Source organism: Zootermopsis nevadensis, unplaced genomic scaffold (genome assembly GCF_977971745.1).
Source record: "Zootermopsis nevadensis isolate Lab colony 2312 unplaced genomic scaffold, Znev_1.0 Znev_ptg000008l, whole genome shotgun sequence".
NCBI classification, from domain to species: domain Eukaryota; kingdom Metazoa; phylum Arthropoda; class Insecta; order Blattodea; family Termopsidae; genus Zootermopsis; species Zootermopsis nevadensis.
The window spans coordinates 10272111-10515903 of record NW_028259140.1 but is presented as its reverse complement, the minus strand read 5'-3'; the positions used below and the strand labels follow the sequence as shown (position 1 = coordinate 10515903).

At 36.8% G+C, this 243793-nt stretch overlaps 7 protein-coding genes across 29 annotated transcripts in view; 5 read left to right on the top strand and 2 right to left on the bottom strand.

The window, feature by feature from the left end:
* Positions 1-399: 399 nt before the first annotated feature.
* LOC110832899 (uncharacterized) lies at positions 400-14987 on the top strand. Of its 3 annotated transcripts, none has more exons than XM_022070348.2 (9): positions 400-420; positions 3397-3988; positions 6839-7432; positions 8005-8187; positions 9307-10533; positions 11490-11641; positions 11743-12020; positions 13185-13345; positions 13978-14987. In XM_022070348.2, exons 2-9 carry the CDS (start codon positions 3428-3430, stop codon positions 14251-14253), a joined length of 3432 nt encoding a protein of 1143 aa, XP_021926040.2. In that variant the 5' UTR covers positions 400-420; positions 3397-3427; the 3' UTR covers positions 14254-14987. The 3 variants fall into 3 exon arrangements, with proteins under 3 accessions (XP_021926040.2, XP_021926039.2, XP_021926041.2); XM_022070347.2 differs by lacking the exon at positions 400-420 and adding an exon at positions 1627-1777; XM_022070349.2 differs by lacking the exon at positions 400-420 and adding an exon at positions 1870-1886.
* Positions 14988-18489: 3502 nt separating this feature from the next.
* LOC110832932 (uncharacterized) lies at positions 18490-21716 on the bottom strand. The gene is made up of 3 exons (XM_022070413.2): positions 21583-21716; positions 19919-20057; positions 18490-19631 (listed from the first exon to the last, which is right to left on the bottom strand). The coding sequence occupies exons 1-3, from the start codon at positions 21683-21685 to the stop codon at positions 19199-19201; spliced, it is 675 nt and encodes a 224-aa protein (XP_021926105.1). The 5' UTR covers positions 21686-21716; the 3' UTR covers positions 18490-19198.
* A 193-nt stretch (positions 21717-21909) lies between these two features.
* On the top strand, positions 21910-31101 carry Gmer (GDP-L-fucose synthase-like protein). Of its 9 annotated transcripts, none has more exons than XM_022070409.2 (9): positions 21911-22050; positions 22466-22526; positions 22669-22830; positions 23552-23666; positions 24388-24516; positions 25622-25835; positions 27920-28069; positions 29668-29899; positions 30852-31101. In XM_022070409.2, the coding sequence occupies exons 3-9, from the start codon at positions 22694-22696 to the stop codon at positions 30919-30921; spliced, it is 1047 nt and encodes a 348-aa protein (XP_021926101.1). In that variant the 5' UTR covers positions 21911-22050; positions 22466-22526; positions 22669-22693; the 3' UTR covers positions 30922-31101. The 9 variants fall into 9 exon arrangements, with proteins under 9 accessions (XP_087201204.1, XP_021926103.1, XP_021926099.1 ...); XM_022070408.2 differs by lacking the exon at positions 21911-22050 and adding an exon at positions 22181-22336; XM_087345078.1 differs by lacking the exon at positions 22466-22526 and having other exon boundaries at positions 21910-22050; positions 27932-28069.
* A 3497-nt stretch (positions 31102-34598) lies between these two features.
* Positions 34599-54644, top strand: LOC110832935 (glycerophosphocholine phosphodiesterase GPCPD1). Of its 3 annotated transcripts, XM_087345068.1 has the most exons (16): positions 34599-34730; positions 36098-36344; positions 36652-36818; positions 36898-37058; positions 37677-37820; positions 38246-38356; positions 42238-42403; positions 44535-44676; positions 45757-45982; positions 46908-46985; positions 49350-49505; positions 49755-49885; positions 50517-50652; positions 51519-51679; positions 52766-52913; positions 53083-54644. In XM_087345068.1, the coding sequence occupies exons 2-16, from the start codon at positions 36190-36192 to the stop codon at positions 53158-53160; spliced, it is 2160 nt and encodes a 719-aa protein (XP_087201194.1). In that variant the 5' UTR covers positions 34599-34730; positions 36098-36189; the 3' UTR covers positions 53161-54644. The 3 variants fall into 3 exon arrangements, with proteins under 3 accessions (XP_087201194.1, XP_087201195.1, XP_087201196.1); XM_087345069.1 differs by lacking the exon at positions 46908-46985; XM_087345070.1 differs by lacking the exons at positions 46908-46985; positions 49350-49505.
* A 2883-nt stretch (positions 54645-57527) lies between these two features.
* On the top strand, positions 57528-126605 carry inaE (inactivation no afterpotential E). 5 transcript variants are annotated; one of them, XM_022070372.1, is made up of 16 exons: positions 57530-57665; positions 58231-58369; positions 101763-101974; positions 102454-102555; positions 104539-104716; positions 105011-105095; positions 106044-106178; positions 106885-107087; positions 108536-108761; positions 109040-109117; positions 109904-110127; positions 111441-111582; positions 112867-113099; positions 113832-113855; positions 116768-116900; positions 123604-126605. In XM_022070372.1, exons 2-16 carry the CDS (start codon positions 58275-58277, stop codon positions 125611-125613), a joined length of 4080 nt encoding a protein of 1359 aa, XP_021926064.1. In that variant the 5' UTR covers positions 57530-57665; positions 58231-58274; the 3' UTR covers positions 125614-126605. The 5 variants fall into 5 exon arrangements, with proteins under 5 accessions (XP_021926061.1, XP_021926064.1, XP_021926062.1 ...); XM_022070370.2 differs by having other exon boundaries at positions 58182-58369; XM_022070369.1 differs by having other exon boundaries at positions 57528-58369.
* A 1249-nt stretch (positions 126606-127854) lies between these two features.
* On the top strand, positions 127855-241519 carry LOC110832934 (fibrillin-3-like). 6 transcript variants are annotated; one of them, XM_087345045.1, is made up of 57 exons: positions 127894-128167; positions 128625-128817; positions 141388-142342; positions 189716-189798; positions 192686-192802; positions 197033-197140; positions 197866-197961; positions 199072-199266; positions 201347-201595; positions 202627-202782; positions 203480-203647; positions 203807-203929; positions 204661-204783; positions 205008-205256; positions 205781-205900; positions 206362-206577; positions 207529-207728; positions 207909-208089; positions 208515-208681; positions 209412-209547; positions 209777-210136; positions 212164-212289; positions 214294-214419; positions 214955-215080; positions 215174-215255; positions 216158-216324; positions 216697-216890; positions 216975-217109; positions 217733-217910; positions 218543-218656; positions 219319-219453; positions 220276-220490; positions 220834-220972; positions 221490-221603; positions 222033-222191; positions 222818-223021; positions 223783-223911; positions 224072-224320; positions 225691-225836; positions 226834-226942; positions 227494-227658; positions 228159-228266; positions 229676-229855; positions 230376-230488; positions 230584-230716; positions 231521-231769; positions 232629-232832; positions 233425-233550; positions 234245-234484; positions 235067-235248; positions 235701-235895; positions 236089-236193; positions 236781-236927; positions 237572-237709; positions 238598-238720; positions 239834-240080; positions 240728-241519. In XM_087345045.1, exons 3-56 carry the CDS (start codon positions 142149-142151, stop codon positions 240044-240046), a joined length of 8709 nt encoding a protein of 2902 aa, XP_087201171.1. In that variant the 5' UTR covers positions 127894-128167; positions 128625-128817; positions 141388-142148; the 3' UTR covers positions 240047-240080; positions 240728-241519. The 6 variants fall into 6 exon arrangements, with proteins under 6 accessions (XP_087201176.1, XP_087201171.1, XP_087201172.1 ...); XM_087345046.1 differs by having other exon boundaries at positions 127895-128052; XM_087345047.1 differs by lacking the exon at positions 127894-128167 and adding an exon at positions 128197-128359.
* A 950-nt stretch (positions 241520-242469) lies between these two features.
* Positions 242470-243793, bottom strand: part of LOC110832906 (uncharacterized) — a 181712-nt gene continuing 180388 nt past the window's right edge. For both annotated transcript variants that reach the window (XM_022070364.2, XM_022070365.2), the window contains exon 4: positions 242470-243793. This exon is cut by the window's right edge and continues 3168 nt beyond it. The gene's annotated coding sequence lies outside the window, so the exon portion shown is untranslated.

Sequence of the window (243793 nt, the reverse complement as noted above, 5' to 3'; positions counted from 1 at the left end):
AAAAAACAATAATGGAATCAGCACCCGAAGGCCTACACCGGCAGTACTATACGGGTTAACCCACGCCAATCGTCAAGTATGAAACTTAATTTAGAAAAACCCAAACGGCAGTGCTTGGAGTGCATCCAGAAGAGGCTGGTAAAAGGTAGAACAAGGGAATGGGAGGCGTATGCATGCACCAAAAGGCAGGTTCAAGCAACGATCTGCGGCCACTGGTTACAGTCCGGCAATCACAGGTCCCGCAAGCGGTACATCGTCTCAGAGTAGACAGCAGTGACAAAATATCGAAAATAAAAATCATGAAAACCCGTCCATTCACTCGCATTATTGTATATGTACAGACGGAGATTGCTGAGATTACGTTACTACAGACAATGGCGTCATCAGGGCAGCGAACGGAAGAAATGCTACAGTGGCAAGGTAATGCAAAAAAGAGTGCAGTGAAAGTTTGCTGTGGCGACAATGTGATATCACTGCTTATGTGCACAGGATCATGGCTAATGGCATCATCATGGTCACACCTAACGAATTTGAGCTTTCATCACATTGGTGTTCCCGACTGTACTCTAGAAATGATGGTTTTGGAGCAGCCTCCGTTGGAATATTATCCATACCATTTTTAATGAAAATCCCTCCATATATTCCCAAGTTACTGCTTGAGTATAGACTGATTTCAGATATGTTTGCTGTCTCCAGCAGCAAGTACGTCTGAAACGTCACTTCTACCAGAGTACACAACAAGACTGACATTTTCATATTTTCCACTTTGAGAATCTGATTATGAGGAAATATAGTTTCGAAATGGCAAGCAAAAAGATTTCTTTAGTTACTTATCTTAAAATAATTCAGTAATAGTTGAAGACATATCACTTCTGACATGGAAGTTACATGTTCTCGTCTGACAACATGTCAATATTCTTTTCATTTAAGGTATCTTTTTAGTAACTGTTTGAGGTATTCAGTATTTTCGTAGATTATTATTTTTGCATTGTAGTTTTGTTTGGAATTTTGTATGCAGTGCAAAGAATTTGCATGTTACAACTTTAATATGTTGATGATGATGCCAATTTTTATTAAATTTTGTGTAAAAGTCTAGTTCACTTTTGTGAAAGCATGAAATCTCTCAGATAACTGAATATATGTTAACTGCTCAAGTAAAACCTGTGCAATAATGGTAGCTGCTGTTCCTAAGCACCATGCCATAAAGGTGTGGGAATAAAACTCCAGACCTCAGCCGTAGACTGAGGTGAATGTTCACATTCATGCTCTGGTCACTAGACTTCCAGGGAAAGAGCATTGAGGTTGGGTAAACCCTACAGTCAGTTTGAATGTAGTTCTGAAGACAAAATCTCCTGCCCCCATTGGGAACTGAATTATGATGAACCTTAAAGAACTGCATCATCATTATGTAGGTAATAATATATTTGAACCATTAATCAATTAGAAAAGAGATATTTCTGGTACTGGGACATTTTAAATAGTTGGAGCTGAAAAACCCATGAATAGACTGCAAAGTGCTGCTTCTGGCCTTGAAAGCATGTAGGCAGCAAGATGCTGTCATCTGGCATTCTCAGAAATGTATGTGTGTGTGTGTTGCTAGGCAACAGACCACGCCTTCCCTATTAATGCTTACCTGAACCTATATAAACACAACTCATGATGTGGAGAAGGTTACACAATGTCCATATAAGTGTTGCATTAAACAGCTCTGTGTGTGTGTCTGTTTGTATGTTTAATAAAAACTGAAATACAGTGGGGAAGTGTGTGGGCCTACAAGGTAGATATCAACTATATTTTTAATCATTAATATTTTATTCTCTACATGACTGAGAGTACTGCAGGAATCATGTAGTTCTTATGAAGTGATTTTAAAGTTATAAATTTCAGTAAGTGAATCGAGTTGTGGATGTGTGTTAATCAACTGTGTAACTATCAAATGTTATGGAATATACTGTACTATAAAATTAGTTGCTTTGTTGCTTAGTTTGTTAGTAGGTTTATTAGTTTGTTAATCAGTTGTGGTTAGTTTAATTTTAATGGTTTTTTGATTGCTTAACTTTGTTCTATTGGATGTTAATAGATATACAGAAAGTCCTTAAGTTATAAGGATCTACAGGCCCCTACATATAAACAAAGATATTACTTGTCTTAATAATTTTATTTTCAGATATGAAAAGAAAGATACAAGGCTAGACTACACAGTGCCATAATCTAGAAGATAATAATTTTTAATTCTGCTTGTAATTCTTTAATTTACGTCTTTTATTTATATTGGAAATTAAATTCTGAACAAATTTTTGGAACACATTTTGTTTATAACTGGCAGATTTCCTATAGTTATGCAGTTAGTTCACTTTAGTGTTTGTGGATTGATTGTTTCATAAATTTAATAGGTTATGCTTGTGCTTTCTAATAGGGTCAGTTTAAAACATTTACCTTTTATTTAAACTTTTATGTGTGTATTCATGTGTAAATTTTGTGTACATAATTTTAGTCTCCAAAAGATGGAACTATTTTGCCGTGACAATAAACATATTTAAGCATATTTTAATAAAATATTATTTAATATTAAATATAATTCAAATTGTAAGTTGGTAATGAGTTTTATGTTAATTCAGTTTTGGTATAGTACTTCTGGAATTGTACAGAGATATCACAAACAAAGTTTAATATTTATTATTATACATTAGCACATTGATTTTATTTTCAAGTCTAGGTCTTACAGAAAGAGAATGTTGAATTCTTTCATGATCTACAACCTAATTAAATAAATAACATTAGTTTATATTTTTCCTTGTCAGAATTAACTTTTATCATGATTGGTACCAGGAAAAAAGAATACTCAGAAGTTTACAAATGGAAGATTTATTATAGTAGAAGGTAATTTCATGGTAGAAATATTTTTAAACTATTATTTTATCCGTTGTGAGGGATATTGGCCAAAAGAAAAGTAACCTCACATTATTAGCTTTACTGGTCACATGACTAGATTGTGAACAATGATATGAGGTATACTGTCTTATATGTTCATGCTATAAATTTTCATTTTTTCTTTATTCTCCACCGTGAAGTTTTCCAAAAATGGCTATTTTACTGATATCAAGGAAGTTATGTAGGGTATTTTCATTGAAAGAAATAAAGAAATTCCTTCATAATTTTGATAGGGTAACATCTTGGAAAGCAGCCACTTGAAAGGCAGGAGATAGGGGATAACATTAAAGTGGATCTAATGAAGATGGGTTCTGAACTTGTGGACTTGCTCAGGTTAAGTGAAGGACTTTGTTATTTGTGACATTGAATCTTGCCATTCTCTTTCTAGAGACATGGATAGATCGATGGATTTATTGGTAAAATGAAAATGCAGGTATATACATTATTTATTATTTTATTCCACAGATACTTCTAAGAACATTCAACAGAAGTTAAAATGTCTGCACTTTACATAGCAGTTGTCCTGATTACATCAGCCTTTATTCCTCCATCTCTTGGTCAGGGGTATGGTCCTTTGCCACATAAGGCTAAGAAACATCATAGTACAACTACAACGACTCTGCCACCAGATATTGCTAGCTTGAACCTTGATGGACAGCAATATCAACCTGGGTTCATCAACCCAATAAGCAGCACACCTGTTCCAGACAACAGCCTTGGTTCTTATAGTCAGCCAGAATCAATTTCCCAGGGAGCGGGCTCATATTGGTGGCAGAACTCCAATTCTCCTTTCAGTGGTGTGAGTGCACCCTCACCTGCTCAGCAGCCGCCAGCACGGCCGGGTGGTTGTGGTGAAGCAGCTGACGGGTGTGGAACTGGGTCAGCACCCATCAATATCCAGGGCAATCCCTTTCTGAGTGGTTTGAATCCACCTATTACACCTTCAAAACAGGCAGTGGCCTGCAGCGGGGCTGGATATGTTTGCTCTCCAAAATACCTGTGCATCAATGGAACAGTCTCAGAGGATGGACAGGGGACCTTCGAAGTGCGATCAGAGGTACGTTTACATGTAAATTTACATTAGCTCCACATTTCTGTTACAGACAGAACAGTTCTGCCATGAAGAAAAATAAGTATACAGTGTGCTGTAACATTAGTTTTTATTTCTTGTTTAGAGAAATCTACTGCAAAAAAGTTAGAACTTGGACCTTTAGAAATATTAATATTAAAATGCTGCAAATGAAGTGAATAATGGTTATTGGACAGTCACTTATTCTTTTCTTTATTAGAAATTTAAGGAACTGGAAGCTTTTTCTCTGAGTCTTGTGTGTGTTTTTTCTTTTTAGAAATTTTATAATTTTTTTTAAATTTGACCCTTTAAAGCTTAATGGATCAGTAACTCTGCATTTTGTACTCATGGATTTCATATGATTCTAAGTGTAAATGTTGATTTATTTCCTTAAACAGTATTAACTAGTTGATCTTTGTAATGGAGATGGGTGTTTTCTTTGAGGTATGGACTGAATTCTTATATGTTATTTACAGGACCTTTGGCTTCAAAGGATTAATTAAGGGTAAAGTGTCTATCAGTGATTAATTATGAAGTAGGATGGATTGAATGAAGAAGTTCAAGCTAAAGTCCATTGGAAGGCATTTTTGACACAGGGATGAACATTTAGGTTGCATAATACTGTGGAGTTAATTTGTAATGCATAGTTGGTCACAACATTTCGGAACTAAGTAGTTTTGGCACAGCATTAATATATCTTATTCACATTTGGGAATATCCTATTTCAAGCCTAGTTAGGGAATAGCTGTCTTGATGGTATCTCAGTTTTGTATGGTCCCTGCATACATATTCTGGGATACTACCTTAAAATAGGCCATAACCATTTTCCTTCTAGTCCTTTCCAATTTATTGTCACTCTTTCGTTCACACCTTCATTAAATGAACCATGAAATAATGAAGTTTTACTTTTTGTCATTTCTGACAGCCTTATAGCTCAGAGTGGCTAGTACACAGTTTATTTGTAAGCAGAGTATACATTCACTTTCGCTATAACTTACCCACTGTGAACCTGACTGGACTCATGTTAGTGATGATATCATTCTCTGTTTATCCCTCTTCTCTGTCTGCCTCCTTCCCCTCCACCACATACTTATAAAGCCCTGGACATGCTTTGTGACCACAATGATTCAGTGCTGTTAATCTTTCAGTGGAAAAACCAGTTATTTTAATGGTGGCATGTTTCAGTAACAGTACTTGTGGATTTTTCAAGGTATAACAACTAGCTTAACATGTTGAGTCTTCTTTGGGCAGCTGGTTACTATATCTCCCTTTTTGAGACTTGGAAGGCTCATCACCTTCACAAGTGGTTAGTTCCCTTTCAGAAGTTTAAGAAAAATTTCATTTTTATTTCTTGTCTAAGAAATCTGCAGTGACTTTTGTATATGAGTCTCTCACTGTTAGGTAACAGAAAAAAAAAAGTTATATATTTGGCCAGATTTATGGCACCAGCTATCATTAAGGGCTTTCCTCAGCCCCTGCAGGCCACACTCCTCCTTATCACACACATTTATCAAATCATTTTATTCAGTACTTTCAGCTTTGCAATGGACATTGTGTTCTTGTTTCATAGGCTCTTCAGTTATTTATCATTACTCTTTCAACTACATTACATAGGTTGCATATAACACTGAATTATATGGAAATATGGCCATGAATGGTGAGTAGATAAGGATGTGGAAGGGCACAGTCATGACATATTTTGAGGTTCTAGCGTTAGATTAAGAATGACTATGTTTGAAATTGGTTAAAGGTTCCTCAAGGACAACCTTTGGGGAAATACAGATCTGGGAGGCTAAAAGCTGCATGAAATTTGCCCATAAATAGCATGAACATGTAGGATACAAACTTTGCTGCTTTATAATGATATAAAGCAGACAGGACAGACTATGATGCTACATCCTGCACACATAAACTTGCTGGCCTTGAATCAGGACCAGTTGCACTCCTACTCTTTTCATTTCTTCCGTCTTTTCCACCACATCCTAATATGGAATGTTGCTTTAGGCCTTGTTTTCACGCTGTCAGGAGAAGGGTCTTTGACACATGATGAGATTAGTCAGTGATAATAACTCCAAAAATGTTAGCTTCTGCACTGGACAAATATGGAACATTCATATTCAAATTGTTGTTATTTTGAAATTGAGAACAAATTACAGAAGTGAAAATGAAAGGAAAGTAACAGAATAATATAAAAACTACATGGCCCCATGAGGAAATCACATCTAATATTGTTAGGATGATTAAATGCAGGAGGATATGATATCAGAATGCCATAGGTAAAATTCTCAGGGTACAAAAGACAGTTATGAAATTTTGATTTCCACAACAAAGAATATATTGATCAACTAAATAACTGTCATCTGCAGAAGGAAGAACTTATACTTTGTAATTAATTATTATAATTACTCGAATGCATGAGCACCGTACCATAAATGCCTGTATGGGGCATCAACATACTGTACTTTTTTATGTTGCTGCATAGAGATGAATAATACCACCTGCAACAGTGATGCTAACCTGGCTGCCTAATATTCAGACATCTCATACTACTTAATTTTTTTTTAATTCTTTACTGTGGATTTCTTATTTCAAAGCATGTTAAGCACGAGTAGTTTTCTTTTAATTTTCCAATGAAACTTTAAGGGTGCATACATGTACATGAGTAACTACAGTATTATTTGGCCATGAAAAACTATTTTGTTATGATCATATAAGTTGGATTGAATTAGCTGATGATATGGTCCAGTGTTTGGCTTGTGTGATGAACATTCATCTGCTAAAATTAATGTATTTCATGGTCTTGCTGGATATTACATGGGTTGAAATTGTGTCTTGCAGGTACAATACTGTGATGCTACCTCACAGGTATGCTGTCGCCTCCCTGCTGGACCTAATGAACCCTCTGTTTGTGGTAGTTATGGTTCAGGTGGTAACTGTGGTGGAAATCTGCCTGCTTCTCTTTCCCCTTCTCAACCAGGCATAGTACATGTCACCCCCTCCCCATCTCAGTCAGGATTAATCCATATCACTCCAAGTTCAAACCAGCCTCCCTCTGCTGGAAACATCAAACCAGGAGATGGACTTTCTTATGTTCCGTATTTTCCAAGACCATCCTTCCCAGCCAGTGGAGTCCAGCATCCCAGTGCCAGCATCCCATCAGCAACATATGCTCCAGGCAACAACTTTGGACAACCAATTCCTGGCTCTAATGGAGTGCCAATCGGAGGATCAATTTATGACACTGATAGGCATCCCGTGACTCCCGCAACCAATCAGAGTCCATACACAGGACCTCTCAACACTACTCCACATCCTGGCTGTGCAGCTGCATTAAAGTGTGTTCCAGAATCATACTGTACTGCAGAAGGGGTCATGGCAGATCAACCTGTCATACTTACCAGAGACCAGTATGAGAACAGAGTGCCTCTGTCGGTGAGTGATTGTCATGCTGTGTATGTTGAACATTCAACAGTGGGGTCTCCATGAACATATATTGTCATATACTGCCCTAAAATTATAGCTTGCCTAGTATTGTTGTTGTGGTCCAGTAATGGACAAGGCGTTGAGCTTGATAAGTATCTTAGAGGGGAAGACACAAGAAATGTATACAAAGGTTTGGTGGAAAAATTTCTGTTGTAAAAGTGCTACATAGAAAACTAAAAATGAGATGAGAGAATATTATTATTATTTTTGAATTGAGTTTTTACGTAATAGGTTTTGTGGATGTGAACTGAATTGAAATGGCCAAATGTAAGGTCCAGTGGTGGTTTTTGGTATTGTCAGTGCCAAATCTTTGGTCCATTAGCTCAAAGGTAGTATAGGCAGTCAGTTACTTAACTCATTTAGTCTTTCACACTTTCCTGTAATTTAACAACAATAAAATGACTACACAGCGCAATAACCCAGAAGACGGATATCTTCAAAATGACTTAGCTTGGCAATCATATACTTTTTGCACTGCATGATTTACTCTCTTGTTCCAATAAGACTTGTAACATCTGCAGGAATGTGCTGATCCTGACACTGGTGCCATTGGTAAATGTTGTCGAGATCCCAACTACAAGGATCCCTGGCCAGGTGGCATGATGAAGAATAATGATGGCAATGAGCCTGAAGAGTGTGGTGTAGGATCCTCTTGCCTGGAGCCATACCAGTGTGGTAGCCAATACAAGATTCAGCCAGCAAAGGTGAGCCAGAGATGGGTGCAAGACAGAATGCACGTTACTGAGTCACTCCATCAATCTGACACCAGCAAAAATTTTAGCTGTACTCCATTTGGTGCACACACATTTTCCATGTGTTTTGTTGCTGTCATAGGACTTGATGCTTATTTATTGTTTGCAGACAAAATTAACGGTATTACACTGCATCAGAGACATCAGTTATTTTTATTTTCTCTTTTGTTAAATATATATAGGAAGAAAAGATTTCAGTACAGGTTGTATATTTTAAGGTCATACATAAATATTTTATTCACTGAATCATTTATAAGTAAATTGGTTAAGTTCTATTTAAGCTTCATGTGAAATAATTATTATTTTGGGTCAGTATGTTCCAAAATTAAATTCTATACCCACAACCTCCTCCAATACCAAATTTGTTCAAAATTCAATGATTTGGAGATGAAATATGCCTTTACAACATGTGTTTGTTTTATGCACCTTATATGTGCAACACATAACAAAAATGGTAACTTAAAAAAATACTGATCATATTCACTTGTCTATTACAGCCAAAGAATTAGTTCTGTACACACAACTTCTTGTACCTCTTTTCCTTCAAAACATACTAAACATGAAAATGTGTAGTTTATTCATAGCAAGAGTTTCCTGGATGAATCCAATCCTAGTATAACAAACTCACTCTGAAGAATCCACTGTTACATACTATACAGGATGAACATGAAAGAATTTTATACTTTCAAAATGATACAGAAAATAAATGGGGTCTACTTAGAACTTTACACCCATACCAGTTGATATGAAAACTAAGTTTTATTTCAAATGACCTGAGCAATTGTTGTTGCACACCTCTGCTAGGTGCTACTAGTTATGAAAAAGGAGGAGTATGCTGTGTGACTTGCAGAGCATGTATCGAGTCTTAGTGAGGTGTGAACAAAATTCTGAGAGCTTTACTATCAGCTGGTATAGATGTGATGTTCACCAAATTTTTCCTATGTCATTTTGAAAGTGTAGTGTTATTTTGTGCTCACCCAGTATATTTACCCGATATTAAAATATAACTTGCCATTGTAACATATTTTCTTTACTGTTTAAATAATAAGACAGCAATACATTGAATTTCAGAGCTGCAGAATACTTTTCAGTGGGGCATCAGGCATCTGCTGTTCACATGATCAGCCTGGATTCCCTGATCAGCATCCAGGTGGAACATTCATTCCTGGAACCACTCCAATCTCACAGAAACCTGTCAAGAAACCTACTAATGGTTATTCTCAGCCAAAACCAGTTATTCAACCAATCCCACAACCAGTTCCAGCTCAACCGTTCCCACAGCCGTCTCCATCGTCTCCCCAGCCAGTTGCACAACACTTTCCTTCATCTCCTCAACCATACCCACAACCAGTTCCATCTTCTCCTCGACCATTCCCACAGCTAACCCCATCGTCTCCTCAGCCAGTTGCACAGAACTTTCCTTCATCTCCTCGACCATTCCCACAGCTAACCCCATCGTCTCCTCAGCCAGTTGCACAGCACTTTCCTTCATCTCCTCAACCATACCCACAACCAGTTCCATCTTCTCCTCGACCATTCCCACACCTAACCCCATCGTCTCCTCAGCCAGTTGCACAGCACTTTCCTTCATCTCCTCGACCATTCCCACAGCTAACCCCATCGTCTCCTCAGCCAGTTGCACAGCACTTTCCTTCATCTCCTCAACCATACCCACAACCAGTTCCTTCTTCTCCTCAACCATTCCCACAGCTAACCCCATCGTCTCCTCAGCCAGTTGCACAGCACTTTCCTTCATCTCCTCAACCATACCCACAACCAGTTCCATCTTCTCCTCGACCATTCCCACACCTAACCCCATCATCTCCTCAGCCAGTTGCACAGCACTTTCCTTCATCTCCTCGACCATTCCCACAGCTAACCCCATCGTCTCCTCAGCCAGTTGCACAGCACTTTCCTTCATCTCCTCAACCATACCCACAACCAGTTCCATCTTCTCCTCGACCATTCCCGCAGCTAAACCCATCATCCCCTCAACCTTATCCACAATCAAACCCAAGTAATGAATTATCCCCTCAACCAACTGTACAGGTATCAGAGCTAGTACCTAGTGCACAACCTCCTACATACACAAAACCTGTTAAATCAGTACAATCTCAGACAGAGTTGTCATTCTCTCAACCACATCCAACACTGCCTCAATCACAACTCCACCATCCTGGATCTCCTAAGCCATTCTTTCAGTCACATTTCCCTGTGCCTCAGCCTCAATCAGGCCAACCCTCAAGACCATCGACAGGATATCCCCAATCAGTCGGAGAGTGCGGGATCAGGAGACAGGTAAGCACATTAACAACCTTAACAGTCTGAGATTAATTTGTCTTTACATATGAGATGCCACATCAGATGCATACTATGTTATTTGAATTTTAAAATTGTACTAGAAAATAATTATCTATAAGTCAGATGGACTTCAGTATGAGATATATTTATTTAAGCACATGACATTCCTCAGGTTCAATTTCATATCAGTATTTCCAGGATTATTACAAAATTAACATTTACAAAAGTTTATTATGAATTAACTATATGATATACAAAAACCAATATTACATTTTTGGAAAGAGTAACTGAAGAAGTTTTTTCTCAGCCATTGCATTGCACAGATATGGCAGACATAACTATCATGGCTTCACAACTTGACTTGCTAATTTGACCTATCATATCTGAAGTTCTTCTTGTGGTGACTTCAAGAACTTTATATGTTCATAGGACAAAAAAAGTAATTTTGAGTTTCTCCTTCCAAAACTGTGATGTTGGTTTCTGTATCTCATTTAGTTTGCTCACAATAAAATTTTGAAAGTTCTCGTGTAATAACCCTGAATTTTAATTCTTAAATTGTTGAACTCTCTGGCATTGGATGGAGAAATTACTTTCTTGATTCTCTCCTGAGTTTGACCAAGGACCAACTTTGAAGTGTTTAGTGACCACAACATAGATCTCCAGGTCTAATAACAAATTTTCTATTTTAAGTTTGTCAAACTCAAGTCATTTATTGTCCCAGTATGAGATTTCTTGGCAGATGGCCTGAAAGTGTTAATACTGTACATGTAATTAAGTGTTTTCTTTATGATAATTTTCATACATCCATATTCTATTCCTATATTTATGGGGGGAAGTCATACAATTTCTGAGACAGCTTCTAAATTCCATAAACCTGAACATGGTGGGAAAAGGGTGTAAAATTATTAGGATTTCAGAACCCTTGTGTTTGATGTGGATCTGTGATGCTTTAGGTATCAAGGCAAGGCTTGAGTGAAGCAGATGCAGGATTTGGTGAGTTCCCATGGCAAGCACTGGTGTTGTTAAATTCAAATCAAAGTGCACTGTGCAGTGCTGCAGTTATCTCAGACAACGCTGCCATCACAGCTGCACATTGTCTCCACAAGTGAGTATGCCATGGAATGAATAACATTCACAATTTAAGAACACTGTGTAATAACCAGATATGTTGTTTTCCAATGTGACCATTGTCCTTCTGTTTTACAGTGTGGAATCAAGTGACATACTTCTCGAAGTTGGGAGATGGAGGATACTTTCAAGTGATCAACCGAAGCCTGTCCATGTGATTCAAGTGGCTGCCATTGCCCGACATCCAGATTTTGATGCAAGCTCCCTGTTTAATGACTTGGCTGTGCTCATTCTGGACAAACAGCTAAGATTTGATGAACATATTGACAAGATCTGCCTGCCACCTAGAGGCCAGGATGTGTCTCAGTTCCAAGGCGCATGTACTGCTACTGGCTGGGGAAAGAAGGCTTTGCAAGGTGTGCGGTGAGACCTAGGCATGAAAAAATACGAGGCAGATTTAGCTGAGCAGTCATGCATCTGACTTGAAAATTAAAAGGATTTTTTAGCTTTATAGGTCAGTTTGGATGCATTACTTCTAGACCAAAATCACTTTTATTCAATGTGTGAACCATGATAACTTGGTCAGTAAAGTGACTGGCTACAGACTGAATGACCAGGATATGAATTCTGGAAGCTTGCAACTATGTCTCATCATCACTGTATTCAGGATGGTTGTGGCTCTGTATATACCCCTGTTCACCTTTAGGATGCAATTCTTAGGCACAGGAGGAAAATTACCTTGCCATTTTGATGTTCTTTTGTATATTAAGCAAAGAACACCTTCCATGTTTTTTGTTCATTTGTCTGTCTGTCAGATATCTGAGATCATATTGCCACTTATGGGTTGACCTGCAAATTCTATCTGTGAACATTAATTTCATATATCATTGCCTGAAAGTCATGGACATAAACATAACCTCAAAGATTCATGCTGTCACCATGTTTATTGTAATTTTTAATGTGTAAAATTACATTCAAAAAGCGTATTCACGTGATTTATAGAAACTTTCATGTGACTAGCTGCAATGATTATTTGGATGCTGCTATTAATACAGATTTCTTCTAAAAAATGTATTTTACAGTTTATAGTAATATAACCTCATTTTACACCAAGATAACCCCAATAAATTGTCCACATTATTGAAGCTTTGTTGCCAAAAAAAATGTCAGGACCTTTAATTAAATTACACTTTTATCACTTCCATCATATAATTTTCAAAGTTATCACGTTGTTATTATTGGTGATGCAAAATTAAAATCCATGCCAGTACTGTTAATGTTTTGATGGAGAGAGGCTGTCTCAATAGAACTTCGATTGCTAGTGGGGTCAGTGTCCATAGTCCAGATGATACATAAATGAATATGGAGCAGCAGTGGAATGATACTGACAAAGGAAGACTGAAGAATACAAAGAAAACCCTGCCTCATTGTCACTTTATGAAACACGTATTCCACTGAACTGACCTGGGTATGGGCCTGGGATGCTGTGTAGACAAAGTGGCAACAGTAGTATAAGTTTGTATTTTCGGCTGAGAAACATTATATTGCTCCTATACTAACAAAATATTATGTAATTACAGCAAACATTCCTGGAAGCATTCTCCACCAAGTACCTGTCAGGCTGATCCCTCACTCAGCCTGTGAGGACACTCTGCGAAAGACTCACCTGGGGCAATACTTCATTCTGAATCAAAGCTTTCAGTGTGCTGTACCAACTGCACCTTCACAAGATTTGTGCAAGGTGAAGCACATTTTGTTGATGTACCTAATATTAAACTTTATGATTCATATCCTTGCCTTAGTGTCCTTTATGGTAGGGTGGTTTTAAATCAAGGTCATAATTGACTGCACATATAGCTCCAACGAAAAATATGCATGCAGAATTTTTAGAGAGAAACTTTTGAAAAGCAACTACCTGAAAAATCCCTTTTACCTGATGTGAAAACAAAATCGAGCTTTCAGAAGATCATAATTTTATAATTTAGACAATGGACAAAATAAAACTTTTACATTTTATAACATACCACTGTCAGAGAACTTCATATTCCAAAACTTACTAATTTAGCACACATGGTGGGACACAAAAACAATGTTAAGGGGGTCATTCTGAAGTGGATATAAGGGAAGTAATTGTTGAGAATGGAACTGGCTCAGTTAGCATGCAGTGATAGGTTTTTCTGATGACAGTGATGATCAGGTTCCATAACATATTTCTTTAATACACAGCTATCTAATAAGTGACTTAAAACTAATCTGTCCCACTAGTAAATGTGTCAATCCATCTGCCTGTATGTAATTCATTATCTCATCTGAATGTATGTGAGATTCATCATTGAATATTTACTTTTATATCAAAGATCTTTTCTTGATCAGGTTGATGTCGGTGGACCAATCGCCTGTGATCGGGGAGACGGACATCATGTACTGAGTGGTTTGTACAGTTGGGATATTGGCTGCAATGTCCCTAACAGTCCAACTGTGCTTGGTGGCATAGATGTTGCCTGGATTGAGAGCATTCTGGACCGCCCAGTGGATGAGCTAGTTAGGGATGAACTAAATGAAATCCTTAAGCAGCAACAACAACAGGATCTGGTAAATGTTGACACTGAGAGTAAGCCAGGCTTCTCTCAAGGATATGGCAGGAAATAGATATGAACTCAGGCTTTAAAAGATGCGACTACTCCTGCTCCAATTGATAGATGATGTGGGAATAAGTGTCTAATCCACATGCTGCCCTAGTTTCAAAAATGCCATAATTATATAAAAGCATAATGTAAACTTACACATGTCCTTTTGATGCATTAATTTCACTGGTCAATAAGTATAAGAATTTAGGAATTCAGTTCAATTAGGAAGTATGTAACCATTCAAACCATTATGGGTATGTGTGATAACAGCAATGAACATTTAGTCTGAAGATTTCTGTCTTCTGGGTTGTTGCACTGTGTAGTCTGGTCGATGTTAATCAACGTTTCAGAGGTCATACTGCCTCCGTTATCAGGACGATATTCATCGCTCTGATGACAGACTACACAGCGCAACAACCCAGAAGACAGAAATCTTCATACTCACCGCTGTGAAAACCTCAAATCTTACAACATTTAGTCTCCTTAAGAGTGGAGAACTTTTGGGGCAGCTGTTAAAAGAAGATGGTATATTTGGAGTTAGTTAAAAGTTAGTCACTAAAGTGACTGTCCGCACAGTGGATGGCTGGAGTTCAATTACTGGAAAAAATATTGGGAATGTTTATTTTTATATTTAAAATGCAACCATGACTTACCTAACCTTGTACACATTAGACGCTGGGAGTGGACATGGCTGGGCATGTAACTGGCCACTCACCTTCACTTAATATGCTGAAATAAAAAATGTAAGCATTTTTACCTCAGTGTAATTATATGCTTCTGTGCTGTACAGATATAATGTATTAATTTATCTTCTCACTCAGTCATTAACAATACTTGCACTCAGATTTCTGACTCTCGCTCTTTTGTGTTTCAATTGTTTAGTCATAATTTTTACACCATTGTTGGTAAAATAACCAGAATACTTTACACATCACTCATTGATTTGTCAGTGAACGAATATTTATTCTCAATAACGATGCACTGATTTTTGCAGTGTAACTGCAACCATTCTAGAAAATGTAGGAGCATTAATTCTTAACATCTCATAACTTTCATGGATATCCTTTGAATTCAAATAATTAAATGGCATATCAGGAATATGTATTCTAACCATGGTCTCTTGTTCATGATGACCTGGACACTTTTTTAAAATAAATAAATAAATTAAAAAAATATTAAAGCTTTGATTTTTATAGAGGCCCCTGTTTTATGGAGGTTCCAGGATGACTGACCTGGTCACTTGCCCTTAAATTTGACCCTGACAAATTGTAAACCAATATTTGTCCACTTGATAATGAACTGGTTTATTTTTATGACCAGTAACCATACATAATCTCATAATGTTCTCCTTATTTAACCTTTAACATATGGGCAGCTAAGATTTTATGCCTTTAATGCTGGCACAAAGATAAATTTTGAGCTGTGGAGACTTCCAGTTAAAATGCACAGGCAGATACTTTCCTGACTGCATGATATTATTAAAGCCCTTCATTCTGACATGTACAAAACTGATCCAAATTTTTGTGTAAATTACAATGTTGCTAAAGCAAACAACCATGATTCAAAAACTTGACCCGTGTACCAACTGTGAGGATAAAGGAATAACATTCATGCAGCAACAAGAAAGTAGTGTCTCACAAATAGTTTAATTTTTCAAGAATTGGTGATTTTTTGACATATTTGTCCACTTGATAATGAACTGGTTTATTTTTATGACCAGTAACCATACATAATCTCATAATGTTCTCCTTATTTAACCTTTAACATATGGGCAGCTAAGATTTTATGCCTTTAATGCTGGCACAAAGATAAATTTTGAGCTGTGGAGACTTCCAGTTAAAATGCACAGGCAGATACTTTCCTGACTGCATGATATTATTAAAGCCCTTCATTCTGACATGTACAAAACTGATCCAAATTTTTGTGTAAATTACAATGTTGCTAAAGCAAACAACCATGATTCAAAAACTTGACCCGTGTACCAACTGTGAGGATAAAGGAATAACATTCATGCAGCAACAAGAAAGTAGTGTCTCACAAATAGTTTAATTTTTCAAGAATTGGTGATTTTTTGACATTGTCTTTATCCCCCCCCCCCCCACCAAATTATGATGTTATTAAATATGTGCAAGAGTCCTATTACATAGAACATATCAGAAATATAGTATGTTATGGTATTCTGTGCCGGCCGCAGTGGCCACGCAGTCTGAGGCATGGACCTCGTGCGCCTGGCCGCTGGGACTGTGGGTTCGAGTCCTACTCTAGGCATGGATGTTTGGCCATGTCCCCTCTTCCAGTCTGGTGGGTAAGACTGGCCACGGAAGGCAAGGTGAAACTTCTGTGGTATCTTCGCAAGTAAGAGCCCTGTAATGGGGCTGCAAACCAATCCTAGGATTGATGACTACAAAAAAAAAAACGGTATTCTGTAATTTTGATATAAATATTACTAAAGTGATGAACATTTATTGATACACTCAGAAATAAGGAAGTTTTGTTTCATGGAATTGCAGGAGTGATTGGCTGCATTGGTAAGTAGCAATGTGGGTTTCTGTTTTGTAGTTACTTGTTCTTTGAGTACTGCTGGTATGCACGTAACTACCAGGGTTGTTACACAAGTTTCTTGTGTGACCACTTGTAGCTGTTATATTTAAGGTGCATATGGCCATTCTTCAGATATTATTTAAGTCTGCTTTGGTAATATTGTGTACATTATTTAACAGAACTATAGGTACTATTATTATTGCATATTCCATATCATGATACCCAGTTTATTTGTATTGGTATAGTTAAGTAGGGAGCTGGGGCAGCTCAGTCAGCAGTGACTGGATGACTGATGTTCGATTCCAGATGGGCAGAGGATTTTTCTTTTAGTCTCTGCGTTCATACCGGCTCTGGGTCCCACCCAGCCTCCTGTCTGATAGGTACCGGGTTCATTTCCCCGGGGCTGAAGTGTGGACGGGGCATGACACTGACCACTCACCCCTATCTAGAGCCAAGGTTAAGAATGAATAGGAGCTATACTTCCTAAGGCCTCTCCCCTAAGTGTGTACATGGTTTTACTTTTTACTGTAGGTAAGTTAGGCCTAGTTCTTTTCCTCCTCCAACCAGAAGGAACTTAGTTAATGTAATTTTTTTGTATCCAGGAATTTCAAACAAATGTATTATTATTTTAATTTGGTTTGTGAGTGTTTTGATGATTATTACACCTGGGTTGTGAGTCTCAGACGAGGGACTCATGGTTATGCAGTTTTCTCCACACCCCATCATATTCTCTCCTAGGCCCAAATATCCTCCTCAACACCCTATTCTCAAACACCTGCAATCTGTGTTCCTCCCTCTGTGTAAGAGACCATGTTTCACACCCATACAAAACAACAGGCAAAATTATTGTTTTGTATACTTTAATTTTCAGGTTCTTAGAAATCAGATGGGAAGACAAAATATTTTGAATTGAGAAGTAGCAAGCATTTCTAGAATTTAGTCTCCTCCTAACTTCCTCATGAGTATCATTTTCATTTGTTATTGTTGTTCCAAAATATTTGAACTTTGTAACACTTTCAATTGATTTATTAGCCACCCTAAGATAATTCTGCCCGCCTGTCTGCTGACACGATACTAACATGTACTTCAATAAGAATATTATATAGCACTTTTCTCTTCACAGAGTCATAGGCTTTTTCAACCAGGTAATTATCTTGCCTAATTTTCGAGTGTTTGTTTCTTCAGAGAGTGGGCGCTGCATCAGTTTTAGGGGATTGGGGTTGGTAAAAGCTTTGTGCTCCCTGGCCATTACCACAAATTATTGTATTCATTTTAAATTCAAAATATATACCCTTTGTTTCTATTTATTGAATTTCCACCTCATTTTGTACCACACTCATGGTGTAAAGTTATACTCTGTTGAACACAAAATGTACTATGAACACATTTGCTTTGATATTAAAATTAGTAATTTTGCAATGCTTCATATAACAGAAACATGCAACACATGTCAAGCCCAAGAAAATCAAAATAGTGATCTTCTCAGAACACATGAAGTATACCCAGTTTCAGCTTTACTTGGGTACATCTAAAAATAGAGTAACACTAATATCCTTTTAAGAAATTCTGTAGGTTCTGCTGCATGAAAAGGTGCAACACTTTCTCATGACAGTTCTGTACTTCACTGTTTCCATTTACATGTTTATTTTATAACTTTATGCCTCATAAAATATAACATACCAACTCCTGTTTGTATTATATTGATCACTACTGGGGATTAAAAATTTAAAATTATTACTTTATTCTTCTTACAGCTTAACAGATCACTGGTTACATGTTCTGGCACATCACAAATAATTCACAAAATGCAAAAGATGTTTGATATATTGAACCAAAACAATAACTTAACCTAATACAATATTTTTTTGATAATTAGGTCTTGCCATATTTTTGTATATTTTGGTTGAACAAATTTGTCAACTTTGGAACTGTGGTGGAGGATAGTGGCAAGATCCAAAATGAACAAATGGGAAAGGTTTCAAGATTTTATCATTTAGCCAAGAGTTTGTTGTGGAATAACGATTCAGACAGAAATGCAAGATTACATTGTATAATGCACATTTTAAGAAGGTGCTGTTTATGGAGCAGAGACATGGATATGTACTAAGAGAGGAAAGTAAACTACAAGCAGTTGAGATTAAATTACCAAGAGAAATAGTGGGGAAAACCAGGAGATGGAATCAAAAACACATACATTAAGGGAGAGCTCATGATGAAATACAGAACCAAATAGAAATATATTAAGATGGTTTAGACATGTTAAAAGAATGCATGAGCATAGAATGCCAAAAAAGTGAACAGAAATGAAGATGAGTGGAAGAAGGGGTCTGACCACATGTGATGGATATACCAAGTTAAGTACAATTATAGAGCATTTATGGAATAATAAAAATAAGCAGAAACAAACTCAACCTCTGACATGAAAGTTAATCTTCAACATTCAGATTATCAGCAGATGTAACTGAATCAGGAATGAAGTATAATACTTTATCATCAACAGAGAATGCTTGCTCCAAGTTGATGTTTGGATGCAGAACCCAAATAATTTCTTGAAGTCGCTGAATTTCCAGTTTCTGTGAAAGCAACATTCCACAAACATCTTTAAATTTGTTTACATTCTCTCTTTCCATAGACTTCATCCTTTCTTTCAAAGCAGTTATTGTTTCCTTCAGCTGCTTAATTTCATTTTCTTTTTCAGCCTCTTCTCCATACACTGTCGAATTCTTGGCAGGTTCGTTACTGGCAACGCGTATGTTCTTGCTCACTGTAGGAGCAAACACATCTGTAGGCAATGGGACTGCTTTCCCTTGATGGCGAAGACTCTTTGTATGACTGTCTTCACTGTTTCTTACAGTGCACCTAAAAGAGGAAATGGATAACATTCTTCTTCTCCCAATATTCTTAGAACTGCTAAATAAAACTAATGAAAGGTCTGACACACAGTTCAAATTAAGAAACAAAAGAAAATTTAAAATTATGGAAGCAGGACATGGTAAACTGGATTCAGCTTGTTCAGGATAAAATATAATGGTGACCTTCGGTTTATTAGAAGTGAACCTTCGGCCTTTGGGTTCCATAAAATGTTGGCTCTCAGGAAGGAGTAAGTAAACCTTCAGGTTATAGTCCTAATTACAAAAATACTTTACCTTGTGACTTTCTTCAAATCTAAACAATACTTCCTTTCTTTCTTGTAAGTAATAAATTCTCCAATATTTTTTCCACATGAACATACAAGAATAAGATTCTTTCCATGCCCTGTTTTTTTGTTCACACAATCTAAAACACCTTCAAAAGAAAGTTGCTCATGTTAGTGAAGAACTAACACAAATAAAACACTCAAAACTTAGGAATAATTAATAACCTTCATGAACTGTCAAATTAAGAAATCAGACAGACAACTCACACACAGTTCTTAGTCTATCCCATAACCTAACAACCAATATCTGAATCACCAGAAAGTAAAAAAATGCCCGTATCATAGGTTTTAGGTTCCTATGTTCCTGTCTGGTGGGTCTGTAGCAACAGCAGCAATAATAAGCCTCAGGAAGAAGGTTTAGCCCGAGCTCATAGGAAGATACTCTATAGAATGCCATGAAAATAAACAATGGAAGCCTAGAGCTAAATCAAAAATGTGTTGAAAGTTCAATGAACATTACCTTCATCCTTGAACTGCTAAAAATGTAGACCTTTAATTTAAAAAATATTTTTTTAATTTCAATCTGGAGTGCCTTGTGATCAGTATTTATAAATAATTATTATTATAGTACATAAACAGTTTCTTTGCAAGCAAAATATAATATTAAAAGGAGGAGGATGGAGGCACCAAGGACCTCTAAAATGACGGTAAACTTCTACCAGACTAGACAGCCATCTTCTGACTCATAATCCAAGGCAACTAAGTAGTTCATACTTTAGCTGTTGAATGAAACACAACTGATTAACTCTTAAGCTGGTCAGTTTGTCATTACAAGACACTGACTTAGTCTCAACATCAGTAGATGTATATGTATGCCTGTTGCAATTCTTGGATCCACTTGTTAGAAATGTGTGAGGAATATTTAGGATGTTTGGACATAAAGGATAAATGAAAGATGGTGAAGCATCATGGGGATGAAAATATAATTTTCACTTAACTTGTTTTGTTATTTACAGACTACACACCCGCTATGGGGAATCACACACACATTAACAAATCCAGTAATATCTTTCAATTTCATACTCTCAAGTTGGACATCACACTGTATTCTGTCAACTCTGACAAGGAAGAAAATGTTTTTGCTAGTAAAACACTATTCCTGACTGGCAGAGAGGTATGTAGTTTCTGGGTTCCACTAACTGGGATTGGGCTAGCTGTTGAAAATCTTTGTATTAACATTCTGAGTGTCATGTTACAGATATAATTAAACTATAGGATATCCAGCTTCACACATACATGATGAAATTCATGCACTCAAATTATTTCATGTTGTTCAGCACTACATGGCATTTCGGGGTTCTTAGTCCATCATTCGGCCCTAACTTTCAGTGCAAACCACAGTCATGTTGAAGAATATGATGTGTTAAAAGGCAATTTAAAACAAAATACTGAATGTATACAGTCTGCACCTTGTTATGTGAGGAATGTTATTGCTTTGGTAGATACAATTAAGTAACTTGATGTCTTAATATCAAAAGATTAAAATAAATCTTCCTGATACAATACTAACTTATAGTCCTGTATTGCAGTAGGTTGCTGGGTGTTGAATGTGCAGTTTGTGGAATGTCTTGCTTCACTAACTATATTATATAAACAGACAGCAAACATAATTACCTGATACATAGGCCTTTTCTTTTTTTACTTTGTATGAAAACTTTTCATCACAAATTTTTTCATCACATCCCCTACAAAGAAAATTGCATCCAACGCTAGCCATATTTGAACACCATTCAAGTTCTTCCCTCCAACTTCCAGAAGGAACGACTCTCCTACTTACTATTGGCTGTGGCTCAGCTGTTCCTCGCACGTGTTCATTGCTGCTGAGATAGGACACGCGTCAACAAACATTCGCGATATCTACATCGAAAGTCTATCTGTGGCTAGCATTACGGTATTATCCACAGCTAACACTAACATCAAATACGCAACTTCTCTCTGATTGGATCAGAACAGAAATCAATGTTGGTATCGTCTGTGGATAAAAGTAAAACACGTAAAGCTGATTATATTTCATTTAATTATACATTGAACACGATAAAAAAAACAGTTATCGACGCCTTCACCGTCGTGAGAACTCTTTAGGTAAGATTATTTGGTTTTTTATAGGGAATAATCGGAGACCTGTTACTATTACGTTGACAACGTAACCTATCTTTCTGACCATCTGTGTGAAATTACGAAACGTAAGATTATGTTTCGGATTGCACAGTCTGCTTTCTTTTGTTCAAGGTTAACACATATAGGTCTCCGATTATTCCCAACGAAAACACATTTAATAGTATAAAACATGTTTTCTACATAAAATAAAATATAAGAGTTCGGATTTTGTCTTGGAGACTTGATATACATAAACTTCAGAATTTTCAATGCAAGTACAAAAGCTTATTTCACATATTGATATAAGAATTATCCACACAGTAGAAGAAGTGAATTAAGTGGTAATCCTGTAATGCAGGCTTGAATACTTGTATATTATGATTTAAACTTTTAATTGTAGGTTGAAGATTACTGAATACCTTGATACCTGTATAGTATACTCCTTATTGGTGTATATTGAGGTTAGTATTTGGTGAGACTGTTGTCGATTGGATTTTGTTAAGTGGTTGCTAGCTTTAAGTTCTATTGCCAGAGTCTTGTACATGTGTAGTTACTGAAATAATACAAAGAAGTTAAGTGATTAATTTAAAATTAATTTTGCAGTTACTGATCAGCATACCATTTCAATATGTCTGGTGATAAGAAAGTAGTCTTAGTCACAGGTGGGTCTGGACTTGTGGGACATGCCATTCAGACTGTCATTCAAAAAGAAGAGAGAGATGATGAAGACTGGATTTTTGTTGGGTCCAAAGATGCTGATTTGAGGTATGCCGCATGTATAGTTTTATTATCTTGGGCCTCTACATGTGGGACATTTCTCTGAGCTGTCCCTTTAGTGGGTGTGTGTGTGTGTGACATTTCCTTCCTTGTCACTCTGTACCTTACCTAATTTCCTTTCTGTCAACTTTTTTCCAAGCTTCATTTTTTCCTGTCAGAGTGCGCAATGGTCTTCTGTTGTTTCCTTGGGTCATACAGGGACGAGTGTGAGTCAGTCTCTTCCCAGTAGTTGCAAGTTTGACATAAATTAATTTGTTTCAAACCAAATTGGGGTATTTCTGGCTATAAAAATGCAGGACAGAGAATCTGCACAGGTCCTCGGTGCTGGATGGTATTTCATTCTTGGTTTAACTGTTGGTATTTATTTATATGTGTATTAGCTGCTCGTATTCATCTATATACACATATACTTTTTATTCAGTTGTGTAATTCACAGTCTATTTAACTCATAATTTGACAAATGATTTTGTTATAAAAAGGTTTAGGGCCTAAATGCATCTCTCTTTACAGTACTAATATTCTGTATCCTCATAGAACAAAAGACCATAGGTGCGAAATTAAATAACACATACAAAAAGTATGAATTCATATTGGGCAATAAGTAAGAAAGCTGCAGATGAAATAGAAAGTTGTGGCAACAAGAAAACAATACAAATGTTCCTGATGATGATGATGACAATGTTAATGATAATGATGCTTTTACTTCCAGTGATTGTGCTCAGACTAAAGCCTTGTTTAATAAATATCATCCCACACATGTGATCCACCTGGCAGCTATGGTTGGAGGGTTGTTCCACAACATGTCACACAACCTGGACTTCCTGGTATGTTCTGAAATGAACACGTTTATTTCACAATAGCCTAACAGGTTGTAGGAGTGCTGTATAAACCACAATAGAGTGTGCACTGTATGTTATTTTGCATAAAATGTCCATAAATTTTTCTTGAGAGAATCAGTCTCAGATAATGTTCAGGTTTGATTGTTTTGTAAAAAACACAGGCCAATTTATCTTCCATGAACTAATTGCTGTGTAGTCTGGTCGATGCTTACCAACGTTTCAGATGTCATACTGCCTCCGTCATCAGGGCCTGATGACGGAGGCAGACTACACAGCGCAACAATCCAGAAGACAGAAATCTTCATACTCACCGCTATGAAAACCTCAAATCTTACTCACTCTTTGTTCTTCCTTTACTGTAAGAGGACAATTTTCACACACAAAATACCAGGCAAAATTATAGTGTTGTGTATTTTAGATAGGAGACGGGAAGATGATTCTGAACCAAAAAGAAGTAGTAAATTTATTCTGATCTTATATTCTTCATGAGTGCAATTTAGACTTGTTGCTGTGAGTCTAAAAGCTTTATCACGTCTTCAGAGGGTTTATTAGCTGTATTGAAATTATGATATTGTTTCTGTCTTATGTAAAGACATGAATACCTACTGGTACCAAGTGTTTTGCATCTTTATTTCTGAACATACCTTCTTGTTAGGGTTTAATACAGCCTCTATGTCAGACTTTTGTTATATTTTTGTCTTTGCAGCGTAAGAATATCCACATCAACGATAGCGTGCTGCAAACAAGCTTTGAGACTGGAGTTGTGAAGGTTGTTTCTTGTTTGTCTACCTGCATTTTCCCTGACAAGACCACATATCCCATAGATGAAACTATGGTAAGTGATTCATGTGTTCTATTTGTTTTTCACCAGTTTGTTACTGAGGTAGTTGATAGAATTGCAGTTTACTTCCTACTTATTTATGAATATTTCTGTATCACAGTTAAGTATTTCCCATTGACTTCAGCAGAAGTACAGATACACAGATGCTGGGAATGAATGAACAAAAGGACCCTAGCACTCCATTTCTCTTCAGTCTGCTGTGCATCCCCTTCAATGACTCAGCCCTGTGGTTCTTTTGCACTTCATACAAAGTGCAGTACTTAGTTCATGGCCCCCTGGGTGATTTCTGAGGTTAAGATAAAATGTTGTGTTTGGTAAATGCACCAGAATTGTTCTGCTATGCATACATTCCCAAACTTCTTAAGGTCATGCCTCTTTATAATGTGACTGATGATTTAGACTCTAATTTTTGTGAAATTATGTGCACTGTGTTACATTTGAGGTTCTTGTGGCAATGAAGATAACATTGTTCTGCAGGTAAAAAAATCATGCTGACTTGCAGATAGATACAAACATTTTGGAGGAACATACTCTCGCCATCTTCATGTTTATTATTATATGTCAGATTTAATTGAAGGCCTTATATCCTGATCAATATTTGCTTTGTTATAGTGTTGCAATTTTTTTATATTTAAATTTTTCTAAACCATCTTTATCAGCCAGGGTAGCCCAGTCAGTATAGTGCCTGAATACAATCTGGATTACCAGGGTTTGATCCCTGGCAGGAGCAAAGGATTGTTCTTCTAGCCTCTGCAACCAGATGAGCTCTGGGTCTATCCTTGTGTTTAGTGGGTACTGGGGGTCCTCCCCCATGGTTAGTATGGCCAAGACATTATACTGACCACTTACCCCCACCCCCCATCTAGTGCCAGGATTAGGAATCAGCTATACCTCATCTCATTCCAAGCGCTTCTATGTAAGGTAGTGAGACAGCTTTTATATACCATTTTTATTGGATTGGATTTTAGATATTTGCACATATGTTTAGATGACATGTTACCTTACAAAAGCCTTTTGTATATTTTCCACCAAAAGTGAAGTTGGTGTGGATGGCAGAAGACATGCCACAAAAGGTACACATTCTTTTGTGTGTTTGCAGATTCACCTAGGTCCTCCGCATCCATCCAACTTTGGCTACAGTTATGCCAAGAGACTTGTTGATATCTCAAATCGAGCTTACTATGAGCAACATGGCTGTTTGTTTACATCTGTTATTCCATGCAATGTATTTGGACCACATGATAACTTCAGTCTGCAGTCGAGTCATGTCATCCCTGCACTTATTAGAAAACTTCATGATGCTATGGAGAGAGGTAATGTTATTTGTACTTTGTACAATATTTACATGAAGGAACAGTTTTATTTCTGTCTTCAGGATATGGAAGTCAGCTGGTGATGGTAATACGGCAGTGGAGAAGGTGATGGTGTGTACACAAAAGAAGGATCACTATTAAATCTCCTTTCACTCTTTAAATATCAGTGAGATGCATCTGCAGGAGAAAGTGAAAAAGAAGAGATGAAAGAGACTTTACAATTTCTACTTATTTCCTAATGTGTAAAGGCAAAGTTTTGCCCAGTGCTTAATTAAGCACTGCACCCTGCAGGTATATAGGGGAGTGGACTTACAGCTCCACACATTCTTGACCTTGAAACTAGATGGAGGTGAGTGGTTGGTTAGCTTCATGCACCTGCTGCTTTGCCCATGAGGTAAGAAACTGGGTATCCATTTGACAGTAGGCTGGGTCAGACCTGGAGTCAATCTGCATGTTCTGAAGAGAAAAATTCTACCCTGCTGGGAGTTGACCTCTGACTTGTTCAGCTCAAAATCAGTCACTATATTAACTGAGCTCTTGAAGCCTTATATTATTAATATTGATAACCTTGTAGGATTTGAGGTAATATGATAACCTTTTGCATACATGCAGGTCACTGGTGGAATGCTGACTGTGGGGTCAGTTACATATGTTCCTCCTGGAGAATGCACAATTTGGCAATGTCCAGATCTTATGTTCATGTTTATGGGTGCCATACATGGCCCACATACCAGCCATCCAGACTATTATCACAGTGGAAGCGTTAATGTAAACAACTGACTCTAACATGATTTGGACATAAACAGTAAACAATAATCATACCAACAGCATGACTAATATGAGAAAGGAGAGCATAATAAAGTCCCCTTTGTTAGTTTGTCTGGAAGGGTTTTGCAGCTGATTGCACAAGCAGTTTAGATCAGTTTTCAACCATGACTTCCAGGAGACTTCAGGATAATGATATCAAACTGATTCTGGAATGTGACCATGATGACTCGTCTGAGGACGAAGGGGAAGAAACAGAACAGGAGGAGGAAGATGAAATGTAAGAAATGTGAAGATCGCCACACTGCCGTCACCAAAACAACAACCAACAGCTTCCTACTGGGAACTGTCCTCTCAAGCAGGTAATACCATGGGTGTCCACAACTTTACGGGTGGCCCCAGTGGCATGAACCAAAGCGAAGCTCACTTTCTTTCTTTTTTCTTTCTTTCCTTCTCCATTAGTTATCAAAGTGCTGATAGCAGAGAAAAACTCGATACAAGGAAACAGATTTTTGTGCATTATTTGCTTCATACATTTTGTGGACAATAGGAAAGAAATTCTTAAGAATGTTGATTCTAATGACAAACTGTGGAAAATGTGAGACATATTTGAAATAATAAACAACACTCACATGAAGTGTTATAATTAACCTGAACATTTGGCAGTAGATAAAGTTATTGTTAATTATTGTACACTTCAAGAGTTGAAGGGAGATGTTCTTCAAGCAATACATTCCAGAAACACATATTTCAGTATCAAAATAATAAAACTGTGTGATTTGACTGCATACACTTAATGACGTGAAGGTAAGGAAAAGGACCAGCAGTGTGCAACACATGATATAACAGCTACCCAAGGATTAAGGATGATCTCTCAGTATTTATTTGGAAGGACAAAAGAGACATCCACCAGCAGGAAACTTCTGTTATGAGAATGGAAATGCTTAGAAGCTAGATACAGTGGAGGATCATGAATGATATTTGCGCTGTGTAAACAAACGAGACGGAATGCGCGTCAAAGTCGACAAAAAATAATTTTTCACTTAATGGATGTAATAATTCTCATTGGCTACATTCTTTTCTCCTCATGTGGTAGAGAAGTATCCCATGGAAAATTTCATGTGTCTTTAGTAAGGGACATGCTAACACAGGCAGGTAGCGGTATGTAGATTTTTTTTTGTGCATGCTCAGTTCCCCCCTCCCCATCTGAGAGAGAGAGAGACACACACCCAGTGTTTGGTCATACTCATAACAAGTACTCTGGTTTTTATTGTAGATTTCTGTCATAACTAAGCATGTGATTTGTGTTACTTTTCCAGGGATGTTATCAGGGAGTCCAGAGGAAACTGTATTCACAGTTCTTGGTACAGGTTGCCCATTACGTCAGTTTATCTACTCCTTGGATCTTGCAAAATTAATTGTCTGGGTACTGCGGGAGTATAACAGTGTTGACCCAATCATTCTGTCTGGTGAGTGAGTTGCCAGGTTTTAGTTTGAACCTTCACAAAGAAACAGGCTCTTCATACTTATCTTTTTATTTGCAAAAGAAAGTGAAGCAAATTACAATACAATTTACATTTTTTCACTATTATAAGTGTTTTTATCACTAAAAATACATGAACATGCATTTTAAACATTGTTTTATTTCTTGGAAGTTGATTGTCAAGGAAATAGTGTACAGTGAAACCTCGATGCATCGTTTTCGGCGGGGGTGGGAAATAAAAACGATGAATGCGGGAAAACGATAGATGCGGGAAAGCATTAAAAATTTTAAAAAAAACAATGTTTCTCTTTCAAAGTTACTTCTTTTTACCAAAAAAGTCTTTAATGGACAACTGGTTTGTTGAAACTTTACGTTTTAGACCAAACAGAGCACTTTCCACGTTCAAAATGTTTTCTTCGTCACGTTCACTAATATTAAGCGCATAAAAGAACGACTTCACTTTCGCCAATGCAGCGTGTGCTTCGGCAAAACTCGGCAAAGCTTTGGGCTCGCATTCGTCGTCTTCCTCTTCCTCACCACTCCAACCCCCTTTGCGGACAATAACAGGAAGAATGGAAATACTATTACTGCCGAACTCAACGAAACATAGCTGTAGAAGACCCTGAACCGCTGGAAACAAGATGAACCAGAAGAATGAAAAGTGCCGCCAGCCTTTCCTTTGTACTTATAATAAAAGCATTTGTGAAGAAATTCACACTGCACATGCCATCTGGCATCGCTGGAACGAAATATGAGTGCACCCTAATTAAAATCGTAAAATTTCTGACAATGAGCACCGCCATTCACTCCAACTATCACCCCTGCACCGCTGACCCTCATTCCAAAAGAATGTGCTGGTTGGGCGACATAACAGGTTACCGCTACTGTGTATTCCAAGAACATTATGCGTCTTTCGGTATTAATTTATCTCTAAACCCAGCATTTTGAATTCTCAGAAACGATCATTGCGGGAAAATTGTGGGCCGGGACTAAGATTTTTGAACGATCGATGCGATAAAACGATAGTTCGAGGAACGATAGAAGCGGGAAAATGTAACATTATTTTATATGGGATGTATTCGGGACCGAACAAAACGGACGATGCATCCGGGAAAACGATAGTTCCGGGAACGATGGATAGAGGTTTCACTGTAGTTTCATAAAGGGGCCTTGACTTTATTTTCAGCATTCATTTTGTATGTCTATCCTGCCATTATTTTCATCAAAAACATCCTTTTAACATCAGTTCGTAAGTGTCACTGCATTTTCAAAAATGTATTAAGTTATAATTTTTGTCAGTTTTGGTCACTAGCCTTGGACCTGTATAACATGCTTCAGAATGAAGTACAGGTAGTAAAAATAAATTAGAAATTTATGTTATATGAGATGTCTATTTTGTAATGAAACTAACATGGACACACACATATTCTAATTCAGTCAGATAAATGGCGTGATTGTTAGCAGCTTTTCTTTAAAAGCAACAGAAAATGTAAAATTCCTAATTAGAAATCATTAATACATTCAGTTTGTCTGCATGCATACATATATGTATACTATTCAACTTAAATTTGATTTTTTTTAAAGTTGATGAAAAAGATGAGGTATCCATACGTACAGTTGCAGAGAATATTGCCCAGGCTTTTGACTTCCAAGGTGAAATTCATTATGACTCAACCCATGCTGATGGTCAGTTCAAGAAAACTGCAAGTAATGCTAAACTGAGAAGCCTAATACCTCATTTCCAGTTCACACCATTTGAACAGGCAGTGAAGGACACAGTGCAGTGGTTCAAACAGAACTGTCACATAGCGAGAAAGTGAGTAACATGTTCTATTGTTTGCAATGTGGAGTGTGTTGAGCGTGAAAATATCTTGTATGAGGGTTTTATTAATAACTTTACACCCCGTTTCTTCTGTCTTCTTTATCTTGAATTGTTTACCTGATCACATGAGCCCTTGCCTCCATATTTTCCTCTTCCTAGCCATATGAGACCTGGTGGTGTTAGGTTGAGGTCTGAGTTCCATGTATAGTTTTAAGCCCTCTTCAGTACTAGGGTTTGAAGTATAATAAGCAGTTTTGGACTGTCATTAAAGTGTGGGTTCTCTTTGCCAACTATCGCTCTCAGTGTAACATTAGTTTTGGAGTAGCAGAAAGCTCTTTATGGTTGCTACTATATGCCATATTTACCCATTCTATACTGACTTTCTACCCTTTAAATTCTTGGTTTCTGTGCCTTTCCAAAGTTATTCATAAGTTCATTTTGTGTTCAGGTTAGGGTAAAATATGAAAATTTCTCAATGAAGCAGATGATCCATACACATAAACATGAGTATTCTTTTGATAAAAATATTCTATTTTTTGTCAAAACAATTTTCTGCACCTTTTCTTGAACAATCTCTGAAAATGTATCTACCCCTGCAGGACCTTTAACAATTAATTTGAATACTGTATTGTCTTCCGTTGCTTTGCTTCTTGAAATTACTCCCTCCAAACCTTTGAGGAAGATTAGTCCAGTGCTGAAAATATCAAAATGAAATCATCTTCAAGGAGACAAGTATTTTGTAGTTACTGAAGCAGTTAACATCTAGGATAGGTGAAAGAAGAGAAAATAAAGTTAAAGAGCAGAGGAGAAAGGCAACAGTTCCAATACTTCAGGTCTACAAGGTTGGAAAACTTAGAAAAAGAAAGTTCTAATCAAGATACACCTGAAAATTGTGTTGTGAGTGCTTAGAAAACTGTGTTTGAACAGAAAAGATGACTGTATAAAGTGTGTGTGTTGCAGGAACTGATTGTGTGAGTTCTGTCTGCTGTCTGTACACACAAAAACAAATTCATTGATTGCAGCAGAAATCTGTTGCAAGAAGAAAATAGCAACAAGCAAAAGTGAATCTAGGAATTACTTAATAATTGAGTATCATTTTATATTGAAATTTGTATTTATGTCATTTACTTATTTTTTCTGTTTTATGTTCATATTACATCATTAGTTTGAATAAAGTACATTTGTTTTTATTTACATATGTTGCTTTTTGATTTCACATGATATTCTGAAAGAGTGGCATTTCTCCCTGATACTGGCATGTCCAGGAGAGAGACCACATCGACAACTGTTTTTATCAGCTTGTATCTCTGAGACATTTTCTGCAGATATATTTCTTACCACATAGTATAATAGAGATCTTAAATATAATATCTCTGAATTATCTGCTGTTTTGACCATTTTTGTGTTGAGTTAAGACAAATGTTACAAAAGTATGACATCTCCTCCAGATTTACCCTATGTGCACTATTTAAACCACTGGATTGGTAAGGTGTTTGCTTCAACTTGGTGATATTTCATTCTTTATGCAGTATAGACCTACACCTGTATAATAAATGAGTATTTCATTATTGTGAGCATGTGACATGGGAAGAGAAGATGAATAAAATATATGCAGCACTGAGCTAGATAGGAGTGGGGAGGATATGGTCAAGGTCTATTTCAAGATGATTACTCTTTCAGAATATCTGATCCTCTAGCAAGATTGGAAATCTAGTCAATATGAATTCATACTCATTTTATAAGAAGTAGCCTGTTTGGCATATTGTTCTTTATTGCTGCTGTTACTACTGTTGCTGTTATTCTGTTGCTGGTGCACTACTCTACTCTACTCTGCTACTGCAGCTCCACTACCACCATCACTGACCCTGCTATTGTCATGTCCTTCAATATCATTATATTGTGTCTCTATGTTTATGTACATGTTTGTAGATATTTTGGAACATTTTATTTTGAGATCCATAAACTTCTTAATTCTGTTTGTAATAAGGATGATTTGCCTCAGCAGTGGAAGGAGTCTTTTATTGTACCAGTTTACAAGGATGGCAATAAAACTGACTAGTAATTATCAAGGCATATTACTGTTATCATGATCCATTAGTACCTGAGCCTGTCCTTATGAGGTTGCATAATGAGCAGTTTCATAAGTAGCAATCCTTGCCAAATATAAAGACTGTTCAAGACGAGGAGGATGAGATGGGCAGGGCATGTAGCCAGCATGTGAGATAGGAATGCATACAGAGTTTTGGTGGGCAAACCCAGACATAGGTAGATATTAAAATGGATCTTAGAGAAATAGTATGTGGTGGTATGAACTGGACTTATCTGGCAGAGGATAACGACCAATAGCAGGCTCTTGTGAACATGGTAATGAACTTTTGGATTCCATAAAAGGTTGGAAATTTCTTGTGTGGCTCAGCAGCTGTTGGCTGCTCAGAAGAACTTGGCTCCATGGAGTAAGGAAGAATTGTAGATATTTTTATGATTCCAGCTGGTTATTATTAATTTGTGGTGGATACACATGGAAACTGTCGGGTGTAGTACGTTATACATCTGTGATCGGCGTCGGTTTTATTTACGCAGAGCTTTATGTTTATTAAATGCCTGCGCTAGGTACCCCAAAACTTGGATTTTCGTCAAGTTGCATAATTTTATTTTTAATGTTACGTAAATTCTTTCAATAAATGTCGTGTCTATTCTTATTATAAAAATTTGTGATTCCTCGTTGTCGTCAATAAATTACGTCATCAACAATGCCGAGTATAAACAAATATCTCTTTACATTGTTGATGACGTCAACATTGGGCATTGTTGTGGAACAACAATGCCCAGTACAACACAACAATGCCGAGTAAACAAATAACGCTTCACTACCGAGCCAGTCGCATTATCACTGCTCCAGAAGAAGCACGTGGAATCGCATTATTGATAATTTTCTGACAGTTGTCCTAAAACATCAGAAAAGTGAAAAAAGACGTTATCAACTATTTGAAGTACCACATCCAACAACTGCAACAAGGTAAAGTGATACTAATAATACTACTCATATATACTCGATATATTACGATTACGAAAACTATTATGATCGATTTTAAGACGAAGATTTGCAAGGGTGGGGTTGGACGTAAAAAGTTCACTGAACAAGAACTGTTGACCTCTGAACAGCAACGTAAAGAACTACAACATCAGACATTTAAGAAATAAAGAAAAGCGAAAGAAGACTTACATTGATAAACGAGACCATATTAACTACACATGTAGAAAAACAGACGAAGATTTGCAAGGGTGGGATTGGACGTAGAAAGTTGACTGACCAAGAACAGTTGGCCTCTGAACAGCGACGTAAAAACTTAAACAACAGACCTATTTAACAAATAAAGAAAAGCGAAAGGAGATTTACATTGATAAACGCAGAAAAACTTATTCAACAAGAACAGAAGAGCAGAAGAAAACAAACGAAGACTTGCAAGGGTGGGTTTGGAAGTAGATAGTTGACTAACCAAGAACAGTTGGCCTCTGAACATCGACGTAAAGAACTAAAACATCAGACATCCTTAACAAGTAAAGATAAGCGAAGGGAGAGTTACATTGATAAACGTAGAAAAACTTATTCAATAAGAAGCGAAGGGGAAAAAAGCAGACGAAGATTTGTAAGGGTGGGGTTGGACGTAGATAGATGACTGACCAAGAAAATTGGCCTCTGAACAGCGATGTAAAGAACTAAAACATCAGACGTACTTAACAAATAAAGAAAGCGAAGGGAGACCTATATTGATAAACGCAGGAAAACGTATTTAACAAGAACACAAGAACAAAAAATCAGACGAAGATTTGAAAGGGTGGGGTTGGACGTAGATAGTTGACTGGCCAAGAACTGTTGACCTCTGAACAGCGACAAAAAGAACTAAAACATCGGAACTATTTAACAAATAAAGAAAAACTAAGGAAGACATACATTGATAAACGTAGAAAAACTTATTCACCAAGAGTAGAAGAGAAAAAACGAAGATATGTATGGATTGGGTTAGACGTAAAAAGTTGGCTGACCAAGATCAGTTGGCCTGTGAACAGCGAGGTAAAGGACTAAAACATCAGAACTATTTAACAAATGAAGGAAAGCGAAGTAAGACTTACATTGATGAAAGTAGAAAAACGTATTCAACAAAAACAGAAGGGGAAAAAAATCAGACGAAAATTTGCAGGCGTGGGGCTGGACGCAGAAAGCTGACTGACCAAGAACAGTTGGCCTCTGAACAGCGACATAAAGAAGTAAAAAATCAGATTAGAGAAAGTGCTCCGAATAAGACACTAAATTAACACCCCGAAGGGGGATAGTTTAGTGTCTTACTCAAGAATTTAAAACGCAACCAACCCCCCAGAGGGGGGGGGGGGGTTCGCCAAGTGTTTAAACCCCCCATTCAGGGGGTTAGTTTAGTTTCTTACTCAGGGGTTAAAACACTTGAATGAGATACTAAACTAACCCCCCCGAAGGAGAGTTAGTTTTGCGTGTTACTTAAGATTTAAAAAAGCAATGGTCAATTGTTTTAACCCTCAATTCGTGGCGGTTAGTTTAGTTTCTTACACAAGGTTGGTGGCGTTTTACAAACTTGACCAACCCTCCCTAGGAGCTCCGAAAGGAGCGCCCTGCTATAGTATGAGAAAATAAGTGCCAAGTGCACCTGGAAATACATTTATGCTCAGAAGTAATTCCCTTTCATGTGCTATATCCGCTAAACCGGCTTGAAAGTTGCATTGCATACTTGCAATCTGTGATAGGAACGCACGCAAACAAGTAACAGTAATTACATCTTGATACAGTGTAAAAGAAGTAGGTTTTCTGTGATTTTGCTAGGATTTATTATGTTATAGATGGACAGTGTGTATTTTTAATGTGACCTATACTTTTTATGTAAAAGAAGTTGTACTTTGAGGTTATGTCCGACAGTTTTAACGCTGGCAGAACCTGTACGTAAAGTCCTGATCCTGCGTGTCGTAGAGAATAAAACGTGTGATGTAATTCTGAAATAAAAAATTATATCAGTATTTGTTTCTAAAATATAGAAAGTCGTGATATTGCATGCCCCAGAACATTGTAGGTAGCATTACAAGAACATATGTACTGTCTGCTTGTTCGTTCTAAATACCACATACGGATCTCAAGAACGTGACGAACTGTGTTTCTCAGAATTCACAGTTGCATATTATAAGAGTTATTTAATAAAATTATTTCATTTAAAATAAGTAATTACTTTTTAATAAGGTGTCATTTTTTATTTCCGTTGTAAAACTACAAGTTCGGTAACGTTGGTGCTGCAAGTTTCGTATATGAAAAAAGTCTATACGAGACATAGTACTAGATGCAGAACTTGAAGAAATATTTGAAATGTTATATATTGCTGGTAATATAGAATACATTTTAGTATTGACTTCATGTTCTGTACTGCTTGGGCACCAGTATCCTCTCAAATAATGGGTCTTATTGTAGAATACAGTTTGCGTTTCAACACCATACTATGTTCCAGGACAGTTTCTGATCTCTCAGTTCTTATTAAAGCTTTGTTTGTCTTGGCTTGGATAGATATGGTCGATTGGCCTAGTACTTTTCAAAATATGTTATACCTTTTTGATAATAGTAACACTCATCTGATTTATTAAACCCCTTTACTATTAGTAAAAAAAATTATGTCATTGTTGTGCTTTAGCCAGTAATCACCATATTGGGTGCATTTAGACTCATGTATAAATGTTTTATATTCATACATTTAAATACAATGTTCTTACTTCTAAAATTACTATGTATAAGACCATGTCTGCCCTGTGTTGTGGTCAGCGCAAACAGCATCAGTATATTGACTAACAGCTAAGAAAAATTGATGCTGCAACACACCACACTTCATGGAACTGTCCATCCATTCATCTTGCTTTGCATTGCAGAACTTAAAAAAAATCTTAACAGTGAAGAGGTTAATGATTCATCCTGTATCTCATTTGTCTATGTGTTATTTTATCTTGTATCAGAGGAGTGAATTTTCATATTATTTTTTGGAGATTATTTTCCCAGCAGTTGTAAGATAACCTCAATTTTCAAATTATTTATAACAATTATAAATGTTTGTATATTCTCCAGTAGTGTTTTCTTATCTCCGTGCAAACTTGAGGACATGACTAATTTTGTGTCAAAATGTTTCTGTTAAGAGTAAGCTGATCAGACAGCTGTAGAATCCTTTACCCGCATCTGGGCGCACTGGGACCATCTTCCCAGGCTAGCTAGGCACACCATCCACAGAATGAGGGAGGATAAAAGAGATTGGAAATTTTGTGTAAGAGTGGATACTCATCTGCAGGAGTCAGTGTTTGTGGTGGGAAGTTGCCCTGACCTAGGGAACTGGAGCAATGTTAGTGCTGTGCAGCTTACCAATGAAATTGCACCAAACAGTGAATGGTAAGGTCACTCTTTGATGAAGTTCTGATCCTATAATAAATCTGGAAAGATGTTTGGCATAGTTCTTGTATCATGGTGTAGGCTCCTTCTTTAAAATCTCATCTTAAATTTGGTAGGAGTGAATATACATGAGAAATACACATATTTGGCATTACATATTATAATATTTGTCACAGTATTTTTGTTACATTTATCTCTAACATATCTGCATATATTATACATTCTTAGTGTATGATTATCAGGTCCCTAATTTTGGATATTACTGTGAAACAGCTATCTAAATGTACACTGAAATGTTGTGGTGCAGGGAAGGCGTATGGTCAGTGGTTATCAGTATTCCAAGAGATTGTGAGGTCAAGTTCCGTTACTTTGTGGGCATAGCGTTTGAACCAGATGGAGAGAAATTATCTTCAAGACAGGTGATTGTCCGACGTTGGGAAACCAACTTAAATCCTCGCCTTATACATAAGGAAGGTATGTGTCTGCTCTTACCTTACACTTTTGTTTGTATTGTATGTAAATATATTACAGGAGAACATCCCTGGTGTTTCAGTTGATTCAAATATTCATCAAGATGTGGAACCAGACATTTTTGGTCTGTACGACAGTGGCAAGATGATAGATCGAGGCTGGCTTACTACAGAAACAGTGGTTCAGTTCAAGCTGTTTGAGAATCCTATACAGTTATGGAAGCGCAAATATGAAGGAAGAAAGGTTAAGTATACACAATTTGAGGGTATTGTGCTTGATTGGCACATCAACAATATGGGTGATTAACAGGAGAGTGAATTCTTATGTCTGTTTAGTTTGACAAATGTGCATTATTAGTGTTCATACACCAAAATGTAACTATTTGTGTCCCTGTGTAGAATAGTGTCTGCATTAAGCTCTCCTGGCTTGACATTCAGCCTACTATTTTATGTTGTTAGAACAAATGTCTTCAGTTATACAAAATTTTGATACACCCTTATAGCATTATGCCCTGCCCTCAGTTTTAATTCATATTAATCTTATGTACCTCTCAAATTGGGTTATGTTTCTTACATAATCAATAATGATTGTTTTCATTTAAAATTACTATTTCTTCCAAGAATTTGTCACTTGCATGTCCTCTGTGTTCCTTTCATTAATTAATTCGGTCTATCTTTTCATGATATTTTACATATCAGAGTCCATTCTCAAAAGAAACTATACATCTTAACTGGCAATTTGAGAGTCATAATGCAGTTTGTTAGTTTTTAAGTTGGGGGTGATTTTGAGACAGACTCCTTAAATCCTTTATTTTTCATAAATATCTTACTATAGTTTTAGCCATGTCTTTATATTTTTTAGGTTCATATAAAGCTTACACCTCTGGTGCTGTCAAAGAGAAAGACATTGGTACAGGATATGTCAGTGGCAGACATCTTTGATGAGAGTATGGATACTCAGGATGTTGCAGAGGAGCAAGACAGATGGCCAATTGCAGAGATTGCTGTGAGTAATTTGTGGGCAGTCTGAGATTAACTTATCATCTAAAGTTTGTGCTTTTAACCTTTGGTTTATTCTCTGTCATTAATTTCTTAGATCTGCAGATTGTCACAGTAATTTCTGACAGAGAATAGTGCATTTAGTAATATTGCTATCTTATAATTGAATGGTTATATCTGAAAAGGGTCATGCGGTGATGGAGACAAATTCAGTGCATTCCACATTGGAACAGTTCTTTTTGGACTGTGCACGCTTCTTCCACTTTATTCATCTCAGCTCAATAGAATAATATCCTGTAGAAATGATTGAATTTCCACACACTGACAAGAAAAATCTAACAATTTTCCATATTTATTGCTTTGTTGCTGTTTTTATTATTTACAGTCATTTATTAATTTTTAATGTTTTACTGATTTGTCCTCAACATTTAGGTGATGAATGAGAATGAATGGGAATTCCATCTGCAGGAGCAGTTTGGACGAGCTTACAACCCTGATGACTGTATAATCTTCAGTGTGACCATGCATTTTTCTGAATCTGTGGTGAGTATGAGCCTCATGTAGGGTTGACACATATTTGTAATCCACCTTTCAGTGGTAACTGTCTTTGTCCCGATAAAGATACAGGGCATACAGTACAAACACCATTTATCAGAGTATTTGCTACTTTAGTGATTTTGTGTTATTGGATGTATTTAGTTATGTTATATGTATTTATTGCTTAGCACTGTTGAAAAGTTTCAGGTTATTGTTTTGTGCCTTTACGCGGCACAGTACAATAGCAGTTACGATACTGCTGTCATGTTGGTGTCATTCGTGATACAAATTGTAAACTTCATTTAATAAGATAGCATTTATCAGTTATAATTATAACAATAATTATAATTATTACCTTCTTCTTCTTCTTGTAGGTGATTGTCATGGATGTACTGTCCTGGGTATGATTATCTTATTTATTGTTAAGAATATAAAGGAATTGTTTGGAATATATGAACTCATACTTTTAGCTTAGCTATGTTAAATGCCGATGTGTGTTATAGGTTATGTTCTGTATATATTTCTGTAATATGAGGTTAGTTGTATGCTGGTTGGAAAGTTATAAAAGTAAATTACCCAACCCCTGGTCAGTTTGCGTGCAGAAGGGTTGTGTGATTGCATTACTGTGTGTAGGGCTTTTCAAACACACACAAACTTCTAACTCTAAGCTTCCATTTGTAATTTTCAGAGGCAAGTAAAATGGTAAGTGTGCTTCTGCATTTTCTCTGCTGCGTGGTGATGTGAAATGGGGAGGAGAGAGCTGAAGAAGACCATGCTATGCTTGAGTCGTGACAGATTGCAGCAGCTTTCAGCATGATTTGTTTCCTCAATTACTTTCCCCTTCTCGATTTTTGTGTTGGGTTTTTGTACACTGTGCCTCTTCATGTTTACATGCTTATAATCTCATTACTCCTAATTCACTGGAATACTGAGACACATCTTTATGGTGTATATATATAGGATGTGTTATATATAATTCAGGAGTTTTAGAATACTCTTGTATATGATAAATAAAAATGTAGGGAAAATAGAGCATTTATTAGAGGAGTATTCCTGAAGTTCAAGATGAAGTTTTTCTCCATTTAATATTGTATTTTAGGAGTGTTATGTCTTGTAAATCCTCTGTTAATACTTATACAAATTTATTAACCATAACTACCATATAGGGATTTCCATCCCCAGACCTGCTATAAAAATGTGAAATTTTGATTGACCAAGTATTGTATTTACTTGATTTGAAAAAATGTCCAAGGTTTTTTGGTACAATATTAAATTTGCAGCATGCTAATGTTATGCAGATTTTTAGGGCAAGTAGTTATTGCTGTAATGGGGCGAATCTTTCGACAAAATGTGAGATGTGATTAAATTATTAGTAAGCCAATAAGTTCAAATCTTATTAATATCAGAACTAGTAACAAAATTATGTGGTTTACTAGATAAATTAGGCCTTTAATTATGTATTGTAGAGAGTCATATTAATAATATATTGTCTTGACGCAGTAAAAAATCAGACACATTTTTATTCCTTATAAACATCGTCACAAATGTTTAGTAATTGTGATTAATTAAAGGAACTCACCTTGCAACTTCTACAAGTATCCAGTGTCTTTGTTGTGCTTGGATGCATTGCTGCAGTCTCTGCAGGGAATACTTCTGTAATCTGATGTAGTTGAGTTGAAGTCAAGATAAAGAATAATAAGGAAACGTCTGATGTCAGGAAAATTAAATAAATCGTGTTCTTATGCACCAGTTTATACAAGGTCAAAATATCAGTATTTCAAAATGCCATGATTATTGGACTTTATTTTATTAAGAGGAAATTTAAGGGACTCCCTAGCCAGATTGGTTGAGGGGGAGAGGTCAGACTAAGACAGGTACCCTGGTCCTCCAAGTTGGGGGTTGGTTGCAAGGCTAACAACCTTGCACCGTAAAAAGGAAGATGTTTCGAAACCTCAGTCAAAGCCTCGGACAGACGGACCTAACAGAGGACCGTTTGGAAGAGGAGAATTGAGGAGGCCATGGACCGAACACGGACCAGAGAGCCATAGAAGAAGATATCACATGCCTGTAATGTTTATGAAATAAATGTTTATATTTTCATACCCATATTGAAGTCCCTGGACAGCAAAGTTCAAACTTTCACACTGGAGTAAAAACAATATGACTGGTGATAGGGTAAAGGAGTGTGCTGTGATATGAATGAGGTCAGTTTATTCCGAGCATTCAGTCAGTACCTGTTGCCGTGATGGGGATTTTATTTGAGGAAACACAACTTAAGAGCAGTAGTCCTAAAATGCCCAGAATATCAGAGTTAAGTTCAAATGTAAAAGAGGAGAGTAAACGCATAGCAGGGTAAAGAATGGCATTGTGTTGGTGTTTGTCTACAATGACCATCTTGAGTCATCTTCCTCCTATACTGTCTGCATGAAGGTATTTTTGCCTGATTGTTCATTTGTAGGTGGTGGTAGGTAGTTTCTGTACTATTGTCCTTCCTGGAGGAGTTGCTGTTAATTCTTAGCTTCCAAAATTGCATTACTTCTGACATGCCATGTCTGATATACACTGTACAAACAAAACACAATAAGGTATTCAGTTGTTATGTAGACCTCTAAATATGTTGTTATTTTCTGGCTTGATTCTGGATTTATTTCGTATATTCTGGTATGTCAGTGCTCAGTCTCGCTGTCTGTGCTCATATCCTGCAATGTGTCCCTTATCATCAGGTTTTCCAGCTAAAATTTTGTATGAGTTATCATCTCATGCATGCTAAATGTCCTGTCCGTCTTGTGTTCCTTTTCCTTGATCTGCTCACCGTAATAAGGTTTAGTAAAGAGTACAAATTATGATGTTTCTCAATGTGTAATTTTATTCATCCTGTTATTTTATCTTTCTTACCTCAAAATATTCTCTTTAATAACTTGTTCTTGTAAGACTTGAGGTTCTCACAGTGGTGAGTATGAAGATTTCTGTCTTCTGGGTTGTTGCGCTGTGTAGTCTGGTCGACATTAACCAACGTTTCAGAGGTCATACTACCTCCGTCATCGGGGCGATGAATACAACCCAGAAGACGGAAATCTTCAACTTGTTCTTGAACACTCTCAGTCACTGTTGATTATATGTCATACCCTTGTACCATAAAACAACAGGTAAATTTCTTAAGCTATGTGGTCAGAGCTACTGACACCATTGCTGTATGCACCACAAATAAAAAAAGTGTAAAATTGTGTGTACTCTTGGTTTTATTAATATACTGTAGTGATTGTTACAGCATAAAAAGTGTTTGGTAAATTTGCTTGAATACTCACTTGTTTGTACATTGGCAGCTCTCATGCAGATTTTCGAGTTTGTGCCAGGTTTCATATTGGCTGTAGTTGATGTGACCCAACTTACACATGTTTTATTCTTCTCCGAGCTCTTGTCTTTGCTCTCCATTTCTGTAATGAGGCTACTGCTCTGTCAATTTCATGTTCAGTTGTCAAGGCTTCGTGGGTATGGTCAAGCTCGTATTGTGTTAAAGAGGATCAGTGGAATCTTGGAGATATTACTTCAGGATAAAGCATCAGCTTAGCTCTTTGTAACAACATCAACTTTGGTGTTCATTTCCATCTGAAGTTCCTCTTGCCATCTTCCCTTGGGCCCAGAGTTGCTTATTCCAAGTCTTGTATAAATATCAACAAAAAACTGGTGAGCTATAGTTGTCTTATTGATGAATTAGATGCACTGTAAAAAGATTAAGTTACATCATGGCAATTCTTTTAGGTGCGGATATATTTAAAATGTGGTTGTTTCAGATTCATTTTTGCCGTGAACTCTTCATCTGGTTAGTTCGCTGCTGGATGTTTGTATGGGACAAGACTTGAGTGAGAAATTTGGTTTGTTTGTTGTAGGCATACATGGTGGATTACTATGTATATAGTTCACGAGCAGTGGAGAATGACCCTCCGTGCCACATTGGGTCCAGTTATATCTTGCCCAGCATGATGACTTCCAGTGAGGGACAGGCTATTGTTCCTATCACCAGCAGCAGTCATCGTCCTATTGGTCAACTGCGATGTGAGTGTTACATCTTCCTTTCTTTCATTTTATATATACAGTCAAACTTCGGTTCACAAACTTAATTCGTTCCTGAAGGTCGTTCGTAAACCGAAATGTTCATAAACCGAAACTATTTTCCCCATAGGAATTAATGTAAAATGGATTAATCCGTTCCTGGATCCCAGATGATTGCTTATTTAAAATTTTACAACAGTACTTTGTGCACAAGTTCTTAACACAGAATCAATGGAAACCATTAAGTCTATCACAAAAAAGATAAACACAACACTAAGCAGATCAAATATAGACAAAAACTTAATTTAGTTTTACCGTACCTGTATGGAGGAGAGTTGACGGCGTGAAATGTTAGTGTTTGGAAGGGGATTCTTTTTCTTTTTTCTGTCTCTTGGCACCACTCGACTCTGCATCAGACTCACCGGGCCTCTGTCTCACTAAAAGTTGTCCAGTGTGATTTGTTTTTGTCTACGTTTTAAAATGTTTCTAAAGTGACACATGGCATTATCATTGAAAATGTTTTATGCTGCGGCTTGCTACTGCTTTATCGGGGTGATATCGTTCCACGAAACTTTGCACCTCACCAAATTTTGCACAAATTTAACGGATCAAAGAAATAGCAAGATCAGAGACAGGAACACCATTTTCATGTTTGGCTATGATTTCTTTCTTAACATCTAACATGATATTGGTATTTTTTCTTTTCACTTTGCTGCAAAGATTGTCTTTCTTTGGCCCCATGCTGGATCATTCTTCTACGAATACTGCCGACGCTGATACTCCCAGCTTATTGCTCCACGATGTTGACGGCTTGCGTGTTCGTAACTCGAGACAGTACGTCATCCGAGACGCTTTGTGTTTGGAAAATTTGTTTGTAAACTGAATTGTTCGTGAACCGAGGTTTGACTGTGTTTGGTCTTTACAAAATAAGATATGAATATAACTTTACATATCCAGTCATATCATGTTTAATAGTGTATTGAGTGACATTATTTGCAGATATTAACCCTTCAGGCTGGTATTGAAATATCTAAGCTAATAATCTGACAGTATTTGGCAGTAAATGACCTATTGGTAAGAAATTTGCGACATGCAAATTATAAATGTTTTCCCACATCCAATCACTCTGCAGTCTTGGAAATTCTAATAGTAAATATCACTCTAAATCAGTGGTCCCCCAACCTTTTTGTGCCTATGGGCACGTTTGAGAGTTTATGAGATCGTGGTGGGCACCAACCAATTAACAAAGCCAAAATTTTCTTTTCTCTGGACAAATAAGATATGGACACCAAATAATACACAAAACAACACGACGTTTAATGATACAAGAAACCGTGCAATCAAAAATACGTAGTTTTATAAGTACAATTATTATTACTCAAGTGGGAAGTTAGTGTGATGTTTGGCACTGTATTTCATCGGCCAGTTTTTCAAATTTGGGAGTGTAGGATGATGTTGCTGCTCACAAACAATTGTCAAGATGTGCTTTGATTTTATAATGTTCATGGTTGAACGGCCTTCATTATTCAGTATAACCTCTTTCTGTAACAACACGGACACCCAAAAAGAGCCTTGGCGGGTGCCATGGTGCCCGCGGGCACCACGTTGGGGACCACTGCTCTAAATCATCTGCATCGCTGTCAATATTTGCTTCATTTTTGTCACTGTCTGATGGATTTTCAACTGCAAGGTTCTTTTCATCTTAATCACTATCTGATTCACTCCCACTGTCACAAATTATAATATTTCTGTGAACAGGATCCTGTAAATCATCTATTTTTTTATAAATTCAGACTGTGCTAAAATACACCATGTTGCTTATTGGTTGATACAATGTCGATGTCAAAAAATACAAAGGAAATAACTTGGTTGCATTCATATGTATTAATGAATAGATGGAAGAAATAGGAAATACAATGTTTCAGGGTCTTGTGGTCCAAATAGTATGACAAAAATCTGACAGATTGTGCAGCAGTGATGATTTGCCTTGCTGCCTGCAAGCGGCAAGTACGTACTTAGAATACTGCTGATAAAGGAAGCTTCTAGCTGTGATTGTGTTCTTGGGCTAATGGCTTGAAGGGTTAAATTTCTATTGTGGGGTCATAAATAAGAGTGCAGTAAACTTTGTTTGCAGTTGACTACTTGGTGGTGCACCCCATCAGTGGATATGAGTGTGATATGAGTGTGTCGTATAGCCGCATATGGAAGAAGACATGGCATGGGCTGGATGTTGGACATCGTGGTCTTGGAACATCGTTTAAGCTTGAAGTTTCAGAGTAAGTACTGGTAACTTTCATCTCCAGTGAAATTATATTAATCTGTAGAAGGATAAGAAATGTGAAGAAAAAATCAGTGTGGTTGGTATGTTCTAGTTTTTGTCCACACGCTCAAGTCTGTCATCCTACATGTTTGAATCCAAAATGACATTCCAATTTCTTCCTCTCTTATTTAATCTACGCAGTTGTCTCTTTGTGCTTATATTAAATTCTGGTACTCTTTTAGGAATTCTTTGGTTTCTATAATTTGAATTTTTCCCAACCATATACATTATTACTCCAAGACATAAAAGATCACTGTTAATATTTGTCTCATTAGAATTGCATGTAGAAATAGTGTCTGTATAACTCCCATTAGTTTATTCATACACACCATGTAATACATCAGAGCATCTTAGAATTGTGCTAAGAATGCAAAGGATTATTGAGCACTTTATGTGCGCAGAGTTCTTTCTTGTTTTTATTCTTACATTAAGTGGAATAGTTTCTTTATACTTATGTTCATATTCAGTTTATACTAACTTTGGGATTCTTACGTTGTTAGCCATTCTTTCCATATTTGAATCAGTCCTGAAGTTGAAGATGGCTGTCTTCTGGGTTTTTCTGCCATGTAGTCAGTAGAAGTTTACTGACGTATCAGAAGCAGCAAACATTGTAAAATGTCAGTTAACTTCTGCCAGACTACACAGCGCAATAACCCAGAAGACAGCCATTTTTATACTCACATCCATGAGAACCTGAAATCTAACTTAGTCGTGAAGTTGCTGGATATCCAGATTATTTATCATCTTCTACATTGTATCCTCATTCTTGAAATATTAAAAAGAACTGTGCGTTGCATCTTCTTAAATATTTTGTGGAATTTTTAAAATGTCTGTGACATTTTGCACCAGTTTAACTAAAAATGTAATGTTTACTTCCTTTAGAAATCGTCTGTTATTTAATAAATGAACATCAATAAAAGACTTAATGATACCATATACAAAACAAAATCCAGTTATTATGGAATGTGCTACTTCAGTCTCGTTACTTTATTTCCAGACCTTATATATCATACAACACTATGTTTGTATGTTGAAGGTGTGCTGATGTCCGTGAAAATACTATAGCATCACTGAAGGATGCAGGATCAGCAGGGGCTGATCTTGTGGAATTTGATGTTCAGCTATCGAAGGACCTGGTACCAGTCTTGTATCACGACTTTCATGTGTGCATTGCGATGAAACGCAAAAAGCAGTTGGCAGAACATGACATGCTGGAGTTACCAGTGAAAGATCTTACATTGGAACAATTACAGCATCTAAAGGTATTGCATCACTTAATCCTATTTTACTTCTTGTTTGCTATGAATTTGTAGGTAAAATTTGAACAATAATAGCTTATTAGTACCTTCATTGTAATAGTTATCTGCATTTTATAGAATGTTACATTTTGAATGTTTTGGGAGTTTTTAAGTCATTGTGTGAGACTATTTTGTTACCATATATTAGATAAATTTAATTTTTAGTGATTCAGGTTTGATGAGAAATGCTTATGAAATTTTATGCACAAATCCAGAAGGGTACAGAACTCTCAGAAGACATACACATGACTGATGAATAATCAAACACGGCAGTACGGTGCCAAAACATGTTGAAAATCTAGTCCACACAGATTTAATGGAAAAAAAAGTCATGCACAGAATTGTTCACAAATTAACTTCACAGCAGATAATCTGCACGTGGATAATTAGAGTTTACTGTATCTGATTTGCTGGTAATGGACAAATATTTAATTTTTGTGAATAATGATAAAAGTTGCTTATATAACATGCTGCTGTATACAGCCATCAGAGGGCCCTGCTTTTATGCTATGTAGATTTTTAGAAATGTGTTTTGTGTGTTTTTATTTTGATCGCTCTTTATAAGGCAGCTAGCCAGAATGTCACAGAGTGCTTTATGTGGAGTACCTGCCTTCTCCTTTAGGATTAGGAAAGTATACTCTTTCTTGCTCTTAAATTATTTTATATTTATAAATGTTTATAAAAATAGGACTCATGTGAATTCAATGTTTAGATTAAAATTAGTCTGCCAGCTGTTTACTAACATTTTTTTCTGATTGATAACACTTGGAGCAGTGTGATATTAGCTGTTGAAGTTGCTGGGTTTTTGTTTTGCTTTGGTATTAATATTATCTTCATTAGCATGCCAAGTGCTTGAGGTGATGTACAGTACAATTATTAATTCCTGCAGGGCATTTCAGCCAATGGTGAGTTGAGCAAAGTTCTGCATTTTTGCGACTCTGACTCTGCGACGGTGTTGTGTTGTGGGGTAAGCAGTGGATGTAGCATGATTTTGCATAGACACTGCTCTGAAATATATCATCCTTTTCTGTATTTGATCTTAAGACATTTGCAGGCAGGACTAAGAAGTTTTTATGTTTTAATGTTTGTGTTTTGTCTTTCCGGAGATTTGTTTTCAAAAAGATTTGTGTGGGATAAAAGTTTATAGTTCATTTATGTGAAAACTTCTTATGTCTTTGTTTTCTCTTCACTAATATGACCTGTTATCGGTTCATGATCAATACATGAACCAGAGTATTTTAGAACATGGAGTTTTAGCTTATTAAGTCTGTATTCTGTTGTACAGATTTCTCCTGTTAAATCACTGCACTGTAGAGCAGTGGTCCCCAACACGGTGCCCGCGGGCACCATGGCACCCGCCAAGGCTTTTTTTGGGTGCCCGCGTTGTTACAGAAAGAGGTTATACTGAATAATGAAGGCCGTTCAACCATGAACATTATAAAATCAAAGCACAGATCTCAACTTACTGATGCCCATCTTGACGATTGTTTGCGAGCAGCAACATCATCCTACACTCCCAAATTTAAAAAACTGGCCGATGGAATGCAGTGCCAAACATCACACTAACTTCCCACTTGAGTAATAATAATTGTACTTATAAAACTACGTATTTTTGATTGCGTGGTTTCTTTTATTATTAAATGTCGTGTTGTTTTGTGTATTATTTGGTGTCCATATCTTATAGAGAAAAGAAAATTTGGCTTTGTTAATTGGTTGGTGCCTGCCACGATCTCATAAACTCTCAAATGTGCTCGTAGGCACAAAAAGTTTGGAGACCACTGCTGTAGGGAGCCCATTTTGCTTTAGTAAGTTGCTTTTGTTATTCAGCATGCATTAGGTGTTTATTCCACCATCAGAATAGCCACATGCTACATAATCTCAGATAAGTATGGAAATTTTTATAACTTGCCCACGTTGAAGACCTAAATATGTATAGGTACAATGATAATATTAATATGGATCTTCAGGAAATGAGCATGAGGTATAGACTAGATAAATCTTTAAGTATAGCGTCCTGTGGTGGGCTGTTGTCAGCATAGTAATAGACCTTCAGGTTTTATAAAAGGCAGGAGTTTCTTTAGCCGAGTGACTGTTAACTTTTCAAGAAGGACTCTGTTCCATGAAGTTGGTTACATATCAGTGTATGGAACTGCTATTAGTTCTGAGGACACTGCAAATTTTATAAAGTAGAAGTAAATTAAAAGATATTTCACTTTTGAGTTATTTATTAACACAAGCAGTATTTCTCTTTGCCTGCTATTGTGTGAATAATTAAATCAATAGAATGGGTGGATGAAAAGTGTGTACAAAATCTGGTCAGAGATCCTCAAAGAAAGTCGCTACTTATGAGATAAAAAAGGTGAAATTGTTCATGGTGCTCATATGTAGGTTATGAGCTAGTCATTAATATTTGTGGGACTCTTGATTACTAAATGCTGTATCACTTGATATTAACTGATTGAAACAAGTGACCATTGTATCCTGTTGTGTATTATTTTCTGTAAGTGGTGAAATCTCTTTCTGTTTTGGTAATAAACATACTCAGTTACTTATGAGTTAGCCTTATGGCACACATTGCAAACCTAATTTGATTTTCACTGCTCATGACACATACTTACTGTTTGTTTATTCTTTCAAAAGCAGCTTAATAACGCATGGTAATGCATGTGTAAATGCAAGGGCGGGCCATGAATTTGGGTTTTTTTTTTTGTAAAAGCTTGAAGTCATGTCTGTTAATGAAATGTAGTTACTAGAAAGTAATTTCCTGATTGAGCACAATGATTACAGTGGTCTCAAGCACTTTTGATATCATACACTTCTTTTAGGTTATTGGTCTGTGGTGCACCTCTACCTTATGAAACTGATCCATACATTTGTCATAGTATGTTGAATGTTTAGTCAAGTAATGATACTGTACATTATATTATTTCATAATTTTTTTTTATGAAAATCAGGACAGAAATGATCCTCATTTTATAGCACATACAAATAGTTAAAAATTTAAATCCGTGGCATAACAGCTCCAGAGAGCTAAAGCCGACTAGCTTGACTGCTGGCCTCACGTTCACATGCCTAAGCAGAGGTGAACGATCATCCAACCAGATATAGGGTGACGTGTGGTCAGCACGACGAACCCCCAGCCATTGCTTTACACTTTGCAAAGTACATGCAGCCCATGGGCTGGACTTTGCATGGGCTTGCTGTTGTGCATTATTGATGTTGATTAAAATCAGTCCTGGAATTCTAAGATCTGCCTTCTTGTATTGACATCAGAATGCCCATCAGCCAGCATTTGGCAGAAAATGTTACTAATCTTGATTGCTATCACCAGGTATATCATTTGGCAGAAGGGAAAGACAAGAACCAGCGCTTCTTTGATGAAGAACTGGAGGAGCATCAACCATTCCCCACCCTTCATCAGGCATTGGACTCCCTTGACCCTCACGTGGGATTCAATATTGAGATTAAATGGACCATGCAGCTGAAGGTATATATATATATATATATATATATATATATATATATATATATTGTAACACGTTTTTAGCATATTATTTTTTGTTTGTTAGTAAAGACAGAAGTTACCATTTCTGGGTTGATTTCTGTAAAGAAAATGTTTGACAGTGATCCTTATCCTTTGAGAGACTTATTTCTATGATCTTACACAGAAACAGTTGCCATTATGTGATCATAAATGTTGCAGACTAGGTTTTTTAGTGTTATATCTTATTTTCAGGATGGTACATATGAGCTGAACCACCCATTTGACCTGAACATTTATCTGGATACCGTCCTTAAAGTGGTTCTCGATTCTGCAGGGAGCCGTAAGATCGTCTTCTCATGCTTTCATCCAGACATCTGCACCATGTTAGTTGTTAGCTGCGATCTTACTTTTATTTATTTGCATAAAGGAATGCATAACAGAATGAAGAAATAGTATGAGTAATGTTGCCAGATCTGCAACTGTCTCTCGTATACTCCCTCATGTAGCGCTTTGTGCTACCCAAATTGAAACTCAAATATAATGTGTATCAAGATTTGTATGCAGATATTTATAAAGAAGGTGTGCACTATGTTAGGATAAATAATATGTTTTTACCATTAAGGTAAAGGTAAGTTGTCCTTCCCTAAGTTCAACGCTGGATGCAGGAGAAAGGATCGATCACCTTCAGCCTCTTGCCACGTTACCCCTGCTACCTATTGAGTAGAAGGAAAAGTGGACCTCAGAGGCAGTTTGGATGCAGTGGCACAGGAAAAATGCACTGCTACTGGGAATCGAATCCCAGCATTCAAATATGTTTAACATTGGATTTTTTCTCTGCAGTACTTAATATCTCTATGAATATGTCTTGTCAACACTTTATTTGAATCTGGGGTAAATTAACATTGACATCAGTGTTGAGGTGCAGAATTACAAAGAACATATTCAGAACGTGTTAAGTTCATTTATATTTTTGTTAATTTGTGTTGAGAACTTGACGGTGGTGCATTGTTGCAGGCTTCGACTTAAGCAGAACAAGTATCCCGTCTTCTTCCTGACTCAAGGAGTGACAAAAAAATATCCTCCTTACAGGGACCCTCGGACACAAAGTATACCAATGGCTGTGAATTATGCTAATAGTGCTGGAATACTGGTTAGTGAAAGTTGTTGAATTCTTATTTATTTACATATTAATATATCTTTTCTGTAATTTATATGTTTATTTCTTTGTTGATGTTTGGTTGGTTTCTCATGCACCCAAGAATGGTCTTTGATGACCTTTCCTGGCCTCTGTCAACCCTAGGCAGGTCTATAATCCATTTCTGATGTGGGGCACCAATAAGGCAGATTCCTTTACCCCATTGATCATTCTGAAGATGATGACCAGCATATGGGATCTACTGTTTTATTCTGGGCTCTGAACCATGGTAGATGCCTTGTATACTTTAATTTATCACAGTATTATTATCTTTTGCTTCATTGTTGAGCAGAAAAGTCCACACAGATCTGACAGGGAATCAAACCCAGGATTATCCAAATGAGAGGCCAGTGTCTATCCTAAAATCACCAGGTCCCATATTTTTCTGTACTGGATTGTAGTAGGTTCTTAATTGCAGTAATGGTGTTACAAGAAGCTGGGAAATAAGAAGTGATCAACATATGAATATTTGGAAGATGTCTGTTGATTTCTGTATTGTTACGTCTTTCTTTCCATTGTATTTTCATTTACAATTGACATGCCTATTAGAGCCAAAGAAAACTTAGTTACATCATACCATATAAGTAGTTTTATCAGCCTTTATTGTTACCCCAAGTATATGAGAACATTACAAGTGCAGCAAAGTAGTGTAACTGACTTGGTTCTTTGTTTATGCTCACTTTAATTTTCCATTTAGTTGTGTTTCAGTGTTGCTTTAGTGATGAAAATGGCATCTCCATGAAATAACTACAAATAAAGCTCTGAACTCGTAAGTCATTTTTAACAGTTCTGTTGTGTTGAGTCATTATATTTATTTTTAGGGTATTAATGCTCATACAGAGGACATTCTGCGTGACTCGACCCAAGTGAAATTGGTGATGGATGCAGGACTTGTCCTCTTCTGTTGGGGCGATGATAATAACAGTCCTTCCACAATCAAGTACCTTAAACAGCTTGGCATTCACGGTGTTATTTATGACAAGTATGAAGTATAATTAACCCCTTACTTTACTTACTTTGACAAAGAAGTATAGAACTGAGTCACTATCAGTTTCTCAAGAAGGGCTGTGGTACATTTCATTAGTTAATAAAATATCAAAATTTCCCTCAGTATTCTTCTGCATTCTACTCACACTAAAACTTCTGTTTGCATGGGATTCTGTTCACTATTTTAGATTTGGTGACTGTTTGTGAAGTTTGCCACTTGGTAAAGAGGAAATATATGTTACCTGTTGGTATTTAGATCGGCCTCATTGCATGAAAATCTAAAGGATTATGTAAACCTTTATACTTTCACAGCACATGAATGTTATAAAAATTATTTAGTCATCTGCAACCAGAAATGGTTTGCTGACACCTTGTACCTTCAAGGCTTGAGCTTTCTTCAATATTTACAAAAGTTAAATATTATATTATACAACATCATGTTACATTTGTTTTCCTTGTTGTTATATATACAGTTATAATTTATTAAGGATGTAAAAAACAAACTGAATATTCTAAGAAAGTTTGTACAGTGAGTTGTCAATTAATTTTCATTTACAGAAAATTATTTATATAATATCAAATTAGGTGTATGTGGTATTTGTTTGTTTGTTGTTGTGTTATATATATATATATATAGTATGAGGTAGTGAGTATGAAGATGGCTGTCTTCTGGGTTGTAGCATTATGTAGTCTGGAGGATGATGATGATGGAGGTAGCAAGGACCTCAGAAATATCAGTAAACTTCTACCAGACTACATGTCACTACAATCCAGAAGATAGCCATCTTCCAAATATTTTTGGTTCCATTGATTATATTTATACCCATTTTATGTGCTCAAATGTTAAAAACCAGAGGAAAAAGAAACAAAGCTGAGTAAACATGACCTCTTCTTTTAATAAATAGGGTTCAGAAACTTGGGTTGACAGCATCCAGAACATTTAGAAATTAATTTTGCAAAATTAATCTGTACTAAAAAGAAACTGTGAATGTCGCAAAGTATGAACAATTTTGTGGTGGTCCTGCTACCTTATCTGTCTTTAATTTTATACACTTATGTATTATGATTGTTTTCCAATCAGGATTGACAAATATAGCTCCAAGGAAGTTAAGGAGAGTATATTTCTGGCTGAAGCGAGGGAGATGCAAAATCACCTGCTTAAAGCAGCAGAGGAAGTACAGGATCCTCCTCAGACACTTGTTTCTCCCATACCGGTGCTTCCAACTGAGGTAAGAATTACATCACTTGTAGAACATGGGTACCAAAGAGGTGAAACATCCCATGAAGCCAGCAATATAATATTTTCTTCGCTGTAATTTCTATTATGAGTTCAGTTATTCATTTTTGTAATGAGAATATAAGAGAATTTGGTCTGATATTTTTATATTTATTTTGCAGGCATTTGAATTTAATGATGTGGAAAATGCTCAAAAGAATCTGTCCAGTACCACATTAGCTTCATTATTGTCCTCATGACCTATCAGCTCACTTACTAATGCATTGCTTAATCGCACTCAGATTTCCACTGGGGGAGGAAATACAAAGGCAAGTTGATGTTGACGCGCGTTACCTGTTTCGCATTCAGAGTAAGATATTCTGTATAAAGCAAAATTAGGAACTTTTGAATTCAAGTTATAAGTATTCAAGCCAAATATATATAAAACAAGAAGTAAATACAAATTTACACACCGCTATTATAATGACGATCAGGATATATACGTAAAAAATACATATTTTGATTGCAATTTTTGGATAGTTTTGAGTCATTTGTATTGCGGAGGTATTATGTTTGAAAGTACTCACATCTGTTGTTTTAAATAATAAATTGCATAGTGTTGCCCTTTCAAATTTAATAAAATATATTGTACTTTACATTGTTTAATCATAAGGTATAGAAAATAACTGTGTTGATCACACGATTCCCAAATTAAAGACAGTCTTATATTTTTATATCAGCATATGTAAGACGACAGCTGTCAAACGTTTGTGCATAATGTGTGTTCATGCACTAACCATGCACCTGAATTCATCTTCCAGTAAGGAAATGGTTATTCTTACGAGATACGACACAGCTCGTTCACATATTTTTGTGTACTTGCTTATGTCTCTTAATTTTCTCTATCATGTCTAAACAGTGTCATTTCTGAAATATAAGCATTTTAACAAGTTCAGTCTCTAGACGCTGCGATAGATTAATTTTAATATATAGCATTTTGTTAAATGTCAGCCATAATCTTTTCAGCACTTTTGACTGTAAGTACAAAGTAGTGGTAAATTTTTAAGGTTATGTTAGGTTATATTGTAAGTTTAATGATATCATATATAAAATAGGGATTGCTAGCAATATGCATGCAGGCAGCAAGGTGACCAGAAGTGCTTTTGAGTGGCCACTAGAACTTATGTGTAAGTCGACAGCTCAGTAAGTGCTTATGTCTTATGGTTTCCTATATTTAGGTTAGGGTTGAAATATGGAAAAATGCTCACTTAGCACAGGCTTATTAATGGGCCTTTAATCATAAATAATTGTTTTTAAATTTGTGGTGGGGGGGGGGGGGTTAAAGCACATAGTGTCTGTTTTGAATTGAATTTTACTTTTGGTTCCCCCCCAAAAAATTGCAACTCTGATATTTTATATGAAAATAGTGCATCTATGGTTTATCCCTTGCATAGATGATAAACAGGAAGTTGACAGTTGTCAGTATTATGAAAGTAAAACATCCATTTCCTGTTTGCTATTGCATTATTTAAAATTGTTTGTCAAGTATATTGTTTGAATTTTCTGATGATGGTGTGACTTTAACATGGAATAGGAGTCTTAAAAATTATTTTGTATTATTTTATTATGGTGGACAGGGTCGTGAATGTTTTATTTCTGGTAAATATTTGTTGTGTTGTGACAGTATTCATGTAAGAATGACTTTACAATAAAAGTATATAATGTGATATTAGAAACTACTTGATTTACTTGAGTTGATTTAACTTTTATGTCTGTCATATGCCAAATCTAGTCTTTCCTCACCCTTTCCCAAAAAGAGTTATCTCATATCAAGAAAGTGTCCTCAAAGGAGACATGTTTTTTTGCCAAAAAAACGTTAAAAAATCTGCGTGTTATTAGCAGCAATGACGCACCTGTAAGAATGATTATGTCTAAATGTACTATTTACGCTGAAAATAGAAAATGCACTTATTTACTTTGTGGACAAAATTGTAGCAGCAGTGCCCTTGATAGAATGACAGTTGATATTGCTCTTGAAATAAAGCGTCAAGATGTCATGCATAAGAATAGTCAAATTAATAAGTTGCATTGTCAAGTTTCATGGGGCCTTTCAAGTTTGTTACAGGCTAAGCAACGATAAAGCGAGTGATTATGTGAGGTGATGGGGGAACAGCAGTAATTTAGCAATTATGATAACTAATCACTTCGCCATTCGTTTGGAGGAACATAAACGTTGTGAAACACCATAGTGAAAGCAGCTCATGTCTTTATCAGTGATATGAGGTCCGTAACGGCCATCGGAATTTGCGAAACATTTGCAGAAACTTTTGTCACTTTACCATAAAATAATAAATAAATGCAATAAAAATAACTTCATTTGAAATAAGAGATATTTCCGTACAATGTTCTGAAATATAATTTCAGTTATTACCAAAGACTCTAGCGCCAAAAATACTTCGTGCTGTTTTCTGTTTATAACAGTCACACAGATGTTCAGTGCTCAGTGATAATTCTGCTCATATTTTATTATTTATTTAGTGTTCTGTCTGACGACAGGTCCATATGAACAGGATCCTTCCATCCTTTTCTCGGACTGGGACCTGTTCATATACGTTCTTGGCAGATGATCCAGAAGTGGTTTGCCATTGCCTTCTTCTGTGTGTGAATGGAGTAATTGTTGGGATGCCACGGAGAAACCGGGAAGCTCAGTGTTGCCTAGACCACGGCCTTGCCCAACACAAGTTATAAATTCGGGCACCGCCGGGAATCGAACCCGAGACCCCAGGATTACAAGGCCAGCGTTCTAACCGCTAGACCAATGTGGCGCTAATTCTGCTCATACATAGTTTTTAATTCATAATTACTATGGACTCGGCTCATTGCGCCACTCGCTTGCTTCAGGAGTTTCTTGTTTAAATTCGGGGTTGTATGTGTCGTACGAAAACTGCAGGCGAACTACTTGGATCGTGAGAGACGGTTAACTCCGAGTTTGGGCTTTGTAACATTGAATGCGGAAGACAAGATGGAAATAGCATGGGAAAACTGTCTGAGCATGTATTGTGTAACGCAAAAAAAAATATATCCATTTTAATTTCGACACATTCATTGTCATTGAGACACAGCGACTTTTACACAACACCGTATTTTATAATAATTTCACATCCGTTCGCACAAGGAAGCGACTGGTTTATCTTTCCGTGTGTGTTATCATTTCGTGGTCTTCCGCTCGCTACCACGTGTGAATTGTAATGGACAACAAAGCTCGAAGTTATTTTGCGTCTACTGTAGAATCGCCATTAGTTTCCTAGAACTGAAATGTCACCCACACACCAAGTTGTTTGTCAACTGCAATTTGCCTTTGCTTATTTGATTTCACAAATTAAATTATATTACTTTGTGTATAACCATTCAACATTTCCACAAAAATCGTTAGTGCCCAGAACAGGAAACGACAATCAAAAGTCGTTTGCAGCCCTTTGCTATAATCGTTTCCTCCCCCGTGTGCATTTCAGGTATGCTAATGCGTTAAAGCAGCGTTTCTCAGCCTATGGTACACGTACCACTAGTGGTACGCGATCCAATTTTGAGTGGTGCGCGAACTAAGTAAGAAAATCAAAAGATAATATTAACATAAATAAGTTTTCCCTGAACGCATTTGGTCAGTGGTACATTTAATGTGTTAAAATAGAATTAGTGATACGCCAGCGAAAAAGGGTGAGAATCCCTGCTTTAGAGTATTTAAAACTCCAAGCCTTGTGTAAGATTCACTCTTCCTTATCCAACAAAAAATGTTTCCCTTAATTTTATTCCATAATAATTGTGGTACTATAAATATATTAGATATTAATTACATTCAGTATAAATTTATATACATTATCCGCCGTTTCTGACGTCCGCCACAGAGCATTGACTATGTGTTATCATCCTAATTACATAAATTCCTTGATTTAGTACCTTGTTTGTTTGCTTTGTTTGCGTGTCCTTTTAGCGTACTTGACTTAAATGAATTGCATTATTATTCCAGTCAAACTGATATATATTCAGCAGCAAGTTGCCTTTGTGTATAACTTTCTCTACACTCCGTAATGTTTTGACAATCTGTTTGTTGTTATTTTGTTATGTTTATTATTGTGTTCTTGTCTTGTGCTGTATCTGTAATTGGCCTTGTGGCTGTTGATGCAGAAAACTAATAATAAGGAATTGAATTTAATTGAATTACTAGTATCAATCAAAATCAGTTTGTTCAGTGTGGCGCTGTATCGTTGTACACGGCCAGAACCCCGACAGAAAAAACCCGCTCTATATCTGGTCAAGGACTGATGAAGAGGCCAACTTAAGAAGAACAACAAATATTGTTTCGTTTACACACGTGATAGGGGCCTCTGCTTACGTTGCCGAACTGCGTTTGCCTGCAAATTTCAATATAAACTGACTGATAATAGCAACAGTGTTAAAAACAGAAAGCAGGGTGTATTATTTGTTAAGTGCGTGTTTAATTATCGAAGTATTAGCATCTCTTAGGTGCACTTTCAATAATTTACTCTAAAAATATTTGTAGGAAATAATCGGCGAGGTATTTCTTTTGCCAACACTACTTAACCACTGTATTCCTGTGGCGTTGGGGCGCATGTGCAAACGGCTGACATCGCAGAATGGAAGAGGGTTGGGGGACAGGAGAGAGTGGTAATAGTTCAGGAGCTAGTCAGTTCCTTATGGGCTAGCGAAGAGGCCGGTGGTGTTCCTTATTTCGATTAGCCAACACAAGGTTCTTGTCAATTTTCTTTCTTAAATCGGACTACTTGCTTCTATGTTTCACCGTAAACATATGAACTGTCTAGTGAAGGGCGATGTATGAAACCATAACACGACGGGATATTTTTATCAAATCAATTGTTTTAAAGGACCGAAAAATGGACTTGCTTTCAGAAAAGAAACTTTAATAGTTTCTACGTGTATTTTGATATTTTATACTAATCTGTCTTTATAAAGCATCGGCCTGTTTCCAGAACGAGAGAATTAGGTTGTTAATCACAGTCTATACATTTTGTGTACTGTAATCTCATTAGTTACATTTTGAACAGAAAGTTGAGTATAAGAATATTTTTGTACAGTGCTAGGAGGGGAAAGTGTCTGTGATGCTTCTGCCGAAGTGATGTAATTTGCTGGTTTGTTATGAAGTAATAGTCGCTTTCGAAATATTAACAGTAATTTCGAGCTTGTTATGTCAGCTACATATTAGATATGGGACAGCAGTAAAAATGAAAATTGTTTTATGAAACAGCAAGTGAAGTTGATACTGAACATGGCTCAAAGAAGGACATATTCGCCAGTCTAGGTCTTCAACTAGCCACGGAAGCAGTGATTAGCTGTCACCATGCCAGGCATTGTCGTGTTCAAGAGGCGGTGGAGTGTCGGAAGTGATGACCTTGTGGTACCAGGTGTTTTTCTCTTCGTTCTCCATCTAATATGGTGAGCCACCCTTTGAGCATTTAACATAGTCGACCATTTGGATTTAGAAACACGTACGGGCCTTAAAGCAGTGACTGCCAACCTTCATTTCGCGAGTTTTCACTACAAACACTATCAACAATTCATGCATGCATGCATGTATGTGTGTATTTATATGTATGCTTGCATACACACTCAAAGGCCGGCATTATTTCTTGATAAGTGCATGCGTACATTAATATTGGCCTCCTAGAAAGGATATCGCAATGTATAACAGAATCAACAAGATTTTTTGCACAGGATAAGGTTAAATTCTACTTACATTAACCTATGTACAGCTTTTCCAAATTCTGTATAACCTAAAAATTAGAAGAAAGCGGTTATGCATTACTCGACTGAAATATTGATTGTTGGTATGATAGGTTTTTCTTCTTTTGCTTCCGGAGACGGACTGTCACAAATAAATGCTTATTTAAAGTTTAGAAATTACAAATACAGTGAATACAAATAACTTGCTTTGTGGAAATTATCCAGACGGTCAGGTAATAAGGGAAGATGACAGTCTTCTGTCTTTGTACTCGCTGCCGTGAGAACCTGAAATATCACTAACAGTGTTGACAACTGCTATTTTACTCTGTTTGAATAAACAGTACATTGTTAAGGAAATAATACAGATCTCTTTTTACGAAAATGATAAGTAGCGTAACTGTTTATCTGAACAGTATTGTTTTCAAATGTCAAATGCAGGCCATTTTGATGCCTTTATTTGACTACAAGGCGCGTTAGGGACAGTACACGTCAAGCCCAGCGGGACTCGTCACGTGTACAAGAGCAGATGTATACGTATCAGTGCAGAATACGGAATTATGCTTTGAAGAAAAGATGGGATGTGTCTGGAAATATATAACTAAGACAATGAAGTAATGTTATGAATAAGTAAAATTTTCAAACCTGTCTTATTCTTGAAATTTATAGGATTGTACGTATATAAAGAATGCTACGTTTTTCTCCCTATGTTCAGTTGTAATACAAACCTTCCACAGTGAAGTTAACTAACTCCATGTAGAGGAAATTTTGTGGAAAGTGGCCACCTGGAAGAGTATAACGTCTGTATATCGGTTGAGACATTGTATATTGGTTTGATCTGGATCATGATAATGTGTAGTGCTGTAGATTTTTCATTGGAAATGTTGAGCTTTCCTTTGCTACGTGTTGACCCTCCCGTCGAAGAAGAAAACTTTAATATGTCTAAGAGATTTCATAATTTCAGAAGTAATTTTGAATTGGAAGGACTCAAGGCTTAATCGGTAAAGGGTAGAAGAATTTAGAAGTTTCAGGATGTATCAAATTAAAGTACATGAAGATTACTGTCTTCTGGTATGTTGTGCCGTGTAGTCGTACAGAAATATACAGACGTTTCAGAGGTGCTTACTGCTTCCATCATCACGGTATCATTCCACAAGACAGTTCTATTCATACTCGTCGCCGTGAGAACCTAAAATTGAAGTGCATATCGTACATCGTTCGTGCATGCGAACATTGGCGTATCCGTGAGGAGACGCCATCTGCTTAATCCTATAGCGGTTCTGTTGTAAGCTAATCTAAGCTAAATGACTTGAGGCCTCATAATGGTCTGACCCAGCAACGTAACTTGAAGGAACTAATTCCCGGGCCTGCATTTTAATAATTACTTTTGTATTACGTCATATATATTGGTTTTTATTCCGAACTGTTTCATTGATTTGGCGCGTCTTCCAAGTTCTGGAAAAAAAGCAACCTTTTCCACCCTTAGATATAGAAAGACGCATTAACCATTACTGTTAGAACGTTATTTATGTTGATGGCGGTGATTGTGGTAGTAACAACAGTAGGATTGTTGCCAGATAAACAGATATGTTATTGTGTTGTAATGGATAATGTCGAAATATGGCTTCCATGTTAATGGAAAGTGGGGGGGGGGGCGTAATATTTTAATACGGAAATTAATAAGAAGTTTTTCAGACACGGTAAAGTTCATATCTTGGTATAAGGAATTTCTTTCTTCAGCATCGCGAAAACCATGGGTTTGTTAATTTACCCAAGTTGATAACTGAAATTGATGTTCTCAGAATTAGTACAGAACACAATTTGACGTTCTGGGTTTCAAACCATGTAAAAATTGATAGGACACAACAGTTAACAATAAACAGACAAATCACAGCAAGAACGATGCAAGTACATAAATTGAAATTTTAAACTCATAATATCTATTAAATTAAAAAAGAATCTAATTATATAATTAACTGAAACTGTGAATATTTCTAAGTCGAAACACTTTCTTATTGTGTGATTTATTTATATTTGGCGGGATAGAACTGTAAATTAGATTACAACCGCTTTCTTTCATACTCCATTCTTTTTATAGCAGGAAATAACGCACGTTCCTCACTTTTTGAATCAATAGTTTGCAATGAAGCATGAAAGACAAACAAACGTGCTCTGTAAAGTGTAACGACTGACGTCTACTGAAGTCTGTCACTTGTCTGTAGTATTGTATAATAATTTATTCCAGCCTGAAGGTTTCTTTCTATTTTCACAACATAGAAATTGAGCCTATTCCATGATCCAAGTATTATTGTAAATTATGTAAAATTAGAAATGTAACGGAGGTGTGTGAACGAAAGGTTTTCACGCCATATTGAATTAAAATCATTAGTGCGTAATAGACAGGGACACACAGAGCCTTCACACGCCTTTGTTTGACTGTACTGACTATCTGTTTCACCAACAGATATACGCATTAATCATTTACTTATACGTACACCAACGCCTGTGTTGTGAGAAATTATTTTACGATAACACATCATTTTATGAGATTATACAGCGTTGAAAGACATACGGTATATTAATTGTCTGTGAAAAGGTAGAATGTACATTACGCATGGCGGGTGGGACAAAATTCAATTTTGCTCGAGACCTACGAAAAATGTATATTTGAAGTCGCAAATTCTGTTGGCGTGTAAGCTCTTGTGCATAACCTGTTGGGGGTGCCTTACAACTTCGCTTCCGTTCCGTGTACGCTGAGTACTGACAGTCTCTCTCTCTCTTTCACTGATGCCCGTTTGCGTGAACACAAGAAAATCAAGGACCCTTCTCATTGGACGTTTGGGCGACTTGTTTCATAGGTAAAAGCGGAACCTGTGCTTCCTACGTCATCAGGCTTAGGACTGTCTCGTATCCCGAAGTTCGACATCGTTACATTTGGATTCAGGTGTCGGAAGTTGGGCCAGGTTTTGTTTGATTTGGGTAGGTTAGATGAATTGTGTTTGGGCGTCGCGACGCTCGCAGTCGGTTTGCTAACATCGTGCTTAAGGCGTCCCGAGTCTCGCTCCGCCTTATTATGAATGACGTCACGACGTTCGGCGTCTGTTTGTCGGCGTCTTTTCTTATGCCATCCGGAGGTTCGAGTTCACTTGCTTCGTATTGTTGCTTAGATAAGTCCTCAAATCGCCCCGACGACCTTTCCTTCTGTCGCCAAAACTTCAAAGACCCCAACCTCTTGGGTTTCTGGCTGTGTTATTCTTGCAGCTCCGCTGATTTTGATGATGGGTTCTCGGTGTCTTGAACCAAGCTCACTCCGGATTAAAATCTTATCGTACGATGTTAGTGTATGATGGAATGTTTTTTTCTTTGACATTTCTCTCTTATCTCAAGTAAAACGCAATGTATCTTCATTACAAACACCGGGTGGTTAAATACCTTTACGGAATGAGTTACTAAAGGCTGTGTATTCCATAATAAAACAACATTATTGAAGTATTATGGTAAAAACTATGCACGCACGCTCCATTAAGACACGGCCTATCATGACAGCAGCCACAGTGATGGATAGTCCTATTTAAGATACGTGGGTATGGGCGATTAGATTGTTCTATTGATTGTTGTGTTATTCAACTACGCTGTTTCTGCTGCAGAGGAAATCCCGATATACTTACTATACCATCGAAAGAGATACTAATTTGATTATGAACGTTGAGTACATTTATTTCAAGGCAGATAGAGAATGACGGGTATAACTGAGAAGACTTGTACTTCTGATGGCCGGTAACGCGACCGTGGTCCGATCTGAAGTAAAATTTTGTAACGTTATTAACGCAGTGCTCCTCCATAAGTGCTGGGTGAATTGACAGGTGGAAGGTATCTGATAGGAAGAAAATCAGACATATATATGGTACATAGACGTGTTCCCTCCCACTCTTGATATTTAAATAAGCGGTATCAACTTTAGAGATGAAGCTAATTAAACATTAGAGCAGAAATACCAAAATTAACGTTTAAAAATTATCTTAACTTTTTGATAACGGTAGGCGTATTAGTGGAGAGTATTATTATTAATAATATTAATAATAATTATAATTGAATTATTAAACTGAGCTTTGATCTCTCAGATCCTGAGATCGTGGGTTCGAATTTTTTTTCTTTTTGTGTTGTGCTGTTTGTGTAGGTAGAGGTCTTAAGACGGGCTGATGACTCGTTCAAGGTGTTGTGCCAAATATCTAAATAGCTTAAGAAACCTGCCACATGTGACGCCATCTCCTGGTAGAGCGGTGAGATAAGGTGGCACGTTAATTGTCCAGGTTACGGAATTAATTAATTACTGCAGAAAGCTCATTAGGGAATTGCACACCCGTCAGACCTGTGTTAATATTTGACATGTGTAGAATATTGTACATTTCCATTCGTAATTAATTTTAGGAGCAGATGCTGCGAGTCATTTGGGCCTAATTAGAGTTCGAAGGCAGAATAATTATCAATTTCCTTCGATATCCTTTTCACATTAAAGTTTTGTCTCACACGTGGTAACAGTTGATAACAGTCAGGATGTGACGAATTAATATACAGGGTGAGTCAGAAGTATGTTTACAAAGTTTATGTGCGTGTTCCAGGATCAAAAATAAGAAAAAAATGTTCCTATGAACATGGGTCGCAAATGTTTCATAACGACGTTTACCGTCTTGAACACAGAATTAACAGAGCTTTTGTGGGATTTGAGGTTTTCACAACGGTGAGTCTGAAGATTGCTGTCTTCTGGGTTATTGTGCCGTGTAGTCTGGTAGATTTCCACCAACGTTTCAGAGACCATACTGCCTCCGTCATCAGGGCGATGAATTCATGACAGTCTAGGAAGACGTATAATACACAAGGAAAGAATTTTTAAGAAAAATGTATATCAGTGTTATTATAATATTCTTGATTTTGGTCTCGATTCTTTCAATTACTGGCAATAACTTATTTGATATAAAATATCACGGCAGCGGCCATGACAAGAAAATTAGATCTGGCTTTGAAGTTTCCCAATGTCTGGTCCACTTTGAAAGTTGTCGAACGAGTTTAATTCTGTTTCCATCTGTCGCTGACGGAATGCCGTCTTTAGAATGCGATCTGTTCCTATTTTTATAGAAAGCAAGGTTTTATGCTTCGCACCACTTCTCAGAAATGTTATTTTTTCCAACAGACTGTACACTTTTCCCTAAAGTGGCTATTATAAAACCTCCCCAAGTTCCTTGACTGTTCTCGTGATTTCCCGTAATAACAAGGTTGAACAGTTATTTTAGTCTGTTTTTCTATCCCTAGTGTTACCATTCCGATAACGAGCTTCTAAGATCACACTAGGGGTTGCCTGAATCTCACTTATAAATGGTAAACAATAATTGACTATACATTACTGATTATATTTGGTCCACAGAATCAAAGGTAGACTCGTTCGACAACTCTTAGTGCGGACAATTCATGGGGAATCTGTAAGTAACTTTGACCCTAGTCTAATAATCTTATCATGGCCGCGGGCCGTGATATTTATTACTAGTACTTGAAAAAATTAAGTCCGAAATCGAAGCTGGTGTAATAATAAACTAAAATATTGATTTGCCATTGTCAAAAAACATGAAATACCATATATTACATGATAAGTATGTTACAACCGTCAGTTATGAAATATTAAAAATTGTAAGCTAATGAATTCAAAATGGCAGAATGTTCTACTATACACCTAATGCTACCACTAGGCAGCTTTTAGAAATATTTTCAGTGTGAATGACGAAAACGTTGAAATAAACGCACGTCTGATCATTTCATGTTCCGAGACGAAGGAGACGATAAAGGAATAAGGGAGAAAGAAAGAAGGCGTGAAATGCAGAAAGAAAAAGAGTTGGATAAAAGATGAAGATACAAAATTAAATCAGCGGGTCATTGCCTAGTTAGCAAACAGTCTGCAGCATAAAGGCGTAATTTAAAATATAGACCTAGAAGAAGATGGTCCAGCTGAGTAAGACTGACACGCAGCCCGAATGGTGAAGTTCTCGACCTCGGAAAATAATGATCACAAAACTGACCTGCTGTTGGGACCATTAATCGTAATAGCCTTGTTTCCATCGTATATTCTCTTTTTGCAAGACGCAGGAGTTTATTTACATCGAAATTTTTTCAGCCGTTCTCCGACTTGCAGTGTTGTATCGACCAGCGAGCGCCGATGGGATGCTGCACAGTGCAAGTTCAACTCTGACCTTTTGAAATTCAGCATAAACTGTCGATCTAGGGCATAGGGATACCAACGGGAGAGGGAACTGCACTTTAGAGGGTAGTGACAACGGGGAATATAGACGTACCCCTTGTATGGAATAGAAACAGCGTCGCTGAAGAGTTTTGGGCTGTGAGACACTGAAGTAATTTTAAGGAACGTTTAACGTAGAGGTGGACTGTTCGTCTGCATATTGTCTTCCAAAATAACTTGAAGGTGTCGATTAAATTTAGTACGGGATATCTACTCTGAAAGTCATGAGGTGAATTTAATGTCGGTCTTTTCAACAGACTTCGTTATCCACTTTACATAAAGACGGTGTTAGAGGCGTGGAGAGGCCACACGGTCCCCAGAGTGAATTAATCCGTTGTGTCCTCTTCCCCTACATCAAAAAGGGTTGAAAAGTAATAAGATGTGGGTATAAATATGGAACTACGACAAATAGTTAATAAATTTATATGAATTTATTATAATTATGAAAAAAAGTGTTTCAGAAAATTTGTTCAAATTTTTAATAAAACAATTCAAAATTACAGGTACACAAGCTGAGAAGAAAATACGTTCTTACAATGATATTGATTTTTGTGATTTTTTTGCTAACAAATAATTCTGTTTTATTAAAATCAATTTGCCTTTCCGAAGCCAATATTCCCAAAGTTCATAGTTCCTACTTACACGTTTCTATTTCATGCGTAGAACGAATTTTTGTTTCCGACCCGGGTGCAAAAATTCGTTCTACGCAACTTCGAGGATTTTGAAGTTCTTTGAGGAGGAATGTGCAAAATTGGGACTTGGTGCTGTCAGTGTACGCCATTTCTTCAATGGACTTAGTTGTTTTTGGTGTTATGAGTTTGAATATTAACACTTACTCTAGACTGTCGGAACTGCTTTTTATAAAGTTCCTTTTTTTTGTGATGTTTATGTCAGGCTCAGAATTGTCCGTGTCTGCAAGGCGTCGGCATTAAATCCCACAAGATATTTCTCGTGTCATTGTTGTCTGATGACGTTATTGCAGCAAATAGGGGCTCAGGATTTAAAAGTCTAAAGGGTTCTTCAGGATAGGGTTGGTGGATTCATCCGTTGGCAGTAATATGAATCATTAAATCAATAACTCTCGAAGATCATGCAGATTTACACCATTGATTTAAACAGGAATATCAATAGAACCAGCACGTGGATCTTGGTGCGAAACCTCAGACGCCATCAATCGTGCTTTTGTAGTTCTCCGATGTCTTCCTCCATTATTTTAATCAAGGCAGCCAGACTATTCCGCCCTATCTCACATTTCGTACCAAGATTGGTTAGCCACAGACAAATCAAAACAAGTCGTCCGAAAATGTTTCTTTCACACACGTTCTTTTTCGAAACCTATTTAATTATATCTGCCCAAAAGTAGAATCTAGTCGATTGTGATCTTTGTTGTAACGCAGAGCGACGTTGTAGGTATAATTTGAACCATGATGTCACAAAGGATAGAAACTATTAAAATACCGGAAAAGAAGAAAGTTTCTTTAAAATGCATAATTTTGAATAAATTAAGTAGCCAAACACAAATAATAAATGTAACATAGTCTTGTGCCAAATTTTTGTTGTTATGTAATTGAAATTTGTCGAAAATAACTTCAGACGTTTACATTGTCACCATATCGGTACTTTGCAACACATATATATTTAAGTAAGATTAATAAATAAATAAATTTTCCACATGCCATGGTAAAACTGACACTAATTTATTTCGATCGGTCGACATTTTGCTATAGCCGTGTGCCATTTTAAGCAAGACATTCTGAAAATTTTGAAAAATGTTACAAGTTTTTGTCACTGGTCATTTGCTGAATGGCATTTGTGTTCCATTTCAGACTTACGTATTGCTACCGTATGAATAAATATTATTAGTGGACGGGAGAAGCCGTGGTCTTATCTGTCTTAACATCGACGTCAATTTTAATTGAAGTTAAACCTTACTAACAGGATTCAAGAGCAAACAATACGGTATAACGAGTCTCCCTTTCATTGTGAAGTGCAGAACATTATTAAAATGTGGGTACCAGTGACTTACCACATTTTAGAATACAAAATGTTTTAATCTCTGAATAGATTTTACCTTAACTGTGTTGTACCACTAAGCAGTTTTGGCGTATGACGTTTTAATGTTCGGAAGGATTAGAAATTATTATTTCGTTACTCTCTAGAATGGGCGGGTTCGACCCGAACGAAACTTTCTTTCTTCGACTGATACTTTAAAAGTTACAGGCTTAAGGATATGACGGAAAATTCAGTAGGGGAACAACCGGAAATGGATTTGAGGAGGAAACAGTTATGGTCTGAAGGTCTCGAGGTCTCGACATTTCCTGGAGGGACTGAGTAAATCCACAAAAAGTCTTGGTATAAGTTACGGTCTTTCCAGGACTAAATCCTCATGCTACTAGATATCCTGCTCCGTTTCAAAACGAGGCTTTTTATCGTACTAAATCTGTTCAAAATATGACTAAGAATTTACTTGAATGAAGCGACAGCCTTTGTGTAACTATTATTCTTTTGAACTTGAGGGAGAAGGTAAGATGGATGAACGATGGGCCTTTGTGATGGCGATGAGCGATAATTACTACTCGAAGTTTTGTCGATATTCTTCCATGTTGGTGCAATAATAGCTTATTTACACTGCTCTGGTGATTTTTTCCACGTACAGTTAATAAGCGTGTGGACTTGAGAACATACCGTATCGTCTTCTATCGGAATTTGATCAGTACCTGATAAATTTGTATTTTTTACTATTAAATAGTAATCTGAACCTTAAAAAAGCTATTCTTATTTACTAATTCCTCAGCTGTATATATTTCAGTCTGCCTAGCATTATTAACCTCACGTAAATTCAATAATAGGGAGAAGTAATTCTTACACGTGTTCAAATTATTTTGGTAATTTGCAAGCAGATCATCATTGTCATGTTCTACAAAGTTAATTATAAATTAATGAATGTCTCTGTATCCATCATTAATGTTTTTCGTGAGATTTCATGTTCTCACTGCTGTCTTCCGTACTTAAGTCAAACTGCAATGCGCAACAGCTCAGACAGCCGTCGTCTTCACTAATGGTTTTTTCCTTACTGTTTGTTCCAAGCTCATTAATTTTGTCTTTCAGACATTACTTTCTATTATTATTAAAAGTCTTTGTCTATATTATTCCATTTATTTGGCCTTCGTTCTGCAACCACTACAGTTTATTCTCGTGTTTCCTTCTGTCAAATCATTTTGACATTCTTCATCAAAACCGTGGTTCATGACAGTTTAACTTACAATTTTCTAGACTCTCCTTGACTGAAATTTTAATATCCCATGGTGTATTAACGTCTACATTATTATCCAAGGTTTATAAAGCGGCAAACCTTTTTGAGATTTTGACCTCACATTGGTTCTGAACTTCTGCGTCGATTAATTTTTTACATCAAATCTGTATGTGGCAAATGTTGTAGTCTATCTCCATTTTCATTACTAATTTAGTGTAGAATTTCATTTTAGATTGTCGGTTTGGAAATATAACCCATTCTTACGTTGAAATACCCTAACAAAATGTGTTACTTAGGATATCGATGGGGAATGTACTCTAGTTCGTCATGAGATTTATTCTTTTCATCACCATTATAATTAATTGTTGCATTCGCATTCAGACAATAACATACCAACGGCCTCTTAGTATTGTACTCTTACTTTTGGCATTCCAAGTTCCAAATTGCATTAAAAAGAACCCATTCATTCCTGAGATCTCATATAACACATATTAATACACTGTTATTTTTACGGCGAGAAGTTATTAGCATTTCGCTGATCTCCTAATCTTGAGGATCACCCCTTGTCGACTTTCCACAATTATTATTCTGTATATTCGCAGCTACAATCGACATCTTGAGGTTTTCCCTAGATAAGTAACTCGCGGAAGCGCCATGCAGTGGTGGTATTTATAACCATATGAATAACAAAAACAAATAAACATTATAAACTAAGACGAAAAAGCAAGAAAAGAAAGAAGCAGATGTACAAACAACGAAAAAAATAAATATACAAAGAAACGAATAACTAAGTGAAAAACATAAATTTAAAGATAAATTCATGAATGAAAGGCAAAGTAAATAATAATAAATGACCAGTTGTGATTTTGTGTACAATTCTTCAAAATTGTGTGAAAATGACAGCTGTTGAGGCGTTGGGATATTTGTAAGCGATTTTCCCCTGCCACAAACGCGACTTTTTAATCGACGTAGTTCCATGCTGCGGACTGACCACAAAGTAGGTGGACCGGAATATGAATTTTCATCACGATATTGATTGGCTTTCAGGGATGTCACCTGTTCTCTGAGACAACGCCTCGTTTTCCTTCTGCTGGGATACAGGAAAATCGAACAAAATATTATTTAGAAAATGTCACGGAAAGAGAAAATCTGGTAGACAGAGGAAAAGATGGGATGTTGAGACAAAAGTTCTTAAAACAGGCTCGGAGGATGTGAACGGTATTGAAATGTTACAGAAAGGGAAAAATATCGGGCCTATACTTTAATGATCATGAAAATCTGGGTATCACAAAAACACAGAAATTCCATAAAACTGCATGTCGGAAGACTTTTGTGTACTACAGAGTTACTTAGACAATCGATAAATCAGTTGTGTAGTAATTAGATATAAGGTGGTTTTGTAAGAAGGGGACCTTCGTTGTTGGTTAATCAATTTATTACGCAATTAATTAATTTATGTATGATGAGTGGCTGATATTGTGCCCACTTTAAATTTCTACCTTGTTGACTCGATTGTGACTTCGTACGATTGGTTTCTCGTTTTTACTTTATACTTCAATATTTGATAATAGTTCCTGTTAATACTTGATTTAACTAGACTTTCACTACTACAGCCCTAGATAACACGAATATGTCGGTCTGCAGGTTAATTTCGCATTCTGTTTCCCAGTTTTGAGATGGAAGCCAATTTCTGCAGTACCCGAGGTGTTTCGAATCGATGCTCAGGAAATTACAGATTTGATTTTCGTTTCGATAAACGTCATTTGACGCCACTAAGGATGTAACGAAATCAGATTTGATTCGCTTTCCCCCCTCCCCCCACTCTCGTTTCTCACCTACCCCCCTCAACTCCGCGCTCGGATTTCAGGATCACTGCGAGAGGCAGGTTCAAACTAACTATTCCCACTCTTGAAGATTGCTGGCTTCAGAGTATTACCTGGTAGAAGTTAATCGACGTTCCAGAGGCCCCTGCTGCCTCCACTGTCAGGGCGAACTAGGTATTACTCTCATAATGTTTCTCCTTTTGATGTCCTGAGGACGATGTCAAAGATGGTTCTCGAAACGTTGGTGTTTTCTTAATTAAGTCACCTTACACGGCTGATAACCCGAGAATAATTTGTTATACTGTATTTGATCTATTGTAATGGTTTCTTGATGAACGTTAAGCATAATTGTCTTTAACTGTTGAATCATTCGGCAATTTTTCATGAAATGTGGCACGTCCTGCCATTGGTATCCACCCCATATTTGTCTCATTCAGAATACTGATTGAGAAATAATGTCGGTTGTGCGAACCTGTGTATTGGAATCCACGTTAGGGGACTTTAATTCAATTCAATTCAATTAATTTAGTATACATTATTGATATTTTTCACATAATTAGACTTGCAGGAAGTGAGCGAATCTTATTAACGTGATTTTTTACAATGAGACCCCTGTCTTAACTTTTACCACCCGGCAGCATTGACTTTTGCACCGTTATAATGACGATAGGTCATGTTATAGCTTAAAACTGGAATTGCGGGTAGTATGTGTGTGTATTTTTAGAAGGGTAAAAAAAATCGAGAAAAAATGACGCTAACATTAAATTTGTTTCCGTGAGGAAATTACAGGAACGAAGGCTACAACCTCGAAAACTGTCCTTGGTTCGAGTACCCGTGAAGGTGTTCTCTGTACCTTGATAATTGATTATGGTAGAAGAACAGAGATAAAGCAGCATTGTTTGTTTCGGCAACTGGATTTCAGGAACTAAGGTACAAACACGAAAATTGTCCTAAATTTCAGTCCCGATGAAAATATTTTGTATCGCTTGGAATCTAATTATGGTAGAAGAATTTAGATCGTTTTATCATAGAGGAATTTGCAGGACAAATGTTGCAAACCCGAAATGTGTTCTGCGTTTGAGTTTTGTTGAAGGCGTATTTTTTTTAAAGACGATAAACCAACAGCCTTCTTTTCCGTTAAGGAGGTTAGTCCTCGCTCCCAAGTTGATTCTGCAAAAGACTTACATATACTGGCACCTACAGGAAAGAACAACAAATTTAGTTTGTAAAGAAGTTCTGTGTTGGATTTGTTATCATAAGGGCGCACGATATGTGCACGCACAAGAGCAATTAACTTTAATATTTTGTACATTAAGTTTCATAATAAAAATAAAAATATAAATTTTTATCTGCGCATTACTTTCTAATAATTTTCTTGACATAACGCAATTTTAAGGTAAAATGTTAATTTTTTCAGATGTAATACAACATTTTTCTACAACTTCAAATGCTTCAGACTAGATTATAGATCGTGCAAACTAAAAAAATCATGTTTTCGTTGCTCTAAATGAAGTCGAATGTCGCAGAGAAAGTAGGTCGTCTCTTGATGTTGACTAAGTCGAATGTCGCTGCTGTATTTTTATGTCGAGATTTTAATAATTTCATAAATGAGAATGCCGCGTGAATATATATCTAATTTCTTCAGTTTGCTGGTCTATAATGCATTTCAGTATTCAATAAATTTATGGCGTAATTGACTTGACTGCTATTTGCATTCTTACAGAAGAAATTATTTAAATCTTTAAAACCATTCACTGTAGATGATACTGAAAAGGTAAGTGTTCTTGGCTTTAGGGATAATGATTTTTTTATACGATATTCAACGATGCGTATCGAGTGATAAGGTCTGTGATGAACTTTCGGGAAAGTACTCCGGTTGTCCGTTCCAAATTATTATCCCTAGCTTCGGTTCGGTTATGTTCTCTCACATTCCCTACACATATTGTTGTATTTAGAGGGACTTGTTGTGGAATTTATTGTCACTGATAAACGGCGCTGTACATTTTCGTGGGTTCTGTGTGATCTAATCATGTGTTATGCAGGGCAGAGCTTTAACAGCTGCTCTGTGTTTTGTTTTTGCGAAAGTAAAAGGGATTTAGAGAAAAAGAGTAATCCTTTGAACTATGTACTGCCTGCTGTTTCATATGTTACGTACTCTTGCGTAAATATTGGCTTCGTGCATTTCGTTTTACGGGATTTCTGAAAAAGAAGTTTATTTCTTTGCGTTTGGAACAGATATGCAATGGCATGCATTGCTTACATGTGCTGCTGATACGTCTTGTTTGGTTAATAAATTTCACGATGTAAAGACCTTTATTATTCTTGAATGCTGTGTTTGTGCGTATTAGTAAGTGTTGAACAAATTTATAGAGCGTTTCATGAAAATACGCAAGAAATTCAATCGCCTGAAGAAACATAATTAAGCTCCTACCTTCCCTGACTCCAGTTTTACGATAGTACCAGACCTTCCGGAAGTGAATGGGCCCGTTCTGTCCGTATGTCTGTAGCGTCTTTCAGCAGAGAGCCAGAGGGCAGTTCACCTACTATCCTTTATTCGGAATAGGTTCTGCCAAGCGCTGTTGTGTTTATCATAAAAATAAACTTGTACAACATTTCGTAACAGATGTGTGTTTAAGCAATACAGCATTTGGACATATATAACTTACATGCAGCTCGAAACTTCTGCTATATCTCCATGGAGGCTGCGCAAACTAGCTCCTCTTCGCATTCTCATTAGATACACCGGCTCATAAGTAACGCCAAGAAGGCTAAGATGGCTGTCTTCTGGGTTGTAGCACCATGTCGTCAGGTAGAAGATTAGTTACGTTTCTGAGGTCCTTGCTGCTTCCATTATCAAGGCGATGACGACCTCTGAAACGTCGGAATACTTCTACCAGACAACACTGCGCTACAACCCAGAGGTCAACTATCTTCGTATTCACTGCCGTGAGTACCTCAGATCCGCCAAGAGGGCTGTTTCCGAAAGCGATTGAATGTGGTAAATGGTGAGTCCGAAGAAGGCTGTCTTCTGGGTTGTAGCACCGTGTAGTCTGGTAGATGTTTTCCGACGTTTCAGAGGTCATACTGCCTCCGTCATCAGGGTGATGAGTCATCGCCCTGATAATCTTCTTCTCAATACTAGCCGAAGATTACAAATTATTAAGCTCCTTTCCCACTTATCTTTATTTTAATCTGATTTTATGTATCTCAGGCCTAAGTATTTACCTTCGTCTATTGTTCTTTCTAAAACACGAAATCTGAGGCTGGATTCGTTGTAACACCGGAAGGAAAGGTCGGACAGGTTACATGGACAGATGATGAGAACCATGGATGCAGTACGACAAAGATTTTTTTAAAAAAAGTGCTGGAGCTGTACACAGAGTAGTATAACAGAGTAGATCGGAACCATCCCTGTGAGATTACATCCGAGGTGAAAAGTCGTCTCCAGTGGTAACCGTGGGGCGTTATCGATTAGTAAGAGAGTGAGAGAGAGCGATCGAGTCCCGGCCGTGGAGTGGAGGGGATTGGGCGCAAGCGAATTGGAGATAGAAACCTAAGCGATACTGTTTTCTGCGGACGCACAACAAAGATTGGTCGTTCCAGATTCCATCGTTTCAGTTTCTTCAAAGCAACTGGACTCACACCCACAAAATCTCTGGACCCCACTGAAGTGGGCAATGCGATTTTCGTATGTTTTACCAGACGAAAAATATCTTATTATCGGTCATGACGCTTTATACGCCAGATGCCGATACCGATTAATAACTTTTGTGATTTATATTCATGGGTTTATGGGATATCTACGAAACTACAATGATGATATTCGGCGACTGTGCCAATGTGTCTAGGTGACGCGGCAACGGACGCAGTGGTCACGCATAGCGGAAAGTCCGTGCCGCTAACGCAGAAGCTGTAAATCTTCCCTGTGGTATAGATATATGATACTGTCTGCTCATCAAAGACCTCGGACAATGGAACAAACCTAAAGACGTACAGTGGAATTTTCTCCATTGCAGATTTTAGTAGTATGTGAAATTAGCGTAATTTCGGCCATACCAGGTGTGATGATTATACTGCCCTGACCCGATAGCAATGTTTCATGAGATGTCCAATTTAAACCGCGACGTTAAGTTGGGACTCGTCATATTGCCCACCCTACACTTTGCACGTCAGTAAACTTAATTTTATAGATAACATCTATGTTTTCATTAAAGAATTGTGCTAAAATGGGTAATCTTTAATCCTCCCCGAATAGAACAGGAACCATGTGAAATTCTTAAATCCCGTTTCTTTGTAAATGTTATGAAAGATCGACAGGAAGTTGTAGTAAATTTTAAAAATATTTAACGAGGATTTAAACCTGCGTCTCATGTTTGACCTATTCGCTTTATAGCACGAGGACACAGAAATATTGATTTGTACTTGAATATCATCTAATATAAGGGACGGATAAAGTGTTCCATTACTCAGATCGTTGCTATGTGGAAACAAATCTGACAGATCTTCACCTGCTTGAAATGCTTTCACACTTCGAGCTTCGTGTGTTTTGTTGTGTACGTCAATCCGCAAAGTAACAGCGCACAAGAAGTACTCATTTGACTGAAACACGTTATAACGGTCCTAAATGTGTGTAACCATTATGACTTCGGTTTAGTTCAGTTCATTTTAAGAGCCGCGGTTGTGTACTTAAGGACCTCAGTGAGATTTTAGTACACGCCACTTATGTATAAGGTCACTTAATTACCTGTGCTCCACGCTGACTCTGTCTGTTGGTGTACCGATATTTTAGGTTAGAATTTCACCCGAGGCATGGATTTTTTCATCTTTTCTGCGTAGGATGAGGTCCTGTGGTGGCCCATTCTCCCGTACAACGAATCGTATAAAATAGAACAGGGGTTCTCAACCCGCGGACCATCTACTTGTTTTACGCATTTCGCGTGCATTTTCGTAATATTCTGTAACCTCGTATGTCTGAGTTTTCTTCGCTAGTAAACCCGGACATATCTATTATGTGTCAAGTTTAAGCTGGCTAGTTCTTGGCATCTTGTTAAAATAAAACGCCAGGAGGAGATGAATTAATAAAATGCAAATAAACGAACGTACTACTTACTGTAATGTCCTCTGGACAGCTACAAAAGCAAATTGTTCCAGAAAATCCATATTTTAATATGGGTACAGTTTCGTAACCATTAAGAATGAGCTATATGTAAAAAAAATTCTGTAAATGACCGACTGTGACAGACCCCACTAAAGTGCTTAAATTAAGTCGCCGGATTGTCTGTGTACCTGTATAACTTGGGCTTTCGATGATTCGATTGTAGATTGTAGGGTTTCCGTTTCAGCCGACACTGAAGTTTCCATGTTCAGGGTGAGTGTATGTGGGTATGTTTTTCTATTGTCTGTGTCCATGCTCCTGGATGAAATTAACGGGTGGTTTGTCATTTCCTTCGTTGTCTTCTCTAATGATGTTTGGGCGATGTGTCCGTGTAGTAAAAACCGTGTTTGGTCCATGTGGAGGATTCTACTACCGCTGATCGCTGGTTCTACAGCCCGGTGTCTCTAACATGTTTTAATATTTCGGTAGAAATAGTACAGCCGGTTTACCCTATACACACCTCAGTCCAGGAACAGATAGATAGATAGATATTTTGTTTGTAGGTTGGTGGATTTGAGGCGGGATGTTATTTCGTCAAAAGGTTTTCTGGATTTTGTGAAAACCTTTCTTTCTCTGTAGCCTGGAATTGTGACCAGTTGTATCGCTTTTGTATACAGTGTGTGTTGTTGTATTTGACCCCGCTGGTCAGGCCTCGTTTGTTTTGTTGATGTCCTGAAATGAGTAGCCATTGGCTCGTGAATAGAAGTTTACATGTACGTATACTTTCCACAAGTTACACTCTCTGTGCAACAACGATCAAGCGCTTAAATTCTGTAAGCGTGTAGCTGGCGTTAATTCAGTCATTCGTACAGAAAAACGTAATTAATATTATAGACTTCTCCGAAACCCGTGACGAGGTTCCACGGCGAAGCGAAGGTGAAGAGTGTACTTAGCTTGGAAATCCATATTCGCTGGTAGAGAAATTGATATGGAGTGAGACGAGTGTTAATGGAAGGTCAAATATGCGAATTCCAGTCTTGATATCGGCGTGCTTTTATGCAAATTATATTCGCACAAATATTAATTTAAAATGCGTAGTTTAATATTATTCAACTCTATGTTTCAAAATGTCTTTGGATCTCATGTCATCGGCAAATGGAAATCGATACCGGCATTTCTTAGATTGCGATATTCGAAACAGAATGTGTAATTATTGTTTGTCTGTTAAGTATACGCAATGCACCAACTTTTGTTAAACTACCAGAAATCAGTTATAAATTCCGTAAACATTTTGATTAATCCCATTCCGACAGTTTTATAAACTGAAGCTTGCGGCAATAATCCGATAACATACACAGATGTCAGTAGCAAACGGTTGGTGGTCACGTGCTGACATACGAGGTGCGATCGGAAAGTTTCAAGACTGTGTCAATAGAGGGCGAACCGGATGTAGTACGAGCTTCTGCCTTTAGGGGGCGCGGCCTACATTCATAGTGAATCGGTGTGCCAGCCGGCATCATCGAATTAGCATTTGTTTCTTAGTTACGGGCGTTTTGGTAGTGCATTACACCGACCCTCCTGCGATTTCAGAATGGCGTGTGCATCACATTTTGCCAAAGACTCGCCAAAACGGCTACGTAAACCTATGGAATGCTAAAGCAAGCATTTGGGGAGTCCGCAATGGGTCGTGCACAAACTTTTGTGTGGCATTCACGTTTTAAAAATGGCCGAACCTCTGTCGATGATGACGAGCGTTCTGGACGACCATCTTCGAGCACAACGCCCGAAAATGTTACGAAGATTCGGCAGGCCATTCACGAAGATCGACGTCGTACCATCAACGACTTGTGCGACATTGTTGGGATAGGCTATGGGACCTGTCAGCTGATTCTAAAGGAAGAACTCCACATGCGACGCATCCTGTCTGAGGACCAGAAGCAGAATCGACTTCTCGTTTGTCAGGAGCTCAAGGATCTTGCAAGAACCGACCCCAACTTCCTTTCTAAGCTCCGTGTGACTTCTTCCTCTTCCCAAAGATGAAAATTCAGCTAAAGGGAAGGAGATTTGAGACGATAGAAGAGATTCAGGCAGAATCGCAGATGGTGCTTGACAGGCTGACAAAGAAAGATTTCCAGGGATGCTTCCAGGCTTGGCAGCGGCGCTGGGATCGTTGTGTTCACTCCCAGTGGAACTACGTCGAGGGTGATGGATGAATTTAATACCTGAGATAAGTGTACGGGTTTTTATAGGCGCAGTCTAGAAACTTTCCGATCGCACCTCGTATTTATATTGTATATTGAGCTTTAATGTTCTGAGTCATTTATGAGAACTGTAGAATTTGATTTAAAAATGAGATAATCTGGAGGATGTTCGGGAGAAATTAATTAATAAGATTTAATCTTCTCGTAAAGCAGCACCTTTGGCCACTGCCAGAACGCTCGATCAATAAACACGATTCAGTGATTAAAATTTTTTGTTCGTAACGGTAAGTTGTTGTACGTGAAGCGTATTTTTACACGACCAGTACAGACAGAGCTTGTGGTGAAAAATATTCTTCGCGAGTATTTCAGATTGCTCTCCCCTTCAGTACAGTTAGTCATCGCCATTAGCAACATGCTACAGCAGAACGCTTAAAGCAACGTAATGAGAAATTACCCCTTCAGGCAAATACGCTAAATCCCCCCACTTCCTTTCCCTTCCCATGTTTTACATAGGCCTCTCCTATATCGGAGAGAAATGTCTACACGCATCAACCCCGCCGCCATTTAAAATCCCGATAGTCAAGCCTCCCCAGCACATGGGGATGTGATTACGTCAGACACTGTTGAAGGGTACGTGCTTTATATAACCACCCGAACATCACTGTATGGGGGTTCACGGGAATGCTGCCACGTAAATGTAATGACACGAAATACTCGTTGCTTCTTCTACCACACTTTACTGAAATTTCATACTTTATTATTGTGTTACCAATGATGATTTGTTATTGGTTTTGTAGTTAAATATGTCTTTGGCTATGTACTTATCATTCTCAGAACTGCGATGTATGACTGTGGCATGAATATTTAATGATGTTACGCAAAGTTAATTAATTAGAAGCATTTATTCTCCACCCGAGGTATAAATACATCTTGCTAAGTCCATTTCTGTTCCCCAGTTTCTGTGAAGCTGTTCTTGTAAATATTTACTCGCTGGGTAGGATTACGCAGTGTTTGGTTTATAAAGGTTTTAGGATAGTCTATGTGTTTATGTACTGTACACAGTTCTGCCGACTGCCAAATTTGACGATGCTGTTACTGCTGAAGAGGTTACATTTGTTGTGCTCGTGCGTGCATGTATGGATGCGTGAACATGTGTCTGTTTGCTGTGTGCGTGATAGTTTATATGTATGCATGCACTGGGCTTTAAAGAGTTAATGAAATATAAATTCTGTGTAACTATCCGTACGTGTTTTCCAATAGCTCATCTCTGAAAGTAGTAGGTTGAAGTCTTCGCCATTTTGTTCATGTCTGTTAACTGAAATGAGTGGGTATATTTCATTATAGCTGTGTTTAAAAATACAAGAGTACCAACAAGCAGAAGATGTTATCTTAATTTTGCATCAAGTACAATCTAAGATTCGAGTATGATACTACTTCTGCCATTTTACGTAGCTTTGCAACCAATCCGTAGGCGTGTGACTGAGAACAATAGACAGGCGAACAATAATACCAACGTAACAGACGAGGAAAATCTGACAGGAGTTGCTATTTGTAGCCAAAGATTTGCTGGAATCTAAGGTGAACTGCACTAAAATTGCAGAGGTAGAATATTAGTAAACGAAGGGTAAGATCGAATCTTGGTTAACGATGCAAAACAAAATCATATTTCCATGGGAAAATATGTGTGTCCATATACCATAGTTTCCCGCAGAAAATATTACATTTAAAGTTAATTTTAAAGATACTGCTACAAACAGCTTCTTATAACTTTCAAGACGATCGTTATTTTGGTACAGATTTTCTACATATGTGTAGTTCCTTACGAACGTCGTAACTCAAAGTACGCAGAAAATGCGGATTGTTCGAAGAAACTGAGGAAACTCACGAAGATCCTGCTGGGCTTCTGGTAAAAATACAAACATGGAGTTTACCGAATAAGATGTAGGACGTTTTCTTACTTTTTATTCCTGGAATATATAACTTTCAATTTCTTCAACGATTGACTTCCAGATTTACCTTAAAAGAGGTGCAATACGTAACCACAGTCCCCAATTTTTCCCACAACAGGTGTCTCCCACAGGTGTTTTTACTGATTCCTACAGGTGTATTTTATTAACGTAGAGTAAAACCGTTGAAATTCACCAGTAAATGATTTTTTACATCGTCACCCCATACAGTTTCTTGGTTTACTTTGTCACAGTTTTGCCTTTATTTCATGCCATTGCTTTGCTTTATTAGTTAGAAAAGTTTATCATTCTGACCCTTTGCTGAGAACTTTATGCCTCTGGAATAAAACATCAAGAAAACATACATCAAACTGACCTAAATACAGAGAGATTTAAATGTAGCTGTGCACACACACGATGTAGGTAGCGATCGTGACGTGTGTGTCACGTGAATGTATGTCGTCTACTTTTCTTCAACCAGCAAGTGTTGGGATATTTATGACAATTCAGGCCCCAGTGTTTCTTGTGGAATGCGTGTTCCGTTGTGGAGGTAAATACACAAAATAAATTTTAAAAAAAGTCTGTGGAAATTTTTCCGTAATCTCACTTACCTCATGGCAAAATAATCCCGCAGTTGACTGACAATGTAAGGGGAATTTGATTAGATTCTGACGCGCCGAGATCTGACAGGCCACGGTTGTTAAAAGAGGACGAGACATTTCTGTTTGAAAAATGCATGGTCCAAAAATGTTCATTCGCAAATTGGTAAACGTGTACAGTACTGCTGGCTGTTAAAAGACTTTCTTACCGCTAATGCAGTAGATATTCTGAACGTCGCATTATTAGCAATGAGGCGTAATTTAATTTGTCCACATACGCCAACTCCCAGAAGATCTCCGTGTGGTCGTTGTTCAATCCGCATCAGATTATGGAGATAACACTGCACGATCAGAACGTTGCTGTATGATGCGCAATATCACGAAGTTGGGTGGTCATAGAAAACATTTTTAACGCTGCCGCTCATTATGAACTGATTCTGTACCCCTTTATTTGCCATTTCAATAAGGGACGTTTCGTCACCAATGTCGCCTGACTTCGCCTCCCTGATTTTTATCTGTGGAGAGCAATGACTACTTTAGTCTACAGGGACATTCATCGTAGTCAGTGATTTGAATGAATCCGGCACTAATTTTATTAGGATGTGTTAGGTTATGTTCTGGTCCCTTACGCATTGCTGGAATTGGTAAACAGAACCTTATCACTAAAACGGGAATTTGCTTACGCTAACGGGGTTTTATCATGGCGGAAGGCCTTGAATTTGAAAACCAGGGGCTATTGCTTCTGGTGGGAGATGATCCCATCAGGAAATTTATACTTTGTGAAAAGAATTTTGGTTGGAATGCTGTTTGGGATTTGAGCCCTGAAGTGTCGAGATCGCTTTGGTTCGTGGCCTCTTCTACTTGGGAGGGATGTGATAACAGACCGCGTCAACTGTAGTAACGGTTCTGTGGCTTCGAATGTTAAAACTCAAATTAACGTTACAATTCTTAATTTGGCGTGACTGGAAAGAAAAAAATAGTGGTCTATTTTAAAAAACGTTCACAATTTCTGGTCGGTTGAGAAAAACTACAAAAACTCAAATACACAGACTTATGACAACTTATTCCAAAGAAGGAAACCTCAACATGGAACCCATAAGCACAAGCCTTCTAAATCCGAGAAAATATTCAAGAAACCCACAAAGGGCAGCATCAATCCGTAAAGTAAACGAATAGAACAAAATAGCAAAAGAAGACCTTTAAATGCGGCGCTGGACACTCAGTTGTACTGATTCCACCCTGAAGACGGATGAAGACGTGTGAGTCGTTTGTCCGGGCGGCTCCACTGAACAGTGGCTTTTCCGAGACCTCAAAAGAAGGACTTCAATGTAACCGAAGTCTAAACGGTGTCAAGTGGGTTGTTTTGCGTGATTTCAGAGTGCCCATATTTGATCCAGGTACCTTATAAATTGATTGGGGTTTAGTTCACATTATGCCTACTTGTTAACCGAATCTGCAAGATTGATCTCGGTCTTGTCGCCGTCTGTGGTCCACAGTCTCAGAATTTTCCCCCTGGACTGTGTATTACTGTTGTCATGACTACACTTCTACACGTAACTATCGGAACGGGACATTCGTTAGACTGTTGAAGAATAAGAAATGAAATTCCAGTAACGTTCATCCTTTATCTGTAAAGGACGCTCTGCGTTTCAACCTTTAAGAGATCGCCTGAAGAAATGTAAGCGACACAGTTGATCTCTGAACTTTTTAGGCAGAAATATCCTTCCCATTCTACCACAAAATTTTACGGAGGTTGTGTATTTTCAGGCTTTGAATTATTCAGACGTGGCGCTGTAGGTCATTAAATCCTTTAAAATATCCATGGCGTTCTTTTCGGTGCTAAGTGCGCTGCTGGTGTCAGTTAACTGGAGCCCACCTAGGATTAGCTTTTGTCAGAAGTCAGTGAATTGACACCTGAAACGAAAAATGTAAATGTGCTTTAAGGGTGATAATGTTAGTTACATTTTTGCTTTACCGCATGTCGAATTTTTGGTTTATTTCATGACATTATTTCAAGGAATAAATATTTGGAAACAGTGACTATTCAGCCGGTAGACAGCAAAATTCCCGAAGAGACAATTCTTAGATGTAGTAATGTAACTATTTAAACCACAAGTATAATCATAGGGCCCATATAATACGTGCTCACACTGTGCGTTTGTTTGTGTCTGTTTCATATGATTCTCAGAATAAATGATTATTATTTCTTAACAGAGATTCGATCAATCGATTATGTAATGGAGACATGTTAAGTTTCCTTTGAGATAGGATTTGTATTTTTAAATATTATTCTGATGAGATTTATGCTTCAACGGTTAACATAGCATCATATCATTGAAAGAACGGACTTCATAGAAAAATTATTTCCGGAACAGGATATATATATTTTCACCTATTGAAGAAAGTACCTATTGTTAAAAACCCCGAGATTCCGTCGTCGCAGAAGCTTGCCATTGAAATGCAGGGTTGCATGGGGCTAGGTTATCTCGTTTTCATCCTCACACACATTTCACAGCAACCGTTCTAACATAACTACAAGGCCGCAGAATCTCTACATCTTCCTTGTCTCCATCAACTTCGTAGCTGGAGTTCATTTCATCGTTCCCAGTCACGAACACAAAACCTTAATGACATAGAGCCGAATTGTATGAATACTTTACAATGGATAATTGTGCAAGAATGAAAACGTGTATTTCACTTTGACTAACCTACAGGATTATTTCAGATGATTTTTGTAAGATTCTTGGTTTTATTTCTAATTTGTTAAGATACTTTACATCGCATAAGCATAATATGTTTTGTATGTGTATATAATAAGCGGTGTTGGTTGCATGGTTGCGTTCTTGCTTGTTAATTAGTTATTATTTTAAGGTATTTTTGGGATTGCGTGATAATTTTTATGAATGTATGTGTTATTATTACCGTTACCTTGTTATGGTAATAATTTTCTGTTAATGGATTTTGGGTTTTATGGGTTAATGTTATAATCGTTGAAATTACAATACTGTGTTTATGTATACAACTCAGCAAATATAAAAATGTATATGTTTTTGTTTCATAACATTGCTCGAATTTAATCTTTACATACTACTTTGTTACACTTTTCAATAAAAATACATTTTAAATATTGCTGTAGATTTTTCCATCATTCTTGAAAGAAAATTTTCTAGTTGATGTAAAATGAATAAATGCTAACTGTATGAGAATATGAACTACTTCTCCATGCATTTCATTACAAATGCACTACATAGAAAATTTTTAGAATAAAAGCTATAGTACTTAATATAATATATACTTGATGCTCTATCATTTTTGATGGATGAATAATATTTTTTTTAGAAATTGTGAAGAAATTTTATATGCGTGTCGTGTGAAGTGGGCCCAAGTCAAACGAATACGAACCAAAATTAAACTCGCACGACAACTTCCAATGTGAAACCCATAATTTGAAACATGTTTGAGTCCATCTAGTAGATATTAAGCTGAAATATGTAAACGGACAGATATGACCTCCGCATTGCAAATTCACTTTACCGAACTTATAACGGGGATACAGTTAAGCCTTAAAACACTGATAAATCTTTCGGACCTGATTCCCGGAACTCCCAATTGTAAGGCACATCTCATCCGTTCCTCTGTGCCTGGCAGTGAAGGCATGTGAACAGAACACGGACGGTGGATAAGCGTTTGTTTGTTTGTTTGTTTGTAAATGCCGTTCTTGGCCAGAGTCATGTTTTTTGAGACAGGCTGTTAACAGCGCTTTCTAGTGACGATTCTTATACGTTGGTAGGATTTCAGGTTCTCAAGGCGGAAAGTTTGAAGATGACTGTATTCTGGGTTTAGTTTCTAGTAACATTTTACCGAAGTTTCTAGGGTACCTGCTGCCTCCATGATCTTCCAAATTATAAAGACAGCAGATATCTCTGAAACATCGGTGAACTACCGTACTACACGGTGCTACAACTCTTAACAATACTACAATATTCAAAGTCACAAATGTCATTGTCTCTGGCTCCTAACTCAACTTAGCCGTTATTTACGCTGTAATTGGTTTGCGATTTACCTAAAGACCAAGAATATTAACAATATTTGAATATTTTAAATAAGCTGTAGAGAAAATAATTTTAGCTATCACCATTCCTGTTACATGGAAGCCATGTTAATAATTAATCATAAATATTTTTGTATTCGCCGGGAATTCAGTCACGTGTTTAATTTTAGAGCAATAATAAACATTGCTTTTCAATAAGCCTTTTCCAAGGTGAGAACAATAGGTTTTGCTAGTATTCGAAGGTCAAAAAGGGCACCTAACACTTAACTAGATGAAGTAGAAGCACTATTTCCCACTTTGTTGGTGTTTGTCTTTGTGTGAATGATTTAAATTATTTGGAATTTTCGGCAATGGAACCAGTGTCGCAGAATTTATTATTTATTTATTTGGTGTTCTGTCTGACGACAGGTCCATATGAACAGGATCCTTCCATCCTTTTCTCGGACTGGGACCTGTTCATATACGTTCTTGGCAGATGATCCAGAAGTGGTTTGCCATTGCCTTCTTCTGTGTGTGAATGGAGTAATTGTTGGGATGCCACGGAGAAACCGGGGAAGCCCCCGGAGGAAACCTCCGTGTTGCCTAGACCACGGCCTTGCCCAACACAAGTTATAAATTCGGGCACCGCCGGGAATCGAACCCGAGACCCCAGGATTACAAGGCCAGCGTTCTAACCGCTAGACCACCGTGGCGGTGTCGCAGAATTACAGCAACAAATTTATTCCAGACAGAAAATTAGAGGCGATGAAAAGGAAACAATGAAATGTAAATACAATCACGGAACTTTGTAGTTACGCCAAGATAAATGTTTTGAACTAAGCGCTGTTTTTTGGTGTTTATTTATAGACGGTGTTTCAGAAAGCCGTTTGTTATATTTTTACTTTCCATCAGGCTGTTTCTGACACGTGCGCGCGTGGTGTAAGAGTTCTCGTGTCGAGTGGGATGAAATGTGTTGTGGAGCCTTCAGACTGCGGTGGGAATTCTAAAGAACCTATTTACAACATAATAAAGGGTTAAAACTATTGTGAAGATGGAAGTTTTACATAAAAAATAGGAAAACAGCTCGTAACATTTTTTTGCGGAGTAAGGCAACGATAAAACACTCTTGGTGAAACAGACAAGGATCTTCTTAGGATATAAGAGATGAAGCCATAGCGTTATCTGATATTTGAGGTTCTCATTACGTTAAAGATGTAGATTGTGATCTACTGGGTTGTGATATGCCTCTTGCGGGTGGTTATTAACGTTACCCCGAATCATTTATAACCACCTACAAGACAACATGGTGCCGCAACCAAAGACCGCCATCGACCTTAAATGTATGGTTAGAATTATCCATACATTTCCTGCCAAAGATTCGACTGGCCGTAAGGTGTGTTTGTGATTATGAACCAAATTACTTTATATAGTAACAAGTAGTTTGCTGTCGCCGTTAATGGGCCGGGGGTGGATACTCATCTTACATCTGTGTATCAGCCACGAAGGACATATTCTTAACCGTGGCAAATTACTTCCGTGAGTGGACAGTAAACTTCATGCTTCATAACTTCCGGTCAGTGGTCTCTTTCCAATCAGGATGCCTCTGTGTAATAACCTCGAAGGGAGGAGCGCGCGTCACATATCCTTAATCCGTCCGCCACTCTAACTTACGTCGTGAAGATCCCCATGTCTCGGTTAGCTTCTATACCCGGTATTGCCACATTACTGAGGATCATGATATTGCTACTTCAGCCCGATGATGCACGCACACTGAATTCGATTTGGGCTTGGGGGATGAAGGGGGAGTTTAATGACTACTGCGACATCATCCTAAAGTTCCTAAGTCACTTACAGGGTGCTAAAGAAGTTACAGCATGTGAGAAATGTACACAGTCTTTGGAGCGCAGAAACAGAAAGCAGCTATAAAGTGTAATTATATCGTAAAAAGCAATTAAAATTACGTAGAAAATGTTATCAGAATAATTGCTCTGGAACAGATAGTTGAATAGTTCACAGGGTGATTCAAAAATCCTTGTATACCTGTTTTGTGTACAAGTGTTGGAAGTGTCTAGTGATTCAAATGTTTTTGTGTACATACGCTTATCCTAGGTAATTCAATTGACGTATCCGTGTGCACGGAGCCTTTTGAATCACCCTGTAGATCATATGTAATATACTTATGGTACATGGTTAGGCCGATGGAAGTAATTACACAGTGACGTCGTTCGTGTTTAATAACAGGCTTTGCTATTTGCTTAGTGTAATTCATTTATTCTCTTCGAGACGACTGCTTTTGAACGTCCCAATAGCAAGTCGAACTTCAAAGCCGTTAACAGAATATAAAAGTGCCTTTCCGAAATGTAAGGTTTGTGCGTGTGGTAGGCTTACCCATATTAAAAACGATCTACAAGTGTACGATAAAACTCGCGCGTGTGTGTAGGGGGGGAGGGGGGGGCAATCTGCAAAAAAAAACCGTGTTCCAAATGAAACTCGTAAAGCATCTACAGACGATGACAAGAAAATATGGTGGAGATAAGGCGTGAACGAGATTAAAAAGTAAAACATTGTAACCTAGTTTGAATCCACTTGTCGGTATGTGGACCAGTCTATATCAGTGAGGTGACACGCGCTCCATTTTTATAGTGAAAGTGTGACGTTATGTGGCACATGGTTGTGCCATGCCCTTTCTCGCTTTGTTTCTTCTAATAAAAAACGCATTGTTTAACGAAAACTGAGTATCATAACATACGTATCTCAGGAATGTTTATAAATGTTGTGCATATTTAGTTTATAGTGTAAGTTAGATATTAAAATTAAAAATTATCGACTTATTCAAAGATGGTTTATAGGACAGAAAATTCACGTCTGTGTAGTTAAAATTCGCTTTATTTCCAAACAGAATTGTTCTAAAAGTCTTCTAGTAGAAGGCCGGTTCTGATTGGCAAAAATTAATAAGCCTACTTCTTTAAACACTGTAATTAGTAAAGGTCTTCATTCCATGGACGTTCGATAAGAGGTCATGGCAGACAGCTCTAACGTTGCTGTACAGTTCTCCTGTTTGCTTCTGAAATGGCAATTACAAAACAGTCGAAGAGCTATAGTTTGAAAAGTGGAAGCCGGGGAATTCGATGACACAGGAAGATAAGACTCTTGACATTTAATACAGAATTGCCCCCCGTCATCCTGTGCTCTCCGAGGACTGTTTACGAATAGGTCAACGTAGACTCTCGTTTAAATGTCGGTAGATTACCTTTTGATGTTGCGTTTAACGTGACCTAATGTCAAAATTATAATTTTTTTAGCTATGCCATCATTGTAAAATAATATAATGTGATTATACTTTTGTAAAGAGTTTTTGTTTCGTTTGTATGTATCTCGCTTTCCGCTGCAAAGAATGACCATAGAGTGCATTTACAATTTCATTTTCAGGTTTAAAAAAATATTCTATAGCTCAGAGACGCGATTCTTATATATATATATATATGCGCCTCCTGGCTTTGTAATTTCCATCTGTGTACACGTAGGTACGACGCATAGCTAATAACCAGTCATTCTGAACAAATGTTTTACAAATGGAGTCGAACGTAATCTATGGATACTGTCAAGTGGCGGTGATGTACATATCGTGATAAGGCCCATTTTGCCAATCACAGTTAATCAGAATCTCTTTCTTATTAATCAGATGGACCTAATCGCGATTTGTGTTATGGCGATGTGAAATTTGCTTTCAAATGTGCCTCAGTTCTTCACCCAGCTTATGCTAGTTTGGTCTTCGCGTGGAGCATCCTGCAGTCATAAACGAAATTCTGGAGATGTAGTTATAACGGTGATCTGCAAGCAATGTTACTGTAAAAATTTATGTTAAATCTTATAAAGTTACTTTTAAGTTGATTCTCATGCCTTCTTTTACGAAGTCTGTGAAATGAAAACATAGTCCATAAGAAGCCCTGGGGATGTCGTGTTTGTCAATCAGTCTTTCTTCAGTTTTATCCCCGAATCTATTGAAGGAATTTCGATTAAATTTGGTATTATAGTTTAATTCAGATGCTGAGTAAATTTAATTTTGACTGATATCGGTACACAGCTGTACATTAAGCAAAAATAAAGTTCATCGTACAAGACATTGGCTAATGTCACCAAAATAGGTTTCGTTAAAGGTAAAAAGGCAAACTTTGGACATGGCCTTCAACTTTGGGCACAGCTGCAGCGTCCGACTGATTCAACTTCTGTTTTCTTACAGTTGTGAGCCTCTGATATCTAAATTTTGTTTATATTTCAATTAAATAAAATGTGATACAATGTTAATATAATGTCTGTACCTTAGTATTAATCCTTATTTCTATTACAGACGCACAGCTCAAAGTATGAAGTCGTAAATAAGTATTAAATTGTAGTCTTCTTTGAACTTGCTTCTTACTGAAGAAATGTCGTAATACAGCTTTAAAGTAGACTATCAAACTTAATAATTCGGGGTCAGTGGTACAATTTTGCTAAGCTCGTTTCGTTAAGAAACAGTCCGAAACGTAAGCAAATAATGGTCATGTACAGCAGGGGTCTGAAACTTGCCGCCCAAGGGCCCCATTTGGCCCATGAAACCTATCACATGGTTGCTGGATTTGCAAACATTTTCTGAGTTCTGAAAATATTCGTTGTTAGTTACCATTGCTTCCATTTTCCAAAACCCTGAATTACAGATACACAGAACACAAAATTTGCCAATTATTTTGTGTGTTTGTGTGAATCTTAGTCCGTTTGAAGGAAGGATATAAGTAAAAATGTTTAAAACAATGTTCTAAGGAAAATTCATAGATGTAAGACGAACAATATGGATTAAGAGTTGTATAGGATGCATAATGGGACCCAGGAAGGTAATGGGGAGACAGAAGTGCACTTAGAAGCTCCTGATGTCAACTTGGAAATTCGGGGGGAAAAAATAGGACGAATATTTCAAGAACTATCTTCGGAAAAACGATTTGATGGTGGAAGGTGGGTGGATTTATCTCAAGATCGTGTCTGAAGGCAGTCAGTATATAAGCTTTGCATCGGTTACAATTGTGTTAGTATTTTATACATTTAATTTTCCATATAAATGTACAAACTGTTGAAGTTCAGTGACTTATAAATTAAAACCAGCAGATAAATTTAATTAACTTGAGGGCATTTGTTCAAGAGTTATTACGCGACAGGGTGACAATGACACACACACTTCGTAATTGTATGCATACAAGTTCTTCATAAGCGAAAGCAACTACTTCAGTGTAGGGTCGAACAATTTCTTAAGCTGTTACAAAGCGCAGTCTGTAGGATGTAAGTGCACTCGAACTGAGTGACAATCTCTACTACTCGCTACTAGGCCAGCCCCTCACTCAAAACATCGAACTGAAGAATACTGAGAGGAAGAGGATGACGCAGAGATGTGGTCACGTGTGCTGTACACCCTCTGGATCGATATTGTGCCTCAACCAACCCCACTCCACGTCTCAAGTCACTACTTTACTCATGATCATTTTATCAGGAAATGAATATTGTTGTACAACTCATCTACGTGTTTGTTGCTTGCCAGATGCTTTGACAATTCCTTTGAATATATAGAAGAAAGAAGTTGCTCTGAACTGAATTTGGATGAAGCAAAATTATAATTGAAAAAAATAGCAAGTTGAAATAAATATGGTATTGGGGATGTTCTTATGAGTCTTGGTGCAGTTGTAGACTTTTCGGCAGAAGCCATTGTTTACCGTTCATTGAAGACAGAGACGACATATTATTAGTATCTAGCATAACTAACTAACTAGATGGCTTAGGGAACCCGAAGGTTCATCACCGAATTAACCAAAGCCCTCCACCGGACCCTGTCCTGGGCCAATAAAATCCAGTCTCCTTCTACTCCTATCTCCCATAGATCCCGCCTGACGTTATCCTTCCATCTATTATATCGTTCACACGGAAAACCAACAGTATTTACTTTAATTACTTTGTAAGTGGTATTTTAATTTCCCGTACTGACTGTATAAAAGATCTTGGTGTACTATTAGACAGTAAACTTTACTTTCACTCTCATGTAAATTTTGTTTATTCTCAGGCACTTAGGACATTAGGGCTTATTCGATTTATTACATATAATTTTTCCTCTTTAGACAGTCTTGTTGTTTTGTATAATGCTTTAGTTAGGCCAAAGCTTGAGTATGCCTCTGTCGCTTGGAATAATCTTACACAGACTGATTCTAATAAATTAGAAAATATTCAAAGGAAATTTGCCAGTTTGTGCAATTACCGGTTTTTTCAGTTTAATACCTCAGGTAAATATGAGTTGATTTTTATTACGTTAAATTTTAGAACACTTTATTCCAGGCGGCGACATCTCGATGCTTTATTTCTTATTAATGTTTTTAAGGGCAAAATTAATTGCAATTCTATTTTGGATACTGTTGGTATTCGTGTGCCGTCAAGGCAAATAAGAGAATTTTCTACGTTTTGCGTGTGCGGTGCGCTTAGACACAGTCCTTCAGCCAGGTGTGTCATTGCTGCTAATTATGTTTGTACATTCTTGGACATTTTTGGTATAATCAATGTTTCTTTTGATGACACTTATTCCATAAGGGATAATACCTAGAGTGGATCTTATTGGTTACTTTTGTACTTTAAATTTGCTTTTTATGTTATCTATTAAGTTCTTAATGTCTTTTTTTTCTTCCCTTTTCTGTGTTGTCTTTGTATTTTGTTTGTTTGTTTGTGTTGCCCTGTAATTGGCTATAGCAGCTGTTGGTGAGTACATTAAATAAAGAATTTAATTATAGAATTGAAGTATTTAATTTGGCAAACACGTAAATAAATGAATTGAATTGAATATTGTACATTTACGAGGCGCGTCCCAAAAGTAAGTTTCCCACTCGTCCCACAGCTAGCAAACCTTATATTGAGCGAAGCGACTGTGCGTACGTGATAGAGCAATGACGTAGCATGGCGCATGCACTAACGGTACTTCCCGCGTTCTCACAGTAGCATCGTTGCAGCTGTTGAAGATGGAGATTCTTATTCCAGCTCCCGCCGACTGTGAAGTGCGGTCAGTGATAACGCTAGGCCGCACACTGATCGACGGACAGCAAGTCTCAAGCAGGAGTTCAGCTGGGAGGTGTTTAATCATTCACCCTACAGCCCGGACCTCGCTCCCAGTGATTTCCATCTTTTCCTACACCTCAAGAAATTCCTGTCCGGTCAGCGTCAGCGTTTTGAGAATGACAGAGAGGCGGAGATGGTTGTCACACAGTGGTTCCAATCCCAGGCGGCAGACTTCTACGACACAGGTATTCAAAAGTTGGTCCCACGGTATGACAAATGTCTCAATTCCGATGGCGAATATGTTGAAAAATAGCTGGACACTTGCTGTATCTGTTGCAATAAATATTTCCATGAAATTGTGTTTTGTTTCTGTAAACGGCCCCAGGGAAACTTACTTTTGGGACGCGCCTCGTATATAATTAGTTCATTTGTTTGTTTGTTTTTTATTTTAATGTTTCACTTTTAGGCATATTATTTAGCTCATTTACTGTTCATTATTTTGCAATAAATTAATGAATTGATTTATTATCATTATTATATTCTACATTTATATATTTAGTTCATTATTTGTTTTTGTATTGCTATGTTTACTTTTATTATTATTTTGTATTGTTAGTGCTCGGCTGTTATTGGCCTTTTTGGCTGTTGCCAAGCACTCAAATAAATGAATTGAATTGAATTGAATTGAATGTCTAGGTCTCCCCTGAGGTCTCTTCCCCTCAGGCTTTCCGACCAACACCCGGTGCACACCTCTTGTCCCATCCATGCGCGCTACATACCCCGCCCAACTCATTCTCCTCGACTTAATCACCCTGACAATACATTAGTTTCTAGCATATTTGTAAAATATAACCCTGTTTTATTTTAAAAAATTGACGTAATAAAATAGACTATCTCAGCAAAATCTGTCACGTTTCACCACCAATTTTGAATTTGACGCTGAAGAATATTCTGTAATTCGTGTCACCTAAGCTCACAACTGTAATGTGTTTTAATTGTCTTTTCAATGTGCAGGACTTAATTTGCAGAAATATTTGGTAAGACTGATTTTCAAAACGTAGCGGCGACATCTGAGTTACTGTACGGTGCAATATGGTGGAAGTTTACCGACATTTCACAGGTTCTTTTTACGTCCATCGTCAGGGCGGAAATACTAGTTTATTCTCAAAATCTGACCACAGAGTTTCATACTTCGAAAGTTGCATTTTGAAAAACTATGTAAGTCTGTGTGAACTCATCAATTGATTATGTACAAGACCACTGTAGTGATTTTAAAGAACTACTAGCTTATTTTTATAAATACTTAGCCTATTATTAAACACACACAATGTATTTAAAAGTCCAAAGATTGTGGCACGCCCGGTTCCTTGGCAGAGGTAACAAAATATTTTTTCTGGCAAGAGCAAACCTTGCGTGACTTTACGAACGAAAATGTTTATTTTTATATTTTGTTGTATTAATACTTTACTGTATAATTCTACGTCGCGTGAATGAATGAACTGTGACCTAGTACCACATTAAAAGGCTCTTATTTATTTAATGCTGACCGTCAGAAGCACTTAGTTACTATAAATAGCTGGTTTATGTATTTGATAGATCGACAGTCGTTTCCGATCTGATATCAGTTGTGACACATTTCAGACATAAAATATAGGCTACCGGCATGGCACTCCGTTGTGTTTCAGGGTTGTGAAATATGATCTTTCACCCTGAAAGAAGACTTTATTTGCAAATTTTCGAAGACGATAAAGTAACGAAGTCCCATATGTCCGTTAGGCTCAGGTTTTATTCTTGGCGTGCCGACCGATAATGTTGACGGAGACAGAAGTGTATCACTCACATACAAATAAAGGTTTTATGATTATTTACCACTTCTTTGGGTTTGTATTTAGACACATGGGGGATTATTTTTTGTGCTGATGATTATGGTGTTTTGAAAAACGTGCATGTAGAAATCAACTGCAAATAAAAAAAATAACAGTATAAGAAAATACTGGTAAATTATAACAAACCAGAATCAAAATTACTAAAATGGGATGTTAATGTATACCTGTATTTGTTTCACCAAATATAAAAAACGTAAAACAAAATTATCTTCACAATTATATGTGTATTTTGATATACTAAATTATTTAATTCCACTACCAGCCATGTGCCGGGTCAGAGATGAAGCCCCGAATGTACTGTTTGATCACACACGGCAAGAACTGAGAGAAAATACCACTCCAATGCTATTTTATTCACCACAAAAGTCGATTGAAACTGGGTTTCCACCGCAAGTCTGCAGCCAACTGTCTGGCCTGTGGCACTGTCTCGTACGCCTACGATAAATCAGATAAAACAGACGCAGCTAAAACCACACTGACACGTTTGTCTTCCACTGGATTTGTCTCGAAGAAGTCTATAGAACCATCAACCACATAGAGCTACCAAAGAACATCCACATTCAATTTACAAATCAGTGATAATAGACTTTTGCTCAACAGCACGTAAATTACTACATTATAATATGCCATTTGCGGTGAAGATTAAACTTAGTAATTACTGTAAGAAATTTGGTACATCCCGTCGTCATCAGCGAACCTCGTTTTTAACGGAATGTCAATAATTCAATTCAATTCATTTATTTAAATGATTGACAACAGCCAGATAAGGCCAATAACAGCCAAACACTGAAAAACAGTACAGGATAAAATATAATATAATAATTAAATTCATTTCAATAATAATAAAAGTAATACATTATAAATACAAAAACAAACAAATAAATGAAACTAAATATATAAATGTACCATATTAGTAATAATAATAATAATTCATTTCACAAGTAAATGGGCTAAATAATATGCCTAAATAATATACTAATTCAATTCATTAATACTAAATAAAAACAATAAAAAAACAAAAAACTTACAAAATTAAATACCACAGAAAATTGACAAGATGAAATATTTTAAATATTATAATTTCCTTGATTCCACTGTTCCTTTATTAAGCATAACTAATAACAAACACTAATAATAATAATAATAATAATAATAATAATAGTAACTTGCCTCTTAATTGACATAGCAATACCGACTGACAGGAATGTGATTAAGAACGAAGCAGAGAAGATATTGAAATACAAGGACCTTCTCATAGAAATACAGATAATGTGGAAATTGAAAGCAAAAGTAATCCCAGTAGTTATAGGAGCGACAGGAACTGTCTCCAGGTCACTTAGGAAATATTTGGCCAACATCCCGGGCGAACACGACATCAGGGAACTGCAGAAGACCGCCATTTTGGGAACTTCAAATATAATTCGGAAGACGCTTTCATAAAATAAAATTATATAATACATGTGGCACTTGCTAAAAACAATATGGATCCCGGAAATAGCTGCTGCCCTATGTACCTTAGGGACAAGGTCTGTCTCGGGTACATGGAAGTACATACCCCATAAAGTGGTGAAGAGATGTGATGAAGATGATAATAATAATAAGCAACTTTTCAGGTTAGACAGTGCTTTCGTGTAAACCATCTTCAAAGTTTTCTTAGTTTCTTCGTATTTACCCGTGTTTTTAATTAAGCTGAGAATGATTAGTGATTTTGAAAGTACGGAGTTTGAGGCAACCATAAATATTATGGAACGAGAATACTCGGTTCCGTCACTCTGTTCAAGTATTTTCATCTTGACTCTGAGCTTCGCGTCGTTATTGCAGCCCTACTGATTAATCGGCATTGAGGTAGTAATACCACCATAGCCTGATTAGTAGAGACATTCAAAACACGTCTACCACAAATTGTCTTGCAAGAAACTTTCATCTTTCTTCTGATGCAGTATAAAGTGTAGCTCTTCATTTGTAATTTTCAGGCTGGTGTATATTAACGGTCAAGTTTCAAGCATCAAGCGTCTCATATGACAGATTGCAAACATGGACGAGAACGGGCGTTTGTCAGATATTCCCGCGTGGTGATTTATCGTGCATTACGATTATTCTGTCGAAAAAACAGGAAAATGCAGGTTACACTTGAAACAGATTGTGATTGATACCCTGAGGAGTTCCCTACATGCTGCTAAAATTGCCCTTTAGAGACGTGAAAAGACACCCCTAACAGTAACATATGTTGCTGGTCTGTGTTAGGGGAGTTTGTGAGATGGTGGAAGCATGTTTGAAGGTGTTTGAATTATTTATCTTGCCGGAGACGTGAAGGTTTCCGAACGATTTTGTGCTGAGAAGAATTCAGTTCCATGTACTTTGACAAAATGGAGGAAATCGGAAATCAAGAAACGTTTATACCCCTCTTATTAGAATTGCGTCTTTTCGCATAATTCATAAAGGATTAAATATTATTTTCCTTTATTCACGCATTAACTCCTCTAGCCTCTTACGAATACAAATTAATTATGAATCATTGAACCCTTTAACTTTTTGGTAGGACCCATCGTAAAGGTGTCTCATACAAACTGCAAAACAAAGGTCAAAGGTCAGGCATGATTCCTTGCCCCGAGCACAGTTTCGTCATTTGAGCTATATATCAAAACCATAGAAGTCTCCTTGAATTTCTTACCCTAGCAACACGGGGCGAATTGAACAAATTATGTTATTTCCTAGATTGTGGTTTAATCTCTTTTGGGTTCAAATATTTCCTTTAGTTTTGTTTTCAAATTATATATAGACCTTACTGTATGAGATATAAGATTGTCACAGCGCTCAGGTTTTAAACCTGGTCTTTTGTGTTGTGACATCGCGTGGACTTGTGAATAGATACCAACGTTTCGGAAAAGAATATACCTATACACATTTACATGGTATACTCCATTATTTGATATATCCTGTGGTCCTCTGTCCCACATAATTCTTACTAACATACTGCGAACAGTCTGTTTAGTTTCCAAGTACGTTTATATTTATCCGAAGTACACTTAACATACGGAAAGTATCACATCTGTTTCTGAATGACTTTAAACATCTTATTTATTAATGACTGAACATAAAAATTTGGATACCTGTTCAGTGCCAAGTCCTGTCTGATGTTCTTAACATCGTTAACAACATCGTATATTTTTCTTAAAGATACTACTCACTCTGTTGATTAAACTGTGAACCACTCTTTTTTAAATTGACGAGGACGACTGGATTTACACAGATAATAGGCAGTTTCTTTTGGCTTTTTCTAAACCTCGGCTGATAGTTTTGTTCCCTCTGTGGACAAGAACTTCTAGAAACCTAAGTGTAATCTAAGATTAAGTTTCGGTGGAAAATTGCTTGCAAAGTCTGAGGCTGTTAATATGCGAAATAAATTCGTCTAGTGCTGTTCTGTTAGTGTGGACTTGTGGGTAATTACCGACGTTCTGAAATCCGTGACATTCACAAATCTTATGAACTTATTTCAATTTATCCATACAATATGATCACACATCAATATGTGTCATCCATGTATCCAAGACACACAGCAGGCTTATCTACTTCTGTATCCAAGATTCAAGATAATCCTTAAAGAAGTTGGGAGAAGAGAACTCGCCATGATCATATATTGGTTCTGTTTGCAAAACCTATCTCCTGCTTGAAAGTAGGTAGTTTTTGCATAGACTTAACTCAGTAATATCCTCAGTTTGAAGAATTATATTTGTGGCTGAACATGATCTACACTGAATTTGTTTGTGGTGGATGGTACGTTATTGAAGATGAGACGCTGACTACATCAAAACTAACCAATATATAGTTATTACATAGGATTTATTTTATCGTGTTTCCTTCATCTGCTTAATTATCTGTGGGATATGTGTCCAATATCTTTGTTAAATAGGAAATGACGAGCGTCTTGTGTCTCTCTGGGTGACACGAACTATTATTTATAATATTGTCTGTGGTAGTTTTTTTGTGTAAATATTGTATTCTATCTTATTACTTTTCGTAATTACGTTTATATCCAAGAAATGTGACGCGGTTATGAATTTTGGATACTTCAGGTCTATAGGACTTACTGTTTGTATGTATAAAGAAGTACGGTTATTTCTAACGATGGTTTGAACTATAATTATTCTGTTAGACTTATCCATTGTCTTAAGTGTGCAGTGTGTCACACCATCGTCAAAAACATTCAGACTTCACTGTTTATAAAGTTAATCAAAAGCTTAATCAGTGCGTTATTTATTAACGGTTGTGGTGCTATAGTTAATTCCTATAGAAAGGTACGCCTGTAGATTGCGGCAACTTCTCCGACTACTGTGTTCAGCGTGTAGTAGAAGAAGAATTGCAGGCGGTAAGGCTAGAGGATAATGAATCCAACAGAATACACCAATCTGCGTATAAAACGTTAATATATAAGCGTTATATCTAGATATATTTATTTAAATTAATCTCTGCAATGTAAAAACTAAAACTATTAGAACTCCAGTGTCTTGCGTCTGTTTTGGCTAGTGAAAATATCCCAATAATTTAACTACATTGTTAATGCTTTTGAATAGGGCCTACCGAGATTTTGTAAGTCCGCCGTAAAACACCATTGATCCGTCTGTAAATTGAAACACTATAGACTAGATGAGCAGAGTTCGATTCTCGACAGTTGCCCTCAGTACAAGCATGTCTCGCACTTAGCGTACTATTCAGTAGCTCCTTGGTTCACATGTCCCCGTCGTTAAAGACGGCCTGATCATTAACATCCATTCGAGTCCCGAAGTTTGTCTCTCTGTCATATTCGTCAGCAAGGTGATACAATGATATATAGCTTAGTGAGATTTCAGGTTCCCATGGAATAGAGTATGAAGATCATTCTTCTAGAGTGTAAGATATAACAGAGGGGAAATTGCCAGAATTATTATGCTCTGCACACATTTTTTAACTTATTCTTGTCCCTTTTAAAACCACGCGATGTACCCGTCCCGGTTAAATTTCAACATTTCTGAGTTATATTGTTTTGTAGCCTAAAGAGAATATATGTAAATATTTTATAACACCAGCTTTCGTCCAATCTAAAATAATACTTTTTTGAACAGCTTACTGCAGGGAACTTAGTTGAGTAAGTCGGCTTACTAGTTCGCCTTGGCTTCGCCGATTTCTCCCCCATCCTCTTGGGTGTCGTTTGATGTCACAGTGAAATGGAAGAAGTAAAATAAATTTATAAAGGGTGTCAGAGGGAATGGAGGGACTTCTATCGGGGAACCCCACTCCAGAGTAGAAGTTGTATTTTGTGCTGCCCTTCTTAATTAAAGACACCAAGGAATATGTCCATGGCTGGGAGACCGTGACGCCAGAATTACGAAACACGATTAAGTGTTACGCACCAAAAGTTGTAACTACATTCTTGCACCTACGTCCAGGTTAGTAAACTTACGGCCAGAAACTTGATAGCGTCAAGCAAAGTAAGGATTTTATGAACCAGATCAACAAACACCACTCAACTAAAGTTATACCCACAGACTTTCAGGTTTCAGCAAATTCATGCGTCGCGATGGAATTTGGAATCGCCAACATGAACCACGAAAATAAAGCTTTTAGTCCCGCAAATAGTAACTCTATGTAATTTTAGGAAGTTCTCAAACGCAGATAATGAATTAATTAACTGAAGTAAAATTCTTCTTAAGAATCTAATAGTTGCTCAGTTGGTGGGTTACGGGTAACGTATTTGAAGATAAACTTCAAATGGCCCTCGGACCGGGTTAAATTATAAAATTTCAGCCAGTAGACAAATCTCTGGACTGCAGAGCCGAATGAGGTTGAGACGTGATCGTGAATGATGATTAATTGCGGATTTTAATGGAGGCGCGCTGCTGAGGTCTGTCTCCTGGCAGTCGGTACACTGTCCTGATATAAGTCTAGATAATAACCGCTACACCATTCTGCTACGTCGTGCTGTGGTACGTCTCACAAGTTGACTACGCGAGTCTTCTATACATCTTGCAATCATACGAAGCACAGAGATTGTGTATTTGTGTGGATTCTTTCTCTAAATATATATGACAATAGTTTATTCATTACAGAAACATTGTGATAGATAACTCCACGGTAAAAGCGGAAGGAAATACGACAAAGAGTCTTTCTGCGCATGCGTAGTGTAACTGAAATTAAGACAATACGCTGCTCCTATAGCCTATGCTTAACAATTTCACTTGCGATATGACATGGGGCCGTTCTTTCGCGGTATTCTCCCCTTGTACGATCAACGAATCACGGAGTTATTTCCACTGTACACGACGTTTCGGGAGTTGGCTGCCCTCCTCTCTTCAGGTGATGCCCAGAATAGTGTTTCTGAAATGGATTATCACCACTATCTCTCTTTGTGTATCAACTGAGTAGGTTATATAGCATCAAATGACAAATTGAAGATGGCTGTCTTCTGATATGTTGCGCCGTTTAATGTGGTATGGTTTTATCGAACTCTAGAGGCAGAGAGGCAGGAACTACGTCTGAAATGTCGACAAACTTCTATTATACTACAAGGTGCAACAACCCAGAAGGCAGCCATCTTTATACTCGATAATATGAGAACCTCAAATCTCGTATATAAACGCTGTTAATGAGCAATATATTCAGTTTCATTACTCTATGATTTCCTTCTCCGTCTTAAGCAATTTTAGTTTATAAGAGTTAAACGCACATTGCTTTTTACTCATAAATCACGGGACCAGAGAAATGTTCTAATAAAGACGTCTATGTTTAAAATCCAGGCTCATTTTAAAGACAAATTTTTTGAATTGCTTCATAACACGATAATGTTCCTAGAATTAGGGACAGAATAATAAAAGGGATTTTAAATTGTTAACCCCTGTAGGAAATTTGGATTTAAAATGGTTTTAACGCGTGTGTATGTAGTAATAAAGATTTTGGGAGGGAACACAGCAAACAAAATTTTCTGTGAAATCTTTCACGTCCACCTTCCATCGGGTATTTCGCTCTGTATGACGAAGCTGTGGAATAATAAAACAACCATAAATTCCAACTACGTTAAATTTTCCAGATTTAACATCAAAGTTGTGTACTATTTTTAATCTTATTATCAGAAGTTTAATGTAAGCGTGTAGGTTGACAGCAGTCTTTTGATGTAAAGAAAATACAGACACTAGACAATATTTGGCAGAAGAACTTTATGGCTTAGCTAGTTATTTTCTTTGACTTCATATCCAACAGACTCCGTTTTGTTTAAATTCTAAGAATAGATTCTCATACAACCTTTTAGTTGTAAGTAGTTTATGCTAGTTACACTCATGTCGTTTGAACGCTTTCTTTTAAAATGCTGGCTGCATGACCAATGGTGTTTTTTCATTATCAGACAGGAACTTACTGTGCATAAACCTAATCCAAGAGGCTTGAAGGGGAAACTCGCCCTCGTAGTACCCTACCGTAAGTAGCCCTTTCCAGTAGCCAACAGAGCAACCTTGAAATTTGACATAAAATAAACACTTGCTGAAGTTTGTGTATGTTGCATTTAGAGACAAAATGTCGGTGTTCGAAGTGTTGGTACAGTGTGGATAGTTTTTTAATACGATTGTATTATAAAATAATGAGGCTAAGGAAGAGTGAATGTTGAAAACGTGGCAATGAGATAAGCAGAGGGATTTCTGAAGTGTCTTTAGACCAGGGTTTTGCAAAAATTTGAAAGACTTGAGGTTACATTCACAATATCGATTCGCGGGCCGCCAGGTTATGCATGACGACAATTTATCGAAACTTAGTAGAAATTTATCAAAAACTTATTTAATTTTTTGTCCCAAACAGGCGCATATGTTAGTCTATTAGACTAAATAATTTTCTTTAATAAGTGAGATTTCAAATTCTCACGGCAGGAAATATGAAGGGACAGTTTTTATTAATCAGTGCGAGGAGTTCCCTGGTGATGGAGACATCTGTGAGATGTCATTTTACTAAGAGTCTACACAAGCAATATCCCAGAAGAATTTTTCCTTTAGCAAATGTATTGACTTTTATATGTATAAATATTTGATTTAGATTGTCGCCATATTTTCATTATACAGATTTAGTGCCGTAGGAAAGGATGCCTGGACAGGACAATAAATGTCTGTAATTATTCTCTTGGGCTTTATTAATCGTCCAGTGATGTTACTTTAAGACCACATCTATTTGGAAGTTGGTTATTCCGTCCTAGATTCACCGATGGAAAGACAGAAACCCCTCTTGTCGAGTTAGTTTCAACCAGGCTCAAGGTCCCTCGCTTTTGTTTTCATTTCATATATTGCCCATCATGAGAAGGTTTGCGTATGAAATTATCCAAACAAAAATGTTTAATGATCATAATAATTCTTATTATAGCTCTCCAGTTGTTATGAGCCTTGCCTTTATCATAGCTTTCGGATTCACGAAGTCTTAATACATGCCTGGTAGACGACTGACAGACTTGTAACATAAGCCTGGCTTTTATTAAAGAATAAGAAATGTAGGCTAAAAAAGAATCAGACTTAATGAGGCCAAATTTAAACACAAGACCTTATAAAGCGGAGACCTCTTTGCAGCTTTCGTACATCACCATCGATGTATTAATATGTTCGAGGTTAACACATCGACACCTTTCGACACTGAACAAATCAAATACTTACGAACAATACTTTAACTTAACCTAAAAGTTGGTAGTGGCATTTCCTTCACACCAGATAAAAAAGTTGCATGGCCATGATTCTGTTACCTGAGCCTTGTTAGAGACTGCGTGAAGGTGACATTATTCTCAGAAAAATGCTTCCTAATCTTTAATCCACCATAAAGTATAAGAGAACTGTGAGGCTACAATCTGGAAGACCACAATCTATCGAAATTCATACGTTATCGATAAGAGGATCTATTACAAAAGTGTGATACACTGACAAAATGGTGCCCTGTTGCAGGATTGTTGTGCTGTGTGTGATGCTGGGTATTGTGGAATTCGATCGGTCTGTGAGATGTGTATCCCTCCTGTGGGAGCACATGGTAGGGTACCTAGCTATTCTTACCAGCTCCCTGCTGGTTGAGTTCTTCATCTCTGTGGTTGCCATGCGAGGCAGCATCCTGGATACTGAAGCGAGGGCACCCATGCAGTACCTCCTCTACATACGTCTTGGTGAGTACAGTCACAAAGCCTTTCCTCAGAGTGTTTTCTTTTTATTTTCATCAAACTTTAAACTGAGCTCGCATCAGCCAAATAGGAACTCTCTTTTGGCATTATTGTTATTGTAGGTGGCGGTGCTGCTGCTGCTATTGTCATCATGGTCAAGTTCTTGTCCTAGTATCTTTCATTGGGACCGATGATGGTCTCAGTTTTAAAAATCCAAACTGTAGCGCTCTCCTTAACTTTTATTGTATGTGAACAGTGTTTTTAAAACCCTTTAAAACAGGGCTGTTGGCTGGAATTTATGTAGTGTCCAGTTCATAATACAGTATTAACCTTTGTCATATTGAAATAGGGTATTTAAGTTGCCGATTGGATTTCCAGTCGTGGGTTAATTGTTTAGTTGTATGCAAATGCAACACGAGGCCAGCTGCATCATGTGTGAGCTGTGATACATAGATGGTAAAGGTAAATGTGTTGATTTGCTGCAGGAATCATGTTAATGGAGATTGTGTGGCTGGTGTTGGGAGTCACGTGGCTCACATATCACTACAATGACTGCCCTGTTGAAGGAGCCAAAGAAGCAATTCTGGGTAAGAAAAAAATATAATATATGTGCAGATATGTTATTTGTCACAAGGCAGTGGAATCAAATATAATCACTATGTAACAATGCAGATAAATTGTTACTTAATATACCGAGAATAACAAACTATACTGGTTGTCATATTGCCGAAGAGACAAATGGTATTAGGGAAGCAAAATTTGTGATTGCAGGTTCAAATCCAAACTTGAGCATGGGTGCTTCTGAGCACTTTTCATTGCTGCCTGTCATTATTTCATAGTTATAATCCCCAGAATTTGGAGATTTGCTGCCACAGTACAGATGAAATAAGCTTTATGAATCTTGAGAGCGAGTCTAAGGACTGAGTGAATCTGAGAAAACATGCTTTGAGAAATAAAATGTAATATGAAGCAAAATGAATACAAAGCAGCAGATGCTGTCTCATAACTGATCACATTTAATTTACTCAATTTAAATGATAAATTACAGTATTATTATGAATGATGAGTGTTCAGAATGTGGAAGGAAGTGGCCATGTTGTAATGTTTGGTACTGCCCAAGCATTTGTCTGGCAAAAACCATTACAAATATTAATGAGTATAGTAGGTCACTGAATCGTGTTTTAGTCTAGAAAGTCCCAAATATGAGTCTAGAGTGTCAACTACTATGACTTAATTAATCTCATTCCTTTAATATGTTAATTTTTATTAATGGTTAATTTAATTATGCTTTTAGTTGCTGTCAGACTATATAACACCAAAAGTAACATTATTACTGTATAATTAACAGTAATGTATATTAGAAGGATGTGGCAATGGCATTTAACGCCTCTATTAGGATGTAAACGTTCGTACCGACAACATCTGGTTAACATATCTTATTTTCGTATTTGCATGAGGAAATGTGAACAGACACAAACATTTTATGATTATATGCCTCTGAACTCTATAAAATGACACGAGTGCTCAAATTTCTGTGTGTAATCTGCAAAAGAAAGTGAGAATACACACATAGTTGATGATTACACAAAACTGAATTCAGTGGACATTTAACATTGCCTGTCCTACAAAGGCAGTTTGCAAAAGAGATGAAAAGTCATGAGAAACTGAACTACTTCTTGAAAAGATACTGAAGGTCAGCTAATATAAACCTTTATGGCTGTTATTATAATGTACCTTAACCCTGAAGAACTCAGTTCCAGTCTGTGAGACCATGAAGTCTGTGAAAGTGGTTGTATTACATTATTACTGTGTTCGAACTGATACCTACGGAATTCAGAGTAATTGCTTACTGCATTGCAATAACCACCCTTATCGCTTCAGCTGGCTAGCAACTATTATTGTAGGCAAATTATTCTCTTTTGTTTTACAGAAGCAGTCTGACAGACTGGACCTGTGTACTGACATGGGTGGTATTCCATGATTCCCAATGAAGTGATCTGTAGTGATCAGAATTCTAAAGAAACCATTTAATGATGGTTAGAGGATGAAGAAGGAAGAGATAGTTGCACACAAATTTTGCAATTCATAATGTGTGATAGTTAATGATTCAGTTTTGGAAGTAGGTATAGTGAATTCTTCTACATTATTCACTTATAATTAAGTATTTAATATAGTTTTCAGTTCATTTTTTAAGCTGATAATGTCCAAGAGGAGGAGTATTTTTGTGTCCGTTTTAAGGCACCGTTTCCAGGGCTGTGTTTTGTGAGCAGGAATGGTGTAATATAGCAAGGGATGATGTGTTGTGCTTGCACAGGGTTCTGCTCTTAGTTAGCTTTTGGTTGGTTGGTTGGTTGGTAGCATTGCCACTTCAGCCCTTAAGATGGAGGCAATATGTTCCTCCAAAACACTGGCATCTACCAATGAGTCTGCATGGCACCGAAACGTAGAAGAAAGGCATCATTATGATCACCACCATGAAAACCTCAAATGTCAGAATGTAACTGCTTTATTTTAAAAATCTCAATATAACCGTAAAACGATTTGCATAGAGTTGTGTGTATTGTCTGCAGGAATTGTGATATGCAACTGGTGTGTGTTGCTGAGCATCGTCATCACTGTTTGGTGCACATTTGATGCAGCAGGGCGTTCATGGGTCAAAATGAAAAAGTACCAACGTAGCATGCGGGAATCTGAATCCAGGTTCCAGTATAAAAGATCAGGCACTAGGCACCGCAACTGGAGACAGAGGTAGGTCACTTGCAGGTTTAAATACAAGATTACAAGCACCAGGTATCACAGTTGGAGGTTAAACTTATGACTACATGATAGTATTTCATACCTTGGAGGCCACTAGAACAATAGACATGTTTCTTGAAACTTTAACTGAAATCAGTACTCGTGTAACATTTAGTGAATACGTGGGACTGCTTACATGTCTCAGTTGGTGACATGACATCTTCCTTCCAATTGAAGACATGATGAATGCCACTGTGTAAATTCTGAGAATACCAGGTTTTATATTCTATCTGACATTTGTTTCAGAAAGGTGATTCGTGCTTATCAAGACAGTTGGGATCACAGATGTCGTATACTATTCTGCTGCATGAGAAATTCTGATAGGAATAGAGTGAGTATGCACAGCACACAATTATATTGGGTTTTTTCTTTATAACCATAATGTCTTATTATGTGTTTTTTTCTTTCTCACCTCTAGTATATTTCAATGTGCACATATGGATGCTAGAATTTCTTGTTACTTCCAGTTTTGTATGTTGGTCATGATAAATAGTAATCACAGTTTTCCTACATAATTTTTATTGTTATGTACAAAGTTTATTTACCTTAGCTATACAGTGTTTTTTAGTTACAAAAGATATTAAGCTTAGCAGCGGAATGACCAATTGCAAACAATGAGATATACTAATGTAAGTATTGATTTCATGTAAGTTACATCTTTTCCAGAAAAGTTACTACTCCTTACTCTAAATAGGATAAATGCAACTCAGAATGAAATTAAACAGGCCAGGAGTTAGCAATCTGTAGCTCACTGATAAGTTTTTTGTGGCACACATACATTTTTATAATACTGTATCACCCTGCATGATGACAAAATATTTACCACATAACATTTTCATAATTTTAATAATAATAATTACATCAACATATGTGTTAAAAATGTGTATAAGTCATTACAATTCTGATTATCCAAAATAGGTACAAGATGTATGCAGCCCATGGTGATTTTTTTTAAATCTGTGAAGATGCTAGATGTATACTACTCTATACCTCTACTAGATGTGGAGTGAAAATTTCCCTGGTTCTAATATTACAGAGTTGAAAGTCTAAATACTTTGTAAGAGAAATACATTATTGACATTACTATACTATATTTAATTAGAAATTCTATGTATTAATTGAAAACTCTTTAAACTCATTGTTATTATAATATGTGATATGACCATATTTGGTAAACCAGTTTAAGTAACAGGTTGATTATTTGTAAGTCATTTGTATGGTTCAGAATGAATCTTGATGATTTTTTCATATTAATTATCAAACATAAATGTCTCTCCAGAATTCATTTACAGACATTGCACGACTTCTATCTGACTTCTTTCGGGACCTAGATGTTGTTCCATCAGATGTCGTAGCAGGATTGGTTCTACTGCGCAAATTCCAGAAGATTGAGAGGGAAGCCATAGTAAAGCAGGTGATTAGTTTTGTTAATTTATAGATATATAATTGGAGGAAAGCTGGGTGACATTAATAAAGTAATTGAAGGTTTTGTTGGCTGGAGTTGGCAGATATTTTTCCAGTATCCTATATCTGTACTGAATGTACTATTGTGCAATAGAGCAGTGAAAGAAATTGCCAGATGTTTAATGCAGTATGGACACAAAACAAGAAAAAGAGCTCTCTATCACCTAGACTACCTTAATGCTATTAGAGTGAAAGCAACCATATAAGTGGGTAAAGAAGAGGAAAGTCTCTGTTCTTTTTTATTAGTTCTACAAAGTTTTTTTAATAGGAGATGTGTTTGTTTTATACATTAATTTGTGCTGCAGGGCTTGTTGTTCTGTTTTTAGAGTATTATGCTGCCATGTCCGAACCATTGCAGCGACCTTTAGCAACGATAGAAACACCCGTGATGGTTATCGTGGAAAACTCCCAAACAGAATAAATTAAACTTTGGAAGAACATATACATTCAGTCAAACTTTCATTTGCTGTTTGGAAATGTTTAAATATAAAATTAGATTTTACTTACATGATACATGTTAAAAATCATCACGTTGTGTCTGATGCTAGAGAAGTTTATGTGCAAGTGATGGGGGTTTATAATATTAGTTGATACTGCCCATAAGCATTGTACATACTGCTCATATGTTCACGTTCAACTGTTCACTTGGTTTGCAGCGCAAGAATGACACTTATGAGTACCTGTCAGGAGTTGCAGTAACATCTCAGACTCAATTCCTAGCTCTGAATGATCCAGAGCATTTTGAGCACTTCCAAACTGTGATCCATTATATGCACTTTGCTCTGGGAGCATATGGGTGGCCCATGTTCCTCATGACCCACAGTGGCACTGGTGTTTGTCAGTTGTGCACTCGGCTCAGGTAACATCTACCGATATCACTGATCTGTAGGTTTTGTTGTACATTTAATTTTATTAGGGATTTATTTAATGAGCTTAAAAATATGTACTCCTTCCCCAATATTGTCAGGGTGATTAAGTCGAGAAGAATGAGATGGACGGGGCATGTAGCGCGCATGGATGGGACAAGAGGTGTGCACCGGATATTGGTTGGGAAGCCTGAGGGGAAGAGACCGCTGGGGAGACCTAGACATAGATGGGAGGATAATGTCAGGCGGGATCCATTGGAGATAGAAATTGAAGGAGACTGGATTTTGTTGGCCCAGGACAGGGTCCGGTGGAGGGCTTTGGTTAATTCGGTGATGAACCTTCGGGTTCGGTAAGCCATCTAGTTAGTTAGTTAGGGATTTTTTTAACAGCTGTCAATAGTTCAGACTACATAGCATTGAATGATGAGATGATTAATATATAATTAATTATAAAAACAAGTTATGAGCCGGGATAGCTCAGTCAGTATAGTGACTAGCTATGGGGCTGGACGACCGGGGTTCGATCCCCGACGGGGGCAGAGGATTTTTCCTCTAGTCTCTGCGTCCAGACCGGCTCTGGGGCCCACTCAGCCTCCTCTACAATGGGTACCGGGGTCCTTTCCCGGGGGTAAAGCCGGCCGGGGCTGACCACTCACCCCCATCTAGTGCCGAGGTCAAGGAAGAGAGGAGCTATACCCCCTCTCACCCCAAACGCCTACATGGCGTATAGCGGGACAAACTTTACTTTACCTTATAGGAGGAAGTTATTGTGGCCTATTTCAAGGTACTGTTCTACCATTTGTCTGGAGTGGCAGAGGAAAATCATTAAGAAAATCTGTCTGTGGGCTGGGATTTGAGCCTGGGACTTTCCAGATACAAAATAGAGGGATAAACATCTTGGTGTGGTATTTGTAGGGCTATAATGTTTTCAACTGAGAAGCTTCTATAAATATTGGCATACAGTATAATTATAAATTAGAACAAATTATGTATTTCGTGGCCTTTCTTACAAGGAAGTAACCATATAGAAATTTACAAGGACAATTTTATTTTTATATATATATATATATTTGTTGTTGTTGTTAATGTATATGCAGATCGCCACGGTGGTCTAGCGGTTAGAACGCTGGCCTTGTAATCCTGGGGTCTCGGGTTCGATTCCCGGCGGTGCCCGAATTTATAACTTGTGTTGGGCAAGGCCGTGGTCTAGGCAACACGGAGTTTTCCTCCGTGGCATCCCAACAATTACTCCATTCACACACAGAAGAAGGCAATGGCAAACCACTTCTGGATCATCTGCCAAGAACGTATATGAACAGGTCCCAGTCCGAGAAAAGGATGGAAGGATCCTGTTCATATGGACCTGTCCTCAGACACAACACTAATAAAAAAAAATGTATATGCATGGAGCAATTTCTGCTAACCATTTTGCTGCTTCCAGATGTTGCTGTTTCCCTTGTATGGGTATGAATGATGGTGCAACAGTTGTGTCAGATAATTGCTGCCAATGTAACTATGCAGCACTGCGCCGGATGGTTGAGATTGGTGAAGTGGAAGTGATCTATGCAACGTACCATGTGGATGTGGGCGAGACTCCGTTCTTTGTAGCTGTTGATTTCACTCGGCACAAAATTGTAATCAGCATTCGAGGCACACTGTCCATGAAGGTTCGCATTATGTATGCACTTCATAATTGCATCTGTACCATATTTGTACTGTAGGATTTGAGGTTTTTACAGCAGAGATTACGAAGTTGGTTTTCTTCTGGGTTGTAACGCCATGAAGTCTGATAGAAGTGGTTGATCGCCCGAGAAGATTTTATTGAGTTAAGTCGCCCTGAAAGCTTCAAATCATAAGTTTCTCTTAATACTTTTTTGATTGTGTTTATCTGAAATTATGGCAGCTGTACACAACCCATGTAATGGTTCTTGTTTTATGATTTCAGGATGTAATTACTGACCTGAATGCAGAAGGAGAGCCATTGCCTTTGAACCCACCAAGAGAAGACTGGTTAGGTCACAAGGTCAGCCTTCAAGACTGTTTTTAGATTTGTTGTGAAAGAGGAATTAATAAAGCATGTTGGTTTGAACTGGGGATTTTCTGATATTCCTCAGTTGCCCAGAGAAGTGCCATAATTTAACCGGAAAACAGACTAGAATGGCTTGCTCCCATATTCCCAAATTTTAAGCATCATCAATAATGTCAACCATTTGACTGCATTTCATTTCATGCTTTATAATTGGTATGAGATCCATTTTAATATTTCCCTCTCTTCTGTTTCAAAGTCCCCAGGCAAATGCCATGATTCAATATTTGGCCTCCCAAATCACAAGATAATATCTGATCAGCTATTGACCAATGGAAGATATGGGTTGTAGCCCATAATCCAAGAAAACATCGATACAGTACTGTTTCTGACTCTAGTGATGGGTTCACCAAAATGTGGTTCATTCCATTGTTACAAATGAGACTTTGGTTGGTTGATTGTAACATCTGTAGTGGAAGATGTGTTGCCAAATTTAAGAAGATAAATTATGGTGATTTTAACCACTGCGTTTGACATAAAGGAAACAGCACTGTTATATTTAAGTTGGTTTAGTTTGATGCTTATGTTTTTGTATATTTGTACTGTTTATTTTGTGATGAGGAGGTAGTCACAAAAACTATATGAGCTGAGTCATCAATGAACCAAGTAATTGGCCATAACTAATTTCCATTGTAAAATATTTTATTTATTTAAGTTCCTTTAACCTGATCCCCATTAAATTGTGTTTTGAAAGAGAATGATACCCTTACTTTGACACTGTAGGGTATGGTTCAGGCAGCCGAGTACATCCGAGATAAATTGGAAGAGGAGGCAATACTGGCACGTGCATTCAGCCATAATGAAGAGCGGGGGACACGGGACTTTGAGCTGGTCCTGGTGGGTCACTCGCTTGGTGCTGGTACAGCTTCCATTCTTGCAATTCTCCTGCGGCAAGACTACCCCACATTGCAGTGTTTTGCATATTCACCGCCGGGGGGATCTCTGAGGTAAGGGGGGTTTCAAATGTCAGTATACTGATGTGTAATTGTGCTGTCAAGCAAAATGTTTAATTGATTATTCTATTAATCAGATGACTGAATGATGCAAATCTATTAGTAGAAAGCAAATTGCTTCAATGAAAAATAATATTAAAATCCCAGTTACAAAAAATAACTAGTTTACTTTTAAATCTGAATACAAATTGAATTATTCACATATATTTCAGTCATATTTCTTTTAGTTATATAATATGTGAATAACTTTCAGTAGCAAATAAAAGCTGGTGAACTTTCAGATTTTCAGGACTTCTCTCCTTTTTTATGTTCTTCACATAAATTGCATTAAATTAATATGGAAGTGAAAAATGTCTGTTATCACAGTGTACTTCAAAATTTTTGGTAGATTTAAATGCAGATTGATGGTAAAAATTTTTAGAAATGTAGTTTGATCCATGTATGTCCAATCAGTTCGATGCAAATTTGGACTAAAATTTGTCAGAAAAGTTTTAGTTTGCTGCTCTAGATAATGGTTCCTTGAAATAGGCCATGACTTCTACCCTTCCATTTACTTCTTCTGGTTATGAAGTTGGGCCAATAAATGATATGTTTCAACATCAACATTGTAACCAACTAGTAGTCTCTTTAAATGCCTTCCCGATTGTTTCGAGATATTTTGGAGGCATGATTTAAAAAAAAACCTAAGTTAATTTTGGATAATGTTTTATCTTCTGTGACATTATTACTAAACCAAGTTAATTTGGGTTGTGAAGAAAATATGAGTATCAGATTCTAGATGTCAGTAAATGATAGGCTGCTATACTTTCATCAACCATATACATTTATATATTCTTTCACTAGATCATATATGAATAGGATGAATTTTGTTCTTCTGTAGCATATGCAGTAAGTTCCTGTGGTAGCTGCAGTGACAGGACATGATAAATATTAAATCTTTTTAGATTTTGGTTATGCTTACTTTTAACAGATACATAAATTGCATGTACAGTAATAAAACAGGTTTTAAGGATCAGCCAGATTAGATCACAGTAGGTGTAGCAGAATGTATGTCATCAGCCTACACTAAAAACTGAAGGGATTAAGCATTTGAAATCATAACACTATTAACTTAAAATACAAGATATATATAAAATGTCATATTTTAAGCTAAATTTGATTTACTAAAAGTTCATGTAACCTCACAAGGATGTGCCTCTAACAGCATAGGAAGTAATAAGTGACAAAAGGTTGATGATCCTAATTTTTATTTTAGCATATATTTTGTTGTTAAAATGTGCTTAACAGAAATTATAAATTTGTTGCAGCATGCCAGCTGTGGAATACACCAAGTCCTTCATAACTTCAGTGGTTGTTGGGAAGGATGTGGTTCCACGCATTGGATTGCATCAGCTAGAATCCTTAAGGGCTGACCTCATTAACACCATCAAGAGAAGCAAAGACCCCAAGGTGCATGCCACATCACAGTCCATGATCACCTATCGTGTATCACCAAGCAAGTTGGCACAGTGGTGAATTACATTTGGGAGGTATTCGGTTTGAAACCCAGTTAGGGATTGGCTATTATGACAGATTTTTTGTAGAGTAATACATGTATGAAATGAAAGATTAAATATTTCTCTATAACTGTATTTACTCACGTAATTAATGCATACCTACTTTCAGAATAGTTTTAAAAATATAAATGAATAAATATCTTATTTTATCTTAACTTTTATTCACAAATTTTGTGTACCATAGCTGTCATATGTATTTTTGGTTTAAAAGTGAGAAAATTTTGTGAATCAATATGGTAATTTATTAAAAGCCTCTAGTTCTGAAATTATAGGAAACATGATGAAGGAAGCTTCTTAGTATATGTAAAAATGCATGTATGATCATTTGGCATACACTAGTCTGCCATTATGTTCATTTCAAGTCATTGCATAGTAAGGTCTTAATTAGGTTCTCCTTTTCTATTTATATAAACTATAAAATTAAAATGAAGTTAAAGGTAATGTTGCCTTTGTGACTAACTGTCCATTCATAAAGTTGTATAGATCATGTGAAAGAAAACCTCCATTTATTGTAGAGATGAGTTGTCCTTTTCACACTTCAGGTACTTGTTCCCCAGGGAAATAGCCCATTGTATGCATTTGATAAGGAGCTCATTGGGATCCAAAAACATTCTATATACATGGTAGAGAGAAAAATTCTAGTGCCAGAGATGGAATGTGAACCCTGTCCATGTCGCCTGTTACCAGTCACTTCACAGTAGTACACGTAAGGTTTCATTTTGGGGTGTTTTGAATTCTCAGTCTACAAATGTACATGTTATTATAATATATTGTAATTATCTTCATTAGCAAATTATACTGTTGCATCTAATTTGCTGTGAAAATGTCCTTCTCTTTGTGTCAACTTTGACTTCTTAGGATGATGGGAATTTAAACCATTAACCCTTAACTGGTGATGTGGCACTAACAGTGACATTAGATCATACAGACTGGCCAAGGTATGGTAGTCCTATCTGGCTGAAGATTTGTTTGACATGCAAGAGAATTTTAAATCTGCCATTACGTATCTTACATGATGTATAATCTCGAAGAAAGAAAAATTGTTTCTGCTGCAGTCTCACATCGCTTATGGGTTAAGCCCTCTTCTAAGTATAGCTGTGTTTACTACCTGAACTGCTGTGGGTTAAACATTGACATAGAATATTTTGTAAATTGGTTCTACTTGTTTCCCTTGCAGTGGAAGACGATAGTCTGTAGTGTCATATGCTGTGGTTGTGCATCGCTACCAACTTCAGCTGCTGAGTTAAAGGCTGAGGACAGTCAGATGACTGAGTACCTGAAAGCAAAAGGAGTAGCACGTGAAGTGGCTGTTCACCCCTCTGATTCCAGTATTGCACTCACACTCCATCAGCCGCTGTACCCACCAGGCCGCATCATACACATAGTACGACACCACCCCACAAAGGGAGAGTAAGTAGTTCTTACAGCAGAGATATATTAGTTTTTTTAAACAATTTGTGCAGTCATAAACAGTCTGCAAATGTCAACATCTGCAGTTAAGCCAAATTTTCTGTTTCCCAACAAAACAAAAGTGAAAGAATTTATGCTTAACACATTTGCTGCTGTGCATTTGAATGCCTATTTAAGTTTAGAATTCATCACTGAGGAGATTAATAAGTGAAGCATGTAAGATTGTTTCCAAGTACTCTGATTCAGTTTATTCAGGATTTTTGTGACTCAGATATTATTTGATCACTAAATTTCTGTATAATTTGCTTCTCTTTCTAATATTTGGCTTGATTTTTGTTTTAAGTAATATTAATTTTAATCAGTTTTATTAAGTTTGTCTTGTTTTACTAGCATTAAAGTACACATTACACAGTGTTCATATATGCCAAATGTGAAGCTGATTTTTGGGTTAACTGTTGGAACCTGCATAAAAGTTTGACTCTACTGGTGTGCCCACATTTTAAAACTCAGGATTTATTTTGTTAATTTTCTAAGACTGATATAATGTTAGAATTCCCAGCTATGTAGTATTAGGAATTCTTTTTTAAGTTTTCACAATTTTAAAAGTATATTATGGAAAATATGGTGCAATTACATAAATAAGCAAAAAAATACATTCCACTGTAAGGGGAAATATGGTTAAGTATGATGAAATGATATTTTTTCAACAGAGCATCAATTTTTCTCTTGTAGGCAGAAATACGAGAAAAGATGGAGGTATGTAGGCAACTGAAATGTAAGGTATTGGTGTTGTTAAGTTGGTATCTGAAGATGTAAAAGCATAAATCTGATTTCTAAGTAGGCATTGGACTTGTTCTATGATCTTCTCCTGTCACACATAACCTCTTCTGCAGCTGCAGCTGTTTTGTAGTGGACTCATGACCACACTCATTGGTATTTATAGCTGATGTCATGTCAGAATTATTTAATGGTTTCCTTCATATATTAGCAACAAGAGATGAAGTAATTTTATCAGGAACATTTCTTACCTACAAAGTTAAAGGTTAAATTCTATAGTACTATGCTGTCTAAGATTTTATGATGTAGGTGTAAGTGTCAGACTTGTATGTTGATGATCTATGTGGACCCATTTCAATTTTTTTTATTTTGCTGGAGAATATACTTAATGTTGAAATTCAGAATTGAATTTCTTTACTGAATTCTATTAAGACATGGTTGAGGATGGAAAAACATGAAAAGGAGGCGGTTGGAATACCATTGCTTTGGAATGAGGATAGATAATATATATTTTGGTTAGAGTGAGAAAGGTCGTGACAGTAGATTGAACTAGGACATGAGATAGATGTGAGTTGCAGTTTTTGATTTGTGGTTCAAAACTTTGCGCTCCACAGTAATATAGAATGTAATGCAAAGAAATTTAAAGATTCATTGTAGCTAAAATTCTCAATTATTAACCATTAGTTTCAATTGTTGTGTAATATGTTCAAAAGTGCCTGAAGGTAAACATGACATCAGCTGTGTAATTAACGTACTTGTGAAACACCTGCTTGTCTCACCTGTCCGATTGGAATTCATGGCCAGGAGGAGGTCAGGTGATGAAATTTAATAATAACAAGTTCTTGTAGTAGTTCCAGCATCACACAATGTAGTGGCCCTGCATGACTGGCTGTATGTAACAACAGCCCATGTTTTGTCGTAAGACTTTATTTTCCAGCATGAAAAAACATTGTGTATGCCATTGCAGGTTATTGATTGTGACTGTAATATTGCGGGACTCATATCATGTTTATCTTATTAATACATTACCTGAGAATGTATTTCCATTATTTTGCTTTGGTTTGAGTGGTAAATATATGTCACCTTAGCCAAGGATTGAACCCACCCCTTTCTATGCAAGTGTTCAAACATTGTATCTAGTAAGATGTCAGTATTCAATGCTCACAGACAAGAAGAAATGTTAGCTGTGAATATCAGTAGCTAACTTTATTCCAGCCAATCTGACAAAATTTGCTACTTGAACCAAATTACTTTTCCTAATAGGTTATAATTTTCAGTGATCCCTTCAATATATACCTTAGTTTTTAAGTTTTAAGTATTAAATAGAAATAAGCATGTAAGAAATTAATTATAAAAAAATAGTAAATAATCTTGCATGTTTATGCCTGCACTTATAAGTTTAGAGTGATGAACAGCTAGAATATCTAAGATTTTTAGAGCTCTCGTAGTATTTAAAATGTCAATAGTGATTTTCTGGGTGACACCATGTAGTCTTGAAGGTGATTATTAACATTTCAGATGAACGTACCACCTCCATCTTTAGGTTGCCTTAGAGATATAGATGATACATTCCTTTGAAACACTAACCACTTACAATACCACATGGGTCACAACTCAGAAGATAACACTCAACAACAAACACAAGACTGCAAGAACTGACAGATTATTGAAGTATATATATTTAGGATGATAAAATTACAGGTGGGAGGAAACTATACAGCTACAATGTTTCAGGGAATATAACAGAAGTTATTTGAAGAATTCTGTCACAAAGTTATGAATGTTAGTAGCTGACAAGTGTTATAAAAATATACGCATAAAGTGCCTGCTAAGATTAAGTAATTTCACTTGTTAAATTTATATGGTTTGAATAGTCAATGTTGTATTTTATTGCAGCTGATCTAGGAGGGACAGTTTCAGTCACCATAGCACTCAGACCACTGCTGGGTCCATTCACTTTCTGAGAGGCTTATAATATGTAGATACTGCCTCTGTTTAATGACCAGTTGACAACCGTGTTATCATCTTGCATTGTTTCCTGTTTGAGGCCTTTAGGTCCCTGGATAGTTTATCAGCAGACCTTCTAGTGATTTGACTTCTTATGGCTCATGCAGAAGCCCAATGTTTGGAATGCCTCTCCTTTAGCCGCTTCTTAACTATGAGCCTACCAACACATGATGGGAGTGAAATTGCTGGTTTGAGACTGAGGAATGGATTGTTTGATCCCTCCCTAAACAAGGCATGCACATTGTTGTTAACCTGAAACCTGCAATGACCTTGTTCCAACTAGTCAGAGTATATAATGTCTGTTGACATTCCCAGAAAGCCTTGATGTTACATTCAATGCCCCAAGGGCCTGAAAGCTACCTGGCCATCTCAGTACATATAGATATATTCACTGTGTCATGGTATAATGCATAAGCACAAGGGCGCCTTTACCTTTAGTCTTTTACTTAATGAAGTCAAACATGATTTTGTGCCCTGCAGTTCATATTGTAAATATTAACATATCTTTCCATCTATTCACAAGACATTCATTGCAGGGCTGTACAGTAGTATGAATTTCTTTTTTGAGATCGTGAAAGAAACTGAAAGTCATAATGAATTCTTTTTGGCTACCAGCCATTCAAGGTGGTTTAATGTTTTCCTCAGCTGGCAGTCCTAGACGAATTCATTGTACTATTATAGTTGCCATGAAAGCTTCAGATCATACAACTGAAATCTTATCAGTAAAATGAATGGCTTTAATATGTAAGTTTTCATGGTAAGATACAACTGCAAATTTGCATTAAGTCTTCTGCTATATCATACACACATGTTTTTACATTGCCTGAAGCAATTTGTTTCTTAAGTAATTTCTAGAAGTAATTATAATGTTATTCCATCTCCAGGCAAGTGTTAAACAAGCATGAACCTGTGTACCAGGCAGTATGGGCAAACAACACAGATTTTGATGAGGTTCTTATCTCACCAGTCATGATCCAGGACCACATGCCTGACAACGTCCTCAATGCACTTAACAAGGTAACACCAAACATAATTCAAGTGTTTTGTGCCACTCTTTTGCCACATACTTCTGTGTCATTCAAGAGAAATAGCATACCCTTATTACGTTGGTGTCTGCTATGTTTACACTGGCAAATTATTGTGTTCTTCTGGTTTGTTATACTGAACATGTGACAATTAGTAGTTTCACGGCCATAGAACCTCAGATCTCAGGTGTTTTCTGCCTAGTTGGAACAGACATGAAATGTTATGTCATTATGTTATAACAGTTATTGTATGTTGCTTTTATGGCACTTTCATCAAATAGATCCAGAGTAATTTCACTTGTGCTGAGACAGCAGACTCATTGAGAGGTTATACAGTTTGAATCCATGATCAGATCTAGTTGCAGACTTAGTGTGCCTCTGCTAAAGGCTTTGTGAATGTGGGAATACCAAGATTCCACTATAACCCACTCTAAATTGTGTGTCCTTTTGTTATTTATCATTATCAGTGTTATATTTTCACTGGAAGTAGAACATTCTATTCGTACTATAGGTTTTCTTTGTTTTATCAGTCTAGTATTCTTAAAAGAAGATAATGTTCCAAAAATTGGATCTCTTTCTGTGTTATGGTGAAAAGGTGGAGATTATGCGCTAATGCAGTACCATCTACTAAGATCAGATTTTGTCAGTGAGATATAATAAGGAAATTTACAATAGAAATTGTGTTCATACTCAATGATAATGGGAAATTCCCATAAAAAATAAACCGAAAAAACCAAGTAAAGAACATTGCACTGAAGATCTCAATGTAACTTTCTATAGGAGAAGACTCCAAACTACATTGGATGATTGGATTAGTCAAAACAGTGGACTCATTCTTTATATTACCCATACCTGCTTTTAGTTTCAATTCACAATATCCTAGCTTCATCTTAACTTACCTGATGACCTTCCTCATAAGCACAATGGATCATATGTTGAAAATCATAATCTTTTTGATTTGTATTATATGAATTAACCTGTTTTACTACTGATGATGACCTTTTGAGGTCGAAACACGTTTGACATTAGTGTCCTTCAAAGTGTAAACAGTTTGTTGTATGCATGTTTTATATTGGGAGTAGGAAAGAAGATAGATATGCACGCATAGTTAAAGAAAGAATATAACATGGTAAAATGACATTATTAGCTTCTCACATGGTCTGAGACATATCAGATCTATACTTAGGGATTATGCTGTATCATGGTGATTTAAATCCTTGAATTATGATGTTGGCAGCCAACTTTAATAGTTTAGCAGTATGATACTGCAGTGCAGTCAGCTGAATTGTGCGGCTGATAAATGTTAATAAAGAATGACAAACTTGCTGTATCATAAGCTCATATTTGTCGTTTGTGTTTATGCTCTCTCACCCCCAATAACTTTTGTGCACCAAGGGATGTTTTAAAATTTGTATAACATCATATCACAACAGATCACCCACATTCTTACATCTTAATTTGTTACCACTGATAATACCAACAAGGCAGTCATGCAGACTTCTTAGGTCAGACACTAGCACAATTTATTGTAGAGCAACGAAGTTTTGTATTTTTCTATATCACTAAAGAGTATGAAACTTTGTTGATGTCTTTTTTCTGTGCATTACAAAATGACAACTTGATGGCCATGTGCAATTTTATTTAACTTCCTGTTTCATAGCAACAGTCAATGAGTCATTGCAAGTAGGAACCTGCAATACATCATAAATGTATTATTGTACACTTTGTATAATACAGTGTTTTGTATGCTAAAGGTACAGATGTCGTGGTGATACAAATCTGTAAGATTCTAAGACGGCTGTCTTCTGGGTTGTTGCGCTGTGTAGTCTGGTAGAAGTTTACCGACGTTTCAGAGGTCCTTGATGTTGGAGGCAGGCTACCAGATTACTGTGCTACAACCCAGTAGATAGCCATCTTTGGACTCACCACTGTGAAACCATCAAACCCTACTGTAATGTTCTGTCTGGCAACTGCCAGGTAATTAGTACTCTACATTGGAGAAAATTATTTGCAGAATATTAATTTATAGTTTATAATGGCCTTTACATTAAAATAAAGCAGGCATTCCAAGTTCTGCTAGGAACTTCCTACTTGAAATGGAAATATCTCTGTCTTCTACAAGTACTCATATTAAATAAAGAATGAGGAAAAGACCATTATGGGCCAGGTGGTCTAGGAATAAGACACTGGATTCTCATGCCAAAGACCTCAGGACTGAGACTGGCTGATGCAGTGAGGATTTTTCTGTATGCCTTCTGCTTCCTGATCTTTATAATAATTATTTTATTGTGGGAATTTTGGAGTCCACTAGGCTGTAGATATACTGTCCATCAAACTGCCATTGAGAATATGTATAATTCAAGCCTCCAGATGTTCCCTCCTCAGCAGTAGATTATTTTTGCACTAGCCATGCAAGCTGTTGTCAGAAGGGTAGACATAAGTTTTGCTGAATAACTTGTTTGGATCATAAAATGCTTGATTCTCAAAAAAGCAGTCAAAATCAATTCTTGCTAACTGTATGTGAAAATAATCTTGCTATAAGCTGGCTTGTGCTCCTGAAATGCATATCTATGTGCATTTAACATTATTTTGCTTTTAATGTTTCATTTCTAACACTGTTATTGTGTAACTGTGTTCTAATATTGAATTATTGATGATGATAATCTCATTTCAGTTTTTCTTTTCTTTTTGATTGTTTTATTGCTCTGTAGGTTGTATCTCACTCCAAGCGTTTTAATGCTGAGGTAGTGAGGCCTTACGTTCATAGTGAAGCAAATAATACCTGTTGTTATGACACAAGGTACGACACACCAGCATCCCTTTATACGTATGGGAGAGCCCATTTGTAATGAAGACAAGTAGTAAATTGTTAGGTTTTGTTTTTGAATGTTGTATTTTAAGACTGACTTGCAAGTTCTCTAGTAGCTGTATTACAAATGGGCTGTACTGTATGTTGTCTGTTTATATTTGTGGAAAGCAAACTTGCGAAACTGCTTTGGCTAATTTAAAGTGTCATCCTTCTTAGTTGTTTTTTTCTTCCTCATAGCTGCTTTCTTAACTTATGTTGTGTTTTGTAATATGCATGTTGTATTATAATCAACCTTCTTGTTTTACAAAATAACACTACAAGCTGCAGTGAATCTGTTAGCCTTTTCTTAGCTTACAATAACTGCCCAGTGATCTGTATACTCACAAAGACTTCTTTAGCCAAAGTCATTATCTTTCTCCATGGCTTCTTGTGAAAACACTGTACAAAGTGCCATCAGCTGTTATTTGCCTATAAATCAGTAACTGAACAAATCATGTTTCTAGTGGTTTGGATAACAGCACATGTTATGTTTATGTAATAACTTTCAACTTCAAAAACAGTCTGAAATGAAAGTTGTGATATTAGAAAATGTAAGTAACCCCAAAACATTCAGCTTACTCCTGAAACCAGAAAGAATAAATAGCATATACATCTGCTATTAATTAAATGGATACAGGCATAAATTTCCTATGGCTCATGCCAGGACATTCTAACCAAAGATTTTGGTATGAAGTGTGTCTCAGTCAAGTCTGGTCCATTAAAGTAAGATAACTAATTGCCAGTGGTTTTTGTCTTGACAAATTCAGAGAAACCTATAAATATTTCTTGAAAGTATTATAGCATATGATCAAACATTGGTATATGATTATGGCTCCAAAACTTACCAGCAATCGTAACAATGAACTGAAGAAGGCATACCAAGTGTCCAGCAAAACTAGAGCGATGTTGATTGATTTTCTATGATGGTGTTGTGCACAATGAACATACTTCACAAGATCAGACTATAAGTGTTAAGACATCTCCATGATAAATTTGCATTGTAAACAGACCAAGAAAGTGGGAATCTGTCTAGTGGAAAAATCATCATGAAAATGAACTTTCTAGCTCATCTGAGCTCTTGCAGTAAGTAAGTAAGTAAGAAAGACAGTCTTCCTCCAAGCGCCTAATATTTATTTTTCCCCAATGTTAAAAAAGAAAAGTTTAACAGAAAAATGTTTGATAATATGAAACAACTGGTTGTCATGCAATATGACAACTATTGATACAAGAAACTAAATTTCAGATATTCCTTCGGCACTGACAAGAACAATGCAACAAATATGTAGGTATTTACTGTGAAGATGGTTAACTACTTATTATCATAAGTACAGTACTAGTATTGTAGTAATGTTCACAGATTGTCTTTGATATTTTTATTTTGCTACCAAATTGCTTACAAGTGGGTCAGTCTATTGTGCACTGTTGTGAACAATGCATTGATGTTAATGGATGACAGTGTAAACATTTGTGACCCTAAGGTAAAGTTCACAAGTGAATAATATGTGTTTACAGTTTTAGTGCCACTCTATATGTCCAGACTGCGTAATTGTCAAAGCACATGCTATTTTACTTTTGATATGATATCCTGTTTAGGCTGCAGATACATTAGTAGAAATAGATTTTTTATTTATTTTTTAAGGAAAATAAACTTTCACACATTATTCATAAGGCCTATGAAATTAATTGGCAGTAACATATTGTATTTAATGTACTTTTAAGTAGGTTTTGAGAAGTGGTGTCTTACAGTACTTGAAAAAATTTCATAATGATATAAAAGATTCTGAAAAGTTATATGTATGTTCATTAGAATAACACAAGAGCACACTGCATGGATATTCTGTATAGTTCTGTAGAATTTTTTCTCTACATGAATACTCAGACGATGGTAGCAGTTAATTTCCTCGATGCTTGACATGAAAACTTATTCATCCACAGTTGTGAGGCCTTATAAAAATAAGTCAAGGATACACCATTTTATTTCCATTTCAGTGTTTCTTCCACATGACTTCTGAAAAATGGCCAATATCTTTTTTTGTGTGGCACTGAGTAAGTTCTGTTTGTTTCTTAATTATGATTTGATATGTGGCATTGAAAATGAAATGGCAGAATGATTATTTTACTTGAGAGATGGGAGACATGTGGAAGTGGCCATCAATTGTGCATATGTAACATTCTGGCATAATGCTAGATAAATTTAGGATAGCAAAAGAACTCTCAGCCAGGACAACTGATCTCGTGGCTGAGATTAAAATAGGGACATCTCAGATACAAAGCAAGAATGATAACTGTATACCATTACATTATTTACATTTGTTAAAAGATAGAGAACCTTGCCTTGTGATTCTGTAGAGTCTCAAAATTTTAATTTCTTATGAATGTCTAGCAAGAGGTTTAAAATAATTCTTGTGTTTGTGCAGCAGTTAATGTACAATTCAATGCCCAAAGCATGCCTGATAATTTTCAAAAAATTATCCATGGCCTGTCAAATCACTACCAATTGGATTCTCTGTAGTACAGAGTTGGTCAAGTGGTATGAAGGAGTGGAGACCATTACCAGGTTGTGAGAGTCCATTGCCGTCAGATATTGTGAGAAGCGTGAAAATGGAGTGCCACGCATTCTTAGACCTAGGCCCAAGATATAGCTCAGTTGTCAGCTTTAATATATTCACATAGTGCACATGGCAAAATCAATGGATGGGATGCTGGTTTAGCTTTACATCTGTTTTGGACATGGCAATTAAGAGATAGTTGGAAATATTTTCCTCCCCTAAACTGCTGAATGTTAAATGTGGGCTATCTAATAAATTACCAGTGATTTCACTGCTGAGGTTTTGTCACTCATAAGTCACATATTAAAGTAACTTATCACTTGTTTGTGTATATTTCGCTGTTGACAGGTCTCTTTTCATGTATTTGCTACATCTGTTCCAGAGCAAAATAATTGAAAAATTGCATCTTAATACCTGGAATTCAACAGTTCTGTGGTTTATTATCTAAAACTAAAAATGTAACCAATATGTTCAACTTTCTTCCAATGACTGCTATGTAGTGACATTTTTTGTTTGTGGAACCCCCCCCCCCCCCCCCAATTCTGTAAGTTGTAATTTGTGTCTTTTCTTCATCATAATTTCCCCTCCACATCATACTTTGTGATCTCCTGGTTATCACAATCCACCAGTTGAGGAACATAATGAAGTAGACTACATTTACTGTAATAATCATGTTTTGGACTCTGCACAGTAATAGATGCATTGCTGTCATGTTACCTGTAATATTTGTTCTAAATAACTCCAGTAGCTTCCTGATATTTTTACATGTTGAATGTTGTGGGTAAGAATTCCTGCAAATTATATCAGTTTCCAAGTGTTTTATGGTCATTTTGAAATTTTAACCTTCATGAAACAATAATTAATATTTTGAACTGGTTTATTGTCAATGTATTTTGTCACATTGTTGAAAGATACGGATTTACCTCTGATATTGCCATTGAGGCAGCCAGTTTAATCATGTTTACATGTTCTTGGTTATAATTTTTCAAAGAAAACAGAAAATATTAAAATCATATGGCAAAATACCTCTTATACACTAAGATTAGTTATTTCACACACCTTGACTTGTTTCTGAATTGTGTGTAACAGGGAACTTGTTATAGAGACTGATGATCACTTAACTTGTTGAATAAAGAAAGCAAGTGAGATAAGAAGAGCATGTGCGTTAAGTTGATGAAAGACTCATGGCTTGTGACCCGTGAGTCTTTCATCAACTTCAGTTGCTGTAAAAGTTTCACTTTATAAAACAAAAGATTATTTTTGTATTATATCTAAGTAGCCTTGTATCTGTTTCCTAGGTTATAACAACTATTGGTCCTGCCAAGCCTCAGCGTGCTGTGTCATCCTTCAACATTAATTCTGCAGTCACATCAGCAGAGCATCTGGATTCAGAACACTGCCACTTGTTAGCAACAAACTACACTGCCACCAAAGGTACAGCTGTGCCTGGATCTCCAAAAGCAGCCACTCCACCCCACAAATTGTGTCTTGAAACAAGCTTCACATCACTGCAGAGTCCATCTTCTGATATTCATCAGAACCACAGTCTCAACTCTTCCACCTGCAGTCAAAATGTGTATAGTACTCTGGATGCAGCTAATGGACGTGCTCTAGCGAAGACCTTTAATAATGGACACCCTAATATCACTTCACCATTTGCACTCCATCCAGTCCTCTCATGGGAGTATGCATCCCTTTTGGAGGAGCAGCTCCTACAAAGCTTCCATAACTGCAGCAATGTTGGTAGTAGTGGTGTTAATGGTGGTCCTTATTCTTCCAACAGTGGACGAGTGACAGACTCACTGAAGACAGTGAAAGTTGATTTGATTCATGATGACTGGTTTGGCCTAGCTCCACTAGCAACCCCAGAGTCTCTTTCAGAAGTGTCTAGCATTAGCTCCCGAACTAGTAGTCTGATGCTCAACATTGACAGAACACTCAAAGATATGTTCGGACACCATAGGGGGTGCATGAATGCTTACGTAGGCTCTAGGCTAGTAGATAGTGGCGGAGGAACTAGTTCATCTCCATTACCAGTACATGCAGAACTTGGAAGTTCAGTCGGCGTTTCATACTTGAACTCAAAATCTCCGAAGTTCTTAAGAACATCGAATGGCATAAGTGGTTTAGTAAATATAAATTCTAGAGTCCGAAAGCCATTATTTGATGCTGCAAGCAGAAGATTGACAAATTCATCATCTGGGGATGAGGACCTTAGTTTTGAATCTGCTCAGCAACATATTTCAAGTGATGATGAAAAATCAACTCCTGATAACTGTAACAACTCAAATAGTGAAGTGTTTGTTAGTGTTAAAGGCACTCCATTCTCATCTGCAGACTCGGTTACTGTCAGCGTTGATGTTCACCACGATGAGAATCCCCACTCTCAGGTTAAAGCCGCTTGTTCTCGTCCCTCCCAGCCGCTGCATTGTAGTTCCATTACATTCCTGCAGCCCGCTTCTCTAAGTAGTGTACTTTCTCCAGCAGACAACTCAATGGTAATCATCAGTTCATCCCCAAAGCAAGTGAAATTTCTCAGTCCACAAAATTCCCTCAGTGATGAGTCAGCAGGGGATGCATCAGAAAGTCCAAGCTGCCAGCAGGATGCCATGTTTGTTGTAACTGAGCAAGCTGTTGTTGATGATGGTAGGAAAGTTATGGTGCAAAACAATGACTCTACATCAAGCTTGGAAGGTATGATGGTCTTGCATCTTGGCAGGTCATCCAACCATGTTCCTTCTGAAGATGATTACAAACACAAACCAACCAGAGAAATGCTGCTTGCAGACATCAGGCACAATCTGGCAGTAGGTGGTTCCAAAGAGGACAGACAAAGAGATAAAGAAATCCTTAATAAGAACATTATGTATTTTGGGAGCAGTATTAGTGCACTTAAACCAAACTTTTCTTCTGCTGATACAAGTCCAGTTACAGATGACAACAGTTTCTGCAGCAGTAGTACTGGCAATAACAATATAAGAGATTTCCAGCTGTGCGTTACCAACTCTGAGAATTCTGTATTTAAGAAGCAGAATGGTGACATTGTGTCTTCATCAAGAGAAGAAGATCAAGTGTTGCGACATACAAAGGACCAAAATACAGTGTTGTGTTCATCTGGTGTGGAGACTGGTCTGATAGCTTCTAAAAGAAACCTGTCGGGGCATGAAACAAGCATGGCTCACCTCCAGGCCATGGAGTCTTTGCCTCTGTTGTCAAATATTGGAGAGGTTCATGACAAGGCAGTTAATGCTCAGAAAAAGTATACGTACCCTATCACCTCACTGGGTAAAGGAGAAAGCAGTGTGTAAGCCTGATATAAACTGTTTGTCTGTAAATTATGTCATAAAGAGTAAGATTAAAATTAAAAATGTAAATTTGAAAATATGAAAATGATGAACTATTGTCAGGTGTACTACATATACACACACCCCTGAATAAGTTGAAGAAGTACTTGCTCCATTGTGGATTAGAGACCTTCAGGTTCTTATCATGGTTGCTACATAACTGAAGGGCTTGTGCATCAATTGATATTTGACTCTTGTAATTCCCTTTTGCTGTAGATCTTAAACTTCATTGCCGTCATGATAAAGGTCCACTATTGAGCAAGCTGATTTCAGTTCACATCATAATAGCCAATTTCCCTAAGTTAAATTTTAATAGTATCTATATCTTAGTTTCCTATAGACTATCATTGTGATTCAAAAATATGAAATTATTTGATGATGAAGTGATGGTTTGTATGTCCTGGGATTTCAGACATCAACATGATTATCCACTTCTCTGCCATTAATAAAATCCCACTATTTGAATAAGAATTGCTAACTGTACACAGACATTTTGACATAATTATTAATTTAAACAGCACCAGTTGTTAACAGAAAATAACTACATAAACATTTTAAATAACAATTTATATTTTACTTTAACTATGAATAAGTAAGGAATTGTCATCAGAGAGGAGAATATTGTTGAAACAAATAAAACAGGATGAAGTTTTGAGTGTCTGAGATAGTACATCAAGAAGCAAATGGAACTAAAATGTAAATTAACATACATCAAAATTAAATGTGTGCATGAGCAGGAATTTTGTATAGAATTGTTTTGTGCTTGGCATCAAAATTCCGAAATACGGGATAATTATGCCTTTTGCCAAAGGCATTAATGATATATCTATGGTTTATTCTTGGTTCCATTTTGTGGTGCCTATCAGGGCCGGACCTTGACCATATGAGTGAGGCCCTAAACTATGTCAGTTTTATGAGGCCAAAAAAATTTGAAATAAAAAATGTTATATATGCTGTTTGAAAATATTTCCTTGAGTAGCTGTTGCATAGGACTCAGATAAATTCATTTCAACTATCACTTCGTCAACTACTACAAGGACTGGGCCTATTGACCTGTTTTGGGGCAGTTGCTCAAGGTAACTTTTTCTTATTAGTCTTGTATAGTGCATGTGAGTAGTGACAAGCCCACTGCCTCTGCACAATTTATACTCAATCCTAATTTCTTTCCTAGAGCCATCTAATAGAGAATCAGTAGAGACATGGGTGAGAAACATGGCTGCTGAATTTTGCCTAAAGGCTAGTAGGGATGTCGGTCTAAAAATTAACGAAGAAAAGACAAAGTATATGTTCATGTCTCAGCATCAGAATGCAAGACAGAACCAGAATGTAAGGATAGCTGATGAACCATTTGAAAATGTGACAAAATTCAAGAAATTGTGAATGGCACTAACAAGTCAGATTGACATTCATGATGAAATCAAGAACTGATTAAATTCAGTCTAAAATATTTTCTCTTCCCATCTCATACAAGGACTAAAGATTAAAATGCACAAAAGTGTAGTTTTGCCATTTGTTGTGTATGGGTGTGAAACTTGGTCTCTCATTTTAAGGGAAGAACACAGATTGAGGGACTTTGACAACAGTGTTGAGGAGGATATTTGGACTAAATAGGGAGGCAGACGCATCATGGAAAAAATTGAATAATGATGAGCTTCATGGCCTGTACTCCTAACCTGATTTTGTTAGGGTGATTAAATCGAGGATAAGGTGGGCGGGACGTGTGTTTACAGGGTATTGGTTGCTAAGCCTTAAGGGAGACCACTGGGAAGACCTAGGCGTAGGTGAGAGGGTAACGTTTAGATGGACCTTGGGGAGATAGGAGCCGATGCAGCGAACTGGATGCAGCTAGAGTCCTGTTGCGGGCTTTTGTGAATCCGGTGATGATCTTAGGGTTCCTTAAGAAAGTCGGCTGTTCTTCAATAAGTCGAGTACCAATCGACTTTTCAAAGAATATCCTGCATCACAGTGATTGAATATGAACCACACCAGAGTGATGTTACGTTGCAAGAGTACAGAGATTTCCCCTTAGATAAATTTTTAGATACGCATTCTTCATTTAAAATTTCAGTCCACCGCAAACAACACATATTGTTATATTTTTGTGATGTGTTGGAAGGGATGTATTGGTTATGATATTAGTGTTGTCCGGCAAAGGGGAGGGGCGGGGTAATAAATAGCATCTGCGCACGCTTTGCTCAATACAACAGTTGGTAGACGTCATAGGCCAAATTCATTACCAACTTTTAACATTGGATGTCGGTATTTTCTGTTGTTGGTATTATCTGTGATTATACCGACTTCGTGAGATAATGGAAGCGGTATGTCAAAGGAGCGTTGGTCGTGGATTTCAGAAAAAATATGTCTGGGATTATTTCTCCGCTTTTTCAACCGCAATAAGCACTTGTAAGAGCACGGGTTTAATTAAAAGTAAACTTGATGAGACAGATAATAACATAATGAAATTAATGAACGTTTATTTTACTGAGGCCGAAATGAAAATATTGTTAGAAACGTGCAGGTTTGTGTAAACCAAAATTAAATATTTTTTCTTGACCTTGTATTTGGAATGCTTTTGCATAAATTGAGGTGTGAAAGAACAGCAATTTACTTGCACGTGTACAAGGATCCTGTTGATTAATTTGTATACCAATACACAATGCGTAATGAAACACAAGTAGTACGTTTCAGTCTGTTCTGAGGACTCAGTAAGGTAGGAATAGTTTCAGAACTGCAGTGACAAAAAACTTCCATCAGCCCTTTCATTATATAGTATCTTCTAAAAGTGAAGTTTCCATAATATCCATGTTGGTAGTGTACAATAAAAATCTTGCCTTTCACTTATTTCTATTAAGTACTTTGTGATAGAGGTGCATGTTATTATGTTATTGTTTATTGGACAACATTTATTCATTCCTGCTTAAAGAAAATGTATTGAGAATGAATTCAAGTCATTCTCATTGATTATCTTTTGACAGTATCGACCAACTACAAGTGACAGATGAACCCCCACTCATTGATGTGAAATGTGTGAAAGTGAGACCAGGATTGTTCACAGTTCTACAATACCAGAAGCAGCTTCAAACATGGAGTCTTTAAGATATCTAAGCAAACAAACTATGAATGAGGAAACAATAGGACATCTTAAATACTGCAACTAACATTTGACATGTGAGTATCCTAAATTTTATGATAATATTCAGACTTGTTTAATCCATTTAATTCTGCTGAAATATTTATTATAATAAGGAAGAACTGTTTCTTTCTTCCTGAGTGAATATGTTTTATTTTCTGTTGCGTCTTTCAATCGGATATGGTTTAATTTTGATTTATTGATGTTGCTGTGTTGATAACAATCTTTGCTGTTTGTGTTGTATTCACCCATGGTTTAGTGGAATGGAAAATTTCTGGTTATTTGGAGGGATACATTTTTTCTTCATGAAAGTTCTGTGGTATCAGACTCTGCAACTTTGTAGCTTTCCCACTTTTTTGTGCACTGCAGGCAGCAAGGCCATGATTTATATCACACAGTTAAGTCTCAGTGTGTTAGTGGAATTCTCATCTTTCTGAGCAGGAAGAAGTGAGGTTAGAGAGCACATGTACTCTGCTTATCATTGTCAGATTTACTACTGGAAGTACATTGTTGTTTTCACAGCTTCTCACTTGTCACTGTGAAAATGAAAATTTGCATTCACTCTAAAATAAGTGTATGCCATTTTCCAGGATAGCCCAGTCAGTAAAGTGACTAGCTATGGGCTGGACAAATGGGGTTCGGTCCCTGATGGAGGCAGAGGATTTTTCCTCTAGCCTCTGTGTCCTGACTGGCTCCGGGGCCCACCCAGCCTCCTCTACAATGGGTACCGGGGGTAAAGCTGGGGCGTGATGCCAACCTCTCACCCCCATCTAGGGCTGAGGTCATTAATGAGTAGGAGTTATACCTCCACTCCCCACAAATGACCTACATGGCGTGTAGCGGAACGGCTTTACTTTTACCTTTTTTTATAACTGTATGTCGTTCGAGAAAATTACAGCACGAATACTGGGTCTGGAAAACCTTATCCCACTTTTACCCCAGAATGCAAAGTTTCTGCGATATAGATTTATATTTTACAATACTTTGAAAATAATAAATTTGTTTTTTGAAGAAGTATTTGATATTCAGACTTGGTGTTTGTTTCAAACTGTTATATGATGACTGATATATGACACGATGTACAAAAATCGGGTTAGCACTGTTCAGGGCTGATACTTGGAAGAATTTTATAAAAATACATGCCCATAGTGTAGAGGGAAAGAAGTTTTGAGAGGAAACATCTTTCTTAAGTAGAAATCACTTGGTATTAATGAAGAGGTAGCTTAGAAGAGAAAGATGCCTTAGGCATATTGGCAAATATTATATAAAAAAGTAAAAGATGTCTGTCCTGTTACACACCATATAGGCACTTGAGGGGAGGGATTTACATTGTTAACCTTGGCCCTAGATGGTGGGGTGAATAGTCTTCGTCATGCCCTGGTCAGACTTTAACCCTGGGGAAAAGACCACAGTACCCACTGGATAAGAAGCGGTGGGTCTGGACACAGGGGCTAGAAGAAGAACACTTTGCCCCTGTCAGAGATTAAACCCCGTTTGACCAGTCTGTAGTCAGTCACCATACTGATGGAGCTACCCCAGCTCTCTGTATTTTATAAAGCTAGATGTAAATGAACGAATAAAATTAGCAGCATTAGAGGTAGTTTTATTAGGCTATGGTCTGCAAATTGCTAGTAAATCCTGGCAGTGTTAATCCATTTAATCATCTTGTCAATATATGGTTGCACAAATACTGGTCTCCAGGGTGTTAACCAACTAGGTTTTCATTTAATTACCACACCCTCGTATATTAGTATGTCGTGGTGTATCGACAAAAATGTTAAGTGTTCCTGCTGCAGGAAATGCTGTGTTAGGAGTCGGCCAACGCATGAATACATAAATACATCATTACATTCTGCCAGAAATGTAGATGAAACGCGCTATGTTCTAACAGAATATTCGGTTCTTGCATTCGGTTTCTTGCCTCATACAGACGAACAGATTAACTGGCAATACATTTAACTGTAGACGGAAATGTTAATAGAATCAGTATAACGGCTTGCTTTGTTATGTCATGAACCTGCCTTCCACCTCCAGAAAGCGCTGCTGTAATTTCCCCAACCAGCCGTATATTATAGCCTTATCTCGAACAAAGGCACGAAGAATTTGCTGACTGGGGCACAGACTCATGGGAACAAGGTACTTTTTACGTCAGAGTTCATTATAATGTCTCCGCATTTAGTAGGGGCCATAAAAGGCGTGTGAAAAACAAACAAAGTACGAAATTTATGTGGAGATAAAATGACTACGTCACGTCTAGTTTGCAAACGCCTTCATTTCGACGATTTACATGAAACGGCCAGAGAAAGGGACGAAGCTATATCCGTCCTTAGAGCCACACTGTGTGGATGTAGGCAAAAGCTTAAAGTTTCCTAATTTCAAAGAATGTGTTATCAGCCGTGGAAAGTAGAGGTTATTCAAACACTTGGCACCATGCCGTGAAGGCGTGGAGGTAATGTTTCGTGTTTTCTTACGATGTGCTTCAAATTGTGTCTGTTTTATCCCCACTGCCATTGTGACCCTCTTGATGAACAGAAAAAGTCCTGGGTGAGGTTTCAAGTTCTCATGGCGACGAGTATGACGATTTCTGCCTTCTGGGTTGTTGGTCCGCGTCGTAACGAACTATGAGGGAAAATTACGAAGTAACTTAAGGGAGTCATGACCAATAAGGGGATCGGGGATTACAGTACGTTGAGAGCGTCCTCACGAAATGAAAAATGCTGTAGAAACAAGATTAAGTTTTTGTGTCACAAAGTCGTAGTTTATTTCTTCAACGAGTCTGAATACATACGTAGCAGAATTGTATTTAGTAATTTATTTACCGACGCGTTATAAACTGCATCTGTTAGGCACTGTCGTAAAAATTGTACTGTGCGTAAGTACCATTTGTGTGTGTGCGTGCGTGTGTACATTTTCCCCGTCATTATGTAAGTCTCAAGAGGGTTTCGACTTTGTGGGTTTTTTCTCGCAATATATAAATTTGTTAGGACTTTCAGATACGTATATCATTTTTTCCGAAAAAAGTCTTTGAAGTATATTGATGAACTTCGGTGTAGTACAGAAACAAAAAAATAAATAATAGTTTTGCGTTTAGTCAATGAACTATTTATTTATTAATCTGTAAGTTATTTAGTGATGTTGCTTGCTGTCGATTAATAGGGGATAATTAACGTACGTGTGATGGACTGAAATTAGGGGGTTGCAAATATGGCTACGTACTTCTTTTGTTTGTCTTTTTAACGACGCTGTCAATAGCTGAGACTATTGCATTGAATGACGGGATGATTAATGAATAACTACTTGGAAAAGATACTGTCTAAGATCTCGCCCAGTAAGAAACTCCACATTTGACGATCCGTTGTAGCCTGACACCTCTCTGAGATATGTCGGTACGTAGTGTATTAAAGTCATCCGGTATCATTTTTTCCCCAGCCAGATCTACAAAGGTCGGGCTTTTAAGGTCAGAAAAATGTTTTAGGTTAGAGCAACTTTTAAACTTCAGTGTAACAGGAAAGATTTCAACTGGGTGTTGAAAAAACCGAAGAATGCAGTCTTCCGGAATGTTGGATCGTGTAGTCAGGTGTAAATTTACCGACGTTTCAGAGGAGCTTGACGCCTCCATCGATGGAAGCAACAAGTAGCTATGAAACGTCGGTAAACTTCTCTCTTGCAAAACGGCGCATCATCCCAGAGGAGAACCATCTTTGTCGCCGAAGTGAGAACCAGAAATCTCTCGTTGACGAATACGGTGCGATAGTTGCCAATAAAAAAGTGGAAATTCAAACGAGCGAAGCAGCAGTTGCGAAACTACTTATTTTAAAACCATTTTAATTTGCATCTAACCATACAGAAACCTAGTTCCAGGCGAGATGTCCGGTATTTAACATAATACATATGTTCACCTGAAATATTGTACTGATTTAATATTATCGCGTGTACACGATTTCGCTGTACTTATTTACATTGTAACCAAGCTGGCGTTTACTCTGTGTTGTATATAATCGTTTAAATTATATATGTATATAATAGTTTAAGATCACCATATGCATAAGAAATAAACGAGAAATCTTATCTCTATTCTTATGTGTGCTTAAGACACGAATCGGTGCCAAGCAATGTGTGATGTAATAATTCATTGAGATTTAAGGAAACATAGTATCCTACGACGCTTTAAAACAAACAAGTAATAAATAGTTTTCACAGAGGAACATGGTCCAAGGTTCTGCGCTGTACAAGGGATTTTCATTCTAGTTGTAACAGACGACTTCAAAGAAGTCTATTTGGAAGAAGTATTTGGCGAGATTTCAGGTTCTGACGGAGGCAAGTATGTAGATGACTGTTCTGGTGTATCACGCCTTGTAGTCTGGTTGAAATTTACCCTGATGATGGATTCTAAAATGTCAATAAATATCTACCGAACTACACGATGTAACACCCCCGAAGATAGTTACCTTCAAGAAATATTTATCTGTCGGTCCTGACTGCGGTAGAAATTATTGGAAAATGCCGTTATAAAACATATCGGCAATACCAGTTTATTTATTTTGAATTTTATCCGTCGTCAGATTTTAAAATTATTTCAGAAGTTGCATACGTGGATCGTCTTTCGCCGTCATTTACGAAAGGACGACATCTTTTCTATTGGGTCCGGGCCCAGAGGATGTCATTTATATATGATAGACGTTGAACCTCGTGTTAAAATTACATAGGGTTACTTAGAAGAATAAATTAGTATACTCTTACCCCTGCAGGTTAGAATAAAAATGTAGATCTAATGTGGGCATTCACAAAATTTATAATGCTTAAACTGTATCAGTCTAAAGTATTTGGAAATTTTCAAATCGGCGCTGTTCCAGACATTTTATTTGTCGAAAATTACCCACGATTTTCGTCGAATTAAATTTTCACAGAGGTAGTTCTGTAATTTTCTCGTGATGATAAAATGCAAGTACAGGCAGGAGAAAGGACATGATTCCTCCCCTACGAAGGCGGATTTTGGTTACCAACTCATATTTTTAAATTTTAATACATGAATGTAAGAATAGGAAATTAGCTAGTCTTGTGAAGGAATTTGTGGAAACAACTATGTATGTGCACTTTCATGGAAATAATGAGGATGACAAAATGTATATAAGGACTCATAAATAGCAGCACATAAAGACAAAAACACTTATGTCCTTAGGAAGAGTTATTTTTGTTAGGGGTTTTTAGAATTGTATTTCATGATTGTGGGAATAAACTCCATGTTGTGAAAAAACCTACCCAAAAGTCTTTGCTGGAAATCTAAGTTCATTCGTGAAATTTGGTGCCATGTGGCTTCAATCCATCACATGGGCTCACATTTCTGTCAGGATGAACTTTTATTGACGTTCGACTTCCACAAACTTGCAGTTATGTTAGTTTTTCAAAGTAACGTTTTGGATTTCAAGGAAACAGTTGATAAAATCATCCGGAGTGCCGCTTAATTCTGGGACCATAGGAGAACTTTGTTATTTGGCAAAATATGGATAAAAGGTAAATTTTGTTCCATTCCCAATTGTTGGTATTACTTTACGTAAAACGATCCGTTAAGACGCTACACTGTTTACTCTGTCATTAGTAAAATGTTAAGGCGATGTTGCCATGTGAACATAACGACGAGGGGGGGGGGGTGTTTCCAGAGTGGGGGGGAATTGGTATAAAAGGAGAGGAGCACTAGAGGAGACGCGAATTAGTGAAAGAAACATTTACCACTTCCTACAACTTAATCATTCAAAATTACCCTACCATATCCCATTCGACTGTGCAGTACGTTTCTGCATTTGGCACAGCGTCGTTAAATACCATAGAAACGAAGTTCGGGTTCTAGACGTCGACAGAGCGGAAGGTCGTGCATTTTAAGTGATAAGTTAATCATGCCTATTATATAATGATCATAAACAGTTTTATATCATACACGCGTATGTGCGTGTGGATAGCAAGTCAAGGAAAGAACGTCTTATGTGCATAATGAGCGTTCGGCTGAACACTGTGTAAAAGAAGTGTGAAGCTGAAGTCTTCTCTGGTGCAGGAACACTTGAAGCCCATTGTAGGTCATTGTTAACATCGGTAGTAGATGGGCTTTACATGCCGGCAGCTTTATTCCTGATGAGAGGCTGGGTGGACCTCACAGCTGGTCTGGATGTTGTGAGGAAAACAAAAATCCGTCCCTGTCGGGAATTGAACCCCGGTCATCCGAGCCCATAAAGTTGTAATTTTTTTTTCAAATACAGACGATGGACAAAATACAAAACACCACTTTTACGTATCGAAATGATTATTTTAAACATACACACACTAAAATATTCCTCGCCAAAATCTTTAACGAAACCTCTTAACTTCGCACTTTCAGAACACTTCACTTTCGGCATCTTAACTAACTGAAGGATTCGCTGTAAATGCCTGAGAAATGTAGTTATTAGTAAGAATTTTATCCTCAAAATATAACCAAAATATGCATTTAACTACAAATATGACCAAAAACATAAAAATGACCTAAATATGCATTTATTTGCAAAATAAATACAGTCTAATTGTGATTAGAATCACTCAATTAGTGTTTAATTTCAGTTTAGAATGAAAATAGATGCCCCAATAAAAATATGACATGTCATGAACATCCGAACCCTAGTGATAACGAATGCTTTAATGCTGCTCAAGAAGGATGCGACATTCTGCGTACCTGAAGGTCGATCGGAACATCTTCCTTCGAGATTTCAGGTTCTTACGGCCGTGCGTATGGAGATGGCATCTTCTGGGTTCCTGCACCAGACTACACGGCTCAACAACCCAGAAGACAGCCACCTGGATTTTTTTTTTCCGTTTGAAGTTTCTTGAAGAGATTTGGTATCATAAATAAGGATCATTGCCATCGTGAAATTCGTATCGCGCATGTATCTTTCACCTCGTGTTGCCTTACATGTCGGAAACTTGATTGAAACGGACACTGCATGACACTCTCGTAATTGTATCCCCAAATGGGTCTGTACTGCGAACTGCTTGTCTGTTATACAGTGCAGAGTAGCAACTTGGTGGTCAGTATAGGACAAAAACATGTGGTTGAGGTTTTTTGTTGTCGGGAACATACAGATTGCCCCATAAGTCTGGAACCACAGACAATATTGAAGTTTCGACACGACTGTTATGCTCGACGCGAAACATCTGCGACTCTGAGCTGCTTTACAGTACGAGTTGAAGGGAAACTAGTGGGGAGGGAAGCAAGATGTCTTATGCGCCATCGGTTACCCTGGTTCCCCACACCTCTGTCGATTAGCCGTCAACGCGTGTATCTTCAACGTCTAACAGAGCTCGGAGATATCTTGCGACAAGTGTATAAGTATACTCTGTATGTTCACCACGTGAGAGTTCGTCCTTACTTAGTGCCACCATTCACAGATGCTAAAAAGAGAAGGCGTGCGTTTCCTATGGTTCTAGACTTACGGGGTACTCTGTTGATACGTCGGTCATTGGCTCACTCTGAATTATTATATGGACAGAGTTAATGTTGACCTTGTGCTGTAAGTGTAAAAGGACATACAACCCAGTGGTTAGCATTCGTGCTTTGTATTCTTGACTGAGGTCTTTAGTAATTTTTGGTATAGTACAGTAAATTAGGCCAAGACCGCTTCCTTCCATATCCTTTCCTATTCATTATTTATTAATCATTCAGTCACTCAACGCTATGTAGGCTGGGCTACTGACAGGAGAAAGGGCACGTAAACTACTTGTGACTGATTTAAGCACAAGAGATATGAGAACATTTATTTTATCAATTCAGTCACGACGAAAAAGCAAATCATAGTCACTCAGATATTTCCGACTGAATTTGTCCCAGAGCAGATATTATGACACTGACATAAGCATACCTCTTAAGTGACGAAATAACATTTTGGATCTGCTTGCGTAATTCCAGATATGGGAAAATTATATATAGTTTTGGAATTCAGCAAAATAAAACCATCATTTTTTGATGCAACACAAAGGCCCGTCGTGAAAGTTAAACTTTGTACTCCATTAAAAATATTGAAATGGTGTATCAAGATTGTTTTATACAATAAAATAAACATTTTATCCCACACAGTATCAGTATTATAGGACCGTATATGATGTAATGCAATTATATAGGCGAGAGTACTTTTTATAGGGTGGATGACAACTATAGAGATGAACTTATTTTTTGGAATCATTTAATAAGGACAAAATGAAACTATTCTTTTCTTTATCTCTGTGTTCTGCCTTTAATTAACGATAATGAAAGATTTTTATTAAATTTAATATTAGATATTCTTGTACTTCCTAGATGTGAGAACGGTAACTTTCAAGTAGAACATATTGAAACATAAAATGCATGCATACATCAGTGCCCCGAACGGAAATCAAACGCGACATACCAGATTTAGTTTCACGCGACACGTGTATTTCCAAAGACAGGAGTGAGTAAAGAAATCACCAGTGGTATATTTTAAGATTAATTACAATCGAATAAATTCTCCTGAAAAAGGCAGGAGATACGCAGACGATGTGTGCCTGGTGATGTAATTTCATTGCTTAGGGAACACTTGATACTTAATTCCCAGTGCCAGACGTTTCTGTGTGGGGTCGATATGGTGTGCGTCTCTCGACGCGTAGTAACACAGCCAGAATCCCTGGGGCGTGGTCAACTCGCTTTCTAATGAAATGGTCTCTCTCTTCAGGCGGTCCGCAGTGGTGTTATATCCCGACTGATCAAGGAGTGCCGATGGCGCTCTGCGGAAACTCCACCTTGTAGACAAGTGAACTTCGATGGCCCCGAAGCGATAGCACGTACGGAGAGATAACCCATCCTTTCTTTGTATTATCGGATGTGACATTATTATGTGCGGGTTAAGGCGTGTGCCTGCATTGCAGTGATTTATAGTTCCTTTGGTTCACAAAATACAATGTATGAAAATGCCATCGATTCTGTCGAAATTAAAAGGGGAAACAATTTTTTCACTTGGACATGCCACGGTGGTCTAGCGGTTAGAACGCTGGCCTTGTAATCCTGGGGTCTCGGGTTCGATTCCCGGCCGTGCTCGAATTTATAACTTGTGTTGGGCAAGGCCGTGGTCTAGGCAACACGGAGTTTTCCTCCGGGGGCTTCCCCGGTTTCTCCGTGGCATCCCAACAATTACTCCATTCACACACAGAAGAAGGCAATGGCAAACCACTTCTGGATCATCTTCCAAGAACGTATATGAACAGGTCCCAGTCCGAGAAAAGGATGGAAGGATCCTGTTCATATGGACCTGTCGTCAGACAGAACACTAAATAAATAATATAAAATAAATACTGTACGTACTGAGATAGTCTTTGCCGTCTTCCTCCCCCTTTGCCACCTTCATCTTCCCTTCCCCTCTTGCTACTACGTCATTTATCATTCGTAGGACCACATCATAATAATTTATTTTCTGTAATGGATGTTTCCCTACTCCCATAGTTTATCTTACTCGCATTTTTGTACCTAGATTACATACGTACATTTCAAATGGGGTATTTTTGTATAGAAAATGTATTCAGTAATATGTTCTGAATTGTCTGTAACAAGGTTTCGCTATTTAATTTGTTTTACATTTAAATTAATTAACGCATTGCCAATATGCGTAAGGCAAATTTTCTGTTATCGCCCGTCGGACGATGACATTTTGTGTTCTGGATCGTGCGCATGTGCGTATAGTCTTTTCAGCGCATTTTTTTAGCATGCGTGTCTGTTGCGGTTTATGGTAGTGAAACTATGGAGTTGTCAAGCTTTGTATCAGTTCAATTAATCAAAGAAATTGTAATACCAGAACACACTAAAATGAGATCATCATCTGATGTCATGTCAAGAACTGAATTGCTCCTGAATGTAGACTGTCTGCCTGCAACTTGTAAAGAACAGAATGTCCCATGCAGTTCCAAACACATGTTCTCAGTGTAAATGCACGTTATCTCTTTTCGGTTTTATAAGTTCATAAATATATAAACATTTATCTCAAGTACCCAGTTCTTATATTAATCCTTACATTTTCTTTCCAGTTTGATTTTTCTTTCAACATTCATATTTGACGAGTGAATTGAATTTCTTCCATATTGGTCTCATTATCACCTCTGCTGTATTTGAACTATATGATTCTTTATTCAAAACGGGCTCATCATACGTAACATGAAATACAGATTACGAGATACAGCATTTATTTTAAACATTTTCCAGAGGTGTATCTATCTTGGGGTAGCTCAGTCAATGTTGTGACTTACTATGAACTGGACGACCGGGGTTTGATCCCTCTAGGCTGTGCATCCAGACCGGCTCTGGGGTCCATATATGTATATATATCCCTGAGAATTTAGGGAAATACAATTATCCTCTGAAGATGATTGTGTCATGGGCCTTGCTGCCTCCATAATCAGGGCGATGAGCCCTGGTGATGGAGGCAGCAAGTACCTCTGAAACGTTCGTAAACTTCACGGTGCTACATCCCAGAAGATAGCTATATTCGGACTTACCGACGTGAAAACCTATTTGTGGAGACAGTTCCATTTTTTAAAATGATACATGAAAACTGCGGAGAATCTCAGTTAAAATAATCGGCTTTGGACGAAATTCGGGACACGCCGATTGTGCTACGGACTGATATATGTAACTGAGCGCAGAATTAGATGCTCGAATTTGTAGAGAGAGATTGGGTGTTAGAGATGTTAATCACTGCTGCTGGAGATGGTATGTGGGCCCACTGTTGAAAGCGTTTCCGATCAATTCGTAGCGTGGGTTTGTTTCTCAAAGCAGAATGATTTAGACTAACCAAGTTGTATATTCATTACATCAGATTCCCATATCTTGACGCGCAAATGGAACGAACAGATGATGGCCGAAAATCTGTATCCAGTATTCTACTGAGAGTTCCTTTATACCCGGACTGTTTTTGGTGCCTGATACCTAATATGGGCGCCAGGACCAATACCCTGAGCAATGATACGCACTAAAGATAAAAAAGTGGCAAGTAAGCCATGGTATTTAAGGACCTAATCGGGGCCTTTGTGATGTAATTATGTAATGTAATGTAATTTAAAGACGCGTGTAGTGGTGTGATACGTGCGGTCCGGGGTAATGGCCTCAAAAACCAACATCATGGATAATTTCTTTGCTTCAGAATGCTACTTCACAATACACAACGCAGGAATACAATAAAAGTACGTTTGATACGTGCTCTTGTGAACTTGACTCGAAGTATAATTACTGTAAGTTGTGATAATTATACCAGGATAAAATAACTCCATGGAGAAAAGATATTTGGAAGGTAAATATTACTGTAATCTGGTCAAGAAATTACCCGCCTTTTATGGAACCCCAAGGTTCATCACCGTGCTTACAAGAGCCCGCCACTATCGACCCCTGTTCTGAGCTAGATGAATACAATCCACACACTTTAAACCCTATTTTTCTAATATGTATTTTAATATTATCCTTCCATTTACACATAGATCTTCTGTGTGCTCTGTTCACTTCCGACTTTCTAACTAAAATTTTGTACACATTTTTCATCCACTCCCATACACTACATGACCCGCTTATCTTATCTGCCTTGATTTTATTACTTAATATCTGGTGAAGAGTGCAAACTACAAAGATTCTAAGTAGGATTTTAGGTTCTCACGGCGGTAAGTATGATGTCTGGTAGATGAGTAACATTTCATCTCCCTGATGATGGAGGCAGCAAGGACCTCTGAAATATCGGTAAACTTCTACCAGCCTGCACGGAACAACAACCCATACGACAGCCATCTTCAAGAAAATTGTAGTTTTCCCTTGTAACTTGCCCGAAACGTCTTGTCGTCAGTTATATTTCGCTGTACTTCTTTCTGATGGGGACAGAGCCTGTATCGGACATAAAGCAGTTAGTCAACATATCAGGCTTATGTAATGGCTTTTACCTGACTAGCAGATATTTAGCGTGGCGTTATGCAGGGTGTCCCAAATGATGAAAACACACATTCAATTAATGGAATAAAGACATTTTAATAAAGGAAACCATTATTTAAGTCAGCATTGGCACTTAGTAAATTAACGAATCTAGTGTAGGTGTTGAAAATGACCACCGGTAGCTTTGTGGCGCATTTGACAGCGATGAACAACTGACTGACAAGCTGCCACCAAAGTTGCTGCTGTGTATACATATTTTTGGGATAGTCTGTACATTTTGGCAATATAAGGACGTTGATGATACAACACTCACGAAGTGACGTAACATGGAGTTTACATGGGCAGCAAATTAGTTACCTTCTCTGTTCTCAGATTCCTTCCAAGACCGAATGAGACATTCAGACACTGAAAACTGAGTATTAAAACCAAGGATTAATTATTATGTAGTGCACTGTTTCAAGATTTGTGTCCTAATTTTGTCGTAATTTTACAGAAAGAAATGTATAAAATTTATATATCTAATGTTTTTTTTACAGAACAGGAGTTTTCTTCAACGAAACTTTGTTAAAGTGACGTAATGTTTTTGTACCATTAACATATTGGTGGTGGACACGGGATTCTGTTGAAGTTTAACATGTGATGCGATGTAAGTAAAAACGGTCTCTTTTGCCTTAAGACGATGCCTGCCGTGGTGCGGAGCGAGAGGATGAGATGGAGGAAGTGTTCTCCACGGGAGAGGGAAGTGGCGAGACCACTGATGCTGCAGCTCCAGCGAAGGGATCAGTCTCAGCCAGCCGTCGACAGAGGCAGCAAAGGACACTGCAGAGAACGGGTGTCGGGCGCGAGGAACCAGCCAATCGGAGATCGGCGTCCACGTTTCGCCCTGAAAGATCTTGCAGAGATCGATGCGCGAGACTTCGTCAAATGAATTCGAAGGAACTTTCGTTTTATTTTGAATGCTGAATTGGTAGCAGACCGATATCAGGAAGTGATAATTTCAACATCACCAATCAATCAATCGCTTTGATTTGATCATGTTACATCCGACATTTTCGTGACATAATCTTCATCTGGAATACAGTGCATTTGAATCACTGCAAAAATTCGGGTTTTTAATTTTACGATATTGAAGATTTCGTTTCTTGGTCTGGCGAAAATCGACTTGTTTTTGTGTTTTTTTTATATATGGAAGGAACTGAGTTATACCTGTTTATGCACGATAAGAGGACGTTTTATGCTGAGTACTAACCAACGTCAGTGCAATTGATTAGAGACAAATTAAGTTTTGTTGTTGCAAGTATTTACACGGACCTGATAGTCAGTTTTATTCTTGAGTGAGAGAACTGTGGATGTTCCGATTTATCCATCGGATGACTTTGTTGCGTGACGTAATTCCTCGTACACGTGCTTGAACGCTGTTGACTACTGTGGTTCGGCATGCGTCTGCCTTCTTTGATCACTGCGCCAGTCGCAATTAGGAAGAAGGTCTGGGCTACCCTGGATCTGCCCAGCGCCGACACTACGATGGTGTGGTTCTTGCTGTTCTTGGCCTTCGCCCCCACGCGAGCCATACAGTACCCTGGACAGGGCTTAGACGTCGACAATGCTCTGCAGCCAGCACCCGCAGGGGGGTAAGTCAGTTCGATCACTTTACTCACTTCCCTAATAACCACGTCCTGAAGAAGGTATGAGAAGAAACGAACAGGAGGAAACAAAAAATTTAGATGAAAAATTACGAGATTAGTAGTAACTTGTAGTAGCTTCGATTCCATGTATGAATCTGAGGTTTATGACCCTCCTTTTTTACGTATTTATTTGTAAGAATGAGGGTAACACAGCATAAACGCGGTTGGATAAAGTGGACTTGAAGAAATGGGCAGTTTTAAACAAAACAAAAAATTTACTTTACAGAATTGTTTTGCAGATTTCAGTCCCTGGTCGTTTTGCGTAAGTGAATAAGTAACTTATTTTTGTCTGTGGTGTGATAAATGGCGACTTTCAAGACAGTTTAGCTGATATGACTGAATTGTGTGTCTTGTCCTGAAACTATTGTTCGTTTTGACTTCGAGCGATGAAATTGATATGCTTCTTACTTTCTTTCTTTTGGACGTATACATATTCTGTTTTAAAAGGTCTTTCAAAAATTTAAAAAAAAACTTCAAAATTCACTATGTTTCAACGGATTGATCTTATTTTGTCTTCAGTTAAATAGGGGGAAAACATCTGTTTGATCCGTTAGACCGAGGTATTCCCAATCTGCGGACAGATTTGTGAACTTGTAAGACTTAAAAATATATACGGATGAATATAATCGCCAAAGACATTCAGAAAAGAACGTAATGTTTTCAACACACGCTCTTAACATAACAGATTCCTTTTCAGTATGATTTAAATCTTCGATGACCTAGTTTCGTTCTAAGAATACCCCTAGAAACCGTATTATATAGTTCAAATAACCGAGTACATAAGGTTTAGGACCACACCTACGTATTCTGAAGCGTTTATTTTCTAATACGAAGACAATGGATGCAGCAAGCTACTGGGTCCTTGCTGGATGCTGTATTTTTCTCCGTCTCTTGCCTTATAGTTACGTTCTATTCGTGTGGAATGCATGAAGATCACTGTTGAAATTCATTTGAGTTGTAATGCCTTGAGACTTGCAGGAAGATACACGCATTTGGACGTACGTCTATCGAGTCTCATATATTGTGAAGTTCAAGATAATTTGTCGCACATGGTATTGGATCTTGACCTTCTGAGTGTGCAGTAGGACTATAGCCTTGTGGATTAATTTCCTACGCAGAGCCTAAATAGTTTCACAGCAATAGGTCTATATTATTTAGTGTTGTTGAACCACACGTTACACTTGAACTTTTGTACGTAATGGAGGATTATGCTAATTTTTGCGTTTTGTTACTTATTGGAGACGGCAGTTCTTTGTGGCATGGTTTTAAAGATATAACAAGGTTAACAAATGCTTGTGGAACTGATTGACTGTCTACTGGGTTGGCATGGTTTGGTAGAAATTTACCGACGTTTCAGCGGTGCTTACTGCCTGTATTATCAGTGTTATTGCCTCGATTATGGAGGCTGTAAGCACTTCTGAAATGCCGATAAACTTCTACTAGTCTACACAGCGCAACAAATCAGAAGAAAGAATTCTTCATACTCGCAGCCGTGAGAACCTGAAATCTTACTGTAGATAAACAAAACCGAAGTCGTTAGGGGTCTGAACCCGCGACCCTCCAATGAGTTTTTTGTGCCTGGTGTACGTTTTTGTTATAGTACTAAATCGTCCTGTATGGTGAAGGAACCTCCTAAGTTAGCTATTGTTTTTCAGCGAACAGTTAATAAGAATAACACACCTACACATCTCTTAAAGAAGTTAATGAGTAATGGATTTGTGTGAGCTTGTAGCAATTTTAGCCCTATGAAGACGAAGACCATCCAAGTAACATTTAAAACCCAGTCCGTACCTAAAAGAGAACCCTACCTTTTTTCATTACGAAAATCGACAATTTAATAATGCTGTTTACAGAAACAATTCCTGTTTTCATTGAGAATTATAGGAAGTCCATAAATATAATATTAAGTGTTACTAATTGTTAAAGCAGGTGGTATATATAGTTACCAATATACTTAGAAGGGTTAATAAATTACCGTGAATGTTGTCTCAGGTCTTAAAAAGTTGATAATCCTTGCCCTAGTCCTGAATCTTTGATGCAGTGCACTGATATTTCCTATGAGATATCCATGAAGACTTATTGGCAATATATATTCGGTGTTTTATTTTGCACTGTTAGATTATAGTGAATTATGAACAGTATAGCTGTCACAAAGGACGCCTGAAGCAGGATGTTTGCTGTTGAAGATCGAACCCCGGATCATGTGGACGGGATATACAGATGATAAGTACACACAGCATTTGATCGGTTGTCAGCTGATATTGCCAAATGAAGCAAACATGTTGACAAGATCCAAGTGCATGGTTTAACTTCTGCGACTTATCAGTCCCCTGATCTTGTGGCTGAGTTGTTTTATTCATATGACGAGAAACAAGGAACCTCATTGCATATTATAGGATTGTTTTATAATTTCCATACTTATAAGCTGTTACATTTGTGTGTTTGTTTTGAAACATTACCAAATTTTATCTGGAAGAATAGAAAAATACATAAAGAGGAGCTCCATCATTTATATTCGTCATAGAATATAATTATGGTGATTAATAATTTAATTTCCATTGATAACTAAATGCTCCATTTGATTTACGTAACAATTAATAACTGTAGTAGTTTGTATTTATGGGTATTGTATAATTCTGACTTTAAACAGCGATTAATTCTTTAACGGCATCAACAAATTGAACTTTGTGATGGTGAAGTGTGGTGTTTCATTAGCTGTAGGTGCTGAATTATTAAACATTATTTAGGGGAGCTACGCGATATAAATTTATAAAAAAATTTCCCAATAAATTGCTTACTTAAATTCCTTGCATTATAGTTTCAATATTTATCAACAAGCAATTCAAAATTTCTCCGTAAGCTGTTACTACTTGTCACCCTAACGTCTTCACACTTATTACAGCGTTATCAGAAGGACGAGCGGGCATTGCTTGGGAACCTTTTAAATATAAGACGCTTTTTCTCGGCCCCTCCTGAAATTAAGTGTCTCTCACTTCTCGCCCACAATATTATCTTCGTTTTTACGCTTTTGATATCCTTCATAATTCTTTCTCTCTTGGAAAGAGGTTAAATGAAGGATGAGATAGGTGAGATGTGTAGTGCACGTGGAAAAAATGAACTCTAAGTTCTGGTTGGAAGATTTCAAGGAAAGAGACCATTTGAGAGACTTGGCGTAAATGAAAGAATGCTTTTAGAGATCTTGAAATTTCAGGTGTGAGAGTCTGAACTTGCCCAGAGTAAAGTACAGATAATAATGCACCTTCGAGTTCTATAAAAGTAAAATGTTTTATGCACAGTTGAATTACTTTTGTCTTCTGTAGGAGACTCCGTGTTGTGGATTTATCTTCAGCGTGTCCTTTATTTTTACAGTAGATATATTGATTCGTTAGCAACTGGACATTTCATTGCGTCTAATTTTAGCCTATTTTAATTTATTAAGAAAATAAACTTGGCTAATGAAGTGGTCATGCTGTCTACGTGTGTTTCCCCTTTCGGTTTTTGAACGAATTCTTCAATTTTTACGAAGATTGTTGTGGAGTTGTGCTGTTGGAAATTACGGAGGGTATGTGCCATCGAGTGATCATGAACGTAGTCATTCGTGTTTTGAAAGTTGCAGGACAGAACGGTGATCATATTGATTACGAAATCCATAAGTGATAAACCTCCATGAATCGTTATTTGTGTTCAGAGAAATATATATACCATTATGTGAGTATTAACGTTTTTATTTATACTCGATCTGGTATTATTTCATGAGTCGCTTGGTACATAGCAGGAAATTGAGATATTTTTAACATTTAAGAATTTATTATATGAAGTATTTGTTGATTTTATGCATAACTGACTGAACTAACTATGTTTTTAGAATTTGATAGATGCTCAGCTAATCAACTTCAACTCAATATGTGCTCTTATATTAATCTGAAAGACCACGTTTTAGGCCTGAATGAAATAAAATATAAATTATAGTTTTGTGTAGTTTAATCTTTACATTTTTAGTGGACATGAAAACCAGTGGTGAAATTCATATGATCGTTAGATCGCGCCGACACTTTATTAGGTATTACTATTATTAGTAGCGTAGAACGACCCGTCAAATTTGACGGGAATAAACCTCTTTTTGTGTTGAACTATAATACAGTTGACTACTGCATTATCTTTGGGTTAGGAGACATTGTTTGTTCCATGGTTTGGTATTTTTCACCTTTAGGTTAAAGTAAAGAAAGAGCGCATGGGTTTTGAGATTACGTCGTACGTCTTCTTTTCGCTAATTGTTTCCTCTCTTGTCAAAGATACTCATCATGAAAGTACGAGGACTATAATTTTGTTTCTGGAGGGTATCAATTTTCATCGGAAAGGGTGTGGCATAGATGATCTCTCGTTGTTCTAAGTGGGTAAAAGAAGAAGAAGAAGAAGAAGAAAGAGGCTGTATTAACCCTCGTCTTTTTGAACGTGAAACTGCTTCGTTGAATATGCATATAAGAGACTGTGTCATTTCTTTGATCTTTGTTACACGATGTGTTTTGCTGATGAGAGTAAAACTTGCAACGCTAATGGTGTGCTTTGTCTGGTTTTGTTAAAGAATTCAGTCCGTACCTCAAAGAAAACGAGAATTTGTCATTGCGAAGATTAACTGGTAAATGTAATTTAAGGAGAAAATTCATGTTTTCATATGAAACTCGTAAAACAAATTATAGTAATTGATTGTTAAAACAGGTGGCGTTATACAGAATGTCGCAAATGACGTATACACACATTCAGTGAATGAAATAATGACATGTCAATAAATGAAAACATTACATACGTCAGCGGCATTTGGTGAATTAACTAATCTTGTATATGTGTCCAATACAACATGCTGAGCATTGATCAACGACGACCGTGGTATCGCAGGGAGACATCTTCGTGTTTTCTCTGCAATACGTCACGTCCTATGACCCTTTGGTGATTAATGTGCTTGCCATATTTAACGCTTATGTATAAATTCCTTGTAGAGATTATTCCTATTACATTTAAATTTTGTTTTGAGGTTTTGTACCCTTTCCTGTTTTTATTGCGCGCAATTTTCCCTAAATTCTGTATATGTCATGGTAATCTTATGTTGAACATTATCCATTGTCTGACGGATATCTCCTCCGGGTGGAATGTTACTATCTCGGCTGCCTCTGGTGATTTCTCGACAAGATTTTTATTTTAAGATTATTAGGAATAATTGGTATTACTAGGCTAATATGTTTACCTTTCGACTTCAGTGTAATGAAACCTAGCCTACGTCTTTAAAAGTCCCTATTAGCCCATATAGCCCAAATTTTTATTACCATTATCTTTTACTCAGTGTATATCCTACAAAATTCTGTTGAAATTAAAAGAGTGTCGCGTAAAATGACAAAAAAATGTAAACGTTTATAAATTATGGGTAATTTTCATTCATGTATATATTTCACAGTCCCTAGCAGTCACGATCTTGTACGACGTGATCAGGTCTTTAGATTCGATTTATTATGCTATCACTTTATATACAGTCTACGTACACACAAAAACGCTGTGGTTTGAAAGTATACAAGCACATGTCTTAAGTATTTGAATAAGTATGCAAGGGCCCGTTGTTTGCATGCGTTGAACGAGATTTATTCATTCGTACGTAAATGGAAATGTTTACGGATTCTTGAAAATCCGCCCTTTCATGAAAATGCATTACGTGTTCATGAAAATAGCTTTGCAAGTCTTAAAAAAATTCGGATGGCATGCAAGGATGGTTGGCTTGAAACTCACGATATGAAAACCGTGACACAAGAAATGTAATTGCAGCTCTTAAATTGTTGTCAGTAACAAAGTCGATTATTTATGCTAAAAAGAAGTCCCCATAAGGTGCTTATCAATAACAGTATATTCATCTCATTGATGTCTGTAACGTTTGTTTAAATTATTGTTGTGTATTACGTATAGCCAGTCCTGATTTCACAATAGAATTGAAATTCATATTTTCGTATTGTTTTACAAGATGTTACAATACAATTTTTAGCAACTGAAAAACTGTAGAAGGCTTTACTCATTTTATCAGTGTGTTTCCCGCGATTTGTAATTACACACGTACTTCATACACGACCATCACAGCCTCTTAGATACGCGATACGCCTGATAACTTGGTTCTGTCACATTCTCATTCCGAGAGCTTCTAATATCGAGATATCGATAATTTGAACTTAACCAGATTTAGGAAGTTACGGTTTCACGGACGACGAACAAACCGACAGACACGCAGACATGGTTTTCCCACAAGGACGTCTTAGAATGTAGCATTGACGTGTATAGCGACGAAAGGAGGTTTATCGCGTTCCCTCTGTTGTTTCTCCCCTCATTTCCAATTCGTTGTTGTTAAATTCGATACTGTCTTATAGATACTGTGAAATATGCGGGGAAAGCAAGCAAGGACGTCCAGTACAGAATTTGATTGAAATCAACCAGACGGTTCTCCACTTACCAGACGACCACTTAAAAATAATTTTTGTTTTCGAATTCCGTGTTAGTGAAAAAGTGTAAGTCTGGTGAGTATAAACAGTATGATTAATTTTTCTGTACACATTTTTCGCGAAAACGTTTTCTTGCCATAAATATTTATCGATTTATGCACGAATTACAATAGAGATGCGGGCAAAAAGGTCCATTGTACTTTATGTAAAAGTGTCTTCATTTTCATCCGATTTTTACCAAAATAGTAATTTGTCTACAGATTTTAGTAAAATTCCACAATCGGTTGGTGAAGCTGTAGCGATTTGGACTTGCATTTGTTTGGTATCCAGTTCAATTCTCGGCCACGTTACCGGCTGCCTGGCGGAAAATGCTCGGTGTTTTTACTTAGACGTTCCAGGTGAATTTAATGTAGAATAACAGTAAATAAACCGAACAGTTATAAAATACGGGAGAAGAGACTGAAACATTCTTTTTTATTTCAGCTAGGAGCTTAGAAATATCGAATACTTTTCTGTCTCTAGGAGCGTTCCTTTTTAATGTTTTATGTACTATTTTGGAATGTGACGTGAGTTACTGTGATGATATGAACTTTCATTCACATATAACACAAGAAAGTTGTTAGTGAGCATTGGCATGAAGCCAGGCAGTCCATAACACAGTCTTAGATAAGAATTTTTCTCTGAAATACGGAAATGTTATCGTCCCTGGCTTTAGTGAGACAATTTTAGTTTCGCGGTTCACATTAGGCCATTTTTTATTTTGTAGGATTTGAGGTTTTTACTGCGGTGACCCTGAAGATGGCTGCCTTCTGGGTTGTTGCGCCGTGTGGTCTAGACCAGTGGTATTCAACCATTTTTTGTTCGCGTACCCCCAGATATAATTTCTCTTCAACTTTGTACCCCCAAAGTTGTTTTTGTATAATTCAAGTTATACATAGTATATAATCTACAACTAAAATAAATTAAATAAATTACATTACTGATTATTCAGTGTTTATCGTAAAATAATATATATGTATATATATATACGAGGGTCGCTCATTAAATAATGCCCCACATTTTTTTCCTCAGAACATATTTATTCAAGATGGCTCAAATTTTGTGACAATATAAATCAATGTTTCCTTTACACATACTATTTTTCCACATAGTCCCCATCAACTTGTACGGTTTTACGCCAGCGTGGAACAAGTGCATGCATGCCTTGCCGGTACCAGCTCTTGTCCTGTGCACGTAGCCATGTCCTCACTGCTTGAATAACGCTCTCGTCATCTTCAAACCTTGTTCCGCGGATAGCATCTTTGAGTGGCCCAAAGAGATGGAAGTCGGAGGGTGGATGGGGCAGCACCGTCCAACCCAATTTGGTGATTTCTTCCCGGGTTCTCGGACTTTGTGAGGGCGTGCATTATCGTGCAGGAGCAAAATTTCTGCTGGATGCTTGTGAGGCCGAACTCGTCGGAAACGCTTCTTGAGGGTTTTCAGGGTCCTGATGTACGCTTCTGAATTGATGGTCGCACCTCTTGGCATCACATCCACAAGAATGACCCCATCACTGTCCCAAAAGACAGTCATCATGACTTTTCCGGCGGAGGGAGTTGTCTTGAATTTCTTCTGTCTCGTTGATTGAGGATGATGCCACTCCATTGACTGCCTTTTTGTCTCCGGCTCAAAGTGGTGTATCCAGGTTTCGTCACCTGTAATGATCCGGGACAGAAAGACCTCTCCCTCAGCATCAAAACGCTCCAACAATTCAGAAGAAATCGTTTTCCTTTGAATCCTGTGGTCTGCTGTGAGACTTCGTGGAACCCATCTTGCGCACACCTTCGAATATGCGAGAGCCCGGATAATTGCAATCACACTTTCATTGCTGACTGAAATCTGTTGGGCCAATTGTCGAGTTGTGATGCGCCGATCCTCACGAATAATGGCATCCGCGCGGTTCAACATGTCTGGAGTGGTGGCTGTGGCAGATCACGGAGCTCGGTTTCTTCACTTCCTGAAGCTTTAACTCTCTTAACCCAGCGACCAACGGTGCTCCTATCGACTGCACAGCTTCCATACACAGCACACAAACGTTTATGAATGTTCACCACCGTTTCTTTTTCAGCAACAAAGAATTCAATTACAGCTCGTTGCTTGTAACGAGAGTCGTTCACAGACGCCATTTTAACAGTTCACTACAGCTCCGCCATCGGTTGGAATCATTTGAAACTCCGTACACGAACGCGGGAAACATCAAATCTCAAGCATGTAAAAGTACACTTTTCTATCTTCATTATTGACTGAGAAAAAAATGTGGGGCATTATTTAATGAGCGACCCTCGTATATTAAAATTTCACGTACCCCCTAAGATATCTTCGCGTACCCCCGGGGATACGCGTACCCCAGGTTGAATATGACTGGTCTAGACGATGATGGAGGCAGCAAGGACCTCTGCAACGTCGTTAAATTTCTACCAAACTACACGGCGCAAATACCCAGAAGACAGCCAACTTCATTTGTTATGTTGCTCGGAAGTTTTCACATGCAAGTGAGTTTCTCGACCTATTGCCTTAATCAAGATAGCCTTCTGCATCTGAAGAGGGGATAACACTTGAGCCATATCACTATAAGGCCTTCAAAATTAATTATTCTTTTAGATTATTATTGAGGGCAACCAAGAACATAGGTCAACACAGAAATCGAAGTACAGAGACACAGAACTACTATTTCGCACGTTATATGTGTGGAGTTATTATAATAATTCAAATGTATACTCTAGAACAGAGTCGCCATTGCATTTTATCTCGGTCCACTTGGGAATTGATATATATCCTAGGTCCGATTTAATTTTAATAAATGTATTTGCCACTCACTAGAAAGAATAATTAGTTTGTAGTGAAGCTGAGAAACAAATTAGTTAAATGCGACCCTTGCTTTGTTTTATTGATTAAAATCAATCACCAAAAATAAAACAGCAACAAATGTATCTTACCCTCGTATTCAGTTTTGTCGCAGAAGTGGCAATTCTTACTTTGTCACAAGGCCAATGCCTGGAGTTAAGCTCGTACAAATGATTCTCATTAAGCCCTGCAAGTTTTTGAAGTCTGTTCTAGTGACTGTTGAACCGAATATAGTGAGTGCACAGTTTAACTGCTAGTTCCTTCACTTACCTCACTAACACATTTTGTTCACAACTGTTCACGATTAATTTCGGACGAAACTTGACTGAATTATTCTTTTAATTAATTGTAATACTGTTTATTTAATAACAAGGTCAGACAATTTGCTGCTGAAGATAGGACGATCTCGTAAATGGGACTCTGGTATAGAGCAGTGTTAGCCAACCAGTGTTCCGAAGACCTTGTCAGCATTATAGACTTATAATATTTGATTTGCTACGGCTGAAAAAAGTAATATACAACTATCGACTGTTTAGTCTCGTTTTAATGACAACACGCTTTGTGATGAACATTTTTAATCCTTTTCCCTTCCTCCTTTTTACGGTGTTTACTGGTGTGACTGCCCGGGAGGTGACGAAGATTTGAGATCGATCAGAAATGAAGAGGCAGAACTGTGTTATAAAACCGAGGTCTAGAAGACTAATATCTACGACATCTTGCATTAGTACGTGTTCCCTTGTGCGAATGTTTAATGCTACATCCCAGAAGGCAGCCATCTTCGGACTCAACGCCGTGAAAACCTCAAATCCTATGGGTCACATCAGCCTATTCCTCTCAGCGCAAATGGGTTATGCATAATTTATGTAAAATTGAATTACCGTTTTGTGTATATGTTTATACTTCATCCAGGAATTACTTATTGATAATCTGGAAATGGTAAACATCATATTCTTAGCTGATTATATATTATGCAGCAGATATTTATTTCTGTCTGAACTGCTGGTTACGTGTACGTTTTTAAATATGTTCAGGGGAAGTGGTCGATACAAACAGCCATGATATCTAATGGATCCAATGGTTAAGAAAGATGTTAGCTAAGGAAATGTTTGGGCGTGGTAACTGAGACCATAATTGGCATAATTTCGTATCGGTTGAGATTCCTTTTCGTGTTATTGTTATTAGATAGATAATTATATTAACACTAACATCAATAACTGAAAGTAAAATATTAATTTTTATTGTTAAATACGTAGAGATGTTCCATTTTGTACAGCGGAGTCAATGTAAATACACGGATTAAATAAGTTACTTGGAATTGGATAACTAACGAACGAGACGTTTAATAGTAGTGACGTTTAAATGGATATACGTGCGTGACAAGATATAAATTGTTTAGGTAAATGTAACTGTGGGCTAGTCCCCCCCCCCCAAATCCTCCAGGAGTGTATAACTACTGCTATATGCAACACTCATCTGTCGTCTTTGAGAAAATGTAAATATACAAGGTGAACATGATGAATGATATACTCAGGGCTTGGTGACAAACAATGTGGTTATCTTACCTACCTGTGTTAATCTATGGTAAACTATATTTATGTTTAACAAAACTTTCTAGGAATAACTTTTGACACCTATCTTTCTTTGAATTATTACATCTGAATTGAGACCAGCCTTGGTTTATTTGGCTTATTATACTAATTATCGTCGTCATACGGAAGATACACATTTCTAGTAGACTTTTGTTATTTTAGTTTATTCTCAGAATGAATTTGCGTATTTTTTTCAATAATTTCTAAAAATAAAATTTCATTGATTGACTGTTGTTATTTCCAACTCATAAATTTTAACAGTCGTGTTGATAATTTTTATGGTAAAACAAAGCTGTTCCTATGCTTAAGCACCACGCTATGATGATATATGGGGGTATGGAGGAATTCCCACTTATTCTCAATCGGATCTCTAGATGGAGATACGGTTAAATTCGTCTGAAGTTTATTGTAAAAATTCGTCTCTTGTTTCACGTTATACTATTTGCATTCAAATCTCATTAATGAAGATATGCTCCTATATCTGTATATGCAAATGTGAAGTATTGTATTGTATCGTCTTTTACCATAATACATGTTGAATATTCAGACTCACTGTGCCGTGTACAGTTGAGAGAACAGCTGAGTTTATTAATTTTTAAATCGTAATTTTAAAGAAAATGTAAGTATTCGTATGCAGTGAGGTGTTTCGACTAAGTATATTGTTGGTATTTACAGTTCTTCGCAAGAATAATATCTACAAACATTTTGATAATTCATGCAAATAACGGAACAGTAAATCATACTAGAGCCAAAACTCATCGAAGTAATATTTAAAAGAAAAGTATTTTTTGCATAAAGAAAAGCATAACACGTCTTCGGTACAAAGATTAATTGGTTAATGTTTAAAATAATTTATGTTTATTCTGAGACTTGTGTGAAACAGATACAATCCGTGGGTTAAATACGGAGTTGTTGAACGTTAAATTGGGTAGCACTAGAACAGAAAGTTATCACTGACAAAGCTTTCAAGGGTTAGAAAAACTCTGGGATGCAGCGTTTTGATCACAACGGGTCTGAGATGTCTGTGATATGTCTCTCTGTTTAATTTCATTTCATTTGCGTATTTTCTCTAATTCCTCGTTACATCACGAGTTTCATAATTATCACCACTACTACTGTCATGTTTATCGTTAAAACTTCTACAAGTAATAAAATATTACATATTTACAATAGGACAAGTGTATCACAGGTATAAAAAGATAATAATAGCGAAACTTATCCCTTCGTCAGAATCGCAGACAAGCCTTCAGATGAACAAACACCTGGTAGCATAGTTTGTATTCGACATGCAAATTGGATCAAGAGAGCTACGAAGAGGCATTCACCTTGCCTCAGTGAGGAATTTCTGGAGGTGTCCCCACGACTTAAATTCAAGGCCTCCAGGTCGCCTGACACTTGCTGATGGGCGTGTCGTGGCCTCTAAATTATGGGGATTATTTATTCGTCTCCTTCTTCTAACGCTGTGGTAATTTCAGGCTGTGTGCAGTGTTTCAGCCACGGAAATGCATGCAAATAGTTATAACGGCAAGGATTACTCGGTACGACAAGCCATCACTTATTACAGGAGTAACATTGAGAGACTGACATTCTATGTTGTTCGATTTGTTCGCAAAACATAAAGTACACTCATGCCTAGCCTGCATATATGTTGGAATGAAATCTCATTTTTATTCGACACGTCCGCTGATATACCTTTTCCAAGCACTTATGACTGAGAATTACTTTTATCTAATACTCACATTTGAGGATATCGTGTTTGCATTTAGAAGGCGGTTGGTAAATGTAAGAAAATATATGATTTGGGTTAAAACGATAACGATTAGTAACGGGTGTAATCACGTAAAAATATGTTCGCCGTTAGCTTACTTTGTAAAAAAATGTATATACTCATTTTTGAGAAGTGCTTCGAAGTTTATATGATCTTCATATTTGTATATTCCGAAATGAATGGTCAATTAAAAGTGTTACCTATTCGGAATTCCAAATGACCCTTCTAAGTAAATAGACTTTTTATGCCAGCGTGAGGTTTCATACAACTGTGTTCCGTTCTTGGATGCCAAAACCTGGTAATTTATATTTTCTAAGGCAGGGCGATACGTTAAGCTCGGCTCCTAATTTAATTTAATATTGTTTACTTATATACCTTACTTTTATTTTAGTTTTTCGCTTTCTCCATTTATTTTGAAAAAATACTAACGCTGTGGGTAGTTGCCCTTAATTCCTAGAGTGGTGACAATTTTACCTCTGACAAAGTGTGAACACAATAGTTTATACGTACATACACAAAGAAATAAAATTTATTCTGGCTTCTACAGAAAATGGGATAAATAGAAATAATCTCTTTTTAAAGTCATTTTATTATTCCCATTTCGTGACAAAATTATTTTGGATGTCATGTAATGTTTCTTTCTGACTACGTACACGCTTATAATAGACTAAATTTAATCAAAATCGCATTAGACAATTTTTCTAAAACTGTAAATTTATGTTTCAACGCCTAGTTTTAAAGGCACGCGATTGACATTACCTAAAAATTTTCCGTTGAACCGGACATTTTTTGAGAGTCAACAGACAACGAAAAATTGATAAATGAATAAAAGAATCCTGAAAAACTTTACCGTAAATGAGGGAGATTGATTTCCTTCAACATTACGACACTTCCTCTTTACTACGTAAATGGAAAATTAGAAACATCTCCCGATTTTAGTAGGGGTCCAGTTTTCAGATACTAGCCTGATAGTGTTATGGAGATAGTCATTATTTCATGCGAATAAATTATATAGGCCAACTATTGCTTGTTCTGAACAACCATTTGAACATAATGTGTTTTAAAATGTAACTAGAACGTCCATTGTACTATTAATGTAATATTTCCTGTCTAGGATGATCATATATATCACGCCTATTATAGTTAACGGTTCTGTGCCATTGTATTAAGTGTGGCCTTGTATTCAAGAACTTAGACTGAAGTATCCTGTATTGGGTTATTCAGAACAAAGTTCTGTGTTATGAATGCGGTCACAGGAAAATGCTTGCTTTAATACTAGAAGATTTTACACGGATATAGAGTTCTTGAAACTGCAAAGTCGTAAATGAAAATTATTATAGTAGCGAATGAAATTGGCGAAACACAGAACATGCAGTTAACATAACAATTTAAAATTATTGAACCAGTTGGAGAAATTTGAGTTAAACTACTTAATTATACATTAAACCGCCCTTTTTGCAGAAACTTAAAGCGACGTTCTAGGAAATACTGTGAAACGCTCTTGAATCGCTTGCTGTATTTTATGACATTAAAGTGTGTTGTGAATTCAGAGCACCGCATGATGTTTATAACATACAGTATTTGAGGTTTTAACGGCGACCTGATGGTGGAAACAGCAAGGACGTGTGAAACGTCGGTAAACTTCTACCAGACTACATATCGCAACAAACCGGAATACAGCCATTTTCAGTTTAGAACAGTTTAAAATGTTCGTCCGAGGGTGAATTGCTATGTTTAACTGAAATTATAATATGTCCTAATTGTATAAACGTATTAATCTTTAGAAACTGATGATATCCCCAGAGAAACATACCAACAGCTGACAGTAATGCATAAATAAGCTGTGTTCTGTGACACGGAGCAGAGGTCTTAAGCTTTTGGGTTGTGGAACTGCTTTGATCCAGCGAGGCGAATCATATGTGTCCCTGTACGTACGTTGATGAACAGTATCAGGAACGCGAACGTACGTAACGAATAGAAAGTTTATTAATCAAGGGATGCATAACTTGAGGCAATGTAAATATTTATATAAGATAGACAAATTTTAAAAAAATAGTTTTATTGTATAATCTGCTGTACACGGATATTAATTTAAACTAGAAACTATTGAGTTACAATGTTAAATTGCTGTTCTGGACTTTATCCATTGTCTAGGTCAGAGATGGGCCAAATGCGATTGTGTCCAATCCGACACGCTAACGTTCCTGGGACAACACATATTTAGACCACAAAACCTTATGTAGATACGCAAACATGATTTAGCTAGCTTTGATTGTTTTCGATACCGCGTGGGAAGTTAGAATTACAGTCAAAATATAATTCAGAATTAGTTTGGTTTAAAAAAAACTACAAGACGGCCTGCAGTGTTACTGCCGGGAAATTAGAAAAATTCTTACACTTCATACAAGTCTTTATTGTCCAAAATGGGGGCGGACCTCGGGGAAAACTTTGAAATTGGGGTAAAATCTACAGCTGATATTTTTCAATGTCATTATCCTGTAACGTCATGTTTTGAGCGATATCTTCTGCATGTCTGCCCTTTTACGCTATTTTAGATGTATTTTAGTTACCGTGTTGGTTTTTAAGTAGCCTGCGTGATTTTATCACATATGAGTCAATTAAGTAATACGTGGAAGAGAGTGAAATGAAATACGGTAGAAGGGTGGAAATGAGATTGGGTTACGAAAGGGAGGAAAGGGAACGCGAGGATGACGGATTAAGAGAGAAACAAATTATTCCCCATTGAATTGCAACCTACTTTTAACACCAGTATAAAATAAAAAACTTCTCGCACTAAGGCCTTGGGAAGGAATGCGGTCTGTACGCATTCGTAATCTAAATAATTGCTTCCGTCAACTTAGCCACACGGAGGATTGTTCTGTATATTTTATCTTCGAGGCTCTTGAAGGTCACGAAGTGAAACTAATAAACTAAACAGCATAGCAATCGGAAAACAGGAACTTCGCTTAGGCACAGTGAAACCCGCAACTATAGGGATTAGAAATACGAGCGTCCTTGCAACCAAATAACTACTTTAAGCACGACATTTCCAGGTTATATTAATCCTTTGAAGCCTAGAATGCTTAACTGATCCAGGCAGCGCGCTTTCTGCATTCGCCGAAACTCATTAGGCCTACTTATGTTTTTCAGTAAAAAGAATGTGTGATGAAATGATAACCCCTTGAAGCCGAGTGAATGTAAGGTAGAGAAGATATATTGTGAATAGCGGTTGACACTACATTTATCGAGGAAGAAGGCATGCATTTTCGGCATCGAAGTTCCCAGGCAGAAGCCAAGAGAGAGAGAGAGAGAGAGAGAAAGTTTTCCTAAGAGAGTAGAAACAAAGATAAAATTGTGAGGGAGAAGTGAACGACACTTAATTTCTCTCTCTCTCTCTCCCCGTGTGTGTGTGTGTGGGGGGGGGAGATTATCTTACAGTTAGAAGGTTCCCAGGTAATTCCTGCTCGTCCGTCGAGTGAGGTTAGAGTAGAGTAGAGAATGAAGGCGTTAGGGTGATATTAATCGCAGAGAAAGCGAAATCTTGATTTGAAGCCCAGGCTAATATAAATAACATTTAAAGTTTCAACTCGGACCGCAAAGAAAACACAGCATTTGTCTATTACAAAGATTAGTTGGTTAATGCTATTTACGAAATAATCGCTCTTTATTCTGAGAGTCATACGAAACCCCACTCCCCCCCAAAATAAAAGAATGTGGGTAATATTCAGATTTACTGATTATTAAAGCAGGTGGTATATATAGTTACCATTCGGCAATAAATATTAAATCATGATTCTCTGATAAAGTAAGACGCAACAGATAGTGAAACGAAGCCCAGTTTGTCGTGAATCGCTGACAGTTTGTAAGACAATAAGGTTAACAACTTATTTCACGATGCTTGTTTTGTTGTAAGGATTTCACTCTTCCTGTGGAACCGTGTCTGATACGTTGGTGGTCAAGTACAGACTTCTGAGGACCGTGAAAACCAAGCCGTGTAACTCACATTGAGGTATACTGTCTTGACAAACAGTAAAGAATGGAGTTGCCTTGATGCTTATTTGTTGCATGTACACGGTATTTCTTTTGTTTAATTTATTTGTCCTTGTCTCTATTATTATATACTCATGCAGCACAAACGATAGCCAAAAAATTTTAAAGTAGGAACATCTGGTGTTAAGTAAGATCTGAGGTTTTCACAGCGATGAATCACCCTGATGACGGAGGCAGTATGACCTCTGAAACGTTGGTAAACATCGACCAGACTACACAGCGCAACAACCCAGAAGACAGAAATGTTCATACTCTGATGACGGAGGCAGTATGACCTCTGAAACGCTGGTAAACATCTACCAGACTACACAGCGCAACGACCCAGAAGACAGAAATCTTCATACTTATCGCCCTGATGATGGAGGCAGTATGACCTCAGAAACGTTGGTAAATATCGACCAGACTACACGGCGCAATAACCGAGAAGACAGAAATCTTCATCTGATGTTAACTAAGTTACTTGTTACTTATGCCACTGCTCCATACTATGAACCGATTTTGTAAAATCCGAATTGTATTTGAGCTTCATATGAAGTAGAAATTTTACTGGAACGACACAAACCATACGTTTTTGTGATACAACAGACAGAGCCAATTTTAATCAAAGTTCGTTGACTATTCTGCTTTCGAGGACGAAGTGTTTGCAGGAACTGAAAACAACCACTTCAAACCTGTAGATGCATCTGTCGTTGCTTGTTAGAACAACGGACAGACTACAGTGCTGACATTTCCCTGCAATTTACATGATACGTGCTACGAATTACAACTGAAGCTACATTAAGCAGAGAAGATTTATTATTGTGTCTGAACGAAATTTAACGTGAACCACAACTCCGTGTGCAGAGGAAACAAGCAGAATCATGGAATCTCTGACGTAAGACGTGATTCTGAATATCGTATAGTATTGACAGAAATTTAATGTTCTCAACAATTTTAAGGTTCATCGGTAATAATCGTTCAGAATACGTTACCTTAAATCATTATTTTAATGAAGACTTTTTAAACTTATTTAAACGTGTGGTAGTAGCAGATGTTGGATATTCGTATTAACAATCTGTTATGGTAAACAGGTCATAACGAAGACGAACCGAATATAAATTAAGGCTTTGACCGGGATGTTCTTTTGTTAAATCTTATGTGGTACCGCCTGATTCGACTTCTAATGGTTAAGTGAAGTGTTTTCTTCGCGGTACTGTCTGGATTCGTAAATATTATGAAGACGAGCTTCGGCTTCAAAGGGTTAACCAGCTGATTTTCGTAATTATGAGGTGTAGTGTTTTCTTCGCGGTACGGACTGAATTCATAAATAATATTCAGACGATCTTCGGCTTCAAAGGGTTAATACATGTGAACGATGAGAGACTTCATGATTTATACACCTCGTTTTAACAGAAGAAGGGATGAAGCTCGTATAAAAGTTGTATAAGAAGATATTGTGTAAAAATGTCATATATTCGAGGATTCTTATTGTAATAAGTGCAATTTCGTGTCATATGTCGTCATGGAGATAATTATTGTTATTGTTGCGTAGGGGAAGACTTATTTCTAGTTGTTGATTCGATATTTTTCACTATGGCTGCTAAATTTACATCCGTTGAGGGAATCGTCATTTCTACACTGTTAAAATATTTCTGTCGGTGCCATTGGAGACTTTCACAGGAGACGATACGGAGTTTTGCTGAATTTCTGTGGTCATTACTTCGGTACAAAAGATGTGCCAAAATTACGGCAAAGAGGGGAGAGCGAAATGAGGATAATAGTATTACTAAGTGATGAGCGCCGTATAGCCTAGAGAAGACAATGCTGTGTTAAAAATATGTTAAATAATTAGCAATTAGTAGTGCTGGTTAAACATATTTTACAGATCCATTCCTACCAGAACATATAAATATGTTATGAATTAAAATTAATTTTGATAAGATATTTAATTTGTTTTAACACCCAGTCTTTTAAAATAACAGAACTGGGTAATATTTCATGTCGAGAACCGCTGACTTTCACCTGAAATTGTTTCTGCTTTGATGTTTCAGCATTGTGAGGTCAGAGCGATATATCCCAATCAAAACATGAATGCATTGTATTCTGAGCTGATTTTGTTTCTCGGTTCATAAAGCCTTACTTTATTCATGGCGATTTCACACAGCTTATCCCTGATGTTGCAATGTGCGCGTTGTTATCTGTGAATCTCGATACCAAGGTATGCACAAACCACACAACTTAACACTTATGTAACGGCTGGTTTCTAAATGCTGTTATCTTGAATGACGATGTATAGTTCTGACACCTTCGGGAACGTGGTCTCGTCTCGTCTAAACTGCATTCAATGTGTTCAGTAGTTCTTTTTCTGAATGCCTCCTAGCCAATAGGTACGTGGGGTTTGTTTCCTGGGGGTTTTGTGACCAGGACGTGAAGCTGACAGCTCATCTCCATCTAGAGAAGAAGTTAAAATTCTCGGAGCAATGCCGGTACTCCCGTATGTGTTTTAATGTCAGGCTACAGGGAAATCAGTGCAGTACGTTTATAACATATAAACGGATGATCGCTCTAGAAACATGCACACTCGAGTTGGCTTATAGCGTTTAAGTTAACTTATGTAACTTTGTACTTTAGTTTGTACGATGAGGCAAGCAAGAACTGTTAATTATCAGACCTAATTATGAAATTATGTGATCTTTGTTTATGTATTAATTTCTCCCAATACACATTTCGATTACATTAAATTTGTTTAATATAACTTCAAAGATTCGCACTGCCGCCATGTTTCGAAATGTTAATCTGTAAATGGTTTATACATAATTGTAACTGTTTGTGTGTTATCGGCTTAAACTCAAAGCCATAAGGACCTATGGACTGAACGCAATATACATGTTGAATATTCCACAAATTAATATTTCAAATTAAATCATTAATTTTTTAATATTAACTCATATTATCTAACAACATGTGTCACTATTTTCAGGCCTATCTCAGAAGTTGTGACGGCTGTCATTGTGGTATGTTTAGACAGCAGGAAATTGAAAGGTTGGCAATATTTCCTAACACATTTTAATGACAGGATTTAATGTTGTATTTTTGTCTGCAAAATAATGTGGCAAATCGGGTTGCCTATGGGATAAAGATATAAATGTTACTATAAATTTTATGAAAGTCTCTGCGCCTATAAGGTACCACTTATTTGCACACAGACGGGCAGATATTCGTGATTCGGAGATATTTATTTAATTAAGAATGACTCTTTAAACACTGCAAAGTGTTCCCAGGTCTTTAGCACGTAATGCATTGTAACAAATTCAGGTTCTACCATCTTCTTTTTATCTGGCCCATTATCGAAACATAAATCTTAGAATATAAGAGTTTTCTTTGGAATTTGCTTGATTTCTTCGAAAAACAGCTTTGATAAAAGCCAAGTCCAGTTATTACGTATCTATTTATGATTCATTTTATGTCATTGGGTAGGAGTAAGATGTTGGGTTTTGTGGATCAGTTTTTGAACGTAGTTCTAAGAAATTCGACTTTATTCAATGTGATGACCGTTGTATTAAATCTAAATTGACCGCTACAGTACTTCAGTGAAAGTTCAAAAATGTTCTTCAGATTCCTGACAAGTACACCACGAACTTTAGACACCTTATTACACCCTTTGGTTAACACTGAACCCCGAATATCAAATTATATTTCTACACAAACCTATGCATTAGTGAATGGTTAGTTCTTAACGCATGTTTCCATAATTTGAACCACTTTTCTACCAAATGAGAGTCGATCTTATGAGCTCCAATAGTTTGATTAGAAATAGAGCTATTATAACAAATACAAGCAACATTCTATTATGGTTAAATTACAGAGCTGTGCCTCACAGCTGTCTCTCATCTCTGCACTAGCTGGTGGGATGATGTGGTTAACAGTGAACTGACACTCTGTTTTTTTATTAAGCAGAGCTACTTGAGAAAGTTCTAGTCATAAATTACAAGGTTCTGAGAAGAACACTGGAAACTAAAAGACTTACATTGGATATTGATCGATTATTTGTTTATTTAACAATGCTGTTTCAATTGCATGTGTCATAGCGTCGTATGGGAAAGAAATGCGATAATTTTGGGAGATAAAAAAGGATCTGTTTTTGTTGGTTGTGACCTATTTAAAGTTACCTCGATACTCCTGGGAAGTCACTCAGGAAGGCTTAGAAAAACTTGCAGTGACGTTTTCTCGAGAGACCAGACATTTCACTATGAAACGAATTTCTGATTATCAGGGACTGATGTGACAGTGTCTGAAACACTGGAAAGTCGTTTCGTGTTGACACTTATCACGGGAGAAGAGTTTATTGCTTCAAGTCGCTATGAAATTTTAACTGATATATTAAAAAATCTGAATAAAGATAATCGATAACCTACCGGGAATCGAACTAAGCACGTAAGTACGAAATAGAAGCCTAAATCTCAACAACCTGCTCGGTGTATTTGTAGAAGAATGGAGAAACTTACACAGAAAGAAACTTTGCTCTGCGTGCACTTTACTTGATTTTTAGGAGATCGAGATTTTTTTTTTTCGTATGCGTGGGTGAACAAGGAAGACACAATATTACGTTGTCTGTTTGTGTTAGCTAGTTAACTAAGGTAACTCAGTAATACAGCGTATTCCTTCGACCTTCGATGACTATTCAGTTGTTGAAGACGTGTTTCTGTTATTCTGGAACTTTTCAAATTCATCACTGTTATCGCTCAACCCCATAATTAGCCTGTACGTTATTCTCGACCACTTCATATCCACATATGAACCCTACAGCATATTTTATGGTATAGTATTGCGGTGTCACGAAATCTTGTATTTCAATTTCTTATTCTGCATCTTTCAAAAAGAAATAAGATTTTTTATTCTTCCTCGTTCATTTTCCTCATTTAATCACATTACTAATGAAATATGTAATGTGTACATATCTTGAGTCTTTTCTTTACATGATGTTACTTATTTTTAAGCTACTTTTTTCATTTGAGTTCAAATACGATCCTCAACGGATTCAAAACGGATGTTTTTTGTTACTTGAATATCTCTTCTTACATCAGAGAGGAATATTTCGTAGTTACTAATCATTATTATTGTTTGATTGCTATTAATTATCATTTTCCAGCCCGCACTTTGGTGCTGAATTTTTGTTCACGGTACGCTGAATTGTGGGATTGCTTACAAAAGGCTTTGTGAATATACGATTAAATCCTATTTTATCTACTCGAACGAGTTAAATCAGATTTAGGTTTTGTTTTAATTTGAACAGAAAATGTACCGATAAATTAAGTACGAAATACTGAAAGAGTATGGCTGTCTTCTTGGATATTGTACCTTGTAGTCTGGTGACCGACGTTTCAGATGACCTTACTGCATCATCGCCGCCCGCTGCGGAACCAAGTTGTGAATGTTGCAGTCGGAAACTTGGTCTTTGAGCCGGTTGGACTCTTACAGAGCTCTTTAGCTGACAGTCGGGCGTAGATGAGAGACTGTTATCTTTTCTGTTCATCACGACGTACAGCCAAGATGGACGGAATGGATTTCATAGTCTGGCAACTTCAAATATTTTCTGTACTCTTCTCTAGTGTGACGAAGATAAAAAGGGCCCAACACACTTTCAGTGTTTTACTCAGTTTTAACTGCAGAGGCTAGGACTCTGTGGATAGAGTGCGGCCAGAGTAAATATCAAAAACGTGTATAAAAATTGCCTTCTTAGTGTTAACTGCGCAGTCCAAATTCGTATACGTCTGGTGCATTTGATTTTTACACAAAAATGGCTAATTTTTTTTAAAAATTATACGAATGAATTTATTGTTGTTTTTATAGATGTCTTCCGTGCTACAGAATGTTTATAGGAAGTGTCGTTTAAATAAATTGTCACAATGACACAATAGAGGAAGTTGTAGATTGTAAAATTCTAATCCAGAAGACTACTCAGAATCTGCCTATGAATTAAAAACTGGGTAAATGACAGCATTTGCAGAGTTCTTTAATTCTTGATTTTGAAATAGAAATTCCGATTTATAAAGACGAGAGCCGAGGTTACGAATGCGTGGAGCTATACATCCACTCCTCCACATGCCTATCTGACGCGGTCCTAAATTAAGTACCAAAGACAAGAATATGATTTTCTTTTGGAATATTTCGCCGTATAGTCTGGTAGAAGGTTACCGATGTTTCGGAGTTAATTGCTGCCTCTATCATCAGGGCTATGAAGCACCTCTGAAACGTGGGTCATTTTCTATGAAATATCCAGAAGACATCTTTATACTCTCTGCTGCGAGGACCTGAAATCTCACCTATAATCCGTTTTAAATCGCCGTATGTATTTATTTGCTGTGGTCACTGATTCTTAGAAGAGGGGGCTTTAATTCGGCGGTGTCGGCTGTCGACTCGTGGAGACGACCATCAGGTTACCTGTCCGCTTGTTGTCTTGAAGAAATTTCTATGGTTCTCACCCTCACCGGAGCGTCACACTTGGCTCTGAAATTGAAGACAATTACAGTCCACTCGGCTTGAGAAACAGCTTTCTGCATATACATTTATGCCTTATTTTATAAAGGTGTAGTTAACTTCATGACACGAACAGACACACGACGTGCCGGGCACGTTCAGTTAAAACTCGTAGGAATGACTCTTCTCAGGAATAGACTACAACAACGAAAAAAGTCTGTATTAAGAAACCCTATTTACTTCTAACATTAATCTTCATTAATATTTTAAGTGTTGTCAGACAGTGTCACGCAGTTTCAGGAAATTGATATCAGGCTCTAATACCTATTATATGACAGTAAAATATTTTTAATAACAGAGCAAACATTTTCATTTTTGTACTTATTTTATACAAGAATTAGTCGAAGTTGCTAGAGAGACGTAGTCCGTATCTTATATTTTAGGCCAGCGTTTGGGCTAGTCTCGTATTCTATCGCTCTTAGGCTGTTTCGTCTATATTTGACGTTATTGGTTTCAACAGAAGTATCAGGGAGACGTCCCATAGGATCCGAAAGGATCTTAGGCGCCTAAAACACGCACAAGTGTCGAAATTTGAAGCAACTCATGTTTTGTCATCAGCCTGCGTAGTGGTCGAAACTGAAGCTGGGCAGAACTCCGTTATCACAGATCTATCGGTCTGTTTTACTTTTCGTTCTTATAGGCACTGTCCATCATCTTCTGTTATCAGAACTTTTTATCAACACCATGGTTGGAATATGGCAATGGACGTGGAAAATATGTGGTTGGTGTTTGATTGTTGAATTTTTGTTTGTTGCGACGCGGAAGTGTTGTTTGGTATCTGCTGTTTTCACCGGAATTCAACTGTTTTGAATTTATTATGACTCTTAACATCGCTGACGCCAAAATTTTCAGTTGGTTCCTCTCCTGAGCCCGTTAAATTATTTGATCCACCTTACATTCTCACATCATAGGTTATAATCGTTATTATTCTCATCTCTATCTTATAAGTCTTCGCAGTATTGAAATTAACCACTTGATTCACGCACATGTTTCGTATATCCACAGCCGATCTACGTGCCCAAGCATGATTTAATTACCTAATTATTCGCAGGACCGAGTTGTTTGCATCTGGATCTAATTCAGAAGCTGTTCTAGACTGTCGATTTATTCTTCAGTTATAAGGCGTTCTTTATGCTTTAGCATCAGCAAGGAATGCCTCTTGGATACGTCTTGCCCGTCTGTCTGCCATATCCTTCAGCTGAAAACATCACGCTGCCATCTCTCAGTGGTCATGTGATATAGTTATGCTGCCATCTATCAGTGGTCATGTGATATAGTTATGCTGCCATCTCTCAGTGGCCGTGTGATATAGTTATGCTGCCATCTATCAGTGGCCTTGTGAAATGTTTGATATAATACCCATCGAATGTGGCGTATAGAATGTTTTAGGAACGTTTGTGTACTCTGCAGTGTACAATTTCCTAATCTTGTTTTTCTCAGTATCTGATCTTTCCCTTTAAGCTTGTGATTAGCTGTGTTTTTGTCGTTTACATGAGAACTCGCCACCGCGAAAACCTCAAATCCTACATCATTAATGTAAAAATAGCTCGGATGCCATCATAGGAACCCGAGCGTACATCGCCGAAGATACGGTTTCGTGCGGCTCCGACTGACAGCTCCATTTAGGATGCGCCGCGACCACGTTGCTTTATTCACACTCGACAGGAGACGGAGGCTGGCAGGGCCCGTTCCTCACCCTGACCTTTGGTCATCTACAAGTTGTAATTCCGTCTACAGTTCATAAACTACCTGGTTGTACAATAGCCAGGCGAAGATTATATTCTACTCGGTTGTGACACCGTGTGAACTCGTGGGTAGATACCTACGTTTAGGAGGAACATACTGTCTCTGTCTTCAGGCTTACTAGTTGATACCGCGTCACAACCCAAAAGAACATCTTCGTCATCTTTACCGCTGTGAGAACCGCAAATCTTGATATGTAAAAGAGTCAGTTGACAAAGTCTTTGTTAGCGAAGTAAAATAGTGTCGGATTGCAAAATTTGTTGGACTGCATTAATGGCGACTCAGTGCTGACAAAACTACTTTTAGCACAGTGAGAAATGTCCTTGTAATTTATCCATCCTTTCAATAAGCTTTAAGAACACTGGAAAGTTATGCCTCAGTTTAAAGTATTCATATTTCAGAACGAGTTATTTACTATTTTGCTACATCATTGACTTTGAATTTCATTTGTTGAAGATACAAATCGGAGTTGCAAGCTAATCTCCGTATGTATAAGTAACATTGCATAAAAGGATCATAAATTATTATTCCTTGTATTTTGTTATACACAGACCATATTGTAATATAATCTTATTTAAAAGTAAAGTTACAGAGTAGGATTTGAAGTTCTCACGGCGATATATTATTCTAAGATTGATCTTAACGATTTCTTCCAATACCCTTCTGAGCTTTACAAATGGCTTCTTTCCAAGGCATTTCCTCACCAAAATTCTGTATGCGTATGTTGTATTCCCATCCGAGATGCACATCAACCTATCCTAGGCTCACTGTACTAACAATATTAGATAGCCTTTTTAACAGTGAAGTCCCTCGTTATATTTTGAGCCGGTAAAAGGGCGTAAGTGAATACAAAACACATTTGACTTGGACTAAGCCCCTCTTGCAAAGAATCAAATATATATTATCGTAAATTGATAATTTTCTTAATCTTATAATGTATAATTATTTTCTTGGTCAATTTGTTTTAAGATCCCATGTTTAACAGCCAGTATGCAGTTATAGATTAAGTTTGTGTAATTTATTTGGTCTCTTAAGTGGATTTGGACCCATCAGGTCCATCTTCAAGCATCGAAAATAAAATATACAGAGTGAATGCCCATTTATCTTATGCAGTCCCGCACAACAACCGTTATACGCTCTTAGTTACAAACACAAGCCTTTATTTGATACTACAGCTGGTGTTCAAACTGAAAACTTTCCATTTTATATTTTTCTTCTCCCTTCCTGTCTCGATCTTACATACAATTTCATACCCGTGACTGTACTCCAGTACAATGTTTTTAGGAAGGCTTCATACACAGCATACATGGCGGCCTAGCCCGTGAAAGAAGACTAGCACAAGAGACCTTAACAGGTTATGCGGGACTGCCTAACACAAAAACTTCTAAGGCATTGAACATTAACTTCATATGAAATATAACGGCTTCATTCTTAAAGATATTTGTCTGGTGGGTACTAACAAGCAAGTAAAACCTTAAATTTGTGAATTCGACGCCAAAATCGTTGCATCTTTTATTTTATGTCCTGTCGTTTTGAAAGAATATGATTTAATTTAGAATTTTGGCATTCCATCACTGAGTTAAACCGTTTGTTAATATATTTTATGTACCATAAATCATGGTCAGAACTGTACATATTGCATACGCATACCAATTGTTTCTGACTCGGTACTATTTTTCATTCTTCATAAGCATTCAAGTTAGTCGCTTCGATGTCTGAACCAAAGGTTAAAGAGTCCACTTATGTGATGTATGCACGTTTAATGGCACAATGGACAATAAACCCTTTGAGGTTTCTATTACTGTGTCGTTAAGAAGCGTTATTACCATCGTTTTATATTCATAGTTCAGAAAAGATGGTAAATGTGAAGGATAATACGTGGTTTTAGTCTTGTGGTGACATTCGTCACGTTTCTTATACTTTAACTTTATATTTCCACTATAAAATATATTTTTACAGACCGTACGCTCTACGTAGAAACATTGACACCGACAAACACAAATAATAGGTTATGTATCTTAAAATTGGTCTATACTTTTGCTAACATCATTCTAGATGCATGAAGTGATTTTAAAATTTTGCCCTATGAGACACAACGAATCGAGGATTTAAGTTGTTTACCCTCGGAATAGGTCTAATGGGCCTAACCCTTCTAAATAAGAAACAAATGAAGCAAACATTTGATAATGCCTATGTCAAATGCTGCATATTAAGCCTCATTAAAGTATGTAAAAATAATAATACTTAATATAATTACGTGTAGGCGCTTAAGTAACGTTTAACGTAAGTTACGTTTAAAATTGATTAGAGCGAACAATTATTTTTATATTAGTGACTGTGAGTGACACGAACTGTAGTATTTGTGTCAATATCTGTCAAGAAACTCAGAAGGTAGGCCAACACGTATAAGTCTATTTAGGCCTTTAAGTAAAGCTTCTCTTAATGCGATACAAACAACTAAGATCAAGGTGTTCTGATGAAATATGGTTTAGGTATATCATACAGAGTTTTATCTAAATTTAACAAGATGTTTGGGCCCTGTTACTTGCTGACATACGACAAGCCTTCAACGCATTTTGCACGCCGTTAAGAATACGTACTTACCAAGGCCGGTTTATTTCCGAGTAAGTGTAGTCAAACACATTTGCGGCCACCAAGTGTCGCTAAGTCACCGCCACAAACATCTGTCCACTTTAAATTCCAATGATTTGAGTAACCACTGGATTGAGTTATCACTTCAGTTTTAGATGATGTAAATCACAGGTTCATTCTACATATGTCGATTATGTCTATCTGCATCCACGTTTTATGTTGAGAACCGTTTCAATTTATACGTCTAACTATAGTTAAAAATAAATGACTATAAATTTTTGTGGTTATAATCCTCGGCATCAGCGAAGTGTAGGTTAAGAAAAACAAATCTCTGGTCTCATTAAAAAACTTCGTTTTGGAGACTGAAACCTTTCTCCGTCCTCGGTTAAAATAGGTTCTTCCTGAGGACGGAGACAATTCCAGTCTCCGAAACGTCGGTTTTAATAAAGTCAGGCTGACTGATAATGTGCACGAAGTTTGTTATGTTCATTTTACACCGTAGTCGGATAACTTCAGCTATAATATGTTACAAGTTTAATAAATCATTGTAAGTAAATATAAATATTGTCATGCAAATGATTCTCGTGTTGATTGGATACTGCGTTTCTGGGTTTGGCTTGCCTGATGTCAGGTCTCGAAAGTGGAAGGATAGGCCAGCCAAAAGAACTTGGGATAGGATCCGTTACGCCACTAAGGTATGAATAGGATGATGAGATCATAGAACACATCTTCAGTCTAGTGTCTACCCAGTAAGTGTGTATTTACATTACATTTGCATATTTCTTAGTCTGAGGCCTCGTACTTTTTTGTTCTCTTAGCTTCTACAAGTCACCGTGGCCACCATTTTAAATTACGTGGATCTGCTGTTTTTATGTATCAAGGACGTACAAGATTATTACTACTGAAACATGTGCCGGTATGGTTAAAATAACTTGAATTGCATACATGATACAAGTGTAATAGCTTCTGTAAACATTCGTTTTACGATCGTCATAAAAACAGATTGTTTCACAGTTGCGTAATGAGATGTCTCAGTACGTCAAGGATGTTTCTGTGATGTGAAGAGGGAAACTTGAGATGATCCGGAAACGTAGTGCTCCGTGGAAAAGTGTGTCAAGTACAGCACCTCTTCTAGCATGGTTACAATCGAAAATCACATCGAAGTTCACTCAGCAATTTAAAATATGAAATTTGATGTTTTCACGGTGGTGAGGATGTTGCTACTGTTCTTCTGGGTTTTGGCGCCTTGTGGACTCTTCGGTAGATACCAGCGTTTCGATGAAATATATTGTTACCATCTTCAGGACTGAACTGGCTAAGGTGGGATGATTGTAACTACCTGTTATTAAAAAATCAGCAGCTTTAACTTGTTTTTTAAAAGTCGAATTGTCCTTACTGCTAATATTTTTGTCACGTGTCCCTGTCTGATTGTATGTTTCTTCTTGAAATCCTAGACAAATTGGGGCTACTAATGTTATATTTAAACATTCTAAAATTAACCGTAGTGAAATTATATTACAGATATTTTGTAACGGATTCTAGAAAACGATACCTCATTCAAGGACCTGGACAAGGAATTTGAAATGGAACCTAAACTTTTGAACACGGAACGCGACTGGTTAAATGAATTCTGCCCAATTGGACAGTCCCTTATCATTTCACCCCTCATAATGGTAATTACTTTCTAAACTTCAATAACTTACATTGGATATTAACTATTGGTGCTGACACATTGACAACGAATAATTATACACAATGTCTCAGTATGATTAAGGTGATTACAGTTTGATATATTTAATGAATCAAAGCAGTAAATAAGAATGAATTAACTTGAGGCATGTAAAACAAACCGCTTCAAGTTTTTGCGACGTAAGGTTGTTCACTTACTGGCCGTTGTGGCACTGCCATAGTTCTGAGTGTAAAATGGCGTTGCAATAGCAAAGAGTTGAATGTTTTTTTTTTTTGGTATTCACGAATCATGATCTGTGAATACAGTTCAGTACCGATTCTGAACGAAGTTCGGGGATGAAGTACCTTCTAAGGAGTCAGCCACGCGCTGACATGGCGATCTTGCGACGAAAGGCTACGTCTACCAAAGGTAAGAGATTACAAATACGCGAAGTGAACTAACTTCAGAAAGAACTGCAATACTGTGTAGACATTTTTCGCTTGAATCGTGGTGCGCACATTGTTTCTACACGTGGCTGAAGTTATTTTATTATTTTAACTGCTTTCTTTCATTAAATACATCAAATCGTAATGATTTTGACCATTCTGACACACCACGTATAATTTCAGTATTAGAATTTAAATTCTATACTTTGTTAAATGGAATGTTTTCGTATGTGTGAGTGGCCCACTTTTCGACTTTCTTCGTCGTATACTCAGAATTTTTTTATCCATAAAGTAGAATTATTGAAGTAGTAATGTTGAATTCCAGTCCTCGTGTTTGTTTGTCTGGTTATATTGTATTTCTTTGTGGACAGCGTTAGAAATGATGTGCAATTGTTAATTACGTTCCGAATACTTTGAAATGCAGTCTTATTAATAACTGCTTGTCTTATCTTTACCAAGAGCCGTGATTCTATGAGACTATAGGAGGTAGAGAAGAGGAGGATAAACGTTTTACAACTTTCTTTCTTTTGGACTTTATCCATAGTCTGTCTCTTTAAGAGAAATACTTAAAATCTTCAGGACTTCAAAGTAGCTACGTTTCAAAGGAAGAATATTACAAAGGGAGGAGACTCCTATTCTGTTGGATGCGTTTGGATCTGTCCATAGTTCGTAACAGCTGAATCTGCCGAACCCAACAATAGATGTCTCTCCCGTTTTCATCTGAAGGCAAAGGAATATCCATCCTTCGAAGTGTTATTTTTAAGGTTTTGAGATTTTTAAGACTTAAGACTAAAAAAAAACAGATGACGGTTAAAGTCAAAAAGAAAGAAAGTAGTAATGCGAGACCATCACGAAAGACATTCAGAGAAGAAAAGCTTTAGTTTCAGGCTGGACTCCTGAGTACAGAGGGTCCCTCTGTGTCGGGCTGCTGCGTGCTAAATGGATCTATGTCTGTTTGTACAGTTTTCCTTCGAGCGGGTAGGAGATCCTAACACAATGCGGGTGGTGTATTCAGAATGGAAGTGACCAATGGTTTAAATATAACTTTTAGGAAAACATTTCGAAGCTCATCTTTCGACCTTCCTCTAATACATTTTACATCTCAGTAAATGTGATAAAGAGTGTGTGTGTCGGCAAATCCGAAAAGGAACGATGAATTTAATTCAGTTTCTGAAATCGGATGTTTTGAACTTTTGTGTACACGATTTTCAAAAACGAATACAGTTATCTAAAATTAAAACAAGGTGGATTTATATGTGATACTAACTGTAACTGTTAATGGTTTATTTAACGATACTGCCAGTAGCTCGGACTTATAGCGTTGATTAATAAGGCTAATGAATAATTAATTGGCAAAGTGTGTAAGGAAACGGTCGTAGTTTAATTTAAGGCATAACCAACGTGTTTGACCTGATGGACTGAGTGAAAACACGAAATCCCTCAGACATGATTACCTGTCTTTGGTCCCAGAGATTTGTGCTAGCTAGTTTGTAACAGGAGATGGCCGTCTCATGGGTTGTTGCGCCGTGTAGTCTGGTATAAGTTTACCGACGTTTCAGAGGTCCTTGCTGCCTCCATCATCAGGACGACGAGTACTCATTGTCATCGACAGCCGTCTTCAGAATGCTTACATCTTTCTAGCATTCATATATACTTTCATACTGTCTGATAATGTGAGCAGTGGATTGTAATAACCACCACGAGCCTCTCTTTCCCACTGAAAACGTCATAGGTGAGAGGTGATATTCGATTCTGAAATTAGACATCATTTCCAGCACGAATTGTCTGACTGTAGAAGTGGATAACGCCAACATTCACTCTTCCCAGTATCTGATTATGAACGAAGGCTGCATCTTAATGCGTCTTAATTCATGTCGTCAGGAGACTAAAGTACTATGTCACATCTCCCAAACAAAATGTCTTCTCGTAATGGAAGTTGTATTGTGTGGACCTTGCTTTCTGTTTTAAGTTACATTAAATATTGTTCTCACGTGTGCTTTAACCGGCAGCTGGGAATGTGATACTCGAATCAACAACAAATTGCTCTCCGTGTGTGTGTAGCTTAGCAACTGCTGAAAATTATATTGGACAGGCAAGACTAAATGCGTGTTTGGTTGTGTCTTAAGAGTTCTTTGTCGACGGAAAGGAAACTGCGATTTGAGACGCTACTTGTAAGTAAAACAAGTGCGTTCCCTAATAAATAATGCCTGTGTCAGGGCTTTGTCTTAAAAATCTGCATTTCACGTGTCCTATTGCCTCACGAATTTTAAGCCTTTTGACAGCACATTATTTATTTTCAACATTTCACTGTAGTTCTAAAGTGGAATATGTTCTTCTAACGTGCACACTGTAGGAAAGTTGAAAAGGTTTTAAATCGAGTACGATAAGCCAAGAAAGAAAAGAGCGTGGGATTTATTCACTGGAAACGAAAAATTGAGAGAAACATTTCTATACGTTGGTTCTGTATACCCTGGATTACAGCATAACCGATAAGATAAAACGCATGGTTAGGTTAGGTTAGTCGAGGCTTACGCTCGCCGCGAGCTCATCTTTCTGGCTAAAATGACTAACGATGCATTTTCCCTTCTCGGTTTTGATGTGCTACAATGTATTGAGTATCGCTGAACCTAGAAAATGTGACAGAATAGTTTTAATTTTTTGTTTTTGAAAGTGTTAGCCGGGCTAACATGGTTGACATGACTGCTCCGACCCTGCTTTCGAGTGGTAACAATGGAAAGGTTAAATCACTGTTATTGTTAAATGTGACTTGCGTTTTGTGATTATGTTCTCTGTTCGTGTGAATGTATGGACTGAATTTCTAGCTGTCTAACCTACACTACAATGGTAGTGTGAGATTTTTCTGTGTTCCGTACGTTAAATTGTAGTCAAGGAGACGAAAAACCGTTCGAAAATAATATTCCCGTGAAGATGGAAAGAACAGTGACGTGTGAGCAAGGAACAGACAGACTCTCTCTCAAGCAGTAGAAATTTCGTCGATGTCGTAATATATAGCAAAACCACGTTAAAACAATAAAAAAATACACCTGTCTATTGCCAAGAAAATATGATTTAACGTCATAATTTGGAATATAACCAGGCTTTTCAGCTCTGAATATGGAGGAAGGAATGTCCTCCGAAACTTTGGTATTTACCTACAAGTCCGCACAGCGTTAGAAGCGAGCATATCGCGTTATCTCCTCAAATTCGGTGGTAATTCCACAGTGACATTTAATAGTACTTCTGTTAAATCTTAAAATAGTCATTTGTTTATGAGGAAAGGATATATCAACGGAAATCGTTGTAGGAGTCGATTGAGAAATGATTCGATCATTGTAAGCATTTGATTCGAAGGGATGTGGAAGGAAGCGACCGTGTTTTGGTTTGAGATGTGCAGACATAAATGTCTTATTGGACGCCGATTTGAATTCTTTGTTTGTCCTTTCATACAGATGTACTTAACGTGCTTGCTTAAATATTATTTTAGAATCTAAGCATCTACAGAACTTTTTATTGTTTTTATGTTTCAATGGTTAAAATTATCAGCGTAAGATTGATCAAGAGAGACGATGTAAGCGGTTTTTCGTGTTTCTAATTTCTGGTTGAACTGCCTCTGGTGATTCTCGTACATTTGGAATTCAGTGGATAAAGCGCACGCTCTCCATGGCTTAGTTTTGTTGCTGTAGTGTAAAGTTAATGTAATAAGGATGGTCCATTTTCTCAAAATGTTATCAAACTCAATCATCACTCGTCATCACGTTATTTCCAGTCGCTTCTCTTTGATGATAGAACTTTTCACTCAAGTATTTCCTGCCGATACGAGTCATGTTTTATATAAAAAACGCCACTGTGTTAGTGGCCGCACTTATTTATCTAATGGAGATGTTGAAGTTACTTGGTGCCATTAAAAACTAAAGAAATTAAAACTGGTTTTAAATTTGAATTGGCCAGGAAGTAATCGTTAAGGTACAATTTGGCTGCACGCAACAGAGACAAGCGACCAAGGCAGGCGACAGAGTTACGAGACCGAGACTGGTCGCTTCCTGTCTGCTCTCTGTACAATCGTATGAAGTACAATTACACAGGCGACAGAGACAAAGCACAGGAGACCGCTCTCGGACCAGTAGTGTCTCGCGACGGGCTCAGGCAGCACGTGTGTTGTTGAGTAAAATAATGGCAGAAATTAAATTTACTGGCGACCAAGATGAGCAATTGGTAGAATTAGTAGCAGAAAACCGACCACTGACCACCGACAGAAAGATCCTTCTTCACGTCTGGTTTTGAATATTGAACTCATAGGTTTTCTTTGTTTCTTTCGTAACAAATAACACAGAAACACATCATCTTCTTCTTATTCTTCGAGTAACCTTTTTAGAAGCATTTTTGTACTCATTTTTCACAGAATATGTGCACGTATGTTTCAACAAAACAAATAAAACAAACACTTTGCCGCATGTCTCGGTCGTCACCTCAAAAGCGTGTGGCGACAAGCTGCGATGTGTCCGTCTCCCGTCTCTGTCGCCTGCCTCGGTCGCTTGTCTCTGTCGCGTGCAGCCAAATTGTACCTTTATGAACCAAAATATATGCCTCGTTATGAAAATTTGACATTGCTCGTAGGCCATCGAGCATGAAGGTCGTGTTCCACAAAGAAACTAAGGGTAGAACATTCTTACCGACATATACGGTATATGAAGTGGGCAGAAACCGCAGAGAGACAACATTCGATAAGTTCATATTCTATAACAGGATCAAAACGGGTTTTCTAGTTAGTTTGTACATTTTTATTATGGATCGCTTCGTAGCAAGATGAAGAATCTAGAAAGGTTTTTCTGCCTTTGGGATCTTTTAGTGATAAAAAACCCTGTTTGTGATAACGAGTACACTTTCTCATCTTCGCTTAACTTTAGTGGGCATCACTGTTATCGAATCTCAGAAAGGGGGCCGTAGTTTTGAATCTCGCCAAAGACATAGACATGCTTGTGTAATTACTATGGATATAGACGGCCCTTATATCGATATCGGATTATTCAGTGGTTAGGGCTTTTTAAATGGAGCCAGAACCTAGAATATTCGGCCACAAACACTGCCAATTGAAATGGAAGAAAGCGTTTGTAACCTAATTTTTGGAAATATCCGGATGTCACTGGACGGACTGAGGGAAACCACGATAAACCTCATTCAGGATAGCAGATCTCCGGGCCGAGATTTGAACTCGGCCTTCCTAATTCAATGCAGGGATGATCACTGTTCGGCCGCGATGTTCGCTTTAGTTATTGTATAGGTTTATTGCCTTTAAGGCGTATTTGTGTTAAAAATTGTAATATTTAACTATAAATTACAATTGTAAGTTATAATCCTTTCAGTCGTAACTTGTTGAAGTAATTCAATCTTAAACATTGCAGGTCTGTATTCTTTGTTTTCTACATTGCAGCTGTCATGGTTACCGACACATTTCCACTTTCGCAATTAGCAATAGAAACTTCTCCCTATTGTTTATTTCATACATTTAGTACCTGAATAGTTGATGCTACTGAATAAATAAGAGTAGTTACTTTACTACAAATAAATAACACATTAAGCCGATATCGTTAAGTGAAATTCTTAACGATACTGAATGCTTTTTCCGATACCGTATTGTATCGCTTTATCAGTATCAAGAGACATTAATTGTTTATTTAAATATAATATAACGCTTAATGAGATTCATGAATATAATTGTTAATTGTCAGACAGTCCAACAGATGATCATGAATTTTTAGGAGCACTGTTATGGAATTCGCTTAAAGTATTCTTACTGAAGAATGAGTTGAACTTCAGTCATGACTTTCATTTCCTTGCTAGAAATAGAATTTTTTCGATTGCATTTAGCAGTATACGTCTTGCTTAATACCATATGATAGCTTGTGGTAATGAAAGGTTGATGTTTTCCATCAGATTTGTAGCTACACTGCCGCAAACTCTCCTCTTGCCCCGGCATTTTGTTCCTGGTGTTGACAGTCTCCCCACTCTTCTTATATTTCTCTTTCTTTCCCCTCTTGCGCCTGTCAAGGACCGTCATAAAATAGCAAGACTGTAGCTCAGATTTAATAAACTAGATCTGATAGTCGCTAAAATAACACGAATGTGTCATTTTCTTGATGCGTGTGATTAAGGCTTATGATGACGCTACTAACTTTAAAAGTTATATTACCTAAGCATTCTGGGAAAAGAACTGGATTAATGTTGTTCATTTTTGAGTCTGTATACAGAAATATTGCTGTTTCCCATTGTAAAAGATAATATATACAATCTATGCAGATGGCATGACACAGCGTAACAGAATCACGGCTTTTTAAAATCCTTCCTTTCTGTTTAGAAGATGCGTCTCTTCGTGAATTGGAGTAAATGTCTCGTTTAAGAAATGTGTTTTGTTGGTTTTACTGCTTATTTAATGGGAGTCGTGAAGAATGAGGCAGTGTTTGGAAAAGGCGTCTCGTGCGAACATGAGCGGCGTGACTGGAAAGGCTGTTGACAGCTCGTATAAGTGATTCATCTTACTTAACGGATGGAGCATGTCAAGGGGCATTGTTACAGGGCTGGTTATTTTTATTTTTGTAGGATAGCCGGCCTGTAGTATTGCTCCGTTAACCCAGCCTGAGTGTAGGAACTGATGGGCTCTTGTAGTAATTTGTAACACTTCATGGGAACAGCTTCTTTTTGTATGCTCTGAGGAAATTACGTAATGCAGTGTTTGGGCGCCACGTTCTGTTGATGGCTCCTGCTCACGATTTAAGTAGGAACGGAATTATCGTGAGAATCTGAATCGCAAACTCGTGTCCTACAGGGAAGCTGGGTTTGCTTAATGGAGCAGTGAGATGCTCATCAGATGAAGAGAAATTACCTGGTCGGTAATTTTACAACTGTTGTTACTCTTTTGTTAATTTATTTAATGACTCTTTCTGGGCTTGTAGATTTATGGCGCCGAAGGAGATGATGTCTGTCTCTGATCAAAGAGGGATCTGCAAGGATGCGGTCCTGGCCTCTTTTTTAGGCGATTTAGCAAAAAAGAAATGTTTTCAGCTTCGCCATAGATGTCTGTCCGCTTATAACAAATCGAGAGCCGCTGAACAGATGTTTATTAGATCGTTTATTGAGGAGTTTTATTAAAATTTTCGAAGCTATATGTCCTGATCTACCGAAAAAGGAGATTTAAATAAACTATAAATAAATATAAATACTAAAATATGTCGACTCGTTCGATTTTTTGTTCATGCCAGGCAACAACAGTGTGACAGAAAACAGAAGCAAGATTCAGTCTGTAACGCAAACTAAACACGATAGTTCTCAGCTGTTAGTGCTGTTTAAGGAAATAATTTCTGTTCGCTCTGAGAATTAAACGAAACGCATACATACATTACGTGGGCAATATCCAGAATTATTTAATGTAAAAACAGGTATATATAGTTTCCACTGAGCTTAAGAAGGTTGATTAATATTACACTACTCTGATGTCAGAACCTGTATGTTCAACACTAAACATCAGAAATAATTTTGCCAGCCAGAGACTCGCTTCGCGTGTAATAAGAAGGGCCGGCCACATGAGAAATTTAGTCCTTATCGGAGTTATTTAATCTAGTATATTCACTGGAGTCTGGACCAAATACTATCAGTCCTCGCTATACGAAATTTAAATATGTCCATTTATTATATCGTTGTACAGGGGCTGTGTCCACTTTTCACCAGAATTTCTCGCTTTACTAAGATTTCCATTACGAAATTTCGCACATACGAACTATTATAATTAAATTTTTAAGAGACATAACTGTACTTCCTGTAGACGACACTGGGAAAACAAACATTAATCTTCCCTTCATCTTCTTCCCATTTGAAGAAATTCCAGGACACATGTTGAATTAAGCGCATTTTATGGCGACAGGAGGAAAGAATTATTCTCTTTCGTTCTGAAATTCGTGATTCTTTTGTTTCACGCCTTAATGCCAAGACTTAAAATTGCCGGTGGAACAACTTAACAAAGCACTCGAACTGTATCGACAACTTATTTTTCTACAGAATGAAATGGGAATAAGATGAAATTGCTTTCAGATCATCCGTTTACGTTCTATCTAAGACAAAAATCTAGTCCTTTTTTCTCCTCTCTGTGTTACTCGACTCACATAACAATATGTTACGTTAGATTTATTGTACCCTTTCCTCCTTGTAATATAGGAACACGTGGATGCCATTAGTCGAGCTAATCACACATGATTTGGATGGTCTTCATCCTCCTTTTTTCTGAAGATGTTAAGCCGCACGCGTTGCATCTGTTCCGTCACCTTCATTCCATTTTATTCGAGTACAGTTTAGAACAAGAGTTTTACGACAAACTGACAGCGACTCTACACTGCATTAGTAACTAGACTCAGATTGTGTTGTAATTTTTTACTAAATTTAAAAATATGTAACACAGCATGTAGATATGGAGATATTATCATGAACGCATATTTATTTTGTTAAGTTGATTTTATTGTGATTAAATGTACTACATATTTCTTGCACAGACTGGATCTTTGAAGTGTAAAATTGCAATAACAAATTTTTATCGTACCATGTAAATTTTTCTTAATGTATGAATATGTGATATCACGGAGCATACAACACAACAGACCTGGCTTCAGCCAGCTTAATTTTGTAGAATATCACTGTTGTGTGGTCACTATTCCAAATTTTACCTGGGCGCTGGCTACATTGGTTATGATTTTTCGTGATATTTTTCGCCAAACCCCCCCCCCCCCCCCCAGACAAATGGGATAGAGTTTAAATTGGCCCAAGATCTTCTTTCTGCGTACCTTCCAATACATTATTCATGATCACCCTCTCGAACCATGGTCTACGAAGAATAATAGACCTATACTTGATCCCTGCCATCTCAGCATTGTGTTAACAGCCTCATTGGCAGGTGTTCCGCGCAGTGGAATCCTGTCTGAAGATTGACTTCATACGTTACAGACACTATATGTAGGCCTATAAAATGTGAATGAAGAAATTCCTCTTTGTTCTTAATATCAGATTTCCTCAACAAGAACCCGTGTACTTGTCGGTCTCCTTCTTATTCTGTCTGAACCTGATAAACGCCCCGTTCAGTATCAGTAGTACTTGACCATAATCCCCCAAGGCTGATTTTCCGGGGCCATAACTTATTTTCCGAATTCTCTATAAGATAATTATAGGCTTATGTCTCAGTAGCCGGTAGAATTCAAAGTGCCAGAGCGTTAAAATGTTAGTTATTTAATTATTATTGAAATAACGTTTTGATGCAGTAGATAAACACGTTTCGTATTCAGATACGTCAGCTTTAAATTTTGACCGCCGCTCGCTAACTCGACTGAGGCATTTCCATCTTATATGTAGTCCTAGGATCGATGCGGCCCGCTGTATATTATATTATTAACACTGCCTTTTATAAATTTGTACCATGTCATACATAGTCATTATTTGTTTAAAATTGTTATTAGGGCAGAGTAAATTCCATGATTTCTTGATACCATGCAGTTTAGAATCTGTATGTTTCTGAGACCTGATCTATCACATTAAGGGAAGAACACAGACTGAGGGTGTTTGAGAATAGGGTGCTGAGGGATGAAGTGACGGAAGGGTGGAGGTAGCTGTATAATGAGGGTTTTTATAATTGGTACTCTTTTACCACGTATTATTAAGGTGATCAAACCAAGGAAGATGAATTTGGAGGAGCATGTACTGTGCATAGGGGACACGATAAATGCTTTCAGAATTTGGTTGATAAGCCTGAAGGGAAGGGATCAGTCGGAAAACCTAAGTTTAAGTCGGATGATAGTTTTAAAACGGGTTTTAAGGAAAGGAGATTTCGGGGAGCATGGATTAGATGCATGTGGAACAGGATAGAGACCGGTGGCGGGCTCTTGTGAACATGGTAATAAACCTTTGTGTCCCATAAAAGGCAGAGGATTTCATAACTAACTGAGCGACTATCAGTTTCTCAAGGACTCTGCTACGTGTAGTTGTTGGGTGTAATTTTACGTGTATTGGCATATGTGTGAAGTTTTGTTCGATCGGCGGGAATAGCTGATGGCTGTGTAATAGTTTTTAACTCCAGAATAATTCTTCTCGCTAGGATTTCTAGCCCATGGTCTGTGCGATCCCAGTAAGAACAATTGTCTGCCCCCGCTGTAGGCGAATGTCGGAAAACGTCATGATCTCCCCCTTCCCTGTCACTCACGTTAACTCCTTCTGGCTGGAAGAACAGGTTACTTCGGCCGGTGTCTTCTCTCCTTAGTACTAACATTACAATTGGTGTAAAGGTGCCAATAATAAATTTGTTTGTATTCCTCCGCTTTTAAAAGGAAAATTATTTGGGATGTGTTAACATCTCAGTTAGTGTACCTCGTCCTCTTTTACAACACGGGGAAACGAAGGTTAATATGCAAGACTGACGCTTAAGTAGACAAAGTGTGGTAACTAACTAACTAGATGGCTTACGGAACTCGAAGGTTCATCACCGAATTAACCAAAGCCCTCCACCGGACCCTGTCCTGGGCCAACAAAATTCAGTCTCCTTCTACTCCTATCTCCTATAGATCCCGCCTGACATTATCCTTCCATCTATGTCTAGGTCTCCCCTCAGGCTTCTCGACCACTGTGCACACTTCTTGTCCCATCCATGCGCGCTACATGTCCCGCCCATCTCAAATCCCTACGTAGACGCTTGGGTTAAATAATAGTCAAGTATTGTTGGTTTAGGTAAGTTTCGTTCTTCGTTAGTAGTGGTTGACGAAATATTTGGGTTTTTTTCACAAATAGTGTTTTTCTATACAGTTTTTCATACAGAATGTTAAGACACAGAAAATAGGACGTTTGTACACGCATTTTGCAAATAATGTTATTTAGAAACATTACTAGAGCGTTACTGTTTATTTGAAGGTGGCATTGAGTTTCATAGACGTACAAATAGTTTAGTTTGTAGTTATGTTATCTTTTGGGTCACCGTATCTTTCAATGGGCGAAAGTTCTGTTCCCAGTAAATAACTTTAAACAAATATGTAAACTGCATACCGAATTTCAGACTTATCGCATGGATTACACTGCTTATTGAACGTTAGCCTAAAACATTTTCAAAATCACATATAAATGGTTAATTTATAGAATATAGAAATGGTATTCCATATATGACACCTCTGCTCTAATATTGGAGTCTGATGTGAACAAATTATGAGTTAATATTAGTATTGTGAAGATGCATTGTAATCCTCAAAGCAAAAGTAGTGTTTGAATAAACACTAAGAATAATATGGAGTGTCTCAAAAGTCACGCAGTCCAAAATTGAATGTCATGTTTACATAACTTATTAGATTATAATGACATATAATTATGTTTTTACAACATATTTTGAATGTGTTCTTCACCCTTCTGTAGAAAAAAGAACTCAAACGTGTTATCATATCATAGAAACTGGGATGAATTTCCTCGTCGTTTTACAAGTCGAAAAATGGTTGACTTATTTTGTATATCAGCAGAAGGAAAGTTTACCTGATACGCTATTTTAATTGTGTTCCGAAATAATATTCAATATTAAACACACGTGGCACTGTTGGAAACGGCATGATGCTTCTTACATTAACAATTGACGAAGAAACTGCGTAAAACCAACGACTTGTTAGAATAACAGCAGTCCAGTGTTGCCACTGGGTACGGCAGATTGAAATTTCCCCATTACACTAACAAATATTTGCGTTTAAACATTTGTTTGCATGACTTTGGGACATTCCGTATAACATAATTACAATAATGTACCAATACATTTTTCTCCCCTCTCTTAAGTGTACTTCAAATACTAAATTCTACTAATTAATGACATAGAACTAGGAATATTTTGTTATTTTAGTGTCGTACGGGAGGTCTTACCAAGACGACATGGCCGCACGCAGTTGCACCAGTGAACGAACGGTATCTTAATCGGCTGGCCTAATCCCCAAACTGGCTGCATCCATTAGTATTGTAGAGAAAAGTAGGCCTGTGTCTCGTTTCTTTTATTGTAATGCGCACTCCACATGCTGTGTCTGTCTTCTATAGTCCGTGGACACCGAAGTTGATATCTTCTGTTAAGTCTTGTGTAAAATCTTACCCCCTGTGTGTGTGTCTAAGAAAATAGTACGGTTAAGATTGCTACTTTGCTTTGATTTGTGTATTACGTACTTCGATGTCAATCCACTGGGACATTTTATACCAAGGCTTTGAATAATTTGATGTGTTTTAATAAACTAGACCTAGAAGTACACGTGACTTTACAACCTAGAAAATCAACATCGAAATCTTCATTACTGTGAGCAACTCAGATATCACATAACCTCAAATATTTATTCTGCCGCCATGTTTTATTGTTAACTTTTAAACAATATTTCGTATCTCCATAACAAATTTCTTCTGCATTTTGCAATGTTTCAATAATTACTTATCGTCAACTAACCGTAATCAAGTATAGATCTGATAATGATGCTTTATTGTTTTACTTTTTAGTATGTAAGCAATGCTGTATAGCGGTAGGCCTATTTGATATTTGTTATATCGTCACTGTTCATTGCTTCTTCATGTCAAGTTAGAGTCAGATTGGCTGCACATAGAATAAGGGTTCTTCCGTACAAGACAGTACACGGCTTAAAACTGAATACCGTGGAGAAGTACAAATTCTCACATTCTTTTGTTTTGTTCTGCCGAACACGGATTGGAACGGAGAAAACCAAAGAATCTTGCTTTATTCTGCCGAATCCGGCAGTGATAATGTCAAAGTATTTATTACGAGTTAAATTTGAATTTACTGTTGTTTTTCTTGTAATATTATAAAGCTATAACCAGATCGTACGCAGTCTTCACATATAAGGATATAAGTTTATTCTGAGATTTGAGTTTGTCACGGTGTTGAGTATGGAAATGTTTGTCTTCTGGGTTCTTGAGCCTCGTAGTCTGGTAGAAGTTTTACCGACTTTCACAGGTGTTTGGTCCCTGCACCGGAGGCAGCAAATAACTGTGAAACGTCGGTGAATTTCTACCAGACTACGTGAAGCCAGAACCCAGATGACAGCCATTTTAATACATCATGCCTTCACAATAAAAAGATTTATCGCAGCAAATCACAGAGAATAGTAGTTGACGCAGTTGTTAAAATAAGCGCTGTCAACCAACCTGGTCATATTACAATAATGAATTATCAAATATTAATTACAGCTACCAGAATATATTTAACTTACGAGGATGTATGAAGTAATTTTTGTTTCAGGTATAAATGCTTGTGATTTTAATATCACGCGAGTATTACTTTAAAATATTTTGTGAGTTTCGTTTTAAGCACAATATATATATTTATTTATTTATATTTATAGTTTATCTTTAGTGGAGTCCACTCGCGGGCCACACTGGGAAGACCGGCGGGCCTCGTGGTTCAAATCACTGTTTTAAAGTGGTGATAGTAAGTCTGTACTTTCAGTTTCAAGCTGCGAGTTCTGTTTCGATGCACTTTTTTATATCTCTGGAATGCAAGTGAAGTGCAGTTGGACATTTTTTCACCTTATTTCTGTTGGTGAGGGTAACCTTCCCATGTTCATGCGGTCGGCCTTATCAAGACAAACGTGAATTATTATTTAAGAGCCCCCCACTTACTTAACATGCTGTATTCATATCCTCTTGGAGTTCAATTAACGACACAAAGTGGCTCTATTAAAACAAGGAGCGATAAAACACTTACTGTAATGTGTTCCAGAAAAATGATAGTATAATTGGATGCAATTAAAACTTAAGGACGAAAATTTATGCTATGCTTCTGCTAATGCTGGAATATAAACTTGAAAACAGACGTTGTTTTTGGTTCATTGTCCTGCGATATTACACATACAGTAGTGGAGAGTTTATGCAGACGTTCCTTGATGGAAGTTTGAGCAAGTGACTTTTTTTTAATAACACCAACTAGTTACACTGCTAGGAATCACATTTATTTCTGTGTATTTTGGTTTATTATAATTATCCTTTCTGGCGGGTGGAGGTAATATAACTTGCCCCTAACGAGCTATCTTTACAGGACAGATTTTTGCTTTGTGGTCTATGTTTCTGAAATCTCTTCTTCCAAACAATCATCTTTGGTTTTGATCTCGTTTTTCTATCGTGCTTAATTTTCGTGTTTGTTAAATGTCGCAAATAAACATTTTATTTAATTGACTTTTATTTTAAACGTCTTTACACATGATCTATAACCTGTGTGACGAAAAACAAATAAATATAACTTATGCCTCAATATTCTGTGTATTCACTGCTGATTAACTTTGTTAGCCTTAGAATTTATGACTGCAGTGTACTCTCTTCGTTATTGATCAGCTCTGTCAACAACATATTTAATGTGCGATATATTCGCATCAAGACAAACGAGGGCTGACAAATCGCAAAGAATGTATTTGGAAACTTCACACTTGAGGCATATTACATTCTTACTTATATGGCGATAATTGTTTTTTCAGCCTTGTCACCATGGCCCCATTTTGTGGGTTGCTAATGAAACAATACGTCGAAAAAGCAGTCGTAGACAATTGCCGAAGGATAAAAATGATGTCCCTGTGTTGCCACTTGCCTACATTTGGAACTGTTTATTACATCCGTTACCTTATGAAGAATGAGACTTTTTTAAGGTGGCGTAAAAACCAAGACAATGTAGTGCTCCTTTAAAGTCTTTCAGCCAGTTCTTGGGTGTTCTGTATGCATGCTTAAGATTTAGGTTAAGGCTAAGAAGGTCACATCCATTTGCATTTTTAATCTTCGAGATTTAATCTGAATTAACGCTGATAAGGAAAACCTGAATTTAATTTTTATTAAAATTGCGTTATTATAACTGAAATTTTGAAATAATACCGTGAATAAAATATTAATTTTTAAAAGTATTGTTATATTAAATAAATAATTTAATGAAATAAATTATGATTCTAAATTAGGTTTTTATCATGTCGCATATGATGTGCCTTTTTCGGAAAGTTTATAAAATGTAGGTTTGTGCAAAGAGAAGAGGACGCTGATTTAGGAAAATATACACTAAGTAAAAAAATATAGGTAGATGGCATTGCATGATGGACCTTGTAAGAGTTTAGAATCTTATGCCGTTCGTCGTTTCAGTTACTAAAAACTGCGAACACGTATTTCATAAGTAACAGCTGTGAACAGCGTATCTGGTAACTTCATCTTAGCGACTGTCGTCAAACCGCAGAGATCACATTGAAATATGAAGAGTTTAATATTTATTCATTTAACGACGCTGTCATTAGATCGGACTGTGTGGCGTCGAATGATAGGTAATTAATGGATGTGAAAGGGTGTAGAAAGTAAGATTCATGCCGTAATTTAACGAGTTATCCAGGAATTTTTTTAGAGAAACCGAGGAAAAATATCAGTCAAGGTTAACCGATCTACAGATATTTTCCTGGACATCCCGTAGCAGAAGTGTTAACCATTCGGTAGTAACGCTGGAAATTGTTTTAAATTATTGTTACGTCTTTTATTGGTTATTTAAAACATTGCTTTCAGCTGTTCAGATTATATAGCGTTAGTGACAACGACATTCTGAATTCAAACCGGGTGCTTCCGAAATGTAGTTTAGTTGGATGACCTCTGATGTAGTGTGGTAATTTAGGACAGGCGTGTGACGAATATTATAGAGTAAACAGAATGGAAGATTCTGTTGCATATTGGACTATATTCACTGTCGGAAAAAAATAGTATAACTTGTACGACGTTTCGGAAGCTGGGTCTAATCCGGTCTTAAGGTGATCGGTTGTTACTTTATATTGCTTTAGGCATCTGTCTGTAAGTCCCGGACACTTTGATAATAGGCCAGGTAACACGTGGTTATTAGGCTATTGTTTTTTCTTTCCCACAGCTGACAGCTTGTTGATATTAAAGTTTGCTTTGGTAAAATCTAAACTTGAATATACTATTGCATCATGGATCACTGCAACTCCCATTGACCCTAATAAACTTGAACACAAGCAGAGAAAGCTTACACACAGCTCTTCTCTTTAACAGCGTTTTTATTGTACTCATTATCATTATGGTAATGCATTGGTATACCTAAATCTTCAGACTTTGCATATCAAGTTGCTCCATTTTGATGATTTGTTTTTATCTTTCAAACAGTCAGGACATAACATGATATACGACCTGATATGATAAATAGATTTTAGATGAAAATTTTTCAGTACGATAAATATTTGACGAAATACGAGGAAAACTGTTTCTTAGTCTGGAATCATAATACCTTGGCATACTTCTAGCGCGTTAGCTTCGAAACAATGCATTTGTGTCTGAAATAAATGAACATCAAAGTCAATCACGTAAGCACGTGTTTGGAAAGTTTATGTTTGCCATTGGAGTACACATTTTCAGACTTATATCAAATCTAAAACTTCTTGTCGATGGTGAAGAGTCAATTGAATAAAACTTTTCTTGGATATTATCCATCGTCTAGTAAATATAAAACGACGTTTCGGAGATGGGACTCTATCTCCGTCTTCAGGTTCCTACACAGTTGGGCCCACTAGATAGAGCTAATCCCTATCTCCGGAGATTTTTTACGTTACGTTTTACGTTTTATATTTACTAGACGATGGATAATATCCAAGGAAATTTTTATTCAATTTTCAGACTTATTATGTTTCGGTTGGATACATTGTCAGTCGCGAATGACCAGTACAGTTGATGTGACTCAATCATCGGAAGATCAACACCGGTTGTAACATAACCGTTATTAAAACCATCAGTTCTTATAGCTTTTTTGTTCTAGTGCAGCCAGGATCTAATATCTGTGCGGTTGGCTTGTAAATTCTTCATTTCACTGGAGTGCTAGGTGGCAAAGCTGACTGCCTGTGGGCAAGGTACAGTGGTTGTTTTCACTCTGTGGTTGTAACAAACCCACGCAATACAGGATCAATAAATTATTTTATTTTTATCTTAAAGGATGGTTAATTATCACTTCCGTCTTGTATTGCGTGTGAATGCCCTGCTGTTAAAGATAGTTGCGAAACGTCTGAAAGACCAGACGTTTCGTAACCTACATCATTACCACTTAATTAAAACGTAAATTTTTAGAGGTCCGTGGGCCAAATAAGGTTGATTTTTGTGTGAATTCGTATTTGGTGAAACATTTTGAAATTCTTACAGTTTGTCACTCTGAGATAAACAGTTGGGCTAAGATTATTTAATTTTAAAAACGCGTCTGTTATTAATGTCTGAAATTAAAAATGTTATAGGCGTAACGAGCTTTATTGGGAACACGTGTTATAAATGAGGCCAGACACAAGAAACATGAATCTAATACAAGGAATAATAAAAGCTTTTATTGAAACGTTAAAGATAGCATACGCGAAGTAGACTCCAAGTTAACAAAGTGAATACAGAAAGTTTTTGTTTATAGGATAATAGAAGAAAAATTAATATGAATTCACAGTAGAAAACGTCGCCCTGTCTTCGTGTTTCAAGGCATAAATTGTTTTCGGTCACAGATTTTATCTTGTGGTTGTGTAAAGATGTTTGGAAGTAATTAATGTTTCCTCTTTTGCAGACCGAACGTTTGTCGATCAAAATATCGCCATTACTGCTGTCCGGGATGGACGATTAAAGCTTCTACGGGACTCTGCGTTGTACGTAAGTAAACAACTCTAATAGATTCTATATATAAGAGATTCCTAACACTCAACGATTCGAAATTACGGATCACAGACTTATTCCGTATTCCGTTACCATTTAACTTTATAGCAGTGTTTGTTAATTTTCTCTGACTTGGGAGACCTTAGTATCGATCAATGAACTTCGAAGAAGTCTTACAATCCTGTGTTATGTCCTTTGAAAGGATGATTAATATTGTAATTTAGAGAGGTTATTCACACTTATCTGATTGTTTACTATGCCAATGTTTGGCATACCTTGCCCTGCTTTTCGATTTGTTTATGCCCTGAGAGCATATAGTTTTGTTTTATAATCTATAATCTATGTTAATTAGTCGAACATCTGCTGGTAGTAGTTGCAGACATTAATAACTCAGTTTTTAACTTGTCGCCTTTAGTAATGTCGTAAATATGCTTACCGTATGAAACGTTAATTTTCTTCACAGTTTGTTGATTTTGCGTGGGAAATTATGTGGGATATCATTACAATTTTAGGTTAGTTTAGGTTAAGATTAGAGCTCAGCCATTCTTTAATAACCGCGGTTTCATTGATGTTAAGTGTGGTTAACGGTTATTCTAAGCAGTGATTGTGATAACTGTTGCTGATAGGTACGGCCCTACAAGAGTGGGAAATAAGGAGTTTGATACTTAGGATACTTTGTTATTCACGGCGTGGGATTATGAATTAATAACGTAATCATTTAGCTCTGTGTCCATTCATAAAATTCCTCATAGTTTATTTATCATTTAATTGTAATGAATCAAACTCCAAGGTCATTTTTTTTCAGAGTGCTTACGCTGTTAGATATTTGTATATAAAACACGCCCTTTCAACTTAAATAGTTATGAAAATAGCAGAGACTTTGTTTATAATTGTTTTAAAGGCTTAAAAATAGCAAGCAAAATAAGAATTGCTAAGATCTCCAGAAGCAGAAGGAAATATAACTACGAAATAATAATAATAATAATATAGTAATGCCTCACAATAAATCTATTTAATGCATGTAACACGTTTTAAAAAGAAAATGTATTTTATAAATATCTGCTGCACTATGTACCTCAGGGGCAAGGTTTAAATCTTGTAATTAGTGTTCAATAAATAATGAAAATTAGTTATTCATATCGCTACCGTGAGAATCTTATATCTCGGGTACAAAAATGTTAGGCATTGTCATGTCCATGAATGAATTTAGAAATCTTTTATGTTTTTTATGCATTTATAGTTATTTGTTACGCGCTATGTACGTTGCAGCTGTTCTGCATATTCTTAGTCTTTCTGTATTCGTATGTATTTATGGTTTTATGTCACCGATCGTATTCTTTATTCCACTTCACTGTTGAACTTCTCTGGTTGTCTTCCTCCATTATGTTATGAAACTAACAAACTCATTATTATTACTTCCGGGTTCCATTTTGGCATATTTTATTTAAGAATCTAAAGATGACTATCTTCTGGGTTGTTGCACCGTGTAGTCTGGTAGAAGTTTACCAACGTTTAAGAGGTGCTTGCTGCCTCCATCATCAGAGCGATCGCGACGTTGGTAAACTTTCACCAGACTACACGGTGCAACAACCCAGAAGACAGCCATCTTCAGACTCACCGCCGTGAAAACTTCAAATTCTTTAAGAATCATTATACATCTACCTGCCAAAATAAAATATTACAATGTCATGTATAAAATTATTTAAGAAATGTAATCCTCTAAGTCTGACTAGTACCTGTGATGGCTTTTATTCACAGAACTGTTTAGTGGTGGTTTAGATGACAGTGCACTTCTTGAAAAATTACATTTTAATGTCAGAAAAGGTAACCTACGTGCGCGACATCTCATTTTTTATCACACCCAAAAAAACGTAATATTTAAGATTTCGTCATTGCTTAGAATGTGTAATGCAGCCGCAGTGAAATATCCAGAACTTTTTTTTCAGTCTGTAATTCATTCAGTATTTAAAGTTACTCAAGTGTTATTTTTTGTCCTAAACTTGTGTAAGTGTTCGATAATTGATTTTTAAGATATTATTAGTCTGATTTTCCTTTCTAATGTGTGGACAGCTTTCATAGTTTGTCTAGTAGTGCTGAAATAGAATGCTCATATTATTTTATATGTACTATATTGAGAAGTGTCCAGTCCCTCTTTTTAAAATGGCCTCTTCTGGGTTGTTGCGCCGTGTAGTCTGATAGAAGTTTACCGATATTTCAGATATCCTTGCTGCCTCCATCATCAGGGCGATGATCGCCTTGATGATGGAGGCCGTAAATACTGCAGCAAAGACCTCTGAAACGTCGGTAAACTTCTATCAGACTACACGGCGCAACAACCCAGAAGACATCCATCTTCAGACTCACCTCCGTGAAAACCTCAGATTCTACAATCCTTCTTCTTCCTCCTCGCCGTCGTCATCTTCTTCTTCTTCTTCTTCCCCCAATAGAGCATGCAAGTATATTTTGTATTTTATAGTGTAAGCATCCTGTAGTTTAAGAACTTCTCCCTTTTTGATGCAAATACGTTAATTAAATATCACATGCATGTCTCCTAAGGCGTATGCGATTTTGAGTTTCTGACGGCGGTGAAAATGTCTATATTAATCGTCCACGTTGTGACGTCATGTGCACGTATAGGTTATACAAACGTTTCGAAGGAACATGCTACCTCCACTTTCAGCCCTGAAGATGGAGGCATGATGTTTCTTAGAAACGTTGGCATTTACATACAAGTCAACAATCCCTTACAACGCAGGAAACCAACAAGGACGTCTCTTTTGTCAGTTTGAACGAAATGTGTGACCATAAATTAAGCGACGGAGTGGACTTGCCTGGCGCTGCTTTTGTGTGTATCCCTAATGGAATTTGTTGATTGCATTCACAGCGATCTGCTCTCGGCCGTGCGCCTCTGGTCGATGCATCAAGCCCAACATCTGTCTGTGTGACGGAGGCACCGTCTCTTCGTCATGTCCTTCACCGTCGTCGCAGCAGCAAAGACCAGGTAAGGTCTTCTTCGTTCAGAGACCTTATTCCTTATTTTCCGTCCTTTCTATTTGTTTCTTCAATTTCTTCATTGTCTCTTTCTGCCTTTTTAATGCCATACCGATATTTCACACCTATACACCTATATTATAGGCTGTATTAAGATGTATTTTATATAATTAATTCCTGGAAAATGTCGAAGACATATGACATGAGATTTCAGGTTTTCACTGCAGCAAATGTGGAGATCAATGTTTTCTGAGATATTGTGCCTTGTGGTATTGTACCTGATTTTTAGAGGTTCTTGCTGTCTCCATCTGGTAAATATTGCCTCTGAAACGTCGGTAAACGTCTTCCAAACTACCGGAAGACCATCTTCATAGTCGTCACCGTGAGAAACTGAAATTGCATCTGGGATGATACCAGTTTCCGAAGTAAACATGTCTAATAGCGAACATTTTTGGACTTATTCTTCTTTTCGTTTCATCATGAAACTGGTTTATATTTCTTAGTGTTGATTCCCAGCTTGCTATAATTCAAAACATTCTCAGATGACTTATTACTCATTTACTTCTCCTCCAATTGTTTTTCTGTTATGCGAGATAACTTTTTGGGGGTATTCTGAATGAAATTATGTATAATACCAAATTCAAAATGACCAGTTGGCTTTCTTAGGATATGTAAGAACTTTATTTACAGATCCATTGTAGCCCTATTATTATCTGATGTTTGTAGACATGATCAATCGCCATAATCTTAACAATTTCTCACTACTGTAGACACATTTTCGTATTTCTGACTTATGATCATAGAAATGATGTTATTTTAGCCTATCGTGTATCAAATGTCATAATAGAATGTTAAATTTAGTAAACAAGGCGCATGTTTCCGAAAGCTTCTCATTCTACAGAAATTTCGTTCTGTCTTTGTGGAAAAGCGGCCGCTAACTGTCCATTCTCCAGATGACACATAAGTGAATATGGAGCATCGGTGGAATGATGCTGACGAGGGAGATCCGTAGAACTTGGAGAAAAATCTGACCCAGTGTCACTTTGTCTACCATAAATTACATGTGGACTGCCCTGTGAGCAAACCCGGGCCTCCACATTGAGGAGCCGGCGAAAAACCGCTGTGCTGTGTCATGGCCGAGGAAGATCTTAGTCTAATATACAGATTACAAATGATTATAAATATAAATGTGTAAAGAATTGGTCGGTTTAATGAAAACGGCGAAATGAGTTACTGCCTCGTTCAGCAGACGTCGTAGTCCCGTGGATGTAAGCGTCTTCTGCAGTAATCATCGCGAAATCATGATGTCAGCTGTGCTGAGAACGAAGTTCTGAACTTTTTCAATAAGATTTCTGTTCGGTCAAACCCTTGAGTCTGGATTAAATACTTGTAGAAAGAGCCAGTGACTTGGGAGAATTGACCCCACCCATCACTTCCTCAGCTGCTTCACGCCCACAGGATCGTTCAAGTGCCATTGCTTCTTCCGCCGCCAGAAGGTTTAATTGGAAAATTACTGTATGCATAGTCACTAGTGGAAGTAGATCGGCAAGCTGCCGTTTGTAAAACTTGCTTTTCCTTCTGGGAGTGCACTGCGTCTATATTTTTGTTTTCTGTTTGTATAAACGCAGAAAATGTGTGTTGTCGTTTGATTCAATATCTGCTCAATGGCAGGAGACTGGATAACTCGGAACAAACGCATTGGTTGTGCCATCTACAAGAAATAAATGTTACAAAGTAAATGCGATTTCGAACTAAATCCCAGATAAGGTCAGAAAATTACGTGGCTTTAGAATCTCCTTTTTCTCCTGCCGCTGAAAGACGAGAGGCTGTAGGAAGGAAAAAGTAGAATTTATTCTACCTGTAATTTCCAGATTATTTCCTCAGTCAATGGTTGGCTGTATACTTGAGAATAAGATCCACATAACTCTAGCCGACTAACTGCGAGCACAGTGAAAGAGCTTGTGAATGCGATATCCATGTGACAATTCAAATAGTGGTCATTTACGTATATTTACATTATCTACACTGCTGAACAGTAAAGAACTCTCATAGGTCCGTGCTATCAACGTAGACAAAAATACAATTTTTGGTCACACTGTATTTGCATTATAAGGTGAAGTTCGATATATATATATATATATATATATATATATATATATATATGGAAGTTTTCATTATTTAACATGATAAAAATTCAGTTACACTTTGAAACTTCTCATGCTTCTACTCAGACTTCCACATTCTCGTATTTGCATCAACGAGGCTTCGCCACTCACCGTAGGCAACCCAACCAGCATCACTGTCGTACTGTTTGCCTGACGTCGTGCTGTATTCTGCGGTTATCACTCTAGCATTAGTAGCAGTACATAGCGAATTTCAGCCACTGAAGTTCTGGAGATTTTGAAGCTTCGGCATGCTTGTTAGTTTGTAGGGTCATTCTGTGTTATTTCGTGGGAAAACAGAATAACACTGTCCCGCAATTCAGTAAAATAATTCACACACATTTTATCAATGTAGGATTTGATCTTTTATCGGGTGGGGGGGGGGGGTATATGTATACCAACGTTTCGGAAGAACATGTTCCCTACGTGTTATTCCTATAACGTACTTAATTTTCTTTACTCTTCATTTATTCCATATCTATTGGAATCGCTGTATCGGGTACACACAGACTGTTGACTTTATAACTTCGTTGCTGTATCGGTCTGTATTTTTAAGTCATGTTCTTTCCTTCGATGTAGGAGACCATATTACACAATTATACAAACACGGGACACAGTAATTGTTTTATATGTTGATCATACTGTTCTGAAAAATAGGATAGATGGCATCGGGTGTTGACTGAAAAAACAGTGCTGGATTTCTGAATGCATTACTCTGTCAGATATTTCGTTATCGTTACAAGAATGTTTAACAATATGGCGGCAGTAAGAAGAGCTAATTTAACTTTTTGTTTGACAGCAATAACTAATAAACCGTGGAGGCTAGGAATATGGAATTTTGTATTAATATAGACTATAAACATTTTTTTAAATTACGTGTAACATTTTAATTCAAAGTCAACAAATACAAACTTAACGACGGGCAAACTTTGAGGTTAGATCGAATAAATTTAAAATAGGCACAATCTTTGTTACGTAATATGTTGTTCTAAAAGATAAAATATTACTTTTGCTACTACAATCACTACTGCTATTCTAATTACTACTACTACTACTACTACTTCTGTTTCTACTCCTGCTGCTGTTTTATGTGTGGACTGACATTTCAGAGAAACTTACTGTCTCCAAGTGAGATTTGAAGTCCACACGGCAGCAGATATGAAGTTGACTTCTGGGTTGTTGCTGTTAGTTTTGGAAGTTTACCAACGTTTCAGAGGTTCTTGCTGCTTCCGTCATCAGGGCAATGATGGAGAAACATGATAATAGAGCCAGAAAGTACCTCAAAATTCATGCAGACTACATGATACAAAAAGTCAGAAGACTACATTGTATTGTATTGTTGGATTATAAATTCACATTGCTTAAATATAACGTTAAGAGTACATGACTGGTGGGCCTAGAAGTTTGTGCAATAAAATCAGTGAGAAGGCTGTGCAAGAAATTGCAGAAACAAGCATAGAGTGTCTGAATGGAAAATGGTCCATGTTGACAATGAAGCTTTGATAAATTCAGTTAGTGAAGGAAACCACAAAATTTCATAATGAAGGACTTAAAAACAAATATGGAATTTCTGTTGTGGTTTAACTCTAGAATTAACTATGAAACCACAATTTTTCAAATTATATCATAGACAACATATTAATTTACTGGTCTCATAGTAGGAAATTTTTGAAGAAATGTAAAGGAAAGAAGACAACAGAATCACATTTGTTGTGTTGTCTAAACTAAGTAATTAATTAAAATGCAATTATTAACATTTTATTATTTAATGTTTACTTAATTCAATAAATTATGGTACTAGATACCTTCCATTAAACATATCTGAGTTATCTGTGGTATGGACATAGAAAAGGGGCTGCATTTCTATAACTCAACAGCTTTTTTTTTCAGATCAGATTTGTAGAAAATGTCATAAGTATGCTATACATCTTTATGTGTGGTGCACCATTTTTGAGAAATTTTACTTCAAGGTAAAGAATGTCTTTGTAGATACATATTTCTCCTCATGTAGGTACAAGACATTCACTTACTTTTATTGTAAAACTGGTTCATGTACAGCATTGTCATGCGTCTTTCAGATGGGAGAGATGGTGGTACATGCCCAACAGCTTGTTTAAATGGAGGATCTTGTAGTGGTTCTAAATGTGTGTGTAGACCTGGCTATCAAGGTGAATTCTGTGGAGAACGTAAGTTTATTATTTATTTACGTTTATTTTAATTTAAATTTCTTCTTCTTCTTTCTCATCTCCCTTTTTGCCTTTATAGCGTCGGGGTTGGTTGCTCCATTCTGTCCATGGAAGCTGTCTGGCCGAACAGTCTTTGTTTCTCTGAATCATATTTAAAACCAAGTGTGGGTGATTGTCCCAACGACTGGTTGCCAGGTTTGGAGGGGCTGCCTCCTAAGCCACCTGGCTGGCCGTCCTCTGTGTCGAGGCTGAGGTTGGTCATTTCCTACCACCTCTGTGATTCTGGTTTTCCCGCCAGTACTCGGGTGGCTGATTGCAGTGGCATCCCACTGGGCGATGGGGTTGCTACATCCCTACACCGTTAATTTAAATTTTACTTTATGTAAATATTAAAATACCTGAAGCTGACTGTCTTCTTTAATGTTGTACTGTGTAGTCTGGAAGACTACTTACTCTGTCATCAAGGTGATGGCTCATCGCCCTGATGACGGAGGCAGTATGACCTCTGAAACGTTGGTTAACATCGACCAGACTACACAGCGCAACAACCCAGAAGACAGAAATCTTCATACTCACCACTGTGAGAACCTCAAGTCTTACATGAATCAATATATCTGCATTCAGAAATCATTATTAAGTGTTGTAGATTCATAAGTGATGTTGGTTTGTATCACTGGAACACTCACTTATTATGATACGCCCTAATTAATACTCCTTATTATTAGCGGTGTGTCAAGAACCTTGCCTGAATGGTGGTCGGTGTATTGGGCCGGACAGATGTGCTTGTATCTATGGATTTACGGGAAGAAGATGTGAAGCAGGTAATTATTTATGCTTTTTTTTTCAGAGATTCCATCACATGCAATATATTTATTACCAATGAAATATTATTAGGGCGACAAGTTTCTTTCTTACTGGATCATCTTCAGGCCCTGAAGATAAATTTCTTATTCTGAATCAGAATTACATGTGGTTTTGATATTATCTTAAATTCTATATCACAGAATAAAATGAAGAAATTAAAAAAATTAAGAAACTGAAGGTCAAGTAGTTGCTAAAATTATTGGTTTAAATGTATCAGTCAAATAGATTAAAACAATTGTAAAAATTGTATGCATTTCTTACAACTGCATTAGCCAGTGTGTATAATTTTTACAATTGTTTTAATCTATTTGACTGATACATTTAAACCATAATTTTAGTGGCTGCATGACCTTAATTTTTGAAATTTTATTTTGTGATTTTATTATGTTTCCTACATGAAACAAAATTAATTTATACTAAAATCAAAATTAGACACAGCACATAGACTAAATACATGAAGAGAGATTAGCAAAATGATTCTCAGTTACTATTTATGATGAAGAAGAAATATGACCTAATCTTTTAAATGTTGAACTCAAGACTATGCTTTTAAGAAGGAAAATATATACATATAAGATAAATAGTTATTCAAAACCTTACAGATGAGGGATTGAAGCTTCTTATAAACAAGCAGTTTACTTTGGCCATAATGACTCAAAATTGTGTTTTTGATCATCTCTAACTCAGTACTGCAACATGTTGAACAATGTCTGACATCAATGATTCTCCCATGTTATTTCTGTGAGTCTGATACTCATTGTATACCAACAGGAAGGAACCAGAAAGTGTCATGGTCTTCTGGGTTGTGACACTGTTTTTATAGGTGATCAGCAGTGTTTCTACAAAATGTTGGTTATCACTTACAAGACATGGCATCACAAGCCAGAAAACCATGATCAATATCTTCATTGCCAAGAGAACTTTAAATCTTACGTCAAAATTAGTTTGAATTGGTTGGCAGCCAGTCTAATAGAGTGGTATGGACATGAAATGTGATAACTTGACACTGCTCCGTGCAAACTGTTCACTTTCTCATTGCTGCATGTCACATGCATTCTTATTAACAGACTACCGGACAGGGCCCTGCTTTACCAGAGTGAAGAATGAGATGTGTCAGGGTCAACTACAAGGAGTGGTTTGTACAAAACAGCTGTGTTGTGCCACAGTGGGTCAAGCATGGGGTCATCCTTGTGAAAAGTGTCCCACACACCTTGACTGTGATGAAGGCTACCTTAAGAATATCCACAGTGGGCAGTGTGTTGGTGAGTTGGCAGTTTCATTAATGCCTGTCAAAAATCGGAATGTGAATGTAGGTGTTAACATATCCATGAATGAGTTAAAATGAAAATTCAAATAGAAGGAAAGTATAAGGACTTGTAAGCAAATAGTATGAGGTATGACGTTAATTGGCTTTATACACAAACACAAAATGACTCAATGGATTGTATCAATGGACAGGTGTAGCAGATCAAAATATTTGTCTTTATCATTTATCCATATATGATTAGAAATCTTGTTCTGTTAGTGTTGGGTACTAATAAAATGGCATAATTGGTGCCATTGGTTTAAATCACATTCATTTAATTGTAACTGTTTTTAGTAACATTTTTTATAAACATGCCATTTCAGCCAAAACAATTTAAAGAATGATGGGATTGAAGATGGCTGTCTTTGTTGGTTTTGGAGAACTTTATCTTGATTGTCATGAAATTAGTGTAAGGGACCCAGGATTTCAAGGGAACATAATGACATGGCATATTTATTAAACTTTCTCCCTTTGTAGCAGAACACAAATTAAGGATGTTCTAGTTTAATGCACCAACTGTAATGTTAACGCTTTGATTAAAAAATTAATTTATTGCAATTTGTTGTTAATTTTTGTTTCATAATGGCAACTTACAGTAGATAATTAAAAATCTGTAAAATTGTAATTGATATTAGACTGAAGATATTTACATACATAATGCTCTTTCGTATGCGTGTATTAAGAAAATAGTGCACTCATTCTTCTTTGTGCTGCTCGCTACAGCAGACGTTTAATGTGAGTAGTTAGTATGGTTAATGAATATGTACTAGATATCAAAGTTGTTGCTGTAAATCAAATATTACTGTCCGTGTAGCGTTCTTTTTATGTTGCCAGATGAGATGTTTGTTGGTTTCTGATTGTGTGTGGCATGGAAGTGGGTCTCTGGGATGGTTATCTGCCAGTGGAATATACTGTATGTTGATGTGTGTCAGCTAACACTACAAACGTATTAATTTATGTCTTGATATGAGTGGTAACATGCATACTAATGAAATGCTGTAATACTGGATATGAGTCATGACTCTCTATCTGCATGCATTAAAGTTCATATATGGTTCCATATTTGAGTTTCCAAGGTTAAGTGGTTATCAGCTAATTGGTAACATTCATTTTTATGAACAAAGCTGCTCGCATTTGTTAATTTCTTCTCTGTTTTTCAAGTGAGTGTTTGTGGAATGGTATATGTGCAAGGTTCAGAAGTGGTGCTGAAGACAGTAGATGCAACTGGTTATGACAGTGTAATTTTTATTACATAAATCAGTCTGCTGTAATATTTAATTTCAGAACCCAGATCACTAAGCCGAACAAATGCTATCTCTGAATAACTGTCTGAGACCTGATCCTCATATAATAATTTAAATAATAAAGGAGAGAACATTTTATGAGTGTTAACACAGAGAATGTCTATATATATACACAAACCCCCCCCCCCCCCCAAAAAAAAAATTACTGAATGTATAGAATGTAGAGTCTGAAATCATAGGGTGAATACAGTACTAGTTCAGTAGTTGAGATTTAATTTAACAAGAAGCCAAATTACAAAGAATTTACCTTGTGTAAACAAATATGATTTTTGTGATTCCCAACCGATATGATCTACTTACTCAGATGACAGTTTTATTGTATACAAAAATTAGGAATGTATGTCAATCTTCATTGTTACATTGTTGCATGATGTCTTATGTATATATTGTACCAAATTATTGAAGGAAATAGTATCTGTAAGTAGCACTGAAGAAAGTACGGTGATGTCACTAGGCCACAGTGATAACATTCTGGAATTTTAGTGTGCAAATCTACCAGATTATGAATACTGCAGGGACACACCAGAGGGTTTCTGCTCTTTGAATTCATTATAGTATTTTAAGATTTTGTATTCAGGGTCATGACAATACTGTTTCTTAGGCTTTCATTCATTGTTCTGGATTCACTTAATTTCTGAAAATAGTTTATTTGTCCAAGTGTGAGGTCAGTGTTACATGATGCATGGAATAAACGGATTAAAGCTGACAGATTGCGTGTGTCTATGTCTGCAGATGTCGATGAATGTGAAGCGATCCCAGGCCTGTGCCAAGGTGGCAAATGTGTCAACACAGTGGGTTCTTTCAACTGTGAGTGTCCTGAGGGACAGACACGCAACATAGAAACCAATGAATGTGAGGATCGTGATGAGTGCAAGGAGGCAGGCTTCTGTCAAGATGGACGTTGTGTTAACACTGACGGTTCATACTACTGCGTTTGCAACCAAGGCTTCATTCCTAGCCAAGACAGGAAAGGCTGCATAGGTATTTAGCAAACATGTTTGGTTGATTTATACTGTAATATATTGTAAGTATTCTTTTATTTCCACAAATATGTAGTTGTTATTACTTTTGTTAACATTTTTTCTATTATGCCTCGTATGATGGAAACAACTTACTGTAAACAATCCATCTGTCCGTGTACAGTTCACATAAGCTATCTGTTTACAGAATTATTCATATTGTGAAAATGTTTGTTATATTTCCATGCATCCGTTTTAAGACATATAGAGCATATACATGACGATGGGGCACAGCTATGTATTTCAGTTTCTGTGTGTACCTCTTCACCTCCCTCAAAGAGTATATAATTTTAACTACATTTATTCATTAATGTGTACTTTGTGTACTTGTTTGGTTTGTGTTTTCTTTAACAATGATGTCAGTAGCTGAGACTATATAGCATCAAGTGGTTGGATGATTAATGAATAAAGAATTTAAAGGATATGGGAGAAGCAGTCGTAGCTTAATTTAAAGTACTGTTCTGGAATTTGCCTGGAGGAACTGAGGAAAACCATGAGAAACCTCAGTTAGGATATCTGGATCTCCGGAATATGTTAACTAGAGAGTTAAGTAACCACTTTGCCATGATGTTCATTATGCTATTTGTGTTTTGAGATACAAATTGTAGATAAAACAGTGCTTTTGCATTGTTCTGAACCTGAGAATATAACTGACATTGTGCATTTACTATTTGATGTAATTGAAGAAAGATCCCAGGTTACAAGCCGCCTGACTCGGCTTGTAACCTGGGAATCTTGCATCAACTTCAGTTGCCGCGAATGCTTCACTTTATACATTTGATGTAATATTTATGAACTTCAAAATTACTGTCTTCTGGGATGTTGCACTGTGTAGGCTGGTAGAAGTTTATCGACAGTTTAGAACTGTTTGCCACTTTCATCATCAGGGTGGTAAACCAGACCACATGGCACAATATCCCTGATGATAGTCATCTTCATACATGCTGCTGTGAGAACCTGAAATCTCACCATGTACATACTTCCTGTATCTAGATGCACGCCAGGGAAACTGCTATACATCTGTGACACAAACTGGACAATGCAGGAACAGACTGCCAATAAAGCTCTCTAAAAAGGACTGCTGCTGTGGAATGAACATGGGCAAAGGGTGGAGTGATAACTGTGACATCTGCCCCACACCCAATACTGGTAAGTAGTTTAAAACCTCCTTAAAGGTTGGACATTAAATTCACTACAGTTAAAGAAACGTATGTGGTTCAGCTGGTTGTGCTTTGCAGCAGCATACCACTGCTAACTACAAGAGTTCAGCTGGCAAGCACATAGTAGTGTGGGTTTAAGTCCCCTATTTCTGTACAATAAAGGTTAAATGTGGTTGCATTGAGGAAACGTCTAGACTCTTGAAAGTCCATGAGGCCTTGGCACTGCACCATGCTTTGAGAACAGAGTTCATACTGATTGACCACGCATGAGTAAAATTGTATACAAAGGCACCGTTTTGAGCTGGTGGCATTATAACAGAAGCTGTAGAGAGTCAGAGCTTTTTATGAAATTAAATTTTTAGGCACATTAATTTATGAATGTGAAAAAATAAATTGAGTGGTATAATGGACTATCTTTCTGATGAAAGACTCTCAGGTTACAAGCCGCGTAAAATGGCTGAATGGCGAATAAACTATATCTTCTGCCGACGTTTCGAGAACAATCTCTGCTCTCATCCTCAGGGCTGCTGCATAACAAATCTGGTCCTTTGTAGCGCACTCGCCGATGGGGATGTTTTTAAATGATACAATGAGAAGTGTTCAGATTCTCTGTTGTGCAGATTATATTTCTTTCCAGTTGGAATTATCTGGATGCATTATACTTATAAGATTGTTTATCTTTATAGAGGCTTATAAGAGGTTGTGCCATCCGAGCCCTGGTGACATCACGCAGGTGAACGAGTGTGCTCTGCGAGCCAACATTTGTGGCAATGGACGTTGCATTGATACTCCTGATGGATACCGGTGTGACTGCTACCCAGGATACCGAAAGGGCGAGTCTGAAGTGTGTGAAGGCCAGTCATCGTTTCACATTGTATTTGTATTACTTGAAAATGTTATTTTGTTTACTCTGTCACACATATATAATAAATTAACTTTGGCTATGTATGTAAGATTTCTTTATTTTTAATTTATTTGTATTAGATACCTTAAGATATACTTTGCCCTTGCAGATATTGATGAATGCTCTGAACTAAACTATTGTCAAGGAGGGCAGTGTACAAATACTCCTGGAAGTTTCAACTGTGTCTGCCCACCAGGATTTGATGTGTCTTCTGATGGAAAATACTGTATAGGTTGGTTCTGGTGATATCATATTGTTTTGTTTGTGTTTTAATTTAAAATAAAGTTGTTCTATTCTAATCAAGTATAAAGTGTGAAAATATTATAAAAATTTAATCAGAATTGAAGAGAATGACAACTAAAAGCAGTGGATTTTCCATGTGAATACATTTTTGTAAGATTTGAGGTTTTCACAGCGGTGAGTATGAAGATTTCCGTCTTCTGGGTTGTTGCGCTGTGTAGTCTGGTCGATGTTAACCAACGTTATATGACCAAAGTCATACTGCCTCCGTCATCAGGGCCCTGATGACGGAGGCAGTATGACCTCTGAAACGTTGGTTAACATCAACCAGACTACACAGCGCAGCAACCCAGAAGATGGAAATCTGAATACATTTTCGTCACATGAGGAAGATTACATTTCAAAATAGCACACAATTCTATGTGATATTGGTTATGTTGTATTTTTTAAAGCGTTTTACTCTTTAGTATGAAAATTCCTGATTTAAACAGTTGAAAGCATGTATTGTTTCTTCAGTTAGGGAGAAAAAAAATTAAACCAGCTTCTCTGATCTCCTGCATGAACCTAATATTAAACTGGTGTGGTGCTACAGTTTTATACCATATTATTTAAATACAAGTAATTGTACTTGTGAAGTTTCCTATTTTGAATGTTTCTGAGCTTGACAACATTCTGTAGCTGTAGTGATATGTGATACCAACGGTTTTGATTGTTGTATTTCAGACCACGATGAATGTAGTCAGACTGGAATGTGTGCCAATGGCCAGTGTATAAATATGGATGGTTCCTTCAAATGTCACTGTCACAGTGGATTTATTCTCTCACCATCTGGACATGCATGTGTTGGTAAGATGTTGTTTGCCAAATGTACAAAACTTCCTAGGTAACAAGTCAGTAGAAACTTTTAGTCAGATTAAGTAATGAATTACCAGTAATTAACTAACCGTGGAGCAGAGTCCTGCTTGGGAAGCTAATAGTCACTTAGACGGCTGTCAGAAGCCATACCTTTCTTTTATTCCAAATATATAGAACATTTTGTTCTAAATAACAGTTTTTAATTTTTGTTTCAGATATTGATGAATGTTATGAGAACGCAAGAGTCTGCCTGAAGGGACGTTGTGAAAATATACCTGGATCCTACCGGTGTGTGTGCCAGGATGGTTTTACACCATCATTGGATGGGACATTCTGTGTAGACTTGGATGAATGTTCTCAAACAGGGATGTGTGGAAATGGCAAATGTGTCAACATCGATGGTTCATTTAAGTGTGTCTGTGATTCTGGTTATCGACTGGGCCCTGACAGTAAGGTGTGTGTTGGTAAGTAATGCAAAACATTAACCAACATGAATACCTGCAAAAAATTAAATTAAACATTTGAAAACTAATGACTTAAAATTTTTTAGAGAACTTATCATCATATTTAAGGTATAGAGATGATGTTTTCACAGATGCGACGTGTAGATTCTGTATAATGAAGATGCGTCAGTCAAGCCAGAAATTAAATGTCTAGTGCTGCACTGGTCACTGATTTTCATTTGAGTTTTCAAAGCACCACTTTGGTGAGATTTGAGGTTCTTATGGCATTGAAGATGGTGATTGTTCTGGGTTGTGTTTCCAAATGGGCTTATAGGTAGATACCAACATTTCAGAGAAACAGCCCCTAAGCTGTAGACAGTATCTTTCTCTGAAACATTGTATGTACCTTTGAGTCCCCATGGCGTTACAACCCACAAAATAATTATCATCAACAGTTTCATGTTGTTTGGTAATAAAAGGTAGAATATAAACTTGGGTGCTTTTAGGTGGTTGAAGATACAGCACATCCTCAATTTTTGTTTCAGATATAGATGAATGCATAAGCAACCCTTGTCAACATGGGTCCTGTATAAATTCGCAAGGCAGTTTCCGTTGTGAATGTACCACAGGGTTTATACTTGGTCCAGATGGAAGATCATGTCTTGGTAAACATCACTATAATATATTAAATTACTCATAGGGAGTGACATTACTGAATTCTACACATATTCAAAATGCACATCATATAAACACACCATATGCAGTATAATGATGCATCCTTTCTGCCATGACCCTCTAAAATTATACACGTTTGTCATACAATGAATCATTCTTGATTTTGAGTACTGCTGTCGAATGTGTTGCATGGGCTTTCCAAGGTACCATATGAGTGTCCATTTTGTATCCTACAAAACGGACATTTTAATTGTAATCTCATTTGAAGATACAACTGATAAAGTTAATTTTATATATATATATATTGATAATTAAGAAATAATTTCTAGAAAATTAAGTCTACTATTTTAGGATCTCTGATGGTGTTGCAGTCTGTGCCACTATCACACTTGAAATTGTGTGTGTTAGTACATCTGTCAATAACCTAAGCAGGGGACGCTATTTGCTGCAGATACGCGCCGTGATCTGTGCTACTCCCAGTTCCGAGATGGTCAGTGCTTGAATCCAACTGCGATGCCAATAACAAAGTCAAGTTGCTGCTGTTGTACTGTGATCACTGGTCAACCAATGGGCTGGGGCACTCCGTGTCAGCCATGTCCCCCACAAGGCTCATTTGAATTTCAAGCTCTCTGTCCGCATGGTGCAGGAATGACGTTTAATGGGGATGGTATGTGTTGTTCAGTTTATGTATTTCTCTGCATTTTATTAGAAATTTTACTCAGTTCTGAATACATAATAGGGTCTGTCTGTCCAAACTATTCATCTCCCAACATACTCACTGAATTTTAACAACATATAATATGGGAGATCTGTATTTTGGGAAGGATATTTTGTAGTTGGACATATGAACAGGGGATACAAAAAATAGATTTCAATGTAAGTTTTTACACATATGTACCTTTAACTCCTGTATTATGGATATAACGTAAAATGAAGAAACATCAGATCACAGAAATCCATGATATGAGGCTTGGTAAAGAAGAGGTTTGTAAGCAATAAAAATTGTATAGGCATAACTTTTTCATTGCAGTTTAATCAAGTGTTCATTATATTAATTTCATTTAGCCGGAGTGCAATTGAAGGTGTGTTGGTATATAAAAACTGCATGTCATCTGTGTACAGAATGAATGATTTCCATAAAAACTATTATTCTATTTATCTACATATGGGTTTCAAACTCACAATAGATAACGAGAAGCCTGAGGGAAAGAGACCGCTGGTGAGACCTAGACGTAGATGGGCAGATAATGTCAGGCGGGATCTATGGGAGATAGGAGTTGAAGGAGACTGGATTTTGTTGGCCCAGGACAGGGTCCAGTGGAGGGCTTTGATTAATTCGGTGATGAACCTTTGGGTTCCTAAGCCATATAGTTAATTAGTTAGTTATGGGTCTCTGTGAAACTGGTAACAAATTCCATTTTATGGGTTAGGGCCCAAAATGTTAATGTTGTACTGAAACAAAGTGGCAAACAATATAAAGTATAGATCACTAAATGCTACAAAAAGGTAATCTGCACTAATTTCAGCAGCATAAAAGAGTGATAGTGTCATAATGCTTGAAAACCAGTGAAATTATTGTATTTGAATTACATCTGATTTATCCTTTTTTAAATTGCAGATATCAATGAGTGTGCACAAACTCCTGATATATGCCAAAATGGAGCATGTGAGAACTTGATGGGAACATACCGGTGCATTTGCAACCCAGGGTATCAGGTTGATAATACAGGGAAAATTTGTTCTGATATCAATGAATGTGAGTTGGATGACTTGGTCTGTAGTGGAGGGCAGTGTAGGAACACTCCAGGCAGCTTTCAAGTAAGTCGCTGGTATGTCTAAGGGTGTGAATTGGGTGTCATAAATCCATCTTTCCTGAAATGCCTAAACATTTTGTTGTTGTTATCAGTGTGTGATTTTAAGCCATGTGTCTAAGTGTAGATTCACATGAATACTGTTTCTACCAGCCTGAATTCTAATTTTGTAATTTTGCTTGTGCAGTGTATCTGCCCCACGGGCACTCAGCTCAACCCTGTCACACAAGTATGTGAAGATATTAATGAATGCAGAGAGCTAGGTCCTGATGCTTGCTTTAATGGAGCCTGTGTGAACAGTGTTGGTTCATACGAGTGTGAATGTGAACCAGGATTCATTTTGGACAACACGGGTAGGATCTGCATTGGTAAGTGAAACAGTTTAATAGGTGTCACCTGTTTTAATCTTTCTACAGTGTTATATTATGAGATGGCATAGCTCAGTCAGTACCTCCCAAATACAAAGCAGGAATCTTAGTCATTCAGACAAAGGAAAATAGACAGCTTAAGTTTCCATTGAACACATATTTTAGAGAGAGAAAGTGTTTATGGTAAAACAAACACATGAATTCAGAATAAAATCTTGTCTTGAATTATGGAATTGTATTATTATCTGCAGTGGATATAAATAGAAATTACAGTTTTATTTAATCATGCTTTGTCTTCATTGAATTTTGGTCCATTTATGAGGAATATGCACTGATTATTTTTTTGATACCACACTGTTCTCAGATATTTTATAACTTTCTTTCCTTATATCCCAGATTCTCTTGGATGTACAATTTCTGTGCAGATAACAGGAAGGGGTCATGCTGGACCAGGTTAGTGGGTGGTCGCTGTGAGAATAATCTGCATCGCCTTACATTAAAATCTGAATGCTGCTGTTCAATTGGACTGGCATGGGGCAGTCCATGTGAGATATGTCATGGCCTGTGTGACTGTCCTAAAGGTTATGCAAAGGTAAATACAATGAGGGAGATCCTGTCTGTCTATTTATTTGTTTGCATGTCTGCTGAAGGGATTTTGGCTCGACCATAGAAGAAGAGTGTGAGGGCAAGGGAGTCAAAGGGCAGACTACAGCCTGGTCAGAAGGAGTAGAGGAAAGACAGGTGGTGGCCTTGTTAGACTGTGGTCTAGCCTGTGTTCTACACTGTCTGACTGGTTGTTATATCTGGAGCCATTTTATTATGTGTGGCTTACTCCATTTCCCTGATGATAGAGGCAGTAAGCACTTCTGAGACGTTGGTAGACTTCTACCAAACTATACAGTGCAACAATTAGAAGGCAACCATCATGAGAACTGGAAAACTGAAAGTACTTATTTGTATATCAAGGGAAAGTAATAATTATGAACATATCTGGGACAATTTAGTAAACTTCCACTAGTCCACTTATGGCATGAATAATATACATTTTTTGCCAGAAATTGTGAAGTCACAATAAAACTTAGTGTCCTTTCTCATTGCATAAATTTATTACTTTTAGTTTCAGATTTTCCACCATTATAATCATGAATAGAAGAGATTAAAATGGTAGACACTGCACAATTATGAATTCACTGTCATAGATCTTACCAAATATACCTTAATGAGGAATCTGAATTAGTGATTGTTAATAAACCATGCAATTCTGTTATTAATTAAAAATACTTGTCTTTCCCAAAGCTATTCATGTTTTCTTTCTTGTATAGGTAGATGGTAAAACATGTACAGATGTAAATGAATGTGACCTGAATGTTGGAGTGTGTCGAGGAGGAGGAACGTGTGTCAACACAGATGGTTCTTTCACATGCACCTGTCCACCTGGATTGACACTGGATCCTACTGGTATGTTAGTTTTCCTTAAACACTGAATATAGAATGAGAGGCATGTTTTACCCTTACCTCAGACAACTTCATATCAATAATATAAAATACTTTAGATCAATGGCCTATCTGGCAACTAAGATTTGTGGGATTTGGATTGAATATTACATTACAATTTGCAATCAGCTTTGCCTTCACTGACGTATATCTGTATTTCACTGAAATGTGTAGAATTTATGTATGTCCACAGGTACAGTATGTCTGGATGTTAGGCAGGAGGCATGTTATACTGAGTACCGACACGGGCAGTGCAGTAATCCTCTAGAAGGAATTTTCTCACGCATCCTATGCTGTTGCTCTTCTGTGGGCAAAGCTTGGGGTGGAGGGGACACTGGAACCAGCAGATGTGAACCTTGCCCACGGTCAGGAACTCAGGCTCATCAGGAACTGTGCCCCAAAGGGAATGGCTTCATTGATCGCAAGGATATTAACGAATGTACGGAGTTCCCAGGAATGTGTAGCAATGGTCGCTGTAAGAATACGGTTGGAGGTTTCAGCTGCAAGTGCAACCAGGGCTATGCACTGGATGAAAATGGCATAAAGTGTATTGGTGAGCTGACATTTTCCATGGATTTAGAAATACAGAGGTTTAAAGGTATTCTTAAATTTAGCCTATTTATATGGGAAGAACAACAACAATAACAAAGTTGTTTTCTCTAATGCCTAGGGCTTTGTCTGCTTGACAACAGATTTTTGCAGTTCACACAGTTCTTCTATATATATTTCTATTAACACTACACTCTTGCCATGTAACACGTATTTATATATCCATAATTCTCTTCTCTCTTACCCTTGGTATCTAACTACATCTTAACGAATTTTATTTCCACATTTACATCTAAATTGTACTGTTACTTTCTAATATTTTAAAATTAAGAACATTAATAACATTTATTATTCTCTTACAAACTAAATCTTCATTTATATTAACTACTTGTTACATAAAAAAATTCTCCACTTTTCAATTTGTAAACTGTTCAATAATATCTTTTAACATCTTCATACTCTATAAACATAGGGTAATTTTTCCTGTCTCATATCCTCTGTTAATCACTCTTCTTTTCCAAATACCTGTCTTAAACCATCTTATCTCTTATTTCTTGTAGAACACTCAATACATTCGTCTATTTCTATTTCATGTCACGGTGAAATACAACAAATTCTGCCTTTATGTATCATCACATCTTTTTTTTAAATTTTACATCCTACTCATAATATATGCTCTTATTGATTTGTCACATATATGCTAATCCTATTTTGTTTACTTTCCCTTACAATTTCTTTGCTGATCTTTTGAATTTTAAATTGTTCATCTACCATTCACAACAGACTGTTAATAGATCTTTCACCATCATTCTCATTACCTTGCCCCTTTGTATTTTCAATTTAGCCATCCCCTTTGCGGCATAATTTTTTCACAAACCCCCCCCCCCATGAATTTTGTTACTTTCTTTCTGTATTTTCTCTATACCCCACATCTCTGCACCATACATCCATCTGGATTCACATAACTCATAAACACTTTCTAAAATCTTTACCCTTATGCAGTAAACTCTCAATTATCCAGGCTAATTAAGGGGAGAGGGTACACCAATAATCAGTAAACATGGATAATTCAAATTATTTTGCTTGGTACATTCACAAAACATCACACATTACTTCATATTTTCTTTATACAACTGACATATATAGGTAGCCCTTGATTTGTGCCGATTCAGAATAACGCCGATTTTGAAACCAGCAAGTCAAAAAGTGAAAAAAAAATATTTTACTATTATTTATAACGTTTTACAATGTATCTCGTACTGATTCTTATACTAAATCATAATTCTTACTTTGCTGATTTTGAATAAAAGTTATAAATACAGTCATCTCTGCAATTACGTATGTTTCGTTAACGCGAATTTGCTCCAATGAGATCGATGAATCGGTAAAAGCTGTTTGTGAAATGCAAACTTTTGCATATGCGAGTTTGCTCTTACGCAGTTTCATTCCTGGCGCTTTAAACTTTCAAAGGACTAATTTAATCTCTGCGGAGGTACCAGGGTTATTTTTACTACACGATTTTCTATAGGTCGGCGTCTTACATGAATGCAACTATTGCATAACAGCAGAGATGACTGCACACATCAATCACATGAAAGAATCGCAGTCAATCGTGGGGACCAATGAATTGCCGATTTTAAGTGTATAAAATATATATTTTTTAAATTCCCTTTATTTTATCTACGTTATTTCAGAGCTTTAAATGTAATGCCATTATATTACTCATCAATGTTTGGGTGCTGGGAACGCATGTCATTGACTTCCCATTGATTTACATTATAAAAGAGTTTCAATTTACGCCGGTTTGTCCAGGAACGCATCCCCGGCATAAATCGAGGGCTACCTGTATTTTGCCAAATAGTGTGTAATGGTAACTTTTTTATGACATGTTCAGACTCCTTCTCATGGCATTATAAGTTTTCCTGGTGGCTGTGTTGTCACTGTATTTGAACCCTCTCTGACCCGTGTACTCTAGTAAAATGTCAGCATACGGTAGTGTCATAACTGACAGTAAACTATTTACTCTTTCAGATATTGATGAGTGCAGTATCATGCATGGTGTGTGTGGAGATGGAACATGCCGAAACACACCAGGCACCTTTATCTGTGATTGCAAAGAAGGATATGAGAGTACTATGATGATGCAGGTGTGCATGGGTAAGCAATATGACTTATTACAGGCAGAGCATGACTGGAACCTCTAAGATCACAAGTAAGAATGTCTTCTTCTTCTATGGCTCTCCGGTCCGTATTCGGTACATAGCCTCCTCAATTCTCCTCCTCTTCCATTCGGTCCTCCGTTAGGTCCGTCTGTCCGAGGCTTTGATTCAGGTTTTGAAACGTCTTCCTTTTTACGGTGCAAGGTTGTTAGCCTTGCGACCAACCCCCAACCTGGAGGACCAGGGTACCTGTCTTAGTCTCTCCTCTCCCCCTCGACCAATCTGGCTAGGGAGGCCCTACCAGTAGCTATGCTACCGCCAGCATAGCTCTTGGGATCACTGAGGTACTCAAGCCCCACCACCACAACAAGGTGCAGGTACCATTAAGTGGGGAGTAAGAATGTGCCCTGTTACAAATATTAGCAGAGATTGTGACACACAGTAAGAAAATGCTTTTTGTGGAGGTACATCACAGTATCTGAATTACTGTAACATGATTTAGATTGTTTTGTGATGCAAAGCTTTTATTTTCATATTATATTTTGCCTACAATACTTTACTTATGGTATAAATAACATTCCTTGGAGTATTCCATGGGCATAAGTACTGATCATGATTAAGTCAGTGACTTATCAGGTATTTGTTGATTACAGAACAAATATGTATATTATATCCATGTGCTTAAAATATAATTTTATTGTGTTCTTTTATAGTGGGATTTAATTTGTGGTCTTCTGGCTGTGACACTGTGTATTCATGTAGGTGGTTGCCAGAATTTTGGTCAGACTTGCTAGATGGTCCAGTGATTGAGACTAGCTCTTTCTATCGGACCAAACAGAATACCTGCCCCTGCCCCATATACCTGAAGACAAAAATGGATCCGGTTTTCAAAACATCATACATATTTTAACCTTGGACGATGGCCAAAGTCCAAAAACCGAATAAACCTGATCCTCAGTCAATGTCAATTTATGTTTACATTGTTGTATTCAATGAAAAAGTTTTAGTGTAAGAAGGTAAACTTTCATAATCAGAGCCTACCCAAATGTTGCTAGCAAGAAGTAAACACAAAGAATATTAAGTATGTGATTATTTGTCTTTAGAATGCAGGACAAAACAGTAATACATTGATAATTAATATATCCCTAAAAAGTGGAATATGTTTAAAATATTTGGAAACTGAAGTAACATGTCAAAAATGTGTTCATAACAAAATTAAGAGCAGATTAAAGTTGGGGATGATTGTTACCATTCAGTCCAGAATCATTCCTTTCTGCTGTGTAAAAACATGAAAATTAAAATATACAGATCTTTTATTTTACGTGTTGTTTTGTATGGATGTGGAAAGCTTCTGTGGAACATTTGAATAAAAATATCCTTGGATATTATCCATCGTCTAGTAAAATATAAAACGTAAAACGACGTTTCGGAGATAGAGTCCCATCTCCGAAACGTCGTTTTACGTTTTATATTTTATATTTTACTAGACGATGGATAATATCCAAGGAACTTTTTATTCAAATGACTCTTCACCATCGTCAAGAAGTGGAACAGTCTATTTGGAACTAGTCTAGTTGAGATGATAATATTAGATTGAATTGAGAGACTGTTAACTGGTATATAAAGATTCGTTTTATTGGAGGTGGTTCAGGGTTAGACTTTAAGCTCCAGTTCAGTACTAGTGTTGGATATCATACTTCTGTTTGAATTTACCACACACCTCAAAGGATGAGTATAGTGTATGGAGTATGGACGGCTATGGATCATTGGTTGAATGATAATTTGCAAGTTAAAAACTGGAGCATTCCAAAAAAAGAGCATACCATTGTCAATTAGTCCATTACAAATCTCACATGGACCGACAGAAGCTTAGGCCTCAGGGTAAGGAGCCATTATGTAACCATTTGAATAATTGAATTACAGTATAAATGTATGTAATTGTTTTCCTTTTGCATCTGTTATGAATTTTATTCTTGAATGTACAGAACTTAATTTGTTGCAGACATCAATGAATGTGAACGCATCCCGGGGCTGTGTCGTGGAGGTGTGTGCATTAACACTCCAGGAAGTTATCGATGTGAATGTCCTCCTGGCCATGAGTTGGCTCCAAATAAGAAAGCTTGTAAAGGTACTAGGACTCTTAACCCCCTTTAAAATTATGTTCAAATTTTTGCTGATGTATGCCTTTTACATGAAACTTAATTTTATACTTTACAAAGAAATGCTCTCAGTCTTAATTCCAAATATATATTAAGAAATAAATTGTTTCATTATGACACATACTCAGAATTAACCTAATAGGATTTGAGGTTTTCATGGCAGTGAGTCTGAAGATGGCTGTCTTCTGGGTTGTTGTGCCATGCAGTCTGGTAAACGTTTACCAGCATTTCAGAGGTCCTTGCTGTCTCATTGATGAATCATCACTTTGGCATTGGTAAATTTCTACCATACTACACAACATTACAACTCAGAAGACAGCCATCAAAGTTTATATTTTATAGATTGACTTCTAAACCACAGAAATTAACACCTGAAGAGTGAAACTGATCCAAAGAGATATATGTAGACCAGATTCCAGCATCATAAAATGACCAAGTAACCAATGAAATTTCAAATTAACTGTCTGTTAACTAAGGAATCTTGCCTGTATTTCTGTTTTCCAGATATTGATGAATGTTCTCGTACAAGTGGTATTTGTTCCAATGGTGTTTGTGAAAATATGATGGGTACATATCAGTGTGTTTGTGACGATGGTTACCAGCAAACTGGACAGAAGTCTCACTGCGAAGGTTAGCGCATATTTTTACATTATTTAAATTAATGTCTTTGCTCTTTATGAATGTTAAATATTGTTATTATTGTGTTTGAAAAATATGTTTCAGATATTGATGAATGTAAATCAAGTAATGCAGGCTGCGATGACATCTGTATGAACACACCAGGCAGCTATTCATGTGCATGTAGGTTAGTAGTTGCTTGCTTGTAAGTACCTACAGTAAATGTAGCAGTTTGTCATAACATTTCTTCTCTCACATGTAATTCATCAAGATTAATCAACTACATGAAGCAAAGCCTGTCTTTAGAAGCTAATAGTCATTCAAATATTCAAAAATTCCCTGCCTTTTATGAAACCTGAAGGCTTATTACAGTGTTCACAAGGTGCCATCACTGGATCTTATTTTGAGTCAGAAGAATGGCGTCCAAATCCTCACACCGGATTTGATTATGATACATTCTCGTATCCTCCCATTTATGTCTAAGACTTCCAGGTTGTTTCTTATCTCCAAGGTACCTGACAAATTTTGCATACATTATTCATATTTCCCATGTGTGCTATAAGCCTTGTCCATTTCATCCTCCTCTACTAATTTATTCTAATAATATCTGATAAAGAGTACAAATTTTGAAACTCCTTTATTATAGAATTTCTCTACCTCCTGATACTTTCTTGTTAGCATCATATTTCCAGAAAACTTCAATTTATTTTCCTTGTTTTGTGGTGAGTGACCAAGATTCACACCCATCTAAAACAGACCTGGACCTTGAGACCTAGTAGTGGATTGACAGCTATTGGTGTTATCACAGAATTTTTTTTTTTTTTTTTTTAAAGTAAAGAAGTTTTTACATTGGGTACACAAGAATTGTAAATTAATATTACATAGCAAAGGTGGTGGTAATTGCTGGGGCTAATAATTTAAGTTATCAATACACAATGTTTTGTGCAAGTTTTCTTGTAAAATGAAATATACTTTATTTATGTTTATAGGTAGATATTCTTTTTTCATCATTGATATAAGTGGATTTGCATTTTAAAATTGTAATATGGGACCATGTGTCATGCTTTTGAAATTAACTTACGTTGACAGTACTGGTTACATGCTACTTCTGGATGGACGGAGTTGTACAGATGTGGATGAATGTAAGGAGAACCCACGCATCTGTAATGGTGGCAAGTGCACTAATACACCAGGAAGTTACTCATGCATCTGTACAAATGGCTTGCTTCCAGGTCCTTACAGCACATCTTGCATAGGTCTGTTCATATCCCTGTCACTTATTGTTATGATACAGAATTTAAGAACAAATGAATATTTTAGGATACTGCTGATAAAACAGCCCCAAAAACGTACTAACCCATGGCCTTTACTGTTGGATTATAAACTTACATCACCTATTTGAATAAAATTTTTCTTGGATATTTTCCATCGTCTAGTAAAATAATAAAATAGAAAATGACGTTTCGGTACCTACCTGTCTTCAGGTACCTACTCTGTTGGGCCCAATAGTTTGAGCTAATCTCTATCTCCGGACCAAATAATATGATAACAGTATATAAATTATGATTGCATCTTTAAAAAATATACAAATTTATGAAGTATGATGATAGAAAATCATGTGTTACCAGATGTGAATGAGTGTGAAATGGAAGAAGATGTATGTGAGAATGGAGAATGTGACAACACTCTTGGCTCATTTATGTGTCGCTGTGAAGAAGGTTATTCAGCAAAGCCTGACAGTGGTCCAGGCTGCACAGATGATGATGAGTGTGAGCTCGACTCCTACAACTGTGACATGAATGCCGACTGCATCAACATCCCTGTATGTATCTTGGGTTACATCAGTGCATGTATGGCTGTGTAGCTGAAGTTGGTTTTGTTACATATATACTTTTTTGTCCATCAGGGCTCTTATTTCTGTCGCTGTCGAGATGGTTTCACTGGTAATGGTGCTAATTGCAGAGATGTTAATGAATGCCTCACTAATAATGGTGGCTGTGATCAGAATGCTCAGTGCATCAACACTGAGGGTTCATTCAAGGTAAAGTATAAATTATTTATCATCCCTTCTAACTTAAAATTTCAATAAATTCCTATTGTGTGTTCTTCACACTGAGGGTTGTAATTTCATCCCCAAATAGAACTGTATTAATTGATGAACTCAATGCAAGACGTAAGTGTGCTGCAGTCATTGAAGTGGTAGATATAGTTTGACACTCCTTCTGCATGTGGGTTCTAGAATTGTGGCATCATCCACCAGAAACAGTTCCTGAATGTTTTTTTTTTAATTTATTTATTTTTCCCACTTTTCATTAAAGACATTTAATGTCACCAGCTCTTTAAGCATGTATAAATGTTAATATCTGTGGTATGTTTGTGAGATTTGAGGGTTTCATGGCAGTGACAATGATGGTGATGATTTGGGATCTGGTGCCATGTACACTGGTTGGTAGATGCCAGAATTTCGGAGAAGCATACTGTCTCCATCTTCAGGGCTGAATGGAAATCACAGGAATTACATAGGATGGCAGGAAGGGAAGTCTGATGGAATGGGCCAATCAGGATGGAAAGAGGTAGAGATCGAGCTGAGCCAGAGGAGTAGGGACTGATGGAGGGTAGGAGAGAAAAAGCCAGCTCTTACCAATGTATGTTTGTCTGTTTTAGTGTGTCTGTGATGCTGGTTTTCGAGGCGATGGCTATTCCTGTGTTGATATTGATGAGTGTTCAAGTGACCCAACACTCTGTGAAAATGGGCACTGCTTGAATTATCCAGGTTCATTTCGATGTGAATGTGAGATGGGGTTCATGCATCCAGATGAGAGGAGTGAACAGGCCTGTGTAGGTTAGTTGCTTAATTGCTGGTAATGCATTCACATTGTCACAAAAATATTATTCATAATAAAAGAGACCTTTTTAGTTTTATTCTAGAATGATACCACTAGAGATAATTATATTATAACTGTTGACTGCAAAAACCCAGTGTTAGACAAATTCAGTCTTCTGTGTATGGAACTCAACCTAATAAATGATTGAATAAACCTACTTTTTTATTAGTTACAAGTTAAATTTCTCAGTGCTCACAAAAGTTGCTTTTGTTTGTCTTCTCTGGTAGCACATTTCCGCTGTAACAATCTGTCAGATTTTTCTGCAAATCCTATGTAATGTAATTTCTCTCCTACTTTCCCTTATGCATCCTAGATGTCTTATTTCTGAATAGCCAAGCAAAGTCTTACAATTTTTATAGTTGTCCCATTCTAAAATTTCTCATAAGTTTGAATGTTATTATCATAACATGTGCAGCACACTGCTCATTTCCTATATGCTTTTTATGAAGTGTCATTCAGTGATGAGTCAAGTTTAAATTAAGTATAAGTGGCAGAGTCATTGTTACAATGATTTTCAGCTTATTGTGATTGTTATTTCAAACTTCAGTAAATGTAAAATATTTTTAGCCGCTTTTCATTGTTCTTTCAGATATAAATGAATGTCAGATGTTCAGCAATTTGTGTGTTTTTGGTCGTTGTGTCAACATCTTTGGAATGTTTCGCTGTGAATGTGATGAAGGTTATGCCCTAGATGGCTCTGGAGGTGAGTTCATAAAGAGACTTGAGTTTCTCAAATGCAGTATCATACAGAACTCAAATTTGTGGTCTTGTAGTTTGGTAATTCAGGTTTTTCATGTTATTGTACAAACACACACACAAGAGTACCCTAAAAGTTACTAATTTCATCTTATTTATAGGAGAAATACATTCACGTTTTGATGTAAATGCATTAATAATATTTTTAAAAATATTAATCTAGTGATACCAGAAAATGTAAATACTTGTAATATTCCTTTAAATTAGATATAATTTTGAGGAGCTACAGCTTGAACAGTTTCAAGTGGTAAAGTAAACTTTTCTGTGTAATGTGTATTTTATTTCGTTGTTGTATGTGGGTTCTTAATAATGAACATTGTTATATTGAAACACATGCACAATATTGTGTGACTTTGGGATTTAATTTGGGCCAGCATGGTTTGGGTAAAGTAATGCCTGGACTGGCTTGAAACTTTTTTCTTGTCTCCTCAGTTCTTGTCTTTTAGGTTCATACTCTCTTTTGTCATCTGTAAAAAATGTTGGCATTTTTGCTTGTATAGTTTTGATCTGTGTGTGTGTTATCTTAATGCTTCTATTAGCATTTCAGATGACAATAAGATCTGATACAATTTGTTAACAACGAAATTTTGTTTTTGTTTCTTTTATCAGGCAATTGCACAGATATTAATGAGTGTGAAAGTCCTCAAGCCTGTCTTTATGGAACGTGTATCAATACCCAGGGAAAATTTATTTGCCAGTGTCCTTCCAATTATGAATTGATACCAGCCGGAAATGCTTGTGTTGGTATGTACCTCTTGTTATTACTTGAATTAAAAAGTTGTCAAGTTCTTCACTGGATCAACATTTGACTAAGTTTTTTTTTCAGAGATAATTAATTATTAATCCATCAGGCCAATTATTCATACTTATTCATAATTGCACATTTTTTCTTCTAGTACTACTACTGTTACTGCTACTGCTTATTGAGCAGTTTACACTCTTGTAACTTACATGTCCTTTAGATTGCAGAGTTAATTAACTTGTTCAAATTATGTCTTACCTGTTCAGCTGCCCATTAATTTTTAAGTTCAACTACTTCCACAGTTCTTAACTAAATGTTTTATATGATGCTACACCAGCCCAAGCAGTCAATGTGATTTAAACTGAAGTTTAATTGAAAGCCTATTCTACTGGAAGATATTTCTTTTTCAGTAAATGGTGTGATCAACTATAGATTTTGACATTGTTCTTGAATGTTTCGAAAACACAAAATTGTGGCCGTTCAAATTCTACAGATTTTGTTAAAATATGAATCTAATTACATATTTATTAGTAAAATACTGGTAACTTTAATATTCACATAAATGATTTTGCAACTTACATAAAATAAAGGTTTTAGGAATCTTCTTGCATACTGTAACATACTGATTTAAAAGGACCATAAAAGTTAGAGCCAGTCCTTTCACTCATTCTAACATAATACAGCATTGGAATGTTCTTATATGGACCTTTTGCTGTATAAAGCACCATGGTTCCATACACTAGTTTAAAATCTGAAGAAGAAGACAGGGCTTTTTGTAGTATGAGTTAATGGCAGACTTTTATTAATATAGACCATGTTGATAGATCGCCGGCAGTCACGATGCTACAGAAAAGTAGAGGAGAAAACTGGACGCAGGCGCTGTAGCCAAGAAATTGGTGAATCTGTTACCAAGGCGACATGCTGTTGCACCATTGGCAAAGCTTGGGGTCCACGCTGTGAACTGTGTCCGCAAGAAGGCTCCGAGGAGTACAAGTTTCTCTGCCCAAATAATAATGGCTACAGGCCTAATAGTATCACAGTAAGTTGCCAATGTCATGCTGTGTTTAAAAGTCGGTTTTCTTTCCCTGTAATGAGTCTATGATGGGGCTGTACATATTTGTACTACTCTTACAGAAGACTGGTATGTGTATACATGTAATTTTGCAGAGGCAGTGGGCTGGTCACTCACTACTCACAAATACATGCTTCAAAAGACTAAAACCTCCGAAAGGAGGTGGCCAAGACCCACACTGGGTTGTAGAGCCACAGGAAGAAGAATAAGATATATATGTTACATAATGAAATTCCTTAAGAATGCTATTAAGATAGCAGCAGTACTATGGGTCAGTGATGCATATACATTCTGTTTCATATCCTTACAGGTGCTTCTGGAAGATATTAACGAATGTGAGGAATATGAGAACTTGTGTCGTAATGGACATTGCACCAATACATTTGGCAGCTTCATGTGCTCATGTAATGATGGCTTCCGTTTGGATGAGAGTAATGCTTTTTGTGTTGGTAGGTTGTTACTATTAAACTAAATTAAATTTATCACTGATGAATTTAAATGTCATTGCTTCTTGACAGACAATAACTTTGGCAGCTAATTTTCACTAAACTCTGAGTGAACACACACTATGTCCTCTGCACTAGAGAGGAAATGTACTAGCCTTTGAAGGAGTTTCATATATGAAGGAATCACAAAAAATTCTTGGAATGTTATATTGATCTTCTAAAGAAGTTTCACAGGGGTATCCTATCTGAGAAATATTTCGGTTCATTACTTATCTGATTTGTTATTTCCTCTTGGTAGTATGGTAATGGGGGAATTATACTTGGGGACTGCTGGCCAGACTTTAACCCCAGGGTGAATGGTTTAGCAGTGTGCTAGCATGATGCATGGCCAGTTAGATCATGTGTAAGCAGTGACACATGTATGATAAAGTGTAATGTAAATTTTTATTTTATATATACCTCTTCCTACTATGTTGTTTAAAGAAAATATCTTGCTGATAACAATGCATTCATATTTCAGACATCAATGAATGTGATGAGGATCTACATATCTGTGGAGTCGGCTCTTGTGTTAATGAAATTGGAAACTACCACTGTGTGTGCCCACATGGCTACATGCTACTGCCTAATGGAAGTAAGTATAAGTCTCTGCTTAAGGTTCAGACAATCTTACGCCCTTAGGCTGGGGCCACACAACCGTACAAAAGAACATTTAGCTCAGATTGACTTTGAACTTGTATTAACACTAACTACTTCCATTGAGCATATTCCTTCTTGAAAAGCTGATATGCAGTCAATTCAATGATTTACCATTAAATTGTCTTTTTTCAACATTTCCTCAAATGAATCAGTATTGGCATTTATGACATTAATAACCAAAAGTTATCAAAACTCTGTAGTTAAGAGACAGCATCAAGACCTAAACTTTTTTTAAGAATTTTCAGGCCATTGCTTCTAATATATCATGCAAGCCTGGAAATTCAGGAGGAATGAAATAAAAATCAACAGTTCTCATACTTCCTGTGTGGTGAATGACAGAGGCATGACTTAAAACTTGTTGTAGAGGAGTGTGTGGATATGCGGAAAAGCCAGTGCTTCTTGGAATACAGCGATGGAGGCTGCACCAATCCGATGATGAACGAACAGACTCGTATGGTTTGTTGCTGTTCCATGGGGCATGCCTGGGGAACCCCATGCCAAGAATGTCCTCACCCAGATTCAAGTAAATATTACCTTACCTGAAAATTATTAGTAGGCCAGAAGATAATGTTGAGTTTATAATGGAGCTGTCTGCTAGTGGACTTATGTAGGATGTTGGTCTGAAGCTGCGTGGTAGAAACAAACACTAATAAAGCTTTTATCAAATGTCTACTTGCCATGTCTGCAAAATGACAGGAAATGATGCTCTAGATTTTATACCAGCTGCACTCCTTTCAGATTTCTGTGATTAAAATGTTTATTGTTATTGTTGAGTTTCATATATGAATGGGTTATTTGAAATTCTTGGTTATTTATTTTATTTTTAATTTTACAATTATAAATGAGAATATACAAATTACATGAGGGCATGAATTATGTAGTAGAATATGGTATGATTTTTTGTGAAATAAAGCTGAAACTGAAATAAAAAATTAGTTCATGTAATTTAAATTGTTCGTAACTGTATTAAAAATATAGTACTTATGAAGCACAGACTTGTAGATGCTGATTAATATGGAAGTGTATTCATAGTCCTACATGTGTGCAGTGAGCGATTGGTTCCAAAGATCTTTGTACGGTAGTAGATGGTTAATTATTACTGTGCTGGTACAGCAATACTAAAGGAACCATGCTTGTGATATGTTCTAGAGGAGGGGATCGCTTTATGTGGAGGTCCAAAGATGAAACCTGGCTATATTCAGAACCGTATTACTAATCAGACTGAAGAAATAGACGAATGCCGTCTGATGCCAACAATGTGTAACCATGGGCGATGTATGAATACACCAGGAAGCTTTGAATGTCAGTGTGATCGAGGATTTGTTTATGACATCAATGTTCATCAGTGCATTGGTATGAGAAATTTATTTATTACTTGTCAGTTATTCCAACAAGGACCCAAAAATGTACTGGGACAGACTTATCTTGTTATAAGCAGATGCTCTTGAACACATTTTCACCTAATGGCTACCTTCAGAAACTTGCAGTATGTTTTGCTCTTTACCATGGATAACTTATGCAGGGAATCTGTTACTCAGATACTGCTCATTACGCAGAAAACAGTCACATCTTTCCAGCTTGCATTGTTACCCAGAATGATTTGAAATTCAGCAATGAATGATGTTACTATTTGCTAGCTTTTTTTGGTTTTAAGTTGAAAGTTTTGTACCCATTACTCGTCCGTCATAGTTTGTCTATAAGAAAACTATGTCCCTCTGTTATGTAGTGAGCCAGTAAGATCCTGCACTTGTTAAGACACTTCTCCTTCATTTTATATGTAAAATTTATGCTACTGCAATACTGTCATCCCAGCTGCTGAGCATCATCCAATTCCTCTACAGTGCCATTAAATTTCTGTACCCACTCAGAGATGTGATTTTCAAATATACTACAGTAAACAACTGTTTTCATTTAAATTATCCAAACAACATGAATTTATAAAAGTTAATCATAGTTACAGTACTTTTCCATCCGCATGAATAGAACTCTTAGGAATAATGTTGGTTATAATAAGACAGCTATGTTATTTCAGGAAATTCTTCTTCCTGCCCGGTGTTCATTATATTCCTCATTCATTTTACCTGCGTGACTATAACAGGATTTCTTTTTCTTAGATGACAATGAGTGCATACGTGTTCCAAGTCCATGTCGAGGCAATGCCCAGTGTGTCAACTCACCGGGAAGTTTTGAGTGTCAGTGTCCAGAAGGTTACAAACTTGGAATTAGTTTAAGAGATTGTGTAGGTGAGGATCTACTAACATTTATTATATTATAAAGGGACATTCAAGGGTGATTACTGAAGATTATTTGGCCCTATGAGAGCCATCTTCAGAGACCCAAATGTATTAAATTTATTAAGTTTTCTGTTCAGAGTCTTGCAACAAACAGTGTCATTTGTTTCAGACATTGATGAGTGCAGAGAAAGACCAGGAATCTGCAGCAATGGAGAATGTAACAATTTCCAAGGAAGCTTTCAATGTATTTGTCAGAATGGCTACCAGCTGACACCTACACGAGACTCCTGCCTTGACATAGATGAGTGCAAACGTCATCCCAATATATGCAACAATGGAACTTGTGCCAATACAGTTGGATCTTACAAGTGCCATTGTTATCCAGGTTTTAAGCTCAGCCACAACAATGACTGCATTGGTATGTTTTCTTCTAAACATTACTTTAAATTAACCATTACAATTATAGCTTTGTTAGAATGTCTGTCCTGTGTATAAATGGTCAACCTGCCATGAAGACTCATAGGGTCACTTATACCCCAGGGGAATTTACACATATGATAGGTGATTCTGTTGGCTGTCAGTCAGTATGGGCATACAGACAAAATGAAAAATTCTCATCACACCTGCCAGGAATAATGTCCTGGCAGGTGGTAGGAAGATGATGGTGATCTTATCATACATGTCAAGGCTTTCAAAGTAATGGTCAACACAGATGTTTATACTGTAAAAATCAACGCTCATTGTTTGTTATTGTGGTACTGTTTTCTTCATTTTGGTCTTTATTTTCTAAACCTCAAAATATCATAGCAGTATGAATGTAAAGACTTGTAATGACTGTGCATACTTTCAGTATTTTAAGGAAAAATCACTGTTTCAGTTGCTGGCATAGCTGCCATCTTAAGGTGATAATGCCAGTTTAGTTGGATCTAATAGAAGGAGCTTAGCAGTTTAGAAAAGGCTGTATCTTTATCAACATGCATTTCATTAATTATAAATAGGTTGAAGACCGAAGGAGTACACTTTTGGTGTAAAATATGACAGTAGTCTCACACATCTCTCCCCTCCTTCAGACTAGTTACAGCTGTTGCTGTTGGACAGCGTCACCATTCATTGGTCATTCATTATTTTGCTTGCTTCTCCGTTTGTGTTGAGACCACACATTATGTACATAGGTTGAGATGGACTGATTCTTACTTAATAAAAAGTGGGCAGCATTTCCACAAAATTGATAGCAGGCAGAGAAGGGGAAGTTGTAACAAAAGTAATGTTTGTATTAGTGGAACTTCCCATCAGAGGCATTATATGTTGGGTGACTTATTACGGACAAGAACAAATGTTACTACATCTTATAATAAATTGTTAATGATGAATAGAGATTTTGGAAGTGTGTCAAACAGTTGCAGAGGAAGGTTATAAATTATAGCAGGAAAAAATATAAATCAATCATTTTTCACACATAATTTTTATCTCAATTTTTTGCAGCCATAGTTCTCATAAAACCTCAATCTAACCTGTAAAATTATACTCTCAAAAAATAATATGCACACATTAAATGTATGCTTTTAGACATGAATTTTTGGTTAAAAATGTACCTAAATTGTGAAAGTGAATACATTATTGATTTCTGTTGTTCAATATATTTAATGAGAGAAACTAAAAGGTCACTTTTCAAGATAACAGAGGAACTAAAGTTAGAAGTTAGAAATTGTTTAACTGGAAAACAGAATTTTGCATTGTAATAGATTTTCTTATATGATTACTACAAGAGATATCTCTCTTACCTTTTAGATATTGATGAATGCCGTGTGATGCCCTTTTTGTGTCGCAATGGAAGATGCCGAAATGTACTGGGTTCATTCAACTGTGAGTGTGCAGAGGGCTATGTTTTGGCAGCTGATGGCCAGCATTGTAGGGATGTTGATGAATGTCATGAGGTGGGTGTATTTTTTTATTGCAACTTGTAGGTCATAAATGTTTCAATACATGTGACTGAACATCATCACTCTTGCTCTCAAGTTCAGTCAAAAAAGTCATTTAATGTAGGAAAACGGTATTACATTTTTTCAGCACAGATTCTCCAAAATTCTAAATTAGTTAAGAAGGGTTGTTTTTTATATGTTTAGATAGTTTCAGTAGTTGTGCTTGAAGTGATATTGTGTTCATCTTTATAAAAATGTCAGATTAGTATGCTTATCTCTGGAATCACAGTCATGCAAACATGATGGAAATTGGAAGGGATGATCAACATTAAGTAACAGCATTTATGAACAAAGTGTTAATACAGAGACTAATTACTGATAACCTCTGAACTTCATGTACAGTAACAGCATTGCATTAACTGCTACCCATTTCATGACAAAGTGCATGAAGGTCATTGCCCTGATGATGGCGGCAGTAAGTACCCCTGAAATATAAAAATAAGCATACAAACAAAACTGTTTGCACTATAAATGACACTACTGTAAACAGTTTCGTTTGTATGCTTATTTTTATATTCCAATACACTACATGGGATGCAAAGTTTTAAGGTTACCCCTGAAATGTTAGTCATTTTCTACCAGACTAAGTGGTTTAATAGCCCAGGAAACAGTCATCCTGTGTAGCCTTTTTGCAGAACTCCAAGATTCCATTGAATACAGTTTGAGAAACACTGCTATAGATGAAACTAATGAAACATCAGTATTCTTTTTTTGTCCATTCATGTCTGTCTGTCTGTCACACTTTTCACCTTGTCCTCACCAAGGCTAACCCCAAGGTACTAGGGAATCCACCAGGGTTACTGTAAGAGGGCAGAGCAATCTCAAGAGCTTGAACTCTTTGGGTTCTTAATCACACCGTGCTTTGACCCTGGGTCTTTCGAATTTTAGTGTCCTCCAAAGAGAAAACATTTTCAACCTTGTTATATTTTCACCTGATGTATTTGTGGGTTAGGTTCCAGGAACTTGTCCTCCTCCAGGAAAATGCCAGAATTTGATGGGATCATATATTTGCAGCTGTCCGCCTGGCTATGAACTTGGTCCAGATGGAAATGCCTGTGAAGGTATTGTTTTTATTTAACAATGGTTAATTTTCTTTATTTCTACTTAAAAATATTTTCAATTTTAGTTACAACAGTCTCAGCCTTTAATAACAGTTCTATGGGCACCTTTAGTACAAGAAGCACGAAGTTTTATTACTAATTTTTTATTCTGACTTTAACTATCATAATTTGAAAATGTAAATGTTTTAAAAAACACCATGTTTTAAGGACGAATCATTTTTATCTACAAGTATAAATGGAGGACACCATCTGATAGAGAGAACTATTCTCTATTTGTGGCCCAAAGATGAAGAGGAGCTATTTGACATGTGCAGTCATTATTAGTTATTGTTAGTATTGTCCCAACCTAAGTCCTTGGTTGGGGTTATAATCTTTGACTCAGATCTTGACTGGTCTGAGAAGAAATTTCTGTGATGGATAGAAGTGCAGGAAAATAGTTTGATCTTTAACAGCATAGCCCTATCATTTCCTAATAACAGGAAGATGTGAAATTGGCTCTTTTGTTAAGGAGTTATATATGTTTAATGAATTACATTCTTTTGTTCATACAGACATTGATGAATGTGTAGAGAATGCTGGCATTTGTGAGGAAGGAGCATGTGTTAATACAGATGGAGGAGTGATATGTGAGTGCCCTGAAGGTTACATACTCAGTCCAAATGGTATGAAGTGCATTGACGTTCGAGAGGAGCTGTGCTATGATGAATTTTATAGAGGTTAGCATTTTTCTACTATTAATAATATGTTTTCATCCAATAATGGATATTTTCTTTTCTTTTACCAGTGATTCCAAACCCATGTTTCATGATGTCCAAGGATTGCGTAAGTGGTTCTCAGACATTCCAAGTATTGCATCTTTGTCACAGAGGAATAATACCTTAGAAATCTTAATTGGTAGATAAATTTTATAAGCCTATAGTTTGCTGCTGATTAACATAACAGCTTATTATTAATCATCACTATCCAGATGAAGGGATTATAAGCACATCAACAGATGTGATTAATTTGCCTGATTATATCAGACTTCACTGCCTATATTACAAATCATTTGAACTGCAGTTTTTGTAGGTGAAGTCATTTAAGATACTTTTACTTTGAGATTAAAGAAAACTGTTGTTCATTTACCATTGATACTGGTTTTGTGGATTATGTGAAATGTTGCTCATGATGATTTATAGTGCAGTTTATGTTGTGTCAACTAAGTACTTTGTTTTAGGGCAGTGTTCTCATCCTCGGATGATACCCATCACAGCAAAGAAATGCTGCTGTTCCATGGGTTTGGCATGGGGTCGACATTGCGAACAGTGTCCCCGCCAAGGCTCAGGTATAGTGTAACCTTAATATCTTTTACCTATAGTTTCTTTTAGGAAAGTAGTTTGTAGACATTGAAAGATAATCCTAGAAGAGGTATCTGAAGATGTCAGCAATCTTTTAAATTACAGCTTAACTTTAAAAGTAAGATGTTCTGGATTTGATAGAACTATTAGAATAAGTAAACCTGAGTTGGATATTAGTCACATTCAGTTTCAAAATAATTTCAAAGCCATAACCTAATAATCACATCATATTAAAAGTGAACTCTGTTGTTAGTTAATTGGTTTGAATAATATTATTGACTTAGAACCATGGGCAGTATTGGAATTTTGACATAGCTGTTACAAACTATGCTCAGTACATCCATTTATGCTAATGTAAATATGCAAGTGCTTTTAGCAGTCCAGGGAATGGCATTAATTTTTTGTGGTATCATCTTATTGCATGTAGTGACAGTTCACTTTTGAAGATGGTTGATACTACATACTTTCACAGCCTACACATTGGCTTTCAGGTGTCCCCACATAGAAGTCCAGAGGTGTAAGGTCACACACGTTTGTCTTCACTCATTGCCATCACTTACAAAGAGATGTATATTGTGCATGGTTTCATACGTGTGGGGCAACATGTGGGATGAATAAATTATACATTATGTAAAGTTGTTCTTTTGGAATTTATCAGTCATCTAAGGTATAAAATGACAATACTACAACATTCTGAACCTGCTTTCTGCTGTTGTCTTCAAGTAAAGAAGGTGGAAAGGGGACCTGAACTACAGGTCTGAGGCTAGCTCAACCAGGAGGACCAGCAGACAGGACTTCTGTCTTTTCTCCCTTGCTTTTCTTGAAGACGGAATCAGAATCCAGTTTCTGAGACGTTGTAGTTTTATTACTTTATAATCTAGATGATGGACATAGTCCAAAATTTTACATGTTACAATATACTTTTCTCAAAAAACTTTAAGCTTATATTAAATTATAATTGTTGATGTACAGGGATCTGGTGGTCTAACGGTGGGATGCTGACATTCTGTGCCAGAAGTTCTCAAGAAATTTTGTCAGATTATGTGTGTTTTCCCCATAATTTTTGTCATCTTACAGAAGGGGGGTGGAGGGAGGTCAGTATGACACACACTACATATTCTGTTCAGTACTATCATCCAAGTGATTAAGTTAAATCTCTTGTTTTAATAGCCCAGGATAAACTATAGGTTTACTCTGTCAACTAACATTTTCTTTGTCCCCCTTTCACCTTCATTGCTTGAGAGTTGCGTAGTGGATGCTTACAGAATAAATATAAAATAGATTCTAGCACTGCTGAGGGGCTACAGAATCCAGTTAATTATTCGGACACAAATTTCTGTAGCACTGGAAAACAATAATGAAAACTGATTACTTCATATGGTTTTGATCCCTATAGCTGAATTCAACAAATTGTGCCCACAAGGAGTTGGTCGAGGGGACACTGGAGAAGATCTTAATGAGTGTTCTTTCATGCCTAATGCTTGTGATGGAGGTGACTGCATTAATACAGATGGGTCATTTCGATGTGAGTGCGCTACTGGGTTTGTGCTTGATGGAACTGGCAAAAAGTGTATTGGTAAGAATGTTTGAATGTTTTTTTTTAATATGGTAAAAATATTTATTATGAATGAAATACAAATACTTAAAATACATTCTACATCCATCAGCATGCTCATAAGTCAAGAATGACTATCTAATCTTTATCGAATTTTCAGGATTCATTTAGTATGATGTTCTTTCAGGCTGGTTTTTAACCCTGAAACCTCTTTTCAGACAACCTCAAATCCTACTTTCATGATTTCTGTCAATATTTAAGAACTGCATTTTAAAATGAGGTTATTGTTTTACCTGATTAAATGAAAGAAACATGACTGAGTTTCACATTTTGGATGTCAGTGAGACTGTAATGAATGTTCTGTTTCACCATTTTGAACAAACCTGGCCTGAACTGGAATAAAATGTTATCTTTATGAGATATATACTTTTGAATAAATAATGTGTCTGAGTCTTGCTAGGAATTCATAAAATTGTCATTTTAGTGATTCAGTTTTCTGTTAGCTGACAAATTATCAGCAAATTTGTATCTTTGATTCCAGATGACAATGAATGCATATCAGTAAAAAATATCTGTGGTAATGGCACATGCAACAATGTTGAAGGTGGCTTTGAATGTTCGTGTAGTGAAGGTTTTGCTCCTGGACCAATGCAGGTAACAGTGTATCTTACCTAATTACACATTTAAGTAGTCTTATTTATTGTCTTTCCTGATTATAATACATTGTAAGCTTTATGTGTGTTTCATAGGTGTGTGAGGATGTTAATGAATGTCAGGAAATGGGGAATCAGTGCGCCTTCCGATGCCACAATGTTCCAGGGTCTTTCCGTTGCATATGTCCATATGGCTATGCCTTAGCACCAGACGGAAGACACTGCCAAGGTCAGTTGAGACAAAATTTTAGGATTATAGATTGTGAGGCCCAAGCATATTCATTTCAGCATTGATCTGAAAGCCTCCCTACTCTTTGTTGCTTTGCTTTACTTTACCCTAAACTTAATCAGTATTTGATTATGTAGAAACAGTTGAACTTAATGCAATGTAACAGCTGTTTTTCAATTCCAGAAATTCAGTTTGACATATGCTTCAAGCACTTTGGCTGGAAAGTTGAAACATGTATATGTATGTTGTTAAGGTTCCTACTTGTTAAGTACATATCTTACTTTGCAGTTTTGTTTTAAATGCTATCTGATTAGGCCTTAACTGATGATATTTGGTATCATATTTAAAAATGTGTGCTACCAGTACATAAAAGTATATTTTGTCTTGTATTTGCCTACTTCTCTAGAACCATAATTAAGGTAAACTTTTGTCCCCCCTTTTTGTGATTTAATGTGATTTACTGATCCTACAGCATCTGAATTCTTGAAAATCTTATTTTATTTTTAGTGTGATATAAAAAATCTCTGAGCATATAAATCAGATGATGTTTAATTGTTTGTCCATATTCTTAGTTAAGTTTTTAAGGTCTGGTACTAAATAATTATTTTATTGTATTCTTCAAAGGGTTAAGCTTGAAAACAGAAGATAACTAAACAGCTCACACAAACAATGGAATGAAATATGTAAAGACTAAGCAAAAATTATTGTATTTTTTTTAAGTATTAGAAATGGATAATTAAAAGGAAGTTATTTTACCTACTTTCTGAAATGAACATTATTAATATTCTCATGCTTTTGATGCAGATGTGGATGAATGTGTGACACCTGCCAACAACTGCAAATTCATGTGTAAGAACTTGATAGGAACATTCATGTGCATCTGTCCAGAGGGTTACCAGCAAGTAGGACTCACAGATGACTGCCGGGATGTTAACGAGTGTGTTACCAATCCCGCCATTTGTCGAAATGGTAACTGCGTTAATCTGCAGGGAAGTTACCGCTGTGATTGCTATAATGGATTTGAACCCAGCCATGACCGCAAACAATGCATAGGTATGGCTAACATTTTGCAAGAAATGCATGTATTTGTTAAGGAAGGTTAACTGAATAACATGTTGATAGATTTTATATGGTAAAAGAATGGAGATTGGTTTCCCAGGAATGCTCTTCCTGTGGGGGGTGGGAGGCTAGAGATAAATTGAGCCTGTAGCAAATCATAATGCATAGAATATTACTCACATACCTGTTCTAGACCTTCATTTCTTACATAAAAGAATAATTTATATTCTTCCATTATTATACAGCAATTCCATCTTGTTTCTGTTGTCATCTCTGGCATAAAAATTTCTTAAATACAACAGGATGAGTAAGATTAATTGCAATCTTGTCTATTTTCACTAGCCTTACAGCAGTTAAATGAACTATTGAGGAATGTCTGCTCGTCTATTAATTCTGGTCTCTGATGATTAAATTAAAAGTAATGTTCATATTACAAAAGATTCCTAAATTAAAAATGAATGTTTTAAAATTGCATAATTTAAAAAATACATTTTATGTATAATCATGCTGTTCTAAGGGAATTAATAAATAGAACATTTGCACATAAATGATTCAAATCTTTCGTCTTGGAACTGAAAATTAAATTTAAATGTTTATCTCACAGCAGCTGTTTGGTTCAGGGCATGCATCATGGCAATTCAAACACTAGGATGAAGGGATTGAATTCTACTGTATTTCTCTGTGCTGTTGTTCTGTGTAGGCATAAGCCTTGTGTGGAAATCCCCCCCATCCAAGAAGTTCTACCAAATGCTAAAAATATTTTGAAAGTTGGCAGAAAAATTCCCCAGACAGGTGTGTCTCATAATGAACTATAACACCTATTAGGAGTAGTACTAATTATAATGTGTTGCAGATCGTCGAGTTGGCTTCTGTTTCCGGCAGCTAGTGGCAGGTCGATGCACAAGTCATACTGATGGGCTGAAGCCTGTGACTAGAGCAGACTGTTGCTGTACAATGGGGGCTGCCTGGGGACCTCACTGTGAGATATGTCCCTCTCCCACTTTAGATGATTATCAGGATCTTTGTTTGGAATCAGGATATTCAGTAGATGGCCATGGTAAGAGATTCTGTAACATCTTTGATACTGTCTCTTTAGAAGCAAACTGGATTTCAGAATACAGCAAATTCACCAAACTTCAACTAAAAACAAATTACCTCCCCTAGAGTCTTAAATAGAACTAAGTTTTTATTTTGTATGTTTTGTTTTGTGTATTCATTAACAAATCGGAGACATCTGAAACCAAATGGTTACCTAATTAAATGATACAAGGACTAACCCTATATATGTTTTAGTCCTGCCAATATTGAGGTTAGGATGGATGATATTATTATTATTATTATTATTATTATTATTATTATTATTATTTATTATTATTTTTTATTATTATTATTTTTTTTTTTTTTTTTTTTTTTTGAAGGAATGTGGATAAACCAAGAGGCTTTCAAGAAATAGTGGCTGCAAGCACTGGCAACAGTTCAATAAAAACAAACCACCACATATAAAATATAGATTCCTATACTCATAAATATAACAATCTACTATTTTCAACTATTAATTTGCTGCTAAATCAAGGCTTTACCACTTATTTCTATGTATATTCATATTTCAATAGTGAAAGAGTGTAAAATGTGGTTTTGTTTGTTTTAAGATATTGACGAGTGCAATACAATACCAGATCTGTGCCGGAATGGAAGATGCATAAACACACTGGGATCATATCGTTGCATCTGTAACAAGGGCTATAAGCCTCATCATAGTGGGACTCGTTGTCTTGGTATGTTATATTCTAATATGTAATTAGTGCAAGAAATATGATTGCTTTGGGCTATGTCACAATAAGAGGAGAAGGGAAGATGTAAAGGGCAAGAGGGGAGAAAGACAGGAAAGAGTCTATGTGAGCATGTATAATGTGACTGAAAAAATGTTTTTCCTTTTAGTTTTGACACAGTTGGTGGCATTTTTATACACTGACTTTTACACTATAAAAAAATAAAAAATAATGATACTACAACAGTAGAACTGTAGAAAGTTAACAAACAAGTGTGAGAAATATTTTGTGCTAAAGACCAGTGTTCTTCACGGAGGAATAAGAGGTTTCACATATACACATCACTTGCATACTGGGCCACCTACAACACAAGTATTTACTTAACTCTTGCAGACAGTTTATCTACATGTGTCAAAATATGGAGGACAGACAGTAAGAAGTTACTGATTAACTTTTTACATTGGTAAGATAAGATGATTCAGATTTCAGTTGTTTAACATGACTCCAGAAATAGAATACATTGCATGCCACATAATTTGAAAGTAATATAGCCTGCTGTATCACAGGCAAATGATGCTATTTTAATGAAAAACAGTATAAGTAATTCAAGCTTAGAGGTTCAACATAACAGTATTTAATAGGTTAAAATTTTTACTGCAATGATTAATTACACTAAACTTTGCCATGTTTGAACTTTCAGATGTAAATGAATGTGAACAAATTCCTTCACCTTGTAAGTTCGCGTGCCAGAATACAGACGGAAGTTTTATTTGCTCATGCCCAATTGGATTTGTTCTCAATCCTGATGGTGTTAGCTGCCGTGATCTGGACGAGTGTGCAACAGGGCGGCATGTATGTCAACATGAATGTGTGAATACACAAGGCAGCTATAAATGTTCATGCCCTAAAGGATATAATCAGGTTGGAGATCAGTGTACAGGTAAATCATTTTTCAATATGATAAGTACTTCAAAGTTTCAAATACCAGTTCCTATTAAAATAAATTGTTTTCATTTTTAAAAATATGTGGTTGAAAGAATGAGCAAATGAGGTTAAATACATGTCAATTAAACTTATTGTTTTAGCCCCCCTTTTTTTGTTGTAGTTCATCCTGAAATTATATTATTTTCTTTAACTAAAAGTCTTAACATCTTGAAGATGGTGATCTTCTGGAATACCAGAAGACAGTCTTCTTTATACTTGCTGCTGTTACCATCTTGTTTGACTTAGTTGTATTCCTTAATATCGAGGGTGTTAATATTGAAAACATAAAACAAAGAATTAAACTAGAGATAAGCTACACAAAAATATTCTCTCCTCCCAAGAATTTAACATTGAACACATTAATACAGTAACATGAATGCATGGATGGCACCAGTGAGGGATTAGCGCAGTGCTGCCTGTTATTATAAAAATAAGCATCATACTTTAAATGTGTAACACACAGAAACAGCTGAAGGAAAGGAGAATGGATACATATGCAAAGTTTAAAATGGTACTACAACACATTGTTCTTTTACAGATATAAATGAGTGTGTGGAGCAGACTGGAACTTGTCCGCCACCTGGAAACTGTATCAACACGCTGGGAAGTTTTAAATGTATATGTCCTCGGGGATTCAAACTGGATTCAACTGGAACATTTTGTACAGATGCAGATGAATGCACTGATGACTCTAAATGCCCATATGGATATGGCTGTCAGGTACATCTTTAATTTTATTTTTATTCTTTGTCCCATACTTTAATTTTTTTCTGAACTTCTTATGCAGATGTGTTGGTAGTTGTTCATATGTAGGATCACAGCAAATGAAGTTTAGTATAGGATTTATGGGATTATGATCTAAAATTTTACTTGTTTCACTGAGGTTTATGTGGTCTCTTTGCCATGTTATCATCGTAACTGTGTTACATCATAAGATGCCTCACAATCCTCTAGGCTTGGATTCTTGTAGTAATGAACAGACATCTTTTTGCATTTTTTTTATTACTGATGCATGTATCAACGTTTGACAAGATATCTAGAAGGACAAAATGTAATTTTATGTGGTGGTTGTTGTGTTTTTTGTTTGTTTTTCCCCACCCTAGGATAAATTTAAATACTGTATATTTATACCATCATTATCATCATCATGGTGTCATATTTGTCTTATACAGAATCTGGTTGGTACTTTCCGATGTGCTTGTCCAGAAGGTTTCATTCAGCACTTTTACCGTAACGAGTGTGTGGATGACAATGAGTGCAATCAGTCTCCCTGTGGCTCAGGCACATGCTACAACACCTTTGGTAGCTATCGCTGCGGATGTCCTGATGGCTACCAATTTGACACAGCACTCTCCGTTTGCATACAGGTAAAATTTTTGTGTCAGTTATTGTCACTGCACAGAAACAGGGAATATTAAGTGTAATAAATATAAAGTTTTAAAAGAGTAGTCCAGATTATGAAAATTATGAAAAGATGTTTGGAAATACCATGATTCTGTTTGTGTTTGACAGTGTGACCTTTAATTTATATGGCTTTATTTATTTAAATTTTATGTTCAGGTAAGTGCTGGCTGTGCAGGTAGTCCATGTGCGTTTGGCTGTACATCGCTTGGTGGCAATAATTTTCAGTGTGGCTGTCCGACAGGATACCAGCGCATTGGCCAAGTATGTACTCACTTTTGCAGTTTGAAGGTTTCTGAGTCAGAGCTGTAATAATACATTTTTATTTTAATTAAATGTTTATTTAATGAATGAACTTCCATTGTTTGCTGGTGCTCATTATAATATTTTATTGTGTCAGAAAGCATATGTTTTAACTAATTAATTACTGAAATGACACAACTTGTGTATGACTGGTTTGATCCATTGTCCTTTTTTTCAGTACTAATTTAAACTTGTAATTGCCACATAAACAAAATTTAAATCAAAACATTTTGAATTTTATATAAGTTTAAGAAAAAAGAATATTTTAGGTTTGCTCAGCTGTGCAAGTTAAAATCTCATCAGTGGTGGAATAATACAGCACATGACAAGTAAAGTTACATCGAATAAATATGAAGCAGTATATTTATTTTAACTTTTATAACTAGTGATGAATAACTTATTCTCGATTCTGGATGGACATTTCAGATCACCATCTTTAATACGTTATCAACTGTATAAGGGCAACTTTTATTAAACATGTACCACCAAGTCAGCTTAAATATAAGTAGAAGACATTTCACGCTTTCATAAATTCTCTTTCATTTTAGGGTCACTGTCTGTCAACAATAAATCCAATAGCCCATAGCTATACAGGAGAGGATATAGGAAATGTTCCTACATACCCTATTGATTCTGAACATTACCAGATACCACAAGACAAACTAATTTCTACAGAAGGGTGTTTCTCTTGCAAGGTATGTATACTGTATATTAGTATGATGGAATTAAATATTTCTAAACATACCTAATGTTTGTTCATATTAAGAAATGATAAGTTTATAAATCTTTTTCATAGTAAATTATTGTAGATATTGTAATAAGAGAAATTATCTACTGCTTTAATACAGTTCATGACATAGTTGTTACTTTTGAATATATTATTCACAAAGTAAACTTAAGTATCCAGAATTTAAAACCCATGCATAGATCTTTTCCTCTTTATATCTGTCATAATTTATGGTGCTTTCCTTCTAATTACTGTGATTGCAGGTTCATTAAACTCAGAAATGAAAAGGATAGTGAAACAGTAAACATAATGGGAAAAACCTACTACTAATACTATACAGGCTTATCATTAATTAACTTTGATCTCCTAGCCATCTTTGTTTCATGAAAGTTTTCAGTCAAAGTTTGTAATGAAGCAGGCCACAATTTTTCAGGTTTTGCTGCTGTCTATTTTGATTGTGTGTGTAGATGTTCAACCACATTTTAAAAGCTGTGGACAATAAAAATCCAGTTTTTAAATTTCTTTGCCTGTTTATTTGTAAGTACAGATCAGACGAGAAATGCACAGTCTCATTCGTAGAAGATAAGTAGTAAATATTTGTTTCAATCTTAGATTAATGGTAAAAATCGCCATAGAAGATCCCTTCATGGGTTACTTACATCAAACTGGAATAGCACATATGTGAATAATGCATTAAATGACAGCGGAACTCCAGTCATCAAGAGACCGAGTACTTCATCACATCTTAAGGTATGCATTACAACAATGTTAACTATGTACAACTTATCTTTTTACTTCTGAATTTTTGCTAAAATTATTATGCATTGTTGCACAAGTGCAATGAAGTGATCACAAAGAGAGGCGGTTTTGACTTCTTTCTTCTTAAGCTTTTTCCACACTTGTGGGTCGACTTTTGTACAGAAGTCTCCAAGTGTCTGTCCAGAAATCAAAGTAACTAATTAGATATTCTGCATTTATTAGATATTGGAGATGAAATGGAAGTACAATGGGTGGGCCTTTGATTCATTTAGCAGGGAATTATTATACAACATTCTCAATTAATTTTATATCATCAAAATTAGTTAGACTAATTACAATGTGTTTAAATTAAAACTATAGCAAAGGCCATATGGGTAAACATTTGTCTGATGAACTTCCTATTCAGAATTGTTTGAAACAAGGAGATGCTTTATTACCATTGCTTTTCAACTTTGCCTTAGAATATGCCATCAAGAATGTTCAAGAAAACAGACAGACAGTATTTGAATGGGACACATCATCTTCTGGTCAATGCTGATGATATTAATTTATTTACTGAAAACATAAATTTCATAAAGAAAGACCCAAAAGGTCTATTAGGTGCTGGTAAGGAATTTGGTCACGAAGTAAAGGCAGATAAAATTAAGTACATGTTTGTGTCATCACCAAACCACAGGACAAATTCACTCCTTTAAAATGTTTGTGCAGTAATGAATTTAAGTGCAATGCCCTTTTGTCTAATCCTCTATGATATATTAGAATCCTTCCTTTACAATCCTCAGCCAGATTATGAGTTTGGTTGCATATCAGTCAAAATTATAAAAGTATTAGAAACTATTTTCAACATGTTATTTGAAGCTTTCTCTTTGTTTCTGACAGAAACACAGTCTACACAGGAAAAGGAAAGTAAGACATCATCATAATGAGCAGATGTATCTGAAACTCAGTTTAGCACAAACCAAACATCGAATGAGAATAGTAAAACTTCAGCCAGCTATAAAGGTAGGTTTCTCATCGACATGCGACTTGTTTAATAATTATGAACACTTGAGCTACTGGGGAGCCATTTTCATAGCTTCTGAGTCTTCACATTTTTAATACTGGGAGCACATATTTTATACACACAGTACATAAATGTAAACATAAGTTTAAGGCTTGCCAAGTGACATAGGAAGTCTGTGGACACTACACAATCCTCAGTAAGGTTCTAAAGATGTATTACATCTGCTAACACATTTTACCAAGATTTCTGACGCAGTAACAGTGCAACAGCCGTGTGGCGATAACAAACCCCAAACTAAATGCTCCATGTGAAAGTTACTGTTATCAACAAAATTAATGAAAATACCAGAAGTAGTTGCCAAAGTCTTGGAAGTTGTTTTCATTTGACAATTCATATCACAGGTTTATTACTTGGGGTGCCACATTCAATAAGGATGTGTTTGGAAACAATGCCCTGACATATTATTGTTGCTTCTTATGCAGCAGCAATTTGCGGTCAGTGCTTCCCCATTTACTATACTCTTCCAATTTCAAACCATGGGTCACCTCACGGAAGCAAGAGACATTCAAGTGTTCTGAAATGTGGCCGAATGGCCGTAGTTGAGCCAGTGTGCTCCAGGGAGCACCACAGTGCTTCTCTGGGTGCTGGGGTGCAGCCCTGGCACTTTTCTTAAAGGGACTGATGTAAAACATAGGCAAGGGCCTAAGGGAAAGCACAGTCTGAGCCCCTATATATATATGGTACAGAATGAATGTCTCTAGAAATGTAGCAAAAAGACAGAACTTATACCTAGACATCTCTGTTTTAAGCAAAGCGTCAGCGTTTAAAGTACCAGTATGTATATTTATGTTGTGTGTTATTTGTCACTCAATTCTGCATTTAATAAAAGTGTAAAGATGTTATTACACAATTCACGATTGTGTCAATCAACCTAGAACTGAGTGATAGACAACCGCAGCCCTTTTACTTTTAGAAGATAATTGCCATCTAAGGGTTTCTCAGGGTACCCAGATTTGAGTACAGAATTATATAGTCTTTGATCTGATATACATTTAGTACACAGAAATTGTTTTCACAACTGTAAACACTTTGATTATTTTTTCTGAAATTAGAATGACTTTGAATATGTGATCTCAAGAGGAAATGAGAATGGCCAATTTGAAATGGTGAAAAAACATGGAGTGTGGGCACTGCACTTCAAACGAAGACTCAAACATCCTGGGACATTTGATCTCATATTTGCCAGTCATCCTACCAACTTTGTCACTAATGACACTTGGGAGAAACCTCTTTCCCTTCGACTGAGACTTGTTGTCACGCAGTAGTTACCTGAAACTCACCACACAGCATGCATTTTGGGTAAGAATAACCCACTCCATTTTCATTTTGTCTAGTCAGTGCAGATGTTGTCTCTTTCTGTCTTGCAGATATTTTATAATAGTAACAAGATGCCTAAAATTTTCATCAAAGGAACAAAAATAGTTATGCCAGATTTGAATTTATTGAGTTAATTTATAAACAGTCTGTATATTTCAGTTACAACCCATCTGGTATTAACAGAATTATATTTATTTATTTATATTTATCTGATATTGGGAAGCTTTAAGAATTTCTTAACATGTTACATTTTTGGTTAAAATTAGAGAACATTAACAGTTTAAAGGAAGGCTCAAGAGAGTAGTTTGAATTATGAAAATAATGGTGTTTGTTCTGGTTTACTAAATCATGATTCAAAACTAAAGACCCATAGCAGAATTCATATGGCATGCAATATTTTTGTATTACTCACAAAAATAAATACAAAATACATTTAAAAATAGAACATGAATAACAATGTTGTTGTCATTCGCTGTATAAATCTTTCACATTTATTGAAGTAGTCTGTTCTTTGTAAATATTGGAAGTCCTGTGTTTGACTACTGTTTTCAGATTTGTGAAGAATTCAATTTATGTGCTTTTCTGATATTTGTCATTTCCACTAACAAGTTTGCCATTTTAATTTCCAGCTTTCATCCAATATCGTCCAGGGTGATGTTTGTGCAGAGTAATGGTAATTAAATTTAAGACAAAATATATGCACCACGTGCTGTGTCCAGAAGCAGTCCAATGTCCCTGCTTCTATGGAAAGCATATACTTCACTGCCAATATTATTAACTTAATTTTTTTCTTCGGTCCTTTGTGTATTTTAAATAAAACTGTAATTACTTGAAGGAGTATATGCCAAGTGATAAAGTATTATATATTTGTTTTCCTTTCTTTAAAGATATACATAAATAGTGACTATTTATAACAGTGTAGGAAGTTTCTTTGTCTGTATAAAATATATAAAGTGATAATACTTGGTGTGGCAAGCTCTTTTGTACAGTTTTGTCAGTTTGCTTCTTACATTGCCAGACAGTGTTTAGCTTGATACATGTAATAGTCTATTACATAAAAGTGAAGATCTACTACTTATTTTACCATTGTGTTCAATCGTAATTCAATTTTTCAATATACATTTCATATTAGGTGCCTTTAAATGTCAAATGTGCATAAATGCAAATTGTTTTCATAATTTGGATGAAGGAGGTACTTAACTGTATAAAGAATGTTATAAAACAGTGAAATTTAGTAAATTTAGTTGATAGTGAATCATAATTGTGTTGCTTTATTACGGATGGTCATATATTTTCCTCAAATCTGACTATATTAAACTTCTACCATGTAAGCACATTCAACATAAAAGCACTAGCAGCTGAGCCAATCATTGATTAGTGAGGTCCTTTTAGAAAAAATACATATAAGGAATTTTAACTGATTGGTTCTTATAATTTTAATGATTTTAAAACCATGTCTACAACTGACTCACTGGGTTCATGCGTCTTCCTTTTCTCAACCGTAAATCCTAACACTGGCATTGCCAATTATTCACAAACATTAAGAGAAGGAGTGACTATATGACTGAACAATAAGCCATCAATCTACCATCAACAATAGCTTCTTATGGAAACCATTTAAAAAACTGTTTACTCTTCACAGGCTTTATTCAGAACTTTCTCCGTTTCTTCTTCATTGCGGCCAATCAGATAAACGTACACGTATGAAGCAAACTATGACAACAATATGAGAAGAGGGAATTCTTATACAGGTGCGAGGCCTGGGTAATCGCCCACCCCGTGTTAACTAAATCTGATACGGTGTCTTCTCTGAACAGGTAACAGTTACTCTGCTCTTCAGAAAATTCCAACACTCATTAATGACATCACACTCACCCTTTGTAACTGAACAGTTTCAGTTCAGATGAGATTTTTGTAGCAGTGATGATAATGTCAACGTTGTTCTTGGTTTTTGAGCAATGTATAATCTCTGACGAAGGAAGAGCTGCCCGGGGTAAAAAGAAAGCAGAATCTTAAAAGTACAATAGTTTTCAATCAAAGAAGCTAAACATCCGTATCCTTTGCATAGTTCTCTTAAGGTACGTAATTATGTTCGTCCATGTACTCTGGGTTGTTTCAGAAGATTCAAAACTCTGTGGAATTGATTTACTCTTTCAATAAGGTTATAATTGTCCTAGAAAGTTTGGAATACATCAAGAAACACATCTCTTTCATTTAGCAAGAGATCTACGGAAGATTGGTGGTAATATTACCATAATTATTTCAAGAAATAAGTGCAAAGGCACTTCAGCCTCTGACAACTCTCCCCTAATGCTGTAAAATAAATACATTCTAAGTTAAAGAATTACTGGAAACTGAAGTACAAAAATGATACATTATTCTCAAGGTAGGCCCAACATTTTATTTACATCGAACACATCTCAGTACATTTTATTTTCAGTTATAGTATTATACAATGCTATGGGCCTGTCACTTTACACAGAAATTGTCTGTATTTTGTAACTATAATATATTTATGGAGATACCTGAAACTATAATACACTGGAAATGGCAACATTGTGTTGTAATTTACATTGTGTACTTCAAAGGGGTGACACCATGTAGTTTCATTGGTACATCATAACAACTATGTATAGCTTTTCCCAGTAAATAATATACATATTTTACCATAATACTGTACTAAAAATATTATTTCGAGATATAATACCAAGCAGAGACAGCTATAATGCAAGGAGATTCTGTTAGTTCACACCATTTTCTCTGATTATGTATTTGTATCCAGCAACTCTTTAAATTACAGACAGAACAAAAATGCCGCTTTCAGAAACATACAAAGACAGTGTACATCACCCTTACAAAAAGTTTGATCCACCAGTGCATCGTGTTAAGAAGCTTCAAAATGAGAAACCCCATGTCTGTCTTCTGGGATATTGCGCTGTGTATTCTTGTAGGAACTGACCGTTTCAGATATGCTTATTGCCTCCATCACCAGGGCAATGATTGCATCGCCCTGATGTTGGAGGCAGTATGCATATCCGAAATATCAGTAAGTTTATACAAGAATACATAGCGCAATAACCCTAAACACATTAATCTTCATATTGACTGCTATGAAGATCTGAAATCTTACCAGAACCCATATATTTTGACTGTTCTTAAAATTTGGTTTTGAAGGCAAGGTCTTTTAGGATCCATGGTTAGGATAATCCAGAAGAAAATACAAGTAATATAACATTTTTATCTCAGTGCTGGAAGTGTGCAAAAGTGATTAACCCTTTAAAACCCACTGGTAACTATATTTATCGCCAGTTTTAGTAATCATTTGGCCCAGTGTTTATTCATTTGTTTTATGTAAGTTCCTCAGTAAACACTGATTATTTCCTTATACAGCATTAACGAGTTGATCTTTGTAATGGAGACATTTTGTTTTCTTTGCAGTACAGACAGAATGTTTAAATATTATTTAGATGTGCTGTGGCTTCTAAGGGTTAATATATTCTTACTCTGAATTGATGATTTAATAATGGTTGTACATAGAGATACATGTGAACATAGTAACAAAGAAGCCATGTTATATAGTACTCGCACATTTTGTAATACTGAAACAAGTGTGCATACTGAGCGTTCTGCAACATTTTAATGGGACGTGATACGTAGGGGGCGGCTGTGTCTTGTTTGATTAAGAATCCCGTCAA

What these genes read in the sequence shown, in the direction of transcription:
- LOC110832899 (XM_022070348.2), top strand. Translation starts at nt 3,428, where the DNA reads ATGTCTGCACTTTACATAGCAGTTGTCCTGATTACATCAGCCTTTATT. An exon ending in CCTTCGAAGTGCGATCAGAG is followed by an intron (nt 3,989 to 6,838) that starts GTACGTTTACAT and finishes TGTGTCTTGCAG; the next exon opens with GTACAATACTGTGATGCTAC. An exon ending in AGAACAGAGTGCCTCTGTCG is followed by an intron (nt 7,433 to 8,004) that starts GTGAGTGATTGT and finishes TAACATCTGCAG; the next exon opens with GAATGTGCTGATCCTGACAC.
- LOC110832932 (XM_022070413.2), bottom strand. Translation starts at nt 21,685, where the DNA reads ATGGCTAGCGTTGGATGCAATTTTCTTTGTAGGGGATGTGATGAAAAA. An exon ending in AGAAAAGGCCTATGTATCAG is followed by an intron (nt 20,058 to 21,582) that starts GTAATTATGTTT and finishes TTTCTTTTGAAG; the next exon opens with GTGTTTTAGATTGTGTGAAC. An exon ending in GATTTGAAGAAAGTCACAAG is followed by an intron (nt 19,632 to 19,918) that starts GTAAAGTATTTT and finishes TTCCTCTTTTAG; the next exon opens with GTGCACTGTAAGAAACAGTG.
- Gmer (XM_022070407.2), top strand. Translation starts at nt 22,694, where the DNA reads ATGTCTGGTGATAAGAAAGTAGTCTTAGTCACAGGTGGGTCTGGACTT. An exon ending in TGACCCAATCATTCTGTCTG is followed by an intron (nt 28,070 to 29,667) that starts GTGAGTGAGTTG and finishes TTTTTTTTAAAG; the next exon opens with TTGATGAAAAAGATGAGGTA. An exon ending in AACTGTCACATAGCGAGAAA is followed by an intron (nt 29,900 to 30,851) that starts GTGAGTAACATG and finishes GACTGTATAAAG; the next exon opens with TGTGTGTGTTGCAGGAACTG.
- LOC110832935 (XM_087345068.1), top strand. Translation starts at nt 36,190, where the DNA reads ATGAGGGAGGATAAAAGAGATTGGAAATTTTGTGTAAGAGTGGATACT. An exon ending in ATTGCACCAAACAGTGAATG is followed by an intron (nt 36,345 to 36,651) that starts GTAAGGTCACTC and finishes GTTGTGGTGCAG; the next exon opens with GGAAGGCGTATGGTCAGTGG. An exon ending in GCAAATATGAAGGAAGAAAG is followed by an intron (nt 37,059 to 37,676) that starts GTTAAGTATACA and finishes TATATTTTTTAG; the next exon opens with GTTCATATAAAGCTTACACC.
- inaE (XM_022070369.1), top strand. Translation starts at nt 58,275, where the DNA reads ATGCCAGGCATTGTCGTGTTCAAGAGGCGGTGGAGTGTCGGAAGTGAT. An exon ending in TTCGTTCTCCATCTAATATG is followed by an intron (nt 58,370 to 101,762) that starts GTGAGCCACCCT and finishes GCCCTGTTGCAG; the next exon opens with GATTGTTGTGCTGTGTGTGA. An exon ending in GAAATTCTGATAGGAATAGA is followed by an intron (nt 105,096 to 106,043) that starts GTGAGTATGCAC and finishes ATGTCTCTCCAG; the next exon opens with AATTCATTTACAGACATTGC.
- LOC110832934 (XM_087345045.1), top strand. Translation starts at nt 142,149, where the DNA reads ATGCGTCTGCCTTCTTTGATCACTGCGCCAGTCGCAATTAGGAAGAAG. An exon ending in CTGCCCCACACCCAATACTG is followed by an intron (nt 202,783 to 203,479) that starts GTAAGTAGTTTA and finishes TTATCTTTATAG; the next exon opens with AGGCTTATAAGAGGTTGTGC. An exon ending in TAGTTTAAGAGATTGTGTAG is followed by an intron (nt 223,912 to 224,071) that starts GTGAGGATCTAC and finishes CATTTGTTTCAG; the next exon opens with ACATTGATGAGTGCAGAGAA.